The sequence below is a fragment of the Carassius auratus genome, chromosome 18, assembly GCF_003368295.1.
Source record: "Carassius auratus strain Wakin chromosome 18, ASM336829v1, whole genome shotgun sequence".
Taxonomy (NCBI): Eukaryota; Metazoa; Chordata; class Actinopteri; order Cypriniformes; family Cyprinidae; genus Carassius; species Carassius auratus.
The window spans coordinates 21,698,945-21,987,302 of NC_039260.1; the positions used below are offsets into that span (position 1 = coordinate 21,698,945).

The 288,358-nt window shown below is 38.2% G+C and overlaps 12 protein-coding genes across 24 annotated transcripts; 6 read left to right on the plus strand and 6 right to left on the minus strand.

The window, feature by feature from the left end:
* Positions 1-360: 360 nt before the first annotated feature.
* Positions 361-21,912, plus strand: LOC113118674 (myelin-associated glycoprotein-like). 2 transcript variants are annotated; one of them, XM_026288031.1, is made up of 9 exons: positions 364-627; positions 1,478-1,527; positions 1,684-1,736; positions 4,529-4,891; positions 19,402-19,710; positions 19,793-20,050; positions 20,824-20,902; positions 20,979-21,000; positions 21,179-21,912. In XM_026288031.1, the coding sequence occupies exons 2-9, from the start codon at positions 1,511-1,513 to the stop codon at positions 21,206-21,208; spliced, it is 1,131 nt and encodes a 376-aa protein (XP_026143816.1). In that variant the 5' UTR covers positions 364-627; positions 1,478-1,510; the 3' UTR covers positions 21,209-21,912. The 2 variants fall into 2 exon arrangements, with proteins under 2 accessions (XP_026143815.1, XP_026143816.1); XM_026288030.1 differs by lacking the exons at positions 20,824-20,902; positions 20,979-21,000; positions 21,179-21,912 and having other exon boundaries at positions 361-627; positions 19,793-20,311.
* A 12,446-nt stretch (positions 21,913-34,358) lies between these two features.
* LOC113118675 (N-acetyllactosaminide beta-1,3-N-acetylglucosaminyltransferase 2-like) lies at positions 34,359-37,297 on the minus strand. The gene is made up of 2 exons (XM_026288032.1): positions 37,159-37,297; positions 34,359-35,872 (listed from the first exon to the last, which is right to left on the minus strand). Exon 2 carries the CDS (start codon positions 35,698-35,700, stop codon positions 34,426-34,428), a length of 1,275 nt encoding a protein of 424 aa, XP_026143817.1. The 5' UTR covers positions 35,701-35,872; positions 37,159-37,297; the 3' UTR covers positions 34,359-34,425.
* A 3,408-nt stretch (positions 37,298-40,705) lies between these two features.
* LOC113118676 (alpha-soluble NSF attachment protein) lies at positions 40,706-47,144 on the minus strand. The gene is made up of 11 exons (XM_026288033.1): positions 46,961-47,144; positions 45,769-45,848; positions 45,453-45,569; positions 44,867-44,913; positions 43,509-43,586; positions 43,365-43,420; positions 42,935-43,019; positions 42,641-42,745; positions 42,471-42,539; positions 41,541-41,591; positions 40,706-41,326 (listed from the first exon to the last, which is right to left on the minus strand). Exons 1-11 carry the CDS (start codon positions 47,056-47,058, stop codon positions 41,225-41,227), a joined length of 888 nt encoding a protein of 295 aa, XP_026143818.1. The 5' UTR covers positions 47,059-47,144; the 3' UTR covers positions 40,706-41,224.
* A 4,411-nt stretch (positions 47,145-51,555) lies between these two features.
* LOC113118682 (EH domain-containing protein 2-like) lies at positions 51,556-58,633 on the minus strand. The gene is made up of 7 exons (XM_026288047.1): positions 58,233-58,633; positions 56,839-57,307; positions 56,113-56,289; positions 54,310-54,407; positions 52,950-53,362; positions 52,564-52,728; positions 51,556-52,482 (listed from the first exon to the last, which is right to left on the minus strand). Exons 2-7 carry the CDS (start codon positions 57,057-57,059, stop codon positions 51,925-51,927), a joined length of 1,632 nt encoding a protein of 543 aa, XP_026143832.1. The 5' UTR covers positions 57,060-57,307; positions 58,233-58,633; the 3' UTR covers positions 51,556-51,924.
* A 385-nt stretch (positions 58,634-59,018) lies between these two features.
* On the minus strand, positions 59,019-73,920 carry bicra (BRD4 interacting chromatin remodeling complex associated protein). The gene is given in 16 exon segments (XM_026288034.1): positions 59,019-61,534; positions 61,537-61,782; positions 61,879-61,981; positions 62,080-62,174; positions 62,269-62,417; positions 65,230-65,279; positions 65,360-65,485; positions 65,602-65,693; positions 65,773-66,001; positions 66,263-66,913; positions 68,913-69,092; positions 69,255-71,264; positions 71,492-71,557; positions 72,061-72,106; positions 72,214-72,259; positions 73,833-73,920. Coding segments are annotated over 15 exon segments (5,496 nt in total). The 5' UTR covers positions 72,255-72,259; positions 73,833-73,920; the 3' UTR covers positions 59,019-60,122.
* A 2,559-nt stretch (positions 73,921-76,479) lies between these two features.
* Positions 76,480-79,597, plus strand: psmd8 (proteasome 26S subunit, non-ATPase 8). Its single transcript, XM_026288049.1, has 7 exons — positions 76,480-76,638; positions 77,142-77,214; positions 77,304-77,406; positions 77,748-77,913; positions 78,001-78,101; positions 78,182-78,293; positions 78,999-79,597. Exons 1-7 carry the CDS (start codon positions 76,528-76,530, stop codon positions 79,134-79,136), a joined length of 804 nt encoding a protein of 267 aa, XP_026143834.1. The 5' UTR covers positions 76,480-76,527; the 3' UTR covers positions 79,137-79,597.
* A 5,375-nt stretch (positions 79,598-84,972) lies between these two features.
* On the plus strand, positions 84,973-91,223 carry LOC113118684 (sprouty-related, EVH1 domain-containing protein 3-like). Its single transcript, XM_026288048.1, has 4 exons — positions 84,973-85,108; positions 85,305-85,366; positions 85,781-85,952; positions 87,833-91,223. The coding sequence occupies exons 2-4, from the start codon at positions 85,353-85,355 to the stop codon at positions 88,799-88,801; spliced, it is 1,155 nt and encodes a 384-aa protein (XP_026143833.1). The 5' UTR covers positions 84,973-85,108; positions 85,305-85,352; the 3' UTR covers positions 88,802-91,223.
* Positions 85,017-102,157, minus strand: dhx34 (DEAH (Asp-Glu-Ala-His) box polypeptide 34). 2 transcript variants are annotated; one of them, XM_026288036.1, is made up of 17 exons: positions 101,206-102,157; positions 99,815-100,126; positions 99,484-99,738; positions 98,803-98,905; positions 98,431-98,648; positions 98,148-98,322; positions 97,857-98,050; positions 96,982-97,083; positions 96,633-96,896; positions 94,911-95,084; positions 94,731-94,836; positions 94,534-94,640; positions 93,249-93,512; positions 92,986-93,171; positions 92,746-92,887; positions 91,669-91,814; positions 85,017-85,098 (listed from the first exon to the last, which is right to left on the minus strand). In XM_026288036.1, the coding sequence occupies exons 1-16, from the start codon at positions 101,887-101,889 to the stop codon at positions 91,681-91,683; spliced, it is 3,420 nt and encodes a 1,139-aa protein (XP_026143821.1). In that variant the 5' UTR covers positions 101,890-102,157; the 3' UTR covers positions 85,017-85,098; positions 91,669-91,680. The 2 variants fall into 2 exon arrangements, with proteins under 2 accessions (XP_026143821.1, XP_026143820.1); XM_026288035.1 differs by lacking the exon at positions 85,017-85,098 and having other exon boundaries at positions 91,570-91,814; positions 101,206-102,150.
* A 583-nt stretch (positions 102,158-102,740) lies between these two features.
* On the minus strand, positions 102,741-125,307 carry st14a (ST14 transmembrane serine protease matriptase a). Of its 5 annotated transcripts, none has more exons than XM_026288037.1 (20): positions 125,264-125,307; positions 119,708-119,795; positions 114,838-114,997; positions 113,989-114,119; positions 113,828-113,898; positions 113,373-113,533; positions 113,102-113,134; positions 112,389-112,617; positions 112,156-112,298; positions 111,941-112,044; positions 111,753-111,853; positions 111,357-111,493; positions 111,091-111,195; positions 110,892-110,999; positions 108,874-108,987; positions 108,604-108,717; positions 108,327-108,510; positions 106,365-106,633; positions 105,902-106,038; positions 102,741-103,486 (listed from the first exon to the last, which is right to left on the minus strand). In XM_026288037.1, the coding sequence occupies exons 1-20, from the start codon at positions 125,305-125,307 to the stop codon at positions 103,328-103,330; spliced, it is 2,592 nt and encodes an 863-aa protein (XP_026143822.1). In that variant the 3' UTR covers positions 102,741-103,327. The 5 variants fall into 5 exon arrangements, with proteins under 5 accessions (XP_026143822.1, XP_026143824.1, XP_026143823.1 ...); XM_026288039.1 differs by lacking the exon at positions 125,264-125,307 and adding an exon at positions 120,340-120,443 and having other exon boundaries at positions 103,317-103,486; XM_026288038.1 differs by lacking the exon at positions 125,264-125,307 and adding an exon at positions 120,073-120,329 and having other exon boundaries at positions 103,317-103,486.
* Positions 125,308-125,422: 115 nt separating this feature from the next.
* Positions 125,423-196,285, plus strand: LOC113118681 (amyloid-like protein 2). Of its 5 annotated transcripts, XM_026288042.1 has the most exons (18): positions 125,423-125,633; positions 160,363-160,536; positions 162,499-162,628; positions 170,029-170,141; positions 170,975-171,195; positions 173,186-173,373; positions 174,282-174,449; positions 178,292-178,425; positions 178,544-178,618; positions 178,702-178,860; positions 181,400-181,528; positions 183,783-183,882; positions 185,321-185,494; positions 186,768-186,803; positions 189,565-189,647; positions 192,098-192,154; positions 193,428-193,604; positions 194,563-196,285. In XM_026288042.1, the coding sequence occupies exons 1-18, from the start codon at positions 125,562-125,564 to the stop codon at positions 194,662-194,664; spliced, it is 2,292 nt and encodes a 763-aa protein (XP_026143827.1). In that variant the 5' UTR covers positions 125,423-125,561; the 3' UTR covers positions 194,665-196,285. The 5 variants fall into 5 exon arrangements, with proteins under 5 accessions (XP_026143827.1, XP_026143829.1, XP_026143828.1 ...); XM_026288044.1 differs by lacking the exon at positions 192,098-192,154; XM_026288043.1 differs by lacking the exon at positions 186,768-186,803.
* Positions 196,286-199,488: 3,203 nt separating this feature from the next.
* prdm10 (PR domain containing 10) lies at positions 199,489-218,093 on the plus strand. Of its 3 annotated transcripts, XM_026288052.1 has the most exons (25): positions 199,810-201,311; positions 201,404-201,566; positions 202,070-202,200; positions 202,451-202,612; positions 203,274-203,333; positions 203,422-203,526; positions 205,900-206,080; positions 206,193-206,434; positions 206,515-206,715; positions 207,094-207,166; positions 207,699-207,816; positions 208,496-208,613; positions 209,420-209,704; positions 209,827-209,838; positions 211,067-211,411; positions 212,574-212,729; positions 212,926-213,105; positions 213,225-213,335; positions 214,127-214,327; positions 214,406-214,552; positions 214,728-214,898; positions 215,139-215,276; positions 216,098-216,272; positions 216,385-216,485; positions 216,580-218,093. In XM_026288052.1, the coding sequence occupies exons 3-25, from the start codon at positions 202,129-202,131 to the stop codon at positions 216,769-216,771; spliced, it is 3,546 nt and encodes a 1,181-aa protein (XP_026143837.1). In that variant the 5' UTR covers positions 199,810-201,311; positions 201,404-201,566; positions 202,070-202,128; the 3' UTR covers positions 216,772-218,093. The 3 variants fall into 3 exon arrangements, with proteins under 3 accessions (XP_026143835.1, XP_026143838.1, XP_026143837.1); XM_026288050.1 differs by lacking the exons at positions 199,810-201,311; positions 201,404-201,566 and adding an exon at positions 199,489-199,752; XM_026288053.1 differs by lacking the exons at positions 199,810-201,311; positions 201,404-201,566; positions 209,827-209,838 and adding an exon at positions 199,491-199,752.
* A 1,391-nt stretch (positions 218,094-219,484) lies between these two features.
* Positions 219,485-225,365, plus strand: LOC113118687 (uncharacterized). The gene is made up of 9 exons (XM_026288054.1): positions 219,485-219,861; positions 220,631-220,835; positions 220,955-221,013; positions 222,290-222,428; positions 222,605-222,714; positions 223,783-223,963; positions 224,048-224,131; positions 224,273-224,368; positions 224,504-225,365. Exons 1-9 carry the CDS (start codon positions 219,713-219,715, stop codon positions 224,792-224,794), a joined length of 1,314 nt encoding a protein of 437 aa, XP_026143839.1. The 5' UTR covers positions 219,485-219,712; the 3' UTR covers positions 224,795-225,365.
* Positions 225,366-288,358: the final 62,993 nt, after the last annotated feature.

Sequence of the window (288,358 nt, forward strand, 5' to 3'; positions counted from 1 at the left end):
AACCTACTCTTCACCTGAATAAGAAAAAAAGGTCTTCATGGTCTTCAACGATGCGAAGACAACGTTTGAGCGGTACACGCAATATCTGAGAGAGAGCAGAGACCATTCATAAAATAACAATGTGTTAAAAAGCACGAATCCTGTTTTGTGTCAGTGAAGGAAATCCGCTTGGGAGTGGAGAGATTCGATCGCGATATTTGACTCTATAGAAACCGCCTAAGATTAAGTATAAAGAGGAGAAGAAAGCTGTCAGATGCAGTTAGAAACCGATCGCAAGACATCTGGTAGGGGGGCACCTGAGGGGGCCGGTGATTACTAAGCAAAGTTTTTTCTTGCTTTTCCCTCCTGAAAATTAAAGTCTGGAATAGCTTATACGTGAAAGAGACAAATAATACAAGAAAACGAAAGTGCAGTGAAAACAGGATGTCTGCCAATAAACCCACTCTGAAAGGCCATCCCAAACTCATTGGGTACAAAAAGGACATCTAGTGGACAGTGTTCAAATGTATCCGATGATCTAATTCTTCCACCGAGATTCTTTAGTTCTGAAGTGCGCATTCAACGGGCACTTTACAATTTCTTGAGACCACGGGAGAGTTTTTGTGAAAGGCACTGAAGCGACAACTGGTAGGTAGCCTAACGTCATAGTAACAACACGGTGGCGCGTATACGAATTTAATTTATACTACCCTCATTCATTATTTGTAGAACATAGCCTACCTTTTAACCCTTACATGTATGGTTACATTTAAATGTAGTATTCATACATCTCAGACGCACCGCGTGTTTAACAGACGCTAGCGCGCGACGGACTCAAAATCAGTGCTGCTGTCTGCTGGACGCGCACACAATTTCCCGACGGTAAACTGATGCCCCGTTTTGTTTCTGCGCTCACGTTACTTCTGACACGAAGAACAACTGGATTGTCGCATCCTGCGTTGACTTCAAACGCGACGCGACAACGATTGTGTTCTCTGTAGACACGCTGTCTAATGAATGAGGTATAGACCTACAAAATAATACCAACTAAATGAATATGTGTGCAACACTGTATCACATTCCAAACTCACCTTACTCCTTCCATCCCAACTTTCAGTCTATGTCATTTCAAATGTAGCTACACTTGGAAATTTTCCCACAGAAACGAAATCTTTTAATTTAAGTAGTCATTTTAGGCATGTAAATTAAACATAACCTTAAAAGATCATGGAAAAATATTTTCATGGATCATTTCATTGTTAAAATAATGTTTTTTTTTTTTTTTATCATGATGCCCCTAGTTTCCTAGAGATTTACACCAATGAAGAAAAGACTCACTTGTCTGATTTGATGTTCAGTCTCATGAGCAGCTTTAAAAGGATATTACTCTCAAAAATAAAAATAAAAGTTTAATTAATTATTTATATTTTACATTTATTTATTAGGTAATGACTTATCTTTCATTTCAAACTCATATGATTTTGTTTTTTGTGCACAGGTCACTCTTACTCTTGGGTTGCAGTTTAGTCTCATGAAAAACTCCTTAAGGTAAACCATTTAATTTGTTTTGAATTAGAAATTATTTCATTGTAAATTGTTTCAACTGTCGAGACAGACAAAATAATTATGCTTATATCATGTATATTTCACAATAAATTATGCTTATATCATGTAGGCTATTTAAACTTGTTTCTAAAAACACAGCTCTCTCAGAATGTTTGCTGCAGATCTTCTTGTATTCAGCTCTATTCTATCAGGTTGGTACATTTCTTGTTTGCATATCAAAGTTTGACAAACAGAAAGTACATTTTATATATTCATTTTACACACACACACACACACACACATGTACACACACACAATGAAAGCCAATAATGATTTTGTCTTAGCAATGAATATAAAAAATTTAAGAATTAACATTTTCTTATTTATTTTCTCTTATTAATTAGGGATTAGAATAAGTAAGTTTTGGGCTAAATTATTTAAGGCCCACATCTTCACAAGTAGTGAATGGTTCTCAACTGGAAAGGGCATGAGAGGACTCTTTTTTCGTTATTTTTCCACTTTAGCTTATTAACCAATATTCGTATTTTCTTTGTAAACCCACTAATAAAAACGTTTTGGATTTTGGATTTCCTAATGAAGTTCCTGTTTTTTGATGTCACGTTCATTAACATTGAAAAATAATCATTAAAAACCTAAAAAAAAAAAAAAAAAAAAACTTCTAATATGTGGCCTATAAACAATAAATATTAGTGGGGAGGGGTCAAGCAACACAAGTAAGCAATGCGCAAACTGAACGCGAGAGTTATGCCGTTGAACTTAAGTTAATTCACTTTATATTATCGAAACTGTAATATATATATATATATATATATATATATATATATATATATATATATATATATATATATATTATTAGAGTTTCGGTTCATCATTGTGAAGCACTGTTCAAGACTGAGACGACAGAAAGCGTTTGTTTTGTAATTATATGTTTCATTTTTATATTCGATAATGACCTTCCTGTCATATCAGTCGTATTACTTTTATTTATTTATTTTTGTCCATGTGGACTTTATGAAATGTAGAACATACTTATAAAAACTTACCCCAAACTTATAAATTATATGTCTGTGTGTTATATATTTTTTCAGTTATTACCAGAGGTGGAAAGAGTACAAAAATATTTTACTCAAGTAAAAGTACCATTACATGAATGAAATTTTACTTAAGTACAAGTAAAAGTACCAGTCTAAAAATCTACTCAAGTAAAAGTAAAAAGTAGCTCGTTTAAAATTTACTCAGAGTAAAAATTACTTAGTTACATTTTAACAGTGGTGGGGAGGCAAAAATGGGACCAAGGGTGTCAGACTCAGTTCCTGGAGGGCCACAGTCCTGCACAGTTCAGATATAACCCTAATTAAACAAACCTGATCCAGCTAATCTAATCATTTAGGTTTATTTGAAAACTACATGATATGTGTGCTGGAGCAGGGTTAGAACTAAACTCTGCAGGGCTACGGCCTTCCAGGTACTGAGTTTGACACCCCTGGGATAGGCATATTAATCTCAAACTAGTTGTTTTTAATTAAATGAATCAGTTATTTGGAATAATAAGACATTTGGGCTGTTACCAGGCAAATCGGTATCAACAAACTCATCTTTTCAATGCAGATGAAATGCTGAAGTTTCATTGGAAGTGGCATTTAGATGTATTACACTGTTCAGTGCAGGACAAGAATGCATTTACAAATCTGCAGTTACAAATGCATGAATAATGTTTTGATATACAAGGCATAAAATGTTTAATACTCATTTGAAATGATAAGAAATTAATTATAAAAAAAACCCCCAAAAGATACTTTAAATGTGAAATTAAAATGGCCAGTATGTGTCAGCAAGTCACTGTTAATAAGTGAGTCACTCCGATTGAACTGAATCATTTAAACGGTTGATTCATTCAGGAACGAAAAACTGTTATGTTGCTCGGAGACGCAAAACTGTGCTTTGGTGGCTGTGTTTGGAATTATTTTTTGTTGTAAAAATAGAGCAAAAACAGGCAATATGGTGTCTAAAACGCAAGTCTCTTAATTAACTTGTTTACTGACCTGTCGTAAAAAACATTATATGTACATATATATATATATATATTTATATATATATATATATATATATATATATATATATATATATATATATATATATATATATATATATATAATCATGATTTTTGGAGGAAAAGACGGCATTCTTTGTGTGATTTTGATTTAATATATGAAATTATATAAATATGTACATTTCTGCCCCTATATCTTCAATTTTGTGATCAATCTAAATGCGCTTTACAAGACTGAATCACAAAGTGAAAGAACGCACTGTAAATGCGCACGCACATTGTTAAAACAACGATATTATCGCAGACCATATATATCGCACACTCCGCACCAGTCTTTTTGGCTAATTTGTGCAAAACCTCTTGCTAAAATGTCAAATCTTCATTTTAACCAACAATGCAACGATGCAATTATTTAGCTTACCGCTACATGCTTGCGAAGGGTTGATGTCGACTCGAGATTTGATAAGCTGCTAGTTGGTGTCTCTAGGTAAGCACATCTTACACTGAATAATAGAGCATAAATATGGCCAAGGGTTCACTTCATTTCCTTCGAGTTCAACTTCAGAATATGACGGGGTTTCGTTTTCAGCGGTGTCTGCACCACTAACGCCTGTTTTGTCCGTCTGCATCTTTCTTGTTATTTTAGCGCCAGTTTACCCTCCTGCCCATTATTTACTGCCATAGTTTCCAGGGAGCGATTTTCTTTTTTTTTTCTTTTTTACTCAGTAATTAATGTGTTTTCAAATGTAGCAAAGTACAATACTTCAAACAAAATATACTTAAGTAAAAGTACAATTACAGATTTTAAAAATTACTTTAAAAAGTAGAAGTACACAAAAAAGCTACTCAATTACAGTAACGCGAGTAAATGTAATTCGTTACTTTCCACCTCTGGTTATTATTAAGTCTAATTATAGCACATTTGTATTCCAGGTGCTTGGTGTCAGTCAGGTCTGAAAGTATCGTACCCCAAAACCCTGAACAGCACCAGTGGCTCTTGTCTTCTGATTCCCTGCCTATTCAACATTTCAAAGGAGAGAGAAAACATTCTTGAGAGTTCACCAGTAGTTACATGGAGACGAGCATCTCTGTGGATTCTCTATGATACAGTTAATTTCACCAACGCTCACCGTCAGAAGGAACCTGTGGTGAAGGTGCTGGGTGACCTACGAAAGAAGAACTGCACTTCTGTCCTGAGAAACCTCAGCAGCCAGCATTCAGATCGCTACTTCTTCAGGATTCAAACTACCACCTTCAACACGACTGAAACAACAGCTGTGAATATAAATGTGTCAGGTAGGACAGAGCAAATGTTTCGATAATAAACCAAGACATTATCAGCACCAATTGTTGTTCATGGCCTCAAAACTTTGAAAAATGTCAAGAGGTATGACAAGATACAATTAGTAGATATAAAAGTAGTATAACTACAAAAATGCAATAAACTTAGTAATTTCTCAATATTAGCTCACTTTTTCAAAACATTTCCCACAGTTTTCCTAACATCATTTAGCTCAGCAGTTAATTTCTCATTCAGAATGCACACTTTAGCACTCACTAAACAACACTAACAAGAAACATTGAACAATTTTCTTTAAAATTTCTTAACAAAATAAGAATAACAGCTCTTTATACTTCAAAATTCACTTCAGTATATTTTACATGGTCCATGTTTGCATTACAGTATGATTCCCATTTTGTACAGATATCAGAATCACATTTATTGCCAAGTACTGTATGGGTACATGTACAAGGAATTTGTCTTGGTAAATTGGTGTTTGACAGAAACAACAGAAAAAGAACAAACAATAGAACAACGAGATAAACCATTTTAAAATAAAACAAGCAATAGCTATACAATAAGAGTAGAAAAAAATTACAAAGATTAAAAAATATAAATATAAAATACATTTTATAAACATTAAGTCTACATTTGTGCAGAATATGTAAAGTGGGGCAGTGCAAATGCTTACAGTCTGAAATGTGAGAACGTTATCTGCAGCCAGAACTAACTCGGATGTAAAATCACCAAACTCTTTAATAAAGTCTGTATGGTGCCCTGGTGGCCTTTATACAGTAGCCAGTACAAACATAACAGGGGATTTATCATTAACATTGGTTTCATGGATAATGTTATATAGCACCATTACTTCAAACGAGTTATACTTGAAGCCTGCCCTCTGAGAAATCCTGAAAACGTTGTTATAAATTGAAGCAACTCCTCCCCCTTAGCCTTTTAGACGCGGCTCATGTTTATAACAGTAATCTTGGGGGGTGGACTCAGGTTTCTGTCAAACAGAGCACATCTATATTATCAGTTATCATATTATTTACAAAAAGTGTTTTCGTAGAAATGGATCTGATATTCAATAAGCCAAGCTTTATCATTTGTTTATCCATATTGCATTTGTTTTTTATTTGTTGAACCTCAATGAAATTGTTAACCTTAACTTGGTTTGGATGTTTTTTGTATTTTCTAGTTCGGGGAACAGACACAGTCTCTATAGTGTGATATCTAGGTGAAAGAGTCTCTATGTGCTGAGAATGAACTGACCTCTATGACTGGAGGCAGCTAGCAGATGATCGGTTTAGCCAGTCTGTCTGCTTCATGACCTGGGCCCCAGTTAGTCAAGTATAAACACTAAGACTATTTGCCATATTTCTAGAGAGAAGAGTGGCACCACCCCAGGAGGGATGAAGACCATCTCTTTTAAACAGGTCAGGTCTGCCCCAAAAGCTCGTCCAATTGTCAATGAAACCTATTTTATGCTGTGGGCACCACTTAGACATCCAGGCATTGAGTGATGACAATCTGCTATGCATCTTGTCACCACGGTAAGCAGGGAGGGGACCAGAGCATATTACAGTGTCTGACATCGTGATTGCAAGTTCACACACCTCTTTAAAGTTATTTTTAGTGATCTCCGACTGGCGAAGTCGAACATCATTAGCGCCGGCATGAATAACAATCTTACTGTATTTACGTTTAGCATTAGCCAGCACTTTTAAATTTGCCAAGATGTCAGGCGCTCTGGCTCCCGGTAAACATTTGACTATGGTGGCTGGTGTCTCTATATTCACGTTTCGTACAATAGAATCACCAATAACTAGAGCACTTTCATCAGGTTTCTCAGTGGGTGCATCACTGAGTGGGGAGAACCTGTTTAATGTTTTGATCGGAACAGAAGAGCGGTGTTTTGACCCACGACTACGCTGCCTCACCGTCACCCAGTTGCCCTGCTGCAGGGGCTCTGTTTCTGGAACCAAACAATGTACAGGAATCCCTGAGCTAGACGCATGCAAAGCCGTATCTAGACCCCTAACATTCTTACTGTCCTCAATTAAAGTTTGGATGCGTGTCTCTAATTCTGAAATCTTAACTATTTCCCTGCATTTATCACATGTGAATCCCTCATCAGCGACAGAGATAGATAAACTGTACATGTGGCAAGAGGTGCAAATAACGATAGCAGGCGAAGCCATTACTCACCGAGCTTGATGAAATATTCTTACTGCGGATCGAGAGAGAGGAGAGGAGAAAAGAGAACGCTAATGACAAGCTAACGAGTGCTAATGCTTTGCAGGTGTACTGCACTCACGGAAAAGTGAATCGATCATCTGATAAAGTTTGATCGATAATATCAGAAATATGGTGTGAATTAAGATATTTTTTACAACTTTACAGCAAAACAGGTGACACGTTGTAGTCGTCATTTCTCCTTGGCAGTGACCGCAGCATACCAGATGATGATGGAGGTGTTGAGAATGGACTCAGTGAAGAAAGTGTAGAAGTGAACAATCATTGTCTTTAACAGGTTAAACTTCAGCTGCCTCAGGAAGTACATCCTCTGCTGTGTTTTTTTAATTCGAGAGCTGATGTTGAACTCTCACTTTAGGTCCTGGGTTATGATGGTGTCCTGGAAGTGTACAGAATCCTCAGTTTCCCCATCAGAGATGAGCCCACTGAGTGTAGTGTCATCCGCAAACTTCAGTAGTTTTACAGACTCGTGACTGGAGGTGCAGCTGTTGGTGTACAGGGAGAAGAGGAGAAGGAGAAAGAACACAGCCTTGACAGGAGCCAGTACTAATGGTTCAGAGGTCAGAAACATGTTTTCCTATTCTCACATGCTGCTTCCTGTCAGACAGGAAGTCTGTGATCCACCTACAAGTGCAATCAGGCACATTCATCTGGCAGAGCTTGTCCTGTAGCAGAGCTGGTATGATTGTATTGAATGCAGAGCTGTAGTCCTGTAAGGGGAATGTACAGTTAAAACCCAAGGACCAGATATGATGAATGAAGACCAGGAGTCAGAGATTTGTTCAACTAAAGAAAAATTTACTCGAGAACATGGTTTGCAGTTTCATCAGCAGGACGTATGGACGTAAACGATTCAAACATATCTTCCGACAACTATTTTGGTGACAAGTGATCCGAGGTCAGACGCAAGTCTCTCCAAAGACGTATATCTGATACGCTGGACATTGGCAGTTGAACATTTGTCCTGGGACTGTCTGAGCTTGTCCCTGTACAGACAGATGCTAACACACATATGCAGAGAACTTATCAGAACTTCAAGGCTGCTTAGCCCTAGCTAGAATTTTATCAGTATGGATTGTTACACACACACTGTGCAAGTTTCATCTTAGAGAGCAAAAATATAAGCTAAAATGGATTTCTTAATATCAAGCAGATACATTAATATCACAGTGTGTTGTTCAATCTCTCGTGTCTCATGTAAATAGTTGGTCATCCTGTCCTCTTTGACATGGCCCTTTGACCTGGGAAGGAAATAGACTTAGCCCTTTAAAGGCTTACTGTTACACATTACACGAACTAGCAGTGACGAAAGCAGATAGCGTTGTCGCCTCATATCAGCAGCATCAGACCAAAAAGCTGCGCTGAGTCACACCGCACAGACAACAGCCGACGTTCTGCGCATGTGTGAGAGGAATTAACTGTTTATATCAGCAGCTATTAATGGTATAGGCCTATATTCATCATTCAAAAGATCAAACCGAAACAAAGATATATAAGATAAATGCAGATATATGAAATGTAAACAAAGCATTGATAACGTTAATCATTTGTTGTTATGAAAACACTCGCATATTAGGATGATTGGGAATGATCACGTAAAATTTCAACAGACTTCTGTCTGTACCACCTTCATTTACGATATCACAGCCTCTGTATACACATCCAGGTTGTTGGTATCAGTCCTGAATACATCCCAGTCAGTATAGTCCAAGCATGCCTGAAGATTCCCCATTCCCCACCGCTTCTCTTGTCTGCTGCTTTGATATCCTCACAACAGGTTTGGAAAGCTTTCATTTCTGCCTGTATGCAGGAATCAGATGGACCATGGCATGGTCAGAGTGACGCAGTGAAGCTTGTGGGATGGCGTGATAGGCACTGCTTACTGTAGCGTAGCAGTCATCCAGAAAGTTCTGCTCTCTGGTAGGACATTTAATAGATTGTCTGTATTTGGGGAGGTCACTTTTGTTTTTTTGGTTAAAAAAAGACTAAGAAAAGTCTTTTTTTATTCCTACCAGAAGCTGAAGTTTGTCCATTTTGTTGCACAGTGAACCCTAAGTGGAAAGAAATATTCCTGGTAGCAGTGTACGATGTCCGCGGAGGTGCACGAGCGCAACGGCATGCTTCCCCCCTCGCCTGTTTTGCGGTTAAGTGAAGAGGTTGTGTTAACATGCAAACTGGCCTGTATCCATGAGGGATCCCACATGTAAGAGAGGCAGACGATGATGAAAATTCCCCCAGGGGAACTGAAAAGCTCCTATTGGTTAGATAGGACTTAAACCAATTTATACAGTGCTACAAATCAACCGTTCAAGTCGAGCACTAAGGACTTCATGGTCTACAGTGACAACGGCTGCACTAAACAATCAGTCAGAAATGGACTAATTTCTTTCTCTCACACCTTCTCTGTCACACACGCGTATATTTCACATGCACACTGGCACCCACACACACACACACACATACACTTATAAAGTCAGTTTCATAAATTTCTAATTTGTATCTGAAAAATAAGACTTGATTTTGTTGATTTTTTTTCTTGATTTTTCTTGATTTTTTCTTGATTACAATATTGGTTCACTGCTAGTTAGCCAAACTAGTTCTTAAAGACAGTCTCAACATTAGTGACTATGTTGCAACTGGCTAAGTTAGTTTAGTAACCTTTTACAAAAGTTAACTGTAATAGCGACTGTATGTTGCACTGATTACTAGAGATGTTCCGATACCCTTTTTCTCTTCCCGATACCGATTCCGATACCTGGGCTCAGGGTATCGGCCGATACCGAGTACTGATCCGATACCTGGGTGTATATCTGTATATACAGCTGTATATACTACTAGCCCTGTGTAAATTGCTAGAATTTTTTTATGGTGTGCTTCAGACAGATCCCTCAATAAAACATGAACAAATACATGGTGAACTACTGTATTTATTACAGTATTTTTATTATCTAACATGAATTTGACAGTATTATTTATTTTCTTATGCAAAAAAGAACTTCAAATGCAGCCAAAAATCTAACACCGCAAACTAAAAAAGGTATTTAAGTTTTACAATATAACTGTATAAAAAAACTGCAACAAATAAGTCTAGGAATATAAAAAAAGATCTATTAATCAGATAATCTCTAACAAGTAAAAAACAAGTAAAAAACAAGCAACCATCTAGGCATAATTATTATTATTATAGAGATGTATTATTATTACTGTAGGCTACAACAGTAGCTTTATATATTGTCAATTTACTCATGTAAACCAAACATTTATTTTAATGGGCTGCCATGAAGATCTTTGAGTGTCTGTGTTTATGATATGACAGTATTCTCAAATGAAACGGTAAATTCTCATGAAGTGACGGTTTATGCGTTCGTGTCCTCATGACACACAGCAGAGACTACAAAACAGCGAGCTCTCGCGCATCTGTGCCAGTCACCCACAGAGATGTAGATTTTGCGGGAGTAATATTTAAATAGTATTTTGCAGTTTAATATTCACAGACACTAGTATATATTCGGCTACTGTCTGGAGCCCTGCGTTTTGACTTACACGGAAGCGACTGAACGCAGTTGCCGGTACTGAATATACTCGAGAGTCTGTAACTACCGGTACTACAGAGACATACTGCTAACCACTGATCTATAATATAGTAGCGGCTTCACTGTCTTTTGGCAGTTTAGAATGTGATGAGTGATCCAGTCATATATAGATAAGGGCTGCTAACGCGTTTTCATTTCTTCTTCGCTGCTCTAAACAGGGGTTGCTTGTGGCAACACAGCACAACTTCCTGTGTTCTCTTTCATCATCTCGTGTTCGAGATCCACCTATGGGAAGGGCATCCGTACCTGACCTCTGCAGAAGCATCCAATTGCACCAAGTCTGGCTAGACAGACAGAAGCGCGCAGCCAATGCCAGGTAAGACCCCGCCCCCTTACCTAGGGGTATAATAATGGCTACAGCGCTGCTATTCTCCAGTTGACATTCGCTTCTCGCGATCTCTGCATTGACACAGTTCGGTTGGATTACGCTGCTCACCTTCGTGTCTTCAGGAGGACATATCGACCGATCAGCCTCCGCCAGACGTGACTGTCGTCTTCTCAGCCTTTTTTCTGCTGTGTTCTGCATTCAGAGCCGCCCACGCTCTCGTCGTTCACCTGCTCCCACGGCTGCCCGCCACGGATTTTTCCGATTTCTTCTCCGGTATGTCGCTTTCAAAACCTACCGCTTCTCCGGGGAATAGCCTATCACGGGCCTGCCCGGCCGCGTGTGGAGCGCTAATCGCTGCTAAGGATCTTCACCCGTTCTGCGTGGTTTGCTTGGGCCTTAAACACGCTCAAGAAGCATTGGAGAACCCGGAAAATTGCAGTAATTGCCTTATGCTGCCCAGAAAGCTTTTACGACGCCGTCTTAAAGTTGCAGCGACCCAGTGCGCCGAGCTCAGTTTTTCTGACTCAGATGGGGGACACGGTGACGACGACGCGCTACCGGGGGACTCCCGGGGCGCATCCTCACTTGTTTGGGCTGACCAGCCCAATCCCGCATTCCCCGAAGAGGACATCTTCGCGGGCAACCTCATGCTCGCCGACGGACCGGCCGGTTCCGGCGATGAGGATGATGCGGCCCTTCTCGGGGTCTCAGAGGACGAGGAGGCCATCCCGCCCTCTGGCGTTCCCCAGGCTAGCGGCCACGCAGCCCTGCCTCAGTCCATCCTCCTGGAAGTGTGTGAGCGAGCGGCCGCTCGCCTCAACATTGAGTGGCCGGCTCCACAGAGCGCCACCGACCAGGAGAGGGATATTTACGACGGGAAAGTGTTGGGACCTCCTCCCGGTCCGAGGAAACAACTCTTCCCCGTCCTTCCAGCGTGCGCTAAGCATATGAGGCACAATTGGAGCGACCCGCTCGACTTCAAACACGGCCTTTCGGGGCTTGAAGTAAAAGATATGGCTTCTCATGGTATGGGTGACCCCCCCGCTATCGAGCCGTCCATCGCCAGGCACCTTAACCCCGCTCAGGGCGGGCTGCTCGCTCCCCCTAAGCCGGTCTTGCCAAACAAGATGGACCGTTTTTCCGCCTCAGTTCACCAGGCCGCATACAAGTCCTCGGCCTTGGCTGTCAGGGCCCTCAACGTCTCGTCTCTCCTCTCCGCCTACCAGGCGGAGCTTTTGGATGAATTAGGCCAACAGCTAGAAAAGGGAACTCCTTCTCTACCCCTGTGGAAGGAGATCCTCACGGTGAACGACCTCGTCCTTCGTAACGCTCGGCAGGCCGTCCAAGCCTCCGGGCGCTCTATGGCGCTTTCTGTGGTGGGAGAGCGCGCGCTCTGGCTTAACCTGTCAGGCCTTCCTGACAGTGAGAAGCGGCGCATCGCGGGCGCGTCGGTTGAGCCCGGCCGGGCTCTCTTCGGTCCCGCCGTCGCATTGATGCAACAACGGTGTGACGACAAAAAGAAGGAGGACGAGGCCTTCAAATTATGTCTCCCTAGGAAGGCGGCCCCACGCCAGACAACCCCTGCGCGTTTGCCAAACATTCCAGCCATGGGACGACACTTCCACCAGGGCAAGGAAAGGCCCCGCAACAAACCCCCACAACGGCAGAATAACCCACCGCCTGCTAAGCACTGGGGAAAATCGACTCCCGCCGCGGCCGCGGCGGGAAAACCACCTAACCCTTCCCCCATCGACTCGAAACGTAAGCGGCCTGCCTGATGTTCGGTTGATGGGGACATCGAGTCCGCGTTCACGGGCCTCGAGCCCTTCGGACTCTCTTCCTGTCCCAGGACCCCCGTTCAAAAGACGCAGGGTCTCCCGTGGATGGATCGGTTTCCTCCCCGTTCGAGGCTGCCCAGCCCATGTGTTTAATGAACGGTGTGTGTTCCCCCCTCATGTTCAGGGGGCCTGTTGTGAGGAAAAGTGCAAAAGCAGTGTCACCACACCGCATACACTCTGTTCCCCTCACCCAACCAATAAAGGCTTCAGCCCCAGTGTTTCCCCAACACAAAACACACAAAAAAACAAAAAACACATTAAAACAAACGAATCAAATGAATTCGTTACGGAGAGAGGATCTCTCTCTGCAGAGAGAGGAAATTTGTCTGAACCCCTGCATGGTGCCCCTGGGGTGTCCACTAGATGGCGCCATTGTATCACAAATAAACCAGCTGGGCTTACACAGCCCCGCTGCAGCTCGGGTGGGAACGCTCGCAAGTCACGAATGGGCTTGGCGAACTGTTTCGGCTCCCGAGTGGGTGATGCGTACTATAATGCAGGGATACAGACTGCAGTTTGCAATGAAACCCCCGCATTTCAACGGCGTTCTCTCTTCACACACGGAAGAGAACGCCTCACACATTCTGAAAGAGGAAATATCCTCCCTCCTAAACAAGGGAGCGATTCAAGTGGTGCCCCCCAGTCTGATGAATCAGGGATTTTATTCTCGTTATTTCCTGGTCCCAAAAAAGGACGGCGCTCTCCGTCCTATTTTGGACCTTCGTGTGTTGAACAAACATTTGAGGAAATACAATTTCAGAATGCTGACTCATGGCTCGCTCGCCCGCGCCATAAAACCGAACGACTGGTTCACATCGGTCGACCTGAAAGATGCTTTCTTCCATATAAGCATTTATCCGTCACACAGGAAGTTTCTTCGTTTCGCCTACCAAGGCACATGTTACGAATTCACAGTTCTGCCGTTTGGGCTCAGTCTGAGCCCCCGGTGCTTCTGTCTGTGTGCGGAGGCGGGCTTAGCACCCATGAGAATGTCAGGTCTGAGGATTCTGACATACATAGACGATTGGCTCATCGTAGCCGAATCGAAAGAGAAAGTATTGCAGGACACCTGCCGTGTGCTCACGCACATCACATCTCTCGGGTTCAGAGTGAATGTGAGCAAGAGCAATTTTACACCCAGTCAGAATGTCATTTTCCTGGGTTTGGAGTTGAACTCAGTCTCCATGCGAGCGCGTCTCTCTCAAGAGCGCGTTCTCTCTCTAATGAACTGTCTGTCGCAGTTCAGAGAGGGGGCGAAAGTACAATATCGCACATGCCTCAGGCTGCAGGGTCTTATGGCTTCATCAATCCAGGTTGTACCGCTGGGACTCCTGAGAATGAGAGCGTTCATGAAATGGGTTTTGTCACTACATTTCAGCCCGACGCGCGATCTTTGCCGCTCTGTAATAGTGACGCGCGCCTGCTCGGCAGCCTTGCGCCACTGGAAGAGCGCAGACTTTTACGCACAGGGAACCCCTCTGGGGACGGTTATGATGCGGAAAGTTGTGACGACAGATGCGTCCTTAACAGGCTGGGGCGCCACCCAGGAGGGCAGAACGGTGAACGGTCTGTGGCCGAGCAGACTAAGTTCAGCGCACATAAATTATTTAGAGCTTATGGCCGTATGGAAAGCTCTGAATCATTTTCTGCCTCGCCTGCAGGGACATCATGTGCTCGTACGCTGCGACAATACCACGACAGTGGCTTATATCAACCGTCAGGGCGGCGTGCGCTCGTCGAAACTTCACGCTCTAGCTTACAAGCTTCTAGTGTGGAGCGGACGGGTTTTCCTGTCGTTACGCGCGACTCATGTTCCGGGCCTTCTAAACAGAGGCGCGGATCTTCTATCAAGGGGAAACCCAATCTACGGAGATTGGCGCCTTCACCCGCAGATAGTGGCTGTGTTATGGATGAGATTCGGACAGGCAACCGTAGATCTATTCGCCTCGCGTGAAAACTACCATTGTCCTATGTTCTTCTCGCTAAAGGACGTGGACGCGCCCCTCGGGGTGGATGCACTGGCCCACCCGTGGCCCAGTGTGCTGCTGTATGCTTTTCCTCCCCTGTGCCTGATAATTCCTACACTGGCCAGGGTGAGAGAGCAGGGCCTGTCTCTCATTCTGATAGCACCCAGGTGGCCCAAAGCACCATGGCTGGCGGAGATAATCCCTCTGTTATATGCCGAGCCGTGGCGCCTTCCCCCCCGCACGGATCTATTGTCCCAAGCGAACGGGGAGATTTATCACCCGCACCCGGACAGGGTGGCTCTTTGGGCTTGGCCCGTGAGAGGACGAACCTAAGCGCACTTGGGCTTTCGCCGCGTGTGATTGCTACTATACAGAATGCCAGGGCCGTTTCTACGCGATCCTTGTATGGCAGTAAGTGGCGAGTGTTCGAAGGGTGGTGTGATGGGCGTGGTCTCACATCTTATCAGTGCTCAGTTCCTGATATTTTGTGTTTCCTCCAGGACCTCCTAGAAAAAGACAGGTCTTTTTCCACAATTAAGGTCTACTTGGCTGCGATTTCGGCCTGTCATGTGGGCTTTGAGGGCTCAACAGTCGGGCAGCATCCTCTAATCCGCAGATTTATGAAGGGTGCCCGTCGCCGCTTGCCAGTCATCAGGAGGACGGTTCCTGAGTGGGATCTCTCCATGGTGTTGGAGGCTCTGTCTCAATATCCTTTTGAACCTCTTGGAAGTATTTCCCTAAAGCTGCTGTCCTTCAAGACAGCTTTGCTCTTGGCCTTGGCATCAGCCAAACGTGTCAGTGAGCTACATGCATTTTCGGTTCATCCCTCGTGCACTAAATTCTCTCTTAGTGGAGATATGGTTTCCCTTAGGCCTAATCCGGCCTTCATGCCGAAGTGCTTCCCTGCGTTCACTTCGGAGGTGTTGGAGCTGTCCGCTTTTCACCCTCCACCTTTTTCCTCCCTGGAGGATGAGAGGCTAAATGCTCTGTGTCCCGTCCGTGCCTTACGGACATATATGAACAGGACCAGTGCTTTCCGGAAGAGCGACCAGCTCTTTATTTCATGGGCACCCCCTCATGGAGGGAATCCTATTTCTAAGCAACGCCTCTCACATTGGCTTGTGAATGCTATAGCTTTGGCTTATGAATCAAAGGGTATGCAGCCACCAGGGGGCATCAGAGCTCATTCCACGAGGGGCATTGCCACCTCTTGGGCTTTGTTTAGGGGAGTGTCGCTAAAGGACATCTGCTCCGCTGCTAGTTGGGCTTCTCCTCATACCTTTGTGCGTTATTACCGGCTGGATGTCACCAATATCTCGGTAGCACATTCGGTTTTAGGGGTGGGGTCTGCTTAGCCCTTCCCTGCAACCCTGTTGGAGGTGACGACGGAGTGAATGGGCTGGCTGGCCATGCACATCCCTGTCACTAAGCATGTTTTTACAGTCCTTTTCTGGGTGTAATTATATGCACATTGGTTATCATGTGTGTGATGCAAAATGTTTTCATGTGCTGCATATGCACAGTAGTCACGATTGTGCATCAGTATTGCAGGTTCATGAGTATAGGACGTGTCAGGCACCGCCTCTTTGGGGCGACCGTCCTTCTCTGGCTTTCAGAACCTCACTGTGAGTGTATTGGGCAATCGGGGAGCTGTCCATGTCTCTCCCATAGGTGGATCTCGAACACGAGATGATGAAAGAGAACAATAGGTTACTGTCGTAACCCCGGTTCTCTGAAACATCGAGTGGAGAGATCCACCAGCGTTGCCCCGCTTGCCACACGAGAAGCGAATATACTTACTGGAGAATAGCAGCGCTGCAGCCATTATTATACCCCTAGGTAAGGGGGCGGGGTCTTACCTGGCATTGGCTGCGCGCTTCTGTCTGTCTAGCCAGACTTGGTGCAATTGGATGCTTCTGCAGAGGTCAGGTACGGATGCCCTTCCCATAGGTGGATCTCTCCACTCGATGTTTCAGAGAACCGGGGTTACGACAGTAACCTATTGTTTTCAATGCATTTTGAGCAGCGAAGAAGAACCGTGCAGCGGTTAGGCAAAGCTTGCGGTCATAACTAGGTCTTTTTTAAGAAAATGGTATCGGATCGGTATATGGGTTCATGTACTCGCCGATGCCGATGCCAGAATTTGTTGTGGTATCGGAGATATTTCCGATACTAGTATCGGAATCGGAACAACTCTACTGATTACTACTGCGAGACCAATCACTTTAGAAGGCTGAATACCTAATTGATGCCCAGTAACTGAAAGAGTAAAAGGCCAGAGTCAAATATTAGGATTCACTCAATGTATTTTTTTCACAATAGACTGTACTGATTATTCACACTTGTAAATCCCATATAGAATTACACATTCATATAAATAAAACAAACTGCAGGCCAGCGCAACAATAAACCATAAAATAAAGTATGCATAGACAGGATTCAATGATACAGAGATACTTAAATCGTGCAATGATAGTTCTCAGTTCGGATGAGTCCCAATAGTTTCAGGGAAATGTCTACTTGAAAAGAGGATAGGTGCAAACAGATGATTGAACTTGTTGTAATCCTCACACGGAGACTTAAATAGGCAAATGTGATGGATAGGTGTACTTCTCTGTGTAGTGACACGCTGGATGTGTGAAGTACTGACAATACCGGATATGTGTGTGTGGCTCTATAGTACAGGAAAAAATTGTAATTGATTTCCAAGGAGATAGGCGTAACAGGTGCGGAGTCATTATAGCTTCACGTGGCTAAACTTGAGAACCCACAAATATAGAATATACACACATATACATTAGGGGTGTAACGGTTCACAAAATTCACGGTTCGGTTCGATACGATACACTGATGTCACGGTTCGGTTCGGTTCGGTTCGATACGTTTTAGATACAGCAAAATGTAAAAACATCTCAACTTTTTAGAATGCAGCAAGCGCACCGCGGGTCATGTGACAAGAACCAACCAATCAGCTTCATCCTTTCCCGTAATAACGTTGAGAGCTCAGCCAAGATGAAGGATCAGCTGATCATAGTTGTATATGGATTGCAATTTTGAAATAAATTTAGTAGCAGAGCTACTGCAAGCGATTTTTAGAGCTGCAAATCCATTTATCCTTCGCTGAAATTTCCGCGTCTCATGGAGAGAGCACGTCATTGTTGCTTAGCAAAGACAGACGCCTCAGGAGAAAGACGCACTTAGCGTTTTCCACGCGTTTTTAGGCACGATATGTGAACGGCCCCTAAGGCGCTCGCTCACTCAGCACGCGCTGAAGGCTCGTTGCAAAATGTCGAATGCATTTAACAGACCAGAAATATAAGATCCTAAAATAACCAACAGGTCTGGTGTTTGGGTTGGATTCCCTGTAAGCTATAATACCGGTGTCTAAATGCTACAGGGATAGTTTGCTGCGTGCATGTTTCTCCTTTTTTTCGTCTTTTCCCAGATAGTACTGACGCATATATCCCAGATATTCCCGCTGGTGTTTTTTTTTGTTTTTTGTTTTTTTTTTGTATTCCCGCTGGTGTACCCTGTCATGTTGCAGATGCGACATACCGTTGTTTTTTTTATCCACCACTCTCTTGCCATCACCATTATAGCTTAAAGGGAATCCAAAGTGCACCCAAACACCAGACCTGTTGGTTATTGGAGGATCTTCTCATTTCTAGTCTGTTAAACGCATTGGCTATTTTGCAACGAGCCTTCAGCGTGTACTGAGTGAGCGAGCGCCTGACTGAGTAGCCTAACATAAACATATAAGATGGTGTTTTTTTCTTCTTCGGGAGTGTCAGGGGCGTTGCCTGTTACGTTGTTTGGGTTATTGGGCTACCTTGTTGAACGCATATCATTATATTTCTCTCTCTCTTTTTTTTTTTTTTTCAAATATAATTAATTACTCCAACGAACCGTTCGGTATACATAATGCGTACCGCGTACCGAACCGAAAGCGTCGTACCGAACGGTTCAATACGAATACGCGTATCGTTACACCCCTAATATACATACATACATGCATACATATACATATATATATATATACATATATATATATATATATATATATACATATATATATATATATATATATATATAAGAATGATTTTAATTATATTTTAATGATTGTTGCAACCATTAACTGTTTTGGGGTCAGTTGCAGCATTTGATTTTGTCTATTCAAGAGTTAATTGTTCATTTATTATGATACAGTATGTTAACATGTTACAGTAGTTTAGGTGAGTAGCTGAAAGATGTAGCTCAGAACTTTGGCTTTCCGATGCAAACTGCTTCTGTGAAACTGAAATGCTGAATATAAACTGAATGTAATTTTTTTTTTTTTTACTTCATATCTCATAATGCATAAGTCATTTCAACCAGTACAACTTAAACAATAACTAAAAACGTTTTAATTAGTTTTAATGCAGATATTCAATAAAGTTACTATTAAACAGCTGTGAGAACTTCTCTTACAGTTTAGAGAATATCAAGACTGTATGGAAATAATATTTCTATGAATGAATACCATTACATTCTCCTCTCAAACAGATTCCTTGGCTGAGCCGGATGTAACTGTGCCGGTGCTTAGGGAGGGTGAGGAGGTGAATCTGACCTGCACTGCTCCAGCTCCCTGTCCCAGTCAGCCTCCAAATGTAAACTGGGCTCCTGCATTAGGTGGTGATGTAACACAGAGGACACAGATGAACGCTGATGGGACTCAGAGTGTTTCTGCCATCTTGAAATTCATCCCGTCGTTCCACCATCATGAGCTGAAAGTGAACTGTGTTTCCATTCATCCTCTACACAGAGATGACAGACCCCTGCTCAGCCACAAGACCGTCATCCTCAGTGTGGAGTGTGAGATTTTAACCCAACAAAGTTTGTAGCTTTTTTTTGTTTTGTTTGAAATTACACACTCTCTTTCATTTTTTGCCCACAGATCCACCAAAGAAAACATGGATCTCTGTCTCAGGCTCGGTCTGGCTTGGTAATAATGTGACCCTCACCTGTCAAAGTAATGCCAACCCTCCTGCGATCCACAGGTGGTTCCTGAAGAGAGCAGGTGTAGAAGAAGAACTGAACGTCTCACATGTGTTTTCCTTCACTGCGGCACAAAATAACACTGGGCAATACATTTGTGAGGCACATAATCGATACGGTGCAATGAACTCCACAAACCAGCAGATCACTGTCCCAGGTGTGTCTGAGCTTGAGACTGAAGAGTTTCATCAGTTACACTTCACTTTGGCCCATGTCTCGAATCAGAACACTTTTTCAACAAGTTTAGATTTCTTAACAGTTAGTTTCTTGTTCAAACCAAACTTTGATCTAGGATCCATTTCTCAATACTTAAACGGTTGGTTCACCCCAAACTGAAAATTCTGTCATTAATTACATGCAACACAACAGAAATGTTCCCAGACCCATGAAACATAGAAAAGAAAATAAGCAAGCATCAAGATTTTCAGCAGATTTTGAGTGTATACAGATCAATGTAAAAATTATAGAGGTAGGATTTGCCCAGGTGGTCATAAATAAATATTAAAGAAGGAACACCAGTAAATGTGAAACTGACCTCAGACCTGTAACCACCCAAATGAACTGGCGGTGGTCAGTAAAATAAGATTTGAACCAGTTAAAGGCTGTCACCAAATCTCACTATCAAGACAAGTAAAAGACTATGATCAAAAGTATTGAAAGTGGCGTGGAGATAACAAAAATGAGATTAGAAATTGAGCCATAATCAGATGCCATCAGCAAGTCTTTGGTAACTTTGACCAAGGCAATTTCTGTACAGAGAAATTTATGAACACTTTACTGAAGGGGTATAAGGTTGTTATACTGTACAAACTAGAGGCAACAGCAAATTATTTTTGGCAAGAACATAATATTTGAGTTTTTTTTTTTTTTTTTTTTTTTTGCACAGGAGTTCCAGCAACAATTTTTAATGCTGCTTCTTTGTTTTTGCAGGCATATCCTTCACTGGCTTCCTCTCCATTTTGGCAGTTGTATTATTGCTTATATTTGCACTTCTTATTATTTACAGAAGGTAGGATCTTGCTAGATTTTTTTTTCTTACATATTTTATACATTGAGATAATGTTTTCTTGTCTTGGTTTATGCAGATATAAAGAACCAGTCAGAAGTGTAAGTATATTTTCTGCAATATGTTTTTCATGAAGTATATATATATATATATATATATATATATATATATATATATATATATATATATATATATATATATATATATATATATATATATATATATATATATATATATGCTCAGAACCATATCCTTGCTACTTCCTTTCTCTTTTCAAAGAATGGGAATTCTCCAATACCTCATCACTGAGGGACTTCTGCTTTCCTGTCTCAAACATCTGTAACAAAAGGGATATTTGGAATTTTTAAAGGATCAGAAGAACTGATTGTTGATTTGATCAAGGACTGTAAGCCAACGTGTGACACAGGGGGTCTGTTAATTGTCACACCTTCAGTGGGTGAAGCTGTGCTATGCTGATCGATCAGTTTGAATGTCTCACATTGAGGTTTTAGTCACATGGTCAAGAAGTGATAGGCCTAGTAACTGTTGCTCTGTCTCTTTTCTTGCCTGGCAATCTCTCTTTGCTGGGGCTCTACTCTCCCCCTTTCTCTCTCTCTCTCTCTCTCTCTCTCTCTCTCTCTCTCTCTCTCGTAACATATCACATATATGATGCATACTTTATATCTTTTAGCATTTATTTTGTAAACAAAATCAAGTTCAACCATAACAAAATATTTTATGAAGAGTTGAGTACTGAAGAGTAGAGACTGTGGTTAGGTTGACGATTTGCTGAAAACCTTTAAGACTGAAACGTATGTTACTTCATGTAAAAAAGAGGTGAATGTGAACTCTTCAGCATAGTGATAGTTTCTTGTACATGGAGGTGTGCTTGTGCTAATTTGACTAGCTATAGCTTATATGAAATATGTTTAATGTAAATAATTACAAAATTTAAGAAATATATATAATTCAATATATTTCTATGTGTATGTACTTCATAGGAAGTGTTACAGTATTTTTTATCCAGTTTTGTTTTATTTTGTTTTACCTAATAAAAAATTTGATTTAGAGATTCTGAGTCATTTTCTTCACATTTGAAATATTTTAACATGTAATTTAAAATGTATTAAGAACCAATTTTTTAGGTAAATAAAACATTTTAATGTAGAGTTTTATTGGATATTTGCACATTAAGTTTAACCAGAGGAATTAATAACAAAATATAAATGGGGCCCAGTTCTGACCCACAGTGGTCCCACTAAAACCCCATATTAGGGCAATTTGTGGGTCTAGTGTAATCACCCATCTGGGCCCCATAAAGGTTTTGTATGTGGACCACCTTGGCCCCAGTTATTAAAACCCATTTGGGACCCACTTGGGGGCCCATGTGGAGCCGATAGACAAAAACGTACGGGTCCCATTTGGGTTGCCCATGCTGGGCCCAACTGAAAGCCCATCAAATACCCACATGGGGCCCACATGGGTGTCCACAGTGTCATACCACTTCCAAATGGTTTGCTGACATGAAATTACTGTGCTTGATTGGCCAGCCAACTCATCTGACCTGAACCTCAAAGAGACTCTATTGGGTACTGTGAAGACGAAGATAAGTAACATCTGACAAACAATACAGAGGAGCTGAAGACCGCTATCAAAGCAACCTGGGCTTCAATGACGGCTCAGGAGTGCCACAGGCTGATCACCCTCATCCCACGCCGAACTGAAGCTGTCATTCCTGCAAAAAGAGCCCCAACAAAGTACTGAGTGCATAATTATACCTGCTTTGGAGATCTTGAATGTTTCTGTTTTGTAAAACTGTTTTTGATTGATCTTTAAGGAAATATTCAAATTTCTGGAGATACTGATTTTTTTATTTTCCTAATCTGCAAGTCATAACCATCAGAATTAAAACAAGCAAAAAGGAAGAAAAAAATCTTCATACTGTCCAATGATTGTAAACTGTTTTTAGGTCCGTCAGACTGAATATATTTTAGCGGAAGCGTGACCAAAAATATTTCAGACCCATCGAATCCGAATTTAAGAAATTTTAAGGCCTTATATTATGAAAACGTTATTTAATAACATTTTAAGCCTTTTAAAATTTACCTGTGGACACCATACACAAAACCATAATCACAAGGAAATATATTTTCTTTGCGCAATGGTTTCCTAAGTCCTATGATTAGCCTTTTGTCTCTCTGCATTTTTTTTTCCTGTCAGCAAAAACATTTTTCCTCCCAAGAAGCATCACAAGAGAGGACAAACGGATGGCTAGCAGCAGCGGTCAGTACCAATCTCGGCCACCAGGTGCCACTACTAAACATAAAATCAAATTGTATCTCTTGTTTTCTCTGTTGATTTAAGTAACATTTACAAGGTTTTGCACGTCATTAAGCATGGCATAATCAAGACAACACGTATGTTTTACTGGAGAAAACAATATTATGGAAAGAGGAAGCAGCGGTTTGAAGTAAAAAATGATGTAGTCAAAATGAGACTAAAATGCTAAACATTTTAGATGAAAAAAATTTCAAATTAAAAATGCAAACTAAAATGGGTAATAAAGATCCATTTAAAAAGCATAACAATAAACAACTTGAGAAGTTGTAATCTTAAAACTTTGCATAAAATATATTCAACAGCTTGTTTGAAATAAATGATAATCACATATTACTTCTGCTTTTTGCATATAAAAATATTAATTTATTGACCTTCATTTATTGTTACTCTTCAGTAATACTAAATCATTTTGGCTTAGTTCTAGAATAATAATACTCAAGATAGTTTTTAATTGACTGCTTGGACCCATTTCTCAATACTTTAGAGAAGCACAAAAGCATGTGGGCTAAACTGTGGATAATTACCCATTGCTTTGGCACAAAATACATTCAGTACTACTTCAAATATCCCATTCTTTTCTCTCTAAGACACAATCACCACCAAAACTCCATGTAACTATGAGCGAAGGGGCATGTTTACTTTTTTAACTTAATACAGCACCTTACTCTCATAAAGTTTCTATAGAAATCCAGTAATACTATATAATAGAATATATTCCAAATTGGGGGAAAAAAATGAGTTTTGTATAACAATAATTTCCAGGGTTGGTGGAATCAATACAGATCACATGATGACATGACAAAAAAAAGTGATGTCCCACAAAACAGCTGTGCGAATTGCACTTATAGTTTAAATGTTAAACATAAAAAAAAAAAAAAAAAAAAAATGAGCCAAGGTGTGTGAGGAAAACTGTACTTTGGCAGTTGTGTTATTGCTTAAATTTGCACTTTTTGCAATTCTTATGACTTACAGAAGGTAGGATCTTGCTAGGTTTAAAATATGATATAACGTATTTTATACATTATATGCGATAAATAAAAACGTTTTCTTGTTTTTGTATATGCAAGTTAAAGAACCAAACAGAAGTGCAAATCTCATTTGGGCCATGGCATATTCTTCATGAACTGAGTTGCATCAGCTATTCATGAAGAGAGAGAGAGAGGGAGAGAGAGAGAAAGAGAGATAGAGAGAGAGAGGCCTTAAAATTGACCTTCATGCACACTAAACCTATGCTCCCATCATGCATCATGTTCAGGAAATAAATTGTGAGACGAAAACACTTGTGGTCTTCATGCTCAATTGAACACTTGATCCAAACACAGGAAATACATCACATGAGTAGACAACGGGTCAAATGCAAAGACCACATTTGAGAATTTGTCTGCCAAAGCCATGTGTTAAATATTAATATATTCTCTTTACTTCCTACTTAAAATAGTCTAGATTTCAGAAAAAATATTTGCTACAGAATGTGGAACATGTTTTCGATGTATTATTGGTTTAGTTTACCTGTATATAGAGGTCTATGTATGTTGTCGGAGCACTGTCCATACCGACGAGCCGCGGCTGTTTGAGTCTCTGTCCCAGAGGAACCTCTGCACATCGCTGCCAATAATGAGTCTTATGGGAATACCTGACACCGTCCCCTGGGTCAGAAGGACTGAAGCAAGTACAGAATGATATGGAATGGTAATGCAAACATCAGTGTTAAGAACCTTCCACTTTTGGAAAACTGATTTATAACCGTTAAACTGAGCAAGAAGATGCAAAAATTACTTCAATTTATAGACCGGCACCTCAGATAGTGCGCTATTACTTAAGTCCTCTTTTGCATCTAAACATGCTTGAATGGATAAATAAGCATCACGTTAAGTCAAAATGTCAATTTTGACGAGTATCCTCATAAGCTAGAGTTAAAATAAGCAGATAGGGGAAAATCTGTTGAGTCAGATCTGTGGTCTTAAAGTTACAAACCTAAAAATTGACATGTTGTCATAATATTCTCATACTCAGTTTGTATCAAACCTGTATGTATTTCTTTCAGTGGTGTGCACAGATCTCCCGAGGGGCATGGGTGAAATGGTATTACAAGGGCACAGTCGTGGACCGGGGCGGGGGTTTGGAGACTGTATGGGTTTGTTCCCCCTTGGCTAGGGGTAGGCAATATTCTAAAAATATAGCAACATATATATATATTTTAATATCATGACTTTATCACAACTCTTTGTCGTTTTTTTTTTTTTTTTTTTTTTTTTTTTTTTTGCAAACTGTTTGAGCATGACAGCCTTTTCCAAATCTAATTTCCCTATTATAGAGATAAAGCCTTTTAAGTTAATATGAAAAAGTATGGAGGATATTTAGGCCAAAGTTCATGGGCGAAGAGAAAAAGCTTTGCCATTAATTTATCTTTGTTATTAAAAAAAATGGGAACACAGATACACATTATAAATACAGATATTATTATTATTCTCTATTAAGACTGTGTCTGTTCCCCGAATAGTGGGGTCAAAATATACATTTAATGTAGGATCTAGAAAAAAAACAAAAACTGAAAAATGTAAAATAAATGAACCAAAAATAAAAAAGTTTGGCCTCATAAACATTAAATCACTCACATCCCAAGCAGGTATTGTAAATGAAATGAAATGATCACAAATAATAATTCTGAAGTACTCTGCTTGACTGAAACCTGGCTAAAACCAAATGATTATATTGGTCTAAATGAGTCGACTCCACCAAACTACTGTTATAAGCATGAGCCCCGTCAGACTGGTCGTGGCGGGGGTGTTGTTACAATATATAGTGATATTCTCAATGTTACCCAGAAAACAGGATACAGCCAGGTTTAACTCATTCGAAACACTTCTGCTTAATGTTACACTGTCAGACATGCAAAATAAATCGAATCTATCTCTTGCTCTGGCTACTTTGCATTGACCAACAGGGCCGTGTACAGAATTCCTAAAAGAATTTGCAGATTTCCTCAGACCTTTTGATTACAGTTGAAAAGGCACTAATCGAGATTTTAATTTTCATACTGATAATACAAATGATGCATTAAATCTGGCGTTTACTGACCTAATAAACTCTTTTGGAGTCAAACAAAACGTCACTGGGCCCACTCATCATTTTAATCATACACTAATTTTAATTATATCGCATAGAATCGATCTTGTTGATGATGTTACAGACCATTTCCTTGTATCGTGCATGCTGCGTATCACTGATATTAACTATATGTCTCAGCGTTACCGTCTGGGCAGAACTATTGTTCCAGTCACCAAAGACCGAATGCAAATAACCTGCCTGTTCTATCTCAACTGCTATTTGTACCCAAAAATACACAGGAATTAGACGAAATGACTGACAACATGGGCACTATCTTCTCTAATGCATTAGAAGCTGTTGCCCAAATTGAAAAAGGTTAGAGAAAAACGTACTGTTCCATGGTTCCATGGTTCCACTGTTTCCATAACAGTAATACTCACTCTCTCAAGTAAGAAACTCATAGTCTTGAACACAAATGGAGAAAAACTAACTTGGAAGGGAAAAACAGTATGTCCAGCTATAGACAGGCTCTAAAAACTGCCAGGGCTGAGCATATACACAAACTCATTGAACAAAACAAAACAATCCAGAAACAATTCAAGGTTTTTATTTAGCACAGTGGCTAGATTAACAAATAACCATACTCCACCTGATTCAAATAGTCCATCAACATTTAACAATGTAATGCCTTTATGAATTTCTTCACTGATAAAACTGATAACATCAGAAATACAATAGCGAATGTAGATTCTACAGCGTCTAACACTTCACTTTCATCCATCGCACCCAAAGATAAACTGCAGTGCTTTACAAATATAAAACAGGAAGAGCTGAATAAACTTATCACTGTATCTAAACCAACAACATGTTTATTAGATCCTGTACCCACTAAATTACTGAAAGAGTTGTTACCTGCAGCAGAAGAACCGCTTCTCAATATTAATATCTCATCGTTATCCTTAGGTCACGTCCCAAAATCCTTGTGAACTGGAAAATTATAGGCCCATTTCAAATCTTCCATTTATGTCTAAAATGTTATCTGTATGGAGAATTTCAGTCAGGTTTCAGGCCCCACCATAGCACAGAAACGGCACTTGTTAAAATTATGAATGACTTGCTTCTTTCGTCAAATCAAGGCTGCATCTCATTGCTAGTTTTACTTGATCTTAGTGCTGCATTCGACACCATAGATAATGACATACTCATACATCAATTACAAAACTATACAGGTATTCAAGGGCAGGCTCTAAGATGGTTTAGATCCTACCTGTCCGATCGCTACCATTTTGTTTATTTAAATGGGGAGTCATCTCATTTATTGCCATTAAAATATGGAGTGCCACAAGAATCTGTCCTAGGTCCTCTAATATTATCAATATACATGTTGCCCCTTGGTAATATTAGGAAATACGGAATTAGCTTCCACTGTTATGCTGATGATACTCAGCTATATATCTCAACGAGACCAGATGAAACTTCTAAATTATCTAAGCTAACAGAGTGTGTTAAAAATGTAAAATTGGATGACCAATAATTTTCTCCAATTAAAAACATCTCTTTCCCCAAGCATTCGAATAATGCATCTCATAATTTGTGACTGCAGTTTTATCTTATCAAAATCCGCAATATTATTCTTTAGCTTGTGTTAAACGAATTAATTTTACTTGGTTGGAACAGCAGCTAATTATGTCTCTATGTTTCTCTGTTTTGCACAAGTTTCAGTTTGGATCCAGAAACACCTCAGAGGAGATGATGCTGACCCCTAAGGGGACCTCAGATGATGCTAACCTGAAACAACATACAGAACTAATGAATATTGCAACACTTGTGATTGCATCATATAATAATTGCTGTTAATAATGTTCATTGTCTGGTTGACTATGTCTTTTTTCTGAAAATTCCTGTCATACGCACATAAACTGACGGTCACCACTGATAAGCTATTACTAAATATTGCAGAAACTTTATTTTCTGTAATGTTGCTTTGCAATGATTTGTATCGTAAAAAGCGCTATACAAATAAACTTGAATTAATTTAATTGAATATTATACAAGTAAAATAAAGTGCTTTATTTTCAGGTAGCCTACAGGTGTATTTAGCAGGAGCATTACAAAAATTGAATAAACAAATATAAAAATAAAACACTATATACATTGATTCCTATTAAAGCAACTGTATTAATGTTTTTCAGTCAAGAGTACGGAGTGATTTTTCTCTTTGTGTTTGTTGTTTTATTAACATCAAGGAATAAATCACCCTAAAATTAAAATAGTATTATATTTTTTATACCTTCATGTATTCAATCAAAAGTTTTTTAAACCTGAGTTTCCTTCTGCTAAACATGAACACTATTTTTTCCTACTATCAAAGTCAATGTGAACCAGCAACTTTTTTTTTTATTGTGTTCAGCACAAGAAAGAAGTTAATATAGATTCGGACAACATGTGAGTGAATAAACAATGAGAGAAATTACATTTTATTGTGAACTATCACTCTACCTTTCGGGGGCATGAAGCCCACTGTCCCTTTAAGACCTGCACGCATCTAATATACAGACATGCATATTGAGTCTATACATAACCTTGTGTGATTTGACAGTATTAGCACAAAACATAACTTAGTTAAGTAATCAGGTACAGTTTGAAGGGCTTTTTCGTTTTCGTGCCGCGCTTTGTTCAGAAAAAAAACGCATGTCAGAACATCACACAAATTTAAAATGTAAATAACCACTAAGGCTTTAAAGCAGATGCAAAAAACTAAAAATAAAATTGTGAATAAGTGCATTGTCTCGTGCACTGCAGCACAATACAATGATATTTCTTTAAAGGGACAGTATTCAAACTAATTTTGCTCTCCAGCGCCTCGCTTTTTCAAATGCGCGTTGCATCTACGGTAGGCGATATGTACCAAAAAGCTTTGACGGGATGTCTTCTAATAGCACTTCGTCGAGTTTTCCTTCAGGTGAACAGGTGTGTTATTTCAAACAAACTGCAACATGACAACTAACAAACGAATGTTACAGTATGAATTACTGACTGTGGAAAACATGAAATATTGTGATTAGTAGTTATGTCTTCTTTATTCGTTATATTTTCTGAATAATGTGCATTGTTAGATATAAAAAAAATATTGTAATATAGATTGTAACACTGACTTACCTGTCGAGAAGAAAACTGGCCACTTCAGCGTCTCTTTTGAAATCTTTATCCAGCATTAGCTCTTTCCACCTAGAAAAAGCTTCCCCGACATTAACTCTTGTTTTCTGTAATCTACGGTCACGTTTCCTTTTACGTTCTATTTTTGACTGTTTTGGCGACGATGTTTTCTTCTCCTGTGGCGCGGCATATGTATGGTCCATAATAAGAATGCAATCCAGACTTTTAAACTTGCCGGTGCAGTTTCAAGCGCCTCTCACTGCTCTGCACCTGCGTTTCTGGCTCTGACCGAAAACGCGCTGTGGAAACGCGTTGGCTTAGTACTTTTTGTCCCTCTCTGCTGTTATAGTTTTGCAAGATGGCGGAACTACATGGAAGCCTCCATCGACCTACCCGTCCCATGTATATAAAGATAATAAATTCTTCATTTACGAGGATTAGTTTAAACATTGGCATAGGTATTTGTACACCATTGAGGGCATATTTATGAATAAAAATATTGATTTTAGATAATAAAATACCTAAAAAGTTACTTATTGTCCCTTTAAAAGCAGATCATGGAGACATTTTTATCGCCCACTATCAAAAATCTTCATATGGGCGGTGCTATCCAAATCTTCCCACACAGTGATGTAGACATGTGGGGGCGTGTTTAAATTAGCATTTTAGGAGGGCTTGGATGAGTCTTAAATTTTATAAAGAACATCTCTAAGGTCTTTGCTTCTTTTAGGGATTGTATTCATGAACAACTTGTAACACTCCAAAGAGAAAGGAAAACTTGAAATCGCATCATACGATCCCTTTAGAAAGCAAGAAGAATACAGTGCAGTGCTGTAATGCAATTAAGTAAAAATACTTTGTTACAGTACTTAAGTATTTTTTGGAGTATCTGTACTTTACTTGAGTTTTATATTTCAGGCAACTTTTACTCCACTACATTTCCTTATTAAAATGTATACTTTAAATCCGATAAATTTCCCCTAAGTATATTTGTTACTACAAAATAGTCAGAAGAACACAGACTGCAGGAAAGCAGGTTTAGCGTTTGAAAGTTAGACTCATAAAAACACCTTTGCTCACGTGCAAACCAACCGCGGATGACTTCATTTCCCACTCAAGTCAAGACAGGGGTACAGCATCGTCTGCGATAATATGGTAAGTTATTGGTACAATGTTGCTGTAATGATGTGCCACCAAATATCACCAACCACACAGAGTGCATGCACATTGATTCATTAGTCTATTAAAACTCAAAATTCCAGGCATTCTAAATTGTAAACGGTAAAACGTTCTGTATACTTTTTATATTTATATAATTTAATGTTGGCCTAGTTAACTTAAAAGGGTTAGTTCACCCAGATAGCAAAATTATGTAATTAATAACTTACCCTCATGTTGTTTCAAACCCGTAAAACCTCCGTTTATCTTTGGAACACAGTGTTCATCTTCATCTCTCTCTTCACAGCAGTTCAGTCAGTGTACTGTTTGAGTAAATGAATTACTCCGGGATATTGGTTTGTTTGAACTCAGAGGGAGTGTCAGCCACATTAAAAAATGTAACTGCTTAAGTCATTTGTGCATTAATGCGTATTGGACACATGAACCGTTTAAAACGATTAAGTTTGATTTGGTGAACTGAATGATTCGTTCGCGAACCGGATATCCAGACTGCTTTGATTTGAACTCTCTCTCACAAAAGACACGGAAGAGAAGACAATGCTGAATAAAGTCGTCGTTTTTGCTATTTTTGGACCAAAATTTTCGATGCTTCAAAAAATTCTAACGGACCCTCTGATGTCACATGGACTACTCTGATGATGTTTTTCTTACCTTTCTGGACATGGACAGTATATCGTACACACAGCTTCAATGGAGGGACTGAGAGCTCTTGGACTAAATCTAAAATATCTTAAACTGTGTTACAAAGATAAACTGAGGTCTCACGGGTTTGAAACAACATGAGGGTAAGTTATTAATTACATAATTTTGCTATCTGGGTGAACTAACCCTTTAATCTATATCATACAAATAGTACCGTTTTTCTGAAGATGCATGAACAGATTAAATAATTTTATGAAAGTTCAATAAAGCAATAAATTACTTCCATTTTAGACATAATATTGCTTGTTTTTTTTTTCAATTTTGCCAACAAAAGTAGTTCCAAACAAAGATCACAGCCCTTTTTTGCGTCTCTGAGCGATAGATGTCTACTTATTGAATTAATGAGCTTTTTGAATGAATCTGTTGCATAAATGATTCAGTGATTCACTCATTACCACAGTCAAATGCTTTATTTCTCAATGAATCAGCCGTTTGAATGAATCTGTTGAATCTCAACGACTCACTCATTAACGTTCACTTGCTGTCACCGGCGGGTTTAAATTTCACATTGACCTTTTTTTTCGTGTTTTCAATTATTTAAAAATAATTTATATTATTTAAAAACATGAGGCCTAATTTATACACCTGTATCTGCAGTTTAAATGTATCCGTGTCCCCTGTGAGATACATTAACTGTGTAAATATGCTAACAAAACAATGATAATAACATCAGAGGCATCCCAAATATTCTGATTTGACCCTACATTTCAACTTTTGCCAGCAAACACTGCGTTACTCATTTCCAAGAGAATGCAAAATGCTTAGCAAACACAAAAGCATTAATATATTTGAGAAATATTATCTATTTTTTATTCATCCATTTCATTTACAGAATCTGTCCTCATAGTGTTTAAGAATTAAATTATAGTTTAAGCATATACAGAACGAACATCAAAAAAACACACAATTCATTGCATATTTTGTCAAAAACAAAGAGTGGATCCCGTTACAAGATACAAAAAAAAAAAAAAGGCACTCACATAGCAGCCAAAATATAAAAAGCCTTTATTGTAAGACAGGGCTACATGTTAAAAATCCCAAGAGACATTAGTCGTTAGATCTGGGAAATGTGCAGTCACAGGTGTATCTATTTAAACTAAGGAACGCTCCACTATAGTTGCAGCAATAGCAGAGTTGCTGGGGAATATTCTCACGTGCTGCATAATATCACAGCGCCTGCTGCATCCGTGGCACGGCAGCAAAGATCCTTGATTATTACACCAGAATGAGTATAGTTCCTAGTCATATCACCCTAGAAATCCCAACTTTTCATTTTCTGTTGGTCTTAGTACACACAGTTACTACAGAAGAGTCGAGTTTTAAATAGGAAAAATATAGAAACTCTTTGGTCATTTCAGAAAGTCTAGTCAGATTCAATGATTTATTCAAAGCTATAAGCACTAGTACCCCCAGACCTGGAGATCGGCTGAATGGATTCAAAAACAGTAGAACTCCCAACCGTTTAACTCTAGGGAAGTTGGATATTTAGCCTATTTTCAAAAAAACTTCCTTTAATTCTCGTTTTCTGTTGTCTAACACCCTGATACACAATGGTGTTTTCAACATGGAACCCAGTCTAACAATAAAGGCATCTCATATTTTGCTTGCTATGTGAATGCCTGGACGTGCATTTGTTTGTTTTTTGTTTCTTGCAACGGGACCCACTTTTGGTTTTTAACTTTTTGTTCCCTCTCTGGAGCACCCATAGTCTTGCTTTATTTAAATTTTTTTTACTTTTTGTTAGATTATCATCTCATACTTTGCTGCATTTTTTTTTTTTTTTACATTTATCCCAGGTTTAGTAGACAAGGCACTCGTATAGGTATAAAAATGTCACAGATAACAATGGTAGTCACGCAACAGTTACCACAGATCACTAATCTGAGAAATTATGCCTGATTTAAAAATAAACATATTTAGTCTTGCACAATGCTAACGTTCCAAGAACTGTGGTTGCCAAGAACAGTTATTTCAAACAATACTCCCGCCCTTGAATTTTACTCACACCACTCATTTCACACGTTCCAACGTGTTAAATAGTCTATTTGTTTTTCTCACAGAACTCATTGTGAAGAATGCTCAAGTCATCAAGGTTTAACTCTAAAATATGTCCAAAATAAAGCATACTTTACAGAGGTAGTGTGAATAAATCTATCAGCATTAGTAGTTTTACATATCCTAAGGTAAAAATCACTGTGCAATGTGGGCATTATCAGATTCCAATCCGAATCAATGATGTAAAAGTCACATAACCTCCGATATTATTTAGACTCTGGTCGCACTGTAAAACATCTGACCCGAATAGATTTAGAACCACATATGAAAGTTGCATAAAAAAAAAAAGGATCAGATTTCATGTGATGTGCAGATCATACTGCCATGAAATAAAACAACCTGGGTCACGTGAGCACCCAAAAAAAAAAAAAAAAACCTTGGCCTGCATTTTTGCAGTGTGAATGTATCCAGTATGAGATTGCATCAAAATGCCCTCATGCAATTCCAAACCTGTAAGACTTCCTTCTGTGAACCACAAAAGATTGCATTTTGAAGAATGGTAACCACTGACTTTCATGGAGTAGAGGACCCGACTTTGACTTTCTGGGTGAACGGTCCCTTTAAAATGTTCTGGTTTGTGTTTCCGTGCATGTTATTTTGTTTTAATTTGAGAGTAAATAAAATATAGCACTTTAAAATTAAAATCCATTCAGCATATAACATCATCATGACACTTCACTATACACTACCTTTATGGATTCTACTACATTTCATAAAAACAAAAACTTCTGAAACATTCCTCAAAATTTGTTCTGTACAAGTTTGGAATGACAGGAGTAATGATGAAATCAGTTACCTATTAAAGCCAGCCTCGCTCAATTGCACAGTAACATAGGAGATGGTGTTGTTCACCACTTTTCTTTCAAGTATAATATTCAAAGAAAACATGAGTCTTCATCTAGAATCTCCTAAGCCGTAACTTTAATGCTCAGCATTTTCCCCATATTGCCCCCCCCCCAGAAAATTTCACCAAGTTAATCTTTTCCAACTTGGGTTTTAATCAAGCACTACAGCTGAACTCAATGGTGTTTAATAGTTTACAAGCATCAGCAGGTCAGCATTTCACTGTGCATATTTCTCCACAGTCTCATGGTCTGCTGAGGGTCACGCTGGTGCACCAGGAGCAGGTCTTTGTGTACACAGGGGTTCTCTCGGTCTTGTTCCCGAATGTCAAAGGTCTTGAAACCCTCGTGTTTCTTTGCAGTGATTCCGAGTGCCTTGAAGCACATCCCATTGTAGACGTCATCGATTGGGAAGAAGGGTATGTAAAAGGAAACATGGTAAAGAGACGGAAGAAGGTTTCCAGAAAACAGGAAGCCACCGCCACCAGCATAAGGAGGGTAAGGACCTTCGTAGAAAGACTCAGGAACATAATATTTAATTTTAGGGTCCCGTAATGGGCCGGCATTAGAAATTATCTGCCCGGTGTACAACGCCGTTGCCTGCTCTGGCTCCAGAGACCGCAGATGATTCAGTATCGCTTGAGTGTTAGCAAAAACATCATCGTCACCCTTAAAAACAAAAGATACACGAGGACAGTTATCAAGCATCCACTTGAAGAACACATGCTCCTTAAGAGTCAGGTTGTAAAAGGAGTCGTGAAAATCCCAGACGAGGAGATCTTGAAACTGCTGAGCTTCAAACGAAACCAGTTTGTCGAGATTGGGATGATCCATGGATGACCGGCCTAGCAGAAAGACGGTCCGTACCTTAAGTCCATTTTCATACAAGCCTTCTCGTCCCCAGGTCTCTCGGACTGCTTGGCGCATCTCAAAGTTCTTTGGAATGGATTTGATCGCAAAAAATAGGAAAATTTGATCCGGTCCGCTCTCTGATGCACACTTGTTAGGCTGATCGATAAGAAGCAGTGGGTCTCGACACTCCATGCCTCGAAGGAAGTCTCCGTAAAGTGGAGGGTACGACTGAATATCTTGGATGTTGGTTTGTAGCAACTCAAAACTCTCAGGCTGACAGTGAAACTTCTCACGTGGGTCTTTGAGCGTTTGATTGTCGATGGAGTCAAACTGCCGCAGAAAAGAATGAAGCTTCCGGTTCCAGAAGGCACCATTTTTGGGAACGTCTTTTCTGAAAGTCTCAGAAATTGTTAGTGGGGGAAGCTCATACAGCATGGCACTTTTGGTTTTCTTTTTCACAGTGCTCATCACTACAGTTGTGGGTTTTCTAGGCGTGGAAGCTGGAACCGAGTGGATCTTAGCAAAGTCCTTTTGGCTGTGTTCCACATCCTTTAGCTTGGAAAAGAGGACAATGCAAAAGCTACTAGCTAGTGCTATGATTAATAATTTCATATACTTCTTTTTCATTTTACAACAGCTCTGTTAGAAGCAGCGTACTCTAGAGAAGCAAATAAGGATGTTGGTCTCTACAGGAAATGGTGAGGTGACTGACACCACACACTGGTGTTAAACATTCATCTTCCAACTGAACTCAGTTTCTTCGATCACATTCCCACTGATGTCAAGTTCAGCTGTGAGCCTAGCAGACACAAGAAACAGTAACGAAAGTAAAGCACACTAGAAAGTGATGATTAAACAATGGTGTATACAACTTTAAGTTATTTATATGAAAAACACCACACAGCACACCAAATAAAATCCCCTGTGTGAGATGTGTGGGTGAGAAATGCTGTCAGTCCAAGACTTGCTATAACATTGGCTAACGGTTAAGGTGCAGTTCACTCGAAGTTAAAATTCAGTCATCATTAACTAAACCTCATGTTTAGTCCAAAGCTTGCATGCATTTGTTTCTTTCATAAATATAGACAAAAGAAACCAACGCGTTTTTCAAAAATCCACAGAAGTCAGTCATACAGGTTGGAACAACAGGAGGGTGATTAATGACCATTTAAATTTGAGTGAACTATACCCCTTCAATAAAACTGACTGACTGAAATTGGTGATAGAGCCTTGTCAATGCCAATACCATGCAAATGTAGTTTGTTCTTACTGTTAGCATAATTAAGACTTTTTATTATGTGGATCTAAAATTAAACAACCATTTTAATTTATTGGAAAACTGGTCCCAAGTGATTAATTAAACAGCACAGGTTCTAAAATGAAGCACATTTCAGCCCCATGAGGACACTGTGTTGAGCTCAGGGACAGACGATATACAGCACCTGAGAGAAAGTGTACACTATGGTCTTACTAACCCATAGATACTCCTTTAGTAAATACATCCATGTGAAATCATGCCTGCTGCTTTGCTTATCGTTTTATGTTAAACAGTATTCATATAACACAGCATTACTAGCAGCTACTCCTTTTCACAGGTTTGTAAGCTGCCTACTTAGACTAGCCTTCATGCAAATCAAAAGGCAGAGCATTATTTGCGACAGCCCGTTTTTTTTTTTTTTTTATCAGAGATTTCTGAAACGATCGCACTATGAAACCAATTTAGAAACTGCGTGTATTTTGTATTGGGGACAGAAACTAACAAGTTAATTTGGATAAACCATGGTTTGTGCTAAAACGCCTAAAAGAAAAAGAAATCTGAATTTCACAATTGCAGCATAGAGGTTCTCTGTTAACAATTTACGTGAGGTTTGAACACACGAATGTATCTAGGTTAAAGCCTACTATCTATGTAACTTAGTTCACAGTAGGCTAACAGTTGAGGTTACTGTAGTATTAAGCACTATAGCTACCATTGCAAGTTTCTTACGGGGGCTATACTGTCAGTTTGATTGAAAAAGAAATTAACGTTGAACAATTTCGCAAGATTTTGTACAAAACAATGAGGAAAAACAGAACATTTCTTACCGTGTGAGCGTCTGTTAACATTCTTGGTCCTATCTGCTCATCTTGACAAAAGGAAACCACGCTGTCACCCACCACAGACTGAGCGCCGTTTCTCTCTAGTAGATAAAAGCGTTACGTCGACATGTCTCTTTTTCCATCAGCAGCTGTCTGTCTGTGATTGGTGCTCATCAGACAACACACCTGAGAACTTAATCAAGGTTATATTGTCGAATATGAAGGCTCTTTTTTTCTCAAACGGAAGCGATTTTCTATCATTCGAATGTTTACAACCTTTGCTTGAGTGTTTAAGGCGAATTGTGTTTTGATATAGACAGGACTATTATAATTTAATCTTTAAAACTGAGAGTTCTCGCCTTTTACTAGCCTAGCTACTTTAAGTATGCATTCCCCCCATCCTTTGAAGAATGTAAAACGTTTTTAGTCTTGCCCTTTTTAGGTTAAAAAACACTACTATTAGTGCCTTCTAAAGATGTACTAAAAAGTCAGACGTAAGTAGCTTAAAAAAACTTTAAAAAAAAACTTTAGAATTTCAACTTAATGCATTTCATGTAGCTATAAAATGTGATACATTTTAAATTAATCACAAATACAATACTTAAACGGTGGAAACATTACATTTAAGTTCTTCTTTTAAAGTATTCTATTCTTTTTCACAAGGGTATGCTTGACTTGATGTATGTAAATGTTTGTTTAGCTAATATGTGGGTCGCATTAACTTAAATAGAAAGGGTCGCTCTTAAAAAAGTTTGAAAACCACTGCCTTAGATTTAAATAATAATAATAATAGTAATAAACCCCAAACATTACAATAACACTGAAACACTGGCCAGTAGTAATGGAGGTTTGAGGTTGTCAGGCCAGTCTTCACTGATTTTACTGATTAACTTCACTGAATCAGTAGAGCAATAGCACAGTTCTGCATAAAATACTGCAATCCACACAACATATTCGAGTTTCAATTGTTGGTGCACGTCTTGTGGCGCATCTGAACAGCACGTGTAAAGACAGCTACAGTATCCAGACTAATTTCAGCATACCACCATGTAGAATCAGATCAGAATCAGAATGAGCTTTATTGCCAGTAATGTTCATTCATACAAAGAATTTGTTTTCATGACAGAAGCTTCCACAGTGCAACAGAATGACAGCGACAGATATAAATTTGAAGAAGTAAATAAGAAATAACAATATACAAATTGACAATTATATGTGCAGGTCTATTATGTGCAAATTCAGTTTCTCGAGGTCAATAATCAATAGCCAAACATTTGGTCACTTGTGCTAATGCTAAGGAATACCCAGCCATTCTGAAGGACCATGTGGTTCAAACATTGTACTGGTGCAATGTATCAGCTTGATAACGCACCAATACACAGCACGACTGGTGGCAGAGTGGTTTGAAGAGCATGAAACTGAAGTTTATATCCCATGACCTGCACCAGATCTGAATATATCTGAGCCACGGTGAGGGAGTGACCTGGCCGTTGTTCTACAGGATGAATGGCTCCGAATCCCTTCTGGTATGTTAACCACTCATGTCTGTCATTCCCAACGAACTGATGGTGGAAGGAATCTCTACACCATACTAATAATTACTGTCTAAAACCAGGTGTTGCAGTTTCATTGCTTTACCCCTGTGCATATTTCTAAGTTAGTGATTTTGAGTATTAGCATTATATATACATCATACAACCAATCTATACATTTACTTATTCTGTTCTGTTTACTGTTCTGTTCAAAGAGTATAATTTCTCTTACCACTGGAGTAATTTGAACCAGGATGCACACCACACAACTGTACATACAACATATATGGGCATTACAGATGATCAAATAGATATTTGTTTGTGAGGGTGTGTGGATTTTGTTCACATCTTGTTATGTTGCTGCCTTATGTTAAACTTTTTAAATTACTTTTTTTTTCTACATCATTCTACACTCCATACAGCATATTGACAAAACAATAACAGAACTGTCACAACTTGAAATAAGTACATGGCATAGATATTCATACCATTAACTAAATATTTAGCTGAAGCATCTTTACAGTCACAAGCTTTGCACATCAGAATTTGGCAAATTTTGGCCATTCTTATCCTCGCTTCTTCACCTCTCAAGCTCTGTCAAGTTTGATGCATTTTTTCTCCCATTCTTGCTGTGTGTTTAGGTCATTGTCTTGTTATAAGGTGAACCTTCTTCCAAGTCTGAGGTTCTGAATGCTCTGGACTGAGTTTTCATGAAGGCTATCTCAATATTTTGGTGCATTGAGTCCTTCAGTATCTGCCGCTGATCAACAGGCCCTCAGCATGAGGCTGCTACCAGCAGTTTTTGGATGCTACTCTGCAGCTGATAAGCAGAGCTGATTTCCTTCAAACATGATGCTTAGGATTGAGGTTCATCAGACCAGAGAATCTTGTTTCTCACCGTCTGAAGGACCTTTAGGTGCTTTTTTTGCAAGTGTGATGTGTGTCATGTTCATGTGTCTTAACTGAAGAGAGGATTGAGTTTGGCCACACAGCCATAAAGCCCAGATCGGTGCAGTGTTGCAGTGATGTTTGTCCTTCCGTAAGTTTCTCCCATCTCCACATATGATCATAAAGCTCAACTAGAGTGACCATCAGGTTCTTGGTCATCACTCAAACCAAAGCCCTTCTCCCTTAGTTGCTTAGTTTAAACAGATGTCCAGCTATGAAGAGTTCTGGTTGTTTCAAACTTCTTCCATTAAAGTCAACAGACACTACATGCTTATGTGAACCTTCAATGAAGCAGATTTTCTTTCCTGAACTCTTCTTCAGATATGGGGCTCGGCGCAATCCCATTTCAATCCATTTTCAGCTGTTAGACCTTTAATTAAGATGTGTGTGCCTTTCCAAATCATACCCATTCAATTGAATTTGCCTCAGGTTAACTCAAAGTGTAGTGACATCTACAAGCAATATCTGAGCTAAATTTCAACTGTCCCAGATAAGGGTATGAATAGTTATGCAATGGAAATGGACATTTTTATTTTTCATATTTATTTGCTTTACCATTATGGTGTATTGAGTGTAGGAAGCTTTTGCAAGGCAATTTACATGCATGTATATTTTAAACCAGATTTTATATATGTATTATAATGTTAATATTAATGTTAATCTTGGTTATCAATAAATGTATGTTTTAATACATGTTTTACTTTTTTTCTCAACGAACCTGTTCACAGCTCACAATCCACCAAACAGTGGTAATAAGCCTTAATTTTATTTGTTTTTATTTATTCAGGAAACAAACTTCATGAGACTAAAAGTCTCTTTACAGAATTGTCCTGGCCAAGATGAGCAGCCCCAAAAGTTTTTAATATGTTACAAATCAACAGATACCATATAAATACATATTTAAAACATCTGCGATTTGAATATTCCTTTACCAGAAATTATTCACTGGGAAACAATTGGTTGAGCATTTTAATCTAAACAATTTTCGATGTGTCATAAAAACTGCTTTTCACAGAAAGGAGGAAACAAGCCAATACTTGTTTCCCCCTTGGGGGAAGTAAAACCACACTATATATGTTGAATCAGTTCTTTTTACTCTTTTCTTTCTACATACATCAAAATAAAAAACAAGAAATAACATTTCAAAGAATTTTTAAAGATTCGTCTACACAGGAATCAGCAAGCAAAAAATAAGCAGAGATACAAGGTATGCTACTTCTGATAAGAATAAAAATGCATATGCCACCACTTAAGAAAGGTTTTTGTGCTCAGTAATACGGGTGCTCAAGGCATTTCTGAAGCTTGGTGTGCACAGCACCCCGTAATATTACTGTAGCTGGTTTGAGCTCTCATAAAACACTCCCTCAAATCTCATTTACACAACCAGCCTTCCTTTCTTTAGTGTTCTCTGAGGTCTGGCAGTTCGGCTGTGTCATATATAGAGAGAGAGAGAGAGGTAAAGCGAGAGCATTAAGGCACTGAGAATTGAGTTGGTGGTAAAACAGGGCGTTAGTCGAACATCACACTGAAGTCATGGTGTTAAAGGCATGAGGCAGAGCGAGCGGCAAAGGACAGAAAGGAGGAAGAGGATCTTAGCGAAGGTCACTTTCGTCTTCTTGTATGGATTTCTTAATACGAAGCAGCATGGTGGTCAGCCACTGATCCAGCCGTGATATGGTGTCATACTCTTTTACCTGAAAGACAAGAGAGAAATAAGTAAAAAGGAAGAACAGCCCTGCTATTGTTCCTAATATCTGGCACGACAGCCAATGATACATCATGTGGGTCGCTTTACTCATTTTTTGTGAAACTAGGAAGCTGTGGTAGTGAAACTATGCTTCTCTAGAATTGAATTGGATAGAAGGGGTTCTATAAACAACAGAAAGGGCGAGTAAGTGCTTGTCTTACAGCGTCAGTATATGCATCCACATTCTGTTCTTCAAAGGCATCTAAAAGTTTCTGTAAGAAAAAAAAAAAGAACATGTTACACATATAATTATCCATCATCTCCCGTCAGGAACACAATTTGCACAATGAATATTTCCAACGCTTCACTGACAGAATGATTGTGGTCTACAGTGGGGAAAATATTTATTTGATCCCCTGCTGATTTTGTAAGTTCGGCCCACTTGCAAAGAAATGAATGGTCTGTAATTTTTACGGTAGGTTTTTTTTTTCGGATAGAGATAAAATACCAACCACAATAATCCAGAAAAAACACATTATATAAAAGGTTAGAGATTGATTTGCATTTCAGTGAGTGCAATAAGTATTTGATCCCCTACCAACCAGCAAGAATTCTGGCTCACGCAGACAGGTTATGTGGCCATGTGGATCATAGATTAGTCCTGTCACTTTAAGAAGTTACTGCTAATATCAGCTAATGTCAATAAAGGAGTGGCTCGAGAAGAGGCACATTAAGGTCAAGGAGAGGCCTAGGCGGTCTCCAAACGACAGCCAAGAAACATTGAGGATTTAGAGAGGATCTGTAAAGAGGAGTGGACCAAAACCTTCCTGAGATGTTTCTGAACCTGGTCTTACCTCTGTGCTTGCCAACAAGGGTTTCTGCACCAAGCAAAAACAACAACATCTATAGAGTATTATAATAAAAAACGGGTTTGTTCAATTCCTCAGTATGGGCAGTGAAATGTTCAAAATGTATAATATATTTAATAAGATATTTTTAGGATTTATTTTAAAATATTCTGGACACAAGACATTACAGAGAGAGACACATTGAAAAGGCGGGGTTCAATTACAAATGATAATAACGGTTATGATGATAATACTGTATATTTTATCAGTAATTTGACATTTTGTGCTGACATCAAACCTTACCTTCACCAATTTGCATTCACGTGAATCTGAAAAGGCTGGAAACATTTCCTCATACTTCTGGACAGCAAGCTACAATGCAGCATGAAGGACAAAGTATAAGAAAGGGAACGGCAAACGACAGCTGTTTTGCATCGGCATGTTAAATGATGGTTGTGGTGGTGTTTTCATACCTTAGCATTCAGCATGTCCACACAGAAGTGGCAGAGAGCTGCCTTGAAGAAATAGTCCTTTGCGCTGTATTTCAACAGAGTGCTGTCCATCGCATGTGTTGCAACCTGGAAAGCCACCAACACAAATTATAGAAACAACTTAATTCCATCTTTACATATCCAAAAATCTATGTTGGCTGCACAGAGGCTAACTCGGTTTAAGGAAATATTTGTGATTACAGACGGAGGAGCTCATATGGCATCTCCTCTAGGGGCTCGGGTGTACTGAAACCAGACAGACGTGGATTGCTTTACCTGTTCATAGATCTCAATGGCTTTAGGGTACTGCTCCAGCTGAGCTGCGTAGGTGGCAACTTTGAGCAGGCACTTGTTGGCTGAACTTTGACATCAGAGACAGAGCGAACAGGTTAGAAACAGTTTTAGAGCATGACATGGTTACAATTACAAAAAGAAGGAAGAAAATGTGATAAAAAAAGGAAGATAATGTGATTAAGACCAAAAGGATCATGTGTCATATGTTGCATTTGAAGGTGACAATAATGGTATCGTAAATGTGAGACGGGGCAAGGGTTTTACCTTCAGCAAACATACTTGCTATGCATTACGTACTGATACTGTAATCAACTTTATAGGTAACCTATTTTCTACTGGTCTTATCTGCATAATCATTTAAGATTGAGAAGTCTTGAGAAATAGGGGTAAAATGAGCTTAAAACTGCCATACCTTGTGGACTCCTCGCCTTTATAATAGTCTGCCGCCTGTTCATAGTGAGCTATTGCCTGAGGAAAAGGTTATAAAGTACTTTGAATAAATCTTACTCTCTGATTCGGAATAAATATGATTATAATGATCTAAAATAAATCTGACCTTGTCAATGTCCACCAGTTCGGTCTCATAGATTTCAGCGATAGTGATGTGGTGTTTCGCCGCGATAGTAAATCGACCCTATAAGACAAACAAAAAGTATCAGGTTTACAATCTAGGCATGACTAAGTGCATAGTTTAGATAAAATCACTGATATTGATGACAGGTTTGATTTCTTTGACAAGTTCAGCTGGTTAGTTATAGCTGAAAATAATTGCCCATTTTCCTCCACTAAAAGCCAACCGAAATAGCAGATTATATTGATCAAACTATTCCTGCAATCAAAATATTTACATTTACAAAACAAAATAATTATAATATTAATAATCAGTTATTCAAGGTTTTAGAAATATCATGAATTACCAATTAAGAAAGAAAGAAAGATGAATTCTGTCTTTCATCACAGCTCAAGAGAGTCAGAAGGTTTGCGACTGTTGATTCATAGGCCATTGTGGGAAATCATTTTATCATTTTACAGTTATTTCAGAGTGATTAATACCTTAAACGTTTAGAGCTCTGTAGCCGTATTCACAAAGAATTTGATCTTACCTCCTAAAAGTTCTTGGCTAGGAGTTTTAGATTAAAACCTATTGATAGAACTCTTAAGGAACTAGTAATATAAGAGGTGGGGTTGACTTCATTGCTATGGGTGATGTCACTTTTTATGGTTTTTTTTGTTATGGTCGGTAGAGATGTGTAGCAGGTAGACAGTGGGAAGGAGATATACGTAACTATTTGGAAAAACAAAAACGTATACTATATATTAACAATCACAAAAAATCTTAAGAATAAATGTTGCTCCTAATGCAGAAACTCAGAGCAACTCATAAAAATAAGAGTCACACACACATGCTACATTCCCATGGCTAATTCTACATTTACATTTATGCATTTAGCAGACGCTTTTGTCCAAAGCGATTGTCAGTGCATTAAGGCTATAAAAAATTTTTTTTCCAGTATGTGTGTTTTCTGGGAATTGAACCCATGACCTTTAGCACTGCTAATACAATGCTCTACCACTGAGCCACAGGAACACCGTAATAATTATATTCAGTTTGCCTTAATCAATAAACTAATTAGTTACTATGTTTTCCTAAAAGTCCTAAAGTTATGATTGACTGTTCTTATTTGAATGAATATTTCTCCTTGTGTTACAGTGCCCTCTAGTGGTGTATCAAGTCACGAGCAGCATGTTTTATGAAAAATTACTTTGAATTTGTCAAACTATTTCCAAAACAAGTTTTCACCGCAAAAAGAGAAACAGATGAAAAGTGTCAAAAAGATTCTGTGCAACTAAAGCAGCTCAACTTTTATTTAAAACGCCATCTACAGCCCTCGCAGATGACAGAAAGACTCTTACCATGTCTGTATAGATCTCAATGGCCCTGTTCAGGCAGTTTATGGCCTCTGTGGAGAGAATGACAGACAGCTGACTGAACCGCAACCATTTTTTATTTTATTTTTTTTGGTGCATAAAAAACAATGGGTCTCATTCACTAATAACTGTGTGCATTATTTGTATCTATATGCACAGGATAATTCACAACACCTGCATACTGTTAATGAACATGGAGATTTTCAAAAGAGTGACCAAGTATCTAAAGTAAGCCACTGGCATAAAACACACCCAGACCATCTCCATATAACTGTTTTCTGCACAATACTTCAGCCTTAATTCACAAGCAGCTTAATATTTTTGTGTAAAGCATGATTTTCATTATTTTATTTTTTTTCAGAAAGAAAGAAAATTCAAAAGAACAGAATTGATTTGAAATGGAAATCTAGTAGAATTATAAATGCATTTACCGGCACCTCTTGATTTTAATTTTTTTGTTGTTGCTGTTGTTTAAACTTCAACCTTTCGAATGTTTTTGCCTGACGATTTCCACAAAAATGCGAAGCAGAGCAGTGCATACTTGTTAACAGCAAGAAATTCGGAGGAATACCTTGAGGGTCTGATTTTTTAAAGGCGTTGCCGGCATCAATGAAGCTCGTGGCTGCGTCGTGTTTACTCTGCATCTGCAGGTGTAGGAGCGCCGCCTGGGAGAAAGCGTTTCCTGCAGCTGACAGCCACATACAACAAAATCTTATCATAAACATTATAAAATACAAATATGATGTGCAATAGACATACATAACCTGTAAGCTTCAGGTTAAAATCAAATGCACAGTTGTTCCATTCAAATCTTTAAATTAAGAGGACCAAATGACAAGTAGATCTGTACACTGATGTTTATGTTGAAGCTGAGTGTATGACTTTACCACTCCAGTTCTTGGCCATCTTGAACATGTTCGCTGCCCTTCCATACAAGTCACAAGCATCCTCCATCTTTGAAGAGCCCCTAGTAAAAATGTGTAAATATGGGGGTGAAAGCGTAACAGATATATTTATGTAAAAATGAAACGACATGCTTAGATGCTCTTATGAATATAATAAAACTAAAGACTTTTTGGAGTTATGAAGGATGCAGTACTACTCTATAGGTACTCAAGATTAACAGGATATTGAGTGAAAACGAGCATTTCATCCCCCCCCCCCCTTTAACTTTTATATGTAGCCCACAAAATAATGTTGCTTTCCTATTGTATATATATATATATATATATATATATATATATATATATATATATATATATATATATATATTTTTTTTTTTTTTCATTTGTTATTTTTCAATAAAATTAAGTTGTTTATATTTAGTATATTGTGTTTAACACACAAAACTGATGATCAGGTGAACACACAATAGTATAGAAAATCTACATAAAAAAACTGAGTTGGCACTGATTCTGAAAAAAAATTGTATCCTTGCATTCCTACTGACAGGTCACATGACCTACCACTGGCAGCTGGCGGGTCACTCAAACACACATATTAAATTTTTTCATTATATCAACACTGATTATGGTTCTCCAGCTATTACAGGTACGGTGGTTCCAAGAGTCTGAGTAGGTTCCTGTGTTTATGGAGGTCCAGTGATGTTGTAACTGGCTCAACTGGATGTCAGCTGACTCCTGGCCAAGTCTAGATACATTTCATGACTATTTCATCATCAGTTTTAGGAAAGCTTTACGCCAGATCACATGACTAGATCTCAACCTTAACAATATAAAAATAGAAGTACAGACTTATACAGACACAAGATCTATGATGATGACAAGGTTTAAGTTAGGTTTATTACAAGTAGCTAGTCGTTGCTCGACATACATTAAGAGCTCACATCTGGAAAACAACGAGAAATTCAACTTACAGACGTTTAATATTAAATGTGGTTTCACACTCCACATCCAAACAATCTCATTTGGCAAGAGAAATTGTTTTAGACATTATTTCGCACTCGTATAATCACTTTTATGAAGTTCGTGTTTGACAGCTAACTGACTAGCATGCATGCTAACTTTCTGTTTACCCCGGCTGGCCTGTCAGCAGTGTGTTTAAAGTTATAAAACATACCCAAACAGAGAGCCAAAGAACGACTGCGAGGACTTCATTTTCTTCTCGGCTTCAGCCATGAGAGCTGTGGCCTCTTTTTCTTTCCCGGAGTTATCCATGAGTATTGTTTACAGTTCAGCTTTAGCAGCAGACTCTGGAGTCCAGCCACATCAACACAGCTCAGCGGAAACGGCCGTTTAGGTCCGGAAACGGTCCGTCTGCTGCCTCGTTTCAAAATAAGAGTCGAGCTGCGCTTGGACAAAAATAAAAACATACTGAAAATAATAGCAAGAAACAACAATTACTATAAATAATATGAAATTTATATATATTTGTATAAAAACTTTTATATAATTTTTGTACTTATTTATCTATTCATATGACTTTTATCCAAAACAACTTGTTTGTATAAAGAAAAAAAAAACTTGATATTTTGTTAACTGAAAGTTAAAGTAAAAGCCTGACGTATTAAATAATAGTCAATAAAAATCCAAAATGAAACTTCAGACAAAATATTTATAATTGTTTTAAAGTTTGTGTGTGTTTTATGTTTTGTATTATATCTGATACATCAGGCTTTTATGGCTCATACAGTATAATATATTGAGAATATGATGGTTTCTTGATTTTATTGCATGTAAATTTTGTGTCTTTTTATTTATTTGGGCAAAAGTTAAGTTGAAACTCTGATAGCTTAGATGTGTATATAAAGGAGATTTAATAGTAGTAAATCAGACCACTTGAACATAAATCCATGTAAATATCAGTTGTCTCTCTATTCCTCACAATAACGATATTTATATGCTTAGTTTTATGATCAAAGTGTTGTAGTTTTATTGTTGTAATGGTCTCCTTCTGTTTGTTTATTTTTGGCTCCATTTGAATCATTTTCCCTGTTCGCTTCTGTTCTTGTACATTATTTGTTGTCCCATATAGACCCAGAAGCCTGCCAAATCTGACCAAGTGCGCAAGCTTGTATCTATGTTCATCCCCAAGGGACTGATCTTCCTGTGTCTCGTCAGCTGCGCCTGGGGCTCCACCAGTCCTGGCTCCTCCTTCCGTCGGTTCCACGATGGGCTTTGGTCCTGCTCTGGGAGACTCCTTGGCTCCTCCCTCCGTCATCTCCTCCATGACGTCTCATTATGCCAAAGTTCCAGCCACGTCCCTCTCCAACTGCACATGCTCCTCCAGAATGCACTCCTTTCCTCCTCCTGTGAGTTTTTGTTCTGAATCATTGTTTACAAAGGTTAACAGCTGCATTTAGATCCTGTCTCTACTCATCCTTTGCCTAAATCTATCGCTGACAAGTGTGAAGGGCAGTAGGACAATGTACTACAACAGTGACAGCTGCAATAATAAATGTTCTTCAAAGGGTTTCTCAAATTGGATACTCTCATTTGTTATTTAATTCCAGTAAGTTTTCATTATGAAAGAATAGCAATATAAAACTTATTTTTACATGCATGTAAAAACAAAACAACAACCTTGTAATCCAATGGTGAAAAGAAGTATAGCTGCTAAAAGGCCTTTTGCTTAGTAAAAAAAAAAGTGCGAACTGCTAATCAGAGGGAATATTTGGCCGAGATTCAACTGATTGAAAATATGAGGGTGCAAAAAAATAAAATAAATAAAAATTCACAATTATTGAGAAAATCGCCTTTAATATTGTCCAAATGAACATCTTAACAATTTATATCACTAATCAAAAATTAGGCTGGGATGTACTCACAGTAGGAAATTTACAAAATATCTTCATGGAACATGATCTTTACCTAATATCTTAATGATTTTCGTCATAATGTTTTTTTTTTTTTGACCCATACAATTGCTACAAATATACCCGTGCTACCTATGCTATGACTGGTTCTGTGGCCCAGGGTCACGTAAATAAGTTAACATTTCATCAGCAGAAATGTCCTTCTTGCTGTAAAACAGTGCGGCCTCTGTAATTATCCACCAGAGGACGCGCTCTGCTGGTGTGAGATGACGCCCGCGTTTGTGGGCATCTAGTGAGGAACTCCCCATGTAGTCACGTGACGCACATGCGGACCCCTGAGTGCTGGTCTGTGAGAGGGAATCCCTGCGTGGAGGCGGTGTCCACAACATGTACAAACACTGAGCATGTTTTCTCGTCTCTGTGGTTGCCATGGCATGTAGTCAAGAGACTGCCACGTGTTTAGTGCCTTTATGCAACTCTTTTTTTCCTTCTTAAAATACGAAATGTATCATAGTTCGCATAGAGAGACAATGTGAACACATTTAGATCCTTGGTAAGAGGCTTGTGGAAAATGACATGCCATTATTTCCTAAGGGGATATTGTTATACTGACACAGTGTCTAAATATGTAGCTACTTTTTCTTTTTCTTTTTCTTTTTTTATTAGAAAATATGCACATTCTTTTTTTTTTTGTTTCATATAGACTACTTTAAGCACCCGGTTTTGTTTAAAGAAAATTGTTAGGAGTTTCAGTATAAAAAAAAACTGCTGATGATTATCATGATTTATGTTTACTTGCTCAATTTATGAGGTGGATCTCAAATGCCTGTATGTTCACACAGCCACAGTCACCGCACACACATACAAACTCTCAGGATTCAGGATTGAAACCAGCCTTGAAGAAAAGGCCAAATAGGGAGATGTTAACGGTTTCCATAAAGAGATGGCGTCAAATCCTGAACTTGGACTTTAGGAAACTTAACGGACCCGAGGAAAAGATATTAATACCTCCTTCAAGGCCATCCCACCACATTCTTCACCACTGAGTCACAATGTAAACCAGCTAGCAATGGAGCGATGGGTGGATTGCCTCTGTTTCTCATTTGTGTTTCTTTCCACTAAGAAATTTAGGAACAGGGAGATACCCTTCCTCTCTTTCTTCACAAACCCAAAGGGTCACAGTGACACACACACACACACACACACACACACACACACACAATGCCCTCACAGGTTGTGGGGTTGTATGAGAGAAGAGGAAAAACACAGGCAATGAGTTTATCTTATAAGATGTGAGAAAAGTTATAAAGCAGCGTCTGGAATGATGAAGAGCTGGAAAGTATAAGAGAAGAGAGGATCGGGTGGTTGTGCTGGAAGATGGAAAATGTTGGTATGGGGTTTTGGCAGGGAGATCTGTGACTCACTGTTTATCAGGCCTGTCACAGAGCAACTCCACAGCATATGTGTGCACAAGACTGCAGCTTTTCTTTCCCAAACATTCAACATTAGTAAAAGGATCTTTCCATTGAAAGGATACCAAATCGTTTTTTAAACTGTCTGAAAAAAAGTCAGTTTTTATCATTGAGTGAAATGAGAAAATGTGAAATGTCAACCCAGGGATGTTAAATTAAATATTATTCAGTTTTTCTTTTCTTGTCTTTCATTAAAAAAAAAAAAAACCCTGGCTACATGTTCTGTACTAGACTAACTGAGACTGGTCATGGCACTTGTATACTGTTGTTGTTCTCTTGTTGATCCGATTGCTTCTATTGTTCTCATTTGTAAGTCGCTTTGGATAAAAATGTGATATTTGGTGTGGAATTTTGTAGGAATTTTCTTTTATAGCAATAAACATTACATAAACAAACATTACATAAAATAATAATGAAAAGGAAATAAAAACAAACTTAGTTCGGCTAGTTTGGCATAAAGTGTTGGTTTATAGTTTGTACAGTTTGTTCTTTTTTTCTTCTTCAACATTTTACATATCAGTGTTATGCTTTTACAGTGCAGTTCTTGATGTAAAAATGTATTCTCAAATCAAGAAGGTACAGTCAAAGGGTCTTTATTCAGCTCAATATATTTACTGTGAAAACATTGGATAAATGAAGCAGTTAGTGGAACTGTTTACAGTAGTCAGTAAGAAATCTCCACTTTTTTGCTTTAACGTATGAAATTATATATATATATATATATATATATATATATATATAAATATATATATATATATATAGACATTCTTTCATAGTATGCATAAAGCTCATTCTATAAAAAAAGACAAAAAACAAAACCAATCACATATAAGCATATCTCATTTTTGATTTTAAAGCAATGACAGCAACATGCTAGTAAACTGATTTCAATTAGTGCAATCAATGATTAACCACGATTAATCACATCCAAGATAAAAGTTTTTGTTTATATAATATATATTTGCGTACAGTGTATATTTATTATGTATATATAAATACACACACATGGATGTATATATTTTGAAAATATTTACATGTATTGACATGCATATATGTATATTCTTCTGATTGTATATTTTTATAAATATATTGTATATATATATATAAACAACATATTTTTCTTAAATATATATATATGCACATTTGTGTATTTATATATACATTTTATAAATATATACAGTACACTGTAAACAAAAACTTTTATTTTGATTGCAATTAATCGCGATTAATCGTTTGACAGCACTAAATTAAATGTTCCAAAAAGAAATTTCAGAAAGGCTTTTCACTTGCCTCCTTGGGTCTGCTGTCCAAAGAGTTTCAGAGTTTTAAGTGCTTGCCTTGACTTCACATTCTGATTTAGCTGACTACATTAAAAGCCAAGTCTATAGATTTCTACAATGATGAAAATACTGTAAATGTCAGTTATCTACAAGAGTCTTTTTTTTTTTTTTTGTCTTGCTATCCCTTAGTTTGGGAGCCATTATAATTGTGTAGCATTTCTGGATGCGATGTCATATGATTTTACCGTCAGGAAAAGAATGGTGACAGATGCAACATTCTTTCCAAATTACTGAGACCAGTCTTTGGTTTATCACAACACTCTTTGGCTTCCAGCTGGGAATCATTGCATTTGAACCAAGAATACAAAGTAAGAGATTAATTGCATGTTACAAAATGACCAGAGTACAAAATGACACGAAAATACAGTGAACGGAGATGCACTGCAGCTGCTGTGGAGCTGGACAGAATGCAGGAAGTGCAGACAAGGATCATTGGAAGCCACGTGGGCGAATTGTCTAAGCATCAGAGCCTTTTTGTCGGCGTTTGGATGGAGGTACGAGACGGGCAGGCAGCTCAGGGGGCAGCCCGTGACCCTCCAGTTTCACTTCAATCAGATGGCTGGCCAGAGCAAACTCCTCGTCATCCAGCATGCCGTCGCGATCCACATCCGAGAGCTTCCAGATGCGGCCCAACACAGAGTTTGGCAGCCGTGTGCTCACCATCCAATCTTTGGCCTTGGTGCCACTTAGTTTGCCTTCGTTCGGCACTAGGTTGTAGAAGATCTCATCATACTTGGGCTTGTCCTTTGTCACCACCCATTCCTCATCCTCCTCACCCACTTCACCATTTTCAGCCGCAGTCTCGCCAAAGGGGTCGCCTTCCACAAAGGGTCCGGCACGGGATCCCAAGAAAGCCCCACCTTGGACCCCAAGTTGGACCCCAGCCTCTATTTCTTCCTGCCTAAGAAGGGGCATGAGTTTGGCAATATCGGTAGACAACAACTCATCCAGCATAGCCATCAGGTTGGGCTTCAGGGCTTTGAACTTGGTGAAGTCATGTGCCATTAGCTGTTCCTAGGAAAGTCGAGAAAGACTCTTTCAAGCGACGGGAATTACGTTTTACCCTCAAAACAAGGACCAGGTGGTTGTACTAACCTGCATCTTGGCACAATCAGGGAAGTCTCCAGGAGAGATATGATGCTGTAGCTGAATCTTGGAGAAGATGACCGGGAGCTGGTAGATCAGGTTCTTCTTCTTATTGTCCTTCCTGAAGACAGACGGCATCTCTTGCTTCAAGTAACTGATGATATGGGCATGCACCTGTGAGTGAAGCATACGTAGTCCCCACTGACTTTCATTGCATTCACACAATTCATATTATTCAAAATATCTTTTTTGTGTTCCATAGAAGAAAGCCATACAGGCTTGGAACAACATGCATTAAGTAAATTGTGACAAACTCTTGGATGAAACAATCCAAGTGTTTGCATTCGATCAGTTTTAACTTCTGACATCGTCAACAAAGCAATGTTTTAACTTACCCTCACAAGACGGGCCCTCTTGACCAAGTCATTAAGTTTGCGTAGGGCTGCGTTGCGTGGCAGATTCTGGATATCAGTAAACAGGTCTTCCTCCTCCAACTCAAACAGCTTGCGATTGTCGGTCACCATAAGAGGTTCAGACCAGAAGGATCCGATGTACACTCTCAGAACCTCAGGAGTACCAAACACTTTCCCCAGAGACCACATTAAAGCTCCATACACCCGCATGAGCTGCTGGGTGTCAATCATATCAGCCTTGTTCAGCACAACACGGAGTTTGTCTTCATTGCCCTTGAGAGCCCCGATGGCCTCCGAGAATTCATCCGAGATCTCCAACTTGTGAGCATCAAAGAGAAGGATGATCCGGTCCACACGTTCAGCAAACCAGCGGAGAACTGCTGGAAAGTCATATCCTACAAAATGAGAGAAGAGGTAGAACACAATCAATAAACTGAAAAAAACAGACTAAACTCTTCAATAAAGAGTTTGTGGTGATCAAACCCAGCAGCTCGGATTTGATTTCAAGCAAGAATTTGAAAATCTAAAAAAAAAAAAAACTACTTTAATTATCTAATAAGGGAATGAACTGCAAGAAGCATTGCAAATGATAAAATCAAATTACAACCAACAGTACAATATACAACTATTGGCTACAGATATAAAAAACAATATATTTGATGATTCAAAAACAAATATATAAGTAGTTTATGCACATGGGGAGAAGCCTATGTCATTCAGATTGTTTGGGAGTGGGCAGCAACTGTCCTTGTTTACATCTGAACATTGACAATATATGCTGTAATAGTTATGACAACAGTTGAATCATACAGAGCCTCCTACATACATGTAATGCCTTCACATTCCTTCCCTTTCCTCTCCCTGTTATAACACTTTAATTGCTCACTTTCCCATTCTGTGCGTCACTTCAGCTGCTGGGAAATCTGTGAGGAAAAGCAGACATCGACCAGAGAGGTGCAACACTGATAAACTAAGATTACCCAACGATGTTCTCCGTGGGAGAGCCTAGAGACTGATCGTCTGCTGTTTACGCTGAAACATGTCTCAGATACCTCATACCTGAAGTTTCTTAGAGGGTCTTTACAGGGTTCATTCAGTTTTAACTCTTTAAACCGAAAGTATTTTACCAGTAGAAAAAGTTTGAAAGGCATATTGTGGGGTATTATAGAGTTTTCATAGGGGACTTGGGAAAAAGGCTAATAATAAATGTTTAACATTGAATTAAAGAGACATTGTAGGATCAGTTTAAGTAAAATAATAATAATTTAAAGTTAGGAATGGATTGAAATTTGGTATAAAATACTTCCAAACCCCTCTCCACCTACTTTTTCAGTCAGCTTACCTCGACTCACTCTCTGTTTAGCACCGGAGAGGATGCCCGGGGTGTCAATGATGCTGATGCTCTCCAGAACCTGGTTGGGCATCTGAGCACACTGGAATCTGTCAGAGACAGAGATGAGGTTTAAACATATTTTATATTGCATTCACTGATCGAACCAAGCTTTAAGTTAATTATTCCTCATGGTTGAATGGGTAAGTGAAGTAAAAGCTTAATGTTGTAAGAGTTATAAGTGTCCAACACTGTCTAAATATGCTTCAGAGGCACTGTATGTCTAATCATGTTATGCACAAAACAGCTGCGGTTTGATTCTTTAAAAGGGCGCAGCACAATTATCAAACATGCAGGAGCTCTTTAGTTAAAATCACTCTCCCCCTGAGAAAGCTATAAAAAAAAAAAAGATCCATGATCGTATCACAGCTGCTGTGTGTGATCTAAGAAGCAGACTTCTAGCGTCACTCGTCCCAGGCCGAGCCATTGTGTGGAAGTGGTGCTTGAAACACACAGGGCTTCCTGAGGGAAAATGACCAGCGCTGCCAAAATCAAACAATACTTGTCACTAATGATCTGCGGCATAGAAAAACACGGTCTCTTCCTGCTTTAAACGAGTTTAACGAGTGGAATGCTTCCCTGGGCAGGAAGTAGGAGAATACAAGTTCTCAAAACATGTTCGCAAAAAAACCCGAAGAGACCAGGGTATAACTGGATCTGATAAAGACTCCCTGGTCCTGAAAACAGCGCCGCCTCTGGTGCTGACAGACAACTGCAAAGCTAATTATGTTGAAACTCTCTTGGCAAGGTTAAGGAGATGACTGAGGTATTCAGATGACCTGGACTTGAACTACAGCTTACTTTCCTCCCACTGTTTGACTAATGTTTGCTATTTTAATAGCCAGCAGTGCTCATCGCATTCACCAAATTAATAATGTTCAGAGGGTTAGAAATTAGTTCTTAATATTAGGGTCAATGCTCTTTTTGTTTTGTCCAAATCTCTTGATAAAAAGAAAATGCAATAGAAATGCAACTTGTACATGCAAACACTTATTTACCATACCTTATTTACTTAATATAAACCATATTTATACATTAGAAAGTAATGATTTACATGTATACTCAAAAATGTGTTCAAACTGTAAGGAAAATATGTTATCACTCTTTAATTAGTTGTTACACTTGAGATCTGTAAAACTTTCTGATCGTTTGTTCCATATAATGTGTGCTACATGAATGCTACTTGTGTCATAAAGCTAATAAGCAATAACACAACACACTTGCAACTGCATAGCAATAAGCTAAAAAAAATAAAATAAAATAAAAAACTTTGGCAACCTCATAGCAATGCTCTGGCAACCATCCACTACAATCTAGTGTAAAGGACCATTCACATTATCTGCAGAAAATGCAAAAATCCCTTTATCATAAAATGTAAAACTCATAAATATTTGATTATGTAAAGACAACTTTGAAACACGGCATTCTCTTTAAACTTTGGCGAACTCCTCTAAACAATCTCACGTTGCAGTTCTGCTTTAGGCACATAAGCGCTCGTTGCCCTCTCATGTGATACTGCTCCCTTCCACAAGTTTTCCACAAATAAGGAAAGTCCCTCCTACCTCAGAAATTTGGCACGGGCGCTTGAAATTCCATAGAGCAAAACCGAACACACTGTTTCTGTTATCTTCCCTGCGTGCCCAGAGTAAGCAGACGGATCAGTCGACACATTCTTCCACACAACCCACCCTCATTTCTCATGTCATGTCGTACATAGCGGCTCAGTGTAACATCTGCCTGTATGACTCTATTCACCTGTTGAGGAAGGTGTTTCCGAAGGGGTTGAGCTTCCGGAAGGGTTTGTTGGGATCTACTATCAGGGCATTTCCAGGAATGAGTCCCTCCATGTCTCCGTGCATGATAGCGGTGAAGCAGTCGGTGGTGGGCTCCGGCCCTATACGACTCCCTGGGACGTCCTGTTCCAGCAGATACCTGCGTTGACAGAACAAAGCCATGGTTACAGTCTTGACATGATAGTTTTTAATATTCATCAACTAGAACAAACAAAACACTGTGGAACAGTTCGGGTTAGTTCAGCTATATATTGTATTTCCATTCAGTAGGCCAAAAACTTGTAACCTAAAACCAACCCTTGAATTGAATACTGGGTTCAAACCAATGTTATATAGACAGAGAATAAACAGAAAATCAAACCTATTGAGCTGCCAAGATCCTATCCAGGGCCATAACCAAACAGACACCATAGTTTAATCTTCCGTCAAACATACTGTTACTTTAAAGTCATTGTAAAGCAATATTAAACATGACTGAGTTTGTCACAAAAATGGTGGACATTTAATGGTTTAATGGTCCAGCTACACAATTCGGTACTACATAGTTCATGATCTCTGTAACGTGTTTTTTAGCAATACATTTCTAACATCTGTAATGTGTTTAGATTGCTTTTACATGGACTTTAAACCCCTTAAAAGCCCTAGACTCAGAAAAAGCACTAGTTAAATGAATTATGTAGGAACTTACTTGATGAAGGTAGTCTTTCCTGTGGAGTACTGCCCAACCACTAGCACCATGGGTTTGTTGTCAAAGTCGGCGTCCTCCAGACTCGGCGAGTGGAAGTCATGGAAGCAGTAGTATTGCTCCAGAGGAAGGAGTTTCTTTCGATAGAGGGACTTGAGGCCCTCGGTCACTGTCTTGATCACCTCAGGGGCCTTCTTGACATTCTTGCGTCCCCAGCGTGACATCTTCGACTAGTGGGAGTATTCAGAGTTTCCTTTGCAGTTAATTTATGGCTCTATTTTGCACTGTGTACGTATTCTCCGGGATGACTGTGAAGACTCTCCTCTTGCTTACAGTATTTATATAATGTACCCAAATGTTCTGCCTCAAAGGTTTAGAGTTGTTAAGGGATCTTAAAGCAAGCTATAGTATACAATGTTATATAACTTTTAACCCCCGGGTTTCTTCTGTTTTAGTAAATGATTTTTTTTGCCTGAAAAACAGAAAAGGGTAAATGGAAGGTTCAGTGGAAAAAGGTTATATTGTATACTTATACTGTAGGCATTTTATTTCTTGGGTAACAGGACTTGCGCACTTTAAAACTTTTCCATTTATCTTCAAATAAAGAATCTAAAGAGACGTTTTCAGCCTACAGGCAAAGTAGAGTGCATTGTCCATGCATGTCCCTGGAAAATGTTGGTGCTCATTTTGGAAACATTTACCCACACACATAAACTCTAGGTCCACAAATACACATTCATAACTTATTTCCGTATATTGAATAGAGTGAGACATGTTTTCCAGCGGCGGCTTACAGTCGAAAGTTAAATGAGTGAAGGATTACGGTGTGTAAAGGGCTGAATACACAAGTGATGTGTCAAACAAAAGTGTATTCAATGTTTTTTGTTGCATCCTGACAGGATTTTGCAGTAATTCCTCTAATGAGCTTTTGGCTCACCATGGATTCGAACCACTCCCTACAAACACATCATGCTCAGCAAGACTTATTACAGAAGTTCATGCAGAAGTAAATGCATGTTTCTCACGTTAAGGTTGTGCCAAACTTAGAGCCTCTGAAAAGACACTAGTTGTGTTGTAATAAAAGATAAACTTTTGCACAGCCGCCTTGGCAAAAGCATGGTGGTTGGGATTTGACTATGTAATAAAACTCACATGTTGCGCAGAAGGAAAATGCCTTGTGGCATCCTTCACCACAATTGCAACACAGACAGTTGACTTCTTTTGGAGAAGCCTTGAGCTTCAGTTAATTTCCAGAAGTATTACAGAACCAGAACACTGATGTGTGCCAAATAATTGGAGGAAAAGCCAAAGGCATCGGTGCATGCATCAACTGGAATTTTAAAGTGCAACACACAAAGCAAAGGTACACTCCGAAAAGTTGAAGATTTCCCTCTTACCTGGAGAATGCCAAGTCTTGGATTGAAGTACTTGAAGAGATGATGAACCTTATCCACTCTTTCTGCAGCCCTGGAGGTGTTTCTACACATGGAAATGTACCTTAGAAGAACTATCTTTGACCGAGGCCAACCCAAGTCAAATGTTTCAAGTGATGATTCTTCTCCGATTTTTCATGTATTTCAGATGAGAAGTCTTGATCTGATCTGCCTGTGCGTCTGACTCCTCCAGCAAAATCAGCTCTAAGGCATGCACACAAGTACTGCCTCTTTCCCAGACTACGTTTCTCTCTGCACCTCTTCAAACACTGCCTGACGCAGAAGCAGGGGAGAGCCCTGGACAGCGAGTGATGACAATGGGTTTAAACCAGGGTGGGGACAGGGAGTGAGGGAGGGCATCCACAAGCTAAGGTGGAGTCACGTCTTTTACAGGGAGAGTAATTCATTGACAAAGTACTGCCTGCAAACGTGAGGGTGTGGTGGAGCTTGTCTTTCAGCGGATGCTGCACCATGGGGCAATGTATTCTATTATGATTTCTTTGGCTTTCGTTTGATCTAAGAGATCTGTTTGCATGCAGATGTTCACGTGACTCTTGATGCTGGCATGGCAGACCACCTTTAAGGGACTTGGCAGATCTTTTTTGTGCTCTGTTGCGCCTCTCTGACTCAGACCTGATTAAGCAATGTCCCCTACTGGCCAGTAAGATCATTACATAAACAATGAAATCAAATAATAGCCATCAGCCTTGAAAAAAGACAACCAAGTCAAATGGCAAACAGAAACAAGTGTGATTGTATCATAAAAGAAGCAAAGTTTAATTTACAGTTTTACTAAATGTACAGTTGTTTTTAAAAAGTGTCATTATACACAATAAATACAATACAAAATTAATCTGTAGTACTATACTTCAAATTCTTACAGTTCTATTTTCTTTTTTTCTCTTTACATTATTGTTCTTTTTTTTTTTTCTCCATGGCATTGCTTTCGCTGTGTTTGCTTCTGAACGGTTTGAAGATCTTTCAGTCAAATCTATCTTAAATGTGTAAAAGTGTCTGAACATACATAAGCCTACAAAAATAAAAAATAAAGGTATAAATGAGGGAGGCTTTGTGTCTGGGAACTTTTCAATAATATACCCGAACAAAAGTATATTTCTTTGATTAAAAGGGTGACCACATTTGCTGTTCTGTGTATGTTTAATTTGTAAGTGTGCTCTTGATGCTGGAATGCTTTAAAGGTCAAGAGATTTTCTACAGTTCTGGTGACTTTTCCTGTTTGTGAATGCTTCTTTGTTAATTCCTGTAGCTGAATAACCAAAACAAGATTTCATGTCTTAGGGGAGACAAAAACACTATTATTATTCATTATTGAGCCTCTACACAGTTCCCAAAAATATAATTTCATGGTAAAGGGGGACCATTCTAACAAAGGGAGAAGTGATCAATTAGTCTCGCCAAAATTAATTCTCTATAATAATATCCAAATAAACCACTATTTGATATGACAATTTTCATGATATCACTTAAAAAGTTCCTGCAATCTGCATACGTCACAATAATTACAAACATTATTTATTAAATGAATGGTCATGGCTCTCACAAGTTGAGAGAAATCTTTAAATTGGGAAACTGACATCAGATTCGTCCCAGATTCGAACCCAGGAAAGAAACAAGAGGGACAAAATTTTGAAAATCATATCAAAGTGCACTTTTTTTATACTTTAGAAAGCACACTTAAAGGGCCATATGTAAACCAAAAGTACACGTCATCAGCACAAACCAAAGACAAACAAAGCAAACACAGCTGATCATGGGAAAAGTGTCTCCATTTGCTTCCCCTATCCATTGACATCCTGCTTTCAGTCTTTCAGTCAACATCGGCTAAAGGGGCTGTTATCTACTGTGCGTCTGTGAAACCAAATTCCCATTTTGTCCTCGGCCCCCCACCTGTGGATGCTGGGACATGGCGGCGGACGAGGGTGGCGTGGAGAGGGGAGGCATGGACTGTCTGTAGGAAGGATGGGTTTGGTGCTGATTAGGCAGGCTTTCCCCATGAACCCTCCCTAAAGCTGCTTTCCCTGAGCCTCCATGTCCAGGAGGGCCCTGTTGGAGGTTCAGTATACTGTCTATGGCACACTGCAGGTGCTCATTCAACGAGTCGTCAGGCGGCGGGCTGCCGCTGGAGAAACTCGCATTGTCCATATCCGGAGAGTCGGACTTGCAGCGTTTGGCAGGAAGTGTGGAGTCTCTTGTGCAAGAAGTCTCTCCAGGAGAAGGTGGACCAGGAGCATGCTGATCCATCCTAAATGTACCCCTTCCTCCCTCTCGGTTTTTGCTCCCTATGCCCTTTAACCGCCCCAAACGACCACCTTCCTTTGCCTCGTCTTCATCCTCTTTGTCAGAGAACTCTCTGTGATGTTGGTACGCATTTTTGATGCCACGGTAGAGGACATCCTCTACTGCCGCGAGGCTCTGCGACTCTGAATGGGGGTGAGACCGTCCATGTCCGCCCTGCCTTTCTAGTTTCACTCTTGCTATCACAGTCCGTTCAGTTTGAGGAGAGGAACCTTGTGGCTGAGGGGTAGTGGTAATAGGGGGTCCTGCTGGTAGAATGGGCAATGTATCTCCACCTCCTCCTGGTACACCCGGCCTATGACGTGGACTGATGTTCTCACGGTACGTCTTTCGAAGCGGGAGCCGGCAAGTGGTAAGGGGAGGAGTCGCCGTGGACGCTGGGTTCCGTTTAACTCCGCCTACCTCGTGGTGTTCTAGAGTGCCGTTCATCTGTGCCGTAGATGTGGAAGGGGACGATGAAGACCAGGAGGAGGAAAATGAGGGCGTAGGTCCACTGGAGGAAGTTGCGCTACTGGAGGCGGAGCCTGTGTGTGGGGTTACCGTAGGGACAGTAGAAGAGGGGGTGGGGTAAGACGTTGGGGGAGGAGTTCTAATGACTGTGGTGGGTGGGGTTACATGGATGGGCTTGACTTTCTGCGGCTGCTCAGGGGGCGGTGGTTGTGGAGTGAGTTGGGATTGGGAGTGGACCGGATCTAAAGCAGTGTTGTGAACCACCTTACTAAATCCCGCCTCCTGTTTGATCTTCAGCTTCAAACCTATTCGCTGGCGTGCCTCGTAGGTCTTGATGGGCGGTTTGCTGGTCCGCTGGGGAAGCGCAACATCATCGTCGTCATCAGCAGGGCGGGTGGATGGAGTGCGGCTGAAGGAGGCATTTGGCGTCACTGGCTCTGCAGTTGGCCGGACCACAGGAGCGGGCGTAGGCGTGGAGCTGGTGGACCAGGATACCGATGCCCCCCTCCACCTTGCTTAATCACCAGCTTGGTAGGAGGAAAGAGGGCAGGGGTGGAAGCAGGAGTGGGGGCAGCAGCTGGGGTAGGTGCAGGAATTGGGGTAGGAGCAGGGGCAACAGCTGCAGCAGGTGCAGCTGCCACAGGTTGACCTGCACCTGATGCTGATGCAATTCGTACAGAACTCAGCTCCACCTTTACAGGTCTCACGGCACTGCTGTCCAGCAAACTGGAATTGGCCACAAATTCTTCTGCAAAGAGTAAAAGAAGGTGATTAAATACCACACCATCTGAAAATACAGTTCATTCCCATTTAAAGTTCACACAATTTAATGGTAAGTCTTTACCTGGTTTCTCCTTGGCCAGGACCCTGTCCTGACTAAGCGCAACCTTCTCCTCCTGAATGAACATCCGGTCAATCATAACCATCTCTGCTGAGGGACCCAGCCTCTGCTCAAGGTAAAAAAGCAAACAGGAGAAAAATTAATTTAGGGCTCACAAGGTCCAAACATTAAGAGAGATCCAGTGAGTTAGATTTAAAATGATACCTTTGATTCCTCAAAAAGCAAGTGACGATATTTATCCACCATTGCTTGCGTGCGCTTCAAGAGTTGGCATGAGACGTTCTCAAATTCTTCATCCACTGGACAGAGAAGCGTAAATTACACATCAGCCCTGAAGAGGGTGCCACACAACTACGCTACAGGACCTTAAAAGAGCATTCACAAGGCATTTACCTTTGCGGTAGTCTTCTGGGGATGAAGCCATGCCTTGGTACAGGTGGTACGGCATCAGTCGATGAAAAGTGTCCTCAAATGAGCAGAAAGGAGAGCTGTAGTCAGGATGGAGAACAGAGCCTTGCTGTTTTCGCAGCTGTTCCAGCATCCTACAAATAGATACACAATGTCACATGGAACATTTTATCAATGTCCTTGCTACGATTATGGGTCTGGGGACATTTCAGTTGTGTTGCTGTCTATGCAGGGTCAGAGAATGCTCAGATTTCATCATTAATATCTTAATTAGTGTTCCATGAGGGTGAGTGATTAATGATAGTATTTTCATTTTTGGGTGAACTAAACCTTTAATTTATGTACAAAATAAAGATTTGTAGCATATCTCATGAGCTATGCCTACGTCCTTTGCCCAGGAATGACTTGTGGATCTGAGAGTTTCTAATGTTGTAAATATGGATATTTTTCTCAAAAAAAAAAAAAAAAAAGCATTGATTAGCTAAAGAAGGGGTTTATTCACCACCAAGAGCCGTGTGAGGCACATTTTATTATGCATTTGGACTGTTGAACCGTATGTTTTTAAAACATACTGATAAACTAACGTTAAATATAAAAATACTGTAGTTAAAGATACTGATTTTAAAGATAAAGATCTAGTTCATATATAGACACAACTGTCATGTCGTGCTTCCTGTGAATTTGCCGCATCTTCGCATGGAAGTTATCAGTCTAAATGTTCTGCAAAATCAGTCAACGGTGTAATAATCAATAATTTCTTTAAGTCCAACAGTTTAACATTAATACTGGACATACACGAAACACATTAAATATAAAGTATTCAGAAACAGGTAAGTATATATTTGGAGTAATACAGTTTTTTAAAACTGCTTGACATCTGTGTGGCATGGAGTCAACCAACTTGTGGCACCTCTCAGCTGTTATTCCACTCCATGATTCTTTAACAACATTCCACAATTCATTCACATTTCTTGGTTTTGCTTCAGAAACAGCATTTTTGATATCACCCCACAAGTTCTCAATTGGATTAAGGTCTGGAGATTGGGCTGGCCACTCCATAACATTAATTTTGTTGGTTTGGAACCAAGACTTTGCCCGTTTACTAGTGTGTTTTGGGTCATTGTCTTGTTGAAACAACCATTTCAAGGGCATGTCCTCTTCAGCATAGGGCAACATGACCTCTTCAAGTATTTTAACATATGCAAACTGATCCATGATCCCTGGTATGCGATAAATAGGCCCAACACCATAGTAGGAGAAACATGCCCATATCATGATGCTTGCACCTCCATGCTTCACTGTCTTCACTGTGTACTGTGGCTTGAATTCAGAGTTTGGGGGTCGTCTCACAAACTGCCTGTGGCCCTTGGACCCAAAAAGAACAATTTTACTCTCATCAGTCCACAAAATGTTCCTCCATTTCTCTTTAGGCCAGTTGATGTGTTCTTTGGCAAATTGTAACCTCTTCTGCACATGCCTTTTTTTTAACAGAGGGACTTTGCGGGGGATTCTTGAAAATAGATTAGCTTCACACAGACGTCTTCTAACTGTCACAGTACTTACAGGTAACTCCAGACTGTCTTTGATCATCCTGGAGGTGATCATTGGCTGAGCCTTTGCCATTCTGGTTATTCTTCTATCCATTTTGATGGTTGTCTTCCGTTTTCTTCCACGTCTCTCTGGTTTTGCTCTCCATTTTAAGGCATTGGAGATCATTTTAGCTGAACAGCCTATCATTTTTTGCACCTCTTTATAGGTTTTCCCCTCTCTAATCAACTTTTTAATCAAAGTACGCTGTTCTTCTGAACAATGTCTTGAACGACCCATTTTCCTCAGCTTTCAAATGCATGTTCAACAAGTGTTGGCTTCATCCTTAAATAGGGGCCACCTGATTCACACCTGTTTCTTCACAAAATTGATGACCTCAGTGATTGAATGCCACACTGCTATTTTTTTGAACACACCCCTTTCAACTAATTCAACTAATTGCCCAATTGCACAGCCTTAAGAGCGTGCATATCATGAATGCTGGGTCTTGTTTGTTTTCTGACAATCTACTGAACCTACTGGTAACTTGTTTGCCACGTAGCAATAAAAAAATATACTAAAAACCTTGATTATTCTGGTTAGTCACATTAAACTGCTATTATTTTGAACAATACTGTATATTTGAACTACTGCATCAGTCATACATCGCTCCAGACCGTGCGCCTCATGACGCACCGCCACATAAACAAGAACGAGATGCTTTCTAACATAACTGTGGCATTAAACTCAGTAAGTGAGGCCTCGTTTAAAATATTGCACATATATAGGCTGTTCAAATTACATGTTAAAGTGCAATAAAATTCCTTATATCTGCAGACGATGTACGTCGGTTTGTGGATGGAGACTCCGTAATGGCCAAAACTATTTATTTTGCATGCATCACATTATGTAACAATTATGTAACAAGGCGGCAGAGCGAACTTATCATCCATAGTGTTTCTCACGAAGTCCTTCTACGTCATCACCACATAGTGTGCGTTATAAGTTAAGTGATCAATCTCTTAAGAGAAGGACTACGTGAGAACCACTATGGATGATAAGTTCGCTCTGCCGCGTTATTATTTTGTCTTTACTTTATTTGTAATGCCAGGAAAGAGTTAAACTCTCATGAATGAGAAGAGCGTGTTGCCGTGTAGCAGCCATTAAATGTGTGGGACACCAACACCTCGTTTTCTATCTCTTTCATTTCATGGATTTAACAAATTATCTGCGTCAAAGCTTTACAACTTTTTCAACTTATTCTTTAAATACATAATACATTAATAGGAGAATAAACCCAATATCGTCCTGACTATCGACAGAGACATCTGCTTAAGTCAATATCTCTGGCTATAGGCGATACACGGTACTATCGTCTATCGGCACAACCCTACTCTGCATACAGTATGTATACATTACCTTGCTTCTTTGCTCGGTTCCATACTAAAAGGCCTTTTTAATGCTGAAGTCTGTAAAAAGGCAAAAGATAACAAAATTACATCATCCAATTCATTTTAACAGTCTTATGTAATGTGATTTTGAATCTTACCTGTGTTTGGGGAGCAGGTTGTGGAGGTGCCGGCATTTGAGAGACTGGAGCACCTAAAACCTGTATCTGCAAACCTGCTTTATTCAGAGTCAGCCCACCAACTGAACTTATGACTCCTGGCTTTGCCTGCAAACCAGTGTTCAAAACTGAGTTAAGACAATTGTGCAATGTCTTAACTGCAACAGTAAATGGTACAGCTGTAAACTACAGTAAAAAAATATTAACAACTACTCTTCTCTCACCTGAACAGCATGCGCAAGGTTTGGAGTCGTGATTCCCTGGTTCACCGTAGCCCCAGCAGACACAGCAGAAAATACTTGAGTTTCATTTGCACCTAAGAAGAATATGAGACTTTGTAAACATGGGAATATTTGAAAGTAGACATCTAAAGGATAAACGTATGCAATCCCCACCTGTAGTAGAGGACTTGACAAGCACAGACTTCTGCTGCAGAAGGGACTGGACTGGCGCTTGGATGGTGCCACTGGCCGTTGAATTTGCAGCTTGGACCGAAGGCTGATCTGGCATTTTGTTGAACTGGTTTGTGGTCTGTTGCTGAGAGGCCTGAGCTTGGGCTTGGGCTTGAGCCTGAGCTTGTGCCTGAGCTTGCTGCTTAGCCTGTAGAAGAATGTTTTGCTGGATCTGTATAAATCAAAAGCACACAAACAATCATTCAAGTAGAGTTCATATAAAAAGAACCTTACCTATTACCAAGTAGTCCTTACCACAGTGACACCTAAACTTATCAAAGCTCTGCTCTATATAACTGCATTAACCATCTACCATCAACGTGATGATGAGTTATTTTATCAGATATGGCAGTGTTTTCATTTCAGTCCAAACTTTAGCTTTTTTTACTCTCAGTTGGAACACTATATAAAGTATAAGGTGATGATGCATTACCTGGTGAAGTTTTTCCAAAAGCTGCTTTTGCTGAGGAGAGGGCTGTGTGATGGATGACATGGTCTGCAGCTGCGCACTGACCAGCTGAAGGTGATGCTGCTGTTCTGCAGTCAGCCCCGGCACCACCGTCACCTGCTGTTTGACCACTGCAGCTGGAGGCGAGCTCACAGCAGGCTGGAACTGGAACTGTGCAGGAAGGGGCTGCGGAGGCTTCGGGGAACAGGAGGAAGGAGGTATGTCTGGCTGCAGGGCGGTAGGCTGAGGCAGAGTCTGAGGAAGAACTTGAGGCTGGAGCTGCACTTGTATTTGCTGAGGCTGCTGCTGCTGCTGCTGTTGCTGTTGTTGAGGAGCTTGTTGTGATGGTTGTGGAGAACCTCCGATCTGATTGTGTATGATAAAGAGGGGCGGTAGAGAGGAGGGCGTGCAGGAACGCGAGGGAGTCTGTGCCTGAGACTGAGGCTGGGGCTGTGATGGAGGCCGAGACTGCTGGTGCTGGTGAGGAGACTGGATCTGCTGCCCGATGGTTATGGGAGAAGCTCGGGCAGGTTGAGGACTGTCAGTCAGGGTGGGTGTTGGTGCAGGGGTGACCACAGGCTGAGATGGGGAGGCGCTTTGGATCTTTATAGTCTGTGAATGTGCTGCCGATGGAACCTAGACAGCATAAAAAGAGGAGGAGGAAGAGAGAAAATAGTCAATGGATGTTTGGTTAATCAGCCAGTTAATATTTTTAATTCATCAATTTGGGAAAATTAATTTTTAGGGATGCACTGAAATTTCAGCAACAGAAAATGACACATCGACAATACAAAAAATGCTTTCAATAAAATAATTTCAACAGCATTATGAAAAACACCTTATCAAACTAACATTTTGCAATACTGACATTTGAACCTATGCAGAGCAAAAAAATAAAAAAATAAAATCATCAACATAAATAGGAGAAATCTATTCAGGAAGATCCGGATTTTCTGTTTGAGACTTTTCCTCACTTCTCTGAAAGATTTGATCAGTTTTAGGATAATAGAGGAACTTCATCGCAAACCACAACAGTTCACAATCACTGTGTAAATTAGGGACAAACTTACTTCTGTAAATATGTACAAACTAGTTACACTGAGACACTATACACCAAGTAGATGGGAACAGCAGGTGAGGAAAAAAAACAATGCTTAGACACACAATTCCAGGTGCTTTTAATATATTCTACGTTACGTTTTTCAATGAGCTACTTCAGGAAATGACAGAACATCAGGTAACTCTAAATGGCTTCATATTTCATGTTGTTTTCTATTTTAGCAGTTTAATGCCCTAATGACAAGAATACCAATAGCAACAGTTTCTTTATATTACTGTTGTACAATTCATTTCACAAATCATTTTTAATGTATACAAATGGTACCAAAAGCATACGAAAAAACTAAATGGTATCTAAGAATTTAATTTCAGTGCATCACTAAAACAATGACTAACTTGCAATCATATCCATAAAGTGCAGAAACAAAATACACCACAAAAATCAGTGACAAAAACCAAACACACAGCAACAAGCAACAATAAACAAATACAAGAAGGATAATACAAAAGCAGGAAGAAATAGAAAGGAAAAATCTATTTTCAGAATAATCAAAAAGACAATTTTCATGAAGACTACAACAGCTGAAGTAGTACAATGTACAAAATATCTAAACCGTACATAAGCTACTCGTTTAACTGATTAGTGCTTTCTGATAGACACCATTGGGGTTTGGGGAGGGAGGGGGGTGGGCAACTGACATGAGGACATCATTTTTGCAGAGAACAACAAAAATTGGTTCACAGAGAACAGACAAGAAACAAAAATAGTACAAATCTAAAACAGATTTGCTGGTAGAGGGCAAAGGTAGTTCAGGGCAGCGAGCAAGTGATCAAGATCAAATCTTTGAAAGTGATCTTGAAAGGAATTAAATTTAATTTCTCTTAGGAGGCTGGGTGGTGGTGGTGGCGGGAGGGGGACTGATTGAGGTTGAAAACAGCAGTTACTGAACGTTTGGTAGCAGAGGTAGTGAGCAGGCTGAATGTTAATATGAATGGACAGAGTGAAGACGAAGATTTACAGCAGCAAAACTAATAGGAAGAGCCATTGCTCCATCATGACATGCTCATGGGAAAATGCACGACGATGATGCAAACACACAACCGAAAAAATAAAGTCATTAGAGTTTTATTGTTGCAGGTGAAACCATTTGAAGAGCAACAACTGCACTGTTATTTGCATCAACCCATATCCCAATTAGTGTCAATACAGTTCGGCAAGCTTCTTATTAAAAAATGATCATGCAAAGAACAGGAGAACAGAAATGGATATTGAGGGGAAGGTGTTGCAAGCAATAATAGTATGAGTTAATAGACAAAATAAACCCATTACGCTATAATTGTAGTATCAATGACAGAAACGGATAACAGTGCAGACGAAAGACCTGATGAAAACAGAACACACGCAAAACCAAGAGTAAAAATGAGTAAAAGAAAAGGCATCCAAGCCCGAGCAATGACAGTAGAAAGACAAGGGGACAGAGAAAGAAAGGGAGTTCTGCTGGGAGACAGTGGTCCAATAAGCAGCAGTGGCAGCAACAAGTGGGTGGAGCTTAGTGCGGAGCATGAGCTCATCTACCTTGTTAACCACTGTTGCCATGTGGGCGGGGCCAGGGGAGGGGCTGGGACACTGCCGAGTCTCGGCTAACAAGCTGTCATGGCCTGAAGGGGCGGGACCAGAACTGCTGCCGCTGACGATAACAGATGCAGGTACACCCACAGCGGCAGGTGGGTCTTTTCCTGCTTGATGCTGTTGGTCCTAACATGGGCACATTTATCAGTTGAGGAATGGGAGAGGTAAAACATTCATCTAAACTGGTCAGAGGTCAGCTTGAGGATAAAATGTTGTTATGTTAGCTTATTAGCAAAGACACACAGTTTGCAAACAACAGATTGGCAAGTTTAAAGCGAGCACACTGACCTGCTGCAGGAACATTTGAAGGGACTCCTGACTTAGGATCATGCTGGAACCGGGTGATGTGAACAACAACTTTCCTGGGCTGTGCTGGGCCTGAGGACCCAAACCCACCATTGAGGACGTGGACGTGGCCATAGTTGGAGATGGAGATGAAGAGGAAGGAACCGTTCCTGCTACTGAAACCGGTGGTGTCATCTGAACCGTGAGAATTGAGGGCTGCGGTTGGGTCTGTGCTGGTTGAGCAGCAGGATCCGTAGAGCCGCCCAATACAGTGATTCCCTCTCCTGTCTGGCACGGCGCCATAGCCGCAGATCCACTGCTACCGTTATTAGGGATGCCGCCAGATTGCTGCAACGTCTGTAAACTGACTGCTGGGCTAAGGCTCTCCACGGACAGGGAATTCTGTATCGGCATGCCCTGGATGACCGTTTGTACGTGGCCTGTTACCGGATGGGCTTGTGTCTGCGTTTGCGCCAGGGACACCGGCATTTGGAACAGTGTGGGATGACCCATCTGACCGGGCTGGAGGTGGATGTGTCCAGAGAGAATATGGGCAGCACCAGGGTGACCCTGTGAGGCCAACATCTGACCCAGGTTGATGTTCTGATTGGCTGTCAAGATCTGATTAGCGATTATCTGCCCTCCAGGCCCCTGACTGGTAATGATGTGACCCCCGGGATGCTGAGTCAGGAACTGACCCCCCGCCTGAAGCCCCGGTAACAGGAACTGGTGGTTTTGGCCCTGCAGGACAGTTTGCGAGGGAATCACAATGCTGCCCTGTTGGTTTAACAAGTGAACACTGAGCGGTTTTCCTGACGTTTGGGGGCCCTGTTGCTTAAAGAGCGCTTGAGAGAACTGCGTTCCCTGCGACGTGGCCTGTGTGCTCAAGACTACATTTGAGCCATGCTTCCCGAGGAACGTTACATTCTGACCAGCTGATACTGGGATTTGCTGCACCCCCAGAGCCTTATTAGCATCATTTGGCAAGGCATGTGGAGCAGGAAGCTGTTGCTGCTGCTTGAAGACTTTGGGTTGGATGGTACCCCCTTGCGGAGGTTTGGGCTGTATTGGTGTTGGCGTTCGCTGGATGATGACATTCTGCATAATTTGGCCTTGAGGCTGGGTTTGAGATCCAATTCCGGCACCCAAAGAGGCATTACCGAAACCCACAATGCCACCAGGAGCGGCCATTGTAGTTGCGCTGTTGTTAGTATTTGTGTTGCTTAAGCAGACAGCCGGCCCATTTAAGGCAGGGGACCCTAGAGTGGCCTTTCCCCCTTGAATTAAAAGTCCTCCCCCTGAACTCAAAACAGAGCCACCAAGCCCAGCCTGCGTTCCAGCGCTTGCTGCCTCAGGCCCAGGTTGATGCAATTGGTAGCCACCCATTTTCGTCAAGATCTGCTGCCCAGATGGATTAATAGTCATTACAGTGGGTTGGCCCACAACTTGAATTTGTCCAATGCCCAACGGTCCAGACTGACTGCCATTCGGTAAGGCCTGAAGGCTTGAAATAGGTTGAAGGGTAACATTTCCAAGCCCGACTTGTTGCACGAATGGCTGGACGCTGATAGCTTTGTTCATGACCTGGGGTTGAAGCTGCAGACCTGGATGTGCCAGGACTGAGCTGAGCATGTCTGGGGTGGCATTAGAGGGTGCAGTAGGGGTGCCTTGGTTTGGAAAAATCTGAGTTGCACCTCCAATGCCCACCCCAGACAGGCCAGCATCAGGCAGGGGTTGGACCACCTGCGTAAGGCCAGTCAGCCCAAACTGACTGAGGTCGAGCTCAGCATCTGCCTCTTGAAGGCTCTGTTCTGTGATGTTAGCCTCTGCCAGACTCTGCTGCAAAATGTCACAAGGCTCATGATTTGTCCCAACACCATTGCTTCCATTGTCTCCTCCCGGCGATCCCCCCAAGATGTCATCTTCCAGGAAATCCAAATCAACGCTAACTCTTGGAAGGCCTGGCTCATTTGTCGACAGCTGAGCCTGTGGCTGGACCTCAGGAACGTGGCCCTGGAAGACACAGAGAGACCAATGTCAGCTGCTAAAACTTCACACATTCAGAATCACGAAGGAATAAAATGGCAGGGATCTGGGATGGTTGCAGGCCTCTTGGACTGACTGTTGTTGATGCAGATCTGGTGCATAATGCATCTGATGCGGATGGCGGGTCTGAGGAACATGTGCTACAAAAAAGGTTGGAGGCAGAGAGGTCGGCACAAATGGGGGATATTACTCACCCCAGTGCTGGAGAAGAACGAGCTGGACGGGTCACTTGAGCCATCCAAAAGGTCATCAGTGTCCAGCTACAGACAGACATACCCAGGATAGGACAGGCAGAAATCACCACAGCACACAGACAGGCGTGTGAAAGCGACAGGGAGCAGATGCATAAGGGGCAAATAGGCAGACAGAGAGGGAAAGGCAAGGGAAGAGCAGAGTGAGGACAGTGCACCAATCAACCAGAACAAAATGCAGGCATTACCAAGTTAAAAGGCCAAGCAAAAAGGAAAGAAAACAGGAGTCAAAAGACAGGAAAATCAGATTAGTATGTCATATATATGTGAATTAACCAAAGAGGGGAAATCAGGGCAGAAATTAAGAGCAGCAATAATGTTGTAAAGAAAAGATCAATAAGCTGGAAAACCGCGGTAGGGGCAGAAATGTGAAAATAACCCGGAAAGGATTAGGAGGTTCAGGGAAATCTGTGATTTTTCTGGGTTACACTTTCAAAGTGGGATTTCTGCCTTGGCCCAACAGTGGAGCTTGCAAAAATCTGATTTTTTTTTTTTTTCACTTCAGTACTCACTTGTGTTTCTGATCCATGAAGAAAATCATTGAGTGCTTGTGGGTCACTGTACAACAAGAAATGTGTTATTCAGCTGGGTTTTCACACACACAAAAAAAACGTTTAAACCTGAAGTTATGTGCAAAGTTATAGGTTGTTTTCAGTGCAACTTACCAAATTACATCTAGCAAGCACCTGCCATCTTCATCATCCATGTCAACTGTGAAAAAGAAAAAAAAAGTGCACAAACATTAGCCCTGTGAACATACGTCTATTTTTAACAAATCAGCTAAACATTACACAGAACTCAAAGGCAAATACTTCCTCAGCACTGAAATGTAGGTCATTTAATTCACACTCAATTTGATATTTGGTTTGGATCACGTCTTAGACTAATGAAAACAAAGTAGAACATCAACTGGCATGTGTTTTAAATGTGAAAAACCTGTATATGTTATCAATCTAAAGAAAAGGAAATTACACATATGACAAAAATGCAAATAATATTAAAAGCAGACTGCAAAGCAAAAATGAAAGGTTAAGGCAAATGCCGCCAGGTTAATCTAAATCAGTGTAAAAAGAAAGAAACATAACATGGAAACCAATCAAGCTTATTGTATTACCCTAGCACATATTTGTAATAAATGTGAAACAAAAACCACGTTAAAATGCCATTATTATTAACCAATCATTATGGTTACATTGTTCTAGTGAATAAAATGCAACCACTAAAACACTACATAGACCGATTTATGTTGGCCAACACATTCGTTGTTGACAAAACAAACGTATGTTGAAATATAACGCTTTCTAATGCCTGTAGGAGTAACTATTACAACACAAGCGAGTGAATGTTTTCACATCCTTTGAAAGCAGCAGCTGAACTTTCGTGCACAGTCTGTAGCGCGAGAGAAGTTGAGGGAAAAAGCGCGCGCATCACCTCACACTGTCCCACGGTCAGATAACCACCCGAGGGTCAATTATCACGATTTACAGACTCACAAAGACCAATTCTCACCAGTTTATCAGACTCTGGCGAGTCGCCGCGCTGTTCGCGGTCAGTCTCCATCTAAACACATCAAACCCACGGAAGGTAGGCGGGGACACCGCTAATGTTTGTTAGGACTAAAACAGTCTCTGAAGAGCACACAGATCATCATTAACGAATATCTGCGAGCGCTTCTTCTGTCAGAGATCTGTTTTAGCTCATTTTGAGCGCCTCACATCAGAAGAGACTCCGAGAGACACTCTCTGCAGGATACGGCGGTTATTTACGCGTTTGTAAAGCTGTAACAACTCCCTCGACATGCCCATATTATTTTATTTGCGACCATTTTACAAGTTTAACACTAAAGGACGCTTTTAAGTCGTGTTTTTCGCTCGTTCTGCAGCAGATTCAGTTAAGTTAGCTGTAGCTAGCTAGCTCCCTAGCTCTAATATGTGCGTTTACAGACGCAACACGAACAAATCTGACAATAACTGACTGTAAACACGCAGTATTTCTGCCATAAGAGCGCATTCAGTGGAGACAATGCACATAATTGGTGAATATCTGGTGTTCGGCATCCAATAGACGCAATTGCGTAGCCTATCTTTATCCCTGCTAAATATGAGTTTATGTTGGAATACTCTTGGATCAGGGGAGATGTTTGGGAATTCGCTGTAAAATCTCCCTGTTCGCCGAGCTACGCGGCGAGCTGGATATATGAAGCAGGAAGAGGCGAGGTCTGCACGCGAATGTTGCAGTAGTTATTGAGAATTATAGAAGAATTGCTACATTGTATTAAACTCACCGAGACGATAGAGGTGCAGCGGCGCGGGGTCTCCAGTGCGGCCCTGCACGGGCTCCGCGTCAGGACCCAACACAAGCAGGAAACAGAGGCCCGCCGCAAGCGCCTGATCAATAAACAACACTACACCGAATATGTTGTTACTGCAGCAGCACACATTTGTCCTTTTCATGTTTTATGTTTTATTTGTGTATCAGTTTCACTGTGAAAGTAGGGAAATATTGTGCTGTATTAAATTGAATAACATGATCTTGTTTTGCGGTTGTAAACGTAAGATACATCCTCCAATGACAACAGTTTAACCTTGATGTGAATGAACAACCTAACTCATTACCTCTTTTGATCATTTTATACATAAGCATGATTGTAACACTAGCTTTCATATAATTACAATTATATATATATGCATTAAATACCTTAAATGTGTATATAAGCAAGCTGACCAACCCTTATCCACCCATATACATATGTATTTTATTATTTTAAAATTATTTATTATTATTATTATTTCAAACAAGGAAGAAAGAAAGAATGCAATCAAGGGGATGTAAAAGAACATTAAGAGTCCTAATAATTTCTACTACAGCGAAGTTCAGTTTTCTACTACTATATTAAATGTTTTGCGTATGTATATTTCAGCCAATTTGCGATCAAATGAATTGCATAAATGTGGTTATCATCCTCCCAGCACCACAGAGAAATGCGAGGATGGACTCTCTCCACAATAACAATCAGGCGTTCGTCAGTACAGCTTCACCTCGGGTCCGGATGTTTTTATGACAAAGGAGTGTGTTTTGATGAAACACTGCGGCTCTGATTGGCCCTCTTTGTTAAACATCACAGCTAAGGGGTGGGGCGACCTCAAGCGTTACAGCGGAGGATTGGCTTCTTGTAATAAAGGCTAAAATTAACCATTTGCCCCCTCGCAAAAGGCATTTCTATTAAGTATGTAAAAGGGGCGTGGTCTCCCCTTTTGTTTACAGCCATTGATTGGTCGCACTTGAGTCGTGCTTGAACATTTCTTATTACAGTAAGGGTGTGGCTTGGAGCTTCACGAGCTACTGCTTTAAACTCATCACTGCCTGATGTTGTAACGATTTATCACAATTATTAATAGATTTTCATCCGCCGCCGCCCTCTCCTTCCTCTTCGTCTCCTCTCAACTGCGCATGCGCTCCAGTCAACAGAGACGTCATCTTTCAGCCATGTCATAATCGCTCGGAGCAGTATATAACTCCATCAATCTCGTGATATTGTGTCCACGAAGTATTACAAAAGAGACCAACCTATACGCGACCCTTCATTATTCCAGATGGTAGTAATAATGCACTAATTCTGTTGTCGCTGTACACAGTCTCCAGCAGAGGGCGCCGATGCAGCATTTCATGACGCTCTCCGCAATGATTTTTTTTCTCTGAATGGACATGCTCGTTGATGTTGCTGTTCTTACTCCAAAAAGCGATGCCATCATTGTACATAAAAAAAATCCCACAATGCATTCAAAGATATCTCATAGTTAAAATTTTAACATGCCTATAAAATCGTAAAAATTACATATTATTTACATTTAGTCCTTTAGCAGACGCTTTTATCCAAAGCGACTTATAAATGAGGACAGTGGAAGCAGTCAAAATCAACAAAAGAGTAATGATATATATAAGTGCTATAACACAGTACACAGTACACATAGCAAGGGCTTTAAAAAATATATAATTAATAAAAAGAAAACAGAATAGAAAAAGAATAGAGCAAGCTAGTGTTAGATGTATTTAACAAGCGCAAGGTTGGGGGTTCGAATCCCAGGAAACACATGTTAGGAAAAATTGTTAGCCTGAATGCAAAGTAGTTAGATATTATAGCCTACTGCTGATTCGTCTGAGATGTTCTCATAATATCGCACTAGCAATACTAGTACTTTCCGACTAAACAACATCTACACGTTTCAGTCCTGTTAGCATAAACACAAGTTATTTAATTCATTCATTAGTCTTGGTTCTTTTTTTTTAGAAAGAAAAAAACACACAATAATTATTATTTTTTTTCTACTAAACTCAAATAACAAACATCTTTTGACTGTTAAACACATCGACAGTGAAGCCAAGCAGACTATTATAAACACAAGAAAACTAATAATAAAATAAAGGTGGAAATATTATCAAAACACGTAAAGCAATTGTGAATACAGATTAAATCAAAATTCAAGAGGGTCAGTCTATATGTATGTTGTTTTGAATCGTTTTCAAAATCATTTTATTAATTTTGAAAAGCCTTTAAAACGTGAAACAAACCTAAATTTAAAATAAATCTATATAAAACTGTGCTGCCAATTAGCTAACATAGCGTTACCCCAAAATTATTATGCCTCTTTGTTTTGCACAAAGACACCACATTTAACAAAAAAGGATGATATCTTCCTTTGCGGACAAAATGTCTCAAATTCTATATATTAAAATTAAAGTTGATGTAGCTATCAGTATAACTGTATTGCTTTATAGGTAAGGACATCAATAAAAAGAAAAGAAAGATATACACTTTAAATATATATTTCTGTAACTAAATAAAAATATTATAAACTGCACCTAATTTCACACCCCTAAAATGCCGCTTCTCATGGTTTCCATGGTAACACCATCATTCTTTACGACAGCGTACTGCCGTGTTCTGTCAGACCGGTGTCGTAGGTTTTTGCAGAATCACCATGGCGTCTGTGTTGAAGGAGACTGCGGGGTTATATGAGACGCTGAAAGCCGAGTGGAACAAGAAGAATCCAAATCTTAATAAATGCGGTGAGACCCTGAGCAAGCTAAAGGTAGGACCAAAGATATATACCAACAATAATACTCCTAAATTGTAGAAACAGTCCGTTGTTGCTGAGCAGTTAGCAGCGCTGCTATCGAAAAGTGTTCAGTCCGATTGATTCCTGTTTAACAACAAACACTATATTTTGTGTTTTTGAACTTACATCATACAAACACAGACTTTTTATTAAACTTTGTGAATTTGGTTTGTTCAGCGCCAAATGACCAAGTTAGCTAGCAGATATCGAACCGATATAACGTTAGTAGTAAATAAAGAGACAGCATATGTGAACTGATTAAAAAACATAATAATAATTCATTCACAGGTAACGTTACGGTATTTTTTTCACCATATTTTTAAATGATTTTGTCCTGTATACTATTATTTTATATGTTGGCTAATATAAAAAAAAAATACACCGGTCTCTCAATTGACAGCTGTGATAGTTATTAAATCTGATTTTATGAACGTAAATCTGAACATTTTATGAAAGCATCTTTTTTTGTGTGGTAGATATCCCTGCTAGAGTTGAACTTTCTACCAACTACTGGGACCAAGCTAACCAAACAACAGCTTATCCTTGCCAGTGAGTATTAAGGATAATATTTTACTTATTTATTTTATAGTAAACTGTTTATAATATTTGTTATTAATTTTTTTTTTTTATTATTGTAGGAGATGTTTTGGAGATTGGAGCATTATGGAGCATTCTAAAGAAAGACATCCCGTCCTTTGAGCGCTACATGGCTCAGCTTAAGTGTTATTACTTTGATTACAAGTAATTTTTCTTCTGTTTACTCACTATCACTCAGATTTGACTCAATGTGGGCTAACAATAGTTGTGCTGAAATCACATATCGCCTACAACGCTGTATGGTCTGTAGTGTGATGAAATGCAGCATTTAAAAAAAGGACTGGACTCGCATTGTACAGAGACCATCAAATGTATGCAGGAATATACATTAATGTTTTCAACGTAACTGCATTTCTTTGAGATATAGATTGAAAATAGATTCTGAATGCAGTTGTAGTTACATTTTTAGCATGTTATACCCTGAATTGTTTTGCTGGCTTTTTCTTTGCTCCAGTTATGGTCTGATCTCTTGTTAAATGTCACAGGGATGAGTTGCCAGAGTCAGCGTACAGACACCAGTTGCTGGGTCTCAACTTGCTCTTCCTGCTGTCTCAGAACAGAGTGTCTGAGTTCCACACAGAGCTGGAGAGACTGAGCGCAAAAGACATCCAGACCAATGTCTACATCAGACATCCAGTTTCTTTAGAGCAGGTGTGGGACACTTATTTATTTTTTTTCTAGTTGCTTATTTTAAATATCATTGTGTTTTTTCCTATCTTTTTGTTTCTTTATTTTCAGTATCTGATGGAGGGCAGTTATAACAAGGTCTTTCTCGCTAAAGGAAATATTCCTGCTGAGAGCTACACCTTCTTCATTGACATTCTTCTTGATACTATTCGGTAGGGGTTATCTATGGTCTTATTTGTGAAATGGAGATGATGAACTGTCATTTAAATGTTTGTTTGTTTTTTGCTTGTAGAGATGAGATTGCAGGTTGTATAGAGAAAGCATACGAACAAATTCAGTTCAATGAGGCCTCACGGGTGCTGTTCTTCTCCTCTCAGAAAAAGATGACCGAATATGCGAAGAAAGTAAGTTTTTGATGTTTGTCAGATATTGTCACTAGGCCTGTCACAATCATGAATTTTAAGGTTAGCTTTCATACAAACAGTTGCAATTAATAATTAAGCTTTATTTTTCCTAATATATACACTTTATTTTTACTGTTAATCATATATAACGTAATACTGAACTTTATGATAAAACAATCCTATGTAATTTATTCAAAGAAGCACATTTATCAATTAATGCTCTGCAGTGAATGGGTGCCATCAGAGTGAGAGACCAAACAGCTGATAAAAACATCACAATAATCCACACTCCATCAGTTAATATATTGTGAAGTGAAAAATGTTTGAGGCTTTTGATGTGAGAGGACAACAGGAGATGATGGACAGTAACAGCATTATGTGGTTTGGCCAGAAAATCAGTGTAAAGTTAAAATTCCTTAAAGATGGATGTTTCTTACAAATAATAAGCTTTTCACTTCACAATATGATGGACTGGAGTCGTGTGGAGTACTGTGATGTTTTTATCAGCTGTCTGAACTCTCATTCTGACGGCACCCATTCACTGCAGAGGATCCATTGGTGAACGAGTGATGGACTAATTTCTCCTAATCTGTTTCAATTAAGAAACAAGCTCCTCTACATCTTGGATGGTGTGGGCATGTAAATATTATACATTTTATTGGATCGATACTGATATGTTGATGTTCTGGCTTGTGTTCTCTGCAGAGAGGCTGGACCCAGAGTCCTGATGGATACTATTCATTCAGTACCCAGCATCAAAAGACTGAGGAAGTGACCATCCCTTCCACAGAACTGGCCCAACAAGTCATCGAGTATGCAAGGCAGCTGGAAATGATTGTGTAGTGCAGATATAGCAGCGTTTAGACAGATCTATACATAAAGGTTCACGTTTGTTTATCCAATTATACAAATCAAACCATTGTACAGTGGCCATATGTCTGTACTCAGTTTAGCCACAGGATGACATGGCGGCAAATAATGACTCTCAGATAACGAGACCAGAACTCTTTAGCCTACAAGTTATTAAGATCTACCTGTATCAGGGTCTCTCTTATGATTGTGTGCTGCGTGTGTCAACCCTCCTGCATTACTGATCAACATCTAATAACTGGGTCTCAAGGTGTTTTTGTTTTGTTTTCTAAATAAACATTTAATATGTCTTGTTTTGAAAATTGTTGTTGTTCCTCTCAACAAGGATGGTTTTTATCAAGAGTGAGTTTGTGTAGAAATGTGAGAAAGATCGGCCTGGCTGGCATTGTCACAAGACACTTCTGTTGAATAAAATCTTTTTTTTTTTCAGACTCTTTTATAAAATGCCGTCTTGAACTCCGTACATAATAATAAACCAAACAGAAATAATAACGTTATCTTTTATATTGTGTTAGTTCGATGCAGGAACTACTGTGAAAATGTGTTTCAAATGAAAAAAGTGAGGTAAGTAGTTCATTTGATTTTTAAACCGATGAAATATTATCTGAATTTAACAGATGTGGTTTATAGTCTGCTTCCTGTTCAGGCAAGACAACCAAGGTTAAGTCACAGATGCATTAAGATGCACATTTTCACAGGTTTGACTCCCCATTTAACATTTAGAGGAAGGTCAGCTTTCAAACAATGTTTGCTGTACATATTTCTTTCATAGTTGCATTGTGTTTTGTTCTGGACTTGGCATATGCTTAGGCTTTTTTTGTGGGAATGGAGGAGTATGGGGAAGGGTAGTTGTGCATAGGGTCTTTCCAAAAACGATGTTTGTGGTGGTATCAAGCTGGGGTGTCATATTGTATCTTCAAATGTACCACCCACATACAAAGCGATCATCACTGGTGTCTTCGAGGATCATCTACAGCAGATATTCAACTCTGCTGCTGGTGACCAAGTCCTGGAGGGTTTAGCTCCGATCCTAATCAAACATACCTGCTAAATCAGGGTCTTGTGTTGAACAAGCTGGAAGTGAACTTTGCAGGGCAGTGGGCTTTCAGGAGCAGGGGTAAAGACCTCAAATTTACAGTATCACTGCTTTTTTTATTTTTTGAGGGCAGAGCAGAAGGATTTCTGGATGGTTTTGGTGTCAGATCACCGGGAGTTAAACATCCGTTATCTTTCATTCTCTTCTGTGCAGGGTTGACCTCTAATTGTGAATCTTATGGCAATACAGATGACCCTCGTGTTTTATAAAGAAAAGAAAACCAAGAGAAGTTTAATGCACAACATGTCCAGGTTATATTTAACCCAATATATCTAAAGAAAAAGCATTAAGGAAATTTAGTCTTTTTGAAGGAGCCTTGGAATTGTGGCATTATTGTTGCAACAGTTGAGTGAATTCAATGTATTGAACCTGTATTCAAATGTATTGAGATTACATTTCATGACACAAGAGCACATTAGACAAAGAGTCAATTGGAGGAAAGTTTCTTTAACACTTACTTGCATGCCCTTATTTCCACCCTCTTGAGTTTCCTGAGGTGTGTCGCATGTTTTCTTGCACTTCAGCATGTTGGCTTTAAGTGGAGCTGGTGTCTTTTTGGTTGTAGCCTCAATTTCCCCTTGGCTCTTCAGGTACAATGTGTGCTGTCTAATAAAAGATCTGCCCTTGTTAGCACAGACTTTAACCTTTCCTTTCATTGATACTGTTCAGGGCCGGAAAACGCATTTCTGTAGGCTAATTCACCATTTGAACCAGAATATCATCAGGCTACTTTATCTCTGCTGTAACCTAATTCAGTAAACTCTACTAAACCTTGGATAGTATTTGTGAAAAATACAGTTTAAATAAATACCCAATTTTGTTGGAATATCTCCAGATAAAAGTGTATAAGAGAGATTTCATTTATTCCTTAATTAGGTGTGGAGTTTTGTTCATATAATTTCAATTAAAATAACAATAATCATTTTATTTTTCGTGTAAAATGACTGTATTCGGGTCAATTGACTAGCCTACAGCACCTGGAAAACATTATTAATAAAATGCAAACAGAAGAGGTCAGGAATTTTTGTGATTTGTAGGCTATATTTGTACTGATAAACAACTATTTTTTTTTTTTTAAAGAACAAATGTTATAGGAAAAACAATAGCGAGGATATAGGCTAAGACTAATTTAACAACTAAAAAAAGAAAAATATATATTAATTAAAATAGCAAACTATTTAAGCACTGCCGTGCTGTAGCTTCATGTACTTTATGCATCTGTTTGAAGGAGCGCGAGAGGGGTGTTTATTAGAGTTAGAAAGGCTCGAGGCTGGCGGGGCTGTTTATCAATGGTGGGCTATCAGTGAACATGAATGGGGAGTTGGAGATGAATGGAGCTAGCTGCTGTGAATCCTGTCATGGCGTATAGAGCTGTATGTATGGGAGCTGTCCAAGGTACTGAGGCGTGATCCATCGCTGATCTACACTAGAACAGATCAACCGAGTGCACTTACCACTATTGATATTTTGCTTTGTGTAAACATCTCTCTCACTAACATTAACAGTCACTCTTTTTTTCAGTTTTGACAGTGGTGGCTGTTTATGTACATTTCCATTTATAGAAGCAGATCGCTCTGAATGTCCTGAAAGCCACAGAACTGGACCGATGCGACTCCCACTCGGGGACACAGTGTCCATCCACGAGTGTGTGAGAACTGCTGTAGACAGGTAGAGAGAGAGAGAGAAAGGGAGGGACTGAGAGAGAGACAGAGCGAGAGAGAGAGAGAGAGAGGAAGCGAGGGAGGGAGGATGATGATGATGCTGGCGGTGGAAAATGGCTGCTGCATCCTCTAGCCCATCCGAAACCCTATGAAGGTGGACAGAGAAAGACAAGAAAAAGAGAGCAGCAAGCGCAAGGAGTGAGTGAATGAGAGATGGTGTGCGTGCGTATGTGAGCGAGAGTGTGAGGACGCGCGCGCGCGCGCGTGTGTGAGTGTGAAAACGCGCGCGCGCGCGAGTGTGTGTGTGTTCGGTAAGAAGGGGAATAAAAAAAGACGAGAGACCGGGGGGCAGCCAGCTCGAAGCGGCGGGCAACACCGAGCCATGGAGGGCGAGTAAGTCCATGCATTTTTATTTGTGCAGAACAGAACTGATTGATTTGCAGCACCTCTAATGGACTCTAAGATGCTCATAAACACTATTACGCAGCTATGACTATCAACACTGTACACCATATTCTCCATAATCATCCAACATTTGATGAATAACGCCAGTGAACGGGCCTCGGCTGAAGTGAACTAACGTACATAAAACGCCTTCAATGCCGCGTGAAAGACGAACGGGTCGCAATAAGACACGGCTTTTTGTCTCAAAGATGATGATGGTGTGTATGTGTGTGTGTGGAGGCTCCACGTATAACCACCAAATACATCCGTGAATTATAAAACGTGTCGTTCCAAATCCTCGAGATATGGCGAGTTTCCTGGCGTCGGGCGGAGAGGGATGCTTTTATCAACGCGACTCGAGTTTCATTATGATTTTTAAAGCCAAACTTTATGAATGAAATGTGATTTTTCTCTCACCCCCTCCTCCTCTTCCTCTTCATGTCCCCCATCCCTCCCCCCAGCGCTTCTCTTCGTCTTCTTCTTCTATTTCTTGTCCATATCCTCCTTTCACCCACTCATCCTCCGTGCTGTAGCATATATGTGATTTTATCCATTCATTAAAACAGCGGGATGAACGAATGAGTGCGCGTGAACGCGTGTCGATATGGTGCGGCAGTGGCTTATAATAACTGATGCTGTTTAATATCACGATCGGGGCTGTGGATCAAAATGGATGTGATTTCATAGCGTTTATTGTAATGGGGTTGTCGGACTGGAAGACCGCTGTGAGGGCCTTGTATGGCGAATGGGCGCGTTCATTGATACATCTAACTCTTCATCTCCCAGCCTCTCCCTCATCACCTCCACACATTTCATTCCCCTCAGGCCATTCATTTATTTACGATTTGCTTCTCTGTGCTACTCCTCCATATGGAGCCATTATGCTCTTTGTTGCTTCATTGTATACGCGAAACGACTGTATTAAATACCTTTCTACAGAAATGAGCGATGGCTGGAAACGTGCGCGCGCTGGAAGTGAGATTAGATTTTCCTCGCCCACGTGACCGTCCATTAAAAAAATCGCGCTGTTTCCTCTCATTGTTAATTTTCGTGATTCACTGTTTATAGATTCCCCATGGTTTAGGGAATATAACAAAGTGCACGTGACGTTGTGATTTAAGATAATTGAGTCAATTTAAAAACGATAAACCTGTCCTTGCAACCATGCCACACCATCTTGTCTCAAGGAATCATTCAAAATTATATTAAAGGGCGTTTTGTTTTGTTTATATCCCTGTTACCTGACAGATAAAAGGGGCGTGTCATATTTATTGCGAATGGATGTTGCCTAAAGGGGTGCAATCAACTGAACCTTTAATGTCAGCTTAAAAATTAATAATATTTACTTGAGGTTAAATGTATGTTATGGGCCCTATTGTGGTACACATTGAATCAAACGTCTCAGTGATATTTTAACAAATAACTAGCTCCACGTCTGAAATGACTCTTTATTTGGACTAACTTCATCATCCTGGCGTGGGCAGGGAAAAGAGCCAAACATGTTTCATCCAGTCCCCTCCAGTCACGTGTCTGCTGCTATAGCTGTGACCATCACATCAACCATATTGTAGCAAAAGACTGTGAAGTGTGTTTTCTTCCAAAACTCTCCAGACTAACCTTACTTGCATTCGGCTTGAACTGGCTGACTTTGAGTTTTCAACATTGAAAAAAAGATGATTGTAGAGGTTTAAGGCAATTCACTACCAAGTACTTCCAAAATGTCAGTCGACATGAACTTTAACCCATTTTTTTGTAATGCGTGTTCTTTGATGGACAGTTCATTAGTGCATGCTATTTCTATTAATACAACTTTCTTGTTTTACAGATGTAATGTAACTTGCTCATTGTCTGAAACATCCTATCTTTTTTGTGATGTTTTAACATCCACTTTTCGTGATCTAATAGTTTCAAATGGATAAAATCCAATGTCCCACCTCACCTTTATTCACACTGAATATTAAGTTTCACTCGGAAATATGTCCAGAAAGATTACAGAAGCAAAATGGGTTATGAACGTGATCATTCCAGTGGATATTGCAGGCCAAAGAAATAGTATTTCCTTACACATCTTAACTCTGCATCTTTGTGCTTTTCCCTGTTAATTGTCAGTTACCTTAATTTTTGAGGCTATTTTAATATTTTATACTGATGGTCGTATTTTCTTGTTTAATTGCTTATGTCTCAAAGTCTATGTGTGTGTGTGTGTGTGTGTGTTTGCGCTCAGCTTGCTAATGCACTCACTGCTTTCACTTCCCTAACAGTGTGCGTGTCCGAGCCGTGGTGATGACACGTGATGATTCTAGCGGTGGCTGGGTGCCCCTTGGAGGCGGCGGCCTCAGTCACGTGGTCATATGCAAGGGGCGGAGCTCTCAAGGTCGTGGGCGGAGAGAGTACGTCATACGTGGAGAACGGCTACGCGATCGAGCAGTGAGTGTGTGCGTGTGTGTTCATGCCTGTCTTTGAGTGCACAGATGATCCCTCAGCCTGACAGTCCTGGTAGTTCGGGTAATCTGGTAGCTGCCCTCACGAGTGGCCCGCGAGTCACCCGCCCACCTCTCTTTTTTTTTTTGTGCAGCCTGTGCTGGAATGCGCCATTCAAAAGGGTCTGGTCTACAATAAGGTGAACCCCATCTTCCATCACTGGCGTGTGGAGGAGAGGAAGTTTGGTCTGACCTTCCAGAGCCCAGCTGACGCCATCTCCTTCGAGAAGGGGCTTCAAAGTGTCCTTGAGAAGCTGGACAGAGGTACAGAACCAGCAAAAGATAGCAAACAGAAAGCTAGTTTAGAGGTTTAAAGCCAAATAACTTTGTTGTTCTGACTTCTCAATGTACCAATACAGTGCAAGGATCTCGCTAATGTGTCTAATGTGAACTTCTATTTTCTTTTTTAAATGTATTTATGATAAACCAGAGTCTGTTTTTTTTGTATATTTCCCTGCAGGATCTGACTCGCCATCCTCCTCGACACCTGAAGAGGGCGACACAGAGGATGACGGTCAAGCAGTGAGTGTTTTTATCAAAACAAAGTGCTTCGGACTATCTTGTTCATCTTTGTGTCTGTCTGAGAATTACTTCGTGACTAGATACTCATGAAGTCGTAATAGACATTGAAGTCAATAAATCAAAATTGACTAATTATTTTCCTATGCATTTCTGGTCTTACGGTGCACGATTCACTTGTACAAAGAAAATTGTCTTTGAAATCATCATAACGTAATAACTTGCTTTGCCGTTTCCGGGCTAAAATCTTGACAATAATTTAGCTTCTTTTTTTGAATACTATTCAAATGAATTCAAAGCAGAATTAGGGAATGACTCGTACATAAAACAAGAAAATCCAAAGTACACATTTACACCTTCTATCCTCCGTCTTGTTGCGTAAGCATGAGGTGGTTCTGCATGTTTGATGACTTGCAGTCTGTCTCAGTCTCATACAGGGAGTGAGTCGTCATCCAACAGCAGAAAAGAGATGCTGCCCAAACCCATTACCATTGTGACCAGTGAGTCGTCCTCCACCTGTTTTGTGCGCTCCACAGAGGAGTTTGCGTATGGGACAGGGCACGCATGCACGACGCAGACCCCAGCTCAGGTAAAGGATTCACACTGCTTATAAGTTGACTCTGGTATGTCCGTCAATGCTGTGTCCATGTGTCCAAAAAGGGAACAATCTTTAAGAAATCTAGTTTAAAACAAACATCTTCTCTTGTATTCATGTGGTTTTGAAAAAAACTTTTATACAATTTTCAAGAAATGGTGTAGATCGATGGGAAAAATGTCATGTGGTTCAACCAATCTAAAATAAAATTTGAATACATATGAATGTATTCACATTAATAATTCTGTACAAACATCTTTTAAATAAATAAATGTATTATTTTAAGATAATTTATTTTTCTTAATAAATATTGTGAATTTTTTATTAATATTACGATTTTTGGGAGTCGCACCACATGACATTTTACAAACACGACATTAAGCTTTATTTTTTTATCAGTGTTTCAAATATTAATAAGCAGCGAAACTATTTTGCTAAAAATACTCCTCAAGGTTTTCTTTTCAATTCTTTTTAATTATTATTTTTTTTTTTATTATTTTACTTTATTCCAACCAAAAAAAATCTAAATTAATTCAGAAATGAAAAACATGTTCATCACAGAAAATTATGTTTTTGAGTCACAAAAATAAAGTGTAAAAAGCTGTCACTGGGGTGGTACCATTTAAAAAAGTACTAATATTTATCATTTTGGTATAAATACATCCTTTTGGGTTACTAATAAGCACCTTCCTGTAGCTCAAACAGAAAAGCATGGTTCTAGCGATGGAAGGGTCATAGGGAAAGCAAGATCTGAAATGTGTTCCTTTAATGCAGTTTAAGACACGTTTGGACTTTATTTTACAGTACTGTTCCTCATGTACATACTATGTACTTAATATAACAATTAAAATAACTAGGTAACAACTAGGTACTAACCCTGAACCTACCCCTAAACCTTACCTTAACCCATAGTTACTTTATATGCCCAGTACTTTTTTACAATGTAAGTTCATGTACTGTAGAATAAAGTGTAACCTTAAAAGTTATGTCAAATTCATAGAAATGATGTACCTGTTAAAAAGGTGACAGCTTTTTATGGTGTAATCACACCTGTCTTATTTGGTTAAACTAAATCGAACTCAAGTTTGTTTCCCCCCTTGGTGCAAATCTTTTGGGCAGGTGTGAATACAGCAATTGCACTCAGGTGCAGTCCAAACAACAGTACCAAGATCAAGCTGAAGAGACGATCTCGGTCCGGTTCCAAATTAACTCTGGTATAGTTGAATGGATGAACTTATGAATGGGTTGCACTTTATTTTACAGTACATGTACTAACATGTACTTATAGTGTACTTACAGTGTATTTATCTAAGAAAGTTCTGGTAATACAAGGTAACTACAATGGGGTAGGGTTGGTTTAGGGGTAGGTTCAGGGTTAGTACCTAGTTATTACATAGTTATTGTAATTACTATAATAAGTACATAGTATGTACATGAGGAACAGGACTGTAAAATAAAGTGCTACCTATGAATGCTCAACCTTAGTACACGTTTGGTACATGTTTGGTACAGGTTTAGTCCACACCTGCCCAAAAGATCTGCACCAAGGGGGGAAATGAAATTTAGTTCAATTCAATCGAGCCAAACAAGACAGGTGTGAATACACAATTTCTGGTTCAGCTGCATAAGGGGTACGGTGTAAGCAAACCACACCCCCCAAAAAAATAAAATAAAATCAACACTGTATTTGGTCTGAACCAAAGCAAGTGAGTAAGTAGACTTTCCTGGTGTGAATACACCCATTAATGTATGAATGAAGTGCATGTTTATTGTATTTTTAAATAAATAAATAAATTGATCCAGACTTAAAATACGAGAGTCAAGTCACTGCCCCTCCAGAGTTATATTCAACCCTCGCTCCTCTCTCACTGCAGATCCACACCCGACCTGCCCAGGACCAGCTCACCCAAGTAACCGCCGTTTTGAACCCTCCGGCGCCCCCTCCGCCTCCTCCGGCCCCCCCGACCCCCCCCATATTGCCCCCTACCTCGTCCCCCCTCTCTCCGCTCTCGCCCACCATCTCCCTGCTGGAGGAAGGGGATCTCCGTAGCCTGGACCCGTGCAAGGACCTGTGGGGTACACGCGGCTACGAGGACTACCGCCGCGCCGGTGCTACACGGACCAAGGTGGGCGGGCTGACGGGGGGCGTGGTGGTGGGCGGCGGCCAGGACAAGACGGAGCTCTGCGTGGTGCGCTTCGAGAAGGAACTGGCCGGCGTGGGCACCACGGGCTGCGAGGTCACCGTCATGCTGGACACCAAAGGCTCTCAGCACAACTCTTCGCCCACCTGCATGCCCAACGCCGTGCCGGGAGTGCCGTCGGCCAGCGGCTCCCCGGAGGAGACGGGCAAAAGCTCGCCCTCACCCTGCTGCATTCACACCTCGCTCGCCACGCCCCGCTCTCGGACTCGCAAGCGAGGGGCCGGCGGAGGGGAAGCCATCTCGCCCGACGACGACAGCTCCTGTCCTCAGGGCTCCTCCTCTTGCTCGTCACGCTGCGTGTACTGCCGCTCCGTCTTCAGCGCCTCTGAGAACGGACGGGGGCGCTGCCGGGACGCTCCCGATCCGGCGCTACACTGCTTGCGCCAGTGGACGTGTGTGTGGTGCGCGGAGAGCCTGCTCTACCACTGCATGTCGGACTCTGAGGGCGAGTTCTGGGAGCCGTGCTCGTGCGAGGACTCGATGGGAGGCCGGCCGCACACGCTGTGCTGCGCCCGTTGGATGGTGCTTTTGACACTGTCTCTTTTTGTGCCCTGCATGTGCTGCTACCTGCCCCTGCGCGCATGCCTGCGCTGTGGGGAGAGATGCGGCTGCTGCGGAGGAAAGCACAAGGCCGTGCGATGAGGCCTGATTGGGGGGAGGGCGTGTGGAGGGGGCTTATTGTGACGGGGCGGGAGCACAAAGACGTTGCCGTCGTTCGAGGAACAGCTGTAGAGCCAGATCTCCTACATAAACCTTCCCGATAATATCCCCTTGCCCCCTCTGAGGCCGTCTGCTGCATTCCGCTCTTTCTATTCTCTGCTCGGACCCTTCACGCTCGTACCGGTGGAGGGTGCATGGGTTCGGGGAGATCGCTCTCTGATTTGCTGGTCGTTGGGTTCAGGGGTCGTCTCCGGGAGGTGGGGAGTGAATGGGGATCAGTGACGTGTAAACAATTGTTAGTTTTTTTTTCTGGGTTTTATTTCTTAATTTAGGGAGAAAATATGAGATGAAAAATGTTTATAGCTATGGTTATAAGACCTTTTTTTTGAGTATCTAATTTTACTTGATCTGTTTTTTTGCAATTGAGTTAATGAATACACTCCCCTTGTACCTCTACGTTACTGAGTTTTACCTCAAAGTCCAGAGGAGAGGAAGGCAGATAGACTTATTTCGGGGACTGTGTGCTGTGGTGAGGTTTTGTATATGGTCTTTGCGGTAGGTTTTTCATGCACGTTCGGGCAGAACATATCTGTGAAGGAGAACATGTTGATGTCGTATCACTTTTAGTTGTTTGAGGACAAGGAACGTGAACAGTCGGATCGAGGGCAGCAGTTTCACCAAATTCACCACTTTCACCACATACATGTTCATTCTTCTGTCAAGAGAGTATAGTTGTATTGAACTTGCCAGCAACCAAGAAGGTTGCCTATATTTGAAGTACAGACCAAAAACGTGGAGAGATAATCTAGACGTAAATCTGCCGAACATTTGCACAGCAAATGTGAACCGAGGCCTTGAAATGTAGTTGTACACACCACCAAAAATAAATTAACTTTGTTACTTATTAGTAAGAAGTAAAGAATAACAGAGCAAAGGCTTGTTTTGTGTGACAACATTTTAACTTTATCTGTCCGTATAGCAACAAGAGAAGTACTCAGTCATTAACTATCATGAGTTACAACGCGTGTGCTTTTGCGTTCCTAAACAGAGCAACGAAGTGACATGCCATTTTGTCTGGTTAGCCCCGCCCACAGTGAAATCTCATTGGTCCAAAAAACATCAGCTACAATTCTGATTGGCTGTGACTGTGTTACAGTACATAATTTAGTTTTCACTGTGGACAGGCAACTTACCTGATGCTGAAAACTTCATCGTCTGGCTAGAGGACGCTAAAGAATTTAGACCAATCAGTTCAAACACTGCCTGGCATAACGGTTTGGACCACAAAGTGTTAAGAAACATTGCTTTAAATATCTCAAAGCTGCTATTTCAACTCCCCTAAACTTGTCTTACCTCGCTGCTAGTAATGAGGAGTTAGGGAATCAGACACAGTCCTGTAGTCAATGTTTGAGTTAGGAAGACGACGCCTCTAAATTATGATATCTATGATGGGGAAGAACTAACGTCCAAGAGGTTTCTCCGTCAATGTTGTATTAACTACTCATTAGAGGCACTTTAAAAGAAAAGGGTTTTACAGCAAGACCATGAGATCTACACACATGTGCATTGTATTTCATTGTCCATCTGGACTCATTTCAGTCCATTTTCAAAGACGTGAAACATTCTCTCACTCACACACACACACACACTCACTCTTTATGGGCAGATTATTAGACATGAGTAGAGAAACACAAAAAGACCCAAAAATAGCACTGGAAAAAAGGAGAACTTTGCGAGATGAGACCACCCTTGAGGGCCCTAGTCATACATCCTATTAATAAATGTGCCTTTTGATTTATTTAACCAATAACCTATAATTTCTAAGTAACGACGTACCTAAATACTCTTTTTTTTTTTTTCAGGTTGTTTATTTCTGCCAATGTGCATATTTGAATATGTATGTGTCTATTAGTTTGATAAGTAATCAATGGAAAATATTACCTGTTTATATATTTATTGAGATATTTATTCTAATTCTTTATTTATTTTTGGAGACGGGTTTTTATTTTCTGTGCTGTCTTACTTCTCTGACTTTGTGCCAATTTGCTGCTTTGAGGTGTTACATATCGTGGGTTTGTATCATTAATTAAACCCTAACTCTATATTTTAATGAAAAGTTTGCACTCTGAATCATGTTTACATGTGTTTATGTACTCTAATTGTGGAACGACATCATTCAGCATTCACTCATAACCACAATATAAGTCTGGTGTATTAGAGCACGAGACAGAAATAGTGCATTGTGCTCCATTCACACATCCAGTTGGAAAAGGCTGAATTTCATGAAGAAATATCAAGGTCATATTTCTCCCTTTTCAAAGGAAACACATAATAATTAATATTTTGCAAAAAGAAAAGTAAATTAATATTTTTATGACAATAACCCTCCCCACACCCTATAAAAGAAAAGGAGCAATGGGAGTTCTGTGCAGACAATATTTTTCAAATACAAAATAAAAACTGTATATTATATTTAACCTATATATTCATGTATTTTAAATAATTGTATTAATAATTTGTATTACAGTGGTCCAAATGACAAACTACAGAGAACTGGGAGGAAGATGCTCTTGATTGTCCGGAAAATAATGCAAAAAAATAATATTCTTCAAATAAGAGTCAAAGAGAGTTTGATATACATTCAATAATGACTCTGACCACTAGGCGGAGCCAATTTCACCAAGCGCTTTCTTGATTGTCCACAAGGGGGCGCCAGTGTAATGCAATTCCAGAACTCAATTAATGGCAAGTAGAAGAGAGTTTTCACATTTATTTGAAAATGTAATAGAGAAAATATAAACACAGCAGAGATGAATGGACAGAAAAGGTCTTAAAGTGTGAGCATGTACCCATGTGTGCACTCAGGACAGGTGCTGGCGCTTGTGTTTAAGGATCTCCGTCGAGGTGAGAGTCAGGTCTTTATTACAGATGTCACAATGATAGACCCTTGTCAGACCTGATGAAGATGATGAGGATGTTTGTACACTTTCAGACTCTGAAAAAAAATAAAAACAAACAAACAAACAAACATTTACTATGCAGAACTAATTAGCGATATTAAAATCTAGAATATTCAAATTAGTGTATCTGCCAAATCTTTTTCAAAATCTTTTGAAAAAAAAAACTTTTTATGAAAAAATATGAAATATGAATTTTTTTCATATTTTTGTGAACACTTAGCAAACATTTTGTTTTTTTTACATGTATTTATTTCAGCTATTTATGTAGGTCTAATTTTTCAAAATTATCATACTGGGAAGATGTATTGTTGTGAGCCAAAACATGGAAATGAGTTTGCATTTTGCATTTCTGATTGAAATGTTTTTAGCTGAAATGCCTGGAAAAAGGTGGCGAACAAAATTTTTTAATGTTCTATTCCAGTGGTCCTAACCCTGGTCCTGTAGGCACCCCAACACTGCACATTCTACATGTCTCCTTTCTCTGACACAACAATTTCGGGTCTTGGAGTCTCTACTGAATCAGGTGTGTTTGATTAAGGGGACATACAAAACATGCAGCGTTGGGGTGCCTCCAGGACCAGGGTTGGGACCTTTGTTCTATTCTATGGCATAAAAAAACATCAGTAAAATCAAAGCTTTTAGTTGTCTTGAAAAAAGGCAGTTACTAACAAGAGTCTAAATGGGACTACAAAAGAGATGGAAGTTTGGTGGTGATGCTCAAGTCATGTGACCATGTTGTAGTTCATTTCAAACTGTTTTCAGAAGTTTTTACTTCTGCCGAATATATTTAGGCTTCAGAATTCATAAAAGTTGTGTTCATGGAAATAATCATATTGGGTTTTTGTTGAGGGAACCACGGTGACACTAACTTCCAAGCTGGCCTACGAAAATACATCACTGCACTGCTCTATAGTAAGACATCTCAGCACATCCTGAGCCTTTACAGAGCACAATCCTGCTGCTCACCGTCCTCAGGCTGCTGTTCCTCCGGCGGCCTGCAGATGGCCTCGTGCTGCATGCGCTCCAAAGGAGTCAGGGGCATGTAGAGGTCACATTGAGGGCAGGTCCAAAAAGTGCGTAAACATTCACTGTATAGGTCCTTAGAGTCCTACACAACACCAATTAAAAAAAACATAGGAAGTGGTGCTATTAGAGCACTGTAAGAAAAGGCTTTTATGCACATCCTGTTTGAGGAAAAGCACTTACACACAGACAGTTGTAGGTAAAGTAGCTGCACAAACGCAGGCCTCCTTTAATGGGATCTGGTTCGGCTTTCATGCCAGGAAACAGAGAGCCGATAGCTGAAGCGGAAGACAGATCGGGATCCAGTTGCGGTCCGATGTAAAGGTTTTGAGACTGCAGCGCTGTCAGACGCCTCAGACTGTAACTAACCTATGAGAGGAAATCATTATCATGTGCGTTTGATCAAGACTGATAGTACAAATGCATTATTATGTTTGCCTCGTTACCTCAGTGTATAACAGAAACCGTACGAGTCCCTCACAGAGTTTATCTAGTTCTTTGCGGGACACTTTGGGCCCGCCTGTCCCGAGGCCGCCCTGTCCGATCTGAAGCTGAAGCAGCCTCTCCCATTCACCCCGCAGACCGAGGGCCGAGGAGAGCACCTTCAGCGCAGAGTTTCCGTCCATCAAGCCCAGCTCCAGCCATCCGTCCAGCACCACCCGCGTGCAGTCAGCGTTACTGTCCACAGAGCTGGCCACCAGCAGCAGGGCCTGTGACAAGAAGAGTGTCCAACATCGGCCAGACGTTTGGGGCTGGTGAGATTATGAAGTGTTTTTAAACGAAGTCTCTTAATCTCAGCAAGGCTGTATTTAACTGATCAAAAATACAGTATAAGATATACATATACAAATATTGCATTTTAGATATTTTAAATTTACATTTATTGTGGGGTTACAGTTTACTAAACCTAAAACCATAGTTGCTTGAAATAAAATAAACTTGAACTGAAATAAAACCAAATAGAAAAACCCTTCAACTTGTTTTGTTTCAGCTAGTTGCCAAACAAAAATCTTATTGTCATGTAGTTTAACTTGATGTACTTAAACTATACAGACTGCTTCTTTTTTGTTTGAAAATCTCAATGCATATTTTAGGTTAAGTTGAAAACAAAAGTGTTTATTTAAAATAGAAATCTTTTGTAATGCTATAAATACTTTACTGTCAATTTTGATTTGCTAAATAGATGAATACAATTATTAATTTCTTTAAAAGATTCTACTTAACCCAAACTTTTGTATACATAGTTTTTCTTGTTTGCTCTGAAAACTATTATAGTTTTTTAAGCTAAGTTTAAATTTAATGGCTCTAAAATTGTCATGTTGAGTAACCATTGAATAATAAATATATACAATTTCTCTCACATCTTGAATGTATGCGAATGAGATTAATTTGGAAAATGTTTTAAATACATTTCTCATTATTTCTCATTATATATTTAATTTTGTTCATTCATGAATTTAATTAATTTTTTATAAAATATTTTAGAAATTTCATTAAGCTCTTCAGGGATTTTTTAATAGTATGAACTAACCCTGCATTGTCTTAAAAAAATACAATTATCTGATATTTTAAGAGATTTATTGACTTCATTAGGGTCTGCAGGGGTCCCCTCTATCTATTTCCTGATTTTTTTTAATAAAATATGTGATTTCAGTGTGTTTCTTGGTTCAAACGGCAAATAATAAAATGATAAATTTAAAGATGGTCTCTGTTTTCTCAGCATTCACTGACCTGCAGTGCTGGAACCCGCAGACAGTTGGAGATGTAAGGCTTGTTTGTTTCTAGCAGAGTAACGAAGGCCAGTAACTGATGCCTGTTGCTCTGGCCTTTATCAGCCCCTGCAGAGAGAGAGAACGTAACAGTACAACAGTGAAACAGAGGACAGAGTCCCTCACCATTACTGTCTTATTACAAAGAGCAGCTTGTACCAAACTCGCTGGACTCGTGTTCAGAGACATGCAGGACTTCAGGGTCACTGGCAAACACGCTGGTTGGGTGGATAACAACACCTTGTTTATTTCGCGTGTGAAACACCTAACACACAAACAGAAAAATGTGAGCCGTCCAAAGCTGCCTGATATTAGCGTGCATGCATGTGAAGCGGTTACCTGCTCGGAGTCTTTACGGGTTGCGTTGTGCTCATCTGGAATGGCCAGCTGTGGGTAAAGACCGCGGCACAGCACCAGCTTGAGCAGAGTCTGCTGCCGTGAAGACAGATCTGCACTGGCGTATGCAGCTTCCTGCAGCTCATTCACATTGTGACGCAATTTGAACTTGACTTCCTGTAAGAGCCAGACAACCAAGAATTAGGAGAAAATAAAAAATACATAAAAGAGTACAGTATGGGTGAACCTCATAAAACCTGGGTCATATTTCATTTTAAAATCAATAAATAAATAACATTTCTCAATAATAAAATAAAGCCTATTTTTGACTCGAAGCTCAAGCCTTGTGACATTACGATACTTTAAACAAATCTGATTTCACCCAGTTTTGTGATTTTTACAAATTCTTCCCATTCAAAAGTATCTTGTGCCTACCAAGGCTGCATTTATTTGATCAAAATTATAGTAAAAAGAGTAATATTGTGAAATATTATAACAATTTTACATAGTTTCTAATTTAATATATTTTAAAATGTAGGATTTTAATGTTAATGCTAATGCTGTCATGTGATCCTTCAGAAATTATTCTCATAAGCTGATTTGGTGCTCAACAAAAAATGATGGAAACAGTTATGAAAACAGTCCCTATTATGGGTTATGAAAGGTTCATACTTTGGTTTTGGGAGTCCCCAACAACAGGTTGACATTCATGAAAATGTCAAAAAACACTTTTTGAGAACTTTTTTTACCTTACTTGCTCAACGACTCCCAAATGACTCGCTCAGCGATTAATCTTTCCAAAAACGTTCCCTTCTTTGCATGATGCTAATCCACGGTGATTGTTTGGTCAAATTGTTTTCATTTTAATTTCATGGTGTCTGTAATGACTGATAAAGCAGTGTTTGTGAGCGCAGTGCTGCTTTGTGTAAAGTGTTACCAGGGAAGTCGCTATTTTTACCGCTCCAGAAGCAGCACCTAGTGGCAAAGAATGAATTTACATTTTCATTTAGACAAACGGAAAAGAACAACAAGTGGGCGGACAATATGCTAATGTGTCATGTTCACATCGACATGATACGGCTTGGGATTCGTTTGAAAAGCGACTCGTTTTAATGATTCAGATTCGACTCTTTCTTTTGAGATACACAGTGGACTTTCAGATTGAAAACTTTGCAGGATGGTTTCCTTCACTTAGAGCTGTGTTACACACTGCATGAAAAGTAATAATGGGGCACTTTAATTTTTATGTGGAAATCACGAAACGTTTTTACAGGATTCTCTGATGAACAAAGATCAAAAGAACACAACCGATCTAAAATAAAAATCTTTTGTAGTATTTGAATTTCATCAACACTTTGACCAATTTAATGCATCCCCGTTGAGGAAAATATTTAATTCCTTATTTGATTTCGCTAGAAATTTTCAACATTATTCTATATTAAACTGAAGGGATAGTCAAAAATAATGTCAAACCTCATGTTGTTCAACATGTTCTTTGTCCATTCACCATTTAGTTATCAACATTCTTCAAAATATCTTTTTTGTTTTGTTCCAATGAAAGAAAGTACCTACACGTTTGGAACGACATGAGGGTGAGTAAATGATGACGGAATGTTAATTTTTGGGTGGACTGTCTCTTTAAGAATTGAATACAGGAAACAGCAGAATACAGTTGAATCCAGATGAGTGCTCTCTTTATTTTTCAATCTAAATCAGCTGAGGCACCTGTATGTCCACAGTCTGTTCAGCATCCTCTCTTCTCTTCTTGCTGGTTCCTGCTCCCTCATCGTCAGACCCAGACAGGTCTCCCTCCAGTCCTTCCTCCAGGCGCAGAACTTTCCTCTTGGTGCTCTCCTGGAGGTCATGGTCTCGTTTCAGCTGGTGGAGCTTCTGTCTCTCCGTGAGTCTCTCTCTGCGCCGGACTCGGTCCTGCGGCTCTCTCCTGCCGCCGGGATCTGCCTCCAGCAGACCGTGAGAGCGCAGCAGCTCCTGTAAGGAACCAGATGACACTGGCAAGGTCAGTCACAGGGACAAACGCAGCTGAAGCTGTTAGAAAGGCACAGAGGAAACTGACTTTGAACTGTCGCCTGAGGTTGACCATCTCGTAAAGCCTCTGTTCCTCCAGCCCTCTCCTCCTGCACCACTTTCTGGAACCACTTCCTCTGTCCGCTTTCACCTGTTGTCATTGGATATATTAATATTATTAGACAACACAGTTATTTGAAGTTGCTTTAAGATGACCTTTGATGTCATCTAACACTCACTTGAAGTTAAACTCTTAAAAACATTCATAATCTCTAATGAATATACTGGGAAATTTGGTCAAGTCTGAAAACCAAAATATTAATTTGTATACTATACATGATGATTGTGGTATCTAAGTTAAATTATAGCATGATTTTAGTTTTTGAATTTGTAATTTTTAGGACAAAATTTTATATAATTGTAACCCTGTCCATTTAGAGATTATTACTGACTTTTTTAAAATAGTTAAACAGTGGCAATGGAGCCTTTACATATAATGCATTATAAAGATACGACTACGAAAAGGATTTTTTAATTTTTTTTTTTGTCAGAACTGCAAGTTATAACTCTAATAGTTATATACTGACTAAATTAATTCACAATTAACCTCGCAATTTATTAAGACATAATAATACCTCACAATTCTGAATTCTTAATTTAAATATCTATTATAGGGTCCCTAACGTTGTGGATGATGCATAAATGCACAGTTCATGTTTATGCATATTTTGGTACATTCCATTTCATATTAATACTAATGCACGACATCACATTACATTCCCTTAAGGTGATATTTTATTCACAAATTTTATTTTGATACTTGATTAAGCAACATACTGTAATTACAGTACAGAGAAATAGTAAAAATTCTTCTTTTTTAATGCTCATGCAGGCCTCCAGTGCCCAACAAGCTTAGACTCTGACCTGCACCCAGGCATTAAAGGTGTTCATCAGAGTGAAGGGGTCTCCCTGGTTGCTGTTCAGGGGCTGGCGAGTGGTGGAGCAGTCAGGGTTGTGCTGAGCACTGCGCAGAAATGGAGACTGGACACTCAGCGCAGCGGCGACCGTCAACACTGGCTCCACCAGGTTAAAGACTGATCCCAAAACTAACATTTTTCCTGGACAAACACAAGTAGGAGAACTTACAATGCCATTAATACATTAGCAAGCTCAACCAACCACACAAAACATCAGGTAAGGGTTCTTTATCCTTACCAATGACCACATCCACGGGCAGTTGAGCCAGCAGCTGGCCAATAGGAGTGAGCTCCCCGTGTTCATCCAGAGCCCCCTGTTCTTTCAGATACATCACTGCAGTCTGAATACTAGAAGCAGGAGGAGGGTCTATGAAGGGAAAACTGCGAGGGTCACCCAAACCCATGCTCTTCATCTGCAGAAACATCATTCAAACACGTCTTAGTCCTGTGTCTCACTGCATTTGTATAATAATGACCCTTGACAGCAATGTTCTTGTGTTTTCCCAAATGTGAGAGGGCACCTGTAGGATGAGGGAGTCGAGCGCCACCCTGTGGATCTCAGGAACAGCATACGAGGCGAAGGCGTCGTAGTCAGATTCAGAGTAGAGTCGGTAACAGACTCCTGGTCCAGTTCTGCCGGCTCGTCCCTTCCTCTGTTCAGAACTGGCCCTGCTGATCCAGAACTCCTGCAGCCGCTGCATCTTGGCCTTCGGGTCAAAGCTCATCTCTTTCACCTTTCCTATCGAGAGACATCAGGGATGTTTCAAGATGAAGAGAACACACATTTTTAGAAAGGACGATGATAAGTTGGTGGCAGGCTCTAATAAAATCATAACATTTTATATAAAATGTATATAAAAAATTTTAGGACTAGGAAAAATAATAAATAATACCTGAATCGACCACAAAGCGCACTCCATCTATAGTGACTGAGGTCTCAGCAATATTGGTAGAAATGATGCACTTTCTCACACCCGGGGGTGCAATGTCAAACACCTGGAGGTCAAGGTTCACACACAGAGAAATGAGACATATTTTATATACCCTTCAGATGTTTAGGGTTTTTAATGTTTTTCAAAGACGTCTCTTTTCTCAACAAAGCAAGTGAAAAAAAACGTAAATTGTGGAATATTATTACAATTTAAAATAACTTTTTTCATGTTATTTATTTCTATTCATGGCAAAGCAGAATTTTTTGCATCATTATTTGAGTCTTTAGTGTCACATGATCCTTCATAAATTATTCTAATATGTTGCTCAAGTAACATTTATATAACCATTATCAATGCTGAAAACAGTTTTGCTGCTTAATATTTTTGATATGCTTTTTTCAGGATTCTTTGACTAACAGAAAGTTCATAAGAACAGCATTTATTTGAAACAGAATCATTATAAATGTCTTTACTGTCACTTTATGATAAACTGAATGCATCCTTGCTATTAATTTCTTAAAACATGTGATGGTAAAAGATAAGTGCAAATAAGAACCCCTGATCAAAAGCTAATTAAAAAATACATCTCGTGCATAAAGATCAGGAGGAAACCTGAATGAACCTGCTGTAGTGCAGAAGTACCTTATCCTGCTGGGCCAGAGAGAGGGTGCTGTGCAGAGGGAGGACGATCCAGCGCTGAGTGTGTGTGGCGTATGTCTGACAGGCCTCCTGGATGGTGGAGATCTCCGCCACTCCGCTGAGGAACAGCAGCAGGTCTCCTCTCTCCTCCGGCGGGTACCGCTGGTCAATACCCTGCAGCACACGCAGGTACGGCCGTGGGTCCAGTTTCTCCGAGCGGGACCCCTGCTCTTCTGGAGGAATGGGCTGGTAGATCACCTACACACATGCGTGGAAGAAACTGTCATTTCCGCAACAAATTCACTTAAAAAACAAACCTGTATTGAGAGCTGACCTGAATGGGGAAGAGTCTGCCTGGCACCTGCAGAACAGGTGCGCTGTTGAAGTAGCTGGAGAAGAGTTTGATGTTGATGGTGGCCGACATGAGGACCAGCCGCAGGTCTGGACGCAGGGGCAGAAGGGAGCGCAGCACTCCCAGCAGGAAGTCACAGTGCAGGTGTCTCTCGTGCACCTCGTCCAGGATCAGCACCTGGTACTGTCCCAGGGAAGCGTCCCGCTGGATCTGCCGGAGCAGGAGACCCTCGGTCAGGAACAGCAGTTTGGTAGCTGTGGTGCGGCTGGCCTCAAAGCGGATCTGGTACCCAACCTGAAGACAGAACGGACAAGACACTGTGTTTCCAGCTAACTCTCAACAGTTTTATCTGCTGTCATTCTTTAGCTCAGACCGTTTACATTTTGTATGAATTGTGTTGTCATATATATTTTATTAATCACTTTTCTTTGAATACTGATTCTGTTAATGATTATAGCTATGTACATACAGAGTTATATTAATTAATAATTATATATATATATAATTAAAATATATTTATTAACTAGTTCCATAGTTGTTATTATAAGCCCAATCATAAGCATATATAATTATACTATATTGGTAAAACGATAAAATGAGTATTGTTTATATACATTACCAGTCAAAAGTTAACGAACGGTAAGATTTAAAAAAAAATGTTTTAATAATAAGGCAAAAAAAGTAACAATGTGAAATATTTATTCTATTTCTGACAGCTTTCTATTTGAATTAATTTTCAAATGTAATTTATTCCTCTGATCAAAGCTACATTTTCAGCATCATTACTTCAGTCTTAAGTATCACATGCTGATTTGCTTGTTTCAAAAAACAATATGCAAAAAGAAAATTAAGTCTGTTAACATTTCAGAATTTCTGCATTCATTCCAACAACAGTTACGTACATTTTTGTACCTAATATTCATTTCCACAATGCCAAACGTAATGAAAATCCTCCTTTACTAAAACTATCAGTTGTTCTGAACTGAAGCAGGCTAACTCTATAGCTTGAGCTCTTGTTTATGAAAGTCACCTTTAATCACATCTTTTTGTGTTGATGACAGCTTTTGAAAGCTTTCTAAAGGGTCTGCTGTCAGTTTCTCAATGGTTTATTGGAAGTCGTCTAATTTATATTCAGTTATTAAATTAAAAAGGCTCTAACACTAAATTGCTATTCTTTTTTTCTATTCTATCTGTTTTCTGAAACTGAGACTTGTTAAAACACTTGCATATAATTGCGTTTTCGTTGATTTTGATTGCTTCCATTATTGCTTTGGATAAAAGTGTCCGCTAAATGACTAAATGTAAGTGCAAAATGTAATGTCTGAACATTTATGTTGTGATAATAATCTACTAAATGGCAGAGACGTGTGCACCTTGGAGCCGTACTGGTTGAGGCTCTCAAAGCTGACTCTCTTGGCCAGTGAGATGCAGGCGATGCGGCGAGGCTGAGTGCAGGCGATGTGCTCGAACCCTGAGGCCAGCAGATACTGCGGCACCTGTGTGGACTTCCCACAGCCCGTGTCTCCAGCCACCAGCACCACCGGATGAGTCCGCACCAGCTCCACGATCCTGTCCCGGTACTGGAAGATAGGGAGGCTCTTCTGCTCCTTCCTCAGCTTGGACAGCTTGTTGAAGCTCTGCTTCTGGTTGAAGTCTAGGAAGTGGAGGAGGGCGAGACGGCAGTCTGTGATCTCCTGTCTGCCCGCTCCAGAGGGATCCCTGCGCCTCCGGTGATCTGATCCTCCCAGCCGCTCCTCTATGTCTTTGGAGCACACGGAGATGTTGATCCTGTACCTGGCATCATACTCCCTCGGAAGCCCCAGATCCACAGATCCAGACTTCTTCCTGTGTGACTCCTGTTTGCTGGATCTGGCGGCTGACATCTCCTTCTTGGCTCTGAATCTCTGGAAGCGCTCAAAGAAGCTCCAGAACTCCTTGTGTTCGGCGCTGCCCGTCTGGATGTAGTCTTGATGGCGGAAAAAAACCTCGTCCAGCTGGGCTCGACACCGAGGACTGTCCCAGTCCCAGCTCCGACTCTCCTCTCGCTCATGGGACATCTTGAACCAGAGACGGTGCGATTCACTAGCGTGAACTAAGTTTGTGTAAATTAAACCTTCAATTACTTCCGGGTTTGCAACGCACAACTGTCCAGTTATTTAGAATTCATTTCAAATTACCATTGTTCATATTTATAGTGCAGCGTTAACATGAGAGGACCGTTTCTGGTCCGTCTGTGTTTACAGTCCGGATACCGCGCGACAATACATTATAGTTCCTACAGCAAAAACTCAGAAATACTAATTGCTATGAAAAAACAAACAAAACAAAAAAACCACACATACTATGGATGAAAAATGTTTTTGGAGTACAAAGAAGCATGCATCTTACATTAGTATATTTATCAAAAATCGTTTTTTCCCAACAGTGTCCAGTAAAATGGACATTAAATAAGCTTTTGAATTTTTGAAAACACGTTTTTTTTTAATTATCTCAAAGTAATTAAGTAAGTGAAAGTGTGTAAACAAAATTGCTTTCATACGAAATAAAATAATCACCACACATACCACAGGGGTATTAACTGAGGAAAACAAACTTAATTTTGGTTAAACTTGGTGAAATTGAAAGTTAAAGGAAATGGATGATTTAAAAAAAAAAAAAAGGAAGAAAAGGTTACAAAATAATTGTCCATTCACAGATGTGTAACTCTTGAAAAACTGTATTGTTCAACACTATTAACAATGAAATAACAGAATGGGTATATTATTGACTGACAATGTCTGAAATGTCTGTTAGACTGTATTTGAAGTTTTCAAACAATCTTCTATAGGGAGAAAATGAATGGAATTTGTACTTCTAGTATCATTTTGTCGCACTCTTTTAGTAAGTATTACACTTATTTCACACTGTATTAATCAAGATACACATTTTATTTGTAAAAGGTTGCAGAAATTGTGAATGAAACATTGTTTTGTTTTTCTAAATTTATTGAAATCCCTGAATCAAATTTAAAGCGCTCCAGACTCTTGATTTCTTTTCAAGTGTTTCCACGTGTAACTCAAACTTTAAAATCACATTACATACATACATACATACATACAGCACAAAATTCATGGAAAGACTTATGATGTTCACATTTAAGCATGTGAGTGTTACACTAGAAACACACACTCCTTGAACCAAAGAAGGCTGAAGGTACAGACTAAAACAAGCTAAATCTAAAAAAGCTTCACTTTAAGAATGTAGTCACTAAAAACCACAAAACCGTTAAAAGGAGAAAGTAAGACATTTATTTACATATCTTTAGACAGAATAAAACCCTCAAACCGCTCTCCTTTTAAAATATACAAATGTATAAAGCAATTGTTAGACAAAAAAAAAACAGGTCAAAAGTTCATCCCTCTCTTCAGCCAAGCTATGCTGGGTTATTCCATGTATGTTATTAAAACATATGTGACCTGAGAAAACAAAACAGTTCATAAAATTTCTTCGAGCTATTTATACTCCTGTCTTCTCCTTGATCCAGGCCCTGAATTTTGGCACGTTTGTGTAGATGCCTGGCTTGTTTCTGCGAGCACAGCCGTCCCCCCAGCTCACCACTCCCGCCAGGTACATACGACCATTTGTTAAAAAAGTCATAGGACCGCCAGAATCACCCTAAGGAAAGAAAAAAAGGGGTTATTTAGATACTAAAATGTGAGCGAACAAAGAAAAATAAGGAGAAACAGTTAAATAAAATGGCAATTAAATTAAGGACGACGAATATAAAAATTCTGCAAATAATTAAAAAGCAGATCATTATTGTTATTTTATGATAAATAACCAATAAAATGGCAGATATTAAAAGTCTATATTTTTTTGTCTAAATATTTTTTTTAACCTGTATAAACAAAAATCTAGTGTTGCTAAATACTACAGGAATGCATAGATATTAAAATTATGGTTAATACCAAAAAACTCATATTTAATTTCCATTTTATGGTCTATAACCAATAATAGGCTGATATTAAAAGTAAACAATTGTTTCTAAATTTTCTACACATTAAACCGTATAAACAAAAATTATTCATTTTAAATGCTTTATGAGTGGACTGAAATTAACATTCTGGTTCATATCAAAATTAAATATAAATTACAACATTGATAATAATTGTATATTGTATGATAACAGCTAAAAGGCCAATTTTAAATTCAATGTTACATAAAAAAATAAAACTATAAAGTAAAACACAAACATTAAATTAAAATGCCTCAATTGAATTTTGGCATTGCATCACTATCTAAAATTAGGGATGCACCAATGTATCGGCCACTGATATTTATCGGCTGATTTTTCCTACATTCACAACAATCAGCATATTGGCTATATAAGGAAAAAAGCTAACATAACTAACCGATGGTTTACTAATTAACTGAATGAAGGCACTGAGCTGTTTATTGTCTGTTGCATATTCCTAGCGCTGCTGTCTGCACTTTAAGGCTAATCAATAAAGAAAAGACAAAAAATAAATAAATAAGAAAAAAAAAACGCTTTCTATTCTTGACTAAATAACTTTTGTAAATTCATAAGTGTAGCGGACCTCATCTGAATAATCAAAACTTTTCTGATGTTTTATTATGTTTATTGCGTCCTTTTTCATTCCAAAAATCACCATAAGACCTAAACAAAACACAGCACGTTAATCATAATATATGTTTTAATAAAGAAAAATCAATATGTATTTAATTTATGAAGTGAAGTGTTATTTTTCATTTGTTTACTTTATCTCTTTATCTGAAAATTGTTAAACCTACCTAAAAAGCACTGTTTATATAATATGCATCTTTTTCTGTTTTATTTATGTAGGCCTGCTGAATGTTAAATGGATTCAATTCATGTTTATTATAAATTATTAGAGCCCTACTGATATATCGTTTTGCCAATATTATCAGCTGATATGAGCCTGTCGCCGATAAATCGGTATCTGGGCGATTAAATTCGGCCCAGCGCTGACCGATCTAGCGATCCACGGGGGCTAGCGACGCGCAGACTGAGGCGTTCGAGAAGGCTCCTCAAGCTAAAAGGACATGTCCAAATTTGGTGGACATCCACCAGCATGTTCACGAGATGACACCAGTCAACACTTTCCCTTCAGTAAGGTGGTTTCTTGTTCAGAGAGGAGCATTCAAACATTGTCTTATTCGACTGCAAGTGCACTGCAAAGTGGACTTCACATGAAATTCCGCCATGATTCCAGTTCCAAGGGAACGTACACATTATATTAATACACGTCATAGAGCAAATAATGTTCAGCTGCGTTTCCCTGCGTCTCTCACTCACGCGTCTCTTTCACATACACGTGCAAATTCGCAGAAGGTATGGAATTACATTTGTTTCAATAATAATGAACAAAACTTTATAAAACAGAACGTAACTTTTTCAGAAACTATCAAAAATATGCCATTACAAAAGAAGAAAAAAAAACAATGAAAATGAAAAAAAATGAACTCAGTCGCACAAATTTAACATGCGCTTCAAATATGCTTCATTCTTTGTTAATGATTTTCAAAGATTCGTTTTCGCTACACAAAGAATATCGGTGCTATATCAGTATTGGTCTTTTGTACTCTCTAATATCGGTATCGGCACCAAATTATTTGATGATGCAGCAATAAAACTGCTAGTATAATTTAATGCAGGTGTTTTAGAACTTTGCTGATTTAAAACATGTTCAAAATACTATATTGATGCCAAAATTTATAATAAAAGAGGAAGTATCAAATATCGGTATTGGCCACTAAGAATCCTATTGGTGCATCCATAATTAAAATATAAGTGATTTTAAGAGAGCATGGTAAAATGTGATCTAAATCTGAAAATAGGGAACATTTGCATTAATAAGTGAATATGTTGACCAAAACTGGTATTGTAATAAATAAATAAAAATCTGTATTACTGATCACTAAACCAAACAACGAAATAAACAGAAATAAAACTATACATGCTTTGAAAGAGCAATTGTATGTTTAAAGCACTTAAAGTGTGGTTCTGCTCCAGTGAAAATAGACTTTTAAGCAGCGTATGAAACCCACCTGGCAAGCATCCACTCCTCCTGACAGAACGCCTGCACACGTCATGCGAGATGTGATCTGTCCATTCATTAGTTGATCACACACTGTGCTGTTGATGATGCGAACATTTGCTTTCTGCAGCACAGCTGCTCCAGCGCCTGAAATACACACACCAGTTACTGAATGGTTTTAGTTACAATATTTCTAAATATTTGTTAACATTAGTTAGTCAGAATACAACTATTCATTGCTAGTTCATGTTCACTGAGTCTAATAAATAATATACAACTTTTTGTTTTTAAAGTGTATTAGTAAATGTCAAAATCAACTAACTAATAACATTAAGATGCTATAGAAATAAATGCTTTAGAATTATTTTTCATTGTTAGTTCATGTTAACAAATGGAACGTTAGGGCAAAGTGTAACTAATGAAATAGGCTTTGTGAAAGGTATAAAGCATCATTGTGTAGTTCTTTTACTGACCCCCTTCTCTGGTGGCACCCCACCCGGTGATAGTGACCGTTTCACCAGCCGGGAAGACGTCAGTGGCAGTGGGCAAGCAAATGGGTCGAATGGTTGCACCGTAGGTCACAGGTGAGTCCAGCTCCATCAGAGCGATGTCATTGTCATAGGTGTAGTGGTTGTAGTATGGGTGAGGAATGATTTGTTTTAGGAATCTCTTTGTTGCCTGCTGTTTATCTTTTTGTTTGTGGAGACCTAGGTATGCTTCCCATGTTCCTGGCTGACCATATCTGTGAATTCATCAGATGTACAGACATTAATGTTTTCTCTGCCATCCTAAGTGTCTTGAGTAAGAAATGTAACGGATCGATACAAGTTTAAAGGGTTCGTTCACCCAAAAATGAAAATTCGTCCATGTTTTACTGACCCTCAAAGCATCCTACGTCTATATGACTTTCTTCTTTCAGATGAATCCAATCTAAATTTTAAAACTTGTCCTTGCTCTTTCAAGCTTTAAAATGGGAGTAGGTGGGTGTTTTTGTTCAACAGTCCAAAAGAAGTCAAATAAAGCATGCGCAACCATAATAAAATGTGTCTCGCACACAAAAAAAGTATTTATAACATTTTAAATATGGATATTTCTCTTACAAAAATGCATGGATTTTTTTTCACCACTTTGGAGCCATGGGAGGCATGTTTTATTACAGATGCGCATGCTTTATTGGACTACTTTTGGACTGTTGAACAAAAATGCCTGCCTACTCCCACAATTTTATATATAACTTCAATTGGATGTGTCTGAAACAAGAACGTCATGTACACCTAGGATGCTTTGAGGGTGTGTAAAAAAACCATGGGCTTATTTAATTTTTTGGGTGAACTAACCCTTTAAGACTTTACTGATTAGATTAAATCTACATTAAAAAACGTTTTTTTATTTGTTATTTTAGCTGATAAGATGTCCTGTATCTGTGTACAGCAGTGCATTGAACCACAGACAAAACAATGTTTTACACAAGACACAAGCATATTTTTAACAGCTAGAGGTCCAAATGTTACATAGTGTAGCTTTAATGTACATGTTATTTTTTCAATCTAAGTGGCAACATACCAAACCGAGATACTAGAACTTCTCTGAAATTTTGCTATTCAATACAAAGAAGTTAAATTTTTACATTATAATTTCTATAGACAGCTATTCTGCACACCAATACAGTTTATTTGAAGGAAAATACAGTAAAACCAGTGAAATTGTTAAATAATTTTACCATTTAAAATAAAATGTTAATAAAATGTATTCCATTTTAATATTTTTGTAATATATTCCTGTGATGGCAAAACTGAGTTTTCGGTGTCAGAAATCCATCTAAATATGCTGTTTTTGCTGCTCAACGTTTTTGTTGAAATCATGATATACTACCATTCAAACATTTGGGTCCAGATTTAAAGATTAAAAAATAGAGAGATATTTTTATTCAGCAAGGACACATTAAATTGATAAAGAAACAGTAAACACATTCATAAGATTTCTATTTCAAATATATGTTGTTCATTGAACTTTCTAGTCATCAAAGTATTCTGAAAAAAGTATTGTTTTAAATAAAAAAGCACCATTAATAGCATATAACTACAAAGCATGATTTTTGAATAATCCCCGAAGACATAGTATGATGTTAAAAATTCAGCTTTGATCACAGCAATAAATGCCATTTTAAAATATATTAAAATAGTTAAGTTATTTAAAAATGTAATAGCATTTTACTGTATATATAATCAAAAACCCAAGCCTTGGCGACTTCTTTCATTAAAAAAAAAAAAAGTTATCCTATTTAGAAATTAGAAATCCTATTTAGTGCAAACTTTTGACCTATAGTGTAAGAGTCCAAGCAGTTTTTGAGGCCAGAAATGTTTCGTTAATGGAGCGTTTTTTCAAGTGAAAGTTATAGATTGAAGAAAGAAAAAAGAAACAAAAAGAACATTTACTTGGTTTTGGCATCATCTTGTACGCAGTGGGCAGCCGTCACAAGCCATCGTTCACTGATGATGGATGCACCGCAAACATGTGCTACGTTTTTAATGTGCAGGCTGACCTGCCATGGGAACTCGCCCTCATCTGCTTCCTGTCCACCCACAATTCGAGACTTGGAGAAAGCCCTCTTACCACAGTCTAGAAGAGAAAGAAAGAGCGAGAGAACACTTAAATCAAGATTAAACAATGCAGAATATGTGGTGAAGAACCGAGAAAGTAGATTCCACCCACCACAGCTAGATTCATCCGAGTTGTCGCCACAGTCATCTTGTCCATCACACACAGGGTTCTGTTTTGTGATACATTTGCCATTATTGCACGCAAATGTTGAGACTTTACAAATATCTGTAAGACAGAGAGACATGCAATGAGAAAGAATGTAGAGAAGGAAACTGCTCTCGAAAAATATCTCTCAAAATATTTTTGAATACAATAATCAACAAAAATAGCACTAAAATAAATAAACGGGCTTGTATTATTCTTTATGGAACATATCATCACCTCTCGTACAGCCTTCTTCATCTGAGCCGTCTTTACAGTCTTGTTTCCCGTCACACTTCAGCTTCTCTGAGACACACTGATTGTCCGTGCATTTAAATTCTCCAACCTTACACCCTGCCAGAGAAGAGAGCATCTATGTTAAACCAGGTAAGGATGTGTTTTTGAGTGGGAGAGAATGAAGAAGAGAGAAGACAGAAGCTGGTAGTCGTAACAAACAAAAAGTTACACTTCTCCATTGTACAATCTGTTGTGTTCAGCGTGACCAGTGCCTCACTGTGCTGAGATAGCCGATGTGAAGCATGATGTTTTATGTCGATGCTACAAAGCCTATAAACTAAAAAATAATATTTCAGCATCCAGATACATCACAAATATCTAAACATTTGAATTTGTGTTAGGCGGTTTCATCAGTTTCATCTTAAATTAATTTGTTTTTGAATCAACGTTTTTTATAGCCTTAACGCATAGCCTTAACTTTAGAGGATTTGTTGTGGAGAGAAACCAATAACTGTGTTTATAATGTTTGTAAACATTATTACTGAATGTAATAATAAAGCTACACAACGTGAGACTATACGCAACTTTTTTTTTTCACTCTCAAAACACAATCTTATTCAAGTAGCGTTTTTTTAACAATGCAGCAAACCTATTTAAATCTTAAACAATACTTGAATGTTTTTTAAAAGGTCTTAATTTAATGTTTATTTTGTTTAATATCCTACTTTTGGCCAAAAACAAGAAAAGATAATACTGTAGCTATTCACACACATCTCTTATTTTTTCTTTTTGAGTAAAGATAACATAACAAAAATAACATTATTAACCGGTATTCCTTCTACTCAAACTCCTGGTTTCAGAACAGGAATAATACAGAGGAACACAGGAACAGAAATGTCAAAATAGTGTTTCTGCTTGGAGTGAACAAATTAAATTTTTTGTTTTCAAGCCTTGATAGAAATATAGATTTTTTTGTTACATAATTTGTCAAAAATATCAGTTACAATGCAGACAACACACAAAAACTGAAGGGGTGACACCACAGCACATCGGCGATGGAGGAAAAACATACAAAAACTTGTGAAAAGATATATACCTACGTTGAAATGGCAAATGAGAATGTAAGAATAACTTATATTGTTATTTAAGATGAACATTTTCTGGATAGAAGCTACTTACGTTTAACTGATTATCCATATGGCATTTATTTATTTTTTTTTTTAGAAAATTTCATTTAAAATGTTAGTATCAAATATGAGCATTCAGTTAGCATAGCATAATGGCATTGTTAACTAATTTCACATTTTATTTACATATAGTCATTTAGCAGATGCTTTTATCAAAAGCGTTTTACAACTGAGGACAATGGAAGCAATCAAACACAACAAAAGAGCAATGACATACGAGATCTATAACAAGTCTCAGTTAGCTTAACACAGTACGCTTTTACGTTTTTAATAATATAATAAATAAAACGAAAACAGACAGAATAGAAAAAGAAGAGAGCAAGCTAGTTTTAGGTCTTTGTTGCTTTTGTTAATTGTATAATAAATGAAAATAAAACAGATAGAATACAAAAAAGATTAGAAAGCTAGTAAGTTAGTTTTTTTTTAAGAAAACAAGCAGCAAATAAATAGAGTGCAAGTCTAAAAAGGAAAAGTGATTTTTGAAGATACTCGGATTGATTTGGGAAGGTCATTCCACCAGGAGGAAACTTTTACATTTTAGGAAATTTTGGAACTTTTTTATGCTTTATATATTCTTCACAGTCCCCCTGATTAAACTAGTAATCTAAGTGAATAAAATACTGATTTCCTGGTAGAAATAGTGATGAATATTTTAAAAAGCCCATAAATGCTACATCTATGCTGTCTTGTATATTGAATGTTACAGAACCAATGAGTGTTCATGTCTTTTCCCTATATTGCCTACGGAGACAGTATTCCTCAAATTTAGATTCATAACAGAGGGTAAACTGAAATAAAAGACAGGAGAGAAAGGAAAGCAGAAAAGGGTCCTACCACAATTAAGTTCATCTGTGCCATCTCCACAGTCATCTACTCCATCACACCGCCAGAACATCGGCTTACAGATCCCAGTTTTGCACTGGATCATGCTGGCATCACATTCTGAAATCCACATTCAAACTCTGTATATCTGAACTCAAACTCATATTCAGAGAGCAAGCGTGCAATTCTGTGTGTGAATTTAAGCTCTTACGACAGCTCCTCTCGTCTGTGCCGTCACCGCAATCGTTCCAGCCGTCACAGCGCAAGTCTGGTTTTATACAGCGTTTGTTGTTACACTGGAACTGCTCCGGGCAAGCTGAGATTCAGAAACTGAATTGACTTTTTAATGTTCACACTGACACCACTTTAAAAACTGGCATCAATTAGTCTATTTTTTCTATCTAAGGTCAGACTGCTACTAAAATAATGAAAGGTTTCTAGTTTTTACCTATGAACCATTGTTATGCCTTTACTTACGGTCAGAGGGGTCAAAGACCTCATAAGTGGCGCTGAAACCTCGATCTACTTCTGATGAATCTGATTTGAACACAACCGTCACCTGGTTACTGCTGACTGGAACCATGGTATTAGCAGGCAGCTGCCCACACAATGTGCTGCGAAGAAACAAACAAAAACGTTGAACTTGTGTATGAAATCTCAAAATAAATGATATAAAGATATTTAGACATGTTTAGACCGAGAGGAATATCCAAAAGTGAATAGTCCAATGCTGTCATACGCTTTATCAGAACTCTTGGAGGAACATCATCCAGCCAATCAGACTGAAGGACCAGAACTAAATATTGTACAAGAGTCAATTCTGTAAAAAATGTCTAATTATAAATTTCTGTTTTACAGTGTTAATTTACTGACCTTTTACCCACAATCTGCACACTATCTCCTGGGCAATTTACAGTCTGTGTAGAAACCATGAACTTGGGGAACTTCAGCTTGATGAATTTACCATTAGGAACCTTTAAACAACAGAGATGGATATAATGCTGTTATAAAAGTGGTTAAGCATGACAACGACTGGTTCAAAATGTGTGTTTTGGTCTTACCTCGATGTCCCACTGACATGTGGTGCTGGGTGGGTAATAACTGGGAAAGTTGGGTGATTGAAAACTACCGGAGGATCCACCCAATTTACCCCCACATGCAACTTCTGTTGAAAGGGGAGAACCAGTGAGAGAGGCTCAACATTTCAGAGTGAAGCATGCAGTACTATTAATCAGTCAAGAATGTTGTTAATAAGCCAGCCAGGATTCATTTTTACCGCTGCTATCTCGACTGATTTGAGTCACACTGGCTCTGAAACCAGGAAAATCTTCGTCTTCGTCGGTTACCAAGGTGACCAACATAACATTCCGGGACGAGATGAAGGATAAAGGATTACTGGGAGAATAAAATCCACACTTCCTGTTTAAGAGAGAAAGAACCTTGCATTAAAATGCCTTACAGTTGCATATACAGCCACCAGACGGAGCTACATCCAAAAACACAACTCACTCTGCCATGAGGAACTGGTCCATGGTGACCAACGAGTCATACACTCTCACAAAGTCATTTGAACAGTTTTTTTCCAGGTTGAAGGTGTCAAAAGTCAACTTCAGCACGTGGCCTGGGTCTCCCCGAAGCTGCCACTGCACAAAGGAGTTTGGACTGTAAGGTTGGTTAGGGAAACCCGGTGATGTAATGATCTCTTCAGCAGCAGTCCTGGTTTGCTGGGTGAATCTCGCTGGACATACAGAAAACAAAAGGTTAATCTAACACATTTATTATTGGATACATGTCTGAAAGTGCTTATGGAATACAGTCCTGTTCCAAAACCTACTGAACTTTGGTCCCTATGATTTCCACTAAGTGACATAAAAGTGGAATTCAATGTATATTTGTGAAAATGAGTATTTCAGCACTTCATTTGGTAAAACTACCATTAGATGCACAACCACCAAAATAAAAATTTTAACTTGGAGAAATGATGACAGAAATCTATTACTACTGTATGATAGAATTGAGTTCCCAAATTAATAACAACAACAACAATGCAGCATATTTATGAAGGAATATTAAAATTTTTCAATGTTGTTTTACTTTAAACATTAATCAGAAACAGCCTTTCTGACATCTATGATAACTTTACTTGCTTTCTATGGAGGCAGCTCAAGAGGTTTTGGAAAAGAGAGTAAAAGAGAGACAAACATAAGTATCACAATACTCACTCCTAGCTTTTGCGAACAGACGTTTGTCCAGAGCTGTTAAGGAAAGATTGACACAGTTATGATTGATATTTAAATGATAATTTGTTTAAAGTATATTTATACATCTGATTACTGTTGCACTGTTTGTAAGTTTGTAAATGTGTTTCTTTAATCAAGGTTCAATAATTGAATATATAACCAGCAGTGAAATGCGGCATCATTTTGGTAATCCAAAGTTTCTATATAGGACCTAGACATGCTTTAATGAGATACATTAATCCAAGAGTATTACCTGAAGACACAACGTGCTCAAAGACCAGGGGACCTTGTTGAACTCTGCGAACTTTGTTGTTATACATTTCATTCAATTTACTCACAGCCCGATCCACTGCTGCTTCCTGTCCCACTGGAACAGCAAACTCTGACTCATAGTAAGCGATTACACTGCCCTCACTGCAGAGAGACAGACAGACAGAATGAGATTAAAACAGCTGAAAATGTCCATCTAGGATGTAGATGAATTTGTTTCTTCAGTGATGTATCATTGCATCACTTGCTCAGCACAGCAGTGGATCCTCTGCAGTGAATGTTTGCAGTCAGAATTAGAGTCCAAACAGCTGATAGAAACATTTTGGGTAATGAACAAACGCATGTTTTTAATCAGATGTTTGGACACTCATTCTGACGGCACCCATTCACTGCAGAGGATCCACTGGTGAGCAAATCTATGTTTTCATGTAAACGTACCTGAAGGCTATAACTTTGGAACTAATGTAATGTTTTGACAGTTCTGGAGCTTCCGAGTACAATGATTTCAGCTAAGTATGAATAAAAAAAAACTACATTAAATACAATTTTCACTATCATTGCTATAAATAAAAAATTGTTTCAATAAATTTGTTTCTCACCTGAGCCATGACTTTGTTTGCCAGGTCTTTAAACTCTGTACTGTCCTGGTTTTTATATGCCTCCACAAACTGTTCATTTGTTATCTTAAGTGAGCCTGTGTAAATCTTCTGTAGTTTCAAATCTTTCCGGACTGCAGACACCAGGAAGACATGAACCAATAAACACACACGATCAGCACCATCATGACTGACACCGGTAACAGTGTTACCCCTGTTTCACACCGCAAGCGTGAGTGGCGCGCGAGCAGCGCTTTTTTTTTCGGCGTCCATGTTAATCAATGAGTGCATTCACACCGGGACCAGGAGCAGCGCGTGAGCGTCAAGCATGAGCGTCGCGTGAACAGCAGTGAAGCGGGGGTTTCGGCGTCCGGTCTATTTTTGCTGTGCTGCTCACGCTCAATTAAAGTGAAAGCACACGTTTGATGGAAAAATAAATATGATTTTACGCAAAACTTATTAAAAATGCACAGAATAAGCATGTCAAGAGTTTTAACAACAACGACAATGTCTAGTGTTTTAACAATTATGCCAGAAAAGAAAATTAAGTATAACAAATATATATTTACCCATTTAAACTTTTTAATTAATCGTTTTGGGTGAAAGTATGGTGTATTGTTATAAAAACAAATGTTGAAAGAATTATACTCATTGTTTGAAATGGTTATATTTTCTGCCGAACACGCTTTGCAGTCGCTGCTGTGATGCAGTTTATACGCTTCCAGTGTGAATACTCGCAAGAGTCTGCTGCTGCAGTGACGATGTAGTTGCGCAGACACGCTGCTCGTGCACCGCTCACGCTTGCAGTGTGAAACAGGGGTTATGCTGTCTGTGGCTGCAGCTCTTACTTACAGTGGAAATGCCAGACCAGAAGCCCAACGATCAAAGCCAAAACGGCTGCCAAGATCACCAGAGCAACAATGATCCCAACTTTCCCAGGGCCCCTCTTCTTCTCCAACTTTTTATTATCCGATGCTGGCAAGAATGTGACAGCTTGGTCCCAGTCCTTGTCCTGAACACAAAAGAGGCAAAATACATTTTACTCTTCTCTGTAAATTTAACTACATAAAAGTCAGTTCGAAGAGATAAATAAAAAATGACACTTGCGGTACACATATCCTCAACAGAATAAGATTTTGATTGAGACCAGAAAATAAACAGTAAACTGCATAGCTTTTTTTGACAGAATAAGCACAGATTCATAGGCATTATATAAGAGCAGCATGAGAACACTTCCCTAGATGCTCATACTGCTCTACACTTCAAAGTCTACATGGGCTTTGTTTTCAGAGAAGGAGAGAGAGGCAATGTCTCCATTTTTATAAAACAATCATTTTCATGAAGCAATGACATCCATCATAGATTTCTGAAAGTTATGAGTTGTGAAACTTAGGACTGCTTTTACTTTTAAATGTATATACTAATTATTGTAATTCGTTCTTTAACAATACAAAACATTAAATGAATGCTTTATTCAGCGAGGATGATTGATCAAATGTACCAGCATAATGTTACAAAATATTTATATTTTAAATAAATGCTGATCACAGAATGATGCTGAAAGTTTTAATTTAAAATTTTTAATATTATTTCACAAGATTACTGTTTTACTGTATTTGTGAATTTTATCTATGCCGATTTAATCCGATAAACTGACTGAATCATGAAAAGTGGACATGACAAGAATGAAACGTACTAGAAGTGAGGTTGCAGTAGTTAGTAGAGGAAAATAGACCAAACATACTCAATTACACCAGCAATAAGTATTAAGAATGTAAGCAGTGTTGAGTTTAAACCAAGACACAGCACACTGAATACACAATACAGCTTGATGATGGAAGTAAAAGGCATGATAGGACATGCTAGTCCATGTGGTTAGAGCAATTGTTATGAAACCAGTGGAGAAACATCAAAAGCTCAATATATTTGCAGAACACAACAATTATTTTTGTATTCAATGAATACTAGTATTAACTTTCAATAGGCTTTTAAGAATTGCATTTCAGTAAATACTCTTAAATTTATGTGTAAAATCAGTTGATTAAAATAAAAGGACTTTGGGACAAAACAGTGTTTACACTTAATGTAAAGTACACTATATCAAAAGTCAGGGGTTCTCACTGAGACTGAATTTATTTGATCAAAAATACAGTAAAAACTGCAATATTGTGAAATATCATTACAATTTAAAACAAGTTTTTAAAAATGCTATTTATTCCTGCGATTTTTTTTAATCATTATTCCAGTCTTTAGGGTCACATGATCCTTCAGAAGTCATTATAATAAGCTGATTTGGTGGACAAGAAACATTACTGTAATGTCAATGTTATTGTAATGTTTAAAATAGTTGTGCTTCTTAATATTTTTTTATGGAAATTGAGATGCATGTAATTTACGAGTAGTTAAAAAAATATATTTTTAACAACTTAGAAGTCTTAAAAGGTACAGGTTGTAGGACCTGACACTAGAGAGCGCACTACCAAAACAATAATAATCGCGTGGTTTGATGAAGCTAAGAAGGAGCATGGAATGATGGGATTTGTTGTCTTCTACCCAACTACTGATGGCCATCAATTAGATGGAAAGATAATTCATGGATTTAACGTGAATTCAACGATTTGCACGAGTAGATTACATACAAAGTCAATGCAAAGATGCTATCAGACAATGGATCAGACACGTCCTCGCACGGATCTAGAGGCGCAATGCCCCGCGTTTGGCACGTATGCCCCATAATACTGATCTTGTTTATCGTTACAATAGCATACTTTTTCTGTAAAGATATTAATCAAAACAACTCACCTGTCAAGTAAAAAACAAGTGAGATCGGCATCTCTTTCTATTTGAAGTTTGTCACGAAACTACTTCCGCATTTGTCCATGACACTGTTGTCATGTGATTTTTACATCAGTAAAGGCGGTAACAAAGGGTAACTAACGTCATTGACAGGCGACTGCACTGCACCGTGTCACTGTTTAGAATGGGGATTTTCTCATGATTTACAAGTAGTTGAAAACATTAGAGATATTGTTAGTAATCAGCTGGACAAAATATATAACACTAGCCTAGTGGTTTTTGGATATTTTACTGCAAATATCTTACAAATTGTACCTTAAACTGTCATTTTAATGCATCCTTACCGAATAAAAGTATGAATTCAAAAAAGGTTTTACTGACCCCAAACTTTCGAAAAGTGTACTTTGCTCACTATGAAACACTTGCCTACAACTGTCTTTCATAAACATTGGTTGTCTCAGTTATCTCAGACTGCCGTCACATGACATGGTTCATGACCTATATTCTACTTCATTTGTATCAAAAAATGTGCCAAGACAAAAAGTCCCACCTGAGCTTGGATTCATGGAATAATTGGAAACATTTATGAAACAAAGACTTTGGATTTTCTATTAACGTGCAGTGAAGCCAAATAAAAACTGCCAGTCCCCAATGAGATTTTCAAGGACATGTTTAAAGAGTTTCATTGTCTGTGTAGTTTCCTCTTTGCCACAGATTTAAGAACAATGATCAGGATGTTCTAATGCCATTTAAACTTAAATTAATTTAATCATATTTACAAACTGTGACTAGAATAACCGTTCATCTTCCAATCAGACCTGCCTTTGGTGTGAACTTAAGACATTTAAGTCAATGAGCATTGAAAGTCTAGCTGTAAATGAGTGAACTAAAACTGGGTTAAGTGGTTAACATTCATTCTATGATGACATGCATGATGCATGAAAAACAGCTGATCACTGCTGAATAAGTGGGATATCCCGGAGTCATTTTCAGGTTTCGTCTGTGTGGGTGTTGGCTCATAGTAAAGCGTACTGAAGTAAGCATGTCGCAACAGATCAGTGGAATGCGTGCATCTCTACACACACCACACAAATATACAATAACATGCTGTGGTGCGGATCATTCAACTCAAAAATGAGTCATGAAGGCATTGAAACATCAGTCCCTCTCATGTGCACCTGCTCCAACTCATAGTAGTGTTACATACACAGCAGCTCTCAGCTACAAGTTAACCATAACGTAATGTCTTAAACTATGCCAAAATATATATTTAATCTGTACAATATATTTTTATCCTTCTCTTATAACTTTATATTGTTCTTATAATTACAGATATTTATCATACATCTACTTTTACAATAAACACAATTCATAAACCATGAAACCACACTACGCGCAACATTTTGCAACACAACATCTGACAGAAAGAGCGATGGCATTTGATTATTTTGAAAACATCGGCGTGACTATCAAACTGCTGAGTAATGCATGGTTGCGCCACTATTTTGACTTCCAAGCACGTCCAAACCAGTGACAGACCGATATTTGAGATCTCAGTTAGAGAATGTAGTGCATGTCTCATTTTCTAAAACACTTGGTATTTTACAGGTCAACAGTAACGTAATACACTTAAAAATGTTGATGCAGGGTTTAAGACAAATTTCACAATTAATTACTAAAATGGCAAGTAACATTGAACTACAATGTATAAATGTAAAGGTACAAAAACTTAGTATTGGTAAATAGAATTTCTTTTTTGTGTAATAAAAAAGAATACCAATAAATGTATTTAAAGACAGCAAATGAGACATATACTATACACTTAAGTGTATGTCTCATTTGCTGTCTTTAAATAATGCAATACATTTATTAATATTGATCAATAATCACGGATATACTACAATTTTTTACACACAAATGGCAAATAACATACTAAATTAAACCTTAAATGTTTACACAAAGACTGAAATAGCATATATATATATATATATATATATATATATATATATATATATATATATATATATATATATATGTGTGTGTGTGTGTGTGTGTGTGTGTTTGTGTGTACTTCAATAAACTTTATTTCAACCATATTAAATGTATACCCTTGATCGTGGTATCCACATTGGCTGCTGAGAAACCCCTATTGGTTGTCACCACTACCATACAATTCACTAGAAGTGACTGTTCTTAATTTATCTCTTAAGATGACAGCTAACTATAATCACCAGAGCCATTAACTGTTGCTGTAGACTGGAGGCAATTCATTTAAAGTTTTGTGAATGTCTACTGACACGCTATTCTCACAGACGACAATGAAGAACAGCTAATCCAGCCAGCAGAGTGACTTAAACATGGACGTCTATTGATGATCAATAGAAATCAAATCCCCTACACATGCAAACAGACTGAGATGAAAAGAAAATGAACAAATGTAAGCTCGAGTTACTACAGACAGGAAATTATGTCTGTCAGATTTTGGTAACATTAAGAGGTTAATGCACTTCAGCATTCGGCTATGCAATGTCCTTTTAATGTCCCTTAAAGAAATAAATGTAGCCAATTTTCCAACACATTTTGAGGCCAGGAAAACCAAACTTGTATGATTTACTGATATTTAAAGAATTGTTTTCCATGAGCATGGGACCCTTGAAAGTAACAGACAGGTGGTAGCAATGCCAAAACCACCAGAACCACACTCTTAAATATAGTTTCAAACTTCCTGCCCTTCAGATCTTTATATGATGGCTTCTACTAAAAAGGCTTGACACAACTGGAAATGGATTAATGTGTTAAAAAATGACCACTGCACAGCTTTTAGGACAGATATGTTATATTTCAGTTATCACTATGTGTTTAAGGTTGCTTAAAAGGTTAAAAATATATGAAGTTGTTAATATGGTAAAGGCCGGAAGAATCTTACCGAAGAGCGGGGATTGTAACGCATTCCTCCATCCATAGGGTCCATTTCTGAGAGACCACCAGGAGAATAAATATCAACACTTCCTCCTCTGCTGACAAAATAAGACGCGTATTTGTGTATGTTAAGGAAGGAAGAAACACACAAACACTCACACACACACACTTGTTATTCTCAGATGAAATCAAAAAAACAACACGCCCATTACAAAGGTGCACGCGGAACAAAATATAAATCGAAGCTTCCTAATAAAAAGTTTTAAATAAAATGTCGAACAAACTAAAACTTGTATATCTCAAAAACTAAATCAGAAGATTAAAATGAGGTACATTTAGTCTTCCGTAGAGAATGAAGACTGTTTCGTCTACCTGTGAGACGAGAGAGATATTTCCGGAGACTCGCGGTTCAATGGGAGTGACTAACTCAAGCGATACTTGTTCTTCAGGTGAGCGCTTCTCACAAATAACGCTTTAAAACCCAATCTTTAAACTACAAAGTTGCCCTAATTACGTTAAAGTACGGTGAACACATGCGTTAATATTTTAAAACAACAGCAAGTATAAACAGTATATTTTAAGCATAGATATGCCTGTAGAAATTCAGTATCGATATGTTTCTGCTTCGGAGTGACTCACCGTCCGCGGGCGTTGGCTGTATGTCGGAGTCTAGTGTGCTGCCTACTTAGAGCGCGCGGAGGGCAGTAAACCGCGCAGGAATGCGCCTATGGGACCGAAAACGCTGTCTAGGTAGGGCACGTAGTAGAACTTGAGATAGTCTCAAACGCGGTTTACCTCGGCGTGATACAAACTAGACATGCAGGTTTCTGTTACATAAATGGCGTTTCCACGAAGTAGAGCTCACTGGAAGAACCGAGTAGATTTTAAGATAGGTATAGAAATAAAAACAGTTTACTAAAACTAGCGTTAGACCAACACAAATAAAATATCTAGAACAACAGCAATAATAATAATAATAATAATAAAAAAAAAAAAAAAAAAAAAAAAAAAATATATATATATATACACACACACACACACACACCACACATATAAACATAAATAGCCTACAATTAAATATAGCCTATTAGATCTTTAACATTTATTAATATCAGATATTAATATATCATAAAAAGGGGAATTCTGAATCTATTTGTTAAACTAAACTACAGAACGTAAAATGAGTTGCAGTATAGAAATTAAACAACTAAATGAATATTCAGAAGGCAATCTCAGAATGAAGATACCAAAGTAAGTGTACTAGTCGAGTATTCACCAGGAATGGATATGGGTTAGTCTCTGGCCATGTTAAAGGGCAACTGTCGGAGAACAAATCGTCAAGCTTGTCAGTCTCGTGTACAATGGGTCAGCAAATGCAAATAAAATCGATTTTTGTAAATACTGTCTGTTATGTAATCTCTCGCAGCTTCTGCAAACAGTGCAAATGAAATACTATTTTCAACATTCACAATTTCAACGCCACAAAACATTGTTTTTATTATTAATTAAGTTTATGATCAAAATATATTTTATATACTCCAATAAATGTTTAGATGAATGAACTTACTGACCCTTGAAGGTAAGCAACATCAACTGCACAATCTATAGCACACAGTAACTAGCTGGCACTCTGATATGTCATCTATTAGATACTATTGGTTGTACAGTATACAGAATGTGGGAAAACATAAATGAGTTGCACATACACAGATGGCAGATGACATTAAAGCTTCTCTGTCAGATTTATTGACTATTGGATTGTGTAAATGTGGTGTGATGGGAGAAGCAGACAGTCTATTGTGTAATAGCAGCAGGCGGAAAAACATCATGTTGATTTTTCTGCCCGCTGCTACTGATTTTAAACGGACCACCTGTAGATCTGTGTTCATGCTCACATGGACATGACAATCAGCGACCTGCTGTGTGACATTACTTCATAGAATACAATCCTGGATACAGAATTGTTTTACTCTTTGGGTGGTTTTTTTTAATTATTGAATTATTTTTGAATTATCATTATTATACCACATGACCCTAGCAATAATTTTTACATGACATTTTTGCATGTTAAAGAGAGGAAACTGTGGCTTTTTCTGAGATGCCAAATGTGACGTTGGTAATGTCAGCTTCCCTCGTTGATTGTAAAACTGCTGACAACACAGTGCAATATTCGAAAGAAGAGCATTTAGGTTTGATTTTATTTTCACTTGGTCTCTTATAAACAAACATATCTCTCCTTCTCTCGCTCTTTTAATTAGTTACTTTCTTACAAGAAAGACATTTATAAATGGTAATCTGTCATGACCACTAGGACTTTAGCAGATATGCACTCTTAAGAATTGGTTCTAGACGGTACCGGTAGGGTTCTTCAGCTTGTAACAATAGTTGAACCCATTTTATAAGGTTCCATAAAGAACCATGCTTTAAAAGTGCTATATAGAAACTTAATGGTCTTGTAAAGAACATTCTAAATAATATTTTTTTTCATTAATATTAGTTTTGTATTTGATTTTATTAATATTGTATTTATTTCTATCCCTGGTCTCCTGCCTGGTCTTATAATATCTTTTAGTCTCTATTAGGGTCTTACATAAACACCACAACAGCATGTTGGGACAGTCAGGTACTTTTTTGACATATGAAATTGTAGCATTTATGACAGTGCTCTAACAAAAGTTATTAGCTGTATATAATATGTAAAAGATAATTGACACAGAATATGAATAAATACAAAAGTAATACCAAATTTAGAAACAGAAAATATATGTAATGAAGACCAGTTTCCAGTAAAATATCTTGACAATCCTCTATATGGAAATTTCTCTTTGCAAATAATGAGGTTGTGATAGGTGGCAGCATCTGACTGTTAGAAATACACAATTGGGATTAGAGTTACAGTGTGTTTCTTCCATTTGTTTCAAGGGATGGTCCACCCTAAAATCTCACCCTATTTTTATTGTTATATGTTATTGAAGTCTGTGGCTACCGGCTAACAAATTATGTTCCTCACATTCTTCAAAATATCTTCTTTTGTGTTCGCAAAAGAAATAAACTCACTCAGGTTTGAAAAGAGTGGGATTGAGTAAATGGCTTTTTTTTCCCCTTCATGTGAACAATCCCTAAAAAAAACAATTATGTTTAGAAAAGTAGTCACTGTGAATGGACAGTATGTGGCATGGTAAAAGGAAAAAGGGTTAAAAAGTCATAGGGTAGCTTTAGTCAGTTATTTTTGCAACTGAACATGCTTATGCAAAATCCCAAATAATAACTGAAAACACCATATCTATGTTGTGAGGAAGAAGAGATACATATCCTCAACTGTACAGAGCTGCTCATAGCTACATTCTCTGTTAAAAAGAGGATTTTTCAGAAAAAAAAAAAAAAAAAAGTTTCAGATAGGGGTGAAAAATGATTTTTTTATTTTTTGCATGTTTGTCACACTTTAATGTTTTGGATCAAACAATTTTAAATATTAGTAAAAGATAACAAGTAAAACACAACATGCAGTTTTTAAGTTATGGTTTTTATTTAGGGAAAACAAAATCCAAAACTACATGGCCCTGTGTGAAAAAAACCCAAGAACTCTTTTGGCCACGCTTAGCAGCAACAACTGCAATCAAGCGTTTACGATAACTTGCAATGAGTCGTTTACAGCACCATAGAGAAATCTTGGTCCACTCATCGATGCAGAATTGTTGTAATTCGGCCACATTACAAGGTATTTTGAGCATGAACCGCCTTTTTAAGGTCATGCCTCAGCATCTCAATAGGATTCAGATCAGGACTTTTTCTAGGCCACTCCTAAGTCTTCATTTTGTTTTTCTTCAGCCGTTCAGAGGTGGGCTTGCTGGTGTGTTTTGGATCATTGTCGTACTGCAGACACAAAGTTCGCTTCAGCTTGAGGTCACGAACAGATGGTCGGACATTCTCCTTCAGGATTATTTGGTGAACAACAGAATTCATGGTTCCATTTATCACAGCAAGTCACCATACACCAACACCATATTACCATATTACTGTTGATATGAGGTCATTTTTCTGAAAAGCGGTGTTACTTTAACACCAGACGTAATGGGACACACACCTTCCAAAAAAGTTCAACTTTTGTCTCGTCAGTCCATAGAGTTTTTCCCAAGAGTCTTGGGGATCATCAAGATTTTTTCTGGCAAAACTGAGACAAGCTTTTGTGTTCTTTTTGCTCAGCATCGGTCTTCGTCTTGGAACTCTGCCATGCAGACCATTTTTGCCCAGTCTCTTTCTTATGGTGGAGTCATGAACACAGACCTTATCTGAGGCAAGTGAGGCCTGCAGTTCTTTGGATGTTGTTGTGGGATCTCTTGTGACCTCTTAGATGAGTCGTCACTGTGCTCTTGGGGTAATTTTGGTCAGCCGGTCATTCCTTGGAAGGTTTTCCACTGTTCAATGTTTTTGCCATCTGGGAATAATGGCTCTCACTGTGGTTCGCTGGAGTCCCAAAGCTTAAGAAATGGCTTCATAATCTTTATCAGACTTATCATTTTCTTTCTCATTTGTTTCTGAATTTCTTTGGATCTCAGCATGATGTCTAGATTTTGAGAATCATTTGATCTACTTCTCTTTGCCAGGCTGTTCCTATTTAAGAGGTTTCTTGGTTGTGAACAGGTGTGGCATTAATAAGGTCTGGGTGTGGCTAGAGAAATCAAATTCAGGTGTGATAAACCACCGTTTCAACAGGGGGGCAAACACTTCTTCACACAGACCCATGTAGTTTTGGATTTTGTTTCCCCTTAATTAAAACCTTTAACATGGGGAAAAAACCTTTGGATGTGTAATCCTTGACTAATATTTAAATTTGTTCGATGATGTGAAACATTAAAGTGTGACAAAAATAAATCAGGAAGGGGGGCAACACTTTTTCACACCACTGTGCGTATACACACACACACTACCAGTTTTTGAACCGTAAGATTTTTTTTATGTTTTTAAAATAATTATCTTCCAAACCATAATTTATTTGATCCAAAGTACAGCAAAAGCAATATTGTAAAATATGTTTACTATTTCAAATAGCTGCTTTATATTTTAATATATTTTAAAATTTAATTTAATAAAAAAAAGCTTTTTGTAACATTGTACACTATACCATTCAAAAGCTTGAAGTCAGTATAAATTTGTTTTTAAAGCTATAAACATTTTAATCTGTTTTCAACATAATAATGATAATGATGATGATGATAATAATAATAATAATGCAAAAATAATAATAAACGCCCCCCCACATTTGTAGCAGCAAATCAGAACAAGTAGAATGATTTGTAAAAGATCATGTGACTGAAGTATTGATGCTAAACATTCAGATTTGAAATCACAGGAATAAATTACATTTTAAAATATATTAACATCGGGAACATTGGTGTGAATATAAAAAATACAGTTTTTATGATCGCAGCTGTACAGAGAACATAAAAAAAATAAGTAAACATTCAAAATGAATTCTGTTTAATATTTTTCACTATATATAGGTAAACATTTTATCCTTAAAATCTATGAAATCAGATTTCATAATAGACAAGGAGGTACTCACACCCAGTTTGTATCCTTCAGGAGATGACAGCAGGATGACCTCATTTCCGGTCTGTCCCTTCATCAGTCAGCCGGGGGCGTGCGTGCTCGTGGTATGGTTTTGAGAGCTCACGCTCGGGAGTCGGGAAGGGGCAGTCGTACACGCGCAGCATTCCACACGCGCTGAGAGCGGGATCCACGCGCATAACAACAACAGCTCGCGGACCGTTTACTGAGCTGTTTTCTGTTTCAGAGCCTCTGATAAGAATCCACAGCGGGATAATTTCAGCATAAATCCTAAAAGAGAGTAACCGGGGAAGATGGGTTTAGTCCCGGCCATATCTGTGCTCCTTCTGGCCATCGCGGTTCCGAGTCTGGCTGGATACATTGAGGTAACGTTAAGTGCGCACTAATATTTCACCCTTGTTTTCATAATTATATTCTAGTGTTTACTTTGATATTTCTGCACTGAGACGTCTTTTTATTGTGATGGTATTATTTCTGGGTAAGTAGCGTTAGTAGTTTACTAATAATGTTCAGCTTGTAAAATCACTAACGTTAGTCTGATAAGGCGCTTTAAAGGGTCCGTGTCCCGGGCTGTGTTTTAGACTAATTTTATACAAGAAAATACTCTAATTCTAATGTGATATGAAGTCAATGAATAGTAAATGCGTGTTCTTTTGTGAGTCGTCCCTGGACGTAGTCAAACAAATGAAAAATGTCTTTCTTTAGACGAGATGTGGAGGTTAAATGCCTTGATCTGTTCTCAGTAGTATTTATCTCCGTTGTTTATTTCTGTTTTTGGATTGGAAAACTAAACCCCAAACCACATAGATTTTATCATAGTGTCAAATGTACCCGTACATTTTAAAACCTTTATATTCCTTTAAATCTTTTTTTAAACCCATAATGTAAGTTGCTGTTTTTAATTTTTACATTATTTCATAAGTGCATGGATTATAACTGTGGTCTTCAATTGGAGAAGATCCACAGTTTTCCTTGATGACTGATCAGAAGAGACCTTTTAGAGATTTGTATCTACTCTGAGCTTTGGCTTGGTGTAAAATGACAGAAATGAATCAAGATGGTTAATCCGCTTCAAAATATTTGATCACACTATATAACCGAAATGATTCAGATCATTATACATAAACATCAGACCAAACACCTGAAAAGCCATTTATTTTTGATGAATGTGTCTGATGATAAATCACTCCCTGTGTTAAAGGACAAGTTTGTATTCGTCGGAGAACACTATGTCAGGCTTGTGAAACGTGTCAGTTGCTTCCACTGTAGGCAAATGAACTCTTGTAAGAAAGTCAAGTTTCATTCCTTTCCTGGATGATCCCTGTCTGTTTGCTTTAAACCTTACCTAATCACTGCTGCCTTTGTGCTAGAGGCGTTTTTGTGCTTTTACATGTGTACCAATAGTTCTTTCCGATGGCATGCTCTTCCAATAAGAGCTCCGCCTGCAGGCATGATATAACAAATTATGAAACAATTCTGTTCAGTGCAAGAAATAATGACACTGACGCACTGAAATAATGAAATCCCGTTGTTGCTAATTGATGCATTTTGAGAGAAAGGAGCTGCTTGTGGTTCACCATCATGAGGAGGTGCAGGTGCAGTGATGTTTCTGAATATGCATAGATCAGCATTACTGTAGAAAATCAAAGAATCGTTTTACCCTTCAGATCGATATTACGACCCTATTGTATTTCTGTTATCACTGCTTTCGTCTTTGTTATACATTTGACTCCTTGATTGTTTTGATCTGATAGCTCCTCAAGAATACGATGACCATGGTAAAATGTTATTTTGAGAGAGGTGTGTGTTTCCAGACTCTGTGCCGCTATGTGTTTCTGGTCAGCAGGAGTTTGATGCTGAGCTGGTGAGTCTCGTTGACCTCAGACCTGATTTATAACCTGGATGGGAAAGTTCTGCAGAGGTTCTGCGCAGCCCTGAGGTCTCGCTAACTAAACTGCAGAGCAACTGCACACATTGAAACCTTCAGTTTCTCCCTCCTAGTGCTGGGGATGGGAATTATTCCCTCTCTTTTGCCAGGTGGCATTGTATTTTGCAGGAGACAAAGGCAAAGTGTTAAAATCACACTGGGCTGTCTGTTTGATCATTGATGCTTTGCTGCTTTCTGAAGCTGGTGCTAGCTTGGAATTTTTTTTAATCCTCAGCTGTGGATATGTGCCTTTTTTATGTTGTTACAGCCATATGTTATATAACCATGACACCTTTAGGCTCAAAAATACAGATCTTTCCCATTTCTGTTGCCTATACATCAGTTTCACTGGTCCTGAGACCAAACTGGTTTTACCTGTATATATTTACATCAAGTGATTGAAGATATTTATTAACTTAAAATGTTTACCTGATAAATTTGCCACATTTTTAAACTTTACCATTCAGAAAAAAAAGAAAAAAAAAACATATAAAAAAAAAACAGGGAAACCATTAAAATTATAAAATATTATAATTAATAAATGACATTTTATCATATGATCGGTAAATTAAAGTTTAACTTGTATGTAACTTTTAGGGTGTGTTATTGTCATTTATTTAATAGCTGTAAATTGAACAAATATAATGCAACTATGTGAACTTGATTGACAATAAGAAAACAGACGTCAAGCGGGCAAGTGTTTGAATGTTAAAGTCTTGGAGTCATTGTTTTTGCAACTAAACCAGTGGCGTTAATTTATATCCGTCACATGGGACTCTATATTGTACTTTGAGGAAAATGCAATGAGAGTTGCATAGATGGTGTCTCCAGTCATATTGAATTTTTTGGCTGTTGGATTGCATGTTTTTACTGACTTGTGCCATGAACGTTTTTTAAAACGTCATGTCAAGTAATAGCCCCTTTCACACAGTAATACCAGTAAATTGCTGTAAAATTCCTGGAAAAACTTTACCTGTAGATACAAAAATATGCAGGTAACCTTTTTTTTTTTTTTTAAAGCACCATTCACATATAATTTTCAAAAAACTGGTCAATTACCTCTCCTCCTGGTATTGTTTGTTAAAGGGGAAGGGTATACACGGTCAGTGTTTTTATTGATGTTTTAATTTTTGTCAGAAATTCACACTCGTGCAGCTGCTTTTGGTCCAGATACATTGTGTTAGATGAATTAAAACCGAACTACACCGTGTGGAATACATCTCTTCATATGCAGCAGAATGTTACGGTTGGCCCAGAGTCTCTAGTCGTGTCGTTCTGAACTCGTAAATGCTAGCACAGGTAGTCTTGTTCTGTGTTCACATTGAGCACATTACTGGTTATTTACTGGTAATGTTACAACTTCTCATACCAGTAAACTGCCAGAACAAATTTACCAGTATTTCTCAAAAGATTCTGTTCACACATGATCCCTTTACAGTACTTTACAGTGAAGGCTGTATGTGTGGAAAGGGCTACAGGTAAACGCCTCTTTAGATCCCTGTGTCAATTTAGTTTATCTTCTTTGAGAGGAATGACCATTATACTCAACAGAACTGGTCACATACAGGTTCTGTTAAGTAAGGAGTCATTGGTGCAACCTGAATTGATTGCATAAATGCAGCACTAGACTCAAGCTTCAGCCTTGAGCTATCCTTATTGTTAAGCGCTGAACATTTTATCTGTGTTTTCCAATAGTGTATTTGATCAAATCCTGTTTTGTTAGCTTTCACGGTAGATTGTCTTGCTCAGTGTGACGGTTTTTGCTTGTACAGCTTTCATAATGACTGGCACTACCGCTCAGGTTTTTTTTTCCTCGAGTTGTTTTTGTTGTCAGATGTGTCATTAAAAGAACAATTTCTTGGGAAAAATGTTGTTTATTTGAAACGAGTTCATTTCTTGAACCATTAATTTAGAAATTAGTTCCTCTCCAATTCAAACGAATGAACTGCCCAACCCAAAGCCCAGCCATGCTGAAATAACATGTTGCCAGCTAACACAATGCTGGAATTTGACTAGTGCCAAATCATATATGTGCCGTGTTCGAAGCTTGCCCGCTTTTTCACATTTTAGTGTTTTCACTGATTGTAACACAAGCTTAGACACATCGTGGCATGAATGAAGTGTTTATTTTAAATACTTAAAGCAATGCCCTGTGTGCTCTTTTCAGATCATAACATAAGATTCAGATTATAACAAGAGTGATCCTCATGCACATTAAAACACTGATCTTGGCATACTTGTGAGTTACGCAACCCCAGTATTGTCACAGTGTAGGTTTAAGAGAAATCTAAAAAGCAGCTTGTAAGATCTCAGTGGTTGAGTGGGAGTCTCTGTGCTGTTTTCCAAGCTGCTGAGATGGTAAACAAAAAGTGTTGTCTCTTCTCCAGGTTGCTCGAGGGCCCACCTTGCTCTTGTTATGCAGTCGTCCAGCACTGCCTTCTGTGATGGGACTCTAGGCCCTTGTAATGATGCATTGCAAGGAGTAGTTGCACAAAAGATTTAAAGTCAGCATGAAATCTAATCTAATCACATTCCTGCACTTATTTGGCATGATTCATCAGTGCATGTTTTTTAAAAAAAGGTAGTTTTTGTAGTCTTATCATAATAATATGGTGCATACCTGAAATTACTGTGCTTTTTGGCTTACCCATGTATATTTCTTGAAAGGGGAGCAATTGCCCATTTAATTTTTGTAAATTTTCCTAACCATTTTCTACTGGAAACATTATTGGAAATTTATTTTATATCCAAGTATTTAAAATGGTTACATTAATTGTATACAATTAATTTATTTATCATTAAGTCTATTTTCAGAATTTTTATATTATCTTATTTAAATCTCTTTAGTTTCCATGAATCTAGCCTTTGCTGATATGTTGTAAATTTATTAATACAGAAAATAATAATAATACGAATAATACATTTTAGCTTTTTCTGAAATCCAATCCATTCTAGTATGGACTGTCCACTTTTCACACTCCGTGTCCTGCCTTATATTTCTTCCCATGAAAATGTTGTTTCCCTCATGTTATGGATGTTAAAAGGGTTGTGTGAGGGCCTTTTGAGTGTTGCCTATATTAGATTTTTTTTTTTTTCCTAAATATGGTTTGTTCTGATCAAATCTTCCACCTGGTTAGAAACAACAACGGACTTTAAAGCAACATTTCTTTTGTTTTCGCACTTGTGTATGGTTAACTAGTGGTTTTATGTGTTTTTGTGGGGGTGATTGCACACAAGCCATTTGCATGCAGTCTTCATTGTGTGGATGTGTTAGCAGGGCTTTTAATAGCATGGATTGCTCAGACCAGGAGTGATGAATGGATGTCAGCGAGGGGCTATTGTGAGCTCTGAATTGGTGCAAGCATCCTGACCAGCACAAGGACCCGACTGGGACATGGCCGCATGTGTGTTTATCAGATGAGACGACAGTCAGGCTGGAGATCAGATGTTAATTGGCACATTGTGCACTCCTTTTGATGTGATGTTCACTGGAAGCATAGAGAGGAACTCATTTGTTTTTCTGTGCACAGAGACATTTATTTAAAATATTTATTGCATTTAAATGTTCCAGTATTTTATTTATCTAAAAAATAGAACATTTTAAATCGTAAAGTTAATAGTACATTCATTTTTTTTTTTTTATGTCGGACATATTGAATCTACTCCACTTTTGTTGCTTCACAGCTTTTTTTTAAATTGGCATCAGAATAAAATCGGCATCTGCCCTTACTATTTCCATGACAGGTGAAAAAATAAATAAAAAAATTGCTGGCCATCAACATTACTAGCTATCTATATTTCATGTTTATATCTGTATGACTACAAATTGATTTTATTATTATTATTTTTTTTTTATTGATGTGAGGAATGTGTGGGAAAAATCAAACAAAAACAAAACATTTGGCATCCTAAACAAAATTCTGATGTTTTCCCTGCTTTTCACACATGACTCACCCTATTAAGTTATGCCAGTACAAAACCATTTGGAAGTGAATTCATCTGCATGTCAGGTGTGGCAGAGCACTATTGTTGGATTGGAGGCATTGATGATGGTACGGTCAGCCATTTCCTGTTTCGTAAAGCCTGAGCTATGTTCACACCACCCTGATGCTCATCCTTTGAGCTGAGAGCTTAGCTTAGTGCTTAGAGAGACACTTTCAATTATTTTACCAGCTGCTCTCAGTCTCACCACAAATCTTCTTAGCTGTAAGACACACTGGGCGCTCGAGAGAAGAGGAGAGAAGAGAACGTGTTACAGATGCTCCGCCCATCCATTACTGATATGATGCATACATACGCAAACACACTCTGATAGCTGCACCCTTGAGTGAGCTCAGACTGTGAGTATGCACCTTAGTCACTGACATACTTTTTGAGATTGCACCCTTTATTCATAACACTGCCCTCAATCTCTGGTGATCAACAGGATTATTTGCATTGTTGACTAATAGGATGAGATTTATTTTAGGTGAAAATATATTTTGTTCTTATTCTGAAGCAATTTTTGAGTTCAACGTGTTCTGGGTTTTTATAAAGTACAAATAATCTGTACTTCAATTAAAGTCATTTTAAATGGATCTATTAAACTGTTGACACCGTTTCCAACCGTTAGACCATATGCCAGCATCTGAACAAAATGTAAAATTATGTAAATTAGTTTGGTTGTTAAAATGTAATCACTAGTAGGAGATGAAACGGTCCACTTTTCTTATTTACTTCTTGTTGGAAAACAGATCAATTATATTTACGCGGAATCAAAGTTTTTTTTTTTTTTTTTTTTTTTTTTGGTATAGTTCTGCATTCTTAATTATCTGTGTATATAATATATTTATATACAGTTCATTATGAGGAGTTAGAACAACAGTCATACTTGAAACTGAGAAGAAAAATGGGCAAAGTATGGTATTTGCAGTCAAGTTGGTTTAAGTTTAAAAGTTTGATTCCAGTTCCACTTATTCTATTTATATATTTGTATTTATTTATTATTATTTTTTTTTACATTTATTCATTTGGCAGATGACTCTTCATTTGGTAGATTATTATTTTTTTCCTTACAATCTTTTTTTTTTAAAAAAAATCAAGAAAAAAAACAACCTCTTTAATATTAACAAGAAGTAAATGTCTTGGTCACTTTTGATTAGTTTTATGCATATTTAATGTATTAATTTCTTAAATGCACACATTTACGGAACCCCCCCAAATGGTTATTTTGTAGAAACTGTTTATCAGTTATCGACTTCTAATTGCAAGTAGCTAACATTTCATTTTGTCTAAAGTCTGTACTTTGTTTTTTGGAAAAAGTGCATCTTTTGTTGGTACACCCACCCTGCAGTTTCTTGCTTTCTTTGTGTCTGAGTTTGTGTGCGTCTCTCTTATCTGTCTGTCTTCCACTGGCTCCCTCTCTTTCTGTAAATATGTCTCTTATCTTCTCCTGTGTCATGTCTGAGCATGTCTGCTGCTTCAGGTCTCTCTCCAGGACCGGCTGCATTAGAGGAAGTTATATATAGCAAGCCCTGCTCTCTCCGAATCTGTCTCCTTGGTGGCGCGTTCGCTCTAATTATCCAGCATGTATTTGTCCATCTTCTCTTTGTATGAGAGAGTGAGAAGCACAGTTACCTCCCTCGGCTTGGCTCACCACAAATTTAGACTCTCCACTATCAAAGAGTCACAGAAGCAGGCACATTTGCTCCTTTAGCATGAATGCCAGCAGTCCGTTCCACCTTTAACTGCACCATAGAGATTTGTCAGCTACTCTACCATTTTGAGGGTCTGAATATGTGCGAGTGTGTGCGCGCTGGTTGTGTTCAGATGGGGTGTGACTCCTCTCCTCTGCATGTGTTCACATATGAATAAAACATTCGCTCTCCTATTCAAGAGCATGTTGTTCTCCATCACACGCACAAACAGATTTCATGTATTTTTCATATATTTCAAGTATGCTTATGGCCCGTATCTGTGGCCATCTGTGTTTCTCTTGATGCTTGGACATTTGTCAAGATGGTTTAGAAAGAGCAGTATGTGTGTGGATGTTCAGAATTTTTGAAAGTAATATGATTGATTGTAAGCTAATTTACTACATTTTGCCCCTATGCACCAAGAGCAACCAGAATATAATATTCAACAATGCAGGGTTTCCTAAATGGGGTTAATGAAAAGCTAATAATTAAATGTGTAGATTTTAAATAATGGGGTTGCAATTATCATCAATCGCTATTTAAACATTTTCAGTGATCTCTCTAGTTGTGAGGACATTTCATGGGTTGTATTCTCAAAATTAATTTTTACATCACCTTTATGCTGGAAACAGGATGGTAATATTCCTCTTTGAGGATTGTTTTTGTGTGTGTGTGTGTGTGTGTGTGTGTGGGTTGCTCATTCTTTCCCCATGTTAGCTTCATTTATATGGTCTTTCTTGACTTGGATTTTATTTTTTTGATGTCTTGTCAGTCGCCTCATTCTTCTCTTGTCTATCAAACTGCTTTATTCTTGCTCTTGTAAGAGTGGCAGCAAATTAATCTGGGAATAAAACAAAACGCAGAACTCCTGTGTGCGTGGTTTTGCTTTAATTTACATGATCAAATGCGCTTGTACATTTTGTGTGGGAGACTACTGAAGGCTCTGTGTCCTCATTTGAATTCAGCTCAAGCTTCGACTTATAGCTCCTCCTTTATTTGAGTTCTAAGAGCAGGTCTCATTGAGAAGGACATTCAGGTCTGTGATAGCGGGCCAGCCGTTGTGCTTATTGAGCAGCAGTCTTTCGGTAGTTTATTTGTGTGTCTTGAGTACTTTTATCTGGCTGAGGAATGACCAATCGTTAGCAGATTTTTTTGTTTAAAGTAGCTGAGATTTTTTTTTCTAGTGCTTCCCTCTCCTTTTCTGCCCAAGTAAACAGTATAATCTCTGCCAACATTTCTATTTTGACTGTGTTGGCATGTTTGTGCTGGTTAGCAGGCTTTGTCTAAAGCATCTGGAGTTTTATTACCTAACTATTTAGATAATACATGACCAGTGCCAAGAACAACAAAGCTGTGCATACATACTGACACCACCTACCATCCAACATGATCCAATAGAAAAACAGATTATGTTGAAAAATGACTAACTTGGGGATCGTTGGAGTTGTAGATTGTTTCAAGAAAACTGCTGTAAAGTGGGAATGGTGGTTATAGCCATTACAAACCTTTTATTAAATGTAATGGACTGCTGAACTTTCTGAGCTTTGTAATATTGCCTTTTTGAAAATATTTTTAAAGTGCATTTTATTCCTGTGATGCAAAGCTGAATTTCCAGCATCATTGCTCCAGTCCTCTGTCACACAATCCTTCAGAAATCATTAATGTGCTTGTTTTGCGGCTCAAGAAACATTTCATTTCTTATCAATGTTAAAAACAGTTGTGCTGCTTACTTTGTTTGATCAACTTATTGTGTCCATGCTGAACTGAAGTATTATTTTCTTAAAATAAATCTTATTAACCCCAAATATATAATAGCCAGATAAAACAATGCCCTTTTTTATTTCTTTTTTCTTTTATTTTTTTATTAAGGCAGAATCCTAAAATTCATGAAAAGATGTGAATGGAAGCAATGGTGAATACACTCAAAAAAAAAAAAAAAAAAAAAAGGTTCTATATTGGTGTCTGGTTTTATGAATAACTTTTATTATTCATGGGATCTTTTCATGGTACAAAATCTACTTTAAAAATGTGCTTTGCACAAAGAAAAATGGTTCTTTTGAGAACTGTTCTTTGCAGAACCCAGAATGTTTCTTCTAATGCATCATGTGCCTTATTTTTAGGAGTATAGTGGCAAGTAGCTCAGTATTGTATTTACTCTGTGTGATTTTTGTTTCTGGTCTAAAGTGATCAGATTGAATTGGTGTTATGAGGAAGAGCAGGGGAAGAGGATGAAAATGTCAGATCAGGAGAGGTGAGTAGAGAGGTCAGTGTGCTGTAACCGTATACACCCCAGAGACCCGGATCTGCTCTGCTGAACCACCAAAATCACTGCCAACCCTGATGCAGCACTTTTGGGGAAAACCGTATAGAGGGAGAGAATGCCATTTGGCTGCACAGTGAAAATCAAAGCATCCTGAATTCTGACCTCAATATATCTAGAGCCTCTGAGAAGTTCAGAGGTCAGCGGCTCACCAGGAGTCTGATATCTGCAGCTTATTGGTCTGGATTTTTTGTTTATTGGTGGCAGTGACCGTGGAGAAGTGTCTAATCTGAAATCACCACTGGCAGGGTTTCTCTACTCTGTTCTGTATGATGGAGAAGAAAACCGGATGAGTAGAAGGGCCTGGAGCAGGACGCCTGTCATGGAGAGATACGATGTCCTCGCAAGTGGGAGGGAATGTGGGAAGGTTGGAAGGTGTAGAAAAGTGGCTGATGCAATGTACCATGGAGAATTTTGCTCAAGTTCAATCTCTGGGGAAGAAACTGCTCAGCTCATGGCTGCCACGGCCCTTATTGTTTCTTCTCCCTGTTCTGCAAATAGAACAGTACTAATAAAAGGGGTGTGACCAGGTTCTTACTTTCTAGCCTGCATCAGTACAGCTCATGTGAAACTTGTAATAGATGCAGAAGCACAATTAGCAATTGCTCAAACTTGGGATTTAGAGCAATCTTACTTTAAGATTTGTAACTGGTGCATAATGGAATCCCATAGACATGCTTGGATGTGGAATATTTTGACTAGAAAATAAATGAAACGACCTGTATTTAAAAACGTTTTAACATGCAACTCTAGTTTACATGAATACAAAGATGTTTGTATAGCTCATACTTTTTGGAGGGAAATATCACAGATATTGGATAAAGAATAAACTTTTTAGTGTGCATGTATTGATTACCATCTTGGCACATGCAGTCACACTTTATTTTAGGGTCCAGTTCTCAATATTACCAACAACTTTTGCCTCAATTTCCCAATTACTGTTTTTTATAATTTGTAAGGAAGCTAAGTTTATAAGTACTGATAAACAACAAATATGCTAGTTATCAGAGGCGGACCGTAGTGAATTATTTTTACTAGTATTGTCTGTACTTTTATCTTCAGAAAACTACTTCACAACATTCCAAAGCATAATATTGTAGGTTTTACTGCACTATGTTTCATATTAAATATCATTTAAAACTTAATTACATTAGAAATCTATTACTTTCTACCTTTCCTCAAGTAGTTCAAAGATTTACTTAAAATACAAGAATGTACTACATTTAAGTTCTTAAGTATTCAAGGTAAAACTAACAACTTTTATTTATGAGATGTAGTGCAGTAAAGTTTTCCGAAAGTAAAACACTGATAAACTACAGATACTTTTTAAATTTACTGTCTGCCTCTTCTAGTAATATGCATGCTAATAAGCAACTGGTTAAAAGTGAGAATTGGTCCCTGAAATGTCTATTCAAACTGCACTTCTTCAGATTACGATTAGAGATGTTACTAAAACGCTTCGTTAATGTATGGTTTCGTCAGATATTGGCTTGTTAGGGTGCGCCGTTACCTGCATGCAACAAACACAAACTGTGATGACCAGTTTGAGGAAAAATTTACTTGATTGGTTATTTTTAATGAGTCTGTTTAAAAGTTTCATGAAACTGCTTTAAACTTGGTTATGAACTAGTGATTTGAATCAGACTCTCTTAATCAGTGAATCATTTAGAGCCACAACTTGCTTCTAAGTTCCCAGCCGACTCTTTCACTGAACTGAGATTCCAAAATATGGGGCTTTTAAACCAAATGCAGATGTCTACATGTATTGCACACTGAAATATAATGAAAGCTCACCATAAGTTTGGCATAAACTCATTCTCTAATTGAAGATTCGCTCAATCTTTTTCTCTTTAAACTGCTGACTTGGATCCCAACAGATTGTTGTTTATCACGGTCCTCATTGAGAGGCTTTTCATTATTAGCTGCTAATTATAATGAATTCCACGCTGCCAGCTGACTCCACTGTCTTCCCGCTACCCCCAGAATGTCTTCATCCCGTTCCTAATGTCTCGGATAGCTATTAAACACGGTGACTGGATTGCTCCACTGCTGCTAAGATGAAGCGCTTCGCATCATGCTCCATTTGAGCAGGAACAGGAGGTTTTGTTGTGGGGGCAGAGACGTTTTGGAACATTGTTTTTCTGGTTTAGTGAGTTGAGTTCCAGTAGTTTTAGAGCGGGACAGCTTTGTTTCAGCACACTGTGAAAAGAGGAGATCTTCTGTATAGTTTGCAGAGACCGACAGGGCAATAAGAGACGAGCCCTGAGACTTGCGATTTGAGTCACAAAACGTGGCAGCATGACTGCACAAACACATGATTCAGCTTCCCGCCGTGCCTATCAGTGCACACGGGTGAATCTTGTGAAAACATGGCCAGTTCATATAGCACTTCAAAATCATAAGGTCCTCTATATATGTGTGTGTGTGTATATTAGGGCTGCACGTTTTCAAGTTTTTCATTAACCGTTAACCAAGGCCCTTAGCGGTTAATACTCGGTTACCCATAGTGTGCGCCAGGGTTTCTTTTGTCCGGTAATTTCCGGACATTGGCCGAAAAAAAGAAAAGAAATGTCCGACAAAATTTAATCTCTTCGGTCAAATTGTCCTATTACAACTGCCTAATAATCCCGCCCACTAACACAGAATAAGCCTGAAATGTATAAAGCAAATATACACCGACCTTTGGCTATGTTCTAAAGGAACAGGCTCTAGTAATAGTTATGTAACTTTCCGTGTTTAAGCGAAGGTAACAAGCAGGCTCCGCGGCCGCCTCGCTAAGGCTATGACTATGTTTGACAGGTACAATATTTGAAAATCGATAATTATTATTTTTTTTTTATTACATTTATATCTGAATTTATGTAAACCTATAGACTTTCAAATATCAAAATGTCATGAATTAATATGTATTTGTTTACAAAATGACCTATAAACATATTTTCCTATTATATTTTGCCTGGAAACGCTTCCAACAAGGCGTCGGTTCTATTTCGTGCATTCACACGTCGAGCCGCGCGTCTCACGCAGGCAGTCGGCAAGCTCTAACCTGTTAACATGGGAGCCGAATTAAAAACAGACACGCCACGCAGCTGAGATGCTTTCGCCACGCATCCAGTGTGTCCTGACTGGCCTAATGATGCCCGGGTGTTGGCTGTTGAGATTACAACAACGAGGTTGTACTTGAAGTATATCTAAGCACTGTATTGCAATACTTGCATTTTGCCCCGTCACTCTCAATTTTAAAGTGCTCCAACACTGTACTTTTTTTTGCCCGCTTCATATTAGAAAAATTACTTCTTGTGGACATTACAAATGTCTGGGAGCGCTCTGGTGGTCTCTGGTGGTGCAAAAATGTATTACAACTAAATTCAATGCACGCCATTGACGTCACTTAACCGAGCAAAATGTTTCACTCGGTTACGCAATTTTTAACGGTTAATCGGTTAACCATGGACACCCCTAGTGTATATTAATATTAGCCCATCCCTATTGTAAACTTCATGTGGAACTAGCCCTCTGTTTTTTTGTTACTTTATAAATCACATTCATCACGATTGATCCTCCTGCAAAATAAAGATGGCCGCTCTTCATTTCCCTCCAGTTCCTCAGGGAACAGAGAGTATCTGTGTGTGGCACAGAGGGATCTGCTTTTCTCCCACTGCTTGTCGTATGTTCAGCGATAGGGGGTGGATCAGGGGACTCAATGATCCATTTAACCTCGACCTTGGAGGTTGTGAGAGGAGGGCAGAGCTGCAGAAAAAGGAGGAGAGATTCATTTGCAGTGTGTGAATGTGTGCCATGGGGTGGTCTGTCTTTCATTGCATTAATTTCTCTTCCTTGGCCTACCGCCCTGGTTTCTGTTCTGCATCAGTATTTCTTGTTTGGTATGGCCATTCACTTAAAGGTACTGTGTATGGTGTGGGTATCATGGAAATTATGTAGTGCTGAAGAATTTCTGTGATTGGCTGAAACCTGTTTCCGGTTAATTATATTAGCTTGTTAGAGTTTGTTTGCTTTGTTTGTTTGAATTTGGGATTAAGCTGAAAATTCGGTGCATCACTGATTACCATGGTACCACCAAAATTAAATCATTTTATAATTACATAATTTTATTAAAGGATAGACATGTCCTTAAATAAACAGCATTTCCATGGTCCGATGTCTTACAACTCTGTATAATCATGGTGCTTTTTGGCACCGTTTATCTCCAGTCATGTTCTCTTTTTCTCACTGTCAGGTGTTTTTGTGTGATATGGGTAAAGCTAGTGTTCTCTGATAAGAGTGCTTCCATTTCTCTCACTCACACACACACACACACACACACACACACACACACACACACACACACACACCCACTTACAGCCAGCATTGTCTCGCTCCTCTGTGCCGTTTTTTTCCGAGTTTTTCTCCTTGCTGTTCTCACTGCTGGTCAGTCCAGAAACCAATGGTCTGTCTCTATAGCCGTTCTGCTCCACTGCAGCCTTCAGCTGCCCTACAGGAACACCATCTTTATTTGAAAACCTCTCAAGCTTTCTCCCTGAGTTTATAACAGTCTTTCAATGTTTATTCTACCTTAGTCTGTCTTTGTTTCATTTTCTCTCTCCCACTGTCCTCTGTGTGCTTAAAAATTAAAGGTGCTTTAGGGGATAGTTTGGAATGTTATACTACTGTGCTGTTTATACCATTTTCTGTACACAGTATGCAAGTTTCCTGACATGCATGTTGATTTGGGAAATATTTGGTATACAACAGGGCTCACAACATGAAATAATATATTCCATAATGCATTGCTTATCTCCCTCTTGAAGAATTTTGTTAAAATTAAAAATGTCCAATGTGCGTTGCATTAAATGATTAATTGAAATGTTGGTCTGTAGTCGTCACTCACGTAACCCAAAGTGAGTCCACATACAGTATACTCACTTATTATAATAAAATGGCAGATAGTAATGTGCACTAGGCAGCATGCTAGTATTCATTTGCAAGCAAGCTATTTTTTGCTTTAAACATTAACCTTTCTAATCAACAGTTATGCAAGTTTTCTTGATTGTTAAGCTGCCATACATTGGTGTGGATGAAATCTAATTAAAGTGGTTTTAACAAAGCCATGTACCAATTCTGTAACAAATAGACATTCTGCAACCTGAAAATAATGTTATCAAGATAAAGTGGGCTGTATCTAGCTGGTCATGAGGTCTCAACGTGGCGGCCACCATGAAAGTGAACCACCCATACGAACAAAACAACTTTTTTTTTTCACATCATAGATCTGTTTCTTTGTGTATCTCACTGCTAGTTAGTTGCTATTGCAACTATACAGAGTAATTGGCTGCATCTGAAATCGCATGCTAAGTAGGTACTACTATTGTTGAAAGTAATTCAGTGTATATTATTGGGAAGTGTGAAACTACAGATTTAGCCATTGTCGTTCTAGAAAGCATTTGATTGGACAAACGTCTGTATAGTGCAGGATGAGTCATCAGTTTTTTTGGCTTGCCGCCTCCAAGAGAAAGGCAGTATATTTTAAAATTCGCCATGGATCCAAAAGTATAGAGCGTGGACCTCTGAGAGCTGTCAGGAGCATCGTTGCTTGTGTATGTGTGTGGCTTTATCATTGTGGATGTTCTGGCAGTCCTAGAAGCAGCAAACTTGTACTGCACTGCATGCTGATAAGTACAGGATGTAGCCGTACAAGAAAATGAGAGGGAGAGAGCGAGAGAGGGAGATTGCTTGTGTCTGGCATGGTGAATTGAGCACAGGTTGTTTCTAAGAAAACCCAAGGCCTACGCACAGATTAGGCGGGCGAGCTGTCGGCCAGACAGAGCCCACGCTGCTGCTTAATCCTGTTCGTTTAAACCACGAGAGACAAGCAAACAATGCTGAAAACAAGCACAGTGACTGACGGTCTTCACTAAGCCCCAAATCTCCACTATACGATGCACTGGATTTCCCTGCTCAGACCTCAGGCCTGCTGCCGAAAGCAAGGTTAAAAGGGACCAAGCAATTGAGCATTCACGGTTCCAAACAAAGAGTTTAGTCTTCACAACTTAACTTTTACAGTGCGGACAAGGAGGAATTACAATAAGCGCTTTAGCAAAAAATGCACCTCACGTTTCTGCTTTAAACCCTCCAGGATTCTTTGCTCCATAGATTTCCAATTTAAATGCTTTACTCTGAATATGGATTTTTTTGCTCACTCTCACCATTTATTCTAAATCCTTTCGTTTTAAACTGGTATTACTTTTATTTATTGCCCAGAACACAAAAGAATATATTTGGAAGAATGTTCATACTATGAGAGTCAGTGGGGCTCAACACAATATTGGACCCCATTTACTTTCATTGTAACAAAAGATGTATATATCTATAATAATAATAGAGCTGGTCTGTTATGGTGAACCGGTCACTGTCGCCTCCTGTGAGGGGAAGCGTTATTGTGTCTATTTCTGTCGTCAGCATCTGGCATGGTGATGTCAGGAATGTAATCCTCTGAAGGGGCACGTGAGCGCTAAACCTGGATTGAGAGGGCCGAGAGGTTCGACTTGTCACATGGCACAGAAACTCAGTCAGGGGAAAGAAGCAGAGCAAGAAAACAAGAGCACTCATGCATTTAGGAGTATGAGAATCTTACACTGCACTGTGGGAGAAGATGCTTCTGTCACAGTTTGCTGTCGGGATGAGAATGCCGTTGGAAGGGTGTATGGGGAAAAAAAAAAAGGCAGCAGCCCATAATCAAAACCGATTCTGTTGTTGCAATGACCGGACACATGTCAGAGCTTCTTTCCCTACAATTTTTTTTTTTTTTGCAGAATTTTTTCAGACCTAGCAATTTATGTACAATTTTTGTGTCTGTTGTGAAAGTCAGCATGAAATGGAAGTCACAAGAGTGAAAAAGGTCTCTTTTTTTTTTTTTTTTTTTTTTTTCACTATTGTGATGCTTATACAAGTAAAACTTTAGATGTTTATTAGGATTTTTTTTATTGTTAGAAAGGAGAAGGGAAGTTGTTTTCTTTTTTTCCATTTAAAGGACACATTTTATGCTTCTGTATCCTTAAGACATTTATGTAAATGACCTCTGTTATGATTGAAACCGTTTTCCCCCTTCAGATCCTCTTCTGCTAGTAAATTATTTTTTCATGCCCCTTTCCCATTCTCTCCCTGGCTATGAAACTCAATCAAATACTTTCATAGGCTATATTTTCTCCTCTTTGGTGTCCTTCAGTGACATAACGGACACATTTTATCATCGTCATGAAACATCGTTTTCCTTTAGAATGCATCACAAGCTGTCAGAAACCACACTGAAATGATCAGGAACTTTGTTAGATGTGAACTTCTGTCTTTTGTTTCTAACTATTGGATACATTAAAAGGTTAAAAGTATAGCTGCACAAGTTTTTCACAAAGCAAAACACCAAAAGCTTTTATATTTTTATTCAGAATATATTTTGAGTTTATACAGTTTAAAACCATTACGGCTGTAATAATAATAATAATAATAATAATAATAATAATAATAATAATAAAAAAAAAAGCACTTTTTTTAGGGGTGCTCTGGTCACGATCGGACGATCGTTAATGCGCATCTCATCAGTAAAGCCGGTTCTCTAATCAGCGGTAAAAAGCTTTTTTTCCAAGTGACTTTTGCACATAATACCGCTGCAGATGCATTTTTAAGCATTAAGGAAATTCCGCTCCATCTAACGTCACACAGAGCCATACTCGGAAAAAACTTTCCGAAACTTGTGACAAACCGGAAGGAGTATTTTTGGAACAGAAATACGCCTTCAATAGTACAACTTAATTTTTTAAACTTTGTCCATGTTTAGCATGGGAATCCAACTCTTTAACAGTGTAAAAAACTCAGTATGCATGAAATAGCATTTCACCCCCCACCCCGTAAGGTTATTAATTGATTGTTAATTTAAACGACGATCGATCATGGACATTCTTGAATATTGACATCCCTAAATGCAAATGAGTTGGATTGAAACATGGCTATTGTCTACATCAAACCATGCTTCCGAACAAATGTCATTCACCTGTCTGTGCCAGCTCCCGGACCGCTGTCTCTCCGAGCACGGTGCTGTCTGTGAGCGGGGCGGACTAACGTAGACCTCAATCACGCTGCAGTGTTTGTGAGAGCTGCCAACTTCTCCACCCCATTTACAGAGTGAAATTCTCTGACAACCTTTATCTCCCAGGACTGTTGTTGAATCTTCCAAAAGTTTTGGCTTGGGGTCCTTCACATGTGGCAGCAGCACTTTCCACCGCACCAATAACACTGGGCTGCCCGGCGACGTGCCTGACTTTAAATTGGTGCTACTACACATAGATATCAGTGTACATCGATGCCGATATATAAAAAAAATTTGGCCTGATCTATCTGTCAACCTCTAGTTCATTTTAGATTTTGTTGCGGAATTGAATGATCTAATTTAATCACTTGTTCAGCAAGCAGTTATTGAGATTTCAGGATTTTCCCTATTCCTTGAAATGGACTTTGCTGTAATTAATTTCACCATTACTCTGACCATTAAGTTGTAAAGATATTTAAACAGGCAGTTAGTCATTTGTTGATGTGTACGTGATTCTTCAGAAAATAGGTAAAGTACAAGTTTTTTTATTATTATTATTTGTCCTCTTCACTGCTGTTATCAGCATCAGAAAAAGTGGCACTGATTATTAAAATATCTGTAATGTTTTTTTTTTATGGTTATGTGCTGTCGAGTTGATTGTTTTATCTCAGCATGCCCAAAAACATTACACGAAACAGATGTCTGATGACAACAAGTAGTTTCAGATGAAACCATCAGGCATTGATTATGTGACACAAACATCAGTGCTTTCTTTAGACTGAAGATAGCTTGATATTTGCTGCAGCATCCAGTGGCACGTTTCGTTTTATCTGTTTTATTGCTTGCATGAAGAATTTCTTCTTCCATCTGAGAGAAACGTTCAGCAGGCTCGCCGGAGTTGTGTTTTCACTTCAGTATATTGGGTATTGTTATGAGATGGTATTTTTAGTTCTCTCAGCCGAGAGAGGGAACGTTCATGCAGGCCTGGAAATTTCACTGGAGAAACCGGGGCTGCGTTATTATTATGAGTGATTCGTTCTGTCTGTGTCTGGTCTTGTCTGGTCATGACAGTGATGGCTCTGATAAGGTCATGTTGGCATTATTCTAACTATCAGCTGTCAAATGGCACTTAAACATTTGTATCAACACCCTAGAGCCATGAATCAGGGAAGTTGTGTCTCTTCCAACATAATTACATCTCTTACTCCGTTTTTATTTGCTCTGTCTATTTTATCCATCCTTAATTTGGGGACAGAACAGGGCATGGCAGTGATTTCTCTTTGAGATGGTAGTTTTTTAAAAAATCTTTTATTCATCCACTTCAATGTTTATTGGTAAATGCACTGCATTTATATAGCGCTTTCAACAGACCATATGGCCATCCAAAGCGCTTTACAATTTGCCCCACATTCACCCATTCACACACTCATTCATACACCGACTGCTTATACATTCATATGGATGTATTTGGCCCCATTTTTCTTATTTCCCTACACCAGTCTCTCCTAATGTCTCAATCTTCATCAAGCAGCATGAGGACACAGCCATAATGTTGTAATTTGGTGACGTCTGGGATAGGCCTCTGGAGGGTGTGTTTGTGCAGAGACTCTGGTCTCTCTTCACTGCAGCCTCTCCTAGACACACACACACCACACCAACAGCTCCTAGCCTCCTACTGCTGCCTGCCTAGCAGTTACACACACTTTTACTCACATGCACTTGTTTTTTCTTGTGCCATAGCTCACAATTCACCGTTTTAAATCCTAGCATTCTGCCTACCTAAACAACATTTTAAGGCATCATATTGCGCTTTTCCACTGCATGGTATGGTTCGGTACGCTTCACTTTTGGGGGGGTTTTCCACTGGGTACAGTACCTGGTACTTGTGGACTGAACTTGTGACAATCACAACAGAGCCTCTAGATTTAAATCAACACAGCCAGCGAAGGATCAAACACAACCAGTTTGAAATAGCGTGCCTTTAACAACCCAAAAATGGCTGATTCATTGTCTGTTGAGAAAGTACAGACGTTCCTCTTGTTGATAGCAGAGGAACGGACTCAGCAAGAGCTTGATGGGGCAAAAAAAGTTTTTCATGAGTCATGACAGTAGAGGCGACTCAACAATAACGATGTGGAAAAACCTGCCCACTCTAAAGTGGTACTAAACTGCAATGGAATTGCAAACCGAGCCGTACCGAGTCAAGTCATACCACGCAGTGGAAAAGTGCCAATAGGCTCCGTAAGTTGAAGTTACGGTGTTTTTTGTTTTGTTTTTCACAGAATAGTTTTCCATCTTATGTTTTCCATTTGTACTTATAATTTTTTTTCTATTTTTCTTTTTCTCTCCAATTTCTTTCATTTCCTTCCCCCCCCCCCTTTTTTTTTTCTTTTTCTTAAAACTGAAGTGACCCAATCTAAGATCAAGAAGGTATTTTGTTAATTCTTGCATGAATTATTCAGCATAATCTGCTTTGTAGTACTCCCTATATCATATTTCTTAAGGTTAATAAAGTTCAGCGTGTCCATTTCCACCCTAACTCCTGTGTATCACGTATCGTGTGAATACTGGTAACCTTTACCCGTCATCATTACTACTAAGATTAAATAATGCCATCCTGGACTTTCCAAGGTCTGGGCAAAGTAAACGTGCTCTCTTCCTCTCCAACGCTTTACTCTGACATCTACACCAGGCTCATAATGCTGGCTTGCCAAGCGTGACCCAGGGATCTGGCAGAGAGCTGTCCTTTCACCTCTGACCTCTGAATGCCCCTCACTACTCGAACTGCTCTCTATAAACAACTCTGGATGGTTTTATTATTCTGCCTCTGCAGGTGAGAATGGAAATGTGTTACAGGGAAATTTGCTTCAAAGCGAGTCATTAGCTCACCGGACGGAGAAACTGGAGTTTGTGCAGTTCCTCTTCCACCAACCACGGTTCTCAAGCTGTTTGACAGGGTAAAAACTTTGTTATACACAACCATTGAGGAATTTTAACAGAAGTATGTTACTGACATTTCATGATGACCCTAAAGAATCATACTAAATTGTGGAAAATGGGAATCCATTGTCCTCTTTAATTAGCGAGATTCTCTTCAAATTCTTGCTCCTTCACAAACGTGGTCATTTTGTTCACAATAAATAATGCCCGTTGTTGCACTACTGTATATTGCAGCAACTGATTGCAGTATGAATTACCTTCTGACAAACTTCAGAAAGCATCAGTGCATGAAATTGAGCCTTCTGGGATTATGTCCCTTGCATAGGTTGTTTGCGTGACCAGGGTGTGTTTGGTTTTTGTGCTGGAAATTTGAGGCGTCCCATCTTTTTTGGCTTTTAGGAAATGCAGCTGTAATGGTGTTCTCGAAGCTTGCCAGATGCACATCCACACAGTACTGATCTGTCTCGGTCTCTCTTCCCCTCTCTCTCTTTCTTTGTGTGTGAATAGCTGAGATGCCTCTGAGGTGTTTCCATAGAGATGAGAACGTTTGAACAAGTCGTGAGAACACATGGATCCAACCTCTCACAAAAACTCTTGTTATTCTGTTCCAAATTTAGTGAGTTGCCTGCTGCCCACATAGGCAGCATCCTAACAGTCATGGAAGTTAGTATTTAGCATATTGCTAAGCTAGCAACACCGTACTCAAAAACATTAAAAAACTTTCAGTTTTTCAGGAAGGTATGTGTAGCCTATATACAATCATTTAAATATACATTTTTACTTACTTGAGAATCTTGAGATTAAATTGCATAAGTTAATGAATATGCAATTATAAAAAAAATTTTTTTACATTTGTAAATGAACACGTGTGATTCATTCATGAAAAAATATTAAACTAACTACTTAATGTATGATGTAAAATATATGCATATGTTCATCTATACTTCAGATATGTACATATATAATCTTAGTGTAGTTTTAGTCATTTATGTTTGACTAGGCAGGTAACTACTCTGAAACCATGCTCTCTAGTATTTTATTTTTTTTGCTCTGTCAGCTTTTCAGTCACATGCAAAGAGATTATTTCGTAACCGCAATTAAAGGTTTAGTTCACCCAAAAATTTAAATTCTGACCTTAATTACTTGCTCTCAAGTCATTTCTCAGTAAGACTTTTGTTCAACTTCGGAACTCAAATTAAGATCTTTTTGACCACAATGATACCACAATTAGAGGTCGACCGATATTGTTTGTTAACCGGCCGATGCCGATATTTAGAAATCAGGGCAGCCGATATATGGTGCCGAATGTTATTTTATTTTTATTTTTATCTCATAAAAGTGAGTTTGAGCAAATTATTGCAGGGTACAAGATAGTAATCGTAGTAGTCACCAAATTGAGAGTAGTAATACATTGTTCATAATTTTCTCAAAACAATTCTGAAATGCTTTTGTTTGTTTACTGACAGACAGTCTATCCCACAGACTGAAAATTAATTCTCTGCCAGCAGGAGGCGCTGTTGGAGCTGAGAGATAGCTTTTTCCCTGGTAACGGCTGTAATAAGCGCTGCTCACAAACGCTACTTTATCAGGCATTACAGGAAAGATTCAATAAAAATGACATCGAAGCTTTTCTGAAGGCAGTCAGTTCTTTTCAAAGGTACATTCATATAAAAACACCCGCGCTGCATTTTAATTTTGAAACGTGACGCACTCATTTTATTCAACGAAGTATAAGGCTTTTGGAAAATCTATTTGTGGTGGTCAGTTTTGAAATGGTTACGAGCCGTCACAAATAACTCAATGTGTAGGAAACGCACTGCTATAAGTCAGATAGCCAGTGATAATGCAAATAAAAGATTTCACACACATTACAGTGCGCTGACCACGAGCGATGACATCCTGGAGGATATTGTCGGACCTACACAAACAGAAAAGTTAACATGCACATTAAAATCAGCCCAGAATTTCGTCTGAATTGAACATGTTTCTACTTTCACATGCAAATTACTTGTTGCACCTATGAATATGATAATTTTCTGTCACCAATTCTAGTAGGGTACAAAATAGGGCTGTGTTGAAAAAATCGATTCACCAATTCTGAATCGATTTTCATATTATTTTTCTCAAGATCGATCCGTAACTCAGAGGATCGATTTAATAATAGGCCTACATTTTCCCTGTGTATTTTAATTTGCATGCGCGCGAGGTGGAAGGACATTAAAACAACAAACATGGCAGCTTTGGAAACTCCAGAAACGCTAAAAGCTGCGATCTGGCACCATTCCGGACAATAAAGAGAACGAGCTTGACAAAAGCAAAGCAATTTGCAAAGCCTGCCAAATGGAGGTGAAGTATTGTGGAAATACTACTAATCTCGGGAATGATGCGACATCATCAAGACATCATATCCAAGCACCTGTCCGCGCGGTCATCTGCTCAGAGCCTCGGCACACACTCTCCGATGCGGGATTGACTTGAATCAAGTATAAGAAATATAGCTTAAGATCTTTGCCTGAACCCGACGGGACCCGATCGGACTTCATTTCGATTCAGGCTTCATTTACATCATTTTACCAATGCTTGTGCGGTAAATGAGCGGTCATATAACGTGTTTCGATTAGCGCGAGAAAGATGCGAAAATGTATGCTGAGCAGTTGAAACGGAGGCTTGCCTCTGACTTGCGTTTTGGTAGCACCAGCAACTAAAGCAAACTCTGAGGTTTGGAAAAGTTTTGACCCTGTTTATAATGAGAATCCTCGAATAATGAGCCAGAGGGTTATTTTGCTGGACGCACCATCAGTGAGTGCAGGAACGCGCTGAAGCCATCTACAGTGGATTCAATCATTTTCCTCAAAAAAAAAAAGGCCTTACCAAATCTTGGTGAGTAAATGTTTTTCAAAGAATTACTAAATATTAATTGAATCTTAAATGCATAATAGACAGAGTAGGCTATGCTAATGTTGGCATTAATATTTTATTATGTCAGCTGCTATGGCGAAGCCTTTATCTTTATTTCGTTATTGCCAAATACCCATCTTAATTTAGAATTTATCTTAATTCAATTTTTTAAGAAAGATTTGTTTTCATTGGTGCGTTAGCCTATTTATATGCTAAATGAGCCTATAGGGCTATTTATAGAGTGCTGAGATATTATGATGTTACAGAGGACTTATTTTATTTCTTTGTTCAAACCAAGTGGTCTATTACGTTGGCCATGTATAAATTGTTAAAACCTGTATAAAAGACTCATTCCTGACAAAAGGCAAAAGAGCTGCATGAGTGCATTTGAATGTCGGTTGTAAATGGGTTCGGGCTTTTAAAAAGCTGTCAATCAAAATGTACTTGTCGAGCTTTACTTTTAAGGCCCGATTACAGCTCTAATAGAAAATATAATCGAAATCAAAAATCGAATCGAGAATTGAAACCGAATCGATTTGAGAGCTTGTGAATCGAAATAGAATCGATCTGGAACATCTGAATCGATACCCAGCCCTAGTACAAAACGGGCTGTTTTGCCCTGCCATTAGCTGAAGCTGTGTGTGAACAAGCCTCTGCTGCAGAGTGTGAGCTGCTCCGTCTCTCACGCAGCCTTCGAGCAGAGTTGCCAGGTTTTCACTGCCAAACCCACCCAATTGCTACTCTAAACTAGCCCAATCACATTGTTTGGTGGGTTTCACCTGGTAAAAGTCACATTCCAGGGTGTAAATATCACATTATTGGGGTCGCTTTGACCCACAGAGATTAAAAAAAACATCCCGCGGCAACAATTTAAAAGTAGCCAGACTTGGCAACACTGCTTCAGAGTGAGTTCAGCAACAACGCTTAGCTGCCTGTCTGTGCGCCTGCCTATAAATCGGCCTAATTTGCAGCACAATCGGCCAATGCAGATTAATAAAAAAAAATCAAAAAATCGTCCGATTAATCAGTTGACCTCAGTAAAATAATCCATGTGATATCAGGAGAAGCTACGAGAATAGTTTTTGTGCGAAAAGAAAATAACATTTAATTCAACAATTCTTCTGCCGGAGTAACCTCTTCTGCTATTGTATTATTGTTTTCTTTGTGCACAAAGTATTCACATAGCTTTGTAAAATTACCGTTAAACCTCTGGTGTCACATGGACTATTTTACAGATTTCCTTGATCAGTAATTCAGTAATTAATGACAATTTCATTTTTGGGTGAACTAACCCTTTAAGTCTTTATTCAAAACATAACTATTCTCATACAAAACGACTGAAATCTAAAGCTTTGCTCAATACTGTGCCACCCAAACCATGAATGTGACCCTGTGATAAATTGGATCATTGTAATACACAGAGTAGTGCATGGGTGCGAGTGCAAATTTTTGTGAATAACAGCAAGATTAGGGATCAAGTGATTATAGCTTGTTGAGCTTTGCGCCGTTTCATGCTTGTATTTCCTGGAGCCTTTCCTCTTGTACTTTTCCACTCTGTATGTGTGTGGGCATGAAGGTGTGCTGCCAGACCTCCTGTGATGATGGACTGAAGGCTAATGAACCATAGGGAGAGACACTCCAGTGCTCTCAGGAGCTCACACACACTTGTATGAGTTCAGCTGTCCATGAGAATGTCACACGTCACGCTGAACTGGTTCACACTCCTGTAGAGACAGGCCTCTGCTTCCTGTGACATTGGCCAAGTATTCCAGAGGACACAGTGGCATGATTTATTGAAGTTTCTCTGCCTTTTATTTGCATGCATATGTATTTTGTGACCTGAAATTCATTTGGCTGATTAAAGGGGGGGGGTGAAATGCTATTTCATGCATACTGAGTTTTTTACACTGTTAAAGAGTTGGATTCCAATGCTAAACATGGACAAAGTTTCAAATATTAAGTTGTACGTTTGAAGGAGTATTTCTGTTCCAAAAATACTCCTTCCGGTTTGTCACAAGTTTCGGAAAGTTTTTTTCGAGTATGGCTCTGTGTGACGTTAGATGGAGCGGAATTTCCTTATATGGGTCCTGAGGCCACGTTTGCCGGAAGAGCGCACGCTCCCGTATAGCAGAGCACTGAGAGCACAACAGACTTCACTGATCAGAGCGAGAGCGTCGCGAAATGTCACAAAAGGAGTGTGTTTTTGGTTGCCAGGGCAAGACAACCCTGCACAGATTACCAAAAGAGAAACAGCATTAAGGGACCAGTGGATGGAGTTTATTTTTACAGAGCATCAACGGAGTTGTGCAAGTGTTTGTGTTTGTTCCCTGCATTTCGAAGATGCTTGTTTTACAAACAAGGCCCAGTTTGACGCCGGATTTGCACATCGTTTACTTCTTAAGGGTAATGCAGTCCCAACGAAAAAGGGTCACGATCGTGTGTTGGAACCGCATGCGGTGAGTAAAACTGCTTCAAATATCTCTGTGTTGTTAACTTAGCTATCGGCGCGTAAGCACATCAAGTAAACAACATGCGATGTTGTCATCAAACTGCACTTTCCACATGTACAGCATAAAAAAAAAGACGACAAAGTGGAACTTAGTCATTTTCCAAAACCGCTAAGCAAATATATACAGTTTCAGTACATACCACATAGAGACTGATTGCTAATGCTGCTCCTGTTCAATTTCAGCCTCTGGATCTGATTCTGGATCATAAATATACGCGGAATCTGACTGTTAGCCATGGTTTGTTTTGGTTGGTTTTGTCCTCACGGTGTCACAGCTTCCAGACGCGCTCAATGCAAAAGCCTACTGGCGCTCGTGATTCTTTAGCTCCGCCCACACGTCACGCGCTCGTGTTTTTCCGGGAAAAATCGGTACAGACTATCTTTCTCTTATGAATATAATAAAACAAAAGACTTTTTGGAGTTATGAAGGATGCAGTACTACTCTATAGGTACTCAAGATTAACAGGATATTGGGTCTCATTCATGAAACATTCGTAAATATACGAGTAAATATCTGAGTGATTTGCGCGTGAAGAGAACTTCCCGAAAACTCTTCTCCTGATTCACAAAAACTTCGTAAACGTCAGAAGTGATAGTGAAATGTGTGTGTGTTGATGAATTCCAATCAGTCGTAAAGGGACGCGCTTGCACGCTCACTCTCAATTACCATAAATCCCGCCCATTAAATCCGACTGACAACTATATATGAGCATCATATTATGACACCAAACGAAGGATTTCAAAATGTCTTCTCAAAAGCGAATGAAAAAGAAACATTTCTCAGCTGCAGAAATTGAAGTTTTATTATCAGAAGTTCATTCAAAACGCCACATTTTATTTTCAACCCTACTAGTGGCGTATCAGGTCCTAAAAAAGGAAGTTTGGCAGCATATTACAGATCCTATTACTGGCTCTCATAATAAAAGTTAAAATAAAAATCGTATGTAATTATATAATATTTTTTTCAAAATGCTGTGTAAATATGTACCTGATTAAGGTGAATTAAAATGCAGCAGTTTTAATGAGCAAAACGTTCAGACGTTAAACGCACTATTTACGCGTGGCTGGGAGCAGGTGTAGATTTCTTTCGTACCAACTAACATTTGGAAAATACGAACATTTAAATGCCAAAACCACTTTACACGCGATTTACACAAATTCGTTCTGCTCGTGTTTCATGAATGAGACCCATTGAGTGAAAACGAGCATTTCACCCCCCCTTAAAGAACTATCCCTACAAATATGACCTAAGTGTGTACTGTGAGGACACTTCGAAGGCTGAAAACAATTCCATCTGATCTGGCTCACATTTTTACTGAGAACTGAGAGTTTCTGGTAAACCTGAAGTGTTGTTTTCCTCAAACTCTGGAGTTCTGGGTATTAGTGTTTTTCACAGCTTCAGGTCAGTAATAATGTTTCACTCCAGCAGGAATTTGGAAGCACTGAATCACTGCAGTAGAGAAGGAAAACGCTTTCACAATCATACACACCATCATCCTTGTGATCAGCTTAACACTCCTTCGAATTGTCCATCGTTTTTAATGTAATTGTGTTTAAGTGCGAGCTTTATCACTTTGATGGCTTTCACCCTGCAGCTGAAAATGGGTCAAATGGTTTTTATTTATCCCTTTTCTCTATATACTTGTATAGATCTTCCTATACTATTCTCTCTATGCATTTATAATAAATGGTATGTAATTTTACTTAAAGGCAGCTATTTGGATATGTATTCAAACAATGTAATTCATGATTGCACTTGATATACCCTTGGTATTAATCATAAAAAGTTTTCTCTATCTCTAATGTATTTATGATTCATTCTAAGTTATCTTTTTTTTTCTTTTAATATATATATATATATATATATATATATATATATATATATATATATATATATATATATATATATATATATATATATATATATATATATATATATATATATATATATATATTATTTTTATTTATATATATTTTTTTGCATGTTTCTTTTAAATGTTTATACTAAAACCTAGTTTCAAGTATCCCAATTTAGATTTCATAACTAAAGTAAATATTATTAAAACAATGTCATGCGATGGACTTGAAGTGAGTCTTTGGTTAGTTTAGGTGCATTACTCGTTCAGGGCAAAACATGTTTCAAAAGTCACGTTAAAAAAACAAACTCATGAATCCATATTTCAGCAGGAAGTGTAAGAGTGGGATTCTGGCTTGCAGTGTGAATGTAGCCGTCTTATCTGCCAGCATCACGTCAGTCGGTCACAGGACAGTAGGATGGTTGTGACGCTTCACACACCTTTATCTTGCGCACGTGTGTAGGAACAAGCGGTCATTTGTGACCTAGTGTGACCGTTTGCTCAGAGATGTGAAAACTAGCCTGATGTAAAGGTCAGGAGGTATTGAACAGACTTCTAAACCTTTAGAAAGGGACACATTCAAAGTGAATAGGCAAATGGTTTTGTCTGGCTCTGTGCTGTTTGTCAGCTTCCTGATCATTAGAGCGGCGGATAAACTGCATTCTTTCTCCGGGCCACACACACCCAAAGCATTGCATTCTGGGAATCCCCGTGATGTGACAGCCTGGTACAGTACTGCCATGGATTTTCAGCTGTATGACCGACATCTTTAAAATAGATTATTTAATAAATCATTTTCATTGCTTATGTTATATTTTTTAGTCGTTTTAACATTTTAAAAAAAAAGTGTTAACCGTAACACTTAAGTTAGTGAACACTCTTCACTATTAAATAGGTACTTCTCAGCATGCATGTAATTTATTAGTACTTATAAAGCACATATTAATGCTTTTATTCTGTTTGACTGTATACTGTATCCATTAACCCTGACCAATACCTAAACAGCTACTCCAGCACCTAATCTGTCCATAAGCAGCTCATTTTATTATAACTAGCTAAGTTTATTGTATGAAAACTCTTTCCTAAACTAAAATGCTAACATGTTAACTGGAACCTTTATTGTGAAGTATTACTGAATCTCTAATTGTTGACGCATTTCTACGGTCACATGATTTATACAGTCATTCATACAGTCCAGCCATTTTCCATGTTTTTGTTTTGGTTCCAGGTTTTCACAGAATTACAGCCCAGACCTGAGGTTAGGGACTCATTATTGCACAAACTAAAAATACATTTATGTTTTGTGTATTTTGAAGTCTCGTCACAGTCATCACAAACAGGTGTCTGTGGTTACAGGAGATGTCAGAAGCACACTGTGACAGTATTTTACAGTCAGGCTGTGTGGAATGGCCTCTGTTTGGTCTGTTTCACATCACCCCTGTCGTGCCCAGACACGTTACAAGCTGGGTTAAGAGTGGCTCACAGATGGACAGACATTGTAAAAGTTGAATTAGACAGTGATGGGATTCTAGCAGTGGCCATAAGGGGATTCGGTTTGTATTTTTATGATTGCCAGTAGTTTTACTGTCCAGCCTGAGGTGTGGGCATCGTGTCTGAGGCCTGCAGGGTGGTTGTTCCTCATGGTTTAAAATAGAAAAACAGAGGCCAGACGTACACAAGGGACTGGACTGGCGGGGTGTTTCCAAACATCAGAACTGTACTTTTGTGTGTTTGTATGCTGTACTGTTAAATATCTCTTAGTGTAGCTGTGTGAGTTCACTAATAATGCAATACTTAGGCAATAAAGTACCAGAGGTTATACTATATTGTGAATTATAGTTATGGCTAAAACAGCCTTTTACAAAACTGCTATGTCATAGGTTAATAAATATATCAAGAAGAGAAAATTTTATTTAATCACGAATCTTTGTACTTGAATCAAACTGATTTGGTGCTGCATTCATGTCTGAATTTGTAGTGGAGTAAACTTTGGGTGTTTCCGTGATATATGATCCACCCATTGCAGTAAAGGTGTTTATGGGGGAACATAAATCCAGTTTTATCCTGAATGGAGAAACTGGGCTCTGGTTTGTTTTTATGGCAGATCTTAAAGTCTCTTTGTGTAGTGGTGTAAAATAACAGTAGTAATTGCCAAATAAAAATAAATAAATGAGTGTGTGTGTGTGTGTGTGTGTGTGTGTGTGTTTATGTATGTATGTATGTATGATACAAATTAAAATACAAATATATAACAAATTAATAAAATGATTAATTTCCTAATTTTGTAATTTAAGTGTTTTTTAATTTTTATTTTTTTTTGCATCAAAAGAATATATTTTAAAAATGGAAGTCAGATTTAGAATTGTAACAATTTCAATTTTACGTTTTTTTTTTTTCCCCCATCAAATTAATTCAGCCTTACCTTTCAGTAATGAAGTACAGTAACAGTTACTGTAAACCGAATCATACTGTGCGGTCTCTATCTTGACAGTGATTTTTAACACGCGCTCGTGTTCTGCGCTACAGGATGCAGTTGAGTTGGGTGTGTTTTGTCAGGTCTGTGTGAATATAACCGCAGTAACACAGTACGGCCAGAGCCACAGGAAACCTGTCTCCATCACCGCTGGTGCACATTCATACAGAGCCAGCAGGACATACTGTGAAAGTGTGTGTCTGAACGATGAGCAAATAGAAAATGGGAAATGAGGAGAAACAAAACTAGTAGAGTGTGCTTGTGCTGATTGAGCTCAGAGTCTCTGGAATGAGAGCCTCATTTCCACACAAGGTCTCTGTTGTTCAGGTTTGTTCACTAGTGATGCCAATTTCCAAATCTCTCTCTCTCTCTCTCTCTCTCTCTCTCTTTAGCGTCCCCTTGTTTTTTTTTCAGGACTCCATCCCACTGTTTGCTTCCTCTTTCAGGTCTAAACACATTACAGCTTGTATTGTGTATCTAAAGTAAGTTTTCTGCCTTCAGCATATTCAAGATGAGGACACATAACATGCTGTCTCCTCATGGGTGTGTTAGTTTGCCTTCATGCGGATTCTGATTCTTCCCAGGAGGCTTGGTCCACTACTTTGAGAGTGTGTGTCAGTCAAAGTTTAAGTGCTTTTGATATGGGCTGCCTCTTGACGTCTTCCACTTACTGCTGCTCTTGCACTTAAAGATGAGTATTTCTGCTTACACTGGTCATTGTTACTGGCCTTTTCTTTCTCTCTTTTCCATCACGTCTGTCCTGTCTCTTTGCCTTCTGGCAGCCTGGGTGGTTCGGTCTCTCTCTCTGACTCTGTATCTGCATCTTTTGGCAGCCATAACATTACAAATATGATAAACCATTAAAAGATAATAAAGTTAGTTTTACAAAAAAAAATTGCAAATAGCAGTATTATACAAGTAATACATGTTTGAAATGGCATATGCTATTTTTTTTGTAGCTAAATTGTATTTTTAAAACATTTATTTAAATAAAAGATAAATGTTTTTATATAATTAAAATTTTAATAATTTATTTACAGTATGTATGGGCATATCTAATCTATTGCATTTTTGTTGAAGCAGTTTTAATTTATTATTATTATTATTATTATTATTATTATTATTATTTAAATTTCTTAAAAGTGCCAGTAAAAACATTTTAGTATGTTATAAAAGATTTATATTGGGGGAAAATGATGTTCTTAATAAAAAATGTTAAATCATAAAATAAATGTCATTGTTTTCATCATTTGATAAATGTTTGAGCACAATCATATAATAAATTATAATTTTTTTTAATGTTTTTTTTTTCAATGTTTTTAATGTATTTTTTATGAAATTCATGCATTCTTGGTGAGCATTAGAAACTTATTTCTAAAACAGATTTTTTTTTTTTTTTAAACCAAGTACTTTGGTCACAAGTTCTACGAAGTTACTACAAACTCTCTAGTGGGCTGTCAGAGTGACCAATTTTGAATGCCCCTTTATATTATTTCTATAATATTTATCAAAAAATAAAAAACACACACATTTATGGCATGCATTTTGAGGTTGTCCTGTTGTCCTGAAAAAGTTAAAACCCTTTCATAGAAGTTTCGCCCCTAAAACCATCCCCTCTGAGTCATCACCAGCCATCAAAGTGCCACTCTTGTAATAAATTGACCGCCTTCGGTACATTTGAAGCCTATTACTGTCAGACTTCAAATTGTCTGCTGTGAGTAATGTTCCTGTTATTATGTGTAATCCATTTTTGTTATAGTTTGCACAATAAAGGTTTATAGTGATTTAGGAGTTATTTGTCAGTCACCCTACTGAAGGGCTACGTTTATATACTGCTGAGAAATGCATCCGCTTAATTATACAGGGCTTCATAAAGGCATCTCTCACAACCAATTTTACTTCCAAAATCTGACACACTTCCAGGTGAAATGGGTTATTCAGCTGGAAAAAACGAATGATATAGGATGGGACTCATTCGTGGGGAGTTGATTGCATTATGAAAAGTGTCTTGTATAACCCTGGAGTAAGGAGTTTGCTGGTTTTGGAGTGGAGTGTATCCTAAGACCGTAACCGAGTGGAAGGAGTGAGGCAGAGCAGAGAGAGGGATTGTGGTGGAAAGATGAAGCGGTCACGTCTGTCGTTTGGCTGTGTGGTTTACCGGGGTGTCCTTGCCCTCCTCTGGGCTGTTTTACAATGTTGTTTCTCTCTCTCCAAACATTTTCTTTGCTTTTCCCTTTCTCTCTCTCTCTCTCTCTCTCTCTCTCTCTCTCTCTCTCTCTCTCTCTCTCTCTCTCTCTCTCTCTCTCTCTCTCTCTCTCCACTCTTCTCTCCATTTTTAAGACAGAAAAAACTTGTGGCCACATGATGGTCTTAATGTCTCCCACTGCGCCTGTAAACTTGCACTGATTTATAGTGCATGTTTACACTAAAGTTACTCAAGAGCATTTGCTTGGAGTCAGGTTTTTTTTTTTATTAGCATTTTTCAATTTTATTTTAGTTTATAGTATAAGTGTGGTTGTTTGTCTTGAGATTTAGGCTACATTAATATTGTTATTAACATTAATATAATTGTTTTATATATTTTTTATTAATGTATTTTTATACTTTTTTTTCAGCAAAGATTCATAACATCAAACACATTTATATATCTCTAAATCAAAATTCTATTTCAAATAAATTCTGTTCTTTTAAACTTTCTATTCCTCAAAAAAAAAATTTTTTTCACTAATACATTAAATTGATAAAGTGGCAGTAAGAACATTTTTAATGTTGTAAGATTTCTATTGGGGAATAAATGCTGTTATTTAAAAATATTAATAATAGAGATGATGATGATGATGATGATGATGATGATGATGATGATGATGATTATAAAAGATGAATGCTTCACTTTCTTTTTCACTATTGATGATAAATGTTTCTTGAGGACCAAATCAGCATGTCAACATACATTTCAAAATATTCCCGTTCTTACTATATTTTTAATCGATTATAATGTCGTGGTGAGTATTAGACTGACTTCTAAAACTGTTTTTAGATAACACATAAACATTTGTCCTATATAAGTGTGAAGATGTCAAGAGAGTGAGCTGATTGTGATGTTGAGACGTGCTACTCAAAGCTCTACATGTCTGGGCCGTGACCCGACCTCCCTCATCTCTTCAGGCTCTGTCTGTCTTCAGATTGCAGAAAACACAAGGTTTCAGCGTAACGCACGCCCCTGTAATTATCCCATGATTAAACCAGTTTGTTCACATTTTAGAAGTGTAATCTTACAGTTACTCGGAATAAATAAATAACTTTCATCACAGTCGAGAAATGTTTGTTTAGAGCTTTAATGACAGTCCGGGCGTATCTGCTTCCTGTTTCAGGAAAAGAGGAAGAACATGGTAATGTAAACGAGAGTGTCTGCTATCTGCAGGAAGGACGAAAAGGACGAGAGAAGGGAAGCTTAACTCGTTTCACAGAGGTGGGGGAGTTTGTTTGAGCTAGTGAAACCAGGTTTTGGGCTTTTCAATGATTTAAAACACAGTCCTCATGTATTCTCCCACTTTCTCTGAGCTTTCATGACAAACATGTTTGAGACACTTGGTATCTTGGATGTTTTTGCAGTGGTCAAAAGTAAAAATCCCGTTTGTCCAGAAGCATGTGCGGTGTAACCTGCGCTCTGGCCAGTAAATGTGTAACAGCTCTGTAACTGAAATGAAGCAGGCTTCATCAACCTCAGCCATCGGCAGGAAATGATGCGTTTGGAGACTTCTGGACATTTTAGTTTTGTCCCTGGAGTTTTGAGCGATTGAAAGAGTCGTTAGGTCACTGCATGAGTTTGTGTGCTGCTGAGAACACGTGAATAGGACACAAACTCTGTGTGATCAAGCATGTATAAGCTTACTAATCTAATAAAATTTAAATCGTGACCCTAGATCACAAGAATATGTCTTTAGAGATGAGGAAAATCTGAAGCAGATATTATGTTTATTCTGCTTGTTTTTATAGATCGCATGAAATAAAAGTCCATGCTTTGTTTGCTTGTGGGAAGCCGTGGCCCAGTGGTTAGAGAGTTTGACTCCTAACCCCTAACCCTAGGGTTGTGGGTTCGAGTCTTGGGCCGGCAATCAAGGTGCCCTTGAGCAAGGCAACGAACCCTCAACTGCTCCCCGGGCGCCGCAGCATAAATGTCTGTTCACTTGTGTGTGTGTGTGTGTGTGTGTGTGTGTGTGTGTGTGCGTGCACTTTGGATGGGTTAAATGCATAGAACCAATTCGAAGTATGGGACTTTTTTCAGTCTCTGGGTAAAATCAGTAATTCTAAAAGAACTCCTGTGTTATGTCTGCTTGACTTTTATTGGACTATAATAAGAGTGTCCATTAACCTCATCCCATAATCTTTCTCTCACCTTTCTTTTTTTTTTCTCTCTAGGCGTTGGCAGCAAATGCAGGTACTGGATTTGCCGTTGCAGAGCCGCAGGTTGCCATGTTCTGCGGCAAGCTCAACATGCACATTAACATCCAGACTGGTCGCTGGGAGCCGGATCCTTTCGGATCCAAAACCTGCGTCGGAACCAAAGAAGGAGTGCTGCAATACTGTCAAGAGGTAAAACGATGCAACACAACATAAATGTCCATTAGAATTAATTTCTTGTTCAGTCCTTAGAGGGAGTGAGCAGTGAGCCATCTGCTTGAGCATCCACTTCACAATATGAGCATTTGCTGATTAATGGAAATGCAGCTATGCTAAGTTCAATATAAAAAAAAAAAAAAAATGTCTGAGACCGTTTGGCCTGTAGAGGAAACATTTGCGCTAATTGATATTATAACTGTCGTCACCTACTCTTTATTTTATTTTTCACGTCAAGAGTTTTTCTTTGTTATTGAATGAAGTAACATTAAATATCAGATTAAAAAATGAGAGAAATCTGACCATCCATATCGCTTTTTATATAACACAACCAAGGCAACGACTGACGCAAATGTATTGCGTTCCAAAGAGCTCCATTATATGTGCGACAGTGGAAACCGTATCAGTGCTGACTGGCCCACATCGGCACAGGATGGAAAGGTTAAGCAAAGAACCGTTCAGCCAGATAGTGGAAAAGCAGCTTATGAATCAGCCATAAGTGAACCTCATGATTCAGCTCATCTGGAAGAGAAGACGCAAATGCCGAAGACCTCGGCTGTGTGGGAGCACTTTAAATTGAGTGAGGACAAAACAAAGGCAGTGTGCCAGATATGCGATTTTGAAACTGGACCACAACAAGTTTGAAAAATCACTCTCTAGTTCTGGAAGTAATGCGCTATAGTATATTGTTGGTGTAAAAATCTAGCTGCTTTATCCTCCATGTTAATCAGTAATTTTAAACACTTGGAAAATACTTGTGAATACGGCAGCCTTAAAAAAACAAAAAAATAGTACAGTAGCCCAGCCTAATATTTATTTTCTCTATATTAAAAGTATTGCTGTTAACAGATGAGTGTGTTTTGTAACACTGCAGTGTCTGTTCTCGGAGCATATAAACCCTGTCCGTGTGAGGCCTGCAGTCACGCGTGAAGTCGATTGGATGAACCGTTCTCGACATCATATAAATGCAAAGAGACGGACACACAGCAGAGATTCCTGCCTTTATTAAAGAGAAGAATATGTTACGCCCCTCGATGCTTCGAATATTCAATGTTGATTATTACCAATGCTTCGAAGCTCAAAAAAATGGTATTCGGATCAGCCCTAGGACAATGTTTAATGATCAAAGAGGCAGTAATTTTATGAACATTTGTTACAAAAAATGCTGTTCTTTAGGACTCTATTCATCAGAAAAATCCCCAAATAAATCTAACACTGTTTCCACCAAAATATTTAGCAGCTCGACTGTTTTAACATTGATAATGACAAGAAATGTTTCCTGAGCAGCAGATCTGCATATTAGAATGATTTCTGAAGGATCATGTGACGAGTAATGATAAAATTTCAGCTTTGCATCAAAGAAATTGTTTTCAATTGTTTTTGTTTTATAATGTATACAAATGGACCGTTTTTTTTTTTTTTTTTTGCAACTATTGAATGGAATCTTAGTATTTAACAAAATATTAAAAATGAAAAGACACTTTCACAGGAGTGTCCTGGCCGAAATGGGCAGCAATACATCTGTTGCATCACAGATTTACACAACACCCAAACTAAAAACACCTCAAACTATTACTGCATTTAACTCTCTTTATACACTACTCTCAGACATTGGTGTCTTTAACTGCTGATTTATAACCGCAATAACCCTCCCAACACACTGTACTCTAAAAGATCCTTTCCCCAACTATATTAAAAAACACTATTTGGTTAAAAATGTCAAATATTACTCTCATCTGTCATATGGCTGACTGCAAAAACAGCAATACTGTCCCTGTACATTTTGAGATTGCTTTTCATAGATGTCCTTTTAAAGCATTTGAGGAGAGAGTAAATCTTGTGTTAGTTCCAATACGTGAGTAGATGGAGTCTGGAGATTGTGAAGCAGAGATCGCAACATAGTGTACAGTCTCAATCTCTCCGCTATCTTGCCTTTAGATGTATCCTGAGCTGCAAATCACACATGTGGTGGAAGCCAACCAGCCAGTCAAGATCGAGAACTGGTGCAAGAAGGACAAGAAACAGTGCAAGGGCCACGCTCACATTGTGGTCCCCTACAAGTGCTTGGGTAAGTAGTGTTTGATTGACAGCTCTGTTGTCCTCTTAAACAACCAGTTATCCAGAATGTCCTGTGGGGTTAAAGACGCCGTTGTTGAAGTGAGACATCTGAGAAGCCAGATCAGCAGTTCAAAGTGATGGATTCAATCTCTGAACTTGAGCTCAGCTAGCTTTTTCTCATCTGTGATTGGCTCCAGGCTCCAAATATTGCTCAATACGAAGAAATAAGACATTAAAGTATTTTGTGACACTTCACCCCCACTTGTTGGAAAAAGTACCTATAGTTTAACTAACAGTTTAATTACGGTCACACGTCTTGATAAAAACTGAATGTTCAGTTAGTGCTGCTGCTCATTACTCCTGAACACTGATCTCAGGAAGATGACAATGGGGCAAAAAGCCATTACTGTGTGGAGAACTTTATAGTAATAAACCAAATCCCATTTCCCCTTCCAGACAGAGGCTGTGAGGCTGGTGTGAGTGCGGGGGTGTGGTATTGGGTATTGTTTCTTATTCTACAGTACATTACCTCTCTTCCAGGAGGTTTTCCAGTAATTGCCAACGGCAACTTGGTCACCCGAATGGTTTAAACTGTCAGAGTTTGTAAACTCTTTAAGACTTTTGTCTTTCTTCATTTTTTCTTATTTCATCTTGCTAACACGGCCTCTGGCTCATTGACTAGATGTTTGCGATGAGGTATAGTTAACGTTAAAAGAACATCAGTGGAGAATCCCTGCATTAAACTGCTTAAAATTATGAGGTCAGTATGATTATTAGTGTTTTTCACTGGTTTGATCCAAAATACAGGAAAAACAGTAGTATTCTGAAATTTCTACTTTTTTTTTTTTTTTTTTTTTTTAATTGGCAACAACTTTTTCCAGTTTGAATACATGTAAAAATGTTATACATTTTTCTGTGATGTAAAGCTGAATTCTCAGCATCATTACACCAGTCTAAAGTGTCACATTTAGCATTTTCTTATGCTGATTTCCGTTGTTATCAATGTTGAAAACAGTTGTGCAGCTTAATATTTTTGTGAAAACTGTGATACATTATTTTCAGGAATCTTTATATAAAATGTTCAGTTAGCAATATTTATTTGTAACAAGTCTTTTTTTGTAAAAATTTTAATGTCTTTACCATCAGTTTAGATCTACTTGATGCTGCTTTAATTAATAAAACGTTTTCCTTTATTCCTAAAAAAAAAAAAAAACTTTCCCAAACTTTGCAGTACTTTGCTTTATTTATGCCATAATGCATGCTGGGAAACAAAGTCCAGAACCACCGAAATCAGAACACACTGTACTGAATGATTACAGCATATTGGAATGATTTGTGAAGGATCATGTGACACTGAAGACTGGAATAATGATGCTAAAAAAAAAAAAAACGCTTTATCACAGAAATTATATTAAAAGTATAAAAGTATTAATAATATAAAAGTATATTAAAATAGAAACTGTTATTTTAAATTGCAATAATATATCACAAAATATTTTTTTTTCCCCTGTATTTTTGATCAAATAAATACAGCCTTGATGAACACAAGAAACTTCTGTAAAAATAAATATAAAGCAAGAGAGAGAGAGAAATATTTGATAGATGATAAAAAAATAAGTTTCTAGTTTACTGATCAAAAACACATTTGTGACCATGAAATACATGTCTTTTTTTTTTTAATTACACTACTATTATTATGCCGATACAACATTTAAATGCAATATTATAATTTTATTTAAATAATAAAAATGCGAAATAACAGCCCTATGACAGTAGTTTTACACTGTAAATGTATGTGTATTTGGCGCAAAATTTAAAATGGCACTGCTGCTAGTAATGCAAATACAGTATATTCATAAAGACTAGTCATAGTCTTATCGACCAGGCATGAATAACTTCCCACTGTTGTTAATTTTCTTAAGCAAATAAATGATTCCAGTCCTATACTTCCATTTGTTCTAATCCACATAAGAACAATAACCTTGATCACATTGCATCTCATCAGAGAAAGGCCTGTCCATGCCTTTTCCTCATCTCCTCCTGTGTTTGTCCCTGTCTTGTAGGAGAGGATTGAGTTGTGGCTCTTTTTCCGGGCTGAAAAAAGCCATTAGCGCTGCTAGCCGACTGTGAAATGAGCCGACGGTCAGAGGCTTTCCAAGATGGCTGATTTTTGTTTTGTGTGTGTGTTTGAGCTGACACGGCAGCTGTTGACTCTCTTCACCTGATGTGGGCTGCGGTTTGATTGAAAGGGTCGGGCACACGGCGCACTTTCAGTCCAGAGCTTCCTGTGTCTCTCTCTTTGAGTGACAGCTTGTCGATTGAATCTCTCGGTCTGTAGGAACCTAAACCTATAGCAGCACCACACCGCTCCATCAACAGCTTTCTCTACTTATGAGTTGCCATGGAAACGGTTTTATTGATCTGAAGTGGAGCGTGCAAATTGGCTGAAGATAAAAATAGAAAAATGAAACCGCAGCAAAACCCATAAAAAAAGCTGATTTTTTTTTTTTTTTTTTATTTTTTGGGCATAACAAATGACTGCATTGCTTTGTAGAAGCTAGGATGTTTTGGGGGGCTTCTACAGCCGTTTTACGGTGCATATCTCAGTAACGGCACATTTCAGTTAAAAATCGCATGATTTGAAATGAGTTTGATCATTCGTGTCTGTGAAACAAATCATGCTGGACAATTTACAGACTGATTTTTAATGCATACTACCCTACCCTAACCATAATATGGAAAGTATTGATGTTTGTCTTGACGAATGGTGCTAAAATGTGGGTGTTTCTGGCCGCAGTTGATGGTGATTTCTGCTGCAAAGCCGTCAAGGACCAGGCATATTCTGAGTCTAGAAAAGCAGCCCCTGGTGTTTAAGGAGACTTTCTTCTTGGAGCGTTCGTAACCTTGAATTGAAGTCGGTACATCAGCGAGACTCGCTCGTGTTTTGGCACACCTTGTCTTCTCACCTCTCCGATTCCTCTGGGGTTTAACTGCTGTTATTAATGAGGAATGAGGTTTCATTGTGATTCAGCAACATCCTGGCCTCTGGAGTTAAATTAGGGAGAGTGATTTTGTTTTGGTGGTGTAATGCAGTGAAATGGGCGGCTCGTCTGTGTCTCCGTCTCCGTCTCTCACTGCAGAGTAAACCTCGGAGAAATCTGCAGATATGCTTGGGCTTGATCTTTGAGGATTATGCAGTATTGCACTTCCAAGCAGTTGCATTCCTTTAAATAATATCAGATGCATGCTGTTAAAAATATTTTTTAAATGGTCATTCGCTCATCTTCATGTCATTGCAAATCCGTATGACATAAGAGGAAATGTACATGCTGCAATTTTTAATACAGTGGAAGCACAGTGATGAGACAGCCAAGCTCTTAAAAGGGCCAAATAGTATGAAATGTAGTCCATAATTGTAAGCCATACAATAGTTTTGTTAGTTGTTGCAAGCTCATTATTGTTTTTAGTAGTACCAATCACAATTGGATCACACTGGTCTCGGTTGCAATTACAATAAAGTTAAACTGAGCAAAATCAGCATGAGAGCAGCATGAGCATTCTTCAAAACTTCTCTCTTTATGTTTCACGAAAGTCATGTGATATTACATATCCACAAGACATCCACATTTGTTCCACTTTGAAACATTTCAACATTTGAAATCTGAGAATAACTCATGAAAAATATGCTTTTGGATGAACCATCCTATTTTTAGTCTTTTATTTTTTGGTTTTAGTTTCCTCAAACAGAATGGAGAGGGCTTAAGACGAGGAGGTTTATATGACCGCAATAATTACATCTGTGAGTGCATGTTAAGAATTTTCAGCGCTATTCTGGTCATCTGAGAGCAGAGCTCATATCTGACCATTAGAGCTTCACTTTCAACACTGGCTTGATTCATTTCAGCCGACATTAACTCCTAATGGGCAGTCAGCAGACATTTTCCTGTATTTAGTTTGGATCTGTTTAGCTGCTGTCCATTTCATCCTTTTAGCCTTAATAGACCTGAATGATACCAATACAAGGTAGTGCTGAGATCAACAGCTCTTCAGCAGAGAGGATTGTGCTAAATCAACAGCAGAAACATCAGCAGTGATCCGCTCTCCAAAGGTTACTCTGGTTCATCTGATGCTAGTGTTTCTAAAAGACCGACGCGGAGTCTAGTAGATACAACCAGAGATAAAAACTGAAAGAACGGGGGAAATTGTTTTTAGAGCGATTATACAGTTTAATGTGTAAAAGCCATAAATCTTTGATGCAGGACTGGTACAGAGCTGAAGAACTGCGCTTTAATCTACAGTATGAAGTTGAAGGCAGATGGCCTCAATCCTTTTGTGTCGTTTTTCTTCATAGCATTTTTTTCTCTGCCTTTGTTTCTTTCTAACTACGTATGTTACACGCTTTTTACAGCTCTTGTTGGATCATCTAAGAGGTTTTTGATCATGTTGTGAGCCTGCAGTTTGGCTTCACAAGTCAAATTCATCCACAGTTGTTTAATATAAAATGGAAATTCAGGGATTAGTTGAGTGCACAAATGAGTCATTCCTTGTGCAGTCCTGCTTTTTGGCATTTGAAAGCACTTTTATTTTTATTTTTTCCATTAGTGCCACTCTCTGACCAAAATATATTAAATCGTTATCAAAGGAATAATTAATCTAACAATAAAAATACATCTTTCCAAACCTGTATGTTGTTATTGGGTCCATGGAACATACATGTGAAATCCTGAAGCACCTTCAGTGCTTATTTTTAGAGAGTAGTGACCTTCAGAATGTGTAATTGGTTCACACTGAGCTTATTTATGATTTCGAAAGACTTGTGCACACATAGTTAGAAAAAGTATTGCTTTTGGTTATTGGCATTGTGGGTCAGTGGACAGGTGCTTGTTTGATCAACTACTACATATACCAAAATGTGCAATATACAACAGAACATATTGTTGTAAGCAGTGTATTTTTTCATTTCCTGGCTGGTAGTTTTGTGTTTAGTTGTAGAGGCAGAATACCTCGCTCTTCAGATGATATCAATGTGATACCCCGTTTATTCCAGTTGAGCAGCAGTGTGCAGTCCTATGTTTTTCCTCTGTTTTTCCATTTATATTTCACTGGTTAATTTAAATTTTAGTAATAAACAAACTAATTTAATTGAAATCATGAAACAATTATAAACAATTTAGTAAAAAAAAAAAGTTATAGTTAAAAAAAAAAACAATTAAGGAAGCAAAGAAATCCAGTTTGTTTGTTTTAAAAAATGGTCTCTATTTCTCTGCGGTCAGTTTTAATGCTTTAGTTATATTTAGTTAAAATAATCAAAAACCATGTTTAATCAAATTCATAGGACTTTAACAATGTTGGCTACTAAAAATTATTCTATTACTGTTATTACTTTGAGAACTACATTCTATTGTAGAATAGTGCTGTATTTGTCACAATTTCTTCAAGTTAAACCAAATTTTTATATATATATAAACATAAACCGTTTTTATCAAATTATTTCATGAAATACTTGTGAAGTGACTCCTGGAGATGAAGATGGTGTTTGTTCATGTCCAATAGTATTTTGCAGTGTATTATTCACAAACCCTAGTCTATATCGCCATTGATCAAGAGTATAGCCCTGCATTTTAATTTATGCTTCCAGAATTTTTTTTTTTTTTTTTTTTTTAAGTCTGGATTCTATGATCCCTTCCATGTTTTGGAAATCAAAGGGCCCTAGTTAGTGTTTGCCAGTAGTTGGTGAATGTATTATGTGAGTAAGACTGTATGTTTTGAGTCATTCAGGTTAGATACAGTTTTTTTTTTTTTTTTTTTTTTTGTAAGGGCTTTAGTTAGTTTGGCCCCTGAGGGCCGATGGGACGAGTTTTGGCGAGAATGCATGTGTGAGTTTGTATGGCTTGGAGAGGCTTTGGTTTGTACAACAGATGTGTTCTCTGCTATTTCCGCTTCATTCCTCCAGACCCTCTCATTTTCCAAAACACTGCCCTTTCTTTCTCTCCTGTCCTCCTTTTCTCTGCTCTCTGGATTCTGGCTGATTTGGCCCCTAGGCCTGTTTTTTGTGGTAACAGCTAAATGAGCAGTTTGTGAATGGTCACAATCCTCTTCTATTGTGAACAGACTTCTGGTCATTACAGGATTCAATCTCTCTCTCTGTCGTTCAGGTCAAAGGTCAGATTGGCCTCCCAGCTGTCCAGAAATCAGCTCTGTGATAACGGCACACAATCCCATGCTGGCCCATCTGATGGCATCTGAGCTTCTCAGCTGTCACTCGCTCATTCACACACTCTCTTTCCTGTTTCATTTACACATCAATCCTTGTTTAGTGAAAATTAATCATAATTGAATGAAAATAAGATGAAAAAATATATTCATGAAAAACACTTTGTTGTCAGTTCAATTGATGATTTCAGTGATGAACTGAATGTTTACTTCTTTTTTTTTATTTTTATTTTTTATTTTTTATTTTTTTTTATAGAATTTACATCAATTCAATATCAATTCTCAAAAGCCACAAATTTATCTTTCCTGGTATTTATTTCAGCAAACTAAATCCTGTCCAAAAAGTTTGATTTATTAACATGAATAACCTTTGACCGAAATAAAGTACTATTGTGACCCGATGAAATCGCAACAGTACTTCTACTACTACTACTAATACATTTTAATGTAAATTTTGGCGAATTCCTACTTGGGCTTCAGTAAATAGAAATAAAACAAAAATCATCATATTTTGTGCAATTACAAAATCACAAAGGCTGCGTGTATTTAAATAAATGTGTCATGTGTTTCATAGTGCAATGTGACACTGTTCATACTCAAAGTATTAGTGTTGTTTTTCTTTAACACTTGATTTGGTGAAATATTATAGTAATTTAATTTATTAGTAATTTAATATTTTATTCAATATTTATTTAATTGTATAATAATACTAATAATAATAAAACTACTCTTATCGTTATTCTTATTTTAAATAATTATTGTATAGCCATATTGATACTATATATAATCACAAATTTATGCAGCCTACAAACAAGCACAGCAACCTTTTTCACATTAAAATCGCAATCAAAGCAAGGTTTCTTAGCACCTCCATGGTCAAACTCCCCAGAAATGTTAAACTCCTTCAGAAGTGCAGTGAGATGTCTGTGTGCACCAGATCTTTGTTCGGTCTCCTGGTACGGACCAGATGTCTTTTCAGATGCCACTTGCCCTATTTGTAATATGCTCATTATAGAAGGCAAAAGACCATGTGTTGATGAATTATTGAGCTGTGTTTTCTTCTGCTGTCCCAAATTTGCAATTCTGTTTTGTTAGAGTGTGTGTTAGATGTTTTGCTGTTTGCATTGTACCAGCTGCGTGATATTAAAGCCTCAGCTTTGCCAGTAATCAGAGTGTTGTGTGTCTGTATGTTTTCAGTTGGGGAATTTGTGAGTGACATCATCCTGGTGCCAGAGAAGTGTAAATTCCTCCATAAGGAGCATATGGACATGTGCGTAAGTCATCAGCAGGGGCACGGTGTGGCCAATGAGGTAAGATATCAGCATCCAGTGCAACATACAGACACAAACTACACATAATGCACATTAACACCTAATAATCGGGACTAGCTCACAACTCATGAATACTACTCTGCTTCTGTCTCTCGTTTTATTAAAGACAAAATAATTTTTGTAACAAGTCTTCGTGGTCACTTTTGCTTCATGACGAATTGAGTGCATCTTTGATGAATAAAGGGATTAATAAAGATTAAAATCTTACACCAAACGCTTACATTATAATAATTAATACTATAGAAGTAATTAAGTCATTCTTAATTAAAATTCATAAAAATGGTTCATATATTTAATTGTCATGTGGTGATGCTAATCTTGTGAAATTAAAATTATAATCTCAATTTCAAAGCTAACAGACAAATATGCTTTGATTGCTGGTAGTTTTACATGAAAAAAGTCAAGCCAAATCTCCATCATATCTGTGAAGTCTGTAGCAACATTTTGGCTCCTCGCATGTCTGCATGAAATATATGTATAGCAACAGTTTAGCAGTTTTTGAACTAAAGTTAGCATCCTAGACGCGTATTGTCATCGCTACTTCCTCGTGAATTAATTTGCAGAATGCTGTGAACTGTGTGTACAGGATAGGGTTGAGCATATAGAAGAGGACACAACTGAGTGTGTACGTGGTCACAATGTGTGTTACTGTGAATCACCCCAAGCTGCCATCATTCATTCTGAGTGTGTGCGTACTGAAAGCATCTGCATGCGCTGACTACTGATCCCTGGACAGACATTTGAGAGCTGCAGACTGGCCTTTCAGAGCACATTTGCTCTAATTGAATGAGATTTCTTGACCCACTCTCTAGGCCTGCTTTAAGGGGAACATGGTCCTGCACAGCTATGCCATGCTGCTGCCCTGTGGCATCGATGTGTTCCATGGCATTGATTACGTCTGCTGCCCGTCTACTCGTCCTGAAGAGCTCGCACCTCCTGCTTCACTTTCTAACGAGCTAGATGATGAGGATGAAGACGAGGATGAGGAGGTGGAGGAGCCTCTGGATGAGGATGAAGCAGCAGTAGAGGAGAGGTAATGTAGTGCGTGTACATGTGATCCACCACTGATGATGACTGTAATAATGATGAAGATAAAGTTTTGAAGATCATTCTAATTATTAAAGAGTAGCAGAGGGCTAACAACGCAGGGGAACACTATCATTGGAACCACTTTCAGAATTATATTATCCAGCTAATCAACAATCAAAATAGGCATAAACATTTTTTAACACAATTTATCTTGAACTATGAACAAGAAAACAATATTATGTTCACATGAAAATGCATTTTATTGAAACTTTGACACAGCAGGTCAAGGTTGTTTATAATGTTTCATCTCTGATCAGTTCCATTCAGCTCCAAAGGTTTAGACCAGTTTTAATAGAGTGAGATGAAACCGTTTTAATGTCAATTTAAATATATGCACTATTGTATTGTATTTTTTTTTTATAGTCTTTTATGCTCACCAATGCTTTGATCAAAAAAACTGTAAACTTCTGAAATTTTACTATTTAAAAAAAAAAGTGGTGTCTTTTTGAATATACTTTAAAATGTAATCTATTCCTGTGATGTAATGCAGGGTTTTCCACGTCTTTGCAACGTTAGTCCACTATCTTCACATTCCCTCAGAAATCATTCTGATATGCTGATTTGGTTTCTTGGTTTGTGGAAACCACTATACTATAATATAGTGTTTTTTTTTTAGGATTCTTTAAATTTTAAAGTTTATTTATTCAATATTAAAAAAGATTTAACATCATTCTAAATGTCTTTCTTCTGATCATTTTATTAATAAATACTAAATGGAATTACTAACTTCTTTAAAAGAAAATAACTTCTGAACTGTAGTGTACATTACTGACCTGTTACATTAACTTTTTTTAAACTTTTAAAATAACTGCAGTAATACCGTAAAAAACACATTGTGTAGCATTTTTATGTGATAATTTGTATTATTTTTATTAATAATGACATTCTTTTGATCAACCAATCATTAGTAAAATAAGTTCCCAGGCATGGAGGTTAAGCTCTAACTTAGACAAAATTAATGATTGCTAAAAACTGGCTGACTCCTAAATCGTTTTCGTATTGTCAATTATTTACTCATCCAAATTTTTGGCAGAGGCACTGCCTCCTTAACCTCCTTGGAGCAAATGCCCTGGCACGCTTATCACAGGATGATGTATTGGTATCTGATCACGTTTTGAGGGGTAGTAGCTGAAACATTGTGTGTGAGAGCATGCATCATGTGAGGAGGATAGTGTAGGATAAATTAGGTTGACCATCTGGATATTTTCGAGTGCCATGCCCTTGACCTCAGACAGATGCTTGATTCACTTCCATAAATCAAAAAACCTCCAACCTGTGCTCCTCCTCTCCCTCTGTTTCCCATGTTCTCATTCCCTCTCATCCCACTGTGCTCCTGTCATGTCTTTGTCATATCTCATCCTGCTTTTTTTCCTGAATAACATTAATATGTCCTTCATAGTTCACCTAAAAATAAGCTTGTCTTCATTTACTTGAGTATCGTTTATATACTATTATTGCTTTTGTTGCTTAAATTTATACATTTTAATGTTTTTTAATTTGTGTGCTTTTGTCATGTAATTTTTAGGATATGTATGTATGTATGTGTGTGTGTGTGTGTGTGTGTGTACTTTATTTATTTATTTATTTATGCATGCTTATAGCCTTTTATGCTGCGGTGCCCGGGGAGCAGTTGGGGGTTCAGTGCCTTGTTCACGGGCACCTCAGTCATGGTATTGCTGGCCCGAGACTCAAACCCACAACCTTGGGGTTCAAACTCTCTAACCACTATGCCACGACTTCCCCATCTAATAGCACTTCAGTATAGTTACCATTTTAAAAGGGTACTTTGTCAGTAATACTTTTTGAAATGTTGAATGGGGTGTAGATTGGGACACTACTGCTGTAGATATGTAAGATGTAAGTAAAGGCAAAAAGTCTAAGAAAAAACCTTACTCATTACTAATCATGTTCATTCTGTCTTTTCTTGTTTTTAGCGATCCTGTTGTCAGTGACCCACCCACTCCAGAGGACACAGCTGAAGAGGAGGAGGACGAGGAAGACTACCATTACGTTTATGAAGATGAAGAGGATGACAGAGACAGTGAGGAAAAGGACACGAAGAAAGACAAAGCTGTCATCCCTGAGAGCCAGGATGTTGACAAAACTCTGGAGGAAGTGGAAGGTCAGTATCACACTGTTTGCTACCTTTATTTCCTTACTGCCACAGTGTGCTTAATTGATACGTATTTCGAGTCCTGTTCACTGTAGAGGATTACAATTATTGACTTTTATTTTCAGAAATAATAATAAAAAAAGAATGCATTTATTGTTTGGCGTTGTCTATCCCTCCTATATAGCGCAACAGCCAGGGTCTAGAAATAAAAAGGTGAAAACATTTTTTAACTACGTTAAAGCCACGCCAATGTGACTTCAATTTTTTTTTTTTTTTTATCTGCATGCTATAGCCAGATGTACATTACCTAGAATCCTGAAAAAGATGAATACACCAATCAGAGAAGTCGCTGTTTCCACGGAATTAAAATTATGGTCGAGCTCCGCTGTGCTCACTAGCTATGAAGCTTGAGATGAAATAATTTGCCCCTACACTCTCAAACGTATGTATTTATGGGTATCTGAATATTTAGCAGTGAAGTTGATTTGTTTTATTCTAAAGGCTCGTTCACACCAAGAATGATAACTATGACAGCTGTAAGAGAATAGGGGTGGTCCACAACCGCAAATATAATGATAAGAGGAACAATATTGTTGAAATCACATTCAGAACAATTTTTTTCCAGCTCATCAATGATACAAATACATATAGCCAATCAGAATCCATCCGACTTTAACCAACTCATTTAACATTTCAAATGAAACTGGAGTATAGACACCAATATAGTTATCGGTATAGCTGAAGCCTTGAGTGATTCCTCTTGGTGCAAAGTCAGTGGAGAAAGTAAATGGGAAAAATATTCCGGACCCGAGTCTGCTGAAGTGTGCGGTCACTGTTGCGCTCTATAGTTGAAGGGCATTACTGATTGCTGCCCCCGGTGGCTGGAGGCTCTAACTGCGCCTCCCCTCCTGTGTTAGCGGTGTGTTCTCTGGAGGCGGAGACCGGCCCCTGCCGCGCCTCTATGCCTCGCTGGCACTTCGACATGCAGCAGAGGAAGTGTGTGCGCTTCATCTACGGAGGCTGTGCCGGCAACCGCAACAATTTCGACTCAGAGGAGTACTGCATGGCCGTGTGTAAACGTTTGAGTAAGTCACACTCGTCACCATGGACTCCGCCCCCTTCTGCTCCGCCCTGCACCTTTTCCTTGCTTTCTCTCACAATAACAGTGCTATGTTAGCTTACCTAGATGTCAATATTATAACCTCTTTGCTTTAAAACACTGCGTGTTGCAACCTTGGAATACGAATGATTGATTTTGATTGCATGAGATGCCGTTACAAATGGACATTCTATAGTGATGAAATTTCCCGTGTCGCCTTACTACTTTAAAAGTGTAAACACCTTTGGGCTAATTAACGATTACTTTTACTTTCGAAAGACAAATTTTATTTCACCTTTTAAAATGGCTTATTGTTATTGGAGTAACAGCATTATTTATTATTATTATTATTACTTGATAATATTGCTGTTGTTGTTATTGTTGTATTAAATTTTATTACAAATGTAATCCATTATAAAATAGTATTATTTTAAAATACATTTACTAATAAAATAATAATTCAATTTAGATAAAATATTTTAAAATTAAATATATTTTAATGTAATAACTTATTATATATATAATAATTGTTATTATACTAATAGTCATAATAGTTGTTGTTGTTGTTGTTAGTATTAGTAATTTAGCATGGGAATATTTTTCAAATTGTTCATACGTTTTACTAAAGAGAATTCACGCAAGGTCAAGTGTTTTACCACTGTTGATATGTTATTGCTTTAATCTTATCGAATTCACTCGAATATGTGGATTAACAGCATCATTTTATTATTATTATTATTATTTTAAATGACTTATTTACTAATAAAAATACTATATTTTTTATCTAATTGTCATTTAGTAATCGTAATAATAATAATAATAATAAATGTTTAATTATTATTAAATTTAATTATTATATGCAATCATTGTAATAATAGTAGTAGTTGTAGTAATTATTAGTAGCAGTAATAATTTAGCAAGGGAATATTTATTTAATTGTTCAAGAAAAAAGTCATGCAAGGCCATGCGTTTTAAACACCGTTGATGTAATGGTAGTCTTATCTAATTCAGGTTAAAATGTTATTATCCTGTTATTTCTGCTTGCACACGGTCCCATCCTTTGTTATTCTGTCTTTGCTTTTGCTTTGTGTGTCGTTCAGCGCTAATCTGCCAGTGTTTCAAATTCATGGAGTAGAACCATCATCGTGTTCCTGTGGCAACATGAAATGATGGGTTCAATGTGATGGTTTTTTTTTTTAAATACTTTTTTAAATCATGTTAACCTTCATAGGTTAAGTTTGTGCTCTTGTCAGTCTAGATGCTTAAGACTGTTTGTTCTCATTAATATGCATGTCTCATGTTGTCTTTTGTGCACATCCTTATGGGAAATCATGTCGGTCTTGTCATCTGTATACTAAGGAAATCTGATTTAAGCTCATATCTTGATCATAGCATGCAGAACTGCGCAGTAACTCTTAAGATAAATGCTAAGGAGAGTGCTTCTGTCAGAAGAGAGCTATTCAGAGGACAGGATGAAAGGAATGGGAAACGAAGTACTGTCTGGTTCTCTCAGAATCAGGGGAATTACAAAGTCAACTCTTGTGTCATAGCTCTCTGTGGGAAGCTTATTCTTCACTTTTTTTCTCTTCGCTTTTCTGTTTATTTGTTTTTGTGTGCAAATGTGTTTTAAAAAGTCTCTTTAGTGCTGTTCTAAAAACCTAAAAACCTCCTAACCGTCATGGGAACCTCATAAATGAGTAAGTTTTAAAACACTTAGCTAAAATGATCACTCATGCACCGCTTATAGTATTCCTCACTTAACCCACACAAAAAGCCTGACCGACTCTCACAGTTTCAATATAATAGAAATATAAAACTAAGTTCTCCAAGCCATTCACAGTGATTTATAGAAGTGGGTGGGCGCTAAAAAGTTATATTGGTGTTATTTTTATTTATTTATTTTTTTTCTTGCCACTGTTCTCCTATTGGTGTAGGAGATGTGTAATGTAATTTTTCCACCTGGAATTTCACCATCAAACAGGATTACTTGTGATGTAGTCACTGATCTATATATATAACTGGATCGCTCATTGCCTTCTAAACTGCCAACAGGCAGTGAAGCCACCGGAAGTGTTCGATCCGCCATCTTACTAATCCCTACCAGCAGAGAGCACCATTGAGTTACATTCAAACTGGTGTCCTAAAATAACTCGATTAGAAGCTGATCAGTCAAACGGGACTCGTTTTTATGTTATGTGTAATAAAGTAATGTTTACTTCAGATATTATCTGCAGTGTTAATGGTATTTTGGGGCAGGATAAGCGATATATTTAAATCGTTTAGGTGGGTGTGTCTGCTGCGCACTGACGACACAGGTAACTGATAAAACACAAAAATGGCTTATTTCTTTATTAACTATATTATTCATGAATTATTAAACATGAACGTAGTAGTATCAGAAATGGATTTTAATATATTACAATGAATAATACAATTTATGTTGTTAGTATTGCTCTATAATGAAATAAAAAAAAATTATTTACTATCTGGGAAATAAAGCTTTGTATTTATTTCTTAAATCCGTGCTGCATATAGTCAGTTATTTCTCTGAATAAATTCAGATTTCAGAACGAGCACTTTGTCCTTTGTTATATGTGTTGAGGTCGTGTCCGTCTGATGTTTATCATGTTCATGATGCTCACTACTGTAAGGAACGTAGCTTTTTAATATGTAGGGGAAATTCCTGACATTTTAAAAAATAACCGTTTACATGCCTAGGGTGTTCGCATTGTAATAATGTACAGAGATACTTCATATTTATAAACGCTGACTTGCTAGGTGATGTTTTCTCATTAAAATCATACAATTTCCTATTAATTCAATGGAACGTTTTCGCACACTAGGGATTACCAATATGGCGGCGCGGCGGCTTCACTTTAATGACATCATGAGCAATCCAGTACTATATTACATCCACTGATCTATAGTAGTATTTTCAAAAGCTTATGCCATCAATTAACAACCTCATAGTTCCATCTGAAACGTTTTAAAGTTATTTTTTAAAATCAGTTCCGTCTATGAAGTAAATTAATGGGGTTGTTGCAGTCTATAGAGTTTAATGTTAACATGTTGCTAAGCTAACAGGTTGATACTACTGCAGTATCAAAATACATTGCACACAAAAACGGCGAGATAAAGAAATGTCAATTTTAAATAAATTTAAGCATATTTTTCAGTACCGAATTAATGTATATTAATCTTAACTCTTTTCACTAAACTTCTAAAAATCTTCATAATTTACCCTCATGTCGTTCCAAACCTGTAAGGGTTTCTTTGTTGAACACAAAATAAGATCTTTTGAAGAATGCTGGTAATCAAACAATCGATGGTCCCCATTGACTTGGATAGTATTCCTTTCTTTACTGTCGAAGTCAATGGGGAATAACAACTGTTTGGTTCTTCAAATTATCTTTTTTTGTTTTCAGTGTAAGAAAGAAACCTATACAGGTTTGAAATGAAGATGGTGAGTTAGAGACCCACTGACTTCTATAGTAGGGAAAGGAATACTATCCAAGTCAATGGGGACCATCAATTGTTTGATTACCAGCATTCTTCAAAATATTTAGTTTTATGTTCAACAAAGGAAAGAAACTCATACAGTTTTGGAATGAAATGAGGGTAAATGATGAAAATTTTCATTTTTGGGTGCATTTTTCCTTTAAGGGATTGCCTTTTCAAGAAACTACATGCAGTACTGCCTTACATTTTGGCCTAAAAGATACCTTGTAAGACCTAGTGTCAACAGCAGCCTATGCTTCTGCAGTGCTGTGATTCCTGTGAGAGCTTGGATGTGCCACCGGTTTATAAACTCTCTCTTTACCCCCTCAGCCGTGCCGCCCACCCCTCAACCCACAGATGATGTGGATGTGTACTTTGAGACCCCAGCAGATGATAAAGAGCACATACGTTTCCAGAAGGCCAAGGAGCAACTTGAGATCAGACACCGCAACCGCATGGAGAGGGTGAGTGAGAGGTCACATTTACAGTTTGGAAACGCACAGTGGAGTTGTTTCCATGTGGCTAGTCAGAATCAAGCCATTATTTGAGCCCCAAGTGATTTGTGCATGTTGTTGTTGCCAGCTGAGGAAGGAGTGGGAGGAAGCGGAGAGCCAGGCGAGGAACCTTCCCAAAGCTGAGAGACAGATACTGATCCAGGTAAACCTCAGCTTCCGTGTCAGAGGACATCTCATACAAGAGGTGACTGTGTATTTATGGGGTCTTGGTTATTCTCACTGCAGCACTTCCAGGCTATGGTGGAGTCCTTAGAGGAGGATGCAGCCATCGAGAAACAGCAGCTGGTGGCCACTCATCTTGCCCGGGTGGAGGGCATGCTAAACGATCGCCGCCGTCTTGCCCTGGAGAACTACCTTGCTACTCTTCAGTCTGATCCACCAAGGGTGAGACGACACACAATGACCTAATACACCCCATTTACAACTGAAATCATCATCCTTATTAGTGGTAAATACTGGCATTAGACACTGCTGTCTACAGTCAAAATAAAATCTACTTTAAAACAAGTTTAAGAAATATACTTGTTATATACTTCTATGTTGGTTTCATATGTTTTAATATAAAATAATATAATCAGCTTTTAAAATATACATACATAAACCTTAAATTACTTAAAAAATGTCATGTGGTGTAACCTCCAGAAAGTAATACAGTTTTGTTATACCCTGAATATGTGTGACTGTACTCATCTTTATTAGGCATCCATCGATCCGATACTCCAATCCAGACATTTTCTGTGGATCGGGTATCAGACAGACGAGACCGATCCTGTGTATACTATTGTGATTGTTGTGTTCCACGAAAGACACAAACATTATAAATCACCAAAACGTTTTCAAGAACATATTTCAAGTGTTCTGAAGCTGTTCCATATTCAATGTGATGTACATATTCAATTATATTGAAGTCATTAAATTAAAGTTCACAAACTCTTCTCTCTGCTGCGGCTGTCTGTCATCCTCCATTCAGCGTTCAAACAGCGTGTCTCGTTCGGTTACTACGGTCAAAACGATGAGACTCTCTTCAAGTCTGGTGATGTCTGTTTCGAGAACGAATCGTTTGATTTGACCGGTTGTTCTTAGTGAACCGATTGGACCAGTTCACCAAATAGGACTGAATAGTTTAAACCGGTTCGCGTCTCCAGTAAGTGTTACTTTTTTAACATGGCCAACACTCGAAATAAACAAATATCCCGGAGTAATTAATGTACTCAAACAGTACACTGACTGAACTGCTGTGAAGAGAGAGCTGAAGATGAACATGAGCCGAGCAGCTTTCTATGTGGACTTGGAGGGCTGTGCAGTTCATCTTTCTGAGCACAGGATGCGCTTAAGCGCTCTGTTGCGCTCCTATATTGGCGCCTTCAGTATTATAATATTTTCTGCAAAACCAAAGATAATTAATACACTTTCTTGTTCTGTCCTATCTATGATATGTTGCTGCCTTTATTACTGTGCTATAGACTTAAAAGAAACGTCTTTTAGATCTCTATATAAATGTATATACTTGTTTTTTCAATCATGTATTTTACAACAATACAAAAAGGCAACGTGTAACATTTAACCAGATTTGAGACTTATTCACTTTTGTAAATAAAATATTTCAATAGATTTAATAAAATAATTGTGCTCCCCGTGATTTTTCTAGATTCTAGAGTATATTTTGCTGCTGAATTGTCTACCATCCTGGTTTATAATAATATTTTTGTAATCGTTTATGACTATATATTTTTTTTCATTTGTTATTTTTCATTAAAATGAAGTTGTGTTTATGTAGTAGATTGTGATTAACACAAAAGAATGATGATCAGGTCAACACAGAGCAGTATAGAAGTTCTGTATTGGAAAAAAACTTTAAAAAAAAACAGCTGGTATCGGATTGGATCGGTATCGGCAGATACTCAGAATATTAGGTATCGGATTGGTTCTGAAAAATGGTATCGCTGCACACCTTATCAGACAGAAGCTCTCCAAATATTAAGCAGTAAAGCAAGTTTGATAAAGCTTTTTACTAATAAAATTATGCTAAATTGTTATAATTCTATAATAAGTAGTTTCTACAAAACCATATGTTTTTCTTTTCCAAAAATTATTTTAATGAGGCTTTTCTTTTTCACCATAATGTCAGAATAGTTGTTTCACGCTGACATTTTTGACTGACTTCGTTAATCATAATGAAATTAAAATCATGCTCATCTGGAAGAAGTGTATTTCAGTCATTTAATGTATGAATTGCATGATTTATCATGTCATTGAACCACCAATTTCCCCTAAAAAGTCACATGAGATGTATGCTATTCCCAAGTGAGGATGTTATTGTGTCTCAGTAGTCGACCACATGTGATCAGATCACTTGAGATGCATGTAAACACCAGCCCACTGCTTACTTAGTGACATTGACCGATCCATTCCACTATATAAATGAGCATGGATCATGTGTGGTCATGTGCAAAATGCATGCTCTGTGAGGGATTAAAATAAGTTTGAGAGTAGATAAGTGCTTCCTTGAAGGATTGTTCTTATCTCATAATGACCAGATTACAGTTGGTCTCTGATGAGCGATGATTGTCTTTTCTCTCTGCTGTGTGATTTAATGGTGGCGGATTACCCTCCTATATTACCCTGCTGAAAGCTCATAACAGGGAGGGTGGCTTCGGTTGCTTAAGATATTAATTTGAATTGTGCACCTATGTAATGTTTAATCCCCTGAAATGACTTGCACTAAGAGAGCCATAGCCGCACTCGCACAAGCAGGCGCTTTCAGCATCTCTGCTAATCCTCTTGTTATTTCCATCCTGCGGCTCTTTAATCCTTGCGCTGATTCACTGATCATCCAGCTCATAATGAGACGTCCACCTGACTCACCCTGCCTTTTATTTTCACTACTTTGTTGTCAATTTATCTTCTGTCTCTGTCTCCGCAGCCCCACCGTATCCTGCAGGCTCTGAAGAGGTACGTGCGTGCAGAGAATAAGGATCGTCAGCACACCATCCGCCACTACCAACACGTCCTGGCCGTGGACCCTGAGAAGGCCGCCCAGATGAAGTCCCAAGTCAGTGTTGTCCACTCTACCTCCCTTTCTTTCTAAATACCATGTTTTCTATTGTCTTTTCACACTTTGCAGAGTTTTGGTCTATTTATAACTTACCTTTTGGTACCTGCTTAATAGACCATAAATGACCCATTTGCAGAATGATTTCACATGAAGGACTTAAAAACTGTGGCTGTTTGGCTAAACTGGTGATTGAAAACAATCATTGTTGCCTTCTAATTGGTTCCACTTAGAGGCATAAGAAGTTACACACTTCTCCTTTAATGGTGCTTTCTGTGCATGTGTATGGTGTTTAGAAGATGATAGGATTGTCCAGGAGAGCCATGAGTGAGTTGGCACGACTGGATTCTCTTGTTCGAACATTATATGAAAGATTTGCACCACACTGCTCTTGTGCAACATCACATGCAGTGATTTGATTGGCTGTAACTTAAGACTGAGCCAATGGTGTGGCTCTGTAATTTGCATTCCAGACTGGCCAGCACAGATATGTCATGAGAGACGGGACATGGCACAGATCTGATAATCATGGGAAACTCAACCCAAATGCACAACAATTTATGTCTGGTGTATCTGTTTACTGATTGATGGCAGTTCCTGATTATTTCAGGTTTAAGTAGGGGCAAACTTCCTGGTGTCTAGTACTGGGCCTGCATTTACATAACATTCTTCAGAATAACAGTCTTAACTTCTATTTTCTTAATTTCTAACCAAAAGATATACATTTTGTTTCTAAAAACTTTTTTAAGATGTTCTAAAGACAAAACAAGTTTTTAAAACATTGTCACGCCATTTTAAAGTTAGGATAACCTCCAACTTGATTCACCAAAATGTGAGTTTTTTTAAATACATTAAGCATTACAACATGACACACTAGCTACATATAAAACATATGCATCAAGTGACACCATTGATTATGTAAAGAATGATCAATTATGTTACCTTTTTGCTGAATTCAAAATTCCGTAACAATAAATCACTGCATCTTGCAACAGACTTTTTAAAAGAAACTATTCAAAACTAATTTAATGTAAAAACAGCACATCTCTGCTGACCAACAAGCCAGTTGTAATATAAACTGTGTGATTATGATTAATAACAAAAAGACTGTCTTTTAGGTGTTTTTGTTGAGCTAATTGCCGTTTTCAGCTAGAATCAGATAAAACCACTAAAGCCTGCGATTTTCTTATTTAAAAAAAATAAGTTGTTTTAAAGAAAATATTTGAGAACCTAGGAATTTTTCAAGAATTGATAAGACTTTCTCAATTTGTCTCTTGAAATTTCTAAACTTCTTTATTAAGAAGATCTTCGTAATTCTGAATCTGTAACCCTTGTCCCGTTAAAAATATTTTTTGGGACAATGGGACAAGGGTTAAAGGGATAGTTCAACCAAATTATAGTTTTGTCATTGGCTTTCCCTTATGTCCCATATGACTGACTGACCTCTGTGGAACACAAAAGGAGACATTTGTCCTAAAGCAAAACCCCTAATGAGATTTGAGCAGAAAGGGGATTTTCTGTGAATAAGGAGTTAAATTTCAATCTGAGCGTCCTTTTTTGGTAACTTGTCAATGTATGGAAAAATGCACTATGAATCCTCTTTTTATGTTCTCTACTGAAGAAATAAATCATACAGGTTTGGATTGTCATGGGGTGAATAAATGACAGCAGATTATTCATTTTTAGATGAAATATCCCTTTATCAGCTGTCTCATGTAGGTTTTATAAAAGCACTTTGTGTTGTAACGAAAATAGCAGTTGCACCAAAGACTTGTGGGGCTGTGCTTTATATAACCGTGTGTTTGAGAAATGGCGGTCCAGTCTATTTTGGCAACTCTTCTCAATTGAGTAGAAGTCCAGGTATGACTGGCAGACCAACATAAACTAACTTACTTCCTAAAGCAACAGCTAAATACAGTATCTGATGTCCAGATGGGCGCCTAGAAGGTCTACAAGGACATTTTAGAGCAATTTCCCCCTTCGTTTTCTTCAGATATATAGGCACTTCATTGCCATCTGTTGCTGCTTTTTGAGCATTGCACACAAACGCAGTGCAAACAAAGATCCAGGCGTGGTTGCTCATTCACACTCGCACATTATACAGTCTACAGTCACAACGTTTCTTCTCTTTACGGTTTACGTATTAAGATTTCCACAAAGCTTTTGTGCTTCCGAAGTTGCATTAATCCATCCAACAATACACAACCCTTTTAATAAATATCATCTCACCTAAGTGTGTCTCTGGTTTTCTTAGGTGATGACCCACCTGCGGGTGATTGAGGAGCGGATGAACCAGAGTCTGTCTCTGCTTTATAAGGTGCCCTACGTCGCAGAGGAGATCCAGGATGAGATTGGTAAGTCTGGAGATCTGGATCAGATTTGGAAATCACATAAGCAAGAAACTAGAGAGATGATAATGCTTGGTATGTTTACTACTACATCCTTTTGTCACATTGTTTTATTTGCATCATGAAATTAACACGGTAATAAGTAGGTGGAGCTTAACCTGAACTTCGTACAATTATAGTTGTGAAGACCGTTATGGTTTTAGAGACTAGTTTCAAACTCTATCAAGGTTTTTTTTTTATTTTTATTTTTTTATATACTGATGACTGCAGGCTCTCATTCAGATCTGCTTCCATCTAATCCTCAACTGATGATACAACCAAGTCCCAGTCCTGTCCTGTTTTTTTTTTTTCCTTTTTTTTTTCTTTTTCTTTTTGATAATCAGGCTCTGAATTTTTATTTTGTTACTTCTAGACTTAAACTCCCTAACTGTCCCAAATGATGCACTCATACATTATTTACTTGTGCATTATTTACTCAAGCATGTAGTGTATGAATTATATAAGGTTATTTTGATGTGCATAAACTGAGTTTGATAGCCCCTCCCCCTTCGCTACGTAATTAACGCTGAAACAGTTGAGAGCAGGAAGTGTTCCACATTCCACACCAAGTTCTTTCGGTTATTTAAGTGCATCATCCAAATATTTAAAGTACACTTTTTTTTGGGGTGGGGGTTGATTTTCAGTGTGGAAATAAACTATATTATATACTACAAAACCTATTAGAAAATTGAAAAGCTGTACAAAAATTTTCAGTCTGTTTTATGCACTCTTTGGTCCTGCTTTAAGCGTTTAGTCCCCTAAACAACTGCACAATCTCTCTGCATCTCAGATGCCAAGATAATTACACCTGTATGAAAAGCTTGGCTTCAGTAATTTGCGAGCGCACACACACACAGACCAAAAAAAAAAAAAGTGTAATTTGGCTTCTCTTTTTATCGCTCAGCTTGAAAACATCTCACCGCAATCAAAGTAAATTAGAGTGTTCTGAAGTGTCTGTTGTGCCATGCTCTTTGTTTCAGGTGGAAACATTCAAGCTGTTCCCAGAGACACCCATCTGCACTTATGTGTTTTTTTGTTTTTTTTGTCTGTCTTTTTCGTTCATTTTATGAGAGGAGCCTTGGCATTGTGTAGTATAGATGAGACTAGTGTGTGGGGTTTGACAGAACTGGGTCAAGACTCCTCCAGATTCCCACTAGAGTGTGAAGACGCATAGTTTTTAAACCAGACTCTGCAGAATGTTTTTGCAAGTTTAGAGAAGTAGAAAGGACCATTTTAGCTTCACCGATGCCTGGAAGTGCCGCAGTATGGAACCTCATAATGGATCGTGTTTGTGACTGCTTGGTGCCTCGTTTAATGGTTTTAGGAATAGATCCCTTCCTCCATCTCTTCTCTCCTGTGATTTAGCTGTTTTTAACCTTGTTCCTCTCTGTATGCCCCAATTCAGATGAACTTCTGCAGGATCAAAAGGCAGATATGGACCAGTTCCTGTCCTCCATCTCTGAATCTCAGCCTGATGTTACCGTGTCCTCTGAGGAGAGTGTGGAGGTTCCTGCCTTTGAAGGAAAGCCTTTCCGCCCCTTCCAGGTCAACTCTCTGGGCTCCCCCGCTGAACCCGAGGGTACGTTTCTTGTCTAAATTTACCCAGGCAAAACTTTAAGGCTCGTGGCTGCTCTCCACGGTCTCTCAATATGGCACTGTTGCCGAGGCAGGTTTTGTGTCAGTGTCATGCCACTACTACCCCCTTCACTATTGGGAAAAAACAGCTTCACCATCTTAACAGGCTCCTCAGCCCGAGTTTAGCCTTTTAAAAAGCCTTCTAATACCAAAAAACAGACCAGTCTGGGAGACCAGCAGACCAGCTTGTCATGGTTTAAGCTGTTTTTCATCAGGGTTGGACCCTGTAGCACTTAAAATGAAAATAACCTAATACCGTTTGGAAAAGTGATTATCATATTTCCACTTCCTATTGAATATCATATTTCCACTTCCTATTGAATATCATATTTCTAGTACTATAGTGTTATTACCGTTTCTAACACTGATAGCATTCTGTGAAGGTTTGGTATGATCTTCTGTAGTAACTAAACAGTAGTATTACGGTCATATTTCACCCCCAAAATAAAAAATAAGAATTTTACATATTGAAAATGAAGCAGCTATTATGGTCTTTTAATATTACAAATCCTGAAAATATAGTTTTCTTCATGCAAAATAAAATCTTTCTTTTTTTCTTTTGGGGTGAAATGAACTGGAAGTTTCCCAGGTGTTGTTTTGAGTTCTAGAGCTCTGCTCATAGCTTCTCTCTCAAAGCCGTTCAGGTGAAGCTCTCTGGCAGCATGAGGCCTGTTTACGTTAACTTCTCTAAATGCTGAATGAAGTCCAAATATTGCACTCGGACCATAGGTTTCGGTTCATCTGTGCTTGCCTGAATCCCCATTGGCATCTCCCTAAACGCCACGCCATTTGAAGTCGAGCTGAAATCATAAAGCCTGAGGCTCTGGCGTCACACTGCAGCCAACTGCTTTGAGGATCTCTCTCTTTCTGAGCCCAGTCTTGCTCATTCACTGTCCTGCCTGGGCTTGCCAAGCCTTCAAGGAAAGTGCAAAACTGTGAATTTAAAAATGCGATATACTAAAAGAGCAATGTAATAAACACATTAGAGCCCAGGAGGGCTTTCATTATGACAGGTCTGTCCAGAAACACATCCTGGGTCTTTCTTACCCTGTTCTTTGATTTGTTTTTCTTTATCATTCTGTCCCTGCGGGATTCTCTTCTCCATCCGCAGACACAGCTTGATAAGCCTGACTACTGCTTTTTTACTCACCTGGGTTATTTTCTCTTTCTATTCCAATCTTTTCTTGTTTTGTCTTTTGCTTGAATGCAATGCCTAGGCGATCTCTCAGAACCCCCTCGTGCCTTCAAGAAAGGTGGGTCTCTGCTGCTAATGTTTCTTTTTCTTTCTTTGTTTTTCTTCAGTTGCTGAAATGTTATGTTTGTGCTGTCATTGTTTTTTTGTTTTTTGCGTAAAGAGCTGGGTATTGAAAAAGTATATATTATAATTATATATATATATATATATATATATATATATATATATATATATATATATATATATATATATATATATATATATATATATATATATATATATATATATATGATTCCATCCGATATTGATTACATTTTGGAATATTTCATTAATGTCAGGATGCCTGTTTTTATACAAGACAGTATTGTTGTGATGCTAAAGTGTGAGCAAATTAAGAGCATATTAAAAACCGTTATGATGATCATAAACTATTTAAAACGCCATTCTGAATGGAAAAAAGTACAAATAAGTTTTTAGGTATTGTGTTCACACACCATATGTGAAGGGCTTTGTGGCCTTGTCATGGATTAATATTATTGTTCAGAAGTAAATGTTTTTTTTTTTTTTAAATACTAAAAAAGTTAATTGTTATAATTACTTTAGAAATTTAACATTTAAATATTACTATTTTTATATACAATTATTACACAAAAAAAGACTCTTCTTCTTATTATTATTATTTAAGGATAGTTTGTCATTTTGAGAATCTATATCGGATTGTTTAAATGTAGATTATTCTCATTGTTTGTACCCAGCCCTCCTTGCATACATCTTGACACATCTCCCCATCTATCCTCATATTTTTACTGTATTTCCACCCCATGCTTTTGCTCTCTCCGTCCCTTCAGCTCTGTTAGCCGTCTTGTTCTAAATTTCCTCTGTCACTCCGTCAGATGTTGAGACCAAACATCCCATCCCTCAATGTCTGGCTGGAAGAGCTTTGCCTAATGAAAGGTCCAGGCAGCTTGTTAAGCTAATTAGCCAATTGGATAGTAGAACGAGTCCGATGTAAATGTGCTGTATGGTGCTAATCTGTTATGGCTGCCTCACTGCCTGCTTGTGTCAGGAAGACAAATAACCTGATTCAGACCCAGCTCTCTGTCTACAGATCCTTAGGACTCATTTGCTGCTCATTTGGCGTCCTCTCTTCGCTTTTCATTATAGGAGCTCTTTAATTAAATTTAGTCGTTTTTTTTGCAGGACCGCTGTTAACTGACCAATGGCCAGTTTTTGCCCTCAGATTGTTCAACTGGAACATCAACCTGTTAACCGCTTAACCTTGTGGTCCCACCCCTTATGAATTCACCTATGAACCTGCTCTCAAAATATTAGTGGTAGAAGCTTGCAGATCACTATTACTATTGTTGATAATTATGGTCAGTAGTTTAACATCCTCCAAACCCTATCTCATTATACTGTATAATTTATACTAAATAATACGGCTTGTTGAAAAGAGGCCTGCCATACATTTAAAATGACTCTTTTGAATTGAACTAGGTAACAACCACTTAGCAACGCCTTAGAAATCACATAGAAAACCACTTGGAATGAAATTAGAAACCAATAATAGCAACACCCACAAGATACCGGTCTCATTTTCTTCCGTAATTGATGATGTCTGGTTGGTCTTGGTGTTTTTGTCGTCTCATCTCATGTGTAAAGTCTAACTGTCTTGGTGACACACTTCACCTCCATGTAATGAAGTAGCTTGACCGTGTGTGTTCTGGTGGTTAGTGGTTCAGCCGTGCACGGTTAAGCTGTAAGCCCTTCTCTCCAGAGACTGAGACACAGTTAATCTTTTAGCATCAGTGACCTGCTGCTTTGACAGTCAAACAATGAGTGTGGGAGGAGGGTATTGTTCTTCCGTCGACCAATGAGATTTCAGTGTGGTATTATGCAACCAGGACTCATTTTAGCCAGGTGTCATTGGAAATTTCTAGCATGTTAATATTTACCACTGTTGTATGACAACAGAAAAATGCTATTCGTGCAGTTTAATTTCTATTATATATATAATGTATATTTGGTATAATTGACCCAATATTGTAGATTGTATTAATATTTTTAATTGTTTTCTTTAATGTGCCTATATAGTTTTTCATCCATTTTATTTCAAGTTTAGTTTATCAGGTTATATAGTAAATGTTAATGAAATAATGTCACATTTTGAAACGAATTGCCATCTTGCACTTGAACATTAGCCTGCACATCCTGATTGCTATCGGAGTTCCCAACATGTAGACGCTCAACTGTCTTGATCACTGGTGCTTGTGTGGAATGACCACATTTGACCGTCTAGTCATTTGTTTCACTCAGAAATGTCCCATTATGGAAGTAAAATGGTTTCTGAATCAAGTTTCGTGTTGATTTGAATTGTTTACTATGTTGGGCGAGGATGTATATTTATAGAGCTGTTACTGGAAACAAGTGCTCTCTCACAGGATGTCCCAAGACGCTAATTCTACCAGGAAGAGACCTTTTGACCACAATAGATCACACCTCTTACTCTGAGCTGAATTTTGCACCGAGCTTGTCTGAACTGATCCAGGACTCTGAACTTCTACTTCAAACACTTAAATAAATGCATGACTAATGAATGAGTCGGTGTTGGCGTGTCACATATTTAATAAAATAATGAACAAAACTGCAAGGCAGCAGGATTCTGGCCAGGGTTTGGATTGTGATAGAAGCTGAGGTTATTTAGCTAATTGCTGCTACTGTTGTTCACAGACATTTTTGTAAGCATTTGAGTTTTATTAATTCCGATATGCCAGATTCCAGCTTGTCCTCCGGTCTCTGATTGGCTGTTCCCTCTGCAGGCTCTGGCATGAACAGTCTGGATGGTCTGATTGGAGCAGAGGAAAAAGTCATCAACAGCAAGAACAAGATCAGCGAAAATGTGGTGAGCCCACCAGCCTGCCTTCAACACCACACACGCTTTACTGATCCCTTGTGAACACTGTCCCGACAAAAAAACAAAACTGCAGGATTTTCATACACGTTCAGTTTAAGTGCTAATAATAAAATCAAGAATTGCCTTCTTGATACACCTAGATGAACACTTGTTATATGAATAAAGTTTACAGAGCATCTGGTCTTTATTAAATATGTTCTCATAGTTATAACTGTGCCATTTGAACTTATTTGACTTGACTGGATTTGCAAGGCAGCACTAGTTTGAGATTTTCTGCGTTTATTAAACATTTTGACCCCCAAATATGATCGTCACCTCTCTTTTAAATATAAAGACTGCTATCTAATGTATAAAAGCCATTTATAGTTTGCAAAAAGGTTAGGATTGTTCACCCAAAAATGAAAATTCTGTCATTAATTACTGTATTTTTCGGACTATAAGTCGCACCTGAGTATAAGTCGCATCAGTCTAAAAATACGCCACGACGAGGAAAAAAACATATGTCGCACTGGACTATAAGTCGCATTTATTTAGACCCAAGAGCCAGGAGAAAACATTACTGGAGACAGTAATGTTTTCTGTTAGTTCATTTCTCTCGGTTCATGTCAAATTAATTTTGATAAATAAGTCGCACCTGACTAGAAGTCGCAGGACCAGCCAAACTATGAAAAAAAAGTGTGACTTATAGTCCGGAAAATACGGTACTTGCCCTTATGTTTTTCCGAACTCGTAAGACATTCATTCATCTTTGGAACACAAATGAAGATACTTTTTAATGAAATCCGAGAGCTTTCTGACCCTCCATAGACTGCAACAGAACTACCATGTTCAAGGCCCAGACATTTAGTAAGGACATGGTTAAAATAGTCCACATCAGTGGTACAACCGTTACTTTGTGAAACTAGGAGAATACTCCATTTAATACTACAAATGAAACAAATGTCAGTCTTTGATGCGCATTCACAAGAGTAGGTGCAAGTGGTGCTGCTGATGAAGGAACATTTTTGGGTGAACTATCCCTTTAAGACCATACGCTTTTGGCAGAATAAAATTGGATTTTTGCATTGTCATTGCACAAAATGATTAAAATACTTTATTGAAAATATTTTCTCATTATTAGATTGACAGATGTTATTTAAATTTTTACATTTTATATAAATATAAATGTATTTCTAGCCCCATTTTTATAACATATTTTGTTCCAAAGCAAGCACAGAGAGTACAACTGCAACTGCTTTTTTTTTTTTTTTTTTTTTGCTATTAAAAACAATTGCTGCATACAAATAAAATAATCACCATTAGCCTCATGATTTCTGACTTGCTTTTAGATAGTGCTGTAAATATCAAACTCTTTAAATTGTAACTTTAATTTCGTAACTTTCATAACGAATGTTAGCGGTTTAAAATCTAAAAGTATTTGCATGTTGAGTTAAGATTGGATTTCTTTCTTGCATACTTGTTTTTAAACATTTATAGCTGAACCAAAGCCTAAAATCTAACCTTATACACCTCTTCCGCTGCCTTGCAGTCACTATCTCCTTTCAGATAGACAAATCTGCTTTTTCATTCTTCTCATTCATATCCCAGCAATCTGCTTTTTCACTCTTCTCATTCATATCCCAGCATTCATTGCATGCCACGTTCACATATTTCCCAGTCACGTTCCAGTCTCCTCTAATCACAGCTCACACAAGAGTCTGTGTGGTTGTGGAGGACTCTCTGAAGAATGTGGCTCATGTTTGGCTTGTTTAGTTTGTACAGTATTTCTGCATGCTTGCCTCTCTGAAATCACATAGAGGAGCTATCAGAGGTTTGAGAGAATCTAAGCTGCATTAAAGAGAGAGTCCATCCAAAAATCAACATTCTGTCATCATTTACTCATCCTCGTGTGTTTCCAAACCTGTATGACGTTTTCTTCTGGGAAAGATGGTGTTTTGAGTAATTATGTGGACAAAAGACAATGGAAATGAATGTAGTTCCAGACGTTCTTCAAAATATCTTCTTTTATGTTTTACAGAAGACAGTTATACAGGTTTGTAATGACATGAGTAAATAATGACTATCAACGAAGGTTGAATATTGAAAGTTTTTCAATATATGTTGATGTGTTTTGTTTAATAGCAACATACCAAGATGAAAATGATCATCTTTCCTGCATTAAATGCTGCCAGCCATGTTTTCCAACAAGGACGTAGTCACTGTATTAAAGACCATGAATTATTTTGGATTTGCTCACAGTATTTAATACCTATCTATTGCTGTAAACCAGCACCATGACCACCACAGACAACGGAGTCAGCTTAATTAGGTTCCCTTGGTCTTGACTATTCGCTAATGCTCTTTCAGAAAACGAACACACTGCACATCACGCACACACACACTGACTCACTCTTCACTTCCCAAGGATGTAACGGAGTCTGCCCTGTCTGTGTTGACAGGTGATTGATGAGACTCTGGATGTTAAAGAAGTGATTTTGAATGGTGGTGATACTCTGGTAAGTACAGTGCCCTCCTGTGTCCAATACATGGTACTGTCAAACACTGCAGTCTCGGATTATGAGCTGGAGGGAGATTACAGTAGTCTGCTTCTGTTCTGTCTGTGAGCAAATGACAGTTTTACATTCATGACCTTATATTGTTGATCCACGAGCTTCCACAGCACGTGCATGGTTCTAATGCGATCGCATGAGCATGTCCGGTGGATACGGGTCATCGTCCGTCACCATTAAACTTTCACACAAATGGAATTGTGCACTAAACATTTGGTTGTGAAAATTGCTAGCCACGGCTGTCAGTGCACATTCAGTCCATTTAGCACTTTGCAAAGCAGATCAATATCACCAAACATATTCATTCATGTTAAAGCTCAATTTAATTCTTAAAGTAGTAGAGATGAAATTTGTTATTTTTGGCCTTTGAAGTATTTCCACCAGCTAAAAATGGTTTTAAGGCAGTTAGCTCGATCTTTTGCTGTAGTGTGTCAGTAGGAAATATCAGTCTACATTTCCAAACATTCATTTAGCCATTAATTGTAATAATCCGTGCTCCACACCGATATCTGATATTATCATCCAGTCTGTCTGGAATGATGTGAAGAAACTGAACAAACTGAGACTGAATAAACCCAGAAGAACTGTAGCAGCGCCTCCAAGATTCTTCAATTCCTTTAGATACTTAAGTTCTTTAAAGTTGGTCGATTCTGAAGAGCTGTAAAGGTATCTAACATTCATAGGCTGGAAAATTAACTCCGAAAGTGATTGCAAAGATTTTTCCTTTGTGCCATATGCCATTTATCATCATAGTACATAATAGACATCTCTATTTAAAATAATTTGAATAATTATTAAAACCTTTTAGTGGTATTTGTGATGTATAGATTTATCATTCTAAACCCGTATGAGTTTCTTTATCTTTGGTGAAATGCTGGAAAAGAGCAGTATGAATGTTTCAAAGTATCTTTTTTGTGTTCCACAGAAAAACTGTCCCTTTAAGAAGCACAGGCTTTTGAAATTAAAATGATATTCATGTGGCATGTGATGAAACATCAAAACATTTTTAGAGAATCTCTTTTGCCTCTATCTGTAGAAAATCATTTGTAACCAATTATGGCACAACAACCATTCTGTGCCTCAGTGTACATACGTTACATAATGAGATCCCTGCTTCAGCGGCATCGACAGCTCTTTAAGATGTCTGTTAAACATGTTTGTCTGGGCTCTTTGTGCTTTTGGAGCGTAAATAACACTGGTGTTTATTTTCCCCTCCCAGTTCAGCCGTGGATCAGAGCAGGAGACGTTCCGCCCCCTGGTGGATGAGTTCAGCTTCGGAAGCAGCGCTCTGATTGGCCTGCTGGTGATTGCAGTGGCCATCGCCACGGTGATAGTGATCAGTCTGGTGCTGCTGAGGAAGAGGCAGTACGGCACCATCAGTCACGGCATTGTGGAGGTGAGCTAACGGTCACTCGTGACACTCCATCGTTCACTCTTAGTGTTTTCAATGAAGCTTGAGGAGAACAGCAAACAGGCTAGACAGACTCTCTCAATCGCTGTGAAGGATAATGCTCTCACTCCAAACACACAAGGACAAGGAGGTTCAATGGAAAGTTTATATTCATTTAATTATATAACATTATAATATTCACGGCTGTTGAAAGGTTTGTTGTCAGTAACATTTCTCTCACAAAATTACTGCACAAAATGAGCATTTGCAGAAAATGTACAGGCCATCTAAGTTTCTTTGTCAGATTAGGAGATATTTTCTCACCAATGGATCCTCTGCAGTGAATGGGTGCCGTCAGAACGAGAGTCCAAACAGCTGATAAAACACCACAATAATCCACAAGTGATGATTTAAGATTAAAATGCCTTAAAGATGGATTTTTTTTTTTTAACGCACCGCTTTTCTTTTTACAAGACGTTAATTGATAGAGTGGAGTGGTGGGGAATATTGTGATGTTTTTATCAGCTGTTTGGACTCTCATTCTGACGACACCCATTCACTGCAGAGCATCCGTTGGTGAGAAAGTGATGGAATGCTACATTTCCAATCCATTCGGATGAAGAAACAAACACATCTTGAATGGTTTGAGGATGAGCAGTTTTTCTTATTGTGTCAACTTATTCTGGAAGGATCATGTGCCACTTAAGATTGACAGAGTTATGGCTGCTAAATATTCAGATTTGCATTCAGAGGAATATATAAAAATGTGAAAATGCATTTAAAAAGAAACCATACAAATATTTCAGAATGTTACAGTTTTTACTGTATTTTGATCAAATAAATGCAGCCTTGGTCAACACGAGAGACTTCAAGAACATTACAAAAAATCTTACTGTTCCTAAACTTTTTAATAGCTGCTTACGTTGTAGGTACTGATATCTTAAATCTTCCTCTTGTGTTTCAGGTTGATCCTATGCTGTCTCCGGAAGAACGTCACCTGAGCAAGATGCAGAACCACGGCTACGAAAACCCCACCTACAAATATCTGGAGCAGATGCAGATTTAGCCTTCGTGGGGCGCTAGAGAGGGGTGAACATACTACTGACCAATTATAAAACTGCTCTCAAATCATTTCATGCATTTGAAATGCATATTCTGGTTCATTTAAAGAAAACAAAAAACAATGGTTTATTAATACTACTACTTCTAATACTGCTACTGTTGTACCATGGAGCACAATTTTATGCTCTTATGACTTGTCTTTATTTTAAAGTCAACTGTTTTAAAACAGGAGAACGTGATTTCTGCAAATTAGCCTGGAATTGATTTTCCGTATTTGAAATCAGAACGTATTGTAATTTTATTTTAAATGTTAATTTTTATAAAGTTCAGATCTAGTCTATAGAGGTACAGCAAAGCCGAAACAATCAAAATGAGACGGCAGTTTGTCTACACCATCGCAGGCCGCCAGGATATACTTCTTTTAAATAGATCGCTTGTATATGAAGGTTATTTGTAACGAATTAAATGTATAGTGAATCAGAAAATATGAAAAGAAAATCTTTAAATCATTTACTTTGTAATTATTAAAAACACACAATATATACATAAATAGAAAAAGTAGATGGTCAATTTATTCATAGTCAGTCATGTTATTTTTTCCAGAGGTTACAGGTTTAAACTTTGAGATTAAAGGACCAATATCCCCGGTCCAAACACCTGATACCATCGCCTGTGTAAGATACGATGAACGGTTCAAACTGAATGGCGTGACGGCCTGCCAGATATTTTGGCTGATTGTGAATGTAGAGGTGCCTGATTTGAGTAACATTTACTATGTCATTTGTTTTTATCTTTTGGTTATGGTGTCTTATACTTGGAACGGTGCGGCCCCTGCACATGATTGGTGCAAATTTGTTGGTTAAAGGCCTCCAGTCTCCCATATCACACTGAAATGTCGCTCTACTCTGAATTAATGTTATTTTTCCTGCTCTTTCCTGCACACACACTCCAACGCTCCCTTTTATAGTAAATTTGACCTGATGAAATGTTGCATTCAGTTTATGTTTATCGCAGTTATAATGTATTTTTATTAATAGCTGCCTAATGAGAATTGCCATGGAGAGTTTTATTGTGGCAATACTTTGCACACATCACTTACATCAAAAAGAGCATAAAGTGGACTGTAATTATAATACTACGATATATATAGATGTTAAGTCCTACAAGGACATACCCTTGATAAGTTACTAAGCTGGAGGCCAAGGCAAGTGCAAGAAATGTTTTGCATGTCCACTGCAAGGCAAGGAAAAAAATCCCACACACACACTTCTTAGCAATGACTTTGTATCCCTGACTTTGTATAGTTGATGTCGCAATCATGGCTTTTATCAAGGACAACCTGTGGTTTGCATTGTTCTTAAATGAGATGTTATGATCTATATTTTTAAGTTCTTGTTTTTCTCTCTCTCTTCCTGTGACAGTATTTCTGTATGTGACTTTCACTATGCACCTAAATGGCTCCAATCTTGGACCTTGTCATTGCCTGCTTGATTGTGGAAATGGTCATGGGGTGAGGGGAAAATTAATGCAAAGGTCATACATTAGAGGTAAAATATGGTGGAATCCAGTGGAAAATGGCTTCTTGGTTACAGGTGGGAAACAAATCAATAAATTCACTACTTCCATGTTGGTGTCATTTTTGGTCTTTATTCTACTTCTTTTTATATTCTACTTCTTTTTATACCAGCATGAATGTTCTCATAAGAAGTCTGATTTGAGTTTATAATATAAAATAAAAGCATTTATACACACACACACACACACACACACACACACACACACACACACACATATATATATATATATATATATATACACAGGTGCTGGTCACATAATTAGAAATCATCAAAAAGTTGATTTATTTAACTAATACAATTCAAAAAGTAAAACGTATGTATTATATTCATTCTTTACACACAGACTGATATATTTCAAATGTTTATTTCTTTTAATTTTGATGTTTATAACTGACAACTAAGGAAAATCCCAAATTCAGTATCTCAGAAAATTAGAATATTACTTCAGACCAATACAAAGAAAGGATTTTTAGAAATCTTGGCCAACTGAAAAGTATGAATGAAAAGTATGAGCATGTACAGCACTCAATACTTAGTTGGTGCTCCTTTTGACTGAATTACTGCAGCAATGTGGTGTGGCATGGAGTCGATCAGTCTGTGTCTCTGCTCAGGTGTTATGAGAGCCCAGGTTGCTCTGATAGTGGCCTTCAGCTCTTCTGCATTGTTGGGTCTGACACATCGCATCTTCCTCTTCCCAATACCCCATAGATTTTCTATGCGGTTAAGGTCAGATGAGTTGCTGGCCAATTAAGTACCAATAAATACCATGGTCATTAAACCGGGTACTGGTAGTTTTGGCACTGTGTGCAGGTGCCAAGTCCTGTTGGAAAATGAAATCTGCATCTCCATAAAGTTGGTCAGCAGAAGGGAGCATGAAGTGCTCTAAAACTTTCTGGTATAAGGCTGCATTGACCTTGGACTTCCGAAAACAGTGAACCAACACCAGCAGATGACATGGCACCCCAAACCATCACTGACTGTGGAAACTTTACACTGGACCTCAAGCAATGTGGATTGTGTGTCTCTTCTCTTCCTCCAGACTCTTGGACCCTGATAACCAAAGGAAACGAAAATTTAGTTTAAGAAAACTTTGGACCACTCAGCAACAGTCCAGTCCTTTTTGAAGCGAGACGCTTCTGATGCTGTCTGTTGTTCAACAGTGGCTTGACACAAGGTTTGCGACAGCTGAAACCCATGTCCTGCATATGTCTGTGCTTAGTGATTCTTGAAGCACTGACTCCAGCTGCAGTCCACTCTTTGTGAATCTCCCCCCAAAATGTTTAATTGGTTATGTTTCACAATCCTCTCCAGGGTGCGGCTATCCCTATTGCTTGAACACTTTTTTCTATCACATCTTTTCCTTCCCTTCGCTTCTCTATTAATGTGCTTGGACACAGAGCTCTGAACAGCCAGCCTCTTTTGCAATGACCTTTAGTGCAAGGTCAAGTCAGCAGTCTTCCCCATGATTGTGTATCCAACAGAACTAGACTGAGAGACCGTTTAAATGCTTTGCAGGTGTTTTGAGTTAATTAGCTGATTAGAGTGTAACACCAGGTGTCTTCAATATTGAACCTTTTCACAATATTCACATTTTCTGAGATACTGAATATGGGATTTTCCTTAGTTGTCAGTTATAATCATCAAAATTAAAAGGAATAAAAATTTTAAATATATCAGTCAATATGAAATCAACTTTTTTATGATATTCTAATTATATGACCAGCACCTGTGTGTGTGTGTGTGTGTGTATATATTATTATTATTATTGTAAAATATGCAGGAATTACATTTACATATTTCATAATGAAACACACACACACACAAAGTTACAGTCAGAATGTGTTGTAGCCACAAGCTTCTTTAAAGGAATAGTTCACCCCAAAATGGAAATTTGCTGACAGTGAGTTTGTTTCATGGGAACCGATTTGGAGAAATGTAGCATTACATCACTTGCTGAGAAACCAACTCATCTACATCTTGGATGGCCTAAGGGTGAGTACATTTATAATTTTTTGGGTGAACTATTCTAACATCTAAATACTTGTATGAAGATTCAACAACTTAGAGAGACTGAACCTGCAGATTTGCAGAGTCCTGCTGGAGGATCATGTCAGGATGAGTCTGAAGGGAAGATAAGCTCAGTCTGATCCTGTGACACACCGACCCTGACAATGAATGACCCTCCACCTCCAAATCAATCCCGTTCAAGACTACAGACCTCAGACAGTGTAACACTCACTCCTTTAATGATGAACACAAGTCTGACCATCACTCCTGGTGAGACAAATCTATGACTTGTCAGGGCCGAGCACTTTTTGCTAGTCCTGTCTGGTCCAGTGCAGTTTTAACCATCAACTATTTATTTTTTTCTTCAGTTTCTCAGAAAACACCATTTCACGTTCAATCTGTATGTCAATTAGAAATATACTGTGCATGTAATATTCAATGCTACTAGTTGAAGTATTTAAGATTTTCTGATATAAGACATTTTTAGGACTTAATTTAATTTAGGAAATTCAGACTTTAAAGAAATCCTGAAAGGGGTTTTGTTTATATAATTGTATAATTTGTGACCTTGGACCACAAACCATTCATAAGGGTAAATATATATATATATATATATATATATATATATATATATATATATATATATATATATTTTTTTTTTTTTTTTTTATTGAGATGTGAATAAATACGCTTTCTATTGATGTATTGTTTGTTCGTATAGTACAATATTTGGCTGAGATTACAATTATTTGAAAATCTGGAATCTGAGGAGATGCAAAAAAAAAAAAATACTAATCAAAAATTACGTTTTTAAATAGTTACGGTAGGAGTTTTACAAAATGTATTATAATAATATCTTTATCCTAAATTGATTTGACCCATACAATGTATTGTTGGCTTTTGCTACAAACATGTTCATGCTACTTAAGACTGGTTTTATGGTCCATGGTCTCATTTATATATTATATCATGAATATAATGTGTGTTATATAAAATGTAGAAATGTATATGAAACATATTAGTGCATATATGTACACAAGTGCTTGTGTGACGCGATTGAATTGTCATTGGCGCGTTCTCTTTTTATTCATTGGACGGCCTTGAAGTCGTTTTATTTTTTTCATTGGTTGGGAGAAATGGCGGAAAATTCCCATTGGCACAGTGAGGAGAATGGCATACGAACATCAAATGCCAATTATCTCGATATGAAAAACAATTTACACATATCGGAGTTCAAAATAAAGGACGCGGACTTTATCCAGCACATCATATATGCCATTTTATCCCTATCATTCCTGCAAATCTCCATCGACATATATCGCAATGTAGAAAGCGTCGCCTGGGGCCGCGGGTCTGTTGCTAGGTAGATTATGTTAATATATGCAAGGCAGCCATCTCTGCAGCTACCATTCAGAGGGAAGACCCACTTCAACCTTTTCCTAAAAATGATGAAAACTCTCGGGAAATCCACACCCGAAGCTTAAGCGCGGATTCAGGATCGTCTCTTAGTAAGTGTCACGTAAGATTCACAGGCTGTTTTGCGTTGGACGGTCGATTAGAGGGTAGATATATTTTGTCAAGTGTCTTCGCCGTGCTTTGTTGTTGTCTTAGTCCCACCCAAAATGGAGTCGTGTCGCGTCGCGTTTTCCTCATTCTGCCTCAGACTCTCGCGAAGCGCGTCGGGTTCATCTATGCGCGGGGAGCCAAGCGCCCCTGTCCTGCATTTCAAAACCTTTATGAAACTAGTGTACTCGATTAAAACGACATCGTAGGGCCGTTCCAGATTGAACAGGCCCTCTGCTCTCACTCCTCTGTCGTTGCCGGCGCCCAGCGCGGGTTTATGTCTGTTAAAGCTGCTGTGAAAGTGTTTCTGTGCCGCTGCTGGTTGTGTGGTATAGTCCGACTGGAACTCCCAACCTGCGGGCTTCAGACGGGGGGGAGAGAGCCTCACAGACAGCCAGAGCCCTTCATTCGCCATCACAGCCTTTATAAACTCTGTATCTGTCTCAGGGTTTGAAGAGGCCCGGGGTGATCGGCGTCTGTGTGTGTGTTTTTTTGCGTCGCTGGTGTTGGGTATCTTCTGTCCGGCCGTGTGTCTCCTCTAACGTTACCCCCGTGCAGTATTAGACTGACCGCTGCTCCAGTAGCGTTGCGCGCCCGTGTTCGGGTTAAACCGCGAGCTTTTAGCATTTCAGTAAATTACTAATAATAACACTATCAACGGATGAACTGCGTCGAGCCTGAGCTTTTATCTGTTCCGTTCACATCAGCCACTGTCAGACTGATCATGTTATTTTTTAAGTACATTAGAGTTCCATGTAAATCTCATGGCATAAATTATCATTATGATAATAATGATTTTTGTAAGCGAGTTATCCCATTAATTTGGAGTAACGTTATTTCTTATACAAGATGAACACAGTCTGGTCTGGAAAAATCTTGCGAATATGAAAACTGAGATTTCCAAAGGTTTCCCTGAGGCCAAGTCAAATGTATTTGTCTAATGCTTGACACAATGCACACCTTTGCAAGGCATCTTTACAGAAAAATAGTTTTTGTTTATAACATCTCATTCCTTTAGCTGATTGGAATTGGGCAGTTATATAGTTTACATTTTATAATAGTAGATGCAGTCAAACAGTTGAGTTTGCTATTATGTATCACCTTACATAAGATGTTGGGGATGTAACACATTACAAGTAACGTGGGTTATGTAATCAGATTACTTTTTTCAAGTAACTAGTAAAGTAACGCATTACATTTTAATTTACAAGAAAATAACTGAGTTACAAGTCCCCTGTCCCCAAATTGGGAGAAATCTGAAGTAAAGAGCCATTGTGTGCACTGTGTGAACATGATGTAGATCTAGAGTGAATGTAAATGTGCATTTATTAATCACTCGAGAAAAAGTCTTAGTATTCATCAAAATGAATTAAGAAAGTGAAATGCAAACTCAGAATATGTCACAAACTGGCAATAATTAAATATGTTAAATAACACAAATGTATCTAATCCCATATAATGAACTGATGTCTTTGCTGCTGATCTTTGATGATCCAATGCAACGGTACTTATAAGCAAAAATTACTTTATTGAACTTCTTTGTTTTGTTTTATTGCCGAAGAGTGTTAAACCTTCTTCTCCTTCTCTACGTTACAGACGTGAATTTATTTTTCCTTCAGCCTGAGGTTTATTCATTACAGTTTATGGTGTTAACAAACACCTCGGGCATCTCTGGTGACGAATGCAGGACTTCTCTAGTCATTTAGTCAAAAGGAAGGACACGTCCTCGTAAGGCTGCCACATCATAAAGCTTTGTGAAGTAAGCCTATACTTAGTAGGCAGTCTTCCTTTCGTGTCCCTCATTCAGCCTGCTTTGAAGGATGCATCAAGTGTCCTTCAATCACCCACAATCCTTTGCACACATTCCGATTCACCCTTAAACTCACCCCTTCAACCTCAAGTTCATCTGCGTTCACTTTTGAGTGCAATCTCCACATTTCAACATCCAGTTAACACCAAGTTGTGAATGGTTCTGTTTTTTGATAATCCATTACACTTGGATGTTTGTCACAACAGGAAAGATAAGACCTATCAATGAAACCTTCTGAGGTCATGTGGTGAAAATGTTGCACACTACATTATTCAGTGTATAATTTGTGATGATATTCTACTCAGGGCCATGGCCACCATAGACACCCCCCCCCCCCCATATTCAGAGCAGTGGTCAATTAATATGGGTTTTCATAATGGCTCAAGCTATTTAAAGAAGTCATGGATCTAAAATCTTAAAAAGCCATGTCACTCTGTGTAATGCATGTGCAGGTGGCTGATGAGCGGTGGATTGGTGGAGGAGGGGTTCGCTCTCACCTCGTTCTGATGCAATGGAGGCCAAGCAGGAGTCAACACATGTGTGGAGTACAGCAGCCAACAATGACACTGGAAATACTCCTCAGGTACAGCCAAACCTTACTCTGTAGTTCGATTAGTTACGTGGAACTGTTTAGTTACCTGCATCTCACATTCTTCAACCGAAAACCAATAAAGCATGTATCTCTGTTTCACTTCTCTAGAATGCACTGCCGCTCTTTCTTAATCAACAAATGCTTTAAAACATCTCTATGAAGGATCTTGATTTCAATTGCATTACAATTAAGCATGTCATCCTGCAAAAGTGTTATTGTTATGATACGATAATGTGTGCAGGTGCATTTCGAGAGCGGTGCGGTGGCTCAGATCGTGTACAGCGGAGAGCAGTCTGACCGCGCTCAGCAGCAGGTCGTGTACGCTGCAGACGGGAGCTCCTACACCTCGGTGGAGTCGGCCGAACACACACTGGTGTACATACACCCAGCCGATGGATCGCAGGTGTGGGGCACAGCCAGCACACAGGGTTATGATTCATAATTATTGCTGTAATTGTAGAAGGGTGATCGATAGACAAAGCAGCTTGTGAAGGTAATATTTTGATAAGTTTAGTCTCCTATTGCTATTATGCAACTTAATGTTAATATTAATGTTAGCTAATGCATTCAAATTTAAATATTACAACACTAAAAATGTGAATGTATTCTGTATTGCTACCAAAAGCATGTGGGGAAAGACATTAGCATCTCATTAAACGACAAATATTAAAGGGAGAGATGAACATGTTCCAGACTAAAAAAAGTAAAAATACAGTCAGAGCATTCTTTACAATCTTTTGTGTTATGAACATGTAATTGAAGAGTTTCCTGCAAAGCTGTGCTAATTTAATTTTTCACTTGCCCCACTTTGTTGTTTTCTTTGTTCCTAATTTCAGCTCCATATTTAATGATTGATTTATTGTGCAAACAGGTGATGTGTAATAAGCTGTGCAATCGATTGCAGAATAAACCCCTTAAAAGTGTGATACAAGATCGGTCACTTTGTTGGGTTAAGTTTGTGGTGATTATTGGCGGACTGAATGTTATTTTCATATGTACTCCTTCTGATAAATAATCTCGAACACTGTAACTCAGGTTTACTGCTCTTTTTCGTTCCTGTTCAGGCGGTGTTTACAGATCAGCCCCAAGTGGCCTATATTCAGCAAGATGGCACAACACAACAGGTAGTGTGGCATTCCATAGCATTATCAGGTATTTATTTTATTTATTTTTCATTGATGTTGACCACTAACATTATCTGTTGCATGTCAGGTGACTGTGTTGCTTCCCAGCGGTCAGAACATGAACACTGCAAATCTGCACGTACTGAGTAATGTAGCTGATGGCCCACAGGCGATCCTGGAGCCTGTGACACAGGTGAACCCGCACTGTGAAACATATCCAGCAGGAGTTTTTGTGTTGATTTGGAATCATAGACTCAAACCTCTTTTACCTCCTTCAAATCGTGTTCCAGGGATGCTGATTGCTTTAACCCTCAAGACAAAATGATCACCTGCAGCAACCGTATAAAAGTAGCCCAATTCTCCAGGAAAACCACTGACTTATTTTGCTTTACACTACATTAGTTATATATCAAAACTTAGGTCTAGATTTCTTCTGAAAGAAAAATGGTAATTTCTGTGAAAATGGGTTTGCAAAAAATACAGTAAAATACTGTAATCATCTGTCCACAAATATTTGGGAAATTATGCAAATGTGAAAATAAAGCATAACTGGCACTGTGTCTCACAGTTCTCAAATGCACATGAAAGGGGGGGTGAAATGCTCGTTTTCACTCAATATCCTGTTAATCTTGAGTACCTATAGAGTAGTACTGCATCCTTCATAACTCCAAAAAGTCTTTAGTTTTATTATATTCATAAGAGAAAGATAGTCTGTACGATTTTTCCCGGAAAAACACGAGTGGCTGGAGGCGTGACGTGTGGGCGGAGCTAAAGAATCACGAGCGCGAGTAAGCTTTTGCATTGACGCCGTGGGGACAAAACCAACCAAAACAAACCATGGCTAACAGTCAGATTCCGCGTATATTTATGATCCAGAATCAGATCCAGAGGCTGAAATTGAACAAGAGCAGCATCAGCAATCAGTCTCTATGTGGTATGTAACGTACTGAAACTGTATATATTTGCTTAGCGGTTTTGGAAAATGTCATCTTTTTTTTTTTTTTTTTAAGCTGTACATGTGGAAAGTGCAGTTTGATGACAACATCGCATGTTGTTTACTTGATGTGCTTACACGCCGATAGCTAAATTAATAACACAGAGATATTTGAAGCAGTTTTACTCACGGCCTGCGGTTCCAACACACGATCGTGACCCTTTTTCGTTGGGACTGCATTACCCTTAAGAAATAAACGATGTGCAAATCCGGCGTCAAACTGGGCCTTGTTTGTAAAACAAGCATCTTCGAAATGCAGGGAACAAACACAAACACTTGCACAACTTCGTCGATGCTCTGTAAAAATAAACTCCATCCACTGGTCCCTTAATGCTGTTTTTTTTTTGGTAATCTGTGCAGGGTTGTCTTGCCCTGGCAACCAAAAACGCACTCCTTTTGTGACATTTCGTGACGCTCTCGCTCTGATCAGTGAAGTCTGTTGTGCTCTCATTGCTCTGCTATACGGGAGCGCGCTCTTCCGGCAGAAGTGCCCTCAGGACCCATATAAGGAAATTCCGCTCCATCTAACGTCACACAGAGCCATACTCGAAAAAAACTTTCCGAAACTTGTGACAAACCGGAAGTAATATTTTTGGAACCGAAATACTCCTTCAAACGTACAACTTAATTTTTGAAACTTTGTCCATGTTTAGCATGGGAATCCAACTCTTTAACAGTGTAAAAAACTCAGTATGCATGAAATAGCATTTCACCCCCCCCTTTAAATTCACACATGCAGACAGTTTGTTTCAGTGTGAACCGAGATGCTGAAAACAGAGTCGTGCGCTGCTCACATGAACACAGTGCTGTGCTGCAATTAGTTTGATCTTTTATTTTATTCTGAGGGGCCGTTTACACAACAACATTTTCAGTCTAAAATGTGTAATTTTCTTTTTTTTTTTACACAGCAGCTGGGTTTTGGGCACTGAAAAAGCATAATTTTGAAAACAGGTTTCAAAGTGCAAGTTTTTGGAAACGCCACCATTATTGTTTCTGTGGAAACACCCAACAGGGGTATTTTTGAAAACAGTGACGTCATACGCATGCGTAGTATGTGTTAGGTTTGTAGACATGCACAGTACGTGTCGATTATAAAGGCAAGTGCGAACAAACATACACAACCGTGGTGGAGTGTATGGTACTGTTGTTGCTGCTGAAGAGCTGGCTAACACTCCTTCAGCAAAGTGTGGATTTACTTCACCAATATTACAACCAACAGTGGAGATGCATCTCATACAATCGTCACTTCCCTACAGCACCAATCTACTGGCCTTGCATACGTAGTCAGCATTTTTGGCCGTTTTTCCGCATATTTGTGTTAACACGAATAGTAAACAAAAAAAAATTGTGTATGCGTGAAACTTTTTAAAAACACAAGGGAAAACCGTTTCCATTTTTTGACTACATCGTTGTTGTGTAAACATGGCCGGAGAAGTGAGCTGTTCACCTGAAAGGCCTCTTAACATTGTCTTACCATAGGCATGAGACTACAGTGTATGAAATAAAGCATCACTTGCATTAGTGAAGCCAGATTAACCTCCTCTTGACTAGAAAGTGATTGTTTCCCAACAGAGCCAACTTGCTGTGACTAATGCAGCTCTTCCGAACATGCCGGAGGCCTCGTCGAGTCCCCTGGGGGCCACCGATTCCACTGTGGATTCAGAGGATGAGGAGGAAGACAACGATAGCGACGATTCTGACATGGACGACTGGGAACCCAGGACGCCCCAGCCGTTCACCCCTCAGAACCTCTGTGAGGAGACATTTAACACTCAAGTGGTGCAAGGAAATACGTTTTAGTTCTCTTGCAAAATGCAAGGTCGAGTCTTTTGAATATGATCATGTGTTATTATTTCTGTGTGTAGGGTGTGAAGACTGTAACAATGCTAATCTTGGAGCATGTATGAAACACGGTCCTCTGCACCCCATCCTGAGCCGCCCTGTGATGTCCAAGGCTCGGGCCAGTCTTCCTCTCGTCCTGTATATCGACCGCTTCCTGGGCGGAGTCTTTACCAAGAGGCGTATCCCCAAACGCACACAGTTCGGTCCTATAGAGGGGCCGCTGGTGTCACAGAGCCAGCTGCAGGACACGCACATCCACCTCAAAGTACGACAAACCTCTTAATCTACATAGTTTTCTAGTATTGTGTGTAAAATTCTCACATCCTGCTGTTTGCTTCTGTGTAGTTATACATGCTAGACCCTGAAAAAGAAGGCGAGAGGGCAGAGGACCTCTGGTTTGACCTGACTGATGAAGAGCGATGTAACTGGATGATGTTTGTCCGGCCGGCTCAGAATCACCTGGAGCAGAACCTGGTGGCTTATCAATACGGCTCGGACATCTTTTACACCACCATTAAGAACATACAGCCCAAACAGGAGCTTAAGGTGCGCTTAAAGGAACCCTTTCTCATCTGTATCAAAAGACTGGTCCATATTGCTAAACATTTTATTATTAGTTGATTTCTACCAGTGTTAAATATTAATTGAAGATACTATTTTAGTTTCTCTTAATATTTGGATTTTATTTTAATATTTTCTTTTTTTGATTTTAATTTTAGTCTTGTCATTTTTATTATAAAAAAAAAAAATGTTTTGTTCTTTTATTTTTAGTTTTTTTAATACTTAATCTAAAACTAAACAAAACTAAGAAGTGTTGCTTTTGCAACTAGCTGAAATAAAGTACGTTTCTGTTGGTTATGTGGTTGTTTTTTTATTTTATTCTATACTTCAAGTAAAGAGTTTCACATGCGGTCTTCTCTTCAGGTGTGGTACGCTGCATCATATGCCGAGTTTGTCCACCAGAAAGTTCATGATGTCACAGATGAAGAGAGAAAAGGTAAATTGTCATTGTCTTCTTTGAAATTAGTATCTGCTGGAAGTGTTATAGTTGAGGACATTAGTGATTCATTCACATAGCCACAGGCATGAAAGACTAGATATTTACTAAGGATGTAATTGCTAACTTTCTCAGAGTTCCAGTCATTTTGCGTGTTTTTTTCTTCTTCAATACAATAAAATGTAAAATGAAGTTTAAATATGTGCATTAATTTCAGTTAATTATATTTACATAATATCATATCCTTTGGAAAGAATGTAATATTTCTTAAAGCTTCTGATCACATCAATGACACTGATTACACACGGATCAAAGCTTAAAACCTTAAATCTATATGAATCTATTAATCAAAAAAACGTCATCCATATAACAACAATGGGAGTCATGAATTAAAAAAGAATCACACTAAATGCTTATAAACTCCTCCTTTAACTATTAAACTTCGAACTGTACCCCTAGTATTTACATCTGATCTATGATGTTATCTCAGTATTATCTGAAAAAGATGTTTCTCTTGTGGTTCCTGGGTCAGTTTTACGTGAGCAGGAGAAGAACTGGCCGTGCTATGAGTGTAACAGACGGTTCATGAGCTCAGAGCAGCTTCAGCAGCACTTAAACATGCACGACGACAAGCTGAACCTCATCCAAAGGTGACTGATTTCTCCGATGTTTATGATCGTATTCCTGACAGTAGCTATGTTTCCATCTACCTATTTTCATGCACATTTGGGATATCACATATAAAACGCTGAATGGAAACGCAAGATGCACATAAATTCTTAAAATGCACATTAAAACGAAGTCGGATACATTTCCTATCCAGTAAGAAAACGTGCGTATAAACTATTATGGAAACACTCTCGGGAAGTTATCTTGGAAAGCAGCTCTCAACTACGTCAAAATAAAAGTCCCGCCTCTTAACACATCGGACAAGCAGAAAAACATATTGACAGATGCCAATAGTTGACAAATGGCAAATATCGGCCAATATATCAGTCGACCACTATTCGTCTGCATGCTCCGAAGCTCGTAATTTATTGAAAACAAACATTTATTTACAAACATACAAACAAAAAATTTATTATATATTATTATTATATAAAGTGCCTTCTCCCACTGCAGCAAATGAAGTTTTTCTTTGTGATATTTAGCGCAGGTTATTCAGGAAGTAATGATTTTGTTGTCTTTAACTCTCTGGATGGAAACAATCCTTTATTCGAACGATTCATGCAATATTCCAAGTTTGCACATAGGTTTTATTCAAAACGTTGGATGGAAACATAGCAAGTGAGTCCATTGCAGAATCTGGCAAAAATTCTTCTTTTCCAGGCCAAAAGGCCGCGGCCGAGGAAGGGGCAGGAAACGATTCGGTGCTGCACGGCGACCAGGACGACGTACGAAATTCATCTGCCCACAGACTCCTGTTGAGAGTGCTGACAAAACACAGGTACTGCAGACCTCATTTACTCACCATCATGTCATTTCAAAACCGTAAGATATTCATCCAACTTCGAAACACTTTTTTTTTTTTTTTTATAAAACTTGAGAGATTTATGTCCCTCCACTGAAAGTCCATTTACCGTATTTTTCGGACTATAAGTCGCACCTGAGTATAAGTTGCATCAGTCCAAAAATACGTCACGATGAGGAAAAAAACATATAAGTCGCACTGGACTATAAGACGCATTTATTTAAAACCAAGAACCAAGAGAAAACATTATCGTCTACATCCACGAGAGGGTGCTCTATGTTTTCAGTGTAGACTACAGGAGAACTGAGCAGCATAGAGCGCCCTCTCGTGGCTGTAGACGGTAATGTTTTCTTTTAGTTCATTGTCTTAGTTCATTTCTCTCGGTTCATGTCAAATTAATTTGGATAAATAAGTCGCACCTGACTATAAGTCGCAGGACTAGCCAAACTATGAAAAAAAAAGTGCGACTTAAAGTCCGGAAAATACGGTACCCAAAATTTGATGCCTCAAAAAGTTAATAAAGACATCGTAAAAGTAATCCATGTGAATGGAACAGTTTAAAAAGTCTTCTGAGGAGGCAAATTTTGTATTATAAGATGAACAGATATAATTTAGACTTTTATTCACATATAAACATTGATTAACTCACACACATAGAATCATCAAATATGGCAAGGTTAGCTAAAATTAGTTTGCTCGATGCAGAGTGGATCTCTGATCTCTTTATGAACGTTTAAACGTTTGAATCGACAGCAAAACTTTTGTCTTGGTACCTGCTGTAGGAGCTTTTAGCATCTGTAGATAAACTACCATTTGAGGAGCGAACGGACGGAGCTCTAAATGGGCTGAAGGGGGTAGAAATGGCAGCTGAATCGATGGAGACCGAGACGGAAGAAGGGCTTGATACCCCAGAAACCCACACCGAGGTACTGCAAGAGGAGGGGGATTCTGTCACCCCACCTCCAGCCACAGAAGTCCCAGAGTCTGCCAAAGAGGACCTGTCTCAGACAAGTCCCGAAGACCCCCACCTCACACCACAGGACATGAGGAGGGCGAGGAGGATTAGGGTAAGAGGAGTGACCCACAACCTCAGATCTCTGCATTGTAGTGTGTTGAGTAGGCTAGAGTTATTTAACAGTAGCGTGTGTGTGGCTGTGTCTTTCTCTTTTGTTGCGTGCTGCACGTTAAGGTGGACATGCAGGTAGGTCTAATGTGGGCCAGAGTGGAGTCAGAGGAAACTTCCTCCTTCAGTCAATACAGTGTTGACTCCCTACATCCCCATTACATCTGTCTGTATCCGTTCAGTCCCCGAGCTTCATCATTTAACCAACAGCAGAGTTTTAGGACAGCTGCTCCAGAAATGAACATTCACATCATTTAATTGTAGGATACTAGGCCCGGATTGATTGAATATTGATTTTGATCAACAAATATCAAATCTTAAATCCAAAGAATCTATGCTGTTTTCTGGTGATGCATGAACAAAACATTGCTTAGTTTTATATGTAGCTTGCCTACCGTGCAATATTCACAATAAGCTTTGTGCTTCATTACTTTCAATATTAAACAAAGTCTTAGATTTTAAATTGAATTTGAATCATAAAATTACACGGAATACCATTTTTGTGCTGAGTGCTCATAAACCCTCTTTATTTTAAATGTTCATATTTTAACAAAAATAGAAGTAGAAAGTTAATTACAGAATTAAAAAGAAAAATAGGCTTGTGTGAAATTTAAATGTTTGTTAATGAGAGTTGATCTGAAATTAAATCGTTAAAAATTGTTAAATTTGGACTGGTTGTTATCTAAACCCTTCAGTATTATAGTAATTTACTGATGGACAGCTTGTATACTGTACCTGATCTATAGCCAAATGAATTGATATCTAAATCAGAATCAAATCAAATCAAGAGCTTGTTGTGAGCTGGAATTGAACTGAACTGGGAAATCTGTTAATAGCGAGCACTAGTGCTTACTCTTGTGCTTCAAAAATGCCAAAAAACACTGTAAAAGTGGTTCACACTACTAATACAGTAATTTGACAAAATAAAAGCTCCATTGTTTAACATTTGAAAGCAAATAAATTAAGAGAGCCATTAATATTGGCAATGTAAACCATTCTTTGCTTTCCATGGATGAAAGTGTTTTGGTTTTGGAACGATGTGAAGCAGAATAAATGACAGAATGTTCATTTTTGTGTGAACGAGCTACAACTGGAAGATGTTTGTCCTGTTTGTGTTCTGCATGTAAAGGAAGCGCCTTGTTTCAGCCGCCCACCTCTGTGACATACAGACCACCCGAGTGCATTGTGTCATCGCTCACAGATCATATGACTTCAGTGTAATCGAAGTGATTCCTCATCATCCTGCTTGGATTCTTCACCTGGTCGTCTTCTCATTCCTCCATGCTTTCTCTCTTCCCTTACCCAGAATGCCGCTCTCCAGCATCTATTCATCCGTAAGTCCTTTCGACCCTTTAAATGTTCTCATTGCGGGAAAGCCTTTCGAGATAAAGACAAGCTGGAGCAGCACATGCGATACCACGGGCGGGACGGCTGCCGTCACATGTGCCATCAGTGCGGTAAGGGCTTCCTGTCCAGCTCTGCGCTTGAGGATCACCTGCAGCTGCACTCGGACCAGCGCACCTACTCCTGCCTCTTCTGCGCCGAGTCCTACGACAGACTGGACCTGCTCAAAGTGCATGTGGAGGTTCACCTGGTCAACGGCTGCTTTTCCTGTCCTTCCTGCAAGAAAACCTTCACAGACTTCATACAGGTGTGGTGTGCTAACAAACAGATGTACACATAATCGCAAAGTAGTTCACATAAAAATGAAAATATGCTGAAAATTGACTTCGTCCATGATAGAGGGGTAGATGAGTTTATCATGACATCACTTGCTTACTAATGGATCCTCTGCAGTGAATGGGTGCCGTCAGAATGAGAGACCAAACAGCTGACAAACATCTATTAATGTTTTGTGAAAATGAAACGCTGCTTGTTTTTAAGAAAGAAATCCATCACTTAGACAATTTAACCATCATTTTTGGGTGCCCAAAATCAATAATAATGCTTACTCCAGTGAAAAAGACCATCCCACGTTATCCTCTCACATCAAAATCCACCAATATATACATTTTACTAGTGGCTGAAGGACACTTTTGTTCATGTATAGCAAAATAAAGTAAACTGTGACATTATATCCAACAAATCTTCATATAATGGACTACCAGTAAAACTTTGGGACCAAAAATTATTCAGACATTTTGACCTGACCATGTTCTGCTTAAAATGTTTTTCTTCAATTGCTAATGGGACCTTTTTACCCCACAGACGGAACAAAGTGAAGCATTGCTTGGTAATTGGTTGACCTCAATTGGTATTATTTAATTGAGTGCTTGAATCTATCAGCTTCCAGCTATTCAACCCTGATTCATTACATACCTTTCTTAGTTATCGGACATTATCAAGATGAATTCGTTTTTACAGTCGTTCTAAACTATAGTGAATAAACTCTGATAATGTGAGAAATCTTGACAGTGTCTGATTACATTTTGGTTTGACTGTATATAGTTGTTTTTAAACCGTGATTAATCTGTGCATATTTCTCCCCTCATTCAGACAAAATTATAGTTATTATTATTATTATTATTACACAATTTATTCCAAATGCACAGGTTTTGTCTTCGCTAGATGTGAATTGATGGCCTGAAGTGGTGTGGATTATTGTGAGGTTTTTAGCAGTTGTTTTGGACTCTCATTCTGACGGCACCCATTCACTGCAGAGGATCCATTGGTGAGCATGTGATGTAAAGCTTTGATAACAAGTGGATTTTCAAGGGGGAAAAAAATGAAATCAAAAGTGTCTGGTCTGGTTACATGGCAGTATTCTGATGTTTAATGGTGTGATTAGCCAATCATGCATCTGTGTCGTGCAGGTTAAGAAACATGTGAGAAGTTTCCACTCCGAGAAGATCTTCCAGTGTACAGAGTGTGATAAAGCCTTCTGCAGGCCTGATAAACTACGCCTCCACATGCTTCGCCACTCTGACCGCAAGGACTTCCTGTGCTCCACCTGTGGAAAACAGTTTAAGGTGATTCAGATATGCCCAGATGAATATCGTTCATGCATAAAAGTATCCACAAATAAATTCAGTGCATTGTGATGTTTATGCGTCTTTAAGCTTTGAACCCAAATACAGTTAGGCATGAAACACGAAAAGAATGTGTCTGAGTGTTTAACAACTTCTCATTTATTTTGTTGTGTGTTGCTTCTCCTTTGTTGGCCAGAGGAAGGATAAACTACGGGAGCACATGCAGAGGATGCACAACCCTGAACGTGAGGCCAAAAAGGCGGACCGCATCCACCGCACCAAAGCTTTGAAACAGAAGGAGCCCACCACCGACTTTGAGAGCTTCATGTTTAAATGCAGACTCTGTATGATGGGCTTCAGAAGACGAGGAATGCTGGTATTTACTTTTTAAAAAAATCTTAAATCTAGGATCTTTTTTGGTGTCTCTTAGGCTTTCTAAAATGAGTCTTTTTTTTCTAAAATTTTTTTACATTTTTTTTACTGTCCTGTCCACAGGTGAATCACCTGTCTAAACGACATCCTGAGATGCGATTGGAGGAGGTTCCTGAGCTGACGCTGCCCATAATTAAACCCAACAGAGATTACTTTTGCCAGTACTGTGATAAGGTCTGGACTTCTTCAACACATGAATGTTCTTCTGGGGTTGTTCATGATAGCTGTGAGCTCTGCCAATTCTGACTTACCACCTTCTTTGGTTCTGCTCATTTTAACGGCATTGGCTGCATTTATAATAGTCAACATTTGAAGTGGATCAAAACCTTTCATCAAAGTTGTCCTTAAACTAAAATGCGTTCTTGTATTAGAACAACTTTGCTGAACTTTTTTGATCCACTTCAAATGTCAGCTGCTGTAAGACAATCGCAGTGTGTCCTCGTGCCTCCTCTGAAAATAGTTAAATATAATATAATAGCATATATAATATATATATAATAGCAACTTAAAATAAATGATTTCTGTATTAATATACTTTAAAAATAAAAATTTTCCTGTGATGCAAAGTGAATTTTCATCAGCCATTACAGCAGTCTTCAGTGTCACATGATCCTTCAGAGATCAAATATGCTGATATATTATTAATGTTGGAAAGAGCTAAATATTCTTTTTGGAAACCGTATATACTTTTAAATGAATAAAAAGCTAAAGAACAGAGTTTATTAAAAAATTAAATTTAAAAAAACTTTAAATTGATAAAAAAAGTGATAGTTAATACTTATATTGTTAGAAAATTAATAAATGCTCTTTTAAAAATTAATTAACGTAAAAAATCTTACTGAACCAACCTTTTGAACAGCACACACACACACGTATATTTATATCATGCAATTATAAACAACTGAAGAAGGTAATTCATCCCTGTAAGTAGTAATTGTATTTTTTAATTATGTTATTATGTTCAGGTGTATAAAAGTGCCAGTAAGAGGAAGGCCCACATTTTGAAGAACCACCCTGGGGCAGAACTGCCCCCCAGTATCCGGAAGCTGCGTCCGGCCGGTCCGGGAGAGCCTGACCCCATGCTGAGCACACACACACAGCTGACCGGCACCATCGCTTCTGCACCTGTCTGCTGCCCACACTGTGCCAAACAGTACAGCAGCAAGGTACAGCCATCAATGACATGCTGAGTGTTCATCTGTATGGATTTATGTGTCCTAACTTATGTCTTTGTTTATTTTTAGACCAAGATGGTCCAGCACATCCGTAAGAAGCATCCGGAGTATCAGTACAGCAGCAGCAGCAGCATCCCGGCACCTCTGGCTGCTACCGTCATCAGCAGCGCTCCTGCCGTCATCACAACAGACGGCAGTACTGCGGAGACCGTGGTGGTGAGCACGATGTGCACGCTCAGACACACTCCCCCAAACACGTCAAAACAACAGCTAATGAATTCTGTTGAATGATTTTAATTTAGAGTTGTCTTTTAAAGAGATATCAGTAAAGTGTTACTGATTAGATGATCGGTAACGACCCAGTATTCATCAGTTTCTGTCTTCCTCCTAGACGACCGATCTGTTGACCCAGGCCATGACGGAGCTGTCCCAGACCCTGACCACAGACTACCGCACAGCACAAGGGGATTTCCAGAGGATCCAGTACATCCCAGTGTCTCAGGCAGGAGGAGGCCTGTCCCAGCCACAGCACATACAGCTGCAGGTGGTGCAGGTGGCCCCGGTACGCACACACTCATACACACTCGCTGTTTTGCTCTTTATTACTTCATTATTGCTTTCATTCTTTTGACTTCATGAACTTCTGAGCGGTACTGTTTGCATATATAGTACATACACAGTGTTCTCTGCTTCTATTTTGCATACTTGTGTACATAATCAGTTTATGTGTAGTGCTTTTCTGTCTTCTGGTGAGTTTTGGACTGATTTGATAAGCGAGGGCTGTGTCTGTTTGTCTCTGCAGGCGTCCTCTCCTCACTCTCAGCACTCTACAGTCGATGTGAGTCAGTTACATGACCCTCACAGTTACAGTCAGCACTCTATTCAGGTTCAGCACATCCAGGTGGCTGAGCCCACGGGGACGGTGCAGGCCAATGCACAGGTGAGACACCGATTTTTACAGGATATGCATCCTGTGTAGAGCTGAACAATACTTTTTCCAGACATGTACTACTGATGTTTTGCATTTCTGCTTCATAGACTACCAAGTCTTGCCAACGGTGAATTTAGATCCCCCTTAGATAAATGTATGCACTGCAGGTTTTTTAAATTGTATGGATTTTCTCTGGCAAGTCACCAGAATCATGCTTGATGGATTAAAGTTTAAAAAGAATAAATTGTAATTATTAGTATTGTAATTTTTACAGTACTGTAAAATAAAAGATTTATTAAATACTTGATTTATTTTACATGACAATGGTATTACTACAATATATTTCTTATTTTTATATTTCTATTTAATAATAATAATTGCAAAAAAATTATTTAATAGAAAATATTTTAAAAATATATATTATTTAATAGTCATGCTGAATAAGTTTAAAACAGTGGGAATATAGCTCATGAAATCTCAAGTAAAATAGTTACTGAAAAATGTTTAAGTTGGTTCTTGTAAAGATTATTTTATATTAATATTTTTTTATATCAAGATTTTTTCCAATTTGTTCAGCCCTAAAATGATTAAAATAAAATAAAAAAGTTATGTTTTTAGATTAAAAGTTTTATAATTCTGCTGAAAATTCCAGTTTTTTCATACTGCGATACATTTCGCAATTTTTTTTTAAAGCATATTCACACCAAGACCACATTTTTGGTCCATGATGTTATATTAGGATGATATATAAAAATGTTATGCTTTTGTGTAGTTTAGTGGCATCAGTCTTACCATCTCTTACATTTGAACACTTTCTATCATCCAATCAGGTTTCAGCTCAGCCTCTAAGCCCCTCCTCTCAGCAAGCGGCTCAGGAGCTTAGCACCACCCAGCTGACCCCTGTGACCCTCGCTCAGGGCCAGACTCTACAGACGTCCACCAATCAGACGCAAGGTGCTGCTCAGCATGCGTACCTACCCAGCAACTGGAACTACAGGAGTTACCGTAAGCATCTTCAGCAAAAGCTTCTGTAATAGATATTTATCAATATATTAATCTGCATTTATACAGAAAACATGATGGCAGCATTGTGTTTTCCTCCCTTTGCTCCCGTAAGCCTCTGAGATCCAGATGATGGCTCTTCCTCATACTCAGTATGTGATAGCAGAGGCCAGCACCCCCGTCACTGCGTCCGGCAACAGCAGTCAGGTCAAGACGGTGAGTGGAACAGCTATCTGGCTTCCACAAAAATTCCACTGTTTTTGTTTTCATATTGTAGTGCAATTATGTTTTGGTTTCTGGTGGAGTGCAGACACATTATGTGATCTCGGAAGGACAGACGGAGCTGGATGGTAAGCCGCTGAGTGTCCCTTCATCCGCTGGGCAGGTTCACCCCGACCCACTGGAGCAGCCGGCCGTCAGTCAGCAGACCACCACGCAGTACATCATCACCACCACCACCAACGGGACAGGGGCCAGTGAAGTTCACATCACCAAACCCTGACCCTCAATCACACATGAAGAAACTGATTTGTCGTCTTCAGCTGCAGAGTTACTTTAAATGAACAGATTTCTGATTTATTTTCTTGAAGAGTTAAAAAGATGAACTCAAATAGTGAAGATGTTTTTGTATGAAAAATAATAAAAACACTGGAGTGGGTAACTGTGTTTCTCTAGACACCCAAAAATACCTAATTGTGTTTGTTTTCAGGAACTATCATGACTTTTAACCTGTGACATCTTGCCTTTTATCTTCATTTTGGTATTTTTTTTTTTTCCCTCTTTATTTTTTTAATTCAGTAAAGTACTGAAAGATTCATACTTAAGACTGATGAGAGACCTTTAAAAGGATTTTTTTTTTAATTATTATTTCTTTGTTTCCCCACAATAAAAGGGGTCAAGCGCTGTGGATCCTCATTTCGCTGGCTTTTGTTTGAATATATTTGGAAATCTTCATGTAAAATTTGGCACAGCCGCAAAGCCTGGAAAAATACTGCCTTGATGAGCAGGCGGATCTTATAAAAGATCACAATTTACCCCAAAATCCAAAGAGAGAATTAGAATTTGCACAGAGAATGTGAAGCTTTGTGACTTAATTTTTGTTACTATAAAGTGTTAGAATTAAATTTAGCTTGATTGTCATGAACATAATGTCACGATGCAAAAATATACTTCAGTTTCTTACGATGAAATGTAATGTATTTTTGTAATGTGTTTTAGAGTGGAATATGACCTTGACATTTCATTTCGAGAATCTAACATCAATCTCAAAATCGCATTATTTTGATAACGCAAAACTTCCCAGATCAGATCGTCAATCCCCACATCAGCTCCCTTGCAAATGAAAGCGAACCCCAAATGATTACTTAATTATATTAACTATAAATAATTAAAATATGCTCCACTGAAGAAGTCAACTGCCAGAATGAGGTTCAGATGAAGGTTGAACCCTTTATACCCTCCAAAAAATCCTCCAAAAAATCCAAATCAGAGTCCTCATATTATTTTATGCATTATCTGTTAAAACGACTGGAAGATCTTGTGTATTTCATGTAACTTGTGTTTATGGACATACTAGTATTTATTTGGGTTTTGCACATCCATTAGTGGAGCACTGCTGCAACTTTAGAACCTGAGAAAGGGAAATGTATCCAGCATACACTATTTATACTGAGACAAACTTGTACAATGTAAAAAAAAAATCTGTACTATGATGAGTATTGTAATTATTGACAGTTTATGTACAGTAATGCGCCTCAGTGTCTCTGGGTTGGTGTCTCCTGTTGTTCCTAGTGATCGTAAATAAACATCCTTTTGTAGACTTCATGTCTTTATCATCTGCCAGTTCTCAAATCCCTCATCTTGGCTTTATTTTGACTTCCTATTTTAAAAGCAGTATTATGGAATAAATACAAAACTAAGATCTATCTACAGTAGAATTTCAAGTATAATGTAATCTTTTGACAATTTCCCCCATTTAAACCCAGTAACAGAATACTCCTGTTTTACTCCGTACTGAAGCTTGATTTGTTCACATTCTGTAGCTGCACAAACCAATGGTTTTTTAGTACGCTAGACCTTGAAGGAGCAGCGTCATTTCATCAGAAGCATTCGACTGAAGTGACGGTCATTGATTTGCATGCAATCTCACCAATAGAGATCCCAGTTGGCCATGCCCAGGAGTAGGAAGTTCCTCTGGTGGAGTGGGCCCTCACACCTTTGGGGCTTTGTTAGCCTTCTGAGGTATAAGCCAAGGCTATGGCGAAGACTATCCAGTGAGAAAACCTCTGCTTTGTAACTGGCAGCCTTGTAAAGCGACTGTCTTAACAGGTTGCCATCAGCAGGGCGGTTTTAAGTGACAAAGGCCACAGCTTTGCAAAATGGAGTGGTTTGAAGAGACTACAGACAAGTCCCAGACTGGCACAGCCTGAAGACAAGAATGATTCAGGATCCGCCAATCAATTGGCCAGCTTCGTAAAAAGTGTGAGGGGCCAGAGACAGTCCAAATAGTAGGACCGCATACTGATAGGCCACTCTCTCGAATACAAATCTCAAGAAAGGTCTGTGATGATGTAGATATGAAAATCTTTCAGATCTTTCATATCCACCATCAGGAAACAGTCCTCAGGACAAATGTGTGCCAAGATCTGTTTCAAAGATCTGTACACTCAGACATCTTGAATGGAATAGAAGTCTGAATGATACCCCTGAAACAAGGTGGCCTGTGAGTGAACTGAAGCGAGTAACCTTGTCTTATTGTGTTTAGAACCCAGATGGACGTGCCCGGAATGGCTGCTCTAAGCCGCGAGCCGTGATGCAATGGGTTCTAATCTTGCGAATGAAGGCTTGGTGTTAGGAGGAGGGGAACTGGCAACCAAAAGGTTGCGTGGGAAAGGGAAATTTGCTCTTTTGAGTATGTGGGTCCTCTATCATAGCAGTAAAACATTCAGGTACGTGGACTTATATGGAGGTCAGCTCTGCCCCTTCTGGTGGGCTAAATCGCCATTGGTTTGTGCAGCTACACAAATGTGAACCAATCAGGCTTCAGTACAGAGTAAACCTGAAGTTTTCCCTATACACATCATGAGCTAATAATATGTGCTGTTACATTGTAAACATGCAGAACGGTTTGGTCCCATTTTGTCCGTCTCGAGTGAATGTTTTTTTTTTTTTTTTTTTTGAGCTGTTGTGTGTATATAATGTGAATGTGTTTGAGGAGGGAGTGGTGTAACTGGCACAGGTGGGTCGGGCAGTGCCTGACTTCTCTCACCATACCGCATTCCGCACATATTCTTCTTACAAACCAACAAGGAAAACAATAAACATTGGTGTTTGATGAATTAAACCTGCTGGACCGACTGGTAAAGCTAGAAAATCCAGTATTCAGTCTCCATGGCATGTGTTGAGGAACCCAAACACTTCCCACAGGACGTCCGTGAGGATACATGCCTCAGCTGAGCGTGGGAAATGTGTGGAGCTGCTGGGAGCGGAGCAGGACTCGAAGCCGAGGAGAAGGGGATGGAGCAGTGGAGGACAAACAGATGATCAGCCGAGAGCTGGAGGAGAGAGCTGGGCAAGAGTGGACACGGATGAGGTGGGTGTTTGGACTGCTTGAGTTAACCCTTGAGAAAAATAGTATGCTTAATTGTGTTGAATGTGCATTTGTAGTGTACTTCAAATCATAAAAGTGTTTCTTTTTTTTTATGTGTATACTTACAGATAATATAAAAATACTGAATTCAAGGACAACTTAGGTGTACTTAAAGAGAGCAGGACACTTTTAAGATGAGCATTTTGTAAAAATGTCAAATTAAAGGTTTTACTCTGAAATACATAGCTTTAATATTTTGTTGTGCTTTCAAAAGTTAAAAAACTTCAGCACTGAAAATGTGTAATTACGAAACTTTTTTAAATACATGACATACAAGTTTTGATGAAAATTTCATTATTTACATTTTAGTTTATCATAAAGTCTTGTCAGTACATTGTGCAGTAAACTGTATATTTCAAAGACAGTAGAGGTAATTATGAAATTATATATAAACACAGATGGGAACATTCTCAGAACTCTGGCTAGCACCCTGACAGGTTATAAACAAACCAATCATTCTTCCATTGATATTAATAGTTACAGTTTCGGAGTTACATGTTTTGTAAATAATGTCTTCAAAATGTTATGGAATGGTTTTTTTTTTCTGAAATGCTTTGGTTGGACATTTATCTATCTAATGTACTTTACTATTTAAGACTTGTCCCAGAACGTTCTGTTTGCAAAACGATAAAATTAATGAAATATTTTCTCTAATGTTCATAATAACTGAGATTAGCCAATTGTGTTGACTGTCTGTTTCCTTCATTGTCAGACTGCACTGGAGAAACTGGCCGAGATGGAGTCCGTTTCTGGCTCTGATGTGCTTGGTTCTTCTGGAGGAGTCTCCTCTGCACCCCTCTGTCAGTCTGCCTGAAGCCACGGGTCGACTGCTCCTCGCTGGGCTGCTGTGTGCTGCCTTGGCCCTCTGTGCTCCAGCTTTCCAGTTCCTGCTCCGTTATGAACAGAAAGTAAAGCAGGTCTGTCTACTATTGTATTATTGTATTTAGTTTCGCATCCTAGTCAGCTTGTCAGTTTTAACTTATGACATTATCTCACATAAGTAAATACGAATGTATGTTATGTGTGATTTTCTCAGCATCTCCCATGCAATGGTGAGGTGATAGTGAGACAAACTGCTGAAAACCAGCAATCCAGGTGAGACAGAGCAAATCCTGTTAATATACCGAATACCAAAATTCTCTTGTTGACTACTTTCTTTGTTTTAGGGGTCAAATGATTTCAATGCAGTTCACCACATATTAACACTATGAAAAACTCTATAGTCTTGTTTTTACATAAAACCTCAATTGCAGCTTGTCAGAGACCAAAACAAGACATACAGTACATGGGATAAATTATGAACTCCTATTGTGTTAAAAAAAATCCTTTGAGTCTTAAATGTAAAAAGTACACATTGAAAATGTTCTCAAAGTGTTAATTTTTGGCAAATTGCATGGAAGCTAACAACATTTAACACCCCTAACACCATCTTACTCTCTAAGATTTGTATAGCCTTTCTATGTGTCGAAACTTTGCATAACCCTAAATGAGAAAAAGACAACATTTCAAGAATAAATTAACCAATGTTTCAAGCAGTTGAACTTAAAACCGAATGTGGAGGAAACAGATTAGTATGGGACTGTTCCAGGTACAATATGAGTTTAAGTGGTAAAATAAGGCCCTTTAATTTAAGATTAGTAATACATTAACTAACATAAACTAACAATGTTACAGTATTTATTCTTCTGTTAGCTCTAGTTAAAAAAGTACAACTATTCATTGAAAATTCATGTTCGTTCAGGTACATTAAAATATTATCAATGGATACAACTTTTGATTTTAATAATGCATTATTAAATGTTAACATAACCCTAGTCTCATGGTACAAATATAATAAATAAATAATTCTTAAATAATTAAAATGGTTGGCTGTAGTATTACTATACAAATGATTTATTTATTGTTATTATTGTTATTTAAAAATAAAATGAAGGATTGCGAGACAAACAAAAGTATTTTCTTTTATAATCATTAGCATACCATACATTTAACTTGCACTGAACCTAGAAAATTCCTTTATTCAAAACCCTCGTTCCTGGGACTGACTGGAATTCAACAATAAACAGTTTTGTCATGTTTTAGATGTAGATATGTTGTCAGAACACAAAAGACTGATTCGCTGCTGATTTCTTCGAAATGAAGGGGGTTTCAGTGTATGAGTAAAATAAAGCCTGTGGTAAACATAACCTGACGATACTCTGACGTTTTGTCACAACTGGACACACTCACACCCCAAACGGTCTTATCTTACAACCCCAAAGGACAGTCTGGAAGGAAGCAGCAGCGAATGGGTCTTCCTGGTTCTGACGTCATACCTGCACCACCTACACTTGGTTGAAAACATTTGTCTTATTTATCTGATTTCTCTCAGCATACATCCACAGCAGGACGCAGGTCATCTGGAAACGCAGGTCAGTGCTCTAGCGGATGGTTTAGCGGTGTCCCTCCTGCATGAGCCCCTGCCGGACCCCAGCGAGCCACACATACGAGGTCTCCTCAACAGACTAGAGGTGCGTCTGTAGTGGATGGGTGCTCAGAGAATCTGTCAGCAGTGTCATCACACATATATTGTCATTTTCATTTCAAATGATGTTGCTGTTGGAAACCCAATGCTCTTGTTGATCCTGCTAAACAGGAATTTGGGATGTTTGCAAATACCAGTAATGTTTGTCTTTTTGCATTTCAGGCAGTGTCTCGGACTCTCCACAGGAAGAGTTGTGAGGAAGGACCTGAGGAGAAGGAGAAATGTGCTCTTCAAGATAGAGTGAACAGTATAAGCTCTTACCTGAGGGACAGGTGAGATGAACTCGATGAACAGATACGACAAATATTTACCCGATGTCACCAATTGTTCAAGGCTTGGTTGTTTCTAGGGTTGAACTCCACCTAAAATGTCTCACACCCAGTCTTGTGTCATGCATGATTTCAGACAACAAGCTGTCATGGGACGAGCCGATGCCTCGCAATATCCAGTTTCATTTGAATGTTCATGACAAATAACTGTGCACTCGTATAATGGTGTAGTCAATGCTTATGACTAGAGACAAAAGTCCAGACACACCTAATCATTTTTAATGGTAAAGTCATTCAGATGATCACATACAAAAAAAAAGAAAAAAGAAAAAAATGTTATGAAAATCAAAACAAAAAAAGTTATATTTAGATTTCTTTAGTTGCACTCTTTAGATGTTTTCTCAAGAGAGAGAAAGAGAGAGATTTTGCCATGAAATTTTTTTGTAGATAATATATATATGTTATTATTTTTTGTATACATTTATAGAGTTTTTTTACAGTTTAAGTACAGTTAATAATTGTTCCAAAACAAATTCATGCTTACATCTTTATATTAAAATGATTTCATTATTATGACAAATTCAGCCAAGTGTCCAATCTTGAATGACAGTGAAACATAAAGTACATAAATCAAGCAAGTTATGTAAGTTAATTTACAAAATTACCAAAATAAAAGAAAAAAAAAGATAGATAGAGGTTAACAGGGTAGTAGTAAAAATGAGCAAAAATGTAAGTATTGTAATGAACAAATAATAATTTTATTATAATATAATATAACATTATTATAATATAACATTTTTATAGGATTATTTGATTATTGGAAAATGTAAAAGCATTTATTTGAATTATCTATTTATTTTAGTTTACATTTATTAGAACATTATAAATGTCATGTTTGATGCATCCTTGCTAAATGAAGGTTTTTATTTGTTTAAAAAATAACTTTTAGCACAGTATTGTGTCCGTTTTCATGCAGCACTTTTTTTTGAAAAGCTCTTTTCTAGTCTGTTCTGAACTGATATTGTTTTTATGATGGTGTTGTGTTTCTAATGGCATTATTCTGTGTGTCAGGGTGAGCGGTCTGCGCTCTCTGCTGCAGGTTCAGCGTGAGTGTGACGTGAGTGTGTGTGCGGTTCAGAGCGGGTTACACAAGCGCTGGGCTCTGCTGGAGGAGTTACACACACGAGTGACTCTGAGGCCTGACAGCACACAGGAAGCTCTCGACCCTCACGCAGTCCTCACAGACACTGAGGTGATGCACGCTCGTCCTACAAAACCTTACAGTGCACCCTGTGATCAGTGTTTACTGATATCTGTGAATGTGTTTGTGTTTTAGAGCCTGTTCAGTGAGCTCAGTCAGTTCAAAATCAAAGTCCAACAGTGCCGGACACAGCTGGAAGCCAATATAAACCTTTTACAGGTCAGAACACACAAAATTAAAGATTATATAGTCATTTCTGAACCAGTTTGGTTCTCTAAGATTCAGAAATAGTTGCCAATATGGCAACTTCCATGGGATAAAGCTTGAAGAAGTGTGTTTTTGCTGGCTGATCTTCCTCAGACACTTCGCAGCAGTCATCAGCGTCTGAAGGAGACTTTCAGTGCCACCATCGACTCTGTATGGACCAAAGAGTTACTACAGTCCAACACTGATCTGGTATGAAGACGTTTACAGAGAACAACCGCCCCAACCTGATAGTTAGCCACCAAAAATAGCCCGAAAGTGAAAAATTCTTGCTTTTTATATGCTTTGATTTGTTCAATAAATCATTTCCTTTCTTTGCGGTGACAGTTTTCTGAGATCCTTGAGGATTTCATGTCTTTGGAACAGCAGACGTCGAATTTTGTGATCCACTTGAGAGGCCTGAAGGCTTCTGAGGAGGAAAAGACAAAGTTCTGTGTGAATCAGTCACGACTGTCTCTTCCCGCTGTCCCTGTGTACGTTGCTGCTCCGGAAGCATCTCAATTAAATTCTGACCCGGAAAGTGACCCGGAGTCGCCAGAAGCCTCACAGAAGACCCGCTCCAGAACATCGGCCTTCCATATGCTCTGTGGGTCGAGGAGGAGGAAGTCATCGCCGTAGTTTTGACAAAAGATGGATGTTTTTACAGGACATTTTTTAATGCCCGCCTGCTGAGCAGGTGTAACAACAGTTTGTGCACTTTATTCACAATTTATTAACTGGAATCGCTATATAGTGTCTATACTGTGACTTGTAATTTTCAACATGTGAAATGTGTAAATAAGAACTCTTGCATAATTAATACAATAATAATAATAATGTATAACATTACATATAGTATTGAGGGTTTTTTATTAACATTAATATTATATAATAGAATAATATAAAAAGTTTGATGTCGGAAGATTTAATTGAAAATACTGTGAAAACAGTGATATTGTGAAATATTGCTTTTTAAAATAATATTTAAACAAATCTGCTGTCCTTTTGATGGCAAAGCTGAATTTTCAGCGTCATTACGTCAGGCTTCAGTGTCACGTGATCCTCCAGAAATCATTCTAATCTGCTGATATTGTGTTCAACAAACACTATCTTTTACTATCTTAACCACTATCTTCTGTCTCTCTCTCAAAATAAATAAATAAATAAATAAGAATCTTACCGACCCCAAACTTTACCACATAGTATTTGTCGTCAATAGTCGATCAGCTCATATGATGAAATCCTTCTTGTATTGTGACTGTGCTGTGACTTGTGATTTTCTGCTCGTAAACTGTGTAAATAAGATATTTTTTGGAATCTTAATCATCTTAAGCGCACATTAAACGGACAATTAACTGAAACAAACAGTAAATGTGGTAACAGCCACAGAAAGGTATTTGTGTCATGCCATGTTTGAGCACAAGAGGGCGCAATCCAATAAAAAATAAACAGCCAACTCCTTCACGAGAGCTCAAGCCCAGCTGCACGCTTACACGACAAGGTCCTCAACACTAAAGATATCAGAGCATAATATCATACAAACCATTTTACTTGTTGGCCTACTGGCATGTACAAACATCACATTGCCTTTAAATTAGGATAGTTTACATTGAAAAACAAATTCAACAGCTGTAAGTCCAGTCTTTGACATGTTTGTACATGTTAAGTTGTTAAGTAGAAAGAAACAATTAGGTTGCTGTGGGCAGTATTAGCCAATCGAGCACTTACACCTTTAGTATTCTGGTTTCAACATAGGCTATTTTGTTCCCATACACATTTAGGGTGAAATGCAAACTTCTTAGAGGAACAAAAGCCATTCTTCACGGTCTGTTCTCCATATATCTATATTTCAGCCAGATACAGATTTTACAGTGTTTTTTCTTCTTCTTAGCAGTCACTCATAGCAGTGAGGCCAAACTTTTCCACCAAATCAACTTTATAGTGGGAAAAATCTGCTCGGTTGCTGTAAAGCACAGTCTGAAAGTGTATTTCATAAAGAGATGAACGGTCTTATGAGAGCAAAGGTGCTCCTTCATTCTCTACTGGCCTTTGTGGATTTAGTAGGAATTTTTATTTGATCTGAGCGTCTGTATTTTTTCAACATTTCATTTTGGAGTCTGCTTCTCTCGTATATACACTGAATAAAATTATTATTATTAGATACGTGGGCTTTGTGAGGAAAACGCAAGTGGTGCTTGCCTGTATAAAAAGCTTTTGCCTTTTATTTTATAAATATTAATATTATATTAAAGTAGGCTTTTTTTTAACCCGTTACTATGTGGTTGTCAGTGTGTTTGTATTTGTTTTTTGTCCCTGGATACAGTATGGCTTGAGTCCCTCATATGGGATTTCGTTTTTTATTTTTTGATCCAGCTGGCAACAACTGATCACTTTTTTGTCATTCCTTCAAAATGCTGCAGGGTTTTATACATCATTCATGTCTGTAGCACAAACAATGTGAAACAATGGTTTTAGGTCTTTGTTTTTTTGACAGAACAAAATTATTAGAATTAGTAAGGATGCATTAAAAGTGACACTAAAGACTTTTACATTGCTTCAGATTTCTATTTCATATAAATGCTCTTCTTCTAAACTTCAGAGTTCTGAAAAAAAAAAAAATCAGTTTCCACAAAAACTCTTTTGAAATTGAGTTTTCAGTAGAGTATATTACAACAGAAAACAGTTATTTTAAATTCTAATAATATTTCACAATATTACAATGTTTGCATTGTATTTTTGAGCAAATAAATGCAGCTCTAGTGAGCAAAAGAGAAACTTTTAAATATTCCAACCCATATTTTAAACTGTAGTGTATGCTATAGTTTAGGTTTAGGGGTATGTTCAAATTATGAACCTTTTCTATTAACTAAATTAATAGTGGCAGTTGCATTAGTGCTCCACTAATAATATCAATCTGTCATTTGAAACGGTTCCACACGTAACTCATGTAAATACACATTAATGTTAGGTGTGGCCTTTGCTATAATCAGAATCTTTAATACTTGACTGTTCATCAGTTACTATACAACCCTTTTCTTGGTTCAAGGACTCAAATTGGTTCACTCTTTAAAACATGAATTCCCTATACTAGATTTTATGGTCTTGAAAGGTTATTGCCAGAAACCTTATTACTAAAAAGTGAGCTGCCCTCTGGATTCGCTCTGAACCGAAAAACACTTTTGATCCAACTTCAGTCAGTTCCGCAGTCATTGCCTTTTACAGGACAGTCCTGTACAGTAACCGGCAATCCGCTCTGACCAGGCAATGTCTGTTCAGAAGTCAGTGATGGATGATAATGCACTGATCAACTGCTGATCTCATTACGTGACAGTCCAGCCTGTGTGAAACGTTGACAGAACATAAACCATGTTGCTTTTATGGGACTGGATCTCGAACAGAGGATGAGATCAAGTATATTTATGCACTGAATGCTGAGATACGCAGAACCAGTCCAGCTGACAGTGTGTCTTAAGAATGTCGAACAGAAGGCCAGAAAAACAACATCTCAACGCTGGAACCTCAAAACCGCAGCTTAACCAGCGACAAATATGTCCAAACTGTGTGTGAACTGGCTGTGTGTGTTTGGGTGAGTGTAATTGCATGTGTTTCAGTGGCTGCATTGGCTCGGTGCCTAATTCATCTTGTTTTGTGGCCTCTGCACCTGTTGGTCTTTCTGTGGCTGCGGCTCTAATTGAAAAGGGTGGGCCGTACCCGGGGGACCGCTAGGAGGAATGGAATGTGCGTTTAAGCGCTCCGGGATAGGAGTTGTCACAACACTTTACATGCACACACACACACACACGGCGAAGAAAGAAAGCAGGAGAGGAGTGAGAAGTGTGAAGATAGAGATCATTTGTGCGAAGCAAAGGCTGAACAAAAGCGTTTCATCCGTCTACGCCGCACGACCTTTCACTCATTCATTATTAAACTAGAGAAACAATGCAAATAAAAACGGCGTCATTCATTCTGCTCAGATGCCAGATGCGAATACAGTCTAATTTGACACAGCGGGACTGTTAGAAAGCCAATGAGGCAGATAGCACTGGAATCTCTGCCATGTACCAGGCTGGAAGAGGAGAAATCCCCTGATAATGTCCGGCCTGCCATAGCTGACGGGTGAGATCAGACCTTTGGAAAGATGACTGTGATCGAAACGTGCTGGCTGATGCGTACCATAACTGAGAAGATGCAGCTTGTGTGCATACATTGGTTTGTCTATCTATGTATCTATTCCAATACATATTAAAGAGAAAAAGTGAAAGTTCACCCACAAATTTAAATTCTGTCATTAATTACTCACCATCATGTCCTTCCAAACCTGCAAACCTTTGTTCATCTTCCAAACACAAATTAAAGGGTTAGTTAAAACAAAAATGAAAATTAGTCATTAGTAATTAGTTTTACTCACCCCCAAGACATCCTAGGTGTATATGACTTCATTCTTTCGGACGAATCCAATCAGAGTTATATTAAAAATTATCTTCACTTTTCCAAGCTTTATAATGGCACTGGGTGGGTGTTTTTGTTCAACAGTCCAAAAGTAGTCAAATAAAGTGCATCCATCCATATTAAAGGGGACCTATTATGCAAAATTAACTTTTAATATATTGTTTAGACATAAATGTGTGTTGGCAGTGTGTTTACACAACCATTCTATAATGATAAAAATCCACCCGTTCCTTTTTTTTTTAATCCCCATAAATAAAAAGAAATGTCTCCCAAAGACCAGTTTTTTAGCATTTCTGCTAAATGTGACATCACATTAGCTACAGGCCCCGCCCACAAAAGTTGACAGACACTGCCGTTTTAACATAGAACCGCCCCGAGTGAGTTCACAGCGAGTTGTATACAGTCTGCCATTGCTGTAATGTTTAGAATGTCTCTTTAGGTGTTCTGTAGCTGGATGGATGTATAAATCAACATAGCTCTCTCCATTTACTCCCAAAATTTTAGCCACTGAAGACAAGGTGGGTTAATTGTTTTTTGAATAAGATGCTACCTCCACTCGTTTATGTCTACATGAATCATTTACACCAGACTGCTTTGTGAATGAGGGCCAGTATTCAGGTGCATAACAATAAATTAGAATGTTGGGTAAAAGTTAATTTATTTCAGTCGTTCAACTCAAATTGTGAAACTCGTGTATTAAATAAATTCAATGCACACAGACTGAAGTAGTTTAAGTCTTTGGTTCTTTTAACTGTGATGATTTTGCCTCACATTAACAAAAACCCACCAATTCACTATCTCAACAATTTAGAATATGGTCACATGCCAATCAGCTAATTAACTAAAAACACCTGCAAAGGTTTCCTGAGCCTTCAAAATGTTTTTTTTTTTAGTTTGGTTCACTAGGCTACACAATCATGGGAAAGACTGCTGATCTGACAGTTGTTCAGAAGACAATCATTGACACCCTTCACAAGGAGGGTAAGCCACAAACATTCGTTGCCAAAGAAGCTGGCTGTTCACAGAGTGCTGTATCCAAGCATGTTAAAAGAAAGTTGAGTGGAAGTGAGTTGAGTGCACAACCAACCGAGAGAACCGCAGCCTTATGAGGAATGTCAAGCGAAATCGATTCAAGAATTTGAGTGAACTTCACAAGGAATGGACTGAGAATGTAGTCAAGGCATACAGACGTGTAAAGGAATTTGGCTACAGTTGTGGTATTCCTCTTGTTAAGCCACTCCTGAACCACAGACAACGTCAGAGGCGTCTTACCTGGGCTAAGGAGAAGAAGAACTGGACTGTTGCCCAGTTGTCCACAGTCCTCCTTTCAGATGAGAGCAAGATTTGGATTTCATTTGGAAACCAAGGTCCTAGAGTCTGGAGGAAGGGTTTAAATGAAAAAAAATGCAGATGAGCTGAAGGCCACTGTCAAAGAAACCTGTGCTACCAGACCACCTCAGCAGTGCCACAAACTCATCCCCTCCATACCACGCCAAATGGAGGCAGTAATTAAAGCAAAATGAGCCCCTACCCAGTATTGAGTACATGTACAATAAATGAACATACAGTACTTTCCAGGAGGTCAACAATTCACAATTTTTTTTTTATTTTTTTATTGGTCTTATAAAGTATTGTAATTTGTTGGGATAGTGAATTGGTGGGTTTTTGTTAAATGTGAGCCGAAAATAATCACAAAGACTTAACTACTTAACTATTTCATTCTGTGTGCATTGAATTTATTACACAAGTTTCACAATTTGAGTTGAATTACTGAAATAAATGAACTTTTCCACAACATTCAAATTTATTGAGATACACAAAATAAAGATTTGCACAAAAGTTGCTCCTGAAGGATGAAGCAGTGCCAACTGTTCGTGATCCAGCTACACCTCCCGAAAAAGTAAGTATGACGCGTTAGTTTTCCAAATTGCCTTCCCGAAAGAGCTTCTTGGCACTCTGTAAGGCTAATGTTGCTAAAGCTTCCATTGTCTGTCTGTTTTCACTGATGCTGCCTTCACGTGCTACCAGAATGATCGTGAATAGAAATGTGGGATGCATATGAAAGCAATGTGAAGTCGACCGCTGGAATTAGTCAAGCTCATAATCACAAAATGGACTTAAGTTTGTATTAGGATGCAATGACACCATGAGTTATTTTTTAACTGCATTAAGTGGATTTCGTATGCACAGTACAATCAGACTCCTCATATTTTTGTGCACTTACAAGTGCCCAGTCCCCAACAGGTCTGTTCAATGTATTTGCTATTATATATTTTTACTATTCTTGTCTAAGCAAACAACACTAAAATGCCAAATGTCTTAATTCTGATCCGTAACTCAATGTTGAGCCAATATAACTTCATTTCCTTCCTAAGGCCTTGGTCTTTGATGGCACTTTGAGATATGGACCAATCCGATGGAGCGTCTGCTGCTTAGATAAACGAGAAACTCTGAGGAAAAGTAAAATCATTCATTTTTATGATGGAGTGCTCTGTGAGATCTACTCAAGGACGAGATCACCATGAATAGTTTTCCAAATGTTCGCCCATATGCTCACAGCTTAGTTTTGTGTTAGATGCCATTCGATTTTGAGCAGAATAATTAGGCTGTTTGTAATAGAATCATGTTGGAATCTAGTTTTATTGAGGTCATAAAAGAGGAGGGAGTTATTACTGATAATAAGTTATTTCTGATAAACTTTTTAGAGCAGATGTGTTACTTAAAAGTGTGTTGGACGGCCCAGAAGTCTTATGGGAGCATGATATCATACAAACCAAAGGATTCTGGGATATGGGGTAAGGACAGATGAATAACACAGTACCATACCGGCTGTGCAGATATGATTCTCTGGATATGTTAAAAAAATGTATATACGCAAATGACTCAATATAATAAAAAATAAATAAATTAAGAAAGTAATTTTAAAATTAAAACAAAGTAAAACCACAGATTGCAACACACAACCAAATGCTATCTGAACATGTTAAAAGCTAAGACACCAGGAGAAAAAAACATCTTAAAGGCAATGGTGATGAGTGAATTTGACGTGTGATTTTAAGCGATTGGTTAGTGATTTTCATATCGATGTATCAACAAATTTTCATGAATTTGTCTTGAAAATTGGTATTATCTAATTGTGTACTTAAATTTAACAGCTGAATAATATTTGGTGGACTGTAAACCATTATATACCTTTCTATCAAAGTAATCTGAAATTATCAAGATGAATTTAATTTCTAGTAAATTAATTCATTATTAGGGGATCTGTCCTCTAGATTAATTTGTAAAAATTGTATGACATGACAGATAAGTTAAGTACAATATATATATACACACTACAGACCAAAAGTTTGGAAACATTTGTAATGTTTTTGAAATAAGTTTCTTCTGCTCATCAAGCCTGCATTTATTTGATCAAAAATATAGAAAAAAATTTAATATTGTGATATATTATTACAATTTAAAATAATTGTTTTTAAATGTATTATACTTTAAATTATCATTTATTTCTGTGATGCAAAGCTGAATTTTTAGGATCATTATCACATGATCCTTTAGAAATCATTCTAATATGATGATTCATTATCCAAGTTGGAAACAGTTCTGCTGCTTAATAATTTTCAGAACATGTGATACTTTTTTAGGATACTCTGATGAATAAAAAATAAAATAAAATAAATAAATAAAATATAATATAAATATTTTGTAAATACAATATACACTACTGGTCAGTAATTTGGGGTCAGTATTTTTTCTTTCTTACTTTTTTTAAAATAAAATCAATACTTTTATTCAGCAAGGATGTGTTAAATTGATAAAAAGTGATAGTAAGGAAAATATATTATTAGAATATATATTATTAGATTATTATTTTTTTGAATAAATGCAGTTCTTTTTAATCTTTTATTCATCAAATATATTAGACAGCAGGACCGTTTTCTTTCAAAAACATTAAAAATAGTAATGTTTCCAAACTTTTGGTCTGTACCGTACACACACACACACACACACACACACACACACACACACACACACACACACACACATATATATATATATATATATATATATATATATATATATATATATATATATATATGTGTGTGTGTGTGTGTGTGTGTGTGTGTGTGTGTGTGTGTGTGTGTGTGTGTACTAAGTACTAACCAAAGTACTTAAATTATCTGTCATGTCACAAGAATATTCCATGTAGTTTGTAGTGATTCAAATAATAAGCCTATCACTAAACCCACAGCTTTAAATTACAAAAATAGACACATCAAGTTAGCTGCTATTTGGCATTGTATAATTTAACAATAGTAATAGAATAATTGTTTATTTATGATACAGTTTGTCAGTAGCTTGTATCTGCGATTGTTAATCGGTTAGCTGAATAATTCTGTGAGTGAATATCGTTTTCAAACTGCAAAAAGTGTTGAAATTAAAATAATTCTGTATTATTAAATAAATCTTTTATTCTACGTAGTGTTACCTGTATTTTAGATGTTCACTTCAGGATGCGGTGGTCTTACAAATACATTTTTGTGTGTGTACACACTTTCTTTTAGTGCGTTTCTATAAGGCAGCATAAATGTGGTTGTAATCACTACAAACTTATTTACTCATATTACTCACGTTGCTTCCTGTTTTTGTTAATATGTTCTTATTGAACTTAAAGGCTGCAGGCAAAAACACTTTCCATCATGACCTCTGCACGTCTGTCTTATATCAATGATTTAGTCCCTGTCACGTCATACTGATGGACCCCTGGATTCCTGCCGCGCAACTTGGATTATGAAATGTTAACAGAACTAAAGAGTTCTCCTTAAAGGATTAGTTGAACATTGTCATTCCAAACCAATGACTTTCTTTCTTCTGTGGAGCATTAAAAAATACGTACTAAGAACTTTTCCAAACTCTTAAAGTTCCAAAATGAGTTGGAATCATCCAGGACTGGAATGATCCATTTGATGATAAATGATGTTTATACTCATCATCTCTTTTTCCATAGCTTCCATCATTTTCTACAAATTTTCTTCTACTGCTCTCCCTCTCCTCTTATCTCTCTCTCTCTCTCTCTCTCTCTCTCTCTCCACCCTCTTCATTCAGTGTGTAAGGCAGACCACTCACTTAAAGGCTAAACAAACAGCCTGGCCTCAAGACAAAGGCCTCGCTGCTTGTACACATGTGACGGAAAACCTCTTCACACTGATCCCTCAGAAAAGAGAGAGAGATGGAGAGATGGAGGGGTGGGAGGAGGTTGGTGATGTCTATTCAGAAATTGTCACTAGTACACAAAAGGGACTACATGACACTCAGGCTAAATCAGGAGTTAATGGACTCTGTTCTCAGGCCTTCACATCTTGATGGTGTGTATAAGGTCTTGGAATCTGAATCTCTCAAAACTGGTCAAGAACATGTCCAGATCATTTTTCATGCAAACATTCATATTTTATTTAATATATACATATATTTACAAACATTTATGGTATAAACACACACACACACACACATATAAAAAGTATATTTTTTACAGATAAAGAGTAGAGCTGTCGTGATATCAGATGTTTCACTACACAATGAACATAGGCACAACATTTCATGATAGCGATGAATATCGTGATATGTATAGAAATCTTGAAGAAATAAACCATACATTCAAGAATGTTATTTTTTTTTCCGGTGAATCACACCATAGCATTGAACAACTATACGAAACAGAAGAGACTAAAATGTTAACTGTTTTTAGCATAGTGCATATTTTTACTTCAAATGAGTGTTTTATATAACTTATATTGCATGTGAGAGTTTAGCGCTCCATAAATCACACCGGCACAATAACACAGTAACTATATTCTATTGTTCAAATATCATGATTATCATCATCATCAGATCTGAGAGGAATGTGCTTAATTGCAATGAAAATATTGTCATTAATGCAAAATAAATAAATAAAATAAAAACAAAATAATCTTTGGAACAGGTCTTATTTTCTTTAAGCAAAACATGCTTTCTTATTTTTTTTCCTTTTGGTTTTGAGATGAAATGTGATCAGGACATTCTTGTGAGAATTCGTAAAAATTGTATTAATCTTTATAATAGATTAAATCTATTAATCAAAAACAACACTTTAGCTTGTCATTTGCTAAGCGCATACAAAGGTCGAGACAAAGCTAAACACACAAACAGAATATTTCTTTTTGTATGAGATGAACTCAAGGACCAGAGTGATGAATTCTAGCTGTCTTTCTTGTGTCATCGTTTGAAACATACTGAGCATAAACAAACATGTTAGCATGTACAGGCCACATAGAAAAACATAACAATAAAGAGATAGATGTTTAGTGCAACAGATACAGAGAGGGGTCCCGACCTCCCCTGCAGGAGACCTGTTGTCCTCTGCATCGCAGTCACTGTAGCCCATCAGCTATTTGAGACCTTTGACAATCCATCAGATCTCCAAACCGGCCGATCGCGGGATATTAGCATGAGAAGACGTTAAACACAGCAAGGTGGACCTCCAGGGGACTGACTGCAATTTCTGTGGCTTTTGTTTTTTGTTCTCGGGACCAGTCCCCCTTCAGCTTCAATCCCTCCATGCCGGGGACGGATGGCATCGGTGTCAAGTCTGTTCTTTCAGATCGCCGCTGCCCCCTGCTTGCCGTGCAGCGGGGAAAGAGGGCCAGCCGGCGAGAGAGACATTAGGAGCCCTAGGTACCGACCTCATTAGCAGATAAAAGCAACCTTTCCCCATAACCCTTGACCTCAGGGGTTGCCATGGAGCCTGCCAGTCCTGACTGGACTGGAGCATGCTGGGATGGGTCCCAGCAGGAACTTAGGGCTGCTACGAAAATGACTGTTACCGCAAAATGTGTGCATGCACAAAAATAATAATCATAATGCTGTCTCCCCATGGCAATAAAGAGCAGGATCATGGAAGTGTTGTGTTTCTGTTTAGTGCACCGTTCAAAATGTCAAAGTGTTTTGTTGTTTTGGATGAGGTTGGAAGAAATCATGGATATCTGATGTATTCAAAATGTTCTCTTGAGCTAGGTCAACATAGAATTGCATTATTATTTATCATTAAATGTCACAGGCACGCGTTTTCATTTGATTGAATATGTATAGATATTATCAAGATTAGATGCACCTGGTCGGCATAAATGAAAATGTTAGGAGCTGACGTCACTGCGGTCACAGAGGAGATACTTACAAAAAGTACTGTATCAGTTAAGTGGAATCAGATGGTAAAATATTATGGCTTTGATATACATACTATGGTATGGGATAATTATGTACTATATTCATACACTTCAAAGTACTCTTTTAAGAGTTTGTAAACTTTGTAAATACATTCCTTGGTCCCCTACACACACACATTCGCACGCAGACACACACATGTTTGTTTTTGAGAAAAGTGAGGACATCCCATAGGCGTAATGGTTTTTATACTGTACAAACTGTATATTCTATCGCCCTTCACCAACCCTACACCTAACCCTAGACCTCACAGGAAACTTTGTGCATTTTTACTTTCTCCAAAAAAACTCATTCTGTATGATTTATAAGCGTTTTGAAAAATGGGGACATGGGTTATGTCCTCATAAGTCACCCTCTCCTTGTAATACCTGTGTCATACCCATGTCATTATACAGAGTTGTGTCCTGATATGTCACAAAAACAAGAGCACACACACACACACACACACGCACACACGCACACACACACACACACACACACACACACACACACACACACACACATACTTAAGCCATGAGTTTGTAAACTTTATTTACACATCCCTTGGTATTTTCAAGTATATAGTGCTGAGGGAGTGTGCGTGTGTTAAAGATGGCATGTGTGTGTATTTGTGTATAATGTGTGTGTGCGAGGGGTATATCTCGGTCACGCTGCCTGACTTTTATATGCTGTGGCTAACCTCACTCCCCACAGCTGACTGAATATTAAATAAACAGATCCAAGTGGCTGAATTCAGTTGGGTAAGTACTCAAGCAGGCAGGAGGAGTCACACACACACACACACACACACACACAAGGCCCCAGGGCCCCTCGGCAGCCTGTCTTATTTTTGGCAGCTGCACTTGAGGGCCTGGGGGGAGATTTGGCAAAGGGGGCGGTATGTCGAACTTTCAGACAAAGAGAGAGAGAGAGAGAGAGAGAGAGAAACTTGTGGAAAAAAGAATGAGGGAGAAGTGAAAGTAAGAGAGGGATGACAGCTGAGAGGGAGGGTGGAATAGAAATCCTTGTGTTTATTGCTCTGGAATGAAAATCAGGAACAGCGGTGGACAGAAAAAGCCGGGATTGTTGAACGTAGCCACACTGCTAATTTTTCTTGTGGTTAGTGGCCGGGGGCCGGCTGCTGTCAGTCAGTCAGTCGGAGCGGTCAGTTAAGGTGTCAGCCTGTCTTTGTGTGAGTCTACATTAATCCCCTGTAGTGCCGTCCCCGGACCCCGCCTCTCATCACTGCTCCATACAGATGCATAGAGACGTGGGGTCAAAGGTCAAAGAGCTCCATCCTGTGAGGGTAGAGTACAACACTAAAAAGTCACTCCACTTTCGTCCCAGTGTCGCAGCAGCCAGACTTCTGACTTAGGGCATAAAGTCTGGTGCTCACTGTAGTTTATTCTGGCCAAGAACCACCCAATACTCACAGGACAGGAAGAGACCGTCTGATTGACTTATTTAAAGCATCCGACCGCAGTTAGCTTTTTATGAGATGTTTAGAAGCGAGTAAATCAGAAAGAAATAACAGTCCAACATGCAACACAGTCGTAGCTCATTTTAATAACTGCACAGCAGTCTGCACTACTGCACAAACAACACCAAAGAAATTAGTGGAAAATGTGTGCTGACCTCGTGGCCTGGAATTCCACCCATCCAAAAGTAAAAAGGACTGAAAGGATTCATTTCTTGAAAAAAAAAACAATGTTGAAAAGACATGTTTGATTCATGATTGTCTAGATAGATAGATAGATACATAGATAATAAATAAATAAATCTAATCTGATACTAATGAAATCAATTTTTAAACATTTATTTTTAACAATTATTTTAAATATCTGCAATAAATAAAGAAAAATTCAAAGCCACTAACATTCCAAACAGGCAAATTTTGATAAGAACTGATTAATTTATGCACATAACTGAGAGAACAAATTCAATCGGAAATGAAACATTCAAAGATGTGTGCAGAACATAATTTTCTTTCTTTTTTTTTCATTTTCTGTTTCCTGTAAATTCAGTCGCTATATTTATTGTAAAAATGGCATAAGTGTACATGTATGTATGTATGAACGAATATTTAAATAAATATTATTGATATTATTCCAAAAAAAATAAAAAATCATGTATTTAAACGTATTTAAACTGTAGTTTTTTTAAATGAAAACAACAACAACCACACAAACAATAACTAAAAATCAACAACAAAATGCTCATTGTTTTATTGTTGTTAGCTGTACCTTTTAAGCTAACTTTGTTTCCCAGCAGGCTACTAAAGAATCTGGCAGCTCTTGTTATTTTAGAGTACAATTTACATTGTATGGTCTTGTAAAAGTCTGTCTCTATGCCATCTATGGCTTGAACTTGTCACTATTCTTGCCTGTCAAACTAAAAAAAAAGAAAGAAAAATGCTTCTTCATTTTTGAAGTGTGTCAGCACCAGGTAAACTCATCTGATATCATGATTTACTGTGCTTCCGAGTGAACATTTACAGACGCTAAAGTCTGATTTGACCTCCTTCTCCCTCCTCTCTGTACATCACTTCTCATGCTCCCTCCATCCCTCTTCCTGTCTCTCCTCCTGCCAAATGAGTGCAGCACATTAGTCAACATGAAATGGAAATTGACCCTGTTTTCTGATTTAAACTGAAGCAGAAATGTTTTTGGCTCTTTCTGGCAGCTGGCATCCTCACATGTCCTGTCTTCGCCTCCTGTTGTGTTTCATTACAGTACTGTACAGACAGACTCATCCACCCTCTCTTCTTCTACATCCGCCCACTCAGACTCCATCACAGAATCCGTCGACCCCAGCAGTCCTTCACTGGTGTGTAAACATGTTTGTGTGTGTTGCTCTCGGTAATTAACCTCACTGGTCAGCCAAATATATAATTTTGCGGGGGATGCAGAAGTTTCCTGCCCTTTGGATGAGGCTGTTTGTGTGTGAAGGAGTGAAGCGAATCAATAAGCGTCCTTGTGTTTTTGTGATTAATCACTTGCCCTTTAGTTTTCCCTCCCTAAGCGTTCTCTCTCTGCCTTTCTCCATCTCTCTCGAACCTCCCACAGTAGAATGAATTAAAGGAATACTTCAACTCCAAAACGAGAATTATTTACCCACCCTAACATTACTTTAAACTTGCATGCTGCTATTTGTTCCAAAGACCATTCTTTAGTTTAAAGTGACCATGTCTATCAAGGTCCAAAAAGTATCATAAATCTAGTCAGTACAACTTCTGTATTCCAACTACCGTATTTTCCAGACTATAAGTCACACTTTTTTTCATAGTTTGGCTGGTCCTGCGATTTATAGTCAGGTGCGACCTATTTATCAAAATTAGTTTGACATGAACCGAGAGAATGAACCAAGAGAAAACATTACCTTCTCCAGCTGCGAGAGGGCGCTCTGTGCTGCTCAGTGCTCCTGTAGTCTACACTGAAGACATAGAGCGCCCTCTCGTGGCTGTAGAAGGTAATGTTTTCTCTTGGTTCTTGGTTCTAAATAAATGCGACTTATAGTCCAGTGCGACTTATATATGTTATATATTTTCCTCATCATGACGTATTTTTGGACTGATGCGACTTATACTCATGTGCGACTTATAGTCTGAAAAATACGGTGTAATGAAGTTTTTGTGTGTCTTGTAATCAAACGTAATGAAGTTCTACAGTCTAATCCACAGGTGCAACCCAGGTCCATCCGAACTGCATGACTCCAGGTACATTTCACCGCAAAATGTCCATATGAGGCGCTTAAGTGATATAATTTTTTCTACAATGTCCATTTGTTTATTGGGACTCATACCCGAGTGCTCCACATCGCAAGTGCAAGCTTTACCAGGTGAGCTTTCGAGCAAGTTTTCACTGTCTCAAAAAAGCCGTTCATAAGGAGTGAATTATGTGAGGCAACATTAGTTTACAAATCGTGCACTATGGTAAAAATGTTTAAGCACTAAAACACAGTATTGAGCAAGGAACTGCAAAAAAAATTACCATGCCATGCCCCTGCAATCATAATTTGTGTGGAAAGGAACAAAAGTTGCTGGTTTTTAACTGCCACTAGTGTTCATTTTACTTGGAAATTGCAGTGAAATGTATGTAAAGGAACATTTTGTAGAAATGTTTGATCTGAGAGTTGCAGGGGAAGGCATGACAAATGGCTTGTAATTTAGCCTGTTCATCACACAAAACAATTTTATGACCTCTTTGGAATATAATAATAGAACAGTCATTATTGGTGCTTTTTGGAGTTTCACAAATGTGGTCACCATAAATGTGGTGTAAAAGAGCCGCATCAAGTTTCGCCTTTTGTGTTTCCACTGAAAAGAATAACAACAGTATGAGGTTTTGGAACAACTTTAGGACATATAATGTAAATAATGACGGCATATTTATTTTTTTGGTGAACTAGCCCTTTAATGTTTTCGTGAGGAGTGTGACGTTCACTGAAACAGAGGGAGAGAACAGGAACGTTGCTGTAGATGGAAACCAGGAGAATAGGAATAAAGTGATGAAATAAAGAAGAGATCTGCTGTAACTCGATGCAGTTGTCTCGCCGCTTTACTGTCTTTTTCTAGATTTTTTCTCTCTCTCTCTTTTTCCATCCCTGCCTCCGTCTCTCTTTCTTTCAGCACTCTTCTTGTGTGGTCCGGAGCTCACAGTCATTCCCAAACAATCGGCATTAATCCAGCGAGTTTGGGGTCTTGAGTGCAGCTCTGCCAGAGAGCGTGTTCTTCCGCAGGCTCACGCTGGCCCTGTTTGGAGGCACGCTATAGGCTCCGCTCAGCCACACCAAAAGCCCAGTGCTCGGGGCGCTTTCTCAGGGACCCCTCCATCCACTCATCCCCTAAACCTCGGTATGATTAACCACCGCGGCCTGGAATGCGCGCCCTGGCAGGACTTACAGTAAATTGCCGCAATCAGCCATTAGTCTAATTCAGCCATTTACTGAACTCTGCACATTCATCACTCTCTTCCTCTCTTATGTTCTCTTGTTCTCTCTCTCGCAAGCACTCTTTCTTCGCCAGATGCTTGTATGATGGACTGGAGTGTTTTAATGGGCCTCCAGCTCATGGTTCAAGACAAAACAGGGCCCCTGAGAGGAGGACAACGTGACCCGACTCTCTCTCACCTGATATGCATAGGAAAGAGATATCTCATGATCGCTTTTATGTTTCTCCTTGACAGCAATGAAATTAAATGGAGAGCTTTGCTTAAATTCATCACCGAAGCACAGTGGAGCTTATTTGCATTCTTAATACTCATTTGTTGTCTTATTGTGTGTCTTCAGCATTTACCCCCTGCTGGAAGATATGTATACTGCATCATTATATGGACAGAAAGCATCTTTCTCTTTTGATGGACATGCAGATATGAAAAAAAAACTACATAATTAGCTTGCAGTCTGCAATAACATTTCAGTACTATTTCTCATGAAATTCTCCAAAAGCCAATTATACATTTAGCCATATATTTCATTGTCGTATTTCAATCGATTTTTTAATTGTTTTTTTTTTCTGACAAAAAAATAAAAAAAAATAAAAATAAAAATGAGAAGACATTAATAATAATAAACAAATATTCAAACACATGATATATGATATATTTTTTTGGTTATCAATTATGTCATGTCAATTTACAAATCTATTTAACAGAATATTTTTTTTTCGCTGTCGATTATTCAGTAAAATCATTCAAAAACACTGCATTTTAAATGATTTTACTGTAAAATTTATTAGAATGCTATGTTACTTTTTCAGTAATTTTGTGTACATTCTGAGTAGAACAAGTACATTAATTTCAATATATTTGACTTTGAAGCTGATTTGAAGGTAACACTGTACAGTAACAGAACACGGATAATCATGAACTAATGCCTAAATTAAATATTATTTTAACATGAACGATGATGATGAGTTAAGGCATGATGAGTTAAGGCATGTATTAAAAACTAACTTTAAAATAAACTTAACGGTACGAGTCATGTGTGGAAACTTACTCTAAAGTGTTAATTAATACATTAACTAACAAACATTTACTAACATGCAGTCAGGGGGGTCAGTTTTCATGCATTAATTCATATGACTCATGTTGCAGTTAAACATAGCTCTTAACTAATACATGCCTTAACTCATTGTCATTAGCTTATATTACAGTAATATTTAATTTATATATTAATGCGTGATTATTTATTTGTTAACATGGACAAAATACAAATAGATTATTCCGTAATTAATCGAAGAGATTAACACTTGTCAACAGCTGTGTCGTTTGTGAATATTTTTACATGTCATTAGGGATTTTATGAGGAACACCAGAGACAAAGTACTTCAGTGAAACATAAGGGAGAGCTCTGAACAAGAAACCACGAGGAATAAAAGTTTCCTCTGGTTAAAAGCTGCCCTCTCTAACTATATTTCTTTCTCTCTCTCTCTCCATTTCCTTACCTAATCACCCACACAGACTGGTCATTACTCAGCTCTCGGACCCCTTGAAACCGTATCCGGCTGGGCCCCTCCCGGGAGCACTGTGTGTTTGTGTGAAGGATACAGAGGAGAAACGGGTCACCAGCCCCCTTACAGCCATTACAGTAATCATAGCTGGCATTGTTAATTGTTTTTTTTTTTCCTTCATGGAGGCTAATGAACTATGGGGGGGAACTTGCTCGTGTAATGAGTTCTTGGCGTTGGCTGTGGAGGCGGTCAGGACAGGTGGATGGAAGAATAAAGGCCATGAAAGAGAAGCACTGGAGGCGTGATTGAATTGTCAGTCCAGGTTATGATTAGTAGACGCACATCCACCCATGTGAGAAATGAATTTCATGGCCATTGATTCTGCGATTTCTGCTGGAATGTGCCGGAGAGCTGTAACCCTTTCACCCTGAAAAACACTCTCCCTCTTCACAGCACGAGCTCAGACGAATGAGAAGATAAATGCCACTGGGTTTAATATTTTGTTGTCTAGCATGATCTAAGTGTCTAAATACGTTTTGAGGCAATTGAATGTACAGAAAGAGAACATCCCACAGAAAAGGATTCTTGGCGTTTTTGGCCAATCACATGAAGACATGTAAAATAAATCAGCTATTCTCGCATGGATAGTCCTCACATAGCACCCTCACCTCGAACTAAGTCAACACTGGCGTGATTTTTTGCTGTGTAGGCAGAAGACGTGCAGAGTGTTTTCGTCTGATTTTGTGTTAGTTTTATCTCCTCCCAAACAAAGGGAGTTTAAGACGCCTGGTGAAATCCAACACATTCATCATAAACGTCTACGGGAAATGGGCAGAACCACTGGAAAGAAAAATGACAAATGAGATCTTTTTAAGATGCCATAACATCAAAATCAGAGCTCAATGGCTTTTATATATATATATATATATATATATATATATATATATATATATATATATATATATATATATACACACATACATACAAACCCGATTCCCAAAAAGTTGGAACACTGTACAAATTGTGAGTAAAAAAAGGACTTACAAATCTCATAAACTTGTATTTTATTAACAATAGATAACATATTTATATCACATAATTAATATGTAGATAACATATTAAATGTTGAAAGTGAGACATTTTGAAATGTCATGCCAAATATTGGCTCACTTTGGATTTCATGTGCATATAAAGAACAGCTGGAGGACCAATTTGCAGCTTATTAGCTCAATTGGCAACATGATTGGGTATAAAAAGAGCCTCTCGGAGTGGCAGTGTCTCTCAGAAGTCAAGATGGGCAGAGGATCACCAATTCCCTCAATGCTGCAGCGAAAAATAGAGGAGCAATATCAGAAAGAAAGAAGTTTCTCAGAGAAAAGGTTTGAAGTTATCATCATCTACAGTGCATAATAACATCCAAAGATTCAGAGAATCTGGAACAATCTCTGTGCGTAAGGGCCAAGGCTGGAAAACCATACATGTGATCTTCGGGCTCTTAGACAGCACTGCATCACATACAGGAATGCTACGGTAATGGAAATCACAACATGGCTCAGGAATACTTCAAGAATACATTGTCGGTGAACACAATCTACTATGCCATTCGCCATTGCTGGCTAAAACTCTATAGGTCAAAAAAGTTTCCACATCTAAAAATGATCCAAAAGCACAGGCGTTTTCTCTGGGCCAAGGCTCATTTAAAATGGACTGTGGCAAAGTGGAAAATTCAATTCAATTCAATTCAAGTTTATTTGTATAGCGCTTTTTACAAAACAAATCGTTACAAAGCAACTTTACAGAAAATTATGTTTCTACAATATTTAGTAGTAGCTAGTAGTTTGTGCACATTTGACAGGATTTTAGAAAAACTAAAAAATTATAATAATACAAGACGTAGTCAGCTAGACGATGAACTATCAATATTATTAAGTTATTATATGATTAAGTCACACAATTAGGAATAATTGTTAGTTCTGTTTGTTGATTCAGGGTCAGCATCATCTGGGGTCCTCTGAGGGTCAGCATCATCTCTTCTCAGGTGTTCTGGATCCAGACTGGAGCTTGTGTAAATCCTAGTTACCACGGGATGTGAATCCCGTGGCAAAACATAGAAACAAAATACAGACATCATTAGCATAGCTGCTGATCCAACAAAGTAAAATTAGTTTAACCCAAGGTAATGAATAAAAAATAAAAATGCACCTTTGATCAGATGCAACTACACTCACAATTAAAAAGATACATTATTCGAATGCTTGGCGAAAGAGATGTGTTTTTAATCTAGATTTAAACAGAGAGAGTGTGTCTGAACCCCGAACATTATCAGGAAGGCTATTCCAGAGTTTGGGAGCCAAATGTGAGAAGGCTCTACCTCCTTTAGTGGACTTTGCTATCCTAGGAACTACCAAAAGTCCAGCGTTTTGTGACCTTAGGGTGCGTGATGGGTTGTAGCGTGGTAGAAGGCTAGTTAGGTACGCTGGAGCTAAACCATTTAGGGCCTTATAGGTAAGTAATGATAATTTGTAACTGATGCGGAACTTAATAGGTAGCCAGTGCAGAGACTGTAAAATTGGGGTAATATGATCATATTTTCTTGACCTGGTAAGGACTCTAGCTGCTGCATTTTGGACGACCTGTAGCTTGTTTATTGAAGAAGCAGGACAACCACCTAGAAGTGCATTACAATAGTCCAGTCTAGAGGTCATGAATGCATGAACTAGCTTTTCTGCATCAGAAACAGATAACATGTTTCGTAGCTTGGCAATGTTTCTAAGATGGCAGAATGCAATTTTTGTAACATTGGAAATATGATTTTCAAAAGACAAATTGCTGTCTAATATAACACCCAGATTTCTGACTGTAGAGGAAGTAACAGTACATCCATCTAGTTGCAGATTGTAATCTACAAGATTCTGTGTAGTGTTTTTTGGTCCAATAATTAATATCTCTGTCTTATCCGAATTTAATTGGAGAAAATTCTTTGTCATCCAATCTTTTACATTTTTAACACAATCTGTTAGCTTAGATAATTGGGAAGTTTCATCTGGTCTCGTTGATATATATAGCTGAGTATCATCAGCATAACAGTGGAAGCTAATTCCGTATTTTCTAATAATATTACCAAGGGGCAACATGTATATTGAAAATAGAAGGGGACCTAGGACGGATCCTTGTGGCACTCCATATTTTACTGATGATAAATGAGATGACTCCCCATTTAAGTAAACAAAATGGTAGCGATCGGACAGGTAGGATCTAAACCATCTTAGAGCCTGCCCTTGAATACCTGTATAGTTTTGTAATCGATCTATGAGTATGTCATGATCTATGGTGTCAAACGCAGCACTAAGATCAAGTAAGACTAGAAATGAGATGCAGCCTTGGTCTGACGCAAGGAGCAGGTCATTTGTAATTTTAACAAGTGCAGTTTCTGTGCTATGGTGGGGCCTAAAACCTGACTGAAATTCTTCATACAGATCATTTTTATGCAGGAAGGTGCTCAATTGAGCAGACACAACTTTTTCTAAAATTTTAGACATAAATGGAAGATTTGAAATAGGCCTATAATTTGCCAGTACACTAGGATCTAGTTTTGGTTTCTTAATAAGAGGCTTGATAACCGCCAGCTTGAATGGTTTTGGGACGTGTCCTAAAGATAACGACGAGTTAATGATATTGAGAAGCGGTTCTTCGGCTACAGGTAACAGCTCTTTCAGTAATTTAGTGGGTACAGGATCTAATAAACATGTTGTTGGTTTAGATACAGTGATAAGTTTATTTAGCTCTTCCTGTCCTATGGTTGTAAAGCGCTGCAGTTTATGTTTGGGTGCGATGGATGAAACTGAAGTGTTAGATGCTGTAGAATCTACATTCGCTATTGTATTTCTAATGTTATCTATTTTATCAGTGAAGAAATTCATAAAGTCATTACTATTTAACGTTGGTGGAATATTTGAATCAGGTGGCGTCTGGTAATTTGTTAACTTAGCCACTGTGCTAAATAAAAACCTTGGATTGTTTTGGTTATTTTCAATGAGTTTGTGTATATGCTCTGCCCTAGCAGTTTTTAGAGCCTGTCTATAGCTGGACATACTGTTTTTCCATGCAATTCTAAAAACTTCTAAGTTAGTTTTTCTCCATTTGCGTTCAAGACTACGAGTTACTTTCTTGAGAGAGTGAGTATTACTGTTATACCATGGTACAGTACGTTTTTCTCTAACTTTTTTCAATTTGATTGGGGCAACAGCTTCTAATGTATTAGAGAAAATAGTGCCCATGTTGTCAGTAATTTTGTCTAATTCATGTGTATTTTTGGGTACAAATAGCAGTTGAGATAGATCAGGCAGGTTATTTGCGAATCTTTCTTTGGTGGCTGGAACAATAGTTCTGCCCAGACGGTATCGCTGCGACATATAGTTAATATCAGTTATACGCAGCATGCACGATACGAGGAAATGGTCTGTAATATCATCACTTTGAGGTACAATATCTATAGCAGTAAGATCGATGCCATGCGATATAATTAAATCTAGTGTATGATTAAAACGATGAGTGGGCCCGGTGACATTTTGCTTGACTCCAAAGGAGTTTATTAGGTCAGTAAACGCAAGTCCTAATGTATCATTTGTATTATCAACGTGAATATTAAAATCTCCCATGATTAGCGCCTTATCAACTGTAACTAGAAGGTCTGAGAGGAAATCTGCAAATTCTTTTAGGAATTCTGTATACGGCCCTGGAGGTCTATACACAGTAGCCAGAGCAAGAGATACATTAGATTTCTTTTGCATGTCTGACAGAGTAACATTTAGCATTAGTATTTCAAAAGAGTTAAACCTGTATCCTGTTTTCTGGGTAACATTGAGAATATCACTATATATTGTTGCAACACCCCCGCCACGACCAGTCTGACGGGGCTCATGTTTATAACAGTAGTTTGGTGGAGTAGACTCATTTAGACCAAGATAATCATTTGGTTTTAGCCAGGTTTCAGTCAAGCAGAGTAAATCAAAACTATTATCTGTGATCATTTCATTTACAATAACTGCTTTTGGTGTGAGTGATCTAATATTTATGAGCCCAAACTTTAAAAATTGTTTTTGTTCATTTACTTTACATTTTTCTGGTTTAATTACGATAAGATTTTTTCTAGATCCTACATTATATTTATATTTTGACCTCACTATTCGGGGAACAGACACAGTCTTAATAGGTTTTACAGCACAAGTACTTTTATCATTTAAGCGGGTGGAACAAAACTCATCATAATAGTTATTTGAGAATTGACTTACTAGTCACATGGAGCGAAGTGTCCTGGAGATGTTGTCAGAAAGCAGCTCCGCTCCGACTCGACTGGGGTGTAATCCATCAGCGCGAAACAGTCTAGGACGCTCCCAGAAAAGATTCCAGTTATTAACAAATAGCAGTTTCTGTTCTTTACACCATGACAACAACCATTCATTTAAAGCAAAAAGTCTACTGAACCTTTCGTGTCCTCGTCGATACGTGGGCAGTGGTCCTGACACGACGATCGTCGCCGCGGGCGTCGTGCTGCGAACCGTCTCGATCAGGCTCCTGAAGTCCCTCTTCAGCGTCTCCGTCTGCCGCAGCGTGGTGTCGTTAACCCCGGCGTGAAGCACGACCGCTCTCGGGCTCTCGTCGTCCTTCAGGATCGCGGGTATCTGCGCAGAAACATCGAGAACACGAGCACCAGGCAAACAATGAGTGTGCACTTTACCTTCGGCTAACGTAGCACTTACGTGTCGGACGATGGAGTCTCCGATGATCACAGCGTCGCGTCCTGTCTCGCGGAGGGGAGCGAAGCGGTTCTGGATGGAGATCTCGAAGGCAGGAGGGGGAGATGTCGTCGCCCGGGACCCGGCTCGCATCCTCCGCTGTGGATGCACCCAGGGTCCGTGGTGTCCCGGCGTCGCAGTGAAGGACATCTGGGAAGATCGCGTCCTGGGTGCACCGGGCCTGCGCAGAGAAACACACGGAGTAGACGTGGTGGGACTGTTAACAGCACGCTGTATACTTACCCCGGACTTGTGAGCGTCAGCCCGGGATGATTCCAGCGCGGCTCTCCGCTCTCTCAGCTCGGCCTGCCTCCGTTCCAGGTCGCGAATCTGCTTCCCCACGGCCTCGAGCTCGAGCTGCACAGAGTGGAGACATTCATCCGCCATTAAAGCAAGTAACAGTGAGTACAGCAGTGGTAATGTGTGTGAATAGAGTATTAGCAATGTAAGCTCAGTTAGCAGCAACCACGCTTGCTGATGCTAACTGGCTAAAAGCTAATAGCGGACCCGGGAGATCAAAATAAATCCAGTGATAGCGAGTCGCTCTAATTGTTTTTGTTGTAGAATACAATAGAGGATATATTCACGCGTTATATAAACGGAAACGATGGTGTATAAAATAGATTTTTAAGTTAAAAATAGTCAATGAAAAGAATATAGTGACGGAGCTCAAACGCAGTTCAGCCGTCAACAACAAAAACTGTTCTGTGGTCAGACAAATCAAAATTCGAAGTTCTTTTAGGAAAACTGGGACGCCATGTCATCCGGACTAAAGAGGCCAAGGACAACCCAAGTTGTTATCAGCGCTCAGTTCTGAAGCCTGCATCTCTGATGGTATTTTAGATTACTTTTAGATTACTTTTTTAATCAAACCTGTTTTATATTTACCATAAATGTACCACAATAATATACAAAAAATGACTAAGAAAATTTCTTCCATTAAATTATGATATTTCAAGTAAATATTTTTATTTTAAGGGGTTTAGCTGACCAAAAAAAATCCTTCTGGCTATGCCTGCATTATATCAACAATCATTTATAAACATAAAAAAAACACCAAAGTCTTCCATGCTTGAAATACTTTTGTCCAGATTTCCAGAATCATCAGTTATTGAAAGTCACTGCTCTTACGAAAGGAAAATATATTTACCAATATATTTCCTAAAATATACTGTGATATATTGTAATATATTATTTTCCCTTTTTATTTTCTAATATATTATATATTTGAATACATTTAACAATATATTGATGATACATACTGTATTATATAATATATTGCAAAATATACAAATGATTGCCGCTTTAAATATATTTCAATATATTGGAAAAAATAAATATATATAAGAATATATGGCTAATATAATACATGATATTTTCCAATATACTGCAATATATTTTTGTTTCAAAAGTGTGGATATTATGGCGATATAGTGTACCACAGCAATACATCACCAGTGTTTAGCAAACTAGTAAAATTATTTGTTTCAATTGCTTACACACACACACACACACACACACACACACACACACACACACACGCACGCACGCACACACACACACAAACACACATGTGATTATGTGACATTATATGAATATAATTATGTACATGTATACACGTAAATATATTCAAAATACATTCTGTATTTTCATATACATACAATAAACACAGTACAAACACTTTACAGTATGCACTGTAATATAGTACATAAGTATATATATATATATATATATATATATATATATATATATATATATATATATATATATTATTTTGTGTGTGTGTGTGGGTATTTACACACACAATTTATCAAATATATCAAATATATATTATATATTAATTTAATTTTCTGTAAATATTAAATGAAATTAGCAATTTTTCACTGTGCAGTGATCTGAGGGCAGTTCTGTCCTAAAAACAGTTGAGTTGAAGGTGGTGATCCTTCACCTAGGCTCCATAATTGTTTTTTATTCCTAACGGATTTTTAGGAGAAATATCTGACACAAAGTTGATACATTAAAGAGGCACATTATGCTTCCTGAGGTATAAATAAACAAACGTTGTGCAACGTGGCTTCAATATTTCCTTTCAGCATCCTCATATCCATATAAAATTGTGAAGAATTTAGGATTGAAAACATTCTAAAGACAATTTTTCATGTCGCCCATTTACTCTTCCATACACTTTATTCCAGCACTGTGTGTGTGGATGTGTGTGAGAGAGTGAGTACATAGTGGCAGAGTGTTGGTGTGAGATGTCTGGGTGCTATTTGGGTTGAAGCAGGACTGTGGAATGGGCGAAGGATATTTACACTGGCAGATTGACGGCGGCCCGGGCACTAGACTCTCATCCAGCAGCAATGCTTCACCCTCCTCCGCCTTCCTGTTCAACCAGCCTCCGCCCTGCCACTTCACACCAAACCATTCATTCCTGTCTGATACCACGCTGACCGCTTTAGCTATCGTTTCTTTGTTCATCCTCTACAGTCACTGTCACTCACTCACTCACTCACTCACTCACACACTTCTCTCTCTCTGTCCATGTCCTCCCCTCTGTGTGTTTACTTTGCCGTGTGTGCTCAGAGTGGGGTGATGTGTATGCGGTAATAGTTCAGACCCACACTGCAGCACTCTGTTGGTCCACCCGAAGGGGACATCATATCATGGAAAATGGAGCATGCCAGAATGTTTTGTTGGTGTAAATTGCGTTATCCCTCCAAAGGCACGTCAGACTTGTGTCAAAGAGCTTGTGCTGTTGGAAAAGACAACTCCCTCTTCTATTAAATGGTGTCAAAAACCAACTGGGTGTGTGTGTGGATGCAGGTGTTTGAGGAGACTGGTAGTGTTTATTGCTTTGCATACTTATGGCCACTTTAAACTGGCTAAAACATAGCGAGATTGAACTTTTTTCTATTAGAGCAGATTACTTCCAAGTGAAAGAAACATTTTCCTTTCAATGACTTCTGTTAAATGTACGGAGCAGAAGAAGAATTAAGAATTTACTATTAATACATTTTGCTGTTTTAATTCAATCATGCCAATAGTTTACTAATTAATTAGCTCATTTAAATTTTTGGCAACAATTAAACTAAAGTGAGGGAATTGGTAATTTTTTTCTCACATATCATGTGTGGGAATAGAAATTAAATATATACAGCGCCGGCCAAAAATTTGGACACACATAATTACTCTTACTCCCTTACACATAAAATAATGCTGAAATTATCAAAACAAAATGAAATAATGATGAATCCACAATTGGAATTGTACAGTGACTAATTTTAAACAGATTAAAACATCTATTTCCTTTAGTCATAAAGTACATCAGAGGATTCTTTTTAAAGAGCATTGAGGGACTTTCCATGTTTGTTCAGCACAACTGGTGAAAACATTAATAAGCAAAATATAAATTTCTCTACATAAAACAAAAATTTTTATTTGGAGAATAGCATGTCATAAAATCATAAGATTTATTCCAAATGTATTCATATGACTCCAGACTGTATTAGTATATGCTAGTGTTCTCCTAAAATTGACAAAATAAACACTTGTTTGTATGCATGTTGTTCAAGTGTGAATGCAGTTGAGGTTGTATTTGTGTACAGTATATGGTGTTTGCACATAACTATGTGTGTGGAGTTGGAGTTTGTAACCCCTGTGGATGAGTAGATGTGTGTGAATGAGCAGTAAGCTCAGTCCCTGACCTCCCCGCTGTGTGTCTTAATGAGGGGTTGATTGGATTGGCAAGCTGGATCAGGGGGTTTGGGAAGGAACCGGGCCGGGGCGGAACCCCTGACAGGAGCTCAGATGAAGGAGACAAACCTGAGGGAGACTACCACTGAGCACTATTCTCTGAGCTTATGTGCCCGGTATGAGGGATTAGAGTGTGTGCGTGTGTGTAGCATTCAGAACTGTGTTCAATAAGTCCAACCTTGTTAAAAAGAAAGAACAGGACACATGAGGGGTCAAGGAAGTTGTCGGGCCCTTTGGCTTCAAAACAAACCACTGAAGTGTGATAGAAAATGGCTGAGAAATGTTGGGGTTTACTGAGGTCAAATGAGGCAAGAACACGCACTGTGAAGGGCAATGGGAACATTACAAGAGCCTTGTTTATACAGCGTGTAGTATAATAGGAATTTGTCTGTATTAAGGACCTCAGGGAGAAGACCAGAACCATTTATTTGGCGCTAAGAGAGCACTTGAGTTTCAATAACGTAGTGCTGGCTGTAGTATTGTAGGATTTTACCGGATCGCACTCAAACACATTTATCCATCACAGTCACTTAGAAACCCAAACGAAATCACAGCCCAACACTAATACTCAAAGAACTTTTCCTACAATGGCGCAAAATGTATGTATTGATGCAGATTCACTAAACATTTCATTCTGAAGATGCAAATATTGAAAATGAAGGAAACTATTTCAAAGTGAAATGAAGCATGGTGCTAAAAGCAGGTTATCCAAAACAGATGAACGTGAATCTTCTAAAGTTTTATCTTATCTGTTCAGTGTTGTAGGTATCGCAGCAGATTGGAAATGAAATATCCGTGAGTGGTGGTACAAGATAATGCGGTTGCACTTTATTTTACAGTACATGTACTAACATGTACTTATAGTGTACTTACAGTGTATTTATCTAAGAAAGTTCTGGTAATAAAAGGTAACTACATGGGGTAGGGTTAGGTTTAGGGTTAGTACCTAGTTATTTCATAGTTATTGTAATTACTATAATAAGTACATAGTATGTACATGAGGAACAGGACTGTAAAATAAAGTGCTACCGATAATGCTCTATAGCTTTTGAAAATAATGTGTCATCTACACTGAACCCTAGAACCTAACTGATAGTATTAACAAAAGCAAGTATGACATAAAAATGGTAACACTTTATTTCAAGGCCCAATTCTGACCATTTACTACCATGCATGTTACAAGCACATTGGATATTTAACACAATATATTTAAGATTCCTTAATCCTACCTATACCTAACTCAACAACTACCCTACTAACTATTAATAAGCAGCAAATTAGGAGTTTATTGATGCAAGAGTCATATACTGTAGATAAAAGTTAGCAGTGAGAAATACACCTGAGAGTGTGACCTATCAATTTATAAAAAAAATGTAATGTGTTTCAGAACTATGAAAAGTCTGAAGTTATTTTGAACAAAAGCTGTGTGAAAAATCACGGAACACCCTCCCATTTGTTATTCTCCCTCTTTTTCCCATTCCTTCATTCCCTCTCTTTCTCCACTGGGTAATTGTAAGTCTTCCGGCTGAGGCGGCCATGGCTCCTGATGGTCTCAAACAGGATTAGTGGAGCCTGTGGCTCTGGCTTCTCTGTCCGGATTTGCCAGCATTACCATGGTGATGCCACTTCTGGTGTGCTTTAATTACCCAACCAGTAGGAGACCTGAGGAGAGAGAGAGGCAGCATTCTAATGCTAGGAGAAAAACTCTCTTTCTTTAAAGCAGAATGAGCACACTCTTTTTCCTCAGGTCAGACTAAACTTACATCTGATATTAGGCTAGCCCAGTTTGGCACACCTATCTGTCAACAGACATTCACGGGAGTGCCTCCTTCCATGCTGGTTATCACCAATTTGAGCCGCACTCAGAGCGGGCCGAGCAGAAATTACCAGCAGATTTAATTCGGGTCATGGCACCACTTTAACTGTAGCAGACTGAGCAGGGCTCAAACTGGTGATAGTCGACATATGAACTGAGAAGCTAAATTAGGCGCTGTTTATAAATTACAGTGAACACCAAAAAGCAAATACTCCAAAAGTGTAAATCGCCCCTACGCAATGCATTCGCCAGCCGAGCGCAAAAGCAGAGTGGGATCAGAAACCTGCATAGTGCAAATGAACATTTGCTGCTCTTCCGCCCCAATGTAAAGTGATAAACAATGCAAGTTGCTTGATCCATTCAGATGTGACAAAGAATTGTGTTATACAATCATGTGAAATGACAACATTAAAGATTCTGTAGTGATCCTGGCTGAAAACAGCCATGACAATGTCATGATGAGGTAAATTGGAAAATGTCAATACATAGCTTGTCAATTCAGCACCATAGTAATTTAACTTGCAGTTATTAACACTGTACAATAGAGATGTATTTATTATAAATGTTACTGTTATGAGCCTACTCAAAGGGTTAGTTAACCTAAATGGCAAAATTATGTCATTAATAACTCGCCCTCATGTTGTTCCAAACCCGTGAGACCTCCGTTTATCTTTGGAACACAGTTTAAGATATTTTAGATTTAGTCCGAGAGCTCTCAGTCCCTCCATTGAAGCTGTGTGTATGGTACACTGTCCATGTTTAGAAAGGTAAGAAAAACATCATCAAAGTAGTCCATGTTTTTTGAAGCATCGAAAATACATTTTGGTCCAAAAATAGCAAAAACTACGACTTTATTCAGCATTGTCCTCTCTTCCATGACTGTTCTGGGAGAGAGTTCAAAACAAAGCAGTTTGTGATATCCGGTTCGTGAACTAATCATTTGATCATCGGATCTTTTTGAACCAGTTCACCAAATCGAACTGAATCGTTTTAAACGGTTCGCGTCTCCAATATGCATTAATCCACAAATGACTTAAGCTGTTAACTTGTTTAATGTGGCTGAAACTCCCTCTGAGTTCAAACAAACCAATATCCCGGAGTAATTCACGTACTCAAACAGTATACTGACTGAACTGCTGTGAAGAGAGAACTGAAGATGAACACCGAGCCGAGCCAGATAATGACTCATTCACGAGTCAAGAACCGGTTGCATCGGTGTTCAGATCACCAGTAGTTCTTTCGGACAGTTCGATTCAATAAACCGGTTGAAGAAAACGGTTCACTCGTTCTTTTGCGCTCGACGTAATGGCGTCATTGGTGATGATTGCCCTTCATTCAAGCCTCGGTTGAACCGCGCTCAAAACACTAACACAGAATCAGTTCAGAATCAATCACCAAAAGAATCAGTTCGGTTCAGATGCTTTGTGTGTCAGTCTGCTTCATGCTGAATCACACATGCGCAGTATCATCAGCTCCTCGGTTCACGAATCGGACGCGTCTGACAGAAACGGTTCTTGACTCGAGAACGAGTCAGTCTGTTGTTCGTTATCTGGCTAACTTTATGAATTTCTTCTTCTGTGGAACATAAAAGAAGATAATTACAGAAATACAAGACATTTTTGTCCGTACAGTAAAAATTAAGGGAAACCAAAATGGTTTGGTAACATTCTACAAAATATCTTCTGTGTTCTACAGAAGAAACTAAGTCATACAGGTTTGGAATGACATGAGGTCAGGAAATGATGACAGACTTTATTTAACAGACATTTCCTGAATTCTAGCTCAAAATCAATGCTTTAATGTCAACTGCATTTCTATATGACAAAAAATTATTACGTTTACTTCATTTGTCATAGGTTCAGTAATATCTATTATTATTTAATCCAACTAAAGGCCATATAACCAAGAAATTGTGTATTTATGCATATGTGAGAAGTAATGCAATCATCCACAATAAACAGCATTTAAATGAATGATGCCAAATGTTACTGAGTGAAAGGTAGATCCAGGAAGTGGCAATGGACTGTGCAAGCTTTGGGGGTGTAGATGGAAGCGATCTACTGCATCTTTGCTTTGATCATCATACTGAATATGATCAAGATGTGGTATTTGATAAAAAAGTGATTTTCTCAGCTTTTCGCTCAAAATGTTGCTTTTTTTATTCAAGCATTGATAAAAAAATGCTTGAAACTAGAATAAAACAAAAGTTCTTTTTTTGGTTTTTTTGTTTTTTTTGGCTCTGTTCTTTATTTTGATGTATTGCATGTTTAGATATTCATACAACAAAATTTTCAGGGGGCCATGAAATTTGAGTGGAAATGATCAAAAATGCTGGCAGTGGCTGGCAACATTTTACAGAAACGCCGGAGGGGAAAGAGTTAAATAGACTTATAATTGTGATGTACACTATAAGTGCACATTCAGTACAATTCAACATATAATTCCATACAATTAAGTGGACTTCTTTTTCACAAGTGGACACATTCTTCAAACGGGAGAAACCAGTGAATAAATGATATCTGTCAGCACACGGATGCGAACAGGAACATTTAGTTCTCTTAAAAGATTAATTCAAAACACTAATTTGTTCACTAGCACAACATGACTATTGAATATTCACAGAGAGGAAGTTGAGTCTGTCGACCAGCTTAGTGACTCCCCCAACACCTGTCATTAGTGTGCCACGTATCTGTGAATCATGGGAAAAAATCTTTTCTGAGGGGATTACAGAGACAGTAGAACAGATCTTAAACAATAATCTTAAACAGCCCAGATCTCAGGTCTTTCTTCTTCCTTTCTTTCTCTGGGCGCTGTATGAGTGTAATCTTATTACAGCTTATTTACTGCATTGTTTTGCATTTCATGGATATAAAATGGCGCCTGCAGGCAGGGCCGGGATTCGGTACCCAGCGAGGGGAAATGTGCTGTAGATTAGGACTGCCAGCATGCTGGTTCAGGCCTCCATGACGGGAGGGAAGGTGGCTCCCTCTGACAAAGGTGGTTCAGTGTGTGTTGTGTGTATATCCTGGACCGAGCAGAGCTGTGGAAAATTTCCCTCAATGCACACGAGCCAGCTTCCAGCTCTCAGGAGCGAGGATCAACCTGCTCTTACCGTAAGAGACCTGCAGACTTGACCAAACACAGCATAACTCACCGGACAGACAGCAGTGCATATTCCCAGTGCTCCACAGGAAAGTCCATTTCTTTATGAACATCCGTCTCACTGTAGTCAAACACAGACAGAGCGATGTGAGTCTCATACTGCTTATGCCATGCAGAGTCATTCCTTTTAATTAGCCCCAATATATCGGATAAAATTCGATTAATAAAAAATCTAGATTATTCATTATTTCATTGATCACAATTAAACGAGAGTGGAGGTGAATATGAAATAATTTAAATAGCTGAATAATTTTATTTTGAGCATATTTTGACATTTTTCGTTGTGCTAGGTTTTTCCTGTGTCTTCAGTTTTGTCCTCTTATTATTATTATTATTATTATTATTATTTTCTATGACCTGTAAGTGACATCATTTTCAGCAGGAAAACAACACAAACATCATTCAGAAATGAAATGAATCTCATTTCATATAATTACATAAATCTGCAGAATAATAACCTAATTTAAAGACATGATTAAAAACATCATAAATGAACGTTATTTAAAATTCAGTTAACAATTGCTCGGTTCATTTTCTTATCATTGTGTAAATAACGTAATTATGATGGTGAAAATGGTGTTTGATCCTAAAGCTTGTGGAAAAGAAGCACACTTTTTCATACTTTCATACTGTTTGCATTGTACTATTTACGAAAATAATGTACTTTAAAAGAATTTACTTAAGCGAGCTCTGAATCTAACGTTTTCAGAGAACTGAAAATAAATGAAAATGTATTATATTTTAAATTTATAATGAATGCAATTAGTTGAATTTAAGAATTATTTTTGACTCACTTTAGACAGATCTTTATATGTAATTTCATAATTACTTATGTTGTCTTTGAAATATGGTTAAAGTGTACTCCTGACTGCAATGGATTTATGCAAAACTTGCCAAACGTGGTTTGGAAAACTTGCTAATTTATGGTAAACATGGTAAATGTAATTTCTAGTGAAACTTGTATGCAATGCACAGAAACATATTAGTAAATATAAAATACGTTAACTAAATGTAATACTGAACAAGACATAACAATTGAAATTATAATCAAGTACAGTAGTACTCAAGTGTGTTACAAAACATTCATTCAAGTGTCTCTCTTTAGTATACTTAATTGCCATTTAATTTCATTAACATTACACTACCAGGGCATGTTTAATAGTTAAAGGTCCTGTTCTTCGTGATCCCATGTTTTAAACTTTATTTAGTGTGTAATGTTGTTGTTAGAGTATAAATAATATCTGTAAAATTCTAAAGCTCAAAGTTCAATGCCAAGCGAGATATTTTATTTAACAGAATTCGCCTACAAAAAATGGCCCGTTTGGACTACACCCCTCTAGTTCCTGTAGTAATGACGTCACTAAAACAGTTTTTTGACTAACCACCGCCCACATGAATACACAAGAAGGGGGCGTGGCCTTGTTGCGGTCCAATGGAAAAGAGGAAGAACTGCATTTGTGTTTGTCGCCATGTCGTCGAAACGCTGTTTTTTTTCATCTCGGAGTCCAATCATCTTTGTTTGGGCTTCCCAGGGACGCTGTACTTGGAGATAAGTGGTTACAATTTATGTTTAACTCGGTTCCCGAAAATTATAATCCACATGTAAAACTATGTGCAGCACATTTTGCTGAGGACAGCATTCTCAATCTGAATCAGTTTAATGCCGGATTCGCAAAAAGGTTATTACTGAAAGATGGAGCAGTTCACTTTTTTTCTGGAGAAGGCATTGTTTATGGACCACAACCGGTATTGTATTATTTAAGTTGGTGCGTTTAACAGTTTCTGTAACTTATTACACAAAGGGCAACGCTGTTTAGCTTTGTTAACTAGATGTTAGGGCTGTGCAAAAAAACGAATGCGATTTTCATGCGCATCTCGTCAGTAAAAACGCTCCTGTGATTAGAAGTACATCTCCAGCACATGCTCCTGCCCACTTGCTTCTCAAAACGAGTCCAATCGTGTTTCCAGGAGGGCCGCGTGCGCGCAGCTGCTGGCGAATCACAACACAGGAACCGCTGGCACAATCAGAACCCGTTACGTATTTCTGAAGGAGGGACTTCATAGAACAAGGAAGTCATCAGCCTGTTTTTATGACCGTGAAAACAGCGGTATACAGATAGGTGAATTGTGTGAAAAATACTGTGTTTTTACACGCAAAACATGAACACATGTTATATTGCACACTGTAAACACAATCAAAGCTTCAAAAAAAGCGCGAAAAACTGGACCTTTAAAAGAACTACTGACCACTTTAGAAATACTAGACTACAACATAAAAAAGCATTTTTAAAAGTGACAGAGCTGTGCTGCATAACAGGAATGACCCATCCGTCTTACCAGAGTCATGTGTGCAGCCGTGCAGAATACTGTGGACATGATGAAGGTGATAACTGTAGTGAGAAGCCTGGCGTACATCCAAAACATTCAAGGAATGGCATGGGTTACACCACACAAACCCAGACTTCATCACAGAGATTGTAGACATACCACAGGACAAACCACTAAGACAAACATACACACACCAACATGTATTACTCTCTCTCTCTCTCTCTCTCCCTGCATTCATCTCTCCCAGTTCTTATATTTGTTTGAGCTCTGCCAAGTTTCTTTTCATTGTCTTTGTGACCAAGTTCTTGTTGCTTCTTTCAGCTGTTGTTCTGATACCTTCAGCTGGTTTCTGATCTGGAAAAGTTGGAGTGTATTTGCAGGTGTATTTACCAGCACATCTATGACAGAGTGTACTTACAGTAAGCTGACATAATCACACTCTCTATACATCAGAATAGTTTAAGTTCTACATGTTCTTTATTGGTTCACTAACAACAAACAAACTAAACAAAAACAATGACAATACCGTCAAAAGCAGCAACAACAACAACAACAACAAAAAAAATAAGAAACCTGAACATGAAGTTATATTTTACTGAAACAACTATATACATTGCACATATGATATCAGGGTTATTATAGTTATAACTAAAATTAAAAACAAAAAAATATGTTTTTTCATTTATTTTTTTATTTCAGCTAATTGCGAAGGAAACATTTCTTACTTGATATATAACATAAATAAAAATACCAACATCAAAATAAAAACCGCAGAAAAAACAAGTAAAAGGAATATTATATATTTGTATGTTAAAAACCAAACAATAACCTAATGAAAATATCAAAACACAACTAAATAAAAAAAATTTTTTTTACAAGAAAACTTAATAAATATGGAAAATAAATAAATAAATAATCAGTGTTTTCTTTAAGGGTTGCATGCAAAAGTCTTGCTCTTCTCCAGTTGTTTTCACTTATTAGGGCTCAAGCCTGGAGGGCGAGAGCCCTATTGTTTTCCTTAGGATTATTTGTTATTATTATTATTTATTATTATTATTTTTCTTCAAGGTTTCGGGGGCTTTTGGGGCCCTTAACATGCTTAAAAAGTCTTGAAAATTGGCACACACATTGGAACCTGCGGCCATTAGGGCCGGGCAGAGACTGATACACGGGCGTGGCACAGGGGCTCTACAGCGCCCCCTGGAATATGGAGGGCCATATATCATACATACTTGCACGTAGACGTACGAAACTCGGTACACATATAGAACTCATCAATACAAACAACTTTCGTATTGCATATCATAGGCTCCGCCCAACAGGAAGTTGGCTATTTGGGGTTTATTATTCATATTTGTCATCAAAGTTGTGGGGGCTTTTGGGGTCCTTAACATACTCAAAAACTCTTGAAAGTTTGCACACACTTTGGAATCTGTGGCCTTTAGGAGCCTGCAGAGGTTGGGACCCGGGCGTGGCACAGGGGCTCTACAGCGCCCCCTGGAACACAGTCATAAATGTTGATGTATAGCTCACACATACTTGCACGTATTAATATGAAACTCAGTACACATATAGATCTCATTGTGCCGAACAACATGCATATTGCATGTCATAGGCTCCGCCCAACAGGAAGTCAGCTATTTAGAGTTATGTAAAAAGCGCATGCTCTGGAATTTGAAATACTTGTCATAGGCTTTTTACTCGATTGCCGCCAAACTCGGTCAACATGATCTCAAGACACTGGGGATGAAAAATTGCCAGGGGATTTTTGATATCTCAAACGGTTTGCTCGTGGCGAGGCGTTGAAATTATGGCGAGAAATGAGAAACAGGAAGTGTCTAATACCATCCACATACATTTCCTGATTTTAATCAAACTTCATCAGATTATTCTTTGTATGATGTCGATCGCATATATGTGACTATTAGGAGTCAAAGTTATAGCGCCACCAACTGGCAGCAGGAAGTGTGTCATTTTCAAAATGCTTTGTATTCAGCATCTTATTTTTACTCGATTTGCTTCAAACTTCATCAGAATAATGTTAAAACACAGCCTATATTAATCTGCTAGGGGGATATTGATATCTAAAAATATTGTTGCCGTGGCAACATGTCAAACTTGAATACTTCTCAGGTGATTTTAAGGCATATAACATACTTAGAATTTCATGAAATTCAGAACACATATCAGTATTTATGATAACTAGACACTGGCAAAAGTTCATAAGAGGGCGTGGAAGAGGCACTCTATAGCGCCACCTTTTGTCAAAAGTGGGGGGGTTAGTTTTAGCTACAGACACCAAACTTGGTACAAAAATTGTTCTTATCAAGACGAACAACTTTCTAATTCACAGTCATCAGCTACGATCAACAGGAAGTCAGCTATTTTGATTTGAATGTGGATTTTTTTTTACATTTAGCTGTGAATTAATGCATACTGCTCAGAGGAGAGTAACACTATACACACCAAACTTTGTCTACATGATGCCAAAACATTTTAAACAACTTAAATTGCCAAAGGATTTTGGATAGCTTGAACGGTTTTGTCGTGGTGATTTTTTTAAATGACAGTAAAAATGGAATTATTAATTGTCCTGCATTTTTAAATTCCAAACACTTCAAAACCTTTTTTCATACAGAAAAAAAGTCATTCTGAGTAAATATGGATAGTGTCACGACTTTACAACACTGTATGGATAACAGAAAATTAAAAAACTGTCAGACATCTCATCTCACTCTGTCCATCTGTTTGAGTATTATGTGCTGAGATTTACATTGTCTGAGAGAAAATGCGCCCCTACAGGTGCAATTCCTGAAAGGGAAATTCGACTGAAAGGGAGGAGACTCTCTTTTAGTTTCATTTTTAAATCGGTTAAAATACAAATAAATACTTGGATTTAATTCACACTGACAAGCTAAACCAACATATATGATTATTACCGGGTCAGGGCTCATTAATAATTGATGTGTGGTCAGTGATACGTGAGAAACACGAGAGATGAATCACGCTCTGAGCAGGAGCGTGTGGAATGATGAGCTCAGAAAAAACGAGTTTATTCTTGTTTTATAGCTTTTAAAATTAAAATATTAAAGCGATATTACACAATTCACCAATTAGAACACACCAGGAGCTAAATTCAGATGTTTTTGAACTTTTTGTGTGGAAATGAAATATTCGCGGCTGCCAATCTGAAATCACTGCCTCCGATCAGCGCGCACAGTGTCACAAGTTCAAAACTAACGAATTTATTCTTGTTTAAGAGCTTTTTCAAATAAAATATTGTCATAAATGCACACAATACACCCATTATAACACAACACGAGCTAAATGCAGGTGTTTGTGACCCGTTTAAGTGTGCAAGACTATTTGAAAGCGCGACTGGCAGAATAACATATATCTCTCGAGCTGCAGGATTCTGCCTTTCGTCGTAAGAACGAACACATCACGGACAAGATTATTTCAAAATACATAATAGCTTGGCGAATATAAACGAAAACAGCCACGTAGACATAAACTGTTGAGAAATAAATCTGAAGTGGATCTACTGGATTTTAATATTAAGTGACCGCATATACCAGCTGCTTCTGTCTTCAATTTTAATCTATATAAAAAATTAAACTCATTCATCTTGGCGGCTTTTTTAATGTGTGTACGTATTTATTTATTATTTTGCTCTAACAAGAATTAATCTATATTTAATTAAATCAATTACATTTTATTTTACATTTGATTTGTCCATTTCTGCATCTAAACGCCTAAAAACCTAAAACATGCTCTATTATTGTTAGCAATTTCTTTATCGTCCAATTTATATGGTGTACACACTTTTATTTTCATAATAAACTTGTTTCTTAGATTATACACAGTTACAGTGGTCTATTATAAATATTAACAGGTTTTATTCAAGCTGTTTAGAATGATTGCAGTAGGCTAATTTGTTTTTATGTACATCCCAAAACATAAATTAAATAAATAAAAAACATTGGAAAACAATAAATGTTGTACTTTTTTATACATTTTGTATAATTTCATAGTTTATGCATTATAGTTATAAAAACAAATAAATTTAGCCACTCACATAGAAATCTTAGGCCTTATCCTTTTCTGACAGTTTTAGGTTTTTTTAAAAAATCCTAAAAAACCTTATTTGTGCTGCAGATAATAATTTCAAACTCATTTGATACTGACCTCTGACATCCTGTGACATGATATTTATTTGAATTTACATAATCTCATGGATGTAACAGTAAATCTGTTCAGCTCACAGATCAAGACTAAGCTGTAATGCAAGCAGAACTTTCACAAATGCTTGTAGGTCAATAAAATCATTACAAAACACTTACAAATCATTTAAGGATTTGATAACACTGTAAAATAATGTCTAATTTGTCAACATTAGCAAATGCATTAATAACACTTTATAATAACTGCACTCATTAGTAAATAGTCAGTTCATGCTTTATAAAGCCTTGTCCCAATATTAATAGTAGTCAGTAGTAAGCAGTTTATAAATACAGCTATAAATAGCTTGTTCTTGGTTTTATAAGCACATTTATTAAAAAGGAGAGTAAAGGGTCAGTTATCTTCCTATGAAAAATAAAAAAAATTAAAATAAATAAACAACAACACAGATTGATACAGAACTCAGAAATGTTATTGTGGATTTATGATAAACTCAGCCTGTAAATGAATTCATTCTCCTCCAAGAAGACACAAGTAGTTCACACCAAACTGTTTTAACATGAAGCCATATACTGAAGATGTTAAATTGCGAATGGGTTTAAGATACCTTAAATGGTGTGGCCATAGTGATTTATTAAAGTAACATAAAAAAATACAATAGTTATTTTACTATATCTTTAAAAATTTTAATTACAACTCTTCATAATTTTTTATATACGTAGAAGTCATCATTTGAAGGAAGCACAGTAAGTTTCATAGCTTTATCATTTTCAAGAGCCAGCATAAAAATAAACTATCATAACATATAAATCAAGCTTGCAATTCTTAGTACCAATAATGGCCACCAGATGGTGCTATAGGATTACTTTTGAATAATTATTGTAGAAACAAGTATGATTTAAATCATTTATAGAAATCTTTCAAAGAAAAATAATATGTATTTTATGTATTTTACTGATAAAATGACCCTCATTTAATTAGAATAACAAGCTGAAGTATTGTGAACTGTATATTAAGAATAATTCTTTATAGGCTTTATGGACATATACGTTTTGAGTGACTCTTGAAGGATCAGCACCACATCCTCTTTTACCACTGTTTAAAGAATTTATCTTACAGAACAGGTGCGAATTAATTTTGAATAGCTTGAATGGTTTTGTCATGGTGATTTTTTTGAAATAGCAGTAAAAAAGTAACCAGTAAATGTCTTTTATTTTTTTTAAGTGCAGCTTCTAAACACTTCAAAAAATATACACATAGAAGACACGTCATTCTGAGGAAATATGCATAGTTTCATGACTATACAACACTATATGGATGATAGAAAATTAAAAAACTATCATACATCTGATGTCACTCTGTCCCTCTGTCACTGTGGGTAATGTGTGTGTGTGTGTGTGTGTGTGTGTGTGTGTGTGTGTGTGTGTGTGTGTGTTAAGTGAATTAGGTGTGAAACTATCAGGGAGCATTTAGTCTCCAGTGCCAACATTTTACAGAACTGCCACTTTCCTGGAGTCTCAGAATTACAATGTGTCAGGTTCTGAGAAATCAAAGATTCCAAAAAATGATTTAATTAGAATACCATGAAGTATTGTGAAATACTATATATTAAGACTTTATATATATGCTTTATGAACAGATTAGAGTGACTCGTGAAGGACCAGCACCACCTCCTCTTGTCCGATGGTTTGAGGAATATATCTTCCAGAATCCGGGATTAAGATTTAGGAGCTCATTTTTATTCCACCTCCTTTCCTGAAAGTTTGTCTTGCAGAATTGACTAACAATTAATCTTCACATTAATTCCTAATTATTTTGCAATTATTTTTGTCAGTTTTTCTTGACCTGTTTTTTTTTTCTTCTTCTTTTCTGACCTCATGACCCAGTCAGCATTTTTGTACAATGGTCAAGTCTTAACTTATCCATTTCTGCATTGCATGTGTGTTTGATATTTCTCATGGGTATTTCATAATTTTCGACTTTGAGTTAAAACAGTTTGAGTTAAAACTCTTTTTTAGCGCATTTCATTTGTAAAAGAAAACATGCCTAATGATTCTGCACACATGAATATAAGGAGTTTTTCTCTTCCAGCTTTCCTGGACTATTGTATAGCACTCATAAATGATTAAATAAAAAATAATGGTAGTTATTAAGATTGATATGGTTTGGAATTGGTAAAATGTGCTTGGAAAAAAATCACAATAAAACAATGTTTTAATGTTTAAGTTTGGAATATTAACTGACATGAATGAATGCTATATAAATATTGTTCATGTTAACATAATGTTTATAAATGAAATCTTATCGTAAAGTGTTACTAAATATATATATATATATATATATATATTGTTCTGTGAATGTGATTTTAAAGTCTAGATGATTCGGATTAACCCTTTAACCGCCATATCCTTTAAAACCTCAATGCCAGAGGGATATTGTGAATGCATGTGCCCGCTGGACACAGTTTACCTGATGCCACCGGGGTGGCGATGGCATTGGTGGCTTGAGCCCGCCATCGCTGCTTGCAGCTATATTTCTCAATTGTTTTCTACTAAGTTTCATTTTTTATTTTGAATATTTTCCTTTTTGTTATTCCAAGAAGGCCTGAAAATACTGTTGTCCCTCATTTATTTCATTTTTTTTCTGCTGTCTCATCTTGGCTCCGAGGCTTATGTCCAGTGGAACGAATTCTTCAGCTCTGGCTTTCTGTGTTCCCATTATTTTCCTTAATCTGTTTTGCTATTTTTTTTTTTTTTCTGCTGGGAGTAAACCTCAGTTCACTGTCATTTTTAATAAAACTGTTCATCTTTCGAAGGTTAATCTCATTTTAAAACCACGAAACCAGACTCATTTAGAAACCAGACTCACTCTGTCTCTGTCTCTCTGCTTAGGTCTTTAACTCTTTCTCTCTCTCACTCTTTTTTTGTCGGTCTGCTCTTTCCTCCACTAATCTAATATGATCCTGTGTCTGTGGTTGTGCAGTAGCATTTATTGAGAGTGTTGTGTTTCACAGTAAGGTAAATCTGTGAAAGCATAAAGTCACAGCCGGTCCAAACCGCAAGCTGCTTACGTCGATGTGTGTTAATATATATAATAGTTCAACCTAAAAGGAAATACTGTCATAATTTACTCACTCAAGTGTTGTTCCAATCCCATATGAGTTTCTGTTTTCATGAAAACAATGTTTAGTGTTCATGCTGCTCTTTTCTGTGCCAGTGAAAGAAAGTGAATGAAAAACATGAAAAAGGACATAAACATGATAAAAGTGGTTCATACGATTTGCAAAATATACTCTATGAAACAATATAACATGTAGGTTGTTTGAAATACGCCACAATTCTGAAGTCGGTCACAACTTCTGATTCAAGCAGAGTTTAAGCGCGTGAGAGACTTGACAAGAATCAGGTGTTGACATTGCTATGCTAACAAAATATAATTTTTTTAAAATATTTAAAGATTACTTACAAAATTTTGTCCATTAAGCTTTGCAAACGACATGATGAAAAAGCTAGTAACATAAACTGTTAGATAAGTTTTCTTTTTATAGCTAATGTATTGTACTTTGATTACTTTTTGAATAACTTTAAATAATGTAGGACCAAAACTGAGGTTTGTGATAAAAATTTAATAATCAAATCACACACACACAAAAAATAAAAATTAATAAAACATAAAAGAGGTACTCATATAATCAACAAAAAAGGTGGTAGTCTGAGTATTTTAAAATAAAATATATGACTAGTACTTAAGAGAGAAAATATATTGTAAATCAATAAAAATTGAAAATCAGTAAAGATTGAACATTTTAATCAAAAAAGAAAAAAAAAGAAAGAAAAAAGTACCAGTAGTTTGATTATGAGTATTTTAGAATGAAATATAATCTAATGACAAGTACTTAATTCTTGTAATCTGATTACATAATCCAGGAAATATATAGTAAATTACCACCCAGCACAAATATTCAGTTAACACAAATAAACTAATTTTTGTTAATACTTAAATGAAATATTGTGAATTTATAATTATAATTTATAATTTATATTTTTTACTAAACTCAATGCATTCTGGGATTGTTTTCTTCACATAGGCGATGCTGCCTTAGAAAATAAAGCATCTTAAAAGGCAACATAATGTTGCTGTCTACTTATTGCACTGACAGCATGGGATGTTACTTTACGTGAAAATTTACCTAGAAGCACAGAATACACACAAACTAAAAAATTACACATCGAAATGCAGAGACATCCGCTGGGATGAAAATAGGTGAAAGCGAGGGAACGAGTGATAGAAACACAGTGAAGGAAAGAGAAAGGTCACTTCTGTCGTGCCCCCTCACTAGTCTCTGGCATTCCTTAGGCACCTGCACTCACTTTACATCTTGGCAGGACTGAAAAAAGCTCCAGCGCCTGTCATGTTTGTTCACGGAGGGAAGCAAGTTTGGTTTTAATTAGAACTCCTGCCAAGAGCTGAGGTAATTGCCGCTCAGTGTGTCTTTCTTTTACTTTCTTTTTCCCCTCCCTCCACTCTTTCTCCAATAGTGGAGGGAGGAATAAAAGCCAACGGTACGATCTAAATCCGAACATATGTGTGAGAGAGCTTCTGATGTGTGCTGCAGCTGACAGAAACAAGCGCAGTCTGGACTCCATACTAGTGAGCTGAGGTCTCACTCAGGTACAGGGCTGAGGTCAGAGGTCATCGCCTGTAGGTCACAGAGTAGGGCTGGTTAACATGGGCCAGGTAGATGCTGTGACTGTACCATCTGGAAGCAAGAAGTATTTTTGTTACATCCTCTATATGGAATTTCGGATCTTAATATCATAATTGTTACGTTTGATTTCTAAACGTTTAGCACGTTTATTATACTAAATGTTAATGATGATGGAAAAACAACAACAACTAAACGGAACATTTAACAAAATTAAAGTCCTTTAAAGTCTGTTTTCTTTGTATTAAAAATTATTGATTGAACTAAAACATCCTAATGCGTATTGCATCTTTACATCCATAAAATATAAGGAATCTATCTATCTATCTATCTATCTATCTATCTATCTATCTATCTATCTATCTATCTATCTATCTATCTATCTATCTATCTATCTATCTATCTATCTATCTATCTATCTATCTATCATATTAATATGTTCATGAGATTCAAATAATGCAATGTATTCGGATTTGTTGCTCAAGAAACATTTCTTATTATCAATGTTGAAAGCAGTTGTGCGGATTAATATTTTTTCAATATTGTGATATATTTTTATTTCAAATTTTTTTTGTCTAATTTCGTATATATAAAAATACAATTTAAAATGACTAGTATACATGTTCATTTATAAGATGCTTTGTGAAAAAATAGCATGTTCCCTTTATTTGTTAATTTTTACACTTTATTTTTACAATTAAAATACCATACAAGACTTAAATAAAATTAAATAAATTAAATAAATTTATGCATTTAGCAGACGCTTTCATCCAAAGCTAATTACAGTACATTCAGGCTAACATTTTTACTTAACATGTGTTCCCTGGGAATTGAACCCACAATCTTTGCGATGCTATTGCAATGCTCTGCCACTGAGCCAAGATAAAGAGTAAAAAAAAAAACCTCTTCTAATTCATTCATTCATTTTTGTACAAAAAATCCAAAGTTTTGACAGTGACAATTTACGGTATGATTTTCTTTCTGTGCCCTACTAACCCTAGTTTCTCTCTAATATTCTTCAGCATTTCTTGAGTCTATCTCTAGTGGGCAGTGTTCTGATCCCTCCCTCTCTCGCTTTTCACATCTCCACCTGTATCCCATCTGTGGCCTTGTGCAGCTCATGAAAATTCCCACCAAATTATTTTAACAAAAGAGCAACATCTGCTGCAAACTCACACACACCACTGCATTCACCAGCCATGCACAGCTCCACTCACACAAGACCAGACATAATGCACGGACATGAGAGGAGACGAGAGGAGATGAGGCGAGATCATTCTCAAGGTCTGAGGACATGTTAAAGTCCCTTTCCTCCCCCGTCCTGTCTCTTCTCCTCCCTTCTGCTCAGCTCTGGAGCATAAAGCACAGACTCCGGATCTGATTTAGCATTCTAAGGTTATGTGTTGGCCATGAATACGATGAATTGATTTATACTGTTGGAAAGGCTGCTATGGCCATAGTCATATCATGAGTTGAGGCATTTTTGGCCGCTTTAAGTTCCAGTTTTTAGCTGCTAAAATGTGTGTATTTGTATGAATGTATAGATCTGTGTGTAACTGTGATTAGAAACAGGGATGTGTGTGTGTGTGTGTGTGAGTGTGTGTGTGTGTGTAATCGCTGCATGCTGCTCAGTCGAGTTGCACACTGAAAGTGCTTTGCTGTACTCCGGGTTCGGGGTGAGGGGGTAAAGGTCACAGAGAAGCTTCAAAGACATAATTGTGGTCAGGTGTGTGTTTTTCCTGAGAGAGGAAGAGGCCTCTCGCTCTTTCTCTGTCTCTCTCTCTCCTTGAGGCCTTTTCTTTTCTGTGTGCAAAACAGTCTGATGTGCACTTCAGAAACTCTTGCACCGACCACATCACACTTTAATCACACTGACAGGTTTGTGTAAAAAAAAAAAGAAAAAAAAAATTGTTGTGGTGAATAATGTTTAAACTTAACGCAATTCCTCTGCCGTTCCCTGTGTGCACACACTTGCACAATACAAACTCTTGGCAACTCTCAGACGCAGATAAGGGAAGAATCCGGTAAAGCCGTTGAAAGGTTTGGAATCGATGAGTTCCAGGAAAAACATTTGCATTCGGTGAAGTTGCAAAATCAATCTCCTTCCTTGCTTTCAATCTTCCATCATCTCCGCTGTCCAATTCAATCGCTGAGATTGAAATTTCACAAAATTATTGTTGGAATAAAAACGTGTACAAACTGGAGGTTTTCCAAAGCCATCACTTTCTTTTTTCTGTCATATAAACTGAGATCACAGAGAAAAAAGGAATCATTGGAGAAATCTTTTTTTTTTTTTTTTTTTTTTCTTAATTCAGACATTAAGAAAAGCAATAAGTCACTTGAGGAAACACATTACAATGATTAATCCACAGTTAAAGTGTTATTATATGCACTATAAAGCGCAGCAATAATATAATATAATATAATATAATATAATATAATATAATATAATATAATATAATATAATATAATATATATTTTTCTAAATTTGATAAATATTAAAAAATATTAAATTATTAAAATATATAAAGATTTTAAAATATTAAGGCCATATATTGTACTTTAAATACTATTTATCTATCTACGTATATGTATGAATATATATATATATATATATATATATATATATATATATATATATTTTAACTAATTTGATAATAATATGAAATAATATAATTTTTACAACCTGTTTTAACACCTGTTATTATTTTAAGGCCAATTCTCACCATTAACAAACCATTAACTATATGCCTCAATTAACTTATTTTTACTGCTTCATTAATAGCTGATAAGGTAGTTGTTAAGTTTAGTTATTGGACAGGATTAGGGATGTAGAATATGGTCATGCATAATATGTACTTTATAAGTACTAATAAACAACCAATACGTTAACAGGCATGCTAATCAGCAACTAGTTAATAGTAAGAATTAGTCCCTATACTAAAGTGTCACCATACTGTTCATAAGTCTTATAAAGTCTTTTTATCAAATTTATATATATAAAAATAAATAATAATTGATTTTTATAGATTTTTAATCTACTGTCATATTCTTAGTTCCCTTGTATTTGTCCTCCCAGTGCACAGATATCTATCACTCTGGTACAGAGGTGTACGTACAGCCATGTCCCCATGTTCCTCTCACCTCTCGTGTGAAAACAAACAGTGATGGTGTGGCTGGTTAATGGACCACTCTTGTTAACAGGCTTCATGGTTGTTCTTGTGCTGCTCACTCTGTAAAAGAGTGACCCTGGCAGATGGATGGAGAGGTGAAGAGGGGGAGTTATGTGCTGGAAGGACAGAGATGGTTTACTCATCTTACACACACACACACACACACACACATAACCTGGAACACAGTGTCGTTAAACAGAGAGTTACATTTCAGTGCCCGTAAACCTGAAAACCATGAAATACACTCAAGAGATAATCTGAACACTAAAAAGAGCTTAATCTATAGCACATGCTCATTTTAAAGCACACATTTTTATCGTATTTCTTTAAACCGGAATTCCAGTGCTTTGCAGTACAGGTATGAAGCACATACTACATTTTATCATTATTTACTTACCTTAAAGTCACTCCTAACTTGTATGACTGTTGTTGTTCTGCTTTGATCACAGTGTTTCAGATATTTTTTATCCATATTATGAAATTTAATTGATACACAAGCAAGTTTCAAAAATGACTTTGGGGTAATGTGATATTAATCCAGGCTCTTGAAGGTACAGACATTTTGGCAATATTACACATTTAGGAAAATATATATTTGATATTTCTAAGAAAACATCTGCTTGCAATTTCTATGAAATACATTTTAAAATGAATTTTAAGGGTATTCAGGGAATTTTAGGGGTATTATAATGCCTTACAAACACTTTATAACCAGATACATGTTTAAATTAAAACAAAACATATTATACATACATTTATGTATATACTGTATATATATATATATATATATATATATATATATATATATATATATATATATATATAACCTTACCTATTACGATTTTTACCTTTAAAGACTAAATATTTATTACAGCACCAATGTCATGTGTTCCATTGGATTTTATCATGTATTGGACTTTTATCATAGTAATGTATCATAAGTGAAATCCACCAAAAACACATTGTAGTATAATAGACATGTACAGGCTTAATAGAAAGTTGAGTTATATATGTTAAATATTAATATTATCCTGTCACATAACTTTCAGCTGTAAACATAAAATTATTTAATTTAATCTAATTCTTAGTATTTCTATGGATCTGCCAGTGTGTATGGAGGAGGTGGATAGGGCTGGATCTCTGCCCATATACATGAGATATTAATTCTGCTAGTGAGTGCACAGGCTCTTGAGGTTGAGCGGTGGATAGGCCGCTCTTTGTGCAGTAAGGCTGTGTGTGGCTGGCTATCTTAAGAGAGTCGTAATCACTCACAACCTGCAAGTCTTAACAGCCAACTCACAGCTGTCCTGCAGCAAGGCATTCTGGGCATCTGCGACTTAGAATGCACTATGTTAAACCATTAAACTGTTTCTGCTGATAAGCACATTGTGTTTCTTAACATACAAATGCAATAAATAAATAAATAAAAAATAAAAAATAAATGCAATACTATAACCCCAAAGCATGTTTACCATAATGCTTGATAACTGCATCACATAAACATTCCTTTTTTACAATAGTAAACTTGCTCAGTAGCTCACCTGGTACAACAGTGCACTAACAATGCAGAGTGCTTAAGTCCCATGAAACACAACACTCAATAAAAGACTCAAAAACATTTAAATAACGACAGTTAAAATAACATTGTTGGCTCAGTCTTTTTATCTGAAACCTGCTTTTGTTAAAACTGGTTAGGTTTAGGGTAGGGTTCTGTTATTTTCAAATTAAGTAAATAATTTACCTTTTTAATGCAACCACCTATCATTTAATTGCTGCAATATGTACGAATGTAATAAACATTGCCAGATTCAAGTTTATCAGTTTTCGATAAAACATTGAACATTAAACTTAAGCTAGAAGCATGCAAGAAACAACAGAATATAATTTTTCTGAATTTTCACCACAGGCACATCTTTACCTGAACTGTCATTTAGCAAAAATCAAACAAATTGTTTTTTTCAAAAATCAAACAAATTGCTTTTTTCTTTAACAAGACTTTGGGCTCTATCATACACCCGGTGTAATGTGGCGCAAGGCGTGGCGTGAGTGTTTTTGCTTGTTTTAGCCCAACACAGTTCTCATTTTCCCGTCCTGTGCCGTGTTTTTTTAAATAGCAAAACGCATTTGCGCCCATGGGCATGCTGGTCTAAAAAAGAGTTGTGTTCAGGTGCATCTTTGGTGAATTGCTATTTTGAGGAACTGAATATAGACTCCGCCAAAGAGCAGTTGGCGCAAAGCACAACTGGCTTTTAAAGGGGATGGGAGATGAAACTCTTGGTTTATTGCACGTTACGCCCCAAAAACCCGATTAATCATTAAGAGAATAAGAACAACCCGTTTAGACCGTGTGGCGACTGCTTTCACGTCATTAAACTAGCAAAAGTGTAGGGCCCTTTGTGTTGGGGCTGAGTCTTTAATTGAATTTGAGTGGGACATTTATTAATGAATGAGATTCTTTATTGGTCTTTTTATTAATATCTTAATTTTATGTTGTTACTTATTTATCTTTCATGTTACATATGACATGAATTCCAGAGTCCATCCAACTCCAAGTTCATTCATAATTGCAGTCTGAGTCCAGATACCCCAACTCTAAGAAGACTGTTGCTATTCCAAATAATAATATTAATAATAATTGTAATAATAAGTGTGACTGGTTTACCTTTAACTATTTGCATATCAAATAGTCACTGGTGTTTTATACTTCAGTATAACTTCATAACTTTCATGTAAGCCAAAACACTCTTGTCTTGCAGCACTAGTATTTCCTTCAGGAAACGGATATTTATTTAAAAAGGTGGTCTACGTGCGATCTTACGCAAACCCTTAATTGGTCTTGTCGGTGGTGTGTGATCTGTCCAGTGTGTGATCTGATGTCCAGAGGATTTTCTATCACTTGTTTGAGAAGGATTTGGGAATTATCTTGTCTCTGCTCTTCTGAAAGGTAGAATCGGACAGAGCTGTCATCCCCGTCGGATCCCTGGCATGTGATCAAACGGCAAAGCCTGCAGATTATGTACATCTAAGGCCTGTGACCTCACCGCGGCCCCAACCAGCTGTGTGATAGGTGGCCCTGATCTTTGTTGCAGCTCTTTGCAGGGCAGTTGAGGCCTCTTTCTCTCTGTGTGTACATATCAAGTTCTCCGTTTGTTGGTTTAAGCAGCTGTTATTGCTGTTAAAAGCTCAAGTGCCCCCGTCAGCCCCTCTTGCACACAAACACGAACACATACGGATGGCGTTGCGTGTCACCCCCCTTCCATTGGCTTACACTGATGTCCTTGTGTAGTACGGAGGCTGGCGCAGCATGCACAGGGGACGATGGGCTCAACAGTACTTTGCAACTGGCAGTGGAATGGCAGCAGTCTTGGTGGTCCAGTCTTGTTTACCATGCCGGGCTGAGCCAGGCTTGTTTAAACAAACCTGGGTGACTGCGTAAGCTTCCCCTCGTTCGCTTCACGTCATCAGCTCTGGAGCTACTGCCCTGGACCCTCTTCCCTGGAGCTTCACAAACTGTTTACTCTAGACACGCCACTGCTGTCTGCAAGTTTGAGGCTGTGTGTGTGCACCAGTACAGGAAAAATACCTAAGTTATGTATGCATGTGTAAACACAAGATAATCAGTGTGTAAATTTGCATGCATGTGAGCAAGATTTCCTGTAAGCGTGGCTTCTAATAGCTCGCATGTTTATGTCGCTGGGTTTGCGTGGAGCAAATCCCAGATCAAAAGTTCTTTATTCCGGGAGTCTTCTCCTGGCCTGGATGAGTGGCACTCTGTGCTGGAAAATGAAGTCAGTTATGTGCTCTTTCACCTGCACCTGAGAGCAAATAAAAACCTCATGCACTGCTACGGGAAACTCCCTCCGTGCAAACTTACACTCGGTCCAGAGTCTTTTCAGCATGCAGAATTTGTTTCAATAACCTCAGTATACCTCTGCTTTATCATCAGAGCTCAGGAAAAGCTGTTGACATGTGAATTGTAAGTGTTTACGCTTGTATAACTTTATGTGTCATTAAAAAGCTTGACGTAACTGCGGTTGGTCTGCCTGGTATGGTGTTTCCACAAGGTTGTGCAGTGGACACATTTGTCTGAGATACGTATTGCAGTGTTGTTTATGTTTTTCATAAATTAGGAAGAGCATAGAGAAACAAAGGTATGAGAAATGTTTTCAATAACTCAACTGTTTCTCCTAGACAGCAGTGGAAAATGGGAGCTTTCAATTCCAAGATCAAATGATCTGAGCTGTGCTATCTACATTATTTTTAAAGCTCTAAACTCTTACTGTGTTAACAATTGTCTCATTTTTACTTCTTAGAACTGTAGAAATTGTAGGACAAACATCTTGGACAAAGCTGTTATTTTGAGCTATGGAAAAGCAACTTTATAACAGTAATGTTTCTGTAGACTCTTAAATAACTTTTAAAATAAACTACCCCCAACATTTGAGATGACCATGAGCCTCTTTCTTTGGAGGAACACTGTGGCACTGACACCAAGTGACCGCCACCCACTGCTGGCCATGTCACCCTGATAAATAGAGGCATGGATCAAAGAAGGGATGACCCCATCCCACCGGCTCCTGAATGCTGTTTTCAGTAGGATATTGTTCTACCACAGACGACTTGAGACACCAGCAGTCATTAGGAGGAGAAACATATCAGCTCGAGAAACTTGGTCTCAGATGTTTCTCCTAAACTTCCTTCAAAATTTTAATTTGGTCTTGGAAAAATATGACTCAAATCTTTTGAGTTCATATTGAAATCTCTGAATTTGGTGTCAGTTTAAGACAATCTTAAGATCTCTTCTGTAACTCACAAGAGATTACTAGGGTGGTATGAAAAGTAGAAGAGATAAGCAAGTACCAATTAGCTGTCTGTCAAATCTGTTACTGTCTTAGATATTAAAGCTATTTTCCTCTCTTATCCTCTTGTCTTACCTCATCTCAGCAGGCAGCCGTCTCAGTTCCCACCCTGTGACATGAATATTTTATCAATAGCTGGAACCACCAGAGGGTTTATTCCAACATGGTTTCTCTTGCCAGCCGGAGGGGTGGAGAGCCCCCCCGTACATACCCCCATCCCTCCCCTGCCCTCATGCTCCAAAGCCCGGGCAACTCCAAATGTCAGTAATGTTAGTTTAGCCATTGTACACGGCTGGGCAACTCTGAATGGGCAGCTTGTCCACAGGCCAGCCCCCTACAATGGCCCCCTTTTTCCCTACAACTTGTTCTCAGCCTTTTCCTCCATGAAGGGACATTTCTTTCTCTCTCTTTTGACCGTTCTGTCTTTTTGCTCCTTTGCTCTGGGCCTGGGGTTTGGGATCTAGAGTTAAATAGGGAGAGAGAAAGCGAATGAGAGATGAACCATGACTGAGCAGTAAGCGGGTTAAGCGCTGAATTGTTTCAGTGGACCCTGCCAATAATTACCAGTACAGCCAAGCAGCAGTAAATCTGCTTTTCAGTGCGCAGCTAAGCTTGTTAGCGTGCTTAATTGGACAGAGAGAGTGTGTAATCTTTCAGTGAGAATACAGCGACTGAGAGAATTAAAGTGTGTGTACAAGAGATGGAGAGACAGAGAAGCTGAATACAGAGATAGGGTTTGGTTGGGGACGTATTAATGGATAGGGTCAAGCAGAACGGGTTACATTATGTGTTACATTGATCTAGTATAGGTGCGAAAGTCTTCGGTTAGATGCGTGTTTAGAATAGCAGTTATTTCTTCATATTAGGGTTAATGGTTACACCACTGGGGTCTGGCAACAGAAGTTGGGCTTGCCACAAATTGGATCATATCCTGTACTAACGTAATATGAAAACTGTATTTTAACAGTTTCCCAAGAGAATGTGAGTTTGTCTTTGCCAGTCACCATCATGCTCCAGGTGTGGATTCCAGTCAAGATGGTTTTAGCAGGTCTTCCAGCCTGGTCATAACTGGTTTGTAAGATGGCTTTAGAAGCATTTTGATCACTTCTTTAGCTGATCAGGGTGGGAGACCAGCTGACCAACTAGCTAAAACCAGCTTGCAAACACAGGAAGACCTGCTTGTCTGGGAGACAAGCTAAAACCAGCTACTTCCATCTTGAACTAGCTTAAGACCAGTCAACCCCCTCACCCCAGCAGAGTCTTTCAGGGTGTTCCTGTACAGTTGCTAAGGTGTTGTGGATGTTTTTAGTGTTAGTATGCAGTTGCTAGGGATACTGAAGTGTTTTGAGCAAATTATGCAGTTGCTAAGGTGTTGCAAGCATTTCAGCACAATACCATGTGTTTGTTTGATTGTTCTGTATGTTTTTAGTGAGCTGGTATGCAGTTGTTATGGTGATTTGAGTGTTTTGAGCACAAAATGCAGTTGCTAAGGTGTTTCTGGGTGTTTTAACAAACTACTAAATATTTTTTCGGCGTTCAGACAGTTTTTGGCATATCACTATGCAGTTGCTAGAGTGTTTTATCACTTTACGTTGTGAATTTCAAATATTGAGATTATTTTTATTACTATTATTAGAAATCTGAGATGAACCAACAGACATAAATGAACTTTTGTTTTATGGACTCAGGACTAGCACCTTCTCTTGGGGGTGACGGAGGCATATGTCATTCATTTTCTGGGTCTTTCTTTCCGGACAGAAGTACAAAGACCCAACAGAGGGCTCAAAGTGTTGGAAACGGATAAACTGTGAGAAAAGGAGGGGGTTCCTCTCGCCTTCCTTTCTCCCCGGTCAGCCGCAAAAATGATTATTATCATTAAGGGCTTGTCTACATTTCCCATGGGGAAAAGGTTTATTTTAACACAAATTTAACACAAACAATATTTATGTAATATTTTTCTAGAGTGGCTGATGACTGGGCCGCTGCCAGAAACCAGAGAGGACTGAAGAGATAACAAAAAAACAAAATACAATTTCTTTTCTTTTTTGGCAGATGGATTTTTGCAGACGGGGAACATCTGGCGGGGGGAAAGTTCGACTAAAAGCAAACGATATGAAAGGAATGTTTTGCAGTTGTTACTTCATGACATTTGGGTGGGTAAGTAATAACAAACGTGAATCATGGCTAAAGGGTGGATACCTACAAGCATTTCAGCCATAACTATAATGACAGTACAGCAATTATTGTTTTAATAGAATGGTTAATATAAAATACAAATGATGGATATGAACTATAGCCTACTTTATTGGGAAAATGTAAGTTCTATCCTTCTGCTAGGAGATAGTCCCTGTCTGACATTAAACATAGCAGATTTAAGTTAACTCTGGGGGCTCATCCGGGATATTCCCAAGAAACATGCGACTGAAAATCTTCTTTTATCACAGGTAAGACTGTTTCAATGTTTCCTGTGGAGGTAGGGTTGATTGTTTTAGATTGAGTGCTTACATCTCAGAAGTTTCAAGGAAGATTTTTTTCTGCAATGGTTCTGTTTAAATGCATAGCTACATGACAAATGTTTTAAGTAGTCCTAATTTAACTATTTTATGATGCATCTTTAAACATTTCTTAATAATTCAAATATTTTTTTAAAGCCAACGTACCAAATGCACCATATCTACCCACTATTTAACCTTTTTCATTTTATTTTTATCCTTTTATCTACTTTATCCACTCAAGGCACTGTCTCACTATTTTGCAAGGGCAGTGGTGTTTGTGCTGCCACTTATTGGTAAGTTGGAAAATGACACGCTCATGTCATTGGCCTGAGTGTCACTGGCACATCTGGAAGTCACATGACAAAGAGACAGATGTGAGAAGGTCAGAGGTCATTTGGACTCTTTAATTAAGATAAAAAGGCGAGGAGCAACAAAGCAACTAAATATATGTATGTGTGTATGTCCATATGTTTGTGTTTTTATGGATAACAAAAACATCAATTGAGTAGGATTTTAATAGAGAATTTAATTGACTTTTGAGAATGTTTTTTTTCCCCTTTTATAAAAACCCCCACAACAGAATGCATGTCATGTAAATAAAATATTTCCCTTGTCAAGTGTTTCTCTCTTGCTCTTTCCAAGTTGCCTTTTAAGTTTCATGAAGGCCATGCTCAGACTTGTCCCTCCCTCATCTTCTGCATTCCCTTCTTTCAGAGTGGGGTCATGAGTCATGAGTCAGGAGTCATGACCTGCCCTGAGGGTGATATGACCCTTCCATCCCCCAAGCCACTTAAAAGAGCCTTTCAATGCCTTGGTTTTTATTTTGTACACACCTGAAGCCCTTACCTGTGGCTGGATCACCTGACAACCTGCTGATAGAGCCGCTGGCTCCTTTTTCTGTCTCTCTCCTCTTCTTCAGTTAGAAAAGCAAAGCGTATTTATTGTGGCAAGTTGGATTCATTTTTATAAATACTATCACAATGTATCATGAGAGTACCTTATCCACAAAAAAATAAAATAATAATTAATTAAATTAAAGCCAAAACAAAAAAGAATTGTGCGGAAACCCCTTTACATTAGGCATGCTTTCATACAGTCTGGTTTCTGGAATGGGGCTTGAAAAGAAATCATGAAAACACCTACTCCACTTTGCAATCCTGTTTTTAGTTCTTTATCCTATATTCCATTTCCTCTCTTTTCCTTCCTTTTTGATCTCAGCAGTGGATCAAATAACTTTCTGCTGTTTTGGAATGATCTTGTGTCAATCACTTTACGATTGAAGCTTGGACAGTTTGTGTATATGGGTATTCCGAAAAATCTATCACTCTGTAACTCAATCCATCTCTCTTTGTCAGAGTGTAATAGCCTGTAGCCCATTTCTCTGTTTTTATTATTCTCTGTCCTTGTCTTCTCCCTATGTGCTTCCTGTTTTGAGTTATGCTGAGGGGTCTCAACATGGGCCCCTGCACTGGACCCCACCAACGCTAAAGTATATCTCCTGTTTACTGCCCTTGAGGGATACCTGTCATTCCACCTATGCTATTGTGCTCACTATAGCAATACACAAAATTCCATGGAGCGCAGGCCTTGACCCCTGCCCTCGCCTTTATAAAGAGCTGACCTTTGACTCCCACTGCACCTGGAGAATCCAAAAACTTGTGCTATGAATCTGAGAGAAGTAAAATACTTTAAAAAATAAATTAAACAAAAATGTATGAAAAATATTTGTATTTAATAAATGAATTATATTTATTATATTTTACCTTTATTGTTTAAAATTGTTTAATTATTCAATTAATTTTTTTTCATGTCTCTCTCTGACTTATATTAAATTAGCCTTTTTTGTGACTTTAAAACAAACATACAGCTCAGGGTTAATATTGTTAAGTAAAACTAAATTAAAACTTAATAAAAAAATAAGTAATTTATATAAATAACACAACAAAATTACTAAAACTTTAACTAAAATGTAAATAAAACAGAAAATACAAAAACAAAATCTAATTCAAAATATTAACAAAAAACTAAAATTACCTGCAGAGTGTAGGTGCTACACAGCCAGAAATGGCACAAGATTTAGCAAACTTTCCTACTTGCAACTCTTATGGCTATTTCTTTTGCTGTGTGTAAAATATTAATATCCTATCTGTCCAACTTCCTCCTCTTTGATATTCTAATGCATTCATCTGTCCAACATCTGTAAGTTCAAGTGCAAGCTAATTTTTAGAAAATACTCTTGTTGGACTGTAGAAGAACTTTTAGATTTTCATAGTACATCAAACACTTATTTCAAAAGATGAAGGGAAAATCTCACGATATGACCTCTTTTAAATTATATTGGCATTGACACAGGCCCAGCAATAAACCTATGACCTCATGCAAAGAGTACAGACACATACTAGAACATAAGTGTCGGACTGTACTGTATTCAGTTTCTAAAGCTCTTCAGTTTTGAAGACTCTTTATGTACAGTGATATCCATCTCCTTAATCTATCTCTCTTACTTTCGCTGACATTTGTAGCCTGAGGGGAGTGTGTTACCCAACTGCTACTTTTACCAGTAAAAGTGATCCGTCTGTAGATGGAGGTGAAGAAAGGGTAGTTCAAACACAGATACAGTCTGGTGTGTTTGCAGTCATAAGAGGCCCAACACTGATGATGGTTTGTATGCTTTTCCAGTAGCACTTTAAGGCTGCCTCTCTACTGTGTGGTGTTAAAGTCATATAGACCAACTGTCAGAGCGTCAAAGTAAGCCAGACGTATTTTTCCCTGTTGCTCTCTTTGCACTGAAATTGTGCCAGTTCTTTGGAATGCCATTATGTTCCCCAGAGGCAGAGCCAAGACTCTGTCCTGGCACAAACACATACACACACACACACAAAAAGACATTTTTGGCTCAGACCAGGACCGGTGGCGCCACATAGCAACATTGCCGATGTGGCATAAGCACAGAGTCAGATACACAAAATGACTTGAACATCTTACATACAGTACACTTCAAAATCAGAAACCAACACTGGAATGAGGTCACCAAGGTAAGTGTTTGATTAAGATTGGACTAATAATTTAACCCGGTCTCATCTGAAAGCTCGGTCACCCTCTGCCCTGTCCAACATGGAGTGCTGTTGGTTAACTTGGCTCAGTTCATCAGAGGGCTGTCACACCATACAGCTCTGCAGGCCTGCGGAGAAGCCTGGCTGTCCGTCTGCGGCCTTGGCATTTTCCATCTGCCCCTTTACTAGCCCCCTGCGATCAGACTGTATGCCCTCGCCACGAACCCTCCCTCCACAGACCATCTGCACACTGTTCCTTTAGTGCTATTAATGGAAGATAAAATGGAAAACAGGGCTGATGATGTGCTACGTAGACATACGCCAAGTGGAAAAGGCTGATCAATCGGAAATCACTGGGATATTGATGTCGGCGCATGATTATGTAAACGTTAGACTGCCAACAATGATATATCAAATTCTGTTAGGTATTCAGCGACTTGGCCCGCCGTGATGAATGACAGTGTGAAATACATTGATCGGCAGAAGTTAACCAATCAGAACATGTCTCAAAGGTACAGTAACACAAACAGCCTTTGGAAAGGGTTAGTTCGAACAACAATGTAAATTCTGTTATTGTTTAATCAATATGACGTCTTTTTACATTAAAAAAAGAAAGAAATAGTACATAGAAGAACATATAGTAAGGCAATTGAGCATCATTACACATTAAAAGTAGCACAGTTTTAATAAAGAAATTGGTAACACTTTTGTATAGGGACCAATTCTCATTATTAACTAGTTGCTTATTAGCATGCCTGTTATTAACATATTGGCTGTTTTTAGTTGTTATAAAGCACATATTCTGCATGACCATTTTCTACATCCCTAATCCTACCCAATACCGAAATTTAACAACTACCTTACTAACTACTAATAAGCAGCCAATTAGGAGTTTATTGAGGGAAAAGTCATAGTTAATGGTTGTTAATAGCGCAAATTGGTCCTTAAAATGAAGTGCGATAAAAAGTCTTCTAAAATCATACAATTGCTTTGTGTGAAGAGAATAATGAAATATAAGGTCATTCAAAGACACTGAAACTGAAAACAATCCTCTTCACAGGATCTTTGTGCATATTTTTGATAACACAATAGACACAACTCAATGACGCTTGATGTTATATAGTCCAAACAATGCACAATGCCCCTAAAACATCACGTTTAATAATGCATAAGTGTGTAAATGTGATTTGAAAGCTATTAGCAGATTTCAAGACTTCCAACACTGCATCAGTTACAGTATATCGACTACTTTCTTTCCTTTTTTTGAGCTTCCCATCTGCTTTCATTGTACGGAAAAATGTTTGGCTATAGCTCTCTTATTGAGTTTCATGGAAGGAAGAAAGTCAGAAGTGGGTTCAGAACGACATGAGGGTGAATAAAGGATGACAGAATTCCCATTTATCACTGTAGAACTACGGGTCAGCAAGAGGGTGGAAAACGGTTGTGTAAAACTAAATTATGAGTGTTTTTAAGAACCCTTGACACACAATATTAGTGGACTTCAGGGGGAAAATAATATTTTTATTCCAGGGGTACTCTTAGGACAGCAGATAACTATTGGGAAGGGAGACAGAGTATTCCTCTTGTAATCCTTTCATATAAAGACAATAAGGCGCCAGAAGGTCTGGACACTCGAGACATGTCAGGATAAAAGGGCAGAGATCTTACAATTGCAGTTATTATGGGTCTATTGCGTAGTCCCGTTTATCTATTGTTTCCTCTGCATGTGAAGACCTCAGATTTCTTACCCGTGCCAAGGCCGAGCAGCTCAGGTGATGGGAAAGCAGTGATCAGTAGAATAGCTTTTAGGGTAGACGTGGGTTTAGATGTGGACTGTGTTAGTGTAGAACTTGATGTTAGGAGTGTTGGGGGGTTATTAGAGGGGTCTGGAGCAGAGGTGGGCGGCAGTCGCAGACGGACAGCTGGGGAGCAGGAGTGCCAAGCAGAGATCAGAGAGCTCATCTTACAGTCACTGAACTGGCAATAACCAACACCACTTTCTTTCTCTCTCACACACTTATCTGTATACTGTATATAAACACACAAAACCACACAATGTCACGCTCTAAAGCCCCTTCAGGCTCACTAACAGTTTCACTCACCAATGGACTCCAGGCTACTGTAACCCAGGGGTCCATGGCCAAAAAAATACTGTATTTAGATGAGTGCTTTGAGTATGATTTTACAGATAACATTCAGAGTATTATTTAAGAGTATTAAAATTAAACATGGCGACCACCCTGACTAATGTCTTTTGGTTTAAATAATGTATAAATTTGTCCCATAAGGTAAATATAGTATAAATGTACAACAATAGTATACAATATACAGTATAAATGTACCATACTTAATGTTTGACAGGAAAGCAATGTTTGAAATTTGTTCAGCTGATGAAACACTTTTCACAAAATCTTTCAACTGACAGAAACTATTTTAAAAAATTTTTAAATATATATTGTAAAAATTGTATGTCTATTCCTTACAGCCTTATTTTATCCATGTAAATTTCAATATGGTCTCTCTCATGACTTTGGCCTACTATTGTAAATTGTCATAATTTATGAATTTGTGTTCCCAAAGGGTAAATTTTACTCTACAAGCCTGTTGAAATGAACAGATTGAACCATTAAAGTAGTTTGCTGCCCTTTCTGGCCATCAAATTGGCTTCACCTGGTTAAGTTAGTCTAGTTTCACTCAACAATGAAGTGCAGATTCTATATTTGGATGTCATAAGAACGTATTACAAATGACACATTCAGAGTATCACATGACTACATCATAAGTTTTCAAATCAACAATAGAGCTCAGAGTAGAGTCATGTTTAATTTTTGACAAGAATGAGGTGAAGTGTGTTCATTGATACTAAAACATATTTCCAAAGAGCTTTCAACAGGCATAAAGATTGTAGGTTTGTAGAGTTTATGAATTTGTGTACTATAAAGTAAATATAAATTTACAAGCCTCTTGACTGAGCAGCTTAAATTGGCCTAAAGTGGTTTCTTTCTGGCCACCAAATTGGCTTCCAGTGGTCAAGTTGTGCTATTTTTAGAGGGCTTTGGGCCAGGGTGTTAAGACTGGAAAACTAGTTGGCTGGGATACCAGCATACTAGCAAAGACCAGCAAACCACTTTGAGATCCATTCCTATAGTGTTCAATAACAACTAGACACAGTGTATTTAAATGGAATCGAACCAACTTGTCTCATCGCACAAGACGCTAGAAAAACATTGATGATTACAGAAGACAGGCCACCAAGATGCATCTTGTGTGAACAACCCCTTCGGCTGGTTTAAGCTGTTTTCCCAGCAGGGAGGTTATTTGACATTAGCAACGCCGTTCTACAAACAATTCAGTCAAAGTTTTTTTTTGCTTCGTTTTGTATTGAATAGAGCTGATTGTGCGGGTGTGTAAATATGTCACCACAAATTCATAAACAGCTGGGTTGATTATGGACCCAATGACTGTTTACTGGTGTACAGCACATAACACATATATTAACAGTGCATTCATATTCTGTTATACATTCTGAAACAGTGACATCATCCCATAAAACGACTTTATTTTGGCCGGCGTGCAACGTTGTGCTCGATTATTTTGTTGCCATGTAAGAATGTACCTTAGTAACTGTTGTCGTCAGCGAAGGGATGGAATAAGGTGACATCAGCAAGCATCATTATGATGAGGATGAGAGAGAGACAAAGATTCTTTTCAGCTGGGGTGAACGAGGCCTGACCTCGAGTCCAGCGCTCAAATTTACGATGACACTCACTCTGTACAGCCTTAAACAAGAACAGTGAGACTGAATGAGATACATGAAGAGAGAGAGAGAGAAACAGGGAGAAGGACAAAGACAGAAAGAGAGGGAGACGGGGGGGAATGATCTTTGTTAATCCCCGCACATCTGGCTTCTATTAGGATGTTGGGGCCGCTAAAATAATGTTTTTCACCCTGCAAGCTTTTCTTTGCTATAAATTACCCACCAGCCTCTGTGCCTCTCTCTCTCTCTCTCTCTCTCCCGCCAACTTTTTCTCTTTCTCCCTGTCCATCATTTGCCCCTCCCACTATCCCTGTCTCCTTCTTTCTTCATGTATGGTAGCTAGAGTTGTCAATTTTGTATTTAGTGTATTTAATTATATGAAGTATAAATTGTAAATTTGTTTTGAGTGAAATGTTGGTGTTCAGTAAAATGAGTTAAACAATATGCAGATTTCTGAAGCCACTTTTTGGCTATTCAATGATTTACTTGTCTGCAACAATAATATCTTAAAATGATAAATTATGTTAATTTGGGAGCTTTTCTCAGCAAATAATATACTATGCAAATGAAATGATTATTAATCATCATTTCCTTTATTTGATTACTATTTTAATTGATTTGCAGCTCTAGTTTATACAGCTCACAAGTTGTCAGTAAAAGTACTATGGTATTACTGTTTTATGAACACAAAACTATAGGACTAATGAACAAGAACTTAGAACTAAGAATTATATAAAAATAAACATGGTATTGTCATTATATTTTGCATATTGTACCATAAAAATACCATGTACAATGTTAATATCAAGTTTTGAGCATGTACTATGGTATGACCACTATTCATGACGTACTTTAGGGTACAATAAATGCCATGGTATATGAATATGGTAATAATATAGTCCATGGTGTATATTAAAGTACCATAGTACCCATTATAATAAGCAAAACAAAACAAAAAAATATCGGTATTATAATTATTTTGAACAAATTCCGGCCAAAACAGAGTTCATTTTGAGCATTCTGGAAAAGTTTGCTCCAGTTGGTAGTTCATCAAACTACCATTGGTCCTTTTTTGACCTGGGAATCTTCTCTAGTTCATTTCTTCTGTATATTCCATCAAGGTCAGACGTGAGTAAAAGCATGAACACCCCTGAGAGCTTCTTTATACTAGAAATTCTTTGATATATCTGGCCCTTTGGGCAGCAAGATTATCTTGGTCCACCAACTGCTCCAGAATGATTTCAGAACCAATTTTGCTGGTCGATAAAGCAACCAGAAACATAACTGAAACATTAACAGGCCAGTGAGTTCAGTTTCCAAGCAGTGCTCTACTTCCTGTGGCCCTTAAAAAACTTTCTGTGTATGAAAGACTGCTGCTCATTCAAGCTAGGTAGCGAGAAAGTTTATATGGAGGGTGAGAGAGAGAAGAATACAGAGGACAGAGAAAAGGAAAGCGTTGTCTGTGATTTGTCATTTTTGGATGAGGCCAGGCGGCAGGGCCAGTGTGGGGCCAGCGCCGGGTGTCTGCAGAGGGGGCGTGGGGTTAAAGGCTGGAGGGTCAGTGCCTCTTCACCAGAAACTCCAATTAGCTAAATTGGAGCTGACATGGAACAGCAGATGAAAGGAGAAAAAGATTGGCTAATGAGAGGAGCTGAGCGCTAATGATGAGTATGCTAGTTCAAATTGGGCCCAATTAGGCACCTGTTTACCCAGGCTGCACTGGGCCGCAGCTGGGTATGACAGCAGGGTGAACGTGCCATTCGATGATGGCCGCCTTTCCACCACCAAGATGCATTTGTCCTGCTTCCATACTGACAGCCTAATCAGAGAGATCAAATCAGCACAATGTTGAACATACAGCTCAAGGCAGCGGCCTCAGGGAACAACTATTACAGCCATTAGCATAGCTTTACCTCACTGGCTAAATCTAGCATCGGGCCGAAGCACACTAATTTCCAGTCTAGCATCAGGCATTAGCGTGATTAGTATCGACGCAAGAGAAATGAAGTTAGCGGGTGTGTGCGTATGTCCACATTTGCAGACAAAGAGCAGTTTTGTCCTCTGCTTGTATGAATGAGGCTGCTGTAGAATCGAGACTCGCGTATGTCACAGCGACACATTACCTCATCTGTTTCAAAACGGCCCCCTTAAAAGCTGTTATGATGAAGTTCGACAATTAATTTGAGTGTGTTTGTGAGCAAATGTCCTTGTGAGCATGGCTTTAGGCAGAGGAGCCATGCCCATTAAAGCGAGGGGCACGTGCCAGATCAGATTCACAGACTTCCACAAAAATCTGTCTGTGTGTTTGAAAATTTAATTCAAAGTTAATCAAAAAAACAAGAGGAGATACTATCAATATTTCTGAGTTATTATTTGCCCTACCACAAGTCATCACGGGCTGCCAAGTTCAGATGCATATATATGATATATAGATCATGAGGTTGGAATAATTACGTTTTTGAAAGTCCCACAAAGGCTGCATTCATTTGACCAAAACTACAGTAAACATAGTAACATTTTTAGATATTATTAAAATTTCTAATAAAATGTAATTTATTCCTGTGATTCCAGCTAAATTTTAAACGTCGTTACTCAATTCTTTATTGTTGCATGATCCATCAAAAATCTACGTAATATGAAATTGTAATTCATATTTTATTCTATGTATTATATATTAATATACATTTAATATGAATACTTATAGTAGGAATTACTATTTATTATTATTACTATATATATATATATATATATATATATATATATATATATATATATATATATATATATATATATATATATATATATATATATATATATATATATTCTGCAAGCTGCATGTAAATTTACGAGCACAACTGTATGTATATATATATATATATAATTTTATTTTTATTTTTTTATTTATTGTGGGAGCTGCAATAAATTTTTTATTGTCAGTTTTGATTAATGCATCACTGGATAAAATTATTATTACTATTATTATTATTATTTT

Bases quoted from the DNA above. Each gene is read 5' to 3' on its own strand.
- LOC113118681 (XM_026288042.1), top strand. From the start codon at position 125,562: ATGGGTTTAGTCCCGGCCATATCTGTGCTCCTTCTGGCCATCGCGGTT. The intron at 173,374-174,281 runs GTCAGTATCACA...CTCCTGTGTTAG, and splicing joins AACTCTGGAGGAAGTGGAAG to CGGTGTGTTCTCTGGAGGCG. The intron at 178,861-181,399 runs GTGAGACGACAC...CTGTCTCCGCAG, and splicing joins TTCAGTCTGATCCACCAAGG to CCCCACCGTATCCTGCAGGC.
- LOC113118675 (XM_026288032.1), bottom strand. From the start codon at position 35,700: ATGAAAAAGAAGTATATGAAATTATTAATCATAGCACTAGCTAGTAGC.
- dhx34 (XM_026288036.1), bottom strand. From the start codon at position 101,889: ATGTCCCATGAGCGAGAGGAGAGTCGGAGCTGGGACTGGGACAGTCCT. The intron at 98,323-98,430 runs GTGCCCTCTCAC...ATGTTTCTGCAG, and splicing joins TCGACTCCCTCATCCTACAG to ATGAAGAGCATGGGTTTGGG. The intron at 94,641-94,730 runs GTACAAGCTGCT...CTCTCTCTGCAG, and splicing joins ACACGAGTCCAGCGAGTTTG to GGGCTGATAAAGGCCAGAGC.
- LOC113118674 (XM_026288030.1), top strand. The intron at 1,737-4,528 runs GTTGGTACATTT...TTTGTATTCCAG, and splicing joins ATTCAGCTCTATTCTATCAG to GTGCTTGGTGTCAGTCAGGT. The intron at 4,892-19,401 runs GTAGGACAGAGC...CCTCTCAAACAG, and splicing joins TGTGAATATAAATGTGTCAG to ATTCCTTGGCTGAGCCGGAT.
- LOC113118687 (XM_026288054.1), top strand. From the start codon at position 219,713: ATGCCTCAGCTGAGCGTGGGAAATGTGTGGAGCTGCTGGGAGCGGAGC. The intron at 221,014-222,289 runs GTGAGACAGAGC...GATTTCTCTCAG, and splicing joins GCTGAAAACCAGCAATCCAG to CATACATCCACAGCAGGACG. The intron at 222,429-222,604 runs GTGCGTCTGTAG...TTTGCATTTCAG, and splicing joins GTCTCCTCAACAGACTAGAG to GCAGTGTCTCGGACTCTCCA.
- LOC113118682 (XM_026288047.1), bottom strand. From the start codon at position 57,059: ATGTCACGCTGGGGACGCAAGAATGTCAAGAAGGCCCCTGAGGTGATC. The intron at 56,290-56,838 runs GTAAGTTCCTAC...CTGTCAACGCAG, and splicing joins GGAAAGACTACCTTCATCAA to GTATCTGCTGGAACAGGACG. The intron at 54,408-56,112 runs GTGAATAGAGTC...TGTCTCTGACAG, and splicing joins GGAAACACCTTCCTCAACAG to ATTCCAGTGTGCTCAGATGC.
- LOC113118684 (XM_026288048.1), top strand. The intron at 85,953-87,832 runs GTAAAGGATTCA...CTCTCACTGCAG, and splicing joins CGACGCAGACCCCAGCTCAG to ATCCACACCCGACCTGCCCA.
- psmd8 (XM_026288049.1), top strand. From the start codon at position 76,528: ATGGCGTCTGTGTTGAAGGAGACTGCGGGGTTATATGAGACGCTGAAA. The intron at 76,639-77,141 runs GTAGGACCAAAG...TTTGTGTGGTAG, and splicing joins AGACCCTGAGCAAGCTAAAG to ATATCCCTGCTAGAGTTGAA. The intron at 77,407-77,747 runs GTAATTTTTCTT...TAAATGTCACAG, and splicing joins TGTTATTACTTTGATTACAA to GGATGAGTTGCCAGAGTCAG.
- st14a (XM_026288037.1), bottom strand. From the start codon at position 125,307: ATGAGGTCATCCTGCTGTCATCTCCTGAAGGATACAAACTGGGT. The intron at 114,998-119,707 runs GTAAGATTCTTC...TTTTGTGTTCAG, and splicing joins GTTACAATCCCCGCTCTTCG to GACAAGGACTGGGACCAAGC. The intron at 111,000-111,090 runs GTAAGAGCTTAA...TGTGGATTTCAG, and splicing joins CACAGACGAGAGGAGCTGTC to AATGTGATGCCAGCATGATC.
- prdm10 (XM_026288050.1), top strand. From the start codon at position 202,129: ATGGAGGCCAAGCAGGAGTCAACACATGTGTGGAGTACAGCAGCCAAC. The intron at 211,412-212,573 runs GTGTGGTGTGCT...TGTGTCGTGCAG, and splicing joins CCTTCACAGACTTCATACAG to GTTAAGAAACATGTGAGAAG. The intron at 216,486-216,579 runs GTGAGTGGAACA...GGTGGAGTGCAG, and splicing joins ACAGCAGTCAGGTCAAGACG to ACACATTATGTGATCTCGGA.
- LOC113118676 (XM_026288033.1), bottom strand. From the start codon at position 47,058: ATGGATAACTCCGGGAAAGAAAAAGAGGCCACAGCTCTCATGGCTGAA. The intron at 43,421-43,508 runs GTCAGATTTATT...CCTTTTCCTCAG, and splicing joins AACTGGTGGACATTGACAAG to GCAATAGCTCACTATGAACA. The intron at 43,020-43,364 runs GTATGGCAGTTT...CTGATGTCAAAG, and splicing joins AAAGGCGAGGAGTCCACAAG to TTCAGCCAACAAGTGCCTGC.